Source organism: Lynx canadensis, chromosome A3 (genome assembly GCF_007474595.2).
Source record: "Lynx canadensis isolate LIC74 chromosome A3, mLynCan4.pri.v2, whole genome shotgun sequence".
In the NCBI taxonomy this organism is placed as follows: Eukaryota; Metazoa; Chordata; class Mammalia; order Carnivora; family Felidae; genus Lynx; species Lynx canadensis.
Genome location: NC_044305.1, coordinates 100647663 through 100936020, shown reverse-complemented (window position 1 = coordinate 100936020; position 288358 = coordinate 100647663). Strand labels below are relative to the sequence as shown.

General features: G+C 39.5%; 3 protein-coding genes and 1 long non-coding RNA gene across 15 annotated transcripts; 3 read left to right on the top strand and 1 right to left on the bottom strand.

Moving 5' to 3' along the window:
• The first annotated feature begins 14930 nt into the window (after positions 1 to 14930).
• Positions 14931 to 20067, top strand: CD8A (CD8a molecule). The gene is made up of 6 exons (XM_030311061.2): positions 14931 to 15072; positions 15161 to 15526; positions 16139 to 16249; positions 16470 to 16580; positions 17219 to 17249; positions 19949 to 20067. The coding sequence occupies exons 1-6, from the start codon at positions 15024 to 15026 to the stop codon at positions 19998 to 20000; spliced, it is 720 nt and encodes a 239-aa protein (XP_030166921.1). The 5' UTR covers positions 14931 to 15023; the 3' UTR covers positions 20001 to 20067.
• A 1964-nt stretch (positions 20068 to 22031) lies between these two features.
• RMND5A (required for meiotic nuclear division 5 homolog A) lies at positions 22032 to 92017 on the bottom strand. 5 transcript variants are annotated; one of them, XM_030311056.1, is made up of 11 exons: positions 91706 to 92001; positions 71136 to 71278; positions 62837 to 62941; positions 55019 to 55153; positions 53135 to 53235; positions 40934 to 41100; positions 40110 to 40275; positions 36942 to 37044; positions 34851 to 35005; positions 33572 to 33659; positions 29167 to 33092 (listed from the first exon to the last, which is right to left on the bottom strand). In XM_030311056.1, the coding sequence occupies exons 1-10, from the start codon at positions 91845 to 91847 to the stop codon at positions 33596 to 33598; spliced, it is 1281 nt and encodes a 426-aa protein (XP_030166916.1). In that variant the 5' UTR covers positions 91848 to 92001; the 3' UTR covers positions 29167 to 33092; positions 33572 to 33595. The 5 variants fall into 5 exon arrangements, with proteins under 5 accessions (XP_030166919.1, XP_030166916.1, XP_030166917.1 ...); XM_030311057.1 differs by having other exon boundaries at positions 29167 to 33088; XM_030311058.1 differs by lacking the exon at positions 62837 to 62941 and having other exon boundaries at positions 29167 to 33659; positions 91706 to 91986.
• A 970-nt stretch (positions 92018 to 92987) lies between these two features.
• On the top strand, positions 92988 to 95294 carry LOC115509751. The gene is made up of 2 exons (XR_003967479.1): positions 92988 to 93329; positions 94034 to 95294. It is a non-coding gene; the product is annotated as an uncharacterized LOC115509751 (long non-coding RNA).
• An 80034-nt stretch (positions 95295 to 175328) lies between these two features.
• Positions 175329 to 285666, top strand: LOC115510806 (E3 ubiquitin-protein ligase RNF103). 8 transcript variants are annotated; one of them, XM_030311055.1, is made up of 7 exons: positions 175354 to 176069; positions 178511 to 178650; positions 251380 to 251440; positions 268615 to 268794; positions 278661 to 278782; positions 281916 to 282030; positions 283400 to 283997. In XM_030311055.1, the coding sequence occupies exons 1-7, from the start codon at positions 175844 to 175846 to the stop codon at positions 283540 to 283542; spliced, it is 987 nt and encodes a 328-aa protein (XP_030166915.1). In that variant the 5' UTR covers positions 175354 to 175843; the 3' UTR covers positions 283543 to 283997. The 8 variants fall into 8 exon arrangements, with proteins under 8 accessions (XP_030166914.1, XP_030166907.1, XP_030166915.1 ...); XM_030311051.2 differs by lacking the exons at positions 175354 to 176069; positions 178511 to 178650 and adding an exon at positions 227682 to 227856 and having other exon boundaries at positions 283400 to 285666; XM_030311050.1 differs by lacking the exons at positions 175354 to 176069; positions 178511 to 178650 and adding an exon at positions 227893 to 227915.
• The last annotated feature ends 2692 nt before the right edge of the window (positions 285667 to 288358 follow it).

Sequence of the window (288358 nt, the reverse complement as noted above, 5' to 3'; positions counted from 1 at the left end):
GGTCTAAATACACCAACCAAAAGACAGATTTTCAGAGTATAAAAAGCAAGTCCCAACCATACGTTGTCTACAAGCAGCCTACTTCTTTTTTTAAAAAATGTTCATTTATTTCTTTTGAGAGAAAGAGAAAGAGAGAGAGAGAGAGAAAGAGAGAATCCCAAGCAGGCTCTACACTCAGCACGGAGCCCAGTGCAGAACTCAGTCCCACAAACTGTGAGATCATTCATTACCTGAGCTGAAATCAAAAGTCAGACACTTAATGGACTGAGTCACCCCCGTGCCCCATACACGGAGCCTACTTTAAAGGAAAGACTCATATGGGCTGCAAAAGGATGGGGAAAGCTGCATCATGTTAATACTTATCAAAAGAAAGCACTTTATTTTGTAGTCATTTTAATTTCAGATGGGGCAGACTTCAGAACAAGGAAAATTATCAGGATTAAAAAGAGGCATTACATCATGTTAAAGAGATCAGTTCTCCAAGAGGACTTAACAATTCCACGTGTACGCACCTAACAACAGAGCGTCAAAATATGTGAGATAAAAAATGGCCTGACTGCAAAGAGAAAGAGACAAATCCACTATAATTGTTGGATATTTCAACACCCTTCTCTAAGCAGCAGGCAGAAAATCAGTAATGAGTTAATTGACTTGAATAGCATTTTTAACCAACTTGATTTAGTTGACATTTATAGAACACTCCATCAAACAAGAGCAGAAGATACATTCTTCCCAAGCTCACACGGAATATTTACCAAAACTGACCACATTCTGGCCCGTAACACGTACCTTAACAAATTTACAAGAATAGAAACCGTACAAAGTATGGTCTCAGATTACAATGAAATTAAACTAGAAATCAATAACAGAAAGATATCTGGGTAATCCCCAGATATTTGGAGATTAAACAACATACTTCTTTTTCTAGTTTTTTAAGTTTATTTATTTAGAGAGAGAGAGTGTGTGTGTGCACATGTGTGCTAGCAGGGTAGCAGCAGAAAGAGAGAGAGAAAGAGAATCCCAAGCAGGCTCTTGGGCTGACAGGGCTCGAACCCATGAACCGTGGGATGATGACCTGAGCCGAAACGAAGAATCGGACGCTTAACCAACTGAGCTACCCAGGAGTCCCTAAACAACATACTTCTTAATAACACATGTGTCAAAGAAGAAGTCTCAAGAGAAATTTAAAAATATTTTGAACTAGGCAAAAACGAAAATACAACTTATCAAAATGGGTGGGATACAGCCAAAGCAGTGCCTCTAAGGAAATTTACAGCACTAAATGCCTATATTAAAAAGAAAGGAAGATCTAAAATCAATAATCTAAGCTTCCACCTTGAGAAATGAAAGAAAGAAAAGCAATTTAAGCCTAAAGCAAAGCAGAAGGAAAGAAATAAAAATGAGAGCAGAAGTCAATGGTATGGAAAACAAGGAAACAATAGAGAAAATCAATAAAGCTAAAAGCTGGTTCTTAGGAAAGATCAATTAAATTAATAAATTGCTAGCCAGGCTAACCAAGAAAGAAAGGGAGAAGACACTAATTACTAATATCAGAAATGAAAGAAGGGTCATCTCTACTGATCACTTGGACAGGATAAATGGATGGGGCCACTTGCGTATGACAGGCTGGGCTATTCCTCATCTTCTTAGTCCTGGAAAAAAAGCATGAGACTCAGCTTCCCACACCTTTTTTTTTTTTTTTTTTAATTTTTGTTCTTAATGTTTATTTTGTTTTTGAAAGAGAGAGCGTGAGCAGGGGAGGGGCAGAGAGAGAGAAGGAGACACAGAATCTGAAGCAGGCTCCAGGCTCCAAGCTGTCAGCAAGCACAGAATACGACACGACACGGGGCTCAAACTCACACACCATGAGATCATGACCTGAGCTGAAGCTGACGCTTCAACTGACTGAGCCACCCAGGTGGCTTCCCACATCTTACTTTCTCCTCCCTCTCCACCAAACTCCCTTTACCTTAGGGACAATGAAACAGGAATGTATCAATACCAGGAAAATCATGTAATCTCAGTGGGCATCACTTTCCTCCATATTTCAAGCCCAGTTACCCTAAAATCTCACCACTCTAAAAAAAAAAATCTTAAAAAGCACCCTCCCCCTTAATTGTATAAACTTTAGGCTCCACAGTACCCCTACCTGCTTCGTGTGCTACACTGAAAGGTCTGCTCAGGTCCAGGGGTAGCAGGGTGGGAGGCAGTCAGGGAGAATTTGTGGTATCTGACTTGATCACTGGATTTTTTTCTTTTTCAATAAGGTGTTTGGCAGTCAAATAAATATAAACATAATTCTTAGAATGTACGACTTGAAAGAGATTAACCTCCTCAAGTTACAAGTTAGAAAACAGAAACACAAAAGGACACGAACAAACAATCCACACACAGCAAAGAAAATTCAACTGATTATCAGACTTGCAGGGGGAAAACAGTCAACTTCAATAAATATCAAAGCAAATCTTTTAAAATATCCCATATCCTACCTCAAAAATAATAATGTCCTGCTTTTGTTTTTGTTCTTTGTTCTTTTTTTCTTTTGTTTTTGTTGTTCTTTTTGTTTTCTGGGTTTTTGTTTTTTTTTTTACCTGCTGCCGACCGGAGTTAGTAAAGCAAGCCAACTGTGGCAGCCTACAGTGTGCATTTGTCAAATCCTCAGGATTTGTCAAATCCCAGTTCGGCTTTCAACACCCTTTCCTTCCAAAAATCCAGACTGAGAAAATAATTCAAAATCCATAAAAAGATATATAAGCCAATTTGTTTATTTGTTCTTTTTTTAAGTTTACTTATTCTGAGAGGGAGGAGGGGCAGCGGGGGGCGGGGGGGGGGGGGAAGAGAGCATTCCAAGTGTCCCTGAAGTAATTCATGAACCAGTAAGATAACGACCCCAACCAAAACCCACTAAGGCACTCAGATGGTCCCAATTTGTTTATCATTGTAACATGGAAATAAAATGGCCAAAGGGTACAAAGTCCAGTTATAAGATGAATACATTTTCGGGATGTAATGTACAGCATGATGACTACAATTAACAATACTGTATCGTATCTTTGAAAGTTGCTAAGAGTAAATCTTAAATGTTCTCAACTCACACACACATGGGAAAAAATGTAATTATGTGAGGTGATGGATGTGTTAACTGACCTTATTGTGATAATCATTTTCACAATATATACATATATTAAATCATTATATTGTACAACTTGAACTTACACAATGTTACATGTCAACTGCACCTCAATGAAGCTGGAAAACATCTTAATAAATAAAATATGTAAGGCACAAACTGTTAGAAAGAACTATAAAAAGGAAATGGTAAATGCACAAACATAGTTTGAAAACTTACAGTTCTTTCAGAAATTAGCAGATCAAGTAGATAAAAATAAAGGACAGAGTAGGAATGGATAATGTATTTTACTAAGCTTGATCTAATATACAGAATTTCGTGCTCAATCATTCATTCAACAGTATGCCTAAAGTTATTGACAAAATCAACCATCAATCAAAAGCTGAAAAAATTTCAGAAAGCTTCAACATGGACCACATTCTCAGACTAGAGGGCAATAAAATGCAAAACAAATGGGGAAAATCTACCCACTTAGAAAATTGTTAACACCTTTTAAGAACTCTTGAGGTAATTAAGTAAAAATTGAAATTGTATACTATTTAGAAAAAAACAAAAAATATTAAAAATTACATACTATTTAGAAATACTGTGTCATAATGAAAAAGTAGGCACGACCTACATGTGCAGCTAACTGGGGACTGGCTGGGCAAAATATGAGCAGAATATTATGCTGATATCAGGTGAGATTCATGACGCACCTGTTATAAAAGAAATGTGTATGATATAGGAATTTTAAAAAGCAGGTTGGAAACCTGAAGAGGAAATATGATGACAATGATGGAAAAAAAATAAAAAATACATCAGTATAGGATCAGAACAAAAAAGGACAAAAAATGATACCAAAACAACTGTTGGCACCATGAGTGATTATGTTTCTCTTTCTTTCCATTTTATATTTTCCAAAATATTTTTAGTCTAAGAAAGAAGGCAAAACTTTTTTAGGGTAAATACCGATTGTGTACATCTGAGGCAGGGAGGGATTTAGAGGTCTGAGAGAAGCACTGTCCACCCCTTACCCCTGCTCCCCCCCCCCCCCTTGCTGGGTCTAATCAGCTCAGGATCCACGTGAATAACCAAAACCGAGGATTCACGCCAGCAGAAGAAACTGACGGGGCCTAAAGACTTGTCAGTGGCTGACAGCATGACGCATTTTGACCGAGGGGCCCTGGCTCCAAGCACCGCCAGGGCCAGCTCAGGGCCGGGCCCTCCAGTAAACTGAAACCAAACGCGGAATGAAATCGGTGAACAGGTCCCGGGAACCTCAGAGAGGCACGGCTCCTGTCACCACCCACCTTAGCGCTCCAATACTTCCCCCCTCTCGCAGACCCAACCCGAGCCCGGGGCGCGCGAGCCTGCACCCGCCGCCCGCGAGCCTGCATCCGCCGCCCGGACCCATCCCAGAACAGCAACCTCCAAGCCCCTAGTGGGTGGGAGGCCGGAGACCGGATGCTCCGCCTGCCCCAAGGACAACCCCGAGCCCCTTCCCCACCCCCACCCCCGCCCCCGACCGACCCCAACCGCTTCCTGCCCGACGCTCCCCTTCTCCTACGGCCCCGCCCCCGCCCCTGGCCTAGGGCCCCTTCTCGGGGCTCCCGGTCCGGAGGACCAAGCCTGGGGACCTGTGCCCGCGTTCCCTCCGTACCTCGGCCGAGCCGTCCCCACCTGGGGAGCCCCAGACAGCGACCAGGTCACGCCCCAGCCGGGCCTCCCGGCTCCCGGGATGGCGCGGGATCTCCGATCTCCAGTCTGTCCCTCTTCGGGATGTTGAATTGGGAGAAATCGCAGCCTGGCCCAAACAAGAGGGGTTCTCAAAGTGGGGATTCCTACCTACCATTAAAGCGTTGACATTCTAGCTATTTCTAGGGACAAGGCATTGCACAGATGGCTTAAGACTAATGGTAGCTATTCAGACATTGGGGGCAATTAAGAGTCTACCTGAAATCTCTCCCCCACCCCCACTACTGGGCCAGAAATTCCATCTTTAACTCGTCATTTGATCCCCTGTTAAAATGCAAACCCACCCTCCACCCACCCCACCCCCCTCCCAATACTAATCCCCGTTGCCAAAGAAAAATAGGGCTCTAAGGAGCCTGGAAAAGGACTAGGGAGTCAGAGTGGGGATCTTGAGAAAGGCAGTGGGGGGAGCTACAGCCGGGGAAGACTGGGGCAATGTGGGGAGGTTGAACGAAGCTGGGCACCCGGTGGGAACTCGCACCTGCTTCCGTTTTGCTTGTGGTCAAGCGCGGACTGAATCGGATTACCCACCCCCCCCACCCCCACCCCTCATCCCCACTCCCCACTAGAGGGGGGTAAAAACCAGAGCAACATCGCCCCCTGCTGGACGGAGCGGCGCGTTAGCTTTCATCCACGGTGGGCACAGGGCGGGCGTGGTGGGGAGCGTCCTGGGCTGCTAGACCCAGTTTAGGGAGGCCCTCCTGAGTTACTTGTAGTAAAATGCTCACCCTCCTGGGACTCCGTTTTTCTTCCTCTATAATGTAATGTTTGTAATGTAATGTAATGTTTTCTTCCTCTTTGGGGGGGGGGGGGGGCAGGGGCAGAAGGCCAAGCCCTGACTTTCTTTAGGGGCCACTGTCTCCTGGGGTAAGAGTGGGAAATGTGCTGGCTGCTTCTGTTCGGGAGCTTGCTACCCACAGAGAAATAAATTCTGTGCGAAATGGTGGGAGGGATCCCGGCCCTGGATCAAGTAGGGTGGATATCTTAGACATCTGCCCAGGCTGGCCCAGAGAATGGTGCAGAATGAGCAACTGAGAAGGGAAGGGGGTGCAAACCCCTTACAATGGCCCCACCTCCTGTCCATCAACTCTGCCTCAAGCGACCTGGCTGGTGCGGATTCCCCAAACCCTCGTTCGGCCTAGGCCGCTGTGCCTGTGCAGCTGCGTGTGCCTTCAGCCTGGCTCCCCAGCGCTGCACGTCGCCGCCTCCGTGAAGACTGGGTTCAGGTGCAGCTGCGCTGGTCACCCTGGTCGCCTTCCCCCAGCCTCCCTCCGCCCCCCTGCTAAGGGTGGCGACTTTGGCTGGGCTCCTGTCCTCGCTGCACCCACCACATCCTGGCACCCCCCATCTGGTATCACGTGTTTCCTTGCCTGTCCCCTTTGGCTTGGGGACCTGCAGCACTGGAAGCGGTGCGGTGAAGCAGGACACCAGCTGCAGGCCCCACCCGCACCCCGGCTCCACGTAGCTCCCCTCCACTGCACACCCGCCTGGGAGGGGGGGCATGGGAACATATTCTCCACAGTCCAAGTTAGAAGCTGACTGTGGGGCCTAGGGAGTCCTCATGCACCAATCTGCGCTAGGAATGTTCCTGATGGACAGTTCGCCTCAATGTCAGGTGCGGAGAGGAGGCTCATTTCTCCTATTCCTGCTAACCTGAGAAATTGCAAACCTTCCTGGGAAACCCTCTCACCCCTTTCACTCTGCTCCCAGAAAAAAGGAAAGAGGAGGGAGGAACTGGAGGACTACAGGAGGAGGGAGGGAGGATGGGGAGAGCCCTCGGGTTTCCAGGTCTTTTCCCTCCTTCTCAAGCTTCGCCTTCTACCTTCCTCTTCACTCTCCTGTCTTCCTGTTCGCAGAGGAGGAAACTGTAATTAATGGGTCAGTGGGCTGTAGGACGAGTTGGAACGTTTCCCGCCTGCCCCAGGCGAGGGTGGTTAGCTATGGAAACAATCGCCTCCCACCCCCGCCCTTGCAATTTTCCATTGCTGCGCCCTCCAGCTTCCACAGCTCACCCAGCAGGTATCTGAAGAGAACCGCGAAGATGCCCTCAGAAAGTAGCACGGGGGCTTCCCACGGGCAAGGTCACAGTTTATAAAACATGAGAGTGAAAGCTTCATGGTTGCGTTGAGCTTACTTCATGGATCCTCCACCAGCGCCCAAGTAAAGAAGTAACCATCTTGTGTACAAAGAAACGTTTCCACTGACTTTTCTTTTTTTTTTTTTTTTTTTAATTTTTTTTAATGTTTATTTATTTTTGGGACAGAGAGAGACAGAGCATGAACGGGGGAGGGGCAGAGAGAGAGGGAGACACAGAATCGGAAACAGGCTCCAGGCACTGAGCCATCAGCCCAGAGCCTGACGCGGGGCTTGAACTCACGGACCGCGAGATCGTGACCTGGCTGAAGTCGGACGCCCAACCGACTGCGCCACCCAGGCGCCCCTCCACTGACTTTTCAAGTTTCTATCTTGGATACACTGGGTCAAGACAACAAATTGTCTCAAGAAAGAGAAAGAGAAAGAGAAAGAGAAAGGAAAGGAAAGGAAAGGAAAGGAAAGGAAAGGAGAAAGAAAAAACAAAGGAAGAAAGGAAGAAAAAGGAAGGAAAGAAGGAGGAAAGGAAGGAGGGAAGAAAGGAAGAAAGTGAGCCTTTTTTGTAAGTTTATTTTGCACCTGGGTTGTTTGTTTGTTTGTTTGTTTTTGCCAGAGCCTTAACCATGAGTACAGCAGGACTCAGCACAGCCAGAAAGAAAAAGGAGAGCTGAAGCCTCATTTATTGTGGAATCGATACTGCACAACTGGTTAGAAAGAAATCAGGTTTTCTAAGCACCAACAAAATTTGTCTTTTAAATGTTCAACAGACCTGTAGGCAAAGAATGCAGACACATTTGGTGGAAGAGGTCAGCTGAATGGCCGCATGGGAAGGACACACTGTCTCTCAACTTTAGTCAGGGAGATGCAAGTTTAAACAACAAGATACCAACTCATCTATCAGAGTGACAGAATTGAAAAGACTGACCAAACTAAGAATTATAAAGCGCGTGGGTAAATGGAAACTCATCCACAGCTGGTGTGAGGATAAACTGGTATCATCACTTTGGAGAGAAACTTGCCAATAGCTAGGGAGGTTGAAGAGAAGCCCATGTTCCAGGTCAGTTGGCATCCTCTTGAAGCCCTTCCTCTCCCAAGCTGACACCCTAGAGAAAATCTTGTACATAGACTGTAGGAAATATTCACAACGATACTCACTGTAGCATTGTTTATAATGGCAAAAACTAGAAACAGCCTAAAGATCCATTAAGAAAGGAACAGAGAGGGGTGCCTGGGTGGCTCAGTTGGTTGAGCATCTGACTGTGGCTCAGGTCTTGATCTTGCGTTCATGAGTTCAAGCCCCGCGTTGGGCTCTGTGCTGACATCCTGGAGCCTGCTTTGGATTCTGTATCCCCCTCTCTCTCTGCCCCACCCCTGCTTTTGCTATGTTTCTCTCTGTTTTTCAAAAATGAATAAACATAAAATTTTTTTAAATAAAAAAACACAAAGGAATGGATAAATAAAGAGTGGCAGTTGTTATCAGATTTTACTGCTCTTGTATCCCACCCCAAAGACGAAACACTCTGTGCTCCTTTACTTGTTTTTTTTTTTTTTTTTGAAGTTTTTATTGTGGTAAAATACATATAATATTTACCATCTTAACCATTTCTCAGCGTCGAGTTCAGTGGTATTAAGTACATTCACATTATGGTACAGACATCACTACCATCCATCTCCATCCATCTCCAGAACTCCTATTTTGTACTCATCAAATAATAACTCCCCAACCTTCTGCCCCCCAGCTCATGGCAACTGCCAATCTACTTTCTGTCTCTATGGTTCTGAGCACAGTATTTGTCCCTTTGTGACTGGCTTATTTCACTCGTCATAAGGTTCTCAGAGTTTAGCCACGTTGTAGTATATGTCAAAATTTCCTTCCTTTTTAAAAGTTGAATAATATTCCATTGTGTGGACATCCCACATTTGCTTATCTTTCATCTATCGGGGGACACCTGGGTTGCCTCCACGTCATAGCTCTTGTGAATGATGCTGCTATGAATGTAGGTATATTCCTTCACTCCATTTTAACTTGACATCAAGCATTTTTCATCATAAATAGATGTAAAATATATAATTCCAATGTGTTGTAAATATTAATGTTTTAAGATAAAACCTTTACATCACTTTTTAACTTTTTCTGATAGGATATGAATAAATAATGTATCAATTTTATTTCCACCCTCACTGTTTTTTTTTTTTTTTAATGTTTATTTATTTTTGAGAGAGACACAGCATGAGCAGGGGAAGGAACAGAAAGAGAGGGAGACACAGAATCCGAAGCAGACTCCAGGCTCTGAGCTGTCAGCATAGAGCTCGATGCGGGGCTCGAACTCACTAACCGTGAGATCATGACCTGAGACGGAGGCTTAACCAACTGAGCCACCCAGGCGCCCCAACCCTCACCTGTTTTTAAAAGCAAGAACATGTTCTTTAACTTTTGAAAATTTTTCATCATTCCTTTTTTCCCTCTAATTTATGAATTCTACCCATCTTCCTGCATAGAAGTTTATCCTAATATAGTATGTTTTTATGCTTGAAGAGCTTTTATTGATCAGACTTCTCTGCCAGAAAAGCATATAAAATGAAATCTTAATTTCCTATAACCATGAATTTCCAGGTATTAAAAATGTATTTAGATTATGCCATCATTACAGCTATTGGCAGTGCAGACTGCTCAAAAACAACAGAAGTTATATTGAAAATGAAATGTTAAACATAAAAAGTAGCCTTTGGTAATACTGTACTATAGTTACAAAATGTTACCATTGGGAGACACTGGGTCAAGAGTATATGAGAGCTCTGTATTGTTTCTTATAATGCAGTGTCAAAATAAGAATTTTTATAAAAAAATAACTTTTTGTGGAAATTCAGCTCTTAAAGAGATGGATAAGCCCAATTAGTTAATGAACCCATAAGAAATTATTACCTATTGCTAAAATGAGACAGGGTTCAACATCAATTATTTTCCTACCTTCTTTTCATCCAGTGTAAGCACTGAGAAATCTTGTTCTTATAAATGGTTTGGTTGTAGCAGAGACGCTAAATCTTTTAACTTTTTCAAAAAAAAAAAAGAACACCACAGGGCGCCTGGGAGGCTCAGTCAGTTAAGCATCCACCTTCAGCTCAGGTCATGATCTTGCAGTTCATGGGTAGGTTCGAGTTCCACATTGGGCTCCGTGCTGACAGTTCAGAGCCTGGAGCCTGCTTCGGATTCTGTGTCTCCCTCTCTCTCTCTCTCTGCCCCTCCCCTGTTCACACTCTGTCTCTCTCTCAAAAAATAAAGCATTAAAAAAAAAATTAAAAAAAAAAAAACCACAATAGTGAGCTACCAACAAAAAGCCATTTTAATGATCTAGTTTTTACTCTGTTACTTTGCAAGGGCTGCTGTAAACAAAGTACCACAAACCAGGCGGCTCCACAACAGCAATGTATAGTCTCACAGTTTCGGGAAGCTACAAGTCCAAGATCAGGGGTGAGTTTGTTCCCTTTCAGGGCTGTGAGAAAGATCTGCTTTCCCTCTCCCCTACTTTCTGGTGCGTTCCCCACCATCTTTGGGTTTCTTGGCTTGTAGAATCATCACCGTGATCTCTGCCTTTATTTTCACATGACATTCTCCCAGGGAATGTGTCTGTATCCAAATGTACCCTCTTTAGAAGGACACCAGTTATATTGGATTAGGACCCACCCTAATGACCTCATTTTAACTTGACTTTACCTTTAATAAAACCCTATCTCCAATAAGGTTATATTCTGAGGTACTGGGGGTTAGGATTTCAAAATAGGATTTTCAGGGGACATACACACTTCAGCCCCTAACAGTTGGCAAATCTAGTAGGTCTTCTGTCAATTGTGTTGAAAGCAAAGACTTGGGAACCACTGAACTGCAAGTGGCTTGATTACTATCTTTAGAGTTACTCACTTCTCAGTTTCTGGAAGCCGACTAAGACAGGCTTTACCAATACCTATTTACTCATACCTATGAACTGTACCATTCTTTTTTTTTTTTTTTTTTTTTTTTTTAACGTTTATTTATTTTTGGGACAGAGAGAGACAGAGCATGAACGGGGGAGGGGCAGAGAGAGAGGGAGACACAGAATCGGAAGCAGGCTCCAGGCTCTGAGCTATCAGCCCAGAGCCCGACGCGGGGCTCGAACTCACGGACTGCGAGATCGTGACCTGAGCCGAAGTCGGACGCCCAACCGACTGAGCTACCCAGGCGCCCCTGAACTGTACCATTCTTATCTCACCTAGAAGCATCGGCCCTCACTGATAGACTTAGAAGGGGTTGGAGAAATATAAATATTTTTAATTTCAATACAAATTTGACAAAACTATATTTTAATTAAATGTTTTTATCATAGACTTTAAACTTTGTTTTCATCAAAACTTTGGAGCTGAGGATTTTTACCTCATTTGATTCGTTGCAAATAAAAATGCTGCCAACTAATGTCATTGGCAAAGCCAGTCTTCAATGTCAAACCAAGTAGCAAATCAGACTGTGTGTTGAAAAGGAAGTCTGGGGGCACCTGGGTGGCTCTGTCGGTCAAGTATACAACTTTGGCTCAGGTCATGATCTCACGGTTTGGGAGTTCGAGCCCCACATTGGGTTTCGCGCTGACAGAGCGGGCCTGCTTGGGATTCTCTCTCTATCCATCTCTCTCTGCTCCTCCCCTGCTCTCTCTCTCTTTCAAAAGAAATAAACTTAGAAAGAAAGAAAGAAAGAAAGAAAGAAAGAAAGAAAGAAAGAAAGAAAGAAAGAAAGACAAGGAAGCCTGGTTCCCTTTGCAATGCAATGCTAATGAACATGTTAGGAATGAGCGCACCTCCCATAGTAACTGTGTGGCTTCTGCATTGTAGCTCTCCAAAAGAGAGGTGAGTAAAGTGATGAGGCCAAGGAGTTGGCCATAAAGTGCTCCGCTTCCAGCATTTCTCCCAGACACCCTCTTTGCCAGGATCTCAGGGACTCTCCTCAGGAGAAATGCTTATTCCTAAAGGAATGGGCATGGAATGAAAAATATCTGGGTGTTTCCCCTTGTTGCCCACAGAGGGTTTCGAACCTCCTGGGCATTGCCCCACAGTAATGTACGGGATGGTAGCAGGTCTGCCTTTTTGTTTTAAAGCAAGCAAACGGCAGTTATGAAAAAGAAGGCAGGGAAAGAGAATCAACACGAAGACAAGACACAGACATCTGCTCCTGGGCAGATCCGTCTTAGGAAAGAGAACCAATGGCAGTTGAGGATCTGGAAAATGAGCCCCTTCAAATATCGTGCATCCCCGCAGACAGCCTCCTTGTCCTCCAGGGGTATGAATACTCTGGTTTGAGGACCCCCGAACTGTCGTGTATTCACAAGATAATGTTACTATACACCATTTTAAATGAATGAACTAAATCTATATGTAACAACACAATGCAAACTCAAAGACATACAATATGACAGTGTGTCTGTAGATTGAAACATTCTCCAGAAAAAATGGGAGTGACGTTGACAGGTATTTGTCACTGAGATAAAGCAAAGCCCTGTCAACTCTAGAACCCAAAGGCCTTTCTAGGCCCAAACAAGCTAACTCCTTCCAAGGAGACAGTATTGTCCCCACAGAGCTGGATTGGCAAGAGGAGGCAGCAGGGCCACTGATTTCAAGTTGTCCGTGTAGTCAGTGTCTTAGGAGCTGTGGCACGGAGCCCTGATTAATTTCGTACCCTTGCCCTGCCCGTGTATGCCTTCTGAGTGTCTTCGTGTCATGTCAGTTAAGATGATTTTATTTCCATGTTTTAAGAACGAACACCTCCAGAAAAACAAAGACTTGCTTCAATTCAGCACAGAAACTGGTGACTCTCCTACCTTGTCTCTCTCTGGATGTTTTTAAAAAGAAGGGGCTCGCCTGGCGGAGTGTAGTTCTCGTTTCTTCACGCCACCCCGCTGGAGTGCCGTGGCTTGGGGTAGGGGATGCACCTGGCAGGGGAGGGCAGGCCCCACTCAGCCCTCTGCACACCTGGCCCTATTGCATGCAAGTATCCCCCGAATTTGCGCGCGGATTGCATCTGCTCTCCTGCTTGCTGCGGAGCGGATGTCCTCGTGGTTGCATCGAGAATCCGCCACATTCTGTAAAAAAAAATATCACAAAGCCTCCTTTGTTTCACACATTGCCTTGGCATCCCCCTCCCCTCAACCCTCTGTAGTGCTCTGTACAAAGGGGCTGCCACCCTCGTGGCTGACACTTTTCTTAGCTGCAAGGCTGGAAGGCCTCCAAGCCAGCTGCAGCTCTCTTTCAGGAGACAGACATGGCCTGTCTGGTCTTGGCTCTTTCTCCATCACCCTCATTCATGTGAGTTAAGGCACAGCACTGTGTATACACAGCCAGGGACACACGCACACATGTATACATCTATATGCCAGGGGATGATGCCCTACTGTGAGCCACAGTCATAACCATCATTACAAAAGGTTTTCCTTCCCCAGCCTCCCTCATCTTCCATTTGAAAATGTAACAGGTAAGGGGCACCTAGGTGGCTCAGTCAGTTGAGCATCTCGATTTTGGCTCAGATCATGATCTCATAGTCCATGAGTTCGAGCCCCACATCAGAGCCTGGAGCCTGCTTCAGATTCTGGGTCTCCCTCTCCCTCTGCCCCTTCCCTGCTCATGCTCTGTCTCTCTCTCTCTCTCTGAGATAAACATTAAAAAAAAAAATTTTTTTTATAGCCCATTCAACACTTAAAGATTTGCAAGCACAGCTCACCCCAAGCTATGATGTGACATGGTGGGGAGGGGTGTCTGAGACACAGTCTTCGCCAGGCAAAACTCACAGGTGGGGCAGACACATGGCACAGATAATGCCACGTGGCTCAACTCTAGAATGAAGTAGCAACAGCGTGAGGTATATTCATTATGGGATTCAAAGCAGAAAGGCTCAGGCAACCGTAAGAAAAGGGAGGAGGGGCATCCACTGGAGGTGGAGGAAGGTTTCAGGACCTCAATCTGCAAAAAGGAAGGGGACACGGTGTGCAGGAGCCTGGGAAGAAAACTGTCTCCCCCCAGGCATTCACCCAGGCTACACAGATGTCCCTGCCAAGCACCTAAAGTCAGGTACACAGAGGAATGAGGTCTAAATCCCACAGCACTGGAGCCGGCCCCAGGGCTTAAACAGAATGGTATTTCCCGCAAAGGGAACAACGAAGGCAAGAGGAGTTTCGACGACCTCAAGTCCCCGTGAGAATGCAGGGCCAGGGGACTGGGCAGAGGTTGGGAGGAGCCAACCTGTGTTTCAGTTTCCATTCAGTCCCGGATTTCGTAGGCGCCTCCAGGAGTGACACTCTCAGATCCCCTTTATGAGAATAATGATCATGGCAGGGTGACTGAAGGTCTAGCCAAGAGAGGCACTGGTGTAGAGGCCCCACTGTTTGCAGTGGCTACACCATACAAGAAAAAAAAAAAAAAAAAAAAAACCTGTGAGGTGAAGTTCAGCAGCAGGGAGAAATCCCCACGGGTGTGGTCAGCAGTTGACCTCAGTACCACGCAAGGCGTGAGTGGCCCCTGCCCCATGGTAGTCTCCTTCCGGCGGAACACCCAGAGTCCCCTGGCCAGAGAAGCTTGCAAATCATCAACGCCTCTCCGTCCTCAACCCTCAGTGCCCATCTTGCTAGAGACACTCTGAGTGACTACAGAGGAAGGGGTCGTGTGTGCTCTGCTTTCCTCCTCACCCTCACCCTCACCTCTTGTAAACCTCTGTCTCCGTCGCCCCCACAAGAGAGCCTTTCCCGAGGGTCATTTGCAAGCCTTTTTCTTCATCCACAAACCCGCAGTTCTCCACTGACCCCAGCTGTCCTGTAAAGCCTACTTCGACGGCCCATCTAGATCATGGACCACCACCCCCCTCCCAGCCCCCTCACCGGGCTGGAAGGTGGCAACCGCGGAAAAACAGGGCCACTCTCCTCGACGGGGCTTCGGGTGACATCACATCCTCCGAACGCGAAATCTGGCTCCTCGGCCGGCCGGCGAAGGGCGCAACTTCCCCCCTCGGGGTCCCACCAGCTCCTGAGCGCGTCCGCTCGTGTCGCTCAGCGCCGAGTGCACCATGGCCTCTCCGGTGACTGCCCAGCTCCTGCCGCTGGCCTTGCTGTTTCGTGAGTTGGCGACCCTCGGGGAGGGCGGGGGCGGTGCAGACGCGGGGCGCCGGGCTCCCGGCTCAGTCTGGACACCTGCCACCCGCAGATGCCGCCGCAGCCGCCGGGTCGAGCCAGTTCCGCTTATTGCCCGGGAAGGTGGAGGGCAGGCTCGGCCAGCGGGTGGAGCTGCAGTGCGAGGTGCTGCTGTCCATCGCGGCGCCGGGCTGCACCTGGCTCTTCCAGAAGAACGAACCTGCCGCTCGCCCCATCTTCCTGGTGTACCTCTCCAGAAGCCGGACCAAGTTGGCCGAGGAGCTGGACCCCAAACAGATCTCGGGCCAGAGGATTCACGACACCCTCTACAGTCTCACCCTGCACAGATTCCGCAAGGAGGAAGAAGGCTACTATTTCTGCTCGGTCGTGAGCAACTCCGTTCTGTACTTCAGCGCCTTCGTCCCGGTCTTCCTGCCAGGTCCGAGCGCCCAGGGCGCGGCACCTCTCAGTGTGCGGTTTAGGACTCCTCCCTGAACCCGTGTTCACACGAACCCCCCGCTTTCGAGCCTCTTAGAGACCTTGTGTGTGTGTGTGGGGGGGGGCTCCTTAATACTGCTCCCATTTCACAGACGAGGAAGCTGAGGCTAAGGTGCGGCTGGGTCGAGGCTGAAGATGGCTTCTTAGGTCCGGCCGATTTGGGCTCGAGTTCGGGTGCTCGTCTACTCCTGGGCAGTTACTTAAATTCTGTGAGCCAGGGTTTGCTCGTCAGTGACCGGCGGATATCAACCCAAGCCCGCAAGCTTGCGGGTTGAGCCATGGAGAGAGGCTGGGTGACCGGGTAGCGGGCTCCTGCGTTCCGGTCCGAGGCGCCGGGTGCGCTTGGCGGAGCCGGGGACTCGGCAGGGTACGGCGCGCGCCGCAAAGGGGTGAGCGCGAATCCTCCAAGTCCCTAATCCGTCTCCCCGCCTTGAGTGCAGAGATCCGCGAGCGCTGAGGAGGCGCCCCCTGGGGCAGAGGCGCGTGGGGCAGTGGGGAGGGTTAAGGTAGATGTCCCCGGTCCGACTCCAACTAGGCTGTGTTTTTCCCGCAGTCAAGCCCACCACTACGCCCGCGCCGCCACCGCCCACGCAGGCGCCCATCACCACGACGCAGCGGGTGTCTCTGCGCCCGGGGACCTGCCAGCCTTCAGCGGGCAGCACAGGTGAGACAGGCACAAGGTCTCGGGGCGGGAACCGGCCAGGGGCCGTGCGGACCGCAGGGAGAGCCCCTGCTAGGGCCAGCCCTGACCCTGGAGGTAGAGGCGAAAGCTGTCCACGTGGTGGGAAAACAGACCCGGACCCAAGAGACAAGCCCAAGCTGGTGGTATGGGGTGGGAGGATCGCCGGCCGGCTCCTAAATGTCGGCGTTTTCGGTGTCTTCAGTGGAAGCAAGTGGGCTGGACTTGTCCTGTGACATCTACATCTGGGCACCCCTGGCTGGGACCTGCGCATTCCTTCTCCTGTCGCTGGTCATCACCGTCATCTGCAACCACAGTAAGTCCTAGGGAAGCGCGGAGTTACGGGAAGCGGTCCGCTCCACTGGCTCCGATTGCGCGGCTTGCTCCAGGCAGCCCTTGCCCGCAGACAGGATGGAGATTTCTGGGACTCCGAGCTGCACCGTAGGGTAAGGCGGAGCCCATTTTTTTCCTGGAGACAGAACTCGAGAAAGTCCCTTGTCCCTTTGCTTTCCACTCTCCGGGACATTTTCCCGACGACAGAGCCCTTATCCCAGGGGCCGTAGCTGTGGTGAGTCCATTGGCTAAGGACAAGCGAGCGCAAAGATCCTGGCTTATCACAAACGCCCGCGGGGGAGGCTGCCGCTGTGGCCCTGGGACCAGTGCCCAGAAAGGCTGGTCAAAACCATGACGAGTTGAGACTGACCCTCAGCCGCCTCCTCCTGAATCCCCTACTACTTTGGGTCCCACCGTGGGTGACTGTACTAACCCATCTTAACCCACATCTGTATTTTCAATGCTTTTTAAAATTGATGAGAAGAGGGAAGGAAAATTCCCTTACCTGGCTCTCAAAAGTTATAATCCTAAAGAAATAGGAAAAGGGAGGGAGAAACTCTATCTGGGGACTATTGGTGGAGGGAGCGGTCAGTCACTTTACCCCTTCTTTTTCTTATCCAGGGAACCGAAGACGTGTTTGCAAATGTCCGAGGTGAGTGTTTTGTAATCCCTGGGCCTAACACTGGGCAGCCCTGGGCAGAGGCCGGGCTTCCCAAACAGCAGTCGGTGGGAACCCTTCCCAGAGAGAGGCCACAGCAGTGGAATTCTGGGAGCAGGGAATCAGCATAGTTCTTGAGCAGAGAGAGGCACAAGGCAGGCACTGTGGGGGAAATGGGGGCACAGGTTGGGCTAACGGGAAGAGCGGTGTGACTATAGTAAATCTCCCTCTTATTTGGCTTAGCACCAAAAATCCCATCTGAAGCATTCACCCAAAGAATCCTAGCTCCTCAAAGACCTGAGGTCTCTTGATCTGGATGATTCCAGCTGGCTTTTATTGTTTTCTTAAGAAAACTTTTCCTTCCCACTTGCTTGTTCTAGATTTTTGAGAGTCTAGTGTTTTGAGAGAGAGCCAATCTTCTATCAGGGAACCAAATAAACAATGGTCTAGGTTCCTAATTTCCCTGTGTGAGTGCAGGGCCTGGATTTATGACCAAGGACTGGACTGGAAGAAAAGGGAACCAGAGGCAGGGGCAGTTAACTATCTGGCAGCTCAAGTGACTCCCTGATCCAATTCCAGGCTGTGATCATTCTGAAATGATCAGGAAAAAAACAAAAACAAAAACCAGTGTCTGGAAGAGAGGTCTCCGTCTCCACAGTCCTTTGAACTTAGGCTGAGGCAGCCCTGCCCTAACATCTCACTGGCACCACTGGAGCCCTGCACTGTGGTGGGGCTACACTCAGGATCTCTCTTATCCACACAGCAACCCCATGTGAGAGATACCACAGTCCCATCTCACAGATTAGCAGCTCAGCTCAAGAAACCCACCAAAGACGGCAGAGACATGATGACACTCAGATTATTGATAATAATAAACCACTTGATAAAAGCCTGCAGAGTCCCAGCTACTAGCCATATATATACATATATATATATATTAATTTCAAGTTTCATAACAATTTTACAAGTAGTTACCATGACCACCATTTTTCAGATGAGGAAACTAATGGGTAGGACATTTAGTGACTTGTCCAAGGCCATACAATCAGCAGGTAGCAGAGCTGCGACTTCTATCCAAAACTCAGGCTGCTTCCTACGATTGGGGGGTTGGGGGATGGGGTTGTTTAAGGATAACATATAAGAATTATATTCACTGGTTTCTTTCAGTAGATAAAAATATTTCAAGGTTTGTTTTTTAAGTTTGAGAGAGAGATAGCATGGGCGTGCGCACACACACACACACATACACACAAGCAGGGGAGGGGCAGAGAGAAGGGAGAGACAGAATCCCAAGCAGGCTTTGCACCATCAGTGCAGAGCCCGATGTGGGGCTTGAACTCACCAACTGTGAGATTATGACCTAAGCTGAGATCAAGACTCTGACACTTAACTGAGTCATTAATTTTTGAGGCGCCCCCAAATTATTTCAAGTTTCATTCCTAGGGTTTGCATTTCCCACTCCTTGATATTTCCCTGCAGGAAGCCAACTTCACTATCTCATATATCTTTATATATATATATATATATATATATATATATATATATATATATATATATATATATATATATATATATAACAATGGAAATGTAATGAATTTCCAATGCCTGTTTTAAATGCTATAACGGGATAAAGACCCTTTCAAAACAGAGAAAGATTTTTAGCATTTTCAAGTACTTGGGGTGCAGTTGGGAGCTTTTGGAGGAGGATCATCCCTTATCTGTATCTTTTCTGAAAATTCTCATTTTGAAATGAACTGAGAGGGGCACCTGGATGGCTCAGTTGTTTCAATGTCTGACTCTTGATCTTGGCTCAGGTCATGATCTCACAGTTTGTGAGTCTGAGCCCCACATCAGGCTGTGCACTGACAGTGCAGACCCTACTTGGGATTCTCTCTCTCTCTCTCTCTCTCTCTCTCTCTCTGCCCCTCCCATGCACGCTTTCTCTCAAAATAAATAAACTTAAAAAAAAAAAAAAAGAACTGAGAACACAACTCTGCCCTAGAATGCAAAGCTATACTGAGTAAGCATATCTCAGGGATCCACATGCATGAGTTAACATATCTAGTGATGACTGAGGGCAGCTCAGCTTCCACAGAGACGTTTGGGAGGATGGTGTGCGTAGACATGACACTCATGATGCATTAGCCCATTTAGGAGGCACTAGCCCAGTACTGAATTAACACACGTTTTTAGTGTGACATCAAATGTGGGTTGTTTATGTGAGATAAAGTAGCTCTTCGTGGCTGATGGTGGTGGTTTGCTCACATCCTCCCCTATCCCTGTGATCGTCCCAGGGGCTGAGAATCAGGTCAACTGATGATGTTGGTTATCAGCCTCTTTTTGTCACCTCCATGGGTACCCTGACAAAGGCTCCAAGAAGCTAGACAAACTGGGTTCAGACCCTGGCTCCACCACCTCCTAGATATGTGACCTTGGGCAAGTTCTCCAGTCTCTCATTCCCAGTGCCCCTCACTCTTCAGGTAGCTGTGACCAGGTAGCGAGACGACAGACACGTGATGCTTGACAGGGTTGCTGACATCACTCACCCAGCCCCATGCTGGTGTTCCAGGGACAAGTCCTCAGGCCCTGAAGGGGCCGGCAGGCTGGAGAGGGTGGGGAGACATGCATGGATGTTGCATCACACCGTGGGGGCTCTTGCTGCAGTAACAGTTGGTCGCCTGTCTCTCTTTCAGGCCCGTGGTCAGAGCAGGAGGCAAGCCTAGCCCGTCAGAGAGATACGTCTAACATGGAGATGGGCCCCATGCACCAGCCACTACAAGACCAAATAAAACTCTCTTTATGAGGACAGTAACAGTCCTTCCCTTTCAGTTTTTCCAGCTTCCTTCTTAATGTATCTGTTCTCATTATTATTTTCATGGGGGTGGGGTGGGGAAGCGACTTTTTCTTTACGTGTTTTCCTCAGTTGACACAAAACAAGACTGTATGTCTACAGTACACCACAAGGGTTACGAGACCATTGTGTGCACGCACTGGGGTAAAGGGTGGGCAGGCCAGAGCTACTGTGAGCCATGTTCTCGGAATCTGGCGGTTAGAGCTGGTGGGGGAGGAGGGAGCCTTGACATAGCTTAGCCCAAACCTCTTCAGTGGACATCCAGGGATGGGGGGCAGCTTGATCAGAGTCACAGCAAGGTTCAGGGCTCTTCCTCCAGCCATTCAGATCTTTCTTCTGGAGACCTCTGTTTCAGCGTGGGGTGTTGTGTCTCAAACCTCAAGGGCACAAATTATTTCTTGAGCACCAGTGATAGAGCCATAGCCCCAAAGAGGTAATGGAATAAGAGGACTTCTGCCTTTCAGAGTTCGATAATGTAGTTGAATAGTATCAGACTTTGTAAATTATGAAGTGTGAAACTGTATGGAGTAGGAATGCCTCAAAATGGAAAGGGTTAACTGAATCCTGGCACATGAAGAAAATCTCTGTGAAATCTGCAGGGGAGGGGGACAAAACTGCTCGCCCAGCCCTTGCATTGCAGAGGGGCCCCTGAAGGAGGGGAGACCACTCCTTTCCGAGTGTGATTTGCGTGTCAGTCTGGTAAGGAAACTGAGAGCCGAGCGTGCTGCCTTACCTGCACATTTCCTCTCTTATGGACTTGTGGAAGCAGTGAGTGCTGCTTGGAAGAAAAAAACGTAGACAAGGAAATAAGAATCACCTGTAATTCTTTGTCTCGGGTATAGTCCATTGTTAATATTACGGTGTACATTCTCTATTTTCTATGCATGTATGTGAAGTACATACTTCCGTTTTTAAAAAGTGGGATTGCACTGTGTGTTTATAAATGGCTTTCAAAAACAAACATTTATGGCATGCTTTTTAAGGACAAGATAGCACTCCGTTTTTGATTGTGGCATCTTTTATCTATTTAACTATTACTCAGGATTGAAGTTTCCAGTTTTTCACTACTGTAATAACGCTGACAAAACTTTGCACACAGCTTTCTTTAGGGTAAAAACCTAAAAGTAAAATGACTGGGTCGGTCCCTACTTTCACCGTGCACTCCCCTATTTTCACATCAGTTAAAACTGGTTAGCCTTGGGGCCCCTGAGTGGCTCAGTCGGTTGAGCATCTGACTTTGGCTCCGGTCATAATCTCACGGTTTGTGGGTTTGGGCCCCGAATTGGGTTCTGTGCTGACAGCTCGGGCAGAGCCTGGATCCTGTTTTGGATTCTGTGTCTCTCTCTCTCTGCCCCTCCCCTGCTTGTGCTTTTTCTCTCAAAAATCGATAAATAAACTTTAAAAGAAAAACTGATTAGCGTCTTCTCAAAACATCTTGTCTTTTGTTCTTTCGTGGTAACAGATGAGCTGATACCTCTAATAAGGAAGCATAAAATCTTCAGGCTGTGGTTGAGGTCAAATATACATACTGAAAAGTGCCCAAATCCTAAGTATACGGCAGCTCCAAGACATCATTACGTGAAAACACTCAACATAGCCAGCACCAGGTCCACAGAGAACTTTCCCTGTCTTCCTAAAAACTGCCTTCTGCAACCTTAATTTTCAAAAACCAAAAGTTTTTTTTTTTTTTAATTTTTTTTTTCAACGTTTATTTATTTTTGGGACAGAGAGAGACAGAGCATGAACGGGGGAGGGGCAGAGAGAGAGGGAGACACAGAATCGGAAACAGGCTCCAGGCTCCGAGCCATCAGCCCAGAGCCCGACGCGGGGCTCGAACTCACGGACCGCGAGATCGTGACCTGGCTGAAGTCGGACGCTTAACCGACTGCGCCACCCAGGCGCCCCAAAAACCAAAAGTTTTAAGGAACAGAAATCAAGAGGAAAAAGTGTCGCAAATGTGAAAAGGCAGTTGTGAAAGCTAAGAAACTTCCCATAAGACAAAGTCTTGCCCCTGCCCCCCTCCTCCCCGAACATAATCAGCTGACCAGAACCAGACGCCAGTCCAGGGACTGAGACTCAGCTCAGAGCTGGCTCCAGGCTCAGAGCTGCCTGTGGAAGCTGTCCCTGGGTCCCTGAAAAGGGTGACAAGGAGCATCCGGCCTCCTCATGGCGCTGGCTGTGGAGGGCCAATGTCAAAGAACCAGGGCCAGGGTGAAGGCAGGAAAAGGGCCTTCCTTTCCTCCGCTTTCAGCTCAGGTGATGAGCAGCGGGGAAGCCGCACTGGGGAGGCTCTGGAGAGGGTTCAAGACTTACTGATTTTTTCATACTCCCTAACTTACCACACCATACTTACCACAACTAAGATGGTAAACACTACTTTGGGGATTCAAAGTATCAACATAGGAAAAGGTATGCGTTAGAGTTGGCCCTCAGGACCAGGGAGAAAATAGAAAAACAATGTGCAGGCTGAGGCCTAAAGCATGTTCAAGGTGGGCTGTGAATTTAGGCTCAGGGCTTGCTGGCGACCACAAGCACCTCGCCATTCATCCTGCACAGGCACAAGGAGCACCTCATGGTTCAAAGTCGGCAGCCTCAGGTCCAGGTCAGGGTTCACTTGCAAGTTCTAGCCTGAAGCATATTGGTTCTACAAACTCCCCCTGGGGGATGATGCCGACAACACATTCTTTGGACCCTGAAAAACAGGAAGTAGAGAAATGAGTTCTCCATTATGCAGTTAACTTGGTCACAGTTGGCTGGAAACAGCTCCAAGGCAGTTCACTTAACATTCATTCATTCAACAAAACATACCCCATTGGCGGAAGAAAAAAAGTCAGAGAACTTTGTCGTTTCTTTCTCCAGTTGTGACACTGCTCTTCAGAGATCCCCACCCTACACTTGAACATCCCGCATGACTCCACAACCACTGAGACGGGGATAAGTCTCTCTTTTTCACCAGCAAGAAGCCACCCCTTCCTCCAGCCCCGGGGGCAGATTCTTCCCCGCACACAGTTTTGTGACCACCAGGGTTAGGTACCACCTAACCTGCTCCTAAAAGCGGCTTGAGTTATGTTTCTCCACCAAAGGGAACTGAAGGAGGCCACGATTGCCTTAGATTAAGTTAAATGCAGAGGCTGTGAACGTAGCTTCCTGGCTCTGCTACTTTGTGTGTTCTCTAGCAAGCGCTTAAGGCCTCAAAACTTGTCTCCCCACTTGTAAAATGGGGGTAATGATAGTCCCTACCTCAAAGGTTGTTGGGAAGGATATGAGTTCAAATGTATTTTTAAGCTCCTGGAACAGCTCCTGGAACATAGTAACAAGATGTATACGAAAAAAGTACTGAATTTTTCAAAACTGGTGTAGTACCTATTACACTCTGAATGCAGTCACCTGATTCTCCCAATTCCTATTCTCAGAAATGGGCACACAGTAACCATTTCCAACAGATACACATTTATGTACGTACCCAGGGATCTCAGCATCCCAGTGCTAGGGAGGACAGCCCTTCCTGCGCAGCTCACCTCAGGAGAGCTCACTCCCAGATGCACACAGCCTTCACACTGTCATTGAAGCTCCCCTCAGCCTCACCTTCTGAGTGCCACCCCTTACGCCCCCCACCGCCCTGCTGCAAGAGAGCTCCACCATGCTTACAGCCGTCGAATAAAGTTGGCAGAGCAGAAAAAGCCTGTGTGTTCTACCATTTTGTCACCTCACCACCTACTGAAGCCCCCACCACTTTGGGAAACCTCACTTTTGCAGGCCAGTTACTAATTCCCCTTTTCTGCTCTCCTTTAGGTGGTTGTGATCTGCAGATGTCATTTGTTCTTATGTTTTAGCGACTGAAATAAAATAATAGCTACCAGTTATTTAGCACTCGGCATGGGCCCGCTCTCTCATTCGGGCCTCATCAGAACGATGAAGTAGGAACTAGCACCATTCTTCTTACAGATAAGAAAACTAAGGCATAGGAAGTTTTGGTCATTTGCCCAAGATCACACTAGAACCTGGTGGGATCAAGGTTTGAACTCAGGTCCAATCCTGTAGCCCAAACTCTCAGCTGCTACGCTATTACTGAGTATCTTATCTGCCTTTTTTTTTTTTTTTTTAATATTTATTTTTGAGAGACAGAGCAAGCGAGTACATGAGCTGGGGAGGGAGAGAGAGGGAGACACAGAATCCAAAGCAGGCTCCAGGCTCTGAGCAGTCTGCACAGAGTCCGACGCGGGGCTCGAACTCATGAGCTGTGAGATCACGACCTGAGCCGAAGTCAGATGCTTAACCGACTGAGCCACCCAGGCGCCCCGCCCCCCACCTTTTTTTAATTGAAGTATAGTTAAGACACGATGTTAGTTTCAGGTGTACAACATAGTGATTCAACAACTCTATACACTATGCTATGCCACCACAAGCGTAGCTACCATCTGTCACCATATAATGTTTTAATAATACCATTGACTATATTCCCTACATTGTTTTTAATTTTAAAATTTAGAAGTTCTCTAAACTCTCTGTAAGCACCTCAAACCAAAAGTATTTTTTTTTTTCACCTATGCTGCCCGAGGTAGAAAACGAAGGTTACCACCTGCTCTGAAATCAAACAAATGGGAAAGAGTATGTTCTAGAACAAGAGTAGAGTAGGGATCCTGTCTGAAGTTAGGGTGAGGGCTCTGCTTCTAAAACAAATACCAAGAGGGGCCAAGAAATGCAGCTCATGGAGATGGTTCAGGGATAGCTAACTCCTCATTTGTCTAATATCTCAGGGCAGGTGGAAGGCTGCACTGACCGCTGGTGCTGATGGTTTATTCCTTTATGTGAATGAAATGTCACCTGTTTCCTGGCTGAGATGCACAGTGCAGGGGGTAGGATTCGCAGGTTGCTTGCCTACCAACCATTCTCCCCTTTTCCCTTACCAGCAGAACCCTTGTTGTATTACAGGGGGTCACGTGCCCAGACGTTTCCCAGACTTGCCCCCAGCCAAGTGTGGCTAATAAGTCATTGGCTGGAGCTTCCAGGAGACTCTTCAAAGGAGCTAATTCAACTGCAAGCTCCTTTTCCCACCCCTTTCCTCCTCTTTTTGCCTAACACAGTTATATGTCTAACAAAGAGGTGAAACTGAAGCCACACCTTAAGGTTGTGGAGAACAGGAGCCTGGGCCCCTGACGGCAAAAACCCTAGACTGCCTACTCCTCACATGCCACTGGTACACACTAGTCAAGTCAAAGGCTATTTGCCCAAATTTCCTGTACTACTTCTCAAAGCTTTCATGACAATTTAATAATGTCCTGTACAATTCCTCTTTAGGACTAATTGATGAGCTCACTAATCTAAAATCACTAGAAGCAACAGGGTCTTAAGAATGAAAGGAAACCTAAAATGCATGTTCAGAAACTCCCAAAATGATTAGTCTTGAACACTGACAAATAACAGGTTTCCTTTTAAAGAACACTTTTCTTCTAGAGGGGAAACAACATCAAAGTCCTTTCCTTGAACGGTGGCCCTTGCACAGTGGCTGAATGCAGCCTTCAAACGGAGTTAAAAAGATCCCTCCTGACTAGAAATTGGCAGAAAATCATACAACCCATGTAGTGTAGAGACCAACATATAGAGTCTGAAGTGAGAAATTCACCCTTCTAGAAAATGTAGACGACAGAAAGAATGGAGAGTGTATTTTAGAACACCAGGGCAAGGAAGCCCATCATTTAAGAGACCTCACCATAAATTGGTTCTCTGAAATTATAAAAACGTTCAGAGCACTGACATTTTATGATAAAACATCTTGCTGGGTTTTCCTCATTGGATTTCTCACTCTCACAGTATCTGGGCACAGTATCTGGGTCTCCACTGAGTAGACACCAAGTTTGTCTTGTTCACCATTCTATTCTCAGGACATACAATGCTCAATACTCACTTTAACTGCTTACTGTACTGGCCTCCCATGCTCTAACCTCATCCCCTCCCCAACCATCTTTCATCCTACTGTAGCCAGAGTGGGCCTTAAAAATACACAACTAATGGGGTGCACGGATGGCTGTCGATTAAGCATCCAACTCTTGAATCCAGCTCAGGTCATGATCTCATGGTCTGAGATCGAGCCCCTCATAAGGCTCCATGCTGAACGCAGAGCCTGCTTGGCATTCTCTCCCTCTCTGCCCCTCCCCCACGTGTGCACACTCTTTCAAAATAAGTAAACATTAAAAAAATACACAACTTATTACATCTCTCCCTTCTCATCCCTCCCATTGTCCTCCAGTAGTTAGGTCACTGGTGGGAATTAACCTCACTAGAAGGGTCTTGGTGCTCTACTTTTCTCTACCTCCCAGCAGTCCTAAGCTGCAGGAGGCCCAGGGCCCTGTTCTCTCTCAATGCCTTAAAAAAAACCCACGTCGAATGACTGAAGGTGCCATATCATTGTATGTAAGATGTTTTCTGCATTTAACATACACACATCTGGGGCGCCTGGGTGGCTCAGTCATTTAAGCATCCGCCTTTGGCTCAGGTCATGATCTCATGGTTTGTGGGCTCAAGCCCTGCATTGGGCTCTGTGCTGACAGCTCGGAGCCTGGAGCCTGCTTCGGATTCTGTGTCTCCCTCACTCTCTGCCCCTCCCCCACTTGTGCTCTGTCTCTCAAAAATAAATAAAAATGTTAAAAAAATTTTTTTAAAGACTTTTAAAAAAAGCAAAAACACCATACACACATCTGTCTGTTATTAAACGAAAGGATTCTAATGCACAAGCCAGTATTTAGAATGAAACACTTGCTTTTCCAAGGAAACTCAAAATTCTCTGTCACATAGTGCTTTCCTAGGCACTACTTACAATGTTGAGGTATGTTACGTTAGCATAGAAGATTCATAGGAGTGTTAAGAACACCCCACTACAAGGAAAAGTTTTGGAAAAAAAAAATTTTTTTTAAAAAAATGAGTATAATACTTTCTGTCATACATATACTGACAGAGATTTCAAAGTAGCTTTGCGAATGGATCATTCTCTTGTCCTTTAATGCAAAGTTTTTAAAACTGGATCTCGACCCATTAGCAGGTCATAAAATCAACTTAGAGACTTGGTGAACATTAACAAATAAATCTAAAGTATCAGTGTTATCACACTTTAGAAGCATTCATTTTGTAAAACTTGTCTCAGAACTATAAACTTTATGTGTATACAGGGTTATGAGATTTTCTTACTGGCTGCCACAAAACAGTGTGTCCTCTGTGAGAGGGTGAGGGGCACCAAGCTACTGTTTAGTTTGGTCTAAGGGTGCGTTTCCAGGCTTTATCTTGCCATTACAAAAAAATCCAGTTTTCCATCTTTGGTGATCATCATTGCCCATTTTAGTGGGTAGGGGATGGGAAATGCATTTTGCCATGCTGCAAATACAACACTCCTTTCAACTGCCTGGGTGCTTAAAGAAATACACTCATTTTTAGGGGCGCCTGGGTGGCGCAGTCGGTTAAGCGTCCGACTTCAGCCAGGTCACGATCTCGCGGTCCGTGAGTTCGAGCCCCGCGTCGGGCTCTGGGCTGATGGCTCGGAGCCTGGAGCCTGTTTCCGATTCTGTGTCTCCCTCTCTCTCTGCCCCTCCCCCGTTCGTGCTCTGTCTCTCTCTGTCCCAAAAAAAATAAATAAACGTTGAAAAAAAAAATTAAAAAAAAAAGAAATACACTCATTTTTAAAGTAACTGTACTCAGGGGCGCCTGGGTGGCGCAGTCGGTTAAGCGTCCGACTTCAGCCAGGTCACGATCTCGCGGTCCTTGAGTTAGAGCCCCGCGTCAGGCTCTGGGCTGATGGCTCAGAGCCTGGAGCCTGTTTCCGATTCTGTGTCTCCCTCTCTCTCTGCCCCTCCCCCGTTCATGCTCTGTCTCTCTCTGTCCCAAAAATAAATAAACGTTGAAAAAAAAATTTTTTAAATAAAGTAACTGTACTCAAACTGAATTCAAAGCACACTAAATTTAATTTTTCTTGAGGATTCAAGTCTTAATCATCAAGAAAAGGGTAAATTTTGCCCAGTGGGCATGATCCTTACCTCAGAAAATAGGGAGCATCCTAGAGGCTCCTCGTAAGGGAAGCCAGTTCTCTCACAAGCGTGCAGATTCTGATTCAGATCTGGGTTGAGGCCTGAGATTCTGCCTTTCTCACAAGCTCTCGGGTGATGCCGACGCTGCTGGAAACTCCACTTTTGAGTCCTAGAGAGCACCCACACGTTGCAGGGATAGGTGGCGAGCTCTTTGGCCGGGCTGGCCAGACCTCACCTATCTACCACCTGAGCCACTAGCTCCAAATGCAACGGGGTGGGACCCAAGCGAGGACCCACTTGTTCCCAAGTAGGAAACATTCTGAAATCTCCCGTAAGAATGAGTCTTAAAAAATACACAAAAGCAGCACACAAGGATCCTTGGTCTCTACCACCTTAGCTCATCACTGAACAGGATAGACAACTGAGCCTGCTTCTTCTCCCTGGCAATGCCGACTGTGCGTGCCCCACTCTACCGACAGCCCAAGTACAGCTGTCTCAGGGCTCCTCTTCAGGTGACACGCAATCGATCACTCCCGTCAAAGGGTCCCGGCTATGCACAGGGTACAGGAGCCTGCAAACACTGATGTGAGCCTGCCCTAGGAATTGGGATGGTGACCGGCCACCTCCTCTTCTTACACTGCTATGGCACAGAACAGGATGGGATGGAGACAAAGAGATTCTCTTAAATTCTTTGCATGCAGGCCCTTCACAAACACAGGCAGCAGTGTCCTCTTCTTACAACTGACGCCTCCATGCTCCCCTGCCCTCGTACCTCTGTCAGCTGTCACATTTATACAGACGGGTTCCACAAAACACTTTTTAAATGTGCATTTCTTTAATTTTTAAAAATATACACAGGAGAAGCCATGTGTTTTACATAGGAATACACACATTAACAAAGCATTTGTTATAGTTTTCCAAAATTCTATTATATCAGTCTGAAATTTATAAATTAAGTATAGCAGAACTTTTAAAGTCAAAATGAAATCCCTGAAACTACTGGATGCAGTGGACTTTTTTCCAAAATCAAATGAACAGAGAATATGAATATGGTTTGTGTTAAATAAGGTTTATTGTTAGCTTTATTGCCTATAGTCTATAAGATGCAACTTTATTGTGCCTTTGCAAACAGGATACATTTCTTAAAAAACTGATCAAAATTTTCCATACATATAGCTCTATATGATAGATTACAGTGCAACACTATTTTTGTTACATAATTATAGAAATACTATAGAACCCAAGAGCACAGCGTAAGCAAAAGAAATACAATCCTGAGCCATCTGAACAAGATGATTTAATGAATCCTTTTAGTGTAAGTTTAGAAAACACGGAGGAGAAAAAAAAAGATACATGCACACTGCAGTCATGAGCAAAATACATTAAATACCTGTTCCTTGCTAGACACAGGTGGGGGATTATGGTGAATTTCAGACACATGCACACGCACTCACACTCCCATCTACTCCTGCTTCCCTCCCATCCCCAATACATTCACTCCCACCCCTTCCCCAAAGAAAAGATCAGGCACTAAATCCTAGTGAACCCCACATCTGCCTTGCTGGAGAACGTGAAGGGACTGCTAAAATAAGAGTAGAAATCCTCACCCACAACATGAAACAAAGCATGTGCCGTAAGCCAATTCCAGCTGCTTTTGCCTCTTTGGAAGTAAACGAAGCATATGCTCACTACAGTTTACAACTGTAGAGGGAAAGGTCTTGAAAACAAAACTGTTTTCCCTCCCTATCCCCTGAAGTAAAATCAACAGCGGAAAACTCACCCTAAAACTAATTGCCTCATCTGCTATTAAAATACATTTGTCATTCTATTTTTGGTATCTATTCAATCATAGTTCAGTAAGAACAGTTCATGAAGTTTGTACCTGCTTATAGTAAACACTACTGTACCACATAAAACCCACCACGGCTGGACAGGCTTATGAAGCACCAAACCTTCTACGTGTGTGTGTTCCTTGCTAACATTCGCTCAAGACCACAGCATCCTAGTGTTACCAAGGATAATGTACGTAGAGTTAAGTAACGAAAGGTATTTGGTTTGTGTCTTCACCTTACACATCCTGGTGATGAAATTAACCAAACCATGCCTTCCCTGAAAATAACCTGAGTCTGCTGACTACGCAAACTGACCAGCTCGACTGTCAGTCCACTAATCAGAGGTTGAGCTGGAAAACCAGAGGGCTAATGTCTACCAGCAGCTTGTCTTGTGCGGATAACCAAGAGTTCTTGGTTTTTGCAGTATCTATTGTCCCAAAGGCTGAACCACTGAGGTGGAAAGAACTCACAGCATCAAGAATACTGAACGAACTACACAGCCTGCGGGACTGCCTGGAGAGAAAAGAGGATCCTCATTCCCCACAGGATGTGCTGTGGGTTTTAGTGTCTCTGTGTACATCAGCTGCTACAGAAAGAAAAAAAAAAAAAGATTAACTCCATAACTTTCTTATTTTCAATTAAATGCTCATACACTCACAAAATAGTCACACACCCTATGAATATGAGGTGGCTCTTCTCTTCAACATTTTTAAAATCAAGAGGCACCAATACCCGTTCATTTATGTATTAGAAGTCTCACAGAATCACCACCAAAACGACAGAAATGGCATTTGTGATGATCACACAAAGGAGAAAAAGATCGAAAGACAAACTTAGCCGCTGTATTTCAGACTGTACTTGAAAGCACAGACGCTCTGGCTAAATTAGAATGTAAGGTTCTCATAAGGTTTTCTTGGTTTCACATAGTCCCATGGCCTTTGTCCGTGACTGATAAACGGAATGGTTCCTAAGGTAATTGAGGAAACCACTCTGCAATTCTGTTTTCGATGTATATTATTATAATTAGTCTGCCTAGAAAAAAAACCCTTGGCTCTGTCATGGCCTTCCGCAAACAGAGGAAGAGCATGGCGAAGAGCATCCTCCTGCACTGTTGACTACACGGCCTCGGCGATAAGGTCCTGACGCCACTGGTGAAGGGGGTTCCAGAGCAGAAAGGACCACATGTTGTATTTCAGCATCTTTGGTTAAGGTCTGGCCTTGTCAAATCCACCTCTCCTTCCCATTTAGTCACCAATGTTTTAAGCCCATGCCTTTAGTTAAAGGTCACAAGACATAATTTTCATGTCAAATCAAGAGTTTCAAATTTCTGGCCCTACCCTGCCCAGTAGGACTGTAAGGACCTTACACAGGAAACTGTAAAATCCAATGCTTCAGTGAAAAGCATGCTCTTTTTAAAGTTTCATGAGCTGCATAGAAAACTGTCAACAGGATTCCCAACACTGGGAGAGGGACAGAGCACTTTGTCCTTAAAAGTGGCCTGAGCCAACTATATGAAGTGTGTGGCCCCCCAAAATATTTACCACCAGCCTCTAGAGCAACATCTATATTGTACAAATCTTATGTGAAGCCTAAATGTTTTATACGTTTTTCAGGTGGAAAGGTGAGAATAAGAGTTGTGAGTAAAGCTAAATCTGGCCTAGTGAGAAAAAAGAAGTAAACAAACAAACAAACAACCTCTGGATTTTAATTCAAAGGAAAATATAGGTCATAAACCTGTTTTACATCCTCAGCCAGAGTTGCCTGGAATTCTCTACCTTCTGTTATGGAGTCCAATGAGCTTCTCTCTGCTCTCTTCCTTCACTGCTTAACCGGATAGAGGGGAAACTTTAGGGAGGGTTCCAACAGGAAAGCAGAAACATGGCTAAAGTCCCGGTGGGGCCAAGACTGAGGTCGGACAGAGCAAGCGTCGTGCCTGGATAGCCTAACGCTGCCCAAAGTGGTCACCCGGAAGCCTGACCACACACAGCAGTCAAGCAGCACTCTCCTGCAGGTACTCCTTTCCTTCAGACGTACCCCCGCTCTCCCAGACAAACATTTCAGGACAAACCACCTGGTCTGGTATGGGCTGGTACGCTACTGCAAATGCTGACACTTTCCAGTGAACTCAGCACCAAGCCTGTTTTCTCCCTCCCTGTGGAAGAAACCAATCTGCAGTTTAAAACACAAAGTGTCCCAGTCCTCTTTACTTCTGTGTTTTCTTCTTTCTCCATTTTCTCATCAAAGTTTTCCTATATCGACGTTCAGTTCCACATCAGATGAAATAAAGTTGCAAAATATTTGGTGATTTCCACAGAACATTCTTCTCGTAATGAACTGACTTAACGCGCTTAAGTCAAACTGACTTAACGCGCTTAAGTCAGAAGTATGTCCAAAGAAGTCCTTTCCATGTAGTTCGTTCATCATATAGAGAAAGACTCTTACACATGGCTATTTCTGGACAGTGCATTAAACGAAGATACCTCACAAGAGAAAAGATCATTATCTGTATCCATTAGAATAATATACAGATTCACAGTCAATGAGATGATACACTTTGCAGAAGAGAGGCATTGAACGGTATACTATTCAAATACAAAAACAGCAATAAACATATTCTGCACTACAGAAAATATGCTAACTTCTAACTTTAAGGATTTAAAGTAATGAGTCTGGTAACTGCATTTTAGGACTGGAACATGCTTCTTCCCTTCCAGGGACACAATGTTTGATGCCGGTGCACATATATATATACACACACACACACGACACTGTGTCTGCAATGATATACAAAGAGACAGACAGCCAAGTCCTGAAGGCAGATTTCAGAGAATAGGGCTACCAAGACCAAGAGAGCAAATATTAACTTAAGAACACCTCTAACTTCAGAATTTCATTTTATTGAACACACCTTTTAAAACAAGCACCTCTTGGCAATAAAAGCAAAGAAACACGAGTACTCCTTCCACTTTGTTCTAGTGGAAGACTTCTCACACCAACCTGCTAAATTCATGATGGAATCAGAAACAGGCAGCCCACTGGGGCTACAAGCAGAGCTCAAATGCAGGTCTGCTAACTTCTCGGGGAGAGCTGGAGCAGAGGAAAACACCAAAAAGCAAACTGGGCATCTATCACAGCTTTCTTCCTTAAGCAAAACAAATGCAAATTAGTTTTATAACCACAATTCAGTTTTTCAAACTTTTTCTGAAGAATTTTCATTTAATTTTGTATACATAACAGGAAGTAAAACTTTTTCACAAACATTCTCAAACCTTACAATTATCAAGAAATGACTAAAGTAAAAGCAGGAGAAATATTAAACACATGGCAGGGAGGTTGATTTCTGTTTCTGCTCTTAAAAAGTAAAAAAATCACCATATAATTAAGTACAAAAACCTGCATTGAATGACAACTGCTGGTGTATTTACTTGATCAAAAATGAAGACCAAGAATATAATAAAGCCCTATGATAATATTCGTCTGGAGCACTCCCCTCAGTGTGTGTACACTAAAATGTTGGCAAAGTTTCTGGAGCATTAGCTTATATAAACACGGGAGTCCTCAGTTAGCTGCATTAAATGGAACGTTCTCTTCTGAAATGCGCCACAATTCAGTTTCACTTACAAATTGCAAATTAAAGTTATCTCTTCAGAAAAATATCTGTTTGGCATCTCCTGGACTTTGTTCCATTGGACAATATGGACATTTTAATCTAAAGACAAGAAAGAAAACATTGAATCAAGGAACAGGATCAGTACTGAGCATTCAATTTTCCTCTACGGAATGTCAATGTCTTTAACAGTCACACACTCTCCACACACTCACGTCTGTATTTTGTTTTGAGGGTTAACTGTGCTTTCCCTTATCATAGCAGCCAAGCTCTGAAGGGTCACAAATAAATACCAATCAAGCCAGATGCTAAACTGAAGGCTTTCCTTCAGTGGAAATGAGTGAAAACTGTTTTGTAAACAAAACAAAGACAACAGTTTTGAAAATTGCTCTTGCAGTTTCAAAAGTAAGCCCAATTTTCCTCCTCCAAAGTTTAGGCTGTGCCTGTCTTTGAACAAGCTTCAAATGGACTGGTCACACAATCCACTCAAGTGCAGCAAATCTGATGCCAGCGGCTGAGCCTAGAAGGCTTGCTGCCTACCAAGAACGACGCCCAGAACCAGCACCGTCTAGTCACCATCCACTGGCACCATCAGGGTTGCTGCATGGTCTGGGAAGGGCACAGATAGCTTCATTACAGGCGAAGACTTTCTTTTAAAAGAAAGACTTTACCATAACAGGTCTCAAGTGAACTCCAATGAAAAATGTTCTAACTGCCTAAGCTAGAAATAGGCTTTTGTGACTTTTTTCTTTTTATTATAAGTTGGGCCCAGTATGAGTATAAAAATTATAAATGTATATACCCTGCGAATTAGCAATTCCAAGTCTACAATTTATATATCACATGTAGATAAAGTAATTCTCTTTACAACAACAAAATGTTTAAATGTTCATTGATAGGGAATTGGTTAAATAAATTATCACATTTCCATATGGTAGAATACTCTGCAGCTCTAAAAAAAAGAATGAGGGCTCTTTCTGTAGCATATAAAAGACCTTCAAAATACATCATTAAGTAAAAAAAGCAAACTTGAGTACCATACAGGGTATGTTACCATTTGTGTAAAGGCAGGGGGGAAATGACAATGTACTGCCTACCCAAAAGTTAAGAGTTAAAGATCATGCTTATAAATCTAATCATCAAATTCATGAACAAATAAAAAGACTGACAAGAAAAGAAAAGAAAAGAAAAGAAAAGAAAAGAAAAGAAAAGAAAAAGAAAAAACATCAGATACCACCTTCCCACTAAGTTTCAAAAGAAAATTTTTTTACCAACATTTAAAAAATCACTTACTTGCTACCATTAAACATTTTATTCAGGGCATCTCTTGATATAATATGACCACAGACCAATTTCATGGGTGGATTATTATCTGTTGTTTGCTGACGAAGAATGGGACAGGCAAATATAGAGTGATACCAGCACTTTTTACCAAGGTCCACTTCAATCTTCAAAAAACAGTAAAAAGGCTCAAGTTACATCTCGGAAAACCATCTACATGTCAATATGCACTGGGAAGCAAAAACATTTATCAGTCTACTCATCCAAATGTATCTTTTTACAGCACTCTTACCTCAAAGACAGGCAGTCTTAGGGATTCAAGCCTTACTTCATAATTCTAATTAACCTTCAAGATTATTTATAACACTACTTTTCAAACCAAATTCTGATGTCTGAGGAGTCAAAGGAAGGCAATGCTCTAGATGTCGAACACTCCTGAAAATCTGTCAGAATAGATATACCCTAAGAGCAAAGCCCACCAGAAACCCTGTTTTGCAGCACACTCAGGTAGGTGGTAAAATTCAGTGTAATAATTCCTTTAAAGACAGAATAAACAAGGCTTACTTTTATGCAAGCTTCAGATCTGAGTTTCCCATGTTCTGTGTATAATGGTCCAGAGAAACTACCTGAAACAAGGACTTTAAGCTCAAGTTCAGCAAGACCTCTCACAATCTGTACATCAGAGCCATGGTAGGTGTACCAGTCATTTCTCTTCACAGGGAACAAAACAAACAAAAGCTATGAAATCACCCAGCACAATGGTTGGCACACGACAGCGGGCTCCACAAACGTCAGTTCTTTCTGTTTTCTTTCCTTGCAAAATGGTTATTAATATAAAGTCTATTACCCAGACTCTTTCAAGAATGTTGACCAAGTGTAACAGAACAATCGTGAGAAATAATGGCCCGATCATCACCTCCCATTGCTTTACTACCCCAACACACAGGTGTCAGGTGAATTCAGACTTCAGCGTGCTCTGTGCTCATGCACAAATGTCAGAGATGCACGTAGCACAGCTGGGAAGCTGCCAGATTCTTGCAGGCACCTTCCTCAGCAAAGCAAGTGAAGGCTCAAGTTCTTTTCACTTGTTCAAATAAGCAGCAGTCAAGGAGGGGTGCTGCCTGTGTCCTGACCACACTCAGACTGGGAATGCACCTGTGTCTTTAATCAAAACAGATCTCTGAGGAGGAGCTGGGGCAGCCAACCGACAGTTACCAGCTGGAAGGTGACTGTGGATAAACCTGTGCACAGGCGTGGCAGACAAAAAGCAAAAGCCAAATGCGTATTTAGCCTTTTAGGGTCCATGACACAACCGTGACAGGCATGATAACTGCAGTCCAAGTTTTAGTGCTTACTGTCAAAGGTCACATACAATGACCTTTGCCCCTCCATGTCATAACTCCTATGGCAGCAAAGCTGGAGTCCCTAATATGTGTCCCATGTTATTCTAAGCATACCAATGTTATCTCTAGTCTTTAACAGCCCCAGAAAGGGAAGGAAGGTACCACAAACTACTGCTTAGAGAAGTAATAGGGTTGGCAAGTGACTAGAGGTGATGTTTAAAATCATGGCCAGGAGAGCAGTGGACACGCAGCACTGGAGGGCCGCTGAGGACTGCATGTGTACCAGGGACAACCTTTATTTTAGCAGCTCTGTGCTTATTTTGATTAAGCACAAACCCATGATTTCATAAATATCGATGCTTAACACAAAACTAAATTCAACCAGTTGACTCACCGCTCTTCTATTTTAAAAAACCGTAGTCCGAGTGGTTTCTCCAGGGCCCTGCAGAACACACTGCGTGCCACAGTACAGACGCCATGCACACCTGTGATGTCTTCCTTCACTAGCTCTCTACGTCAAAATTGTATTCGTTTTTTTCTACGTCAAAATTAAAAACCAGAAACTCCAGCGCCTCCAAAATGTACTAGCTCCCCATTTCTATTGTTTTTAATCATGTCTACACATGACATACAAGAATCCTGGCTGAACGGCTACAACGGTGTTCTCTCGTTAAAAGGCAAAACAGGCATTTTAAACTCTTAGCATCCATGTTCTTCTCATGGCAGGAAAAAACAGAGAACGGTAGAAAGTGGAACTCACAGGTAATTCATCTTTCTGGTTCCAAACTCCTGTGCACTGCCTCTGTTCTATCACGGCTTTGATATTAATTAACGCTGGCAGTGCCACACAACCTGCTGAGAAACTGGGAGAGAAGAGGAAATGTCAGTGCCAGGCCAGGTGTCAGACAGCTTGGTCCCAGGAAACATCAATCCCTCCAGACTCCATGTGCACAGGGTCCTGGCCATTGGACAGGGCACAGTGCCCTCTGCTTTGTTAAATCAGTGCCAAGAAAAAAAAAAAAAAAAAAACCTTCACATTTTACAAAACCACCAGATTCAATGGGCTCTGCTAATCAGTCATTAACGATATGCTGAAACAGTTTCTTGCTCAGCCTCCTTCTAGACCCTAGACCAGGATGCCCCTGTCCAGGGCAGAAGTGCTCATTTCTCAGACCCAGAAATGCTCACAGTCGTCTCTCAGCCGAGTCCCTCTTCAGGACTGCCCTCAGTTGAAGCAAGTCACCTGACCAGGGTCACATCTGATGACTGCTCTGGGTGAGGATACAGAAGCCCAGCTTGTCGCCCTAATTTGGAACAGCTTCACAGGCCCACCATGGCGCCAGAGCTCCTCAGGGATGTGCTGAGGCCTCTGATTAAGACTACTCTGCAGTCCAACTTACCCTAATCCTGCTGCTTTCATTCTGCCACGGGGGCTCATCCTAACAAACCTCCCTCGTGTCATCTCCACCATTTCACACTCTGTTCCCCCAGAGAACCTGACCTGCAGCCTGCTCATGCATTATAACAAACTGCCTCAGTGTCTCCTATGCTCAGCTGGAACACCCCACGGAAGGCAGAAGGTACCTTGTTCACCTTTGTAGCTCATACAATGCCTGGCACATAGCAGGGATCTAAAACACTTGAGGCATTAAATAAATAGGAGAGCTAAAGAAGTTATTTTCTTAAACAGGTTCATCGACTTCTTGTTTTCAAGACCCACTTACATGCTTAGATATTAAGAATCTCAAAGGCATTTGTTTCTGTGGGTTATATTATTGTACTAGAAATTAAAACTGACACATTTAAAAAATATCAATTTGTTTAAAATAATAAATATATCACATTATAAATAACATTCTTACCAAAAAACAAAACAAAACAAAAACTCCGTATTTTCTAATCCAAAAATTGTGACAAGACTGGCACTGTTTTACATTTTTACAAATCTCTTTATGCCTAGCTTTATAGAAGACAGATTCTTATATCTTCTGCTGCATTCAATTTGTTGCAATGTGTTCTTTTGATTTAAATAAATGGGGAAAAAAATCTGGCTTTAAACAGATAGGCAGTAATTTAATTGCCTTTTCAGATAATTGTGATATTCCTTTAATGTCACACCAAAACTCAACAAGTAGTAGATTCTTAAAGGTTAGCTGCAGAGTGGAGTGAATCCTTGCCACTGAATTTTTTTGTTTCCTGCTACATTAAAATCCAATTGTCTGTCTCACACTGTGAATGAATCTTTTACTCATGCACGATTTTATAAGATCACAGTGAATTAAGATCTTCTAAGTGTTAACACATTTCATTACACAATCTCAAAAAAATCAAATTCATTAATATCACCAATCTCATCAGAAAAGTATTGGGAAGGGACCCCTGGGCAGTTCAGTCAGTTAAGCATCTGACTTTGGCTCAACTCAGGTCATGATCTCACGGTTCATGAGTTCCAAATCTACACTGGGTGAGCTCAAGCCCCACTGCAGGAGCACTGTCAGCACAAAGCCTGCATGGGATTCTCTCTCTCTGCCCCTCACTCACCTCACCTGTGCACTCGCTTGCATGCTCTCTCTCAGATAAATAAGGGAAGGAAGGAAAAGAAGGAGGCAAGGAGAAAGAACAGTATTGGGAAGCTGCATGCCCACAGTGGCAGATACAAGTTTTCCAAAATTGCTATCTTAGCTTAAACTCATGAATTTAAAAGATACAAAAAGATATATTCAGTTGCTTTCCTTGACATGACAGGCTCACTTCATACATGTGAAAAAACAGCTGCCAAAAACCTAAGTGTAATTAACTGTAGTGATTCTAATTTTTTTTTTTAACGTTTATTTATTTTTGAGAGTGAGAGAGACAGAGCACAAGCAGGGAAGGGGCAGAGAGAGAGGGAGACACAGAATCCTAAACAGGTTCCAGGCTCTGAACCATCAGCACAGAGCCCAATGCAGGGCTTGAATCCACGAGCTGTGAGATTAGGAACTGAGCCAAAGTCAGACACTTAACCAACTGAGCCACCCAGGAGCCGTAGTGATGTTTTTCAAGTAAGAACTATTTCGTGAAAAAAACAACTAGTGGGGGCACTTGGATGGCTCAGTTGGTTGAGCGTCCCGACTTTAGCTCAGCTCATGATCTCATGGTCCCGTGAGTTCAAGCCCCGCATCAGGCTCTGTGCTGACAGCTCAGAGCCTGGAGCCTGCTTCAGATTCTGTGTCTCCCTCTCTCTGACCCTCCCCCACTTGCACGCGCGCGCGCACACACACACACACACACACACACACACACTCTCTCTCTCTCTCTCAAAAATAAACAGTTAAAAAAATTAAAAAACAACAACAACTAGTGTATTGGCTCATAAAAATCAAGCAACATACACAGGTGTTTTCTGAGACAAGAGGATACTTTGGCTTGAAGTTGAAGTGCTTTATGAGAACTTCCCACTTGGTCACACAGAATATTAAAAAGGTGTGTACTCAAAAGTGAAGATGTAATAAAACTAATAATTTTAAATGTTTTGTCAAGAGCAATCTTTTTTTTTTTTTTTTTTTTTTAAGAACAGTCTTAAGTAAAACTAGTATGTCTTAAACTGCAAGTGTGTGGTGAAATATGATGTGTGGGGAATATGCCAAGTCCTTTAGGAGTCTGGGACCGCTCTGCTGATCTGCGAGCTAAGACTCAAGCAGTTTAATACACCACTGTTGCTGCACCATCTGTGGAAATATCGGCACAGTGAAAAAGGCTCTGGGGGACCCCCAGAGGTTCACAGATGACACTGCTCTAAGACTGTTTCATCACCAATTGTGATGATCTCCTGAAATACCAACCGTACTCTTCTTCAGAAAGACAAACGTTCTCTTCAAAAGCGAGACAGGAAATTAAGAAAAACTAAAGCAAGCAGTGCATATTTCAATAGCAGGACCCATTTCCATACCTGACGCTGAGAGGGGACTCCACCGAGAGCCCCAGGAGGGCACAGGCGTCCCGAGTAAAGATGTCACAGATGTCAGCCCACTGGTTTGCATCAAGTAGGTGAACGTATGGTGAGTTCTCAATCCCTTGTCTCAGGTACACAAGGCTTCCCATCAAAACCTGAATGTCTAAACAAAACCAGTGACAATTTGGAGGTATGAATGAGCACTCCTGAAACAGGGGCTGACGTGGGGGTGGGACGCTGAGAAAGGCAAAAATTTCCCCAACTGACATAGCCTAAGTTATTAACAATGTCTTTTAAAATTCTGATCCTTAAGCTTGGTTTATCCCTTCACTGTAAATCAAAGAAACAGCATTGAGAGAAAGGGGAAGAAAAGGAAAACACTGAATACGAACTTCAAGTTACTTTACTCTTATACACAGCATAGTGTAACTACCATTATCTAGATGAGTAATGATAACGTCGTAAAAGGGGCCACCAAACATTTCTGGCTGTAGAACTGGCCAGGACTCCCACACTGACATTAGGTGTCACTGCTGCCACCTTGGACACTTTGTGGTGGCATGCCTGCCTGCTCTTTCTCCTATCTCTTACATACAGAATCCCCAAAATGCAATGTCTCTTTCTGACTTTGAATCCAAGAGGCTTCAATGTTTTACTTTTGTTCTGGGTCCACTCAGCGATCTAATAATAATCTAAGCGATTAGCATCTACAATTATTTTAGTTCCTTAGCAAATTGGTATTAGATCTCCTTAAGATAAACCTAAATCCCAGTGGTGGCTATAGGTCTGTTCCAATTAAAAACATTTGACTCTAGACTCACCTTTTTGATGATTTAGGGCAAATGGCTGAAAATTTTTAGCATATTGTAATGCTTCTCGCTGATTCGTAGTTCCGCCCATTAACAAGCTAATAAAATACAGTCTGTGTAGTTTAAATTCCAAGGAACTGTTTTGGGCTATGAGCATTTCTCGGTTTGATACTGCCCATCTAAAGGAAAAGCAGAAAAGATTTTAACAGTAATTAAGAGCCGGCAAAGAGTGTCAAAAATTCTTTGAAACCTAACAACACACAAAAAAAAGGTCTGGTCTGCCATCTTGTGGAAATCAGTGGTAACATCAATCCCTTGGCCCAGAGACTTTTGTAAAGAAAATAAACATAACTACACCCAAAGAGACACTTCAGCTAGTGAAAGTAAGATAAAAATAGTAAGTCAGATGACAATTAAATATTTAGTAAGGTTTTATACCAAGACAAGATGGACTCTGATGAGTCACAGGATATATTTGGAACTTGTACAAGGCCCACTTTGAAGCAGGTGTCAGCCATGAGATTCACTACTCAATTGCCCGTATCTACTACTCTTTTCCTGTTAAACTGGCATGGCATATTTATAAATGAATCATAAGATTCTGAATGGGAACCATCTATTTTTAGACTTTTTGGGGGCACAAGATTTTGTGCTGCACACTTTGAGATTAAAAACAGCAAACAAGGTTATTTGTGCCTCAAGGTGTTTTCAGTCTAATCCGGCAGATAAAACTACATACATATCACATTTATATCACACTGTGCCATAATGATTTGTACAAACATACTGCTAATGAAGGAAAGAATATCCAATTCTGAAAGATCCAAAGTACAGGGACTCAGGACTCTCCAGTACACACAGTTGGGATAACCAATGTTGAGCTGGGTCTACCACTCCAGGTGGGCACTAGGCAGAAAAGTGTACCAACCAGCTGTTAAAATCAATTTTGCAATCAAATGGTAAGGAATCATTACTTTATCTCTTTAAACAGATTAAGATGTAGGAGCCATATCATATTTTTCATCTGACTTTCAGTTGGACAAATATTCTAACCCATTTCACCAAGGACCAATGGAACGTGAACTGGGTATGATTATAAACCCGGAGCAGCTCTGCAAACTACAAAAGTAAAATGTTTCAGGTTCCTCATAATGATCAGTTGAATGGGATTAGACTTCACAGAACTCTACTGTTACAGGATCCTACCCTAAGGGTTCCACATGCACATGGGTATTCTAATCAACCTGTTGATGCATCCACATCTTAGAGTCCAAACATGAAGCTTCTGTGACTTCAAAATCAAGGTTATTGCTAAAAATATTTTAAAACTATATTCATCACTTAGACTTTGGCAATATTTACTTAAATTTAAGTAAGCTTTGAAACCTTGCCTGGTCGCAACACCAAGTCTGAGATAAATCCTGCTGACACCAGCAACGTACTTTTGGCAGCGATCTTTCATGAATGCCCAACGCCAACCGCCAGTACCAAAAGTATTGAGTGTCTGGCAATATCTAGCTTGTCAGGGACCTTCATGATTTCCAGTTCCAAGGAGTACATTTATTTTTATTTTTATTCCAGTATAGTTAATATACAGTGTTGTATCAGTTTCAGGTATACAATCTAATGATTCCACACTTCCATACATGACCCAGTGATCAACATAACAACTACCCTCCTTAACCCCCTCATCTATTTCACATATCCCCCTACCCACCTCCCCTCTGGAAACCATCAGTTTGTCCTCTACAGTTGAAAGTCTGTTTCTGGGTTTGCTTCTCTCTTTTTTCCTTTGCTTGTCTGTTTTCTTAAATTCCATATGAGTGAAATCGCATGGTATTTGTCTATTTGGCTTTGCAGCTCCATCCACATGGTTGCTAATGGCAAGATTTCATTCTTTTTTATGGCTGAGTAATATCTCATTATGTGTATACACCACATCTTCTTTATCCATCTATCTATAGACACTTGGCCAAGCAGTACATTTAAATCATGTTGCTTACCAAAAGTTTATCCTACACCCCTCACTCATAAAATCATGAGTGTGTTTTCCTACTAACAAGGAAGGAAAGGCAGCAAGCTACTTGTTTTCTGTTTCTGATATGAGGTACATGTGTAAGAGTCTACAGAGTCCAAGAAGGGAACTAATAGAGAGTAACTACAAATTTTAATAAACAATGAAAGTCAACAGAGAGGGCAAAGTCCTTACGTAGGCAATTCACAAAGGAAAAAATCTATTTCATTTTCACAGGCAGATTTTCAGGATATAATATTAAAGGTGGGGAAAATTGTCCTGTCTAGGAAAAAATAACTCCCAGTTACAAGAATCTTTAATGGTAATGATTCCAGGGAAGCTGGACTGCATGCATTGTTCACCAACTGTTATGGTGCATGGGCTACAACAACCCAGACCAGGGCATCAACTCTCAGAGCAGCACCAGGAGGCCAGAAATAATGGGAGGACATAACGGTGGTCCAGAGGACAGTGACTAACACAGTCTATGCTGTCCTACGTTTTACAAAATTACTTTCAGTTAAGAAGGCAGTAACTTTTTAAGCAAATGCAAAAGTAAACGAAATTCTTAACTTCTTTTTTAATCAAAAAAGCTAACAGTAATTGCAAATTACATTTCCTAAAAGTAATCCAAGCCATGAATTATGATTTTAAGCTCTGCAAACGATATATATATATATATATACACACACACACACACACACACACACACACACACACACACATACACACACCCATTTAACTTGGAGAGGTATTTAAATACTGGACAATGTAGTTCCTAATTTATCACTTATTTTTACTCACTTTCAAATTTAGCTATAAACAGGCTACAAAATAATCAGAAAAAAGCTAACATTGCTAGTTCCTAACCCCCAGGCCCACCAAGAAATTTTCAGGAAAAGTAAAAAGTAAATAGCTATTTCATTACAAAAAGGAGCTGGAGAAATGGGGGGAAAATGCAAACTCCAAATTCACAGAATACAAGTTGTCATGTATTTCTTAAATTACATTTCTTGACCTTCTGTCTTGAAACAATGTATTATCTTCACTTAACTTTTGAATATTATATTAAGCCTAAATCTCACAAAGCAAAGCATTAGATTAACCATTTCTAAGCTTCTCCCTTCCTGGCAAAATGTCATTTTCTACACTAAGGATCTCTGCTCTCAAACATGTAAACATATGTAAGTAAGCATTAAGGTGAAAACCTTGCCTTATAGCACCTCTCCCTCATACCTCCAGGCACCCACATTTGTATTGTCCTGACCCCAATTCCTTGGCCACAGTTGACTGGCCAGGTAAACATGGGTTTTAAAGTCACACTCTTGTGGTGTCTCATATAAATGAATTCATCTATCCCTTATCTCCTTCATGATCACTTCATGATCCTGTATCTTTTGTACTTGAAGTTCTTAATGACTGCCTTCCTTGACAATCAGAACATCTGCCTTAACTAATCTCTGGAATCTGGGTACAAATTTCACAGCAGCATTTTTATCTACACTAGCAGCCTCCCCAGAGAGCTAAACGTTAGCCAGTTCATGATGACTTCTGAATTGATGAAACCTTCTTTGGCAGTAAAGTTCTTCTTCAATCTCCTTATAATTACTGTTTTCTTTCAATACGGCCAACTGCCACATGGCCAAACTAACCTTTTTAAAAAAAAAAAAAAATTGCAATCCAAAGTAGAAGTAAACATTCCTTTTAAACCATAAGCAGCCTTCCGTTCCTAGTGCAATTTAAATTAAAAGAATGTCAAAGTGGCTCTACCTTGATTTTTCACATTCATAGTGCTTTTTTCAGTACGGCTTCTATCATGACTTTGTTCAGGCCTGCATCTCATCCTGGCTCCGCTCTGTCGATGGCATTTTCAACTTTTTTTTTTGTTTTTTAATGTTTATTTATTTTTGAGAGAGAGAGTGTGTGTGAGTGGGGGGCAGGGGGCCGTGGGGAGAGAGAGAGGGAGACACAGAATCCAAAGCAGGCTCCAGGCTCTGAACCATCAGCACAGAGCCTGATGTGGGGCTCAAACTCACGAACTGTGAGATCATGACTTGAACCGAAGTTGAACTCTTAACCGACTGAGACACCCAGGCGCCCCTCAACTCTTTCTAATCACGTGCAATTTCACTTCTAGCAATTCACCTTTGTTGACCAAGCTCCTCTTTCAAAAATCCATTTCTGTAATATGTTGCACGTGTTTATCTCTGGGGGATGAGGAGGCAAGACAACTACACACTTGCTGAGGGGTAACGAATGTGCGGTGACCAATCACTGACAGACTTGGAAGAAGTGATGTGGTTGGCTGTGATCAAGATGCACATCTGTTATTTATGTGGTGATTTGTTATTTATGTGGTGATTTGGGAGTAAGGTTTGTAGCTTATGCAATTACTTACAGTTTACACAGAACTCGAAGCAGGATCCAGGCTCTGAGCAGTCAGCACAGAGCCTGATGCAGGGCTCGAACTCACAACAGCAAGTCATGACCTGAGCTGCAGTCAGAAGGTTAACCAACTGAGCCACCGAGGCACCCCAACTTTATAAAAGCCAAGAAGGCCCAGAGTGGCACAAAGGAGAAAGATGCAATGTTTGAAGAACTAATAAGCAAGTCCACGTGTCTATGGCACAACTCTTTTTAAAGTAGGCTTCATGCCCAATGTGGGGCTTGAACTCACGACCCTGAGATCAAGAGCCGCATGCTCCACCAACTGAGCCAGCCAGGCGCCCTCACTATGGCACAACTCTTAAAGAAAGAAAATTAGGTTAGTTTTCCTTTTCTCACCAAGATCCCTGCCCCTCCACTTTTCTTAAGCAGCACAGGGGTGGGTGTCGGCAGGAGCAAGAAGTGGTTGGCCAATAGGAGAAATTAGAGGTGTTTGTCATGTGGTGTGACGAATTAAAGGAGGAAAATAATGAGACTAGAATGGAGACAGAGGTTCAGGCCAAGAACCTGACATCTGAACCTAACACATTCAGATAACCTGATCTAGCAAACTTCATTACCATCAAGAGTGATGTGTCCAAGTGAATGAAAGCTGGTCTAGATGGAAGACCTGTTTGCTTTGTGCAGTGAGAAGCCATGATCCTACCTCCCAGTGGAGGTGCTGGTTAATTTTTTGCAAACGAACAATCAAACACAAAGTGAGTAGCTGAGAATAGAGCAGAAAAACTCAAGGGCCAGGCTCAATTGCCACATTTTCTACAACTTTCCTAAATAATCTCTGCAGCCACAGAACTCTTGATGTCCCTTGTATCTGAACCTGTCACATGGCTCATCTCACATTTGTAGGATAGTTTCTGGTCTTTTATAAGGCAGGGACTCTGTCTTGCTCATCTTGGCATACCCTGCCTACTCTGAACGGGGTATACTGATAAAGAATACAGGTTTGGGGCGCCTGGGTGGCGCAGTCGGTTAAGCGTCCGACTTCAGCCAGGTCACGATCTCGCGGTCCGGGAGTTCGAGCCCCGCGTCAGGCTCTGGGCTGATGGCTCAGAGCCTGGAGCCTGTTTCTGATTCTGTGTCTCCCTCTCTCTCTGCCCCTCCCCCGTTCATGCTCTGTCTCTCTCTGTCCCCAAAAAAATAAATAAACGTTGGGGAAAAAAAAAAAAATTAAAAAAAAAAAAAAAAAAGAATACAGGTTAGTAGAGTCAACTATGCGTGGACTTTAATCTTGGCTCTGCAGTGTGAATTTGCGCAACTGTTACTCAATTCTCTAAAATCTGTTTCCTTACTGTAAAATGGGGGTACCTCAAAGGGTTGTGGGCATTGAACAAGGGGGCTAGTTAAAGCGCTGAGCACAGAGATGGGCACAAATAGATACTCAATAATAAGCAACTTAATTTGTATTTACTGAATGAGTGAACTCTAATGGTTCTTCAAAGTCATTATTTTTAATAAGAAAATTATACTTAAAAGCCAAGAATTATTTGGGCGCTTCCATGTAATACTCAGTGCTGCTTTGGTTTTTATAGTCTCAACTGTGTGGGAATATGATGATATCCATGTATCAGTTAATCCTCTTCAAAACATTCAAGTTTTTGTAGCTAGAAGTTCACATTGAATATTCACTTGGGTATTTGCTTCTCTGAGCAGGAATAAGAGGTAGAAGACCGTCAGAGCCTTAATTAACCTGGTAATAACCAAATCCAAAGCACAGGAAACTACAAAAGCACAAAATATAATTGGCCCCCAAAACTTAACCCACTGCCTATAAAGCAATACAAGACACATACAAAAAAAATAGTTGAGATGTTAAGAAACAGAATGCTATTTTCTAGATAATGGCATTTCCAGCAGAAAACTTTTGATTTTTAATTTTTAAAAGAAAACAACTAGTACGATACACAACCAAAAAGCCAACTAAACATTCAACTGTAACTTCACTGTGATTTGTTAAAAAAAAATTCTGATCCCAAATCTCCTATGTGGATTATTGAGAGCACCATGAGCTTTAGAACTATTCCTAATTTAAACAGACACTGTAGGGGCACCTGGGTGGCTCAGTCGGTTAAGTGTCTAACTTTGGCTCAGGTCATGATCTCACGGCTTGTGGGTCCGACCCCCACGTCAGGCTCTGTGCTGACAGCTCAGAGCCTGGAGCCTACTTTGGATTCTGTGTCTCCTGTTCTGTCCTCCCCCGCCCCCCCAAAATAAACATTTTAAAAAATTTAAAAAAAAGACACTGTAGACAACCCCCCCAAAAGGGCTAAAAGGCACCCAGTAAGGTCACTGATATCACAATTATCTCTGTTCACTGCCACTCCATTCCCTAATAAAGAGACCTTTTGTGCCTCTTCCATAAAAAGACCCCAAAACAATACTACTGACTTAGGTGACTAAGTTAGAAGCAACCCACTCCACACAATTATCCCACAAAGCATTAAGCATTAATTATCCTAACTGTCAGGCCTCTGAAAAGACTTGGCACATTGTTAGCTCCATATTTAGAATTTCCATGTTATTCCAAAAATAATTAAAACAATATCCCACCTTCACAGTTAGCTGCTGTCCCCCAGGAACCTAACTGACAGCCTCATCTATTTACCTCACTCCTCTTATAATTTTGCCAATCTGGGTTGGTGTCTATTTCTGGTAATAATGAAAAATATCTCTTGCCAATTCCCACAGACACTCCACTACAACCTTTCAGAACATTTTTAAAAGGCTTACAAATATATTCTTTTTCTGTTCTCCTCTAGGGCTATATTCTTGGGCAGGAGGGGGGGGATGGTGTACAAGCTTAAGTTCAGTGAAATGAATGACGTTTATTTACTCCACAGACGTGGACTTGGCTCAATGTTATTGGTGACCAAATCAAGTGCTTAAAAAATTCAGAGAATGGCAAAAATGACAAAAATCAAAGTTCAGCCAAAAAAAGGTTAAGAATCCTATAACTTTGCTTTAGAGACCAAAAAGAATAGCTTAACATTTCTTTTCTGAAGTATTTGCAAATGGCAGTTTCTCAGATATGGACTGAGTTCATCACTGGAACTACTAACATTTTACTCATCTCAGACTGGTGTGAATCTTTGTCCTTCTTACATGCTACTTTAAAAAATAATACAGGGGCGCCTGGGTGGCTCGGTTAAGCATCCAACTTCAGCTCAGGTCATTATCTCCTGGTTTGTGAGTTCGAGCCCTGGGTCGGGTTCTGTGCTGGCAGCTCAGAGCCTGGACCCTGCTTTGGATTCTGTGTCTCCCCCTTCTCTGCTCTTCCCATGCTCATGTTCTGTCTCTGTCTCGCAATAATAAATAAACGTTAAAAACAAAATTTGTTTTTAAATACAAACTATAGTGTTACGCATTTAATTTACTTCAAACAAAACAAAACAAACAACACGCACACTTTTAATTTGAGCCTCTCCATAATGCAGTGCCTGGTAAGAGTCCCAAAAGCAATGTGAGGCAAGTGACCACCATGCTGGACGACACAGTTCTACCAATTAGCGATTTTTTAAAAATAAAGTTCTTAAATATGACATGCTTTTTATTTACTGCTAATAAATAAACCCACAAACCATGAAATCATGACCTGAGCCGAAGCCAGACACTCAGCCCACTGAGCCACCCAGGCGCACCTCAATTGGTTTCTTTTTAATAGAATAGCTCCGTCTCCACCAGACTTAGCGCATGGGCACAGTGAGTTAAAAATGTATCCCTTAACTCACCTTTTCTGCCTTTTCAGAATTAAGAACCATCCTGAACAACAACAACAACAACAACAAAAAACCAAAAAAGAACAAAAATAAAAACAAAAAACTCAAGCTCTGGAAAAAAAAAAATCCAACTTGAATTCCTTTTCTCCAATGGTATATCTATCAGAGCCTTCTTTCTTCTGTGGTTCTATGTGGCTATTAAAAAATGTCTGAGTCAGCAAGACTGCCCACCTACAGGAAGTCAAAACTAAAAACAAGAAAACAAATACCAGAAACTGCCTAATCGTTGTCACCCTCATTGCCAGTGGTAGTCAAGGCTCTGTGATCAGGTACTTCAGCTTGCTGCCTTCATTTTCATTTTCTAAAAACTTTCTCCGCTTATAACTGGTGTTTTATTCACAGATACTACAATTTCTCTAAGTCTGGCAAACACTTCCTTCTCCTTAGATCCACTATTCACACCACAAAGAAACTACAATGGTTAAGCTCATCATAATCCCTCTGTGGTTTTTATTTCTAGCCCCACCTAATCACTAGGCTTAGAGATGGAGTCCTTTCATTTTTCAACAGGCTGCCTCATACTGTTCATGGCCTGTCCAATCTAAAATTCTTCTGTGGTCTAAACTAACAGAATATTTTTCTCTCTTCTGTGAAAAAATCTTTTAACTTCTCTCTCTCTGTCTCCTTCTCATAACCATTCAGTTATTGTCTGTTCCCTCACAGTGTTCTACTGAGGCTTTGCAAACTCTTTTAAACTGCAAATTCTTCTAAACAAGTGCTGGGGGCCCCTGGGCCTACTCCTCGGTGTTGAAAAACCAGGTTTCCAAGTCTGCAAGGTTGTAAGCCAGACCACAGACTGTGGCAAATCCAAGAAGGTGGTATTACTCTTTGAAACACCTTTAAGGAAGGCAACCTGAAGACAGGCTTCCCCTGAAGACAGCACTTAAAATGTCAGTAACTGGCTCACACCTATAACAACAGTTTCTGTTTCTCTAATATTTCTCCATCCCCTTGTGTTAAGTTGCTATTACTCTCTTGTTGACACGAGTTACTTTTGGCTTGACCTCTATCTCCCCCATGAAGGAAGAGGTCTCACGTTTGCTCAAAGTTCTCCTTCTAACTATTCCATCATTTACTGAAGTATGCCATACGCTTATGAAGTAAAGCACCATGCCAGGTGCCAAGAAGAACTTAAAAAATAGATAAGGCAATCTGGAGAAGAAGAAAAATCCATATACAAAGTCAGAAATATAAGGGGGCAGGAACAAAAGAGTAGGCAGTGTCCTAACCAGCTCTGTGTGTATAATTAGCTGTTGTTCTGCCACTTCTGCCATATCAACATTCTTTTCTTCCTTCTTTCCATTGTCTCTTATCATTTGCAACTGGTAGCTAATGCTCTCCAAAGTTCCTTTCATGGCCTCTATCCATACTAATCTGTTTGGTTGGCTTCTGCCTCCTCAAATGTCTAGACTGCCTGGAGGAAGTGCTGCAGCCCCTCGTGGATGGTTCCATGCTGCTGCCTCTCCCAGCGTGGACAAATAGTAAGTGCCACAATGACTGAAAGATACTCTGTCTTATACCTGAACCAGAATTCTTCAAACTGATGTCCCATATTCGTCAACTTTTGCTATGAGCTGAATAAAGTGAATTCTCTGTACCTTGGACATTAAAGATGCTGAGGAAATAACGGCTTCGTAGCCACCAGTAACAGGCAAGAATTGGAAAAGTCGGAGTTGTTGTAACAGACATTTCTATTAAACTATCATTTTCAAAGCTTCTGTTCTGTAGGTCTCCAATTTTGTGGGTTTTAGCGTTTTGGGGGGGGGTTGGGGACAAGAACAAGGATTCTGTGGTCAGATATGCATGGGGAACATGGAATTTGGGAACGTTAAATGTTTCTTTAGGACTGGTGATGGCCCCTGTAATGTGCTAAAGTAATAAGTCTCTTAGAGAAGAGTATTCACAGGACATCATGTGAAGTGCTTCTCATGTGACCTTTTGATTCCATATCCTTTTCTTCCACAAAGCACCTGCCAGGCCTCAATTCGTCCTCTATAAAATGAGTATTTATTTCATAGGGTTATGATGAGAATTTAATAAGTTAATACATGTAAAATGCTTAGAACAATGCTCGGTATATAAGCACTCAAGAAAAGTTAACTATAATTGCCGCCACATCCCCCTATACTGATAATATTTAATATGGCAACCTTCCCAGAAAAGTGAAGTAACAAAATTTTTACTGTGTAGTAATTTCCACTATTACAACCAAGGGGATAGAATGAACCCTGCCTTTGCCTGAGAGGCACTGCTTGAGGCTACCAGTTAACAGAAAACATTGATAGAAATAATTGATACATATGATATAGTTATCAGTAAGAATCTTAGATCTTATAGAAAAAGCACAAAGTTAAAAGGGTGTTATCAATTTTCTTCACTCCAAAAGGGAAATGCCTTGAGTACTTTGAGAGCTGAGGTGGTCTAAATACTCAGCACAGTCTGTGGCACATGGTAAGCACTCAACAAAAATTTGATGAAAACAATCCTGAGAAATTAACGGATAAATGACTATCAGTTGAATAACCCAAATATTATTTCCAAATCGTTATGAAACAACTGGAAAACCCATACATTTCTATATTTAGGCTCCCTCACTCTTCTCTATAGATGTTTAATCATATGGGTAAAACATGAAAGTAGATGGGAGAGTGGCTATTTAAGAGTTATGACTGGTACTTGACAGAATTTAATCTCCCAGGTGTGTCAAAATCTAATATCTGCTAAAAAACAAAACCCAAAAAAACTGTAAAGGTAATGTATGCCATACACAGTGGTACAATTTGATGTCTATCTTTAAAGATACAGGACCTACCTGCCTCGTATTTATAATGTATACAGGAATTTATCATTTATAAATGTACACAGGAATCTATCTCTACATGTTCCATCTGAGCTGGTTTCAAAACTTTGCAAATCTTTTAAGAACTGATAAATGATCAGAAACAGAAAACTAAATATGCAGAATTAAATAGGTTAGTGGAATTTTACAAAAAAAAAAAAAAAAAAATCAAGAATCTACCCACCTACTTTTTTTTCTGAAAACAATAATCTCAAATACTTCCAATTTTAAAATACCAGAATTCTATGCCTAGAACTCCATAACAGTATCACTGTTTCTATCATCCAGTTTCTTCCTTTTATTTTATGAGTTTTTGTTTTTTTTTTTAAACCACCTGGTAATCCTCACATTAAAAAATTCTAGGACAGCGGTCAGCAAATTATGGCTAAGGTTCAATACGGCTTGCTGCCCATTTTATATACCAGATGGCCAAGATGGTTTTGTGGGTTTTTTTGTTTTGTTTTTTTACATTTTTAAAGGGTTGTAAAATAAAGCAAAGAAGAATATGTGACAGAGACCTTATGTGGCTTGCAAAACTTAAAATATTTACTGTCTTGCCTTTGACAAAAAACCTTTCTTGATCCTGTTCTAGGGTATTACTTATCATAGCTTACTCAGTAATTTAAGATAATTCATATCAATGACAAGTTCACAGTGAATCATTACATTTTATAATGTAGTAATGAGCACAGAACTCCTTCATAACAATATCTGCAGTCTTCCTGCATACCACTTAGTTCCAATAGCCAATTAAGTTGTTTTTTTTAGAATGCTAGCACAGAACCCTGCACATTATGGAGGTTCAAATATCAAACTGAGACCACTTGAACAATAGTACTTCAGTTATAATGCTAGTCTAAAGCAGTAGAATAGCCTGGATATAGGAAACCCTTTTTCTCTTCTGGGAATTCAGATCAACTGATAAGAAGGCTCTAACCATTTTCTCATATTTGTCCATCCCCCATTCTCACTTTGCTAAAAGAAAGAAAATAATTCTTCCTCACTTTCTCTGAAGTCTACCCCAGGTGAGATATATAGAGGGGTACAGATATATGTCAAAATCTCTAATGTGTTTTCTAATTAAGTTTCCTTACAGAGAGTTCTCCCCAAGTATTCAAAAGAAAACAAACATAGGAACTCACTCCAGAGCAGGTCTCAGAACTCTGACTTTTAATGCTTCTAAAATTCTATTTAACTCCACAAACGGTTCTTTCTGACTTGGGTCTACAGAAAGACCAGATTCCTGAAAAAACAGAAAGAACTTTTGTTAGCAGTAATCAGACAAAGAAATATATTAAAAGCATATTCTAACTTATAAAATATGAGGCAAGCCATTAAAAAATAATTTTTAACATGTGTTTCTATGGTACAGACCGATGACTGAGTCCTACTAACATTCCTTCTTCTTTCCCAAAGTAGCAGAGCCCCCAGATTTTAGCTGAGTACATAACTGTATGGAATAAAGCTGTACTCCATAACTGTATGGAGTATGACTTTGCGAGATGGAAGTTCTGGCCGGTGAAATACAAACATGTACTCTTTTCCCTTTCTTGGAATACCAAAAGGTGTACCTAGAGTTCTGGTTGCTATCCTGGACCATAAGGACAGGGGACACCTTAGTAACAGCAGAGCTACACGGAGGCTAGGTCCCCAAAAGCCTCATGGAGCATAGCTACTATAGATGCTGTGGATGGCTTACTACTTCCTATTTCTGTGCAAGAGAAATATAATCCATTATTTTTAAGCCAGTGGTATTTTGGGTCTTTGTTACTTATAAATAAGCTTAACGCTAAAAGACACAATTCACTTTAGGAAATTTACATGGACACACACAAAATTCCCATAAAGGTACAGAGAAAGACTTGAATTATTGGCTTTCCGAATTATTTAAAATAGAAGGGGTGCCTGGCTGGCTAAGTCAGTAGAGCATGCAACTCTTGATCCTGGCGTAAGTTCAAGCCCCATGCTGGGTGTAGAGATTACTTAACAATAAAATCTTAAAAAAAAAAAAAAAGAAAAAAGAAAAGGCTTAGATTAGAGGTCTAGCTTACACACTGACATTAAACTATTTAATTTTTATAGTCCTTCACTTTTCTAAACAGAAAATACAGTAACATATGGTGGACTAAAAGGGAGTTTGAAGACACATGAATTTGGGACTGAATCCTAGTTTCTTCACGAAGAACCCATATGGCCTTGGGCAAGCTACTTCTCCAGACCTCGGGTTCCTTATCTGTAGAATGGAAGCAATTTCTACCTCACAGGATTGCAGTAAGGAATAAAGGCAGGGCTTGGCCTGTGGCTCTAAATACATGGCAGCTGCCATTATTACAACTAGGTAGAATGGATGAACTATTCTGAGATCCTTAAGCTCATATCTACTAGCAATAAAAGGCAAAGCTGCTCACTGAAGTAAATTTTAGCTTGAAACTTATTTGATAAACAAAATGCTGCAAGTTGGGCCAGATCAGCAGAACATACGTAAACTTCTTTATCCTCTTCTTCTCTGCTATACTACCTTCCTTAACAAAAGAGGAAATGGAGAAAGTAGTATCACTTTTGACCCCTTGGTTGATTACCTGGGACTGCTGTGATGAGGCAGGAATAAGGAAAAAAAACAACTCAAGTAAGAAGTTCTAGAACTGTGGGGCATGTGGGTGGCTCAGTCAGTTAAGCATCTGCCTTCAGCTCAGGTCATGATCTCACAGTTCATGAGTTCCAGTGCCACACTGAACTCTACACTGACAGTGCAGAGCCTGCTTCGGATCCTCTGTATCCCTCTCTTTCAGCCCCTCCCCCTGCTCGCGCTCTCACGCGCTCTCTCTCAAAAATAAACACAAAAAAATTCTTCAAAAAAAAAAAAAAAGGAAAGAAAAAAGGACTTTCTAGTAAAATGAGGTCAGCCCTGGTACTTAAAATATTAAAAATCTGTCTGTGGCCAAAAGAAAACTCAAAACTCCCCTGAGTTCCCTCATTTTGTATCATGTTCTCACCCACCGGCACACTGTTAGCAGGCACACCGTTACCTGGCAGAGCTCCTCAGCTACATCCAGCATCCCTTGTCGAAAGAAGTGCTCCACCATCACCTCATTGAGAAGCCTCTGACTGTCTGCCTGCCAGCAGCCATCTATTCCCACACTGCTAATGTCAGAATCAAAATTCTGAAAAAAAGAAAACAAATCATGAGTTGACTAGGATATACCATTTTATATGATCTTCACCCTACCTAACAGAAAGAGTACCCTTCATTTCACTCAGATATCCACAGTAAGTACCCTATTCAAATTATCTGCAGCCTACCACAAGAAGTAGTTTTTCCACTGCTTTCCAAAACTTGTCACCCTCACTGATTATTGCTGGAAGAGTAAATGGGTACATTTTCAGAGGGGATTTGGGAAAATACATACATTTAGTCATTTCTGTGGATAAACTGATTTCTAATGAATACAGCAATATTTTCAGGTATACAGTGCTAACTATACAAACATGTTCAATACAGCACTGTCTAACTGGAAAAGAGAGAAAACCCATATGTCCAACACAGGATTAAATAATCATGGCAAGGCCCAACAACTGCTGTGCCAAGGTAGGGGTTGGGGGGAGGGAAAATGGCCAAGTAATTAAGAGAGCAGACTCTGAGGCTAATCTACCTGGGTTTGAATCCTCATTCTCTCTCTTACTAGCTGTGTGATCTTCGCCAAATTAGTCAAAGTCTTTGAGCCTCAGCTTCCTTAAGTGGAGAAAATAAAAGTACCTTCCTATTATGGGCTGAACTTCATCTTCTCAAAATTCCCATGTTGAAGTCCTAATTCTCAGTACCTCACTAAATTAAAATGAGGTCATTACAGTGAGCCCTAATCCAACAAGACTGGTATCCTTATAAAAAGAGGGAATTAGGACACAGACAGGTACAGAGGAAAGGCCATGTGTTATTAACTGAATATCTAGATGTCCCCATCTCCACCCCTCCCGAATTCCTACATTGAAGCCCCAACCACCAACGTAACTGTATTTAGAGACGTCTGTGAGGAAGTGATAATAGTTAAATGATGCCACAAGGGTAGGGCCTTAATCTGATAGGGCTAGGGCTCTTATCAGACAACAGGAGAAACACCAGAGTGTTCTCTGTCTCTCTACCCTGTGAGGACAGTGTGAGAAGGCAATCATCTATAAGCCAGGAAGGAGGCTGCCTGCCCTCAATAGGAAATGAATTGGCCAGCACCTTGATCTTAGACTTCCCAGTCCTCAGAACTGTGAGAAAAATAAATTTCTGTTGTTTAAATAACCTAGTCTATGGTATTTTGTTTTGGCAGTTCAAATGGACTAAGACACCATGTGAAGACACCGGGAGAAGATGGCTATCTACCAGCCATGAAGACCGGTCTCAGAAGAAACCAACCCTGCCAGCATCTTGATCTTGAACTTCCAATCTCCAGAGCTGTGGAAAAATAGAGGTCTGTTTAAGCCACCCAGTCTGTGGCATTTTGTTACAGCAGCCCTGGCAAATTAATACATTCCCTTATTGGTTAAATGAAATGGTAGTTGCTATTATTCTAGTATTACCATCCACAATGAAAAAGTGAGGTTCATTACTCTACATCTACTAACACAGAAAAATGCCCAGGACACCTTAAGGGAAAAAAAAAAGCAAGTTTTACAAAATTATGACCCCATTTTTGTTTAAAAAAAAAAGAAAGAAAGAAATTCTTGTAAAAGCTTAGGAAAAAGCCTGAAAGAATATACATTAAAGTTTTAGCAGAGATTATCACTGGAGATTACCACTCTCCACACAAAGAACAAATGTTCCTTTTATAAGAAAATAAAGGATTTTTTCAAAACACATGTTAAGAGTTCCAGTTCTGGGTAAGATCATGTAAACATATTCCACTCTATCCCACTGAATACAGTTATAAAATCAGGACAGAATGAATGCAGCAGCCATTTAAGGACACTAAAAAGTAACTACAAGGGCACTTGGGTGGCTCAGTCAGTTAAGCTTCCGACTTCAGCTCAGGTCATGATCTCAGTTTGTGAGTTCAAGCCCCAGATCAGGCTCGCTGCTGTCAGCACAGAGCCTGCTTTGGATCATCTGTCCCCCACTCTCTCTGCCCCTCTCCTGCTTGTTCTCTCAATTAATTAATTTTTTAAAAAGTAATTACAGGGGCGCCTGGGTGGCGTAGTCGGTTAAGCGTCTGACTTCAGCCAGGTCACGATCTCGCGGTCCGTGGGTTCGAGCCCCGCGTCAGGCTCTGGGCTGATGGCTCAGAGCCTGGAGCCTGTTTCCGATTCTGTGTCTCCCTCTCTCCCTGCCCCTCCCCCGTTCATGCTCTGTCTCTCTCTGTCCCAAAAATAAATAAACGTTGAAAAAAAAAAATTAAAAAAAAAAAAAAAAGTAATTACATATGTTCCTCCACTTATGATTACATCCTGATAAACTCATAAGTTGAAAATAAGGTAAATTGAAAATGCATTTAATACACCTAAGTTACTAAACATCATAACTTGGCCTAGCCTATCTTAAACATGCTTAGAATGCTTACGTTAGCCTATAGTTGGGCAAAATCATGTAACACAAAGCCTATTTTATAATAAAGTATAGAATATCTCATGTAATTTATTGAATGCTGTAATGCAGATCATACTGCAAAGTATCACTAGCCCAGGAAAAGATCAAAATTCAAAATTCCAAGTACGGTTTCTACTGAATGCCTATCACTTTCACACCATCATAAAGTCAAAAAATTTTAAGTCAAATCATCGCAAGTCAGGGACCATAACAGTAGTAAGTGGATTGAGAAGAGGGTCACAGAACTAGTAGTGAGTTTACTATTTTTCTCCCACCACTACCTCTCAGCCTGGATGCAATACAGCCAAAACACAGAACGAGGCACCCAGAATATGGACACAGAACTCCAGGAGAAGCCCTCTAGTTCTGGCATGAGAAACAGGAATGGGTTTCTCCTACCGTTCAGAAAGACAGGAAGGGAAATCACATGTTTTTCCCCTCCATTTTCTTGCAACTCTAGCTCAAGGCAGTCTGTAGGTGCACTAGTTTTTGACTGTTAATTTAAATCAATTTTATTATCTCACAGCTTGATAGATCAGAAGTCCAACAGGCTCCAGCAGTTTCTCTGTTCCAGGCCCCACGAAGCTGAAATCAAGGTGTCGGTGACCTAGGCTCTTGTTTTGAGAATATGGGACGAATCTGCTTCCAGATTCATTCAGGTTCTTGCAGAATGCAGTTCCATGCAGTTTTAAGACCAGGGTCCTTGTTTCCTAACTGGCATAGGGAGTGTTTTCAGCTTATAGAAGCCACTCACATTCCCTAGCTCATGGCCCCCTCTATCTTCAAAGCCAACAACAGAGGTGACATCCCTCACACTTTGAATTTCTTTCTACCAACCTCTACTGCTTTTAAGAACTCATGTGAATTATACCAGGCTCACCTAGATAATCTCCCTATTTTAAGGTCGACTGCTTAGTAACCTTAATTATACCTGTAAAGTCCCTTCACAGCGGTAACTAGATTAATGTCTGAATAACCAGGGGACAAGAATCTTGGGAGGATATCTTTAGAAATCTACCTCTACAGCGAGAAACCTAAAACTCTGAGGGGGGGGGGGGGGCCTTTCTCTCTAATCAGAGGAGCTGTGGTCCCAAGAAGGAGGGGCAAAAACCTCTACTGCATCTGCTCTCTGTCCTTCTACCACCCACCCCCAGGTACAGGCATAATCTCGGTAAATGCACAGAGCAGGGTAAACAAAGCCCCAGCTTTCAGGCTGAATGACCAAAACAGCAGCCCCAGAGAACCATAAAGTCATAGGGAGATCCCAGAGAGGGAAGAATTAAACAACATGACCCTTTAAAGTTGTTTCTGAACCCTTAGGTTCACTCTCAAGTTTCACGTGCATGGGTCTGACCCTAAGGAATATGCCAGACTTTGAAAACTAAACTAGGGGACAGAACTAGATTCCAGGTCCCAGAATGGCTGTTGGTTGGCATACAAACAGGACACATTAAAATAGCTCAGACACTGAAATTACAACTCAGAGAAGACTGATCAGAACTTACAGCCTGAACCCAACCAGGTTGACTGTCTGCTAAAACAAAAACATTAACATTCTCCATAGAATTTACACAAGACCCAGAATCTCGTAACATAATATGGGTGACCCTTGAACAACATGGGTTTGAACTACAAAGATCCACTTATATGTGAATTCTTTTTCTGATAAATACAGTAAGATAAATGTATGTTCTCTTCCTTACGATTTTCTCAGTAACATTTTCTTTTCTCTAGCTTACTTTACTGTAAGAATATAGTATATAACACATGCAACATACAAAATATGTTAGGGCACCTGGGTGGCTCAGTCGGTTAAGCGTCCTACTTCGGCTCAGGACATGATCTCACAGTTTGTGGGTTCGAGCCCCGTGTCAGGCAGGCTCTGTGCTGACAGCTTGGAGCCTGGAGCCCACTTCAGATTCTGTGTCTCCCTCTCTCTCTCTGCCCCTCCCCTGCTTGCTCTCTCTCTCTCAAAAATAAAATAAAAACATTTTAAAAAATGTGTGTTAACTGTTTATGTTATCAGTATGGCTTCTGGTCACAGTAAGTTATCAGTTTCGGGGGAGTCAAAAGTTATATGCAGAATTTCAATTGTGCGGGATATTGTTCAAGGGTCAACTGTATTTAATTTTTTTTTTTAACGTTTATTTATTTTTGAGACAGAGAGAGACAAAGCATGAACGGGGGAGGGTCAGAGAGAGGGAGACACAGAATCTGAAACAGGCTCCAGGCTCTGAGCTGTCAGCACAGAGCCCGACGCGGGGCTCGAACTCACGGACCGCGAGATAATGACCTGGGCCGAAGTCGGCCGATTAACCGACTGAGCCACCCAGGCGCCCCTAGGGTCAACTGTATTTAAAAATGTCCAGGATACAATCCAAAATTACTTGGCATACAAAGAACTAAGAAAATCTAAACTCACATGGGAATAAATGTTCAGCAGACATCAATGCCAAGAGAACAAAGACACTGAAATCATCAAAGACTTTAGATATCAAGTTATAAAACTGCTCTAATAAGGAAGAACAAACACTTTCAAACAAAAGACAGAAGGTCTTAGCAAAGAAACAGAAGATACGGTAATCAAAATAAACTCATTGGATGGACTCAATAATAGAATGGAGGTGATAACACAAAAAGTCAGTGAAAATCAATAGAAACGATCTAAACAACAATAAAAAGGGGTGCCTGGGTGGTTTAGTCAGTTAGTGTTTGACTTTGGCTCAGGTCATGATCTTGCAGCCTGGAGCCTGCTTCAGACTCTGTGTCTCCCTCTCTCTTTGCTCCTCCTCTGCTCGTGCTCTCTCTCTCAAAAATAAATAAACATTAAGAAAATAATGAAAATAAACAAAAAAACCCTGGAAAACATGAAGACAGCGTCAGAGACCTGTGGGACAAAAAACACCTGACATGCACTTCATCAGAGTATCAGAAGGAGAGAAGAGTGTAATGTAGAAAAAAATATTCCCCAGTCTTAGCAAAAGACATAAACCTATAGACTCCAGAAGCTCAGCAAACTTGTAAAAGGATACACTCAAAGAAATTCAAACCCAGACACCTCACAATCAAACTGGTGAAAACTGAAGACAAAGAAAAAATCTTGAAAGTTGCTAGAGAAAAGTGATGCACTGCTTATAGAATTCTCTACAGAAACCATGGAGACTAGAAAGAAGTGGCATGTTTTTCAAGTACTGAAAGAAAAGAACAGTCATCCCAGAATTTTATGTCAAGTAAAAATATCCTCTACAAATGAAGATGAAATAAAAACATTCCCAGATAAAGGAAAGCTGAATTTGTTGCCAGAAGACCTGCTCTGAAACAACTGTTATAATAGGTTCTCTAGATAGAAAATGATACCGTAAGTAAACTCTGAACATCAAGAGTAAAGGAAGAAAAGTCTACTTTGTGGTCTAAAAGCTTTCCCTGACCAATTTTATTTCCATTCCCTAAATCTTTCACAGGCATTACCCCCTAATAATCTTCTTGCATTTTTTAAGTACATAAATTTAATTAGATAAGATCATTTAGATTTAACTGAAATTATAATCCTAGGAAATCACTGCTTAAATCAGACCAAGAAACACAGGATTATTTTATAGCACATACAACAACAGGCAGGAACTACTGATCACCTACCATTTACAATTACCACAATGAAGGAGTTGTCCTCTCCCAAACTGAGCATCTCTTTCTTTAAAGAGCTATCTACCCTATTTTTAGATGTCAACACATATATTAAGACTAAGACTTATTCAGACAAAAACCAAAATGAACAATCCAAAATTACTGTCAGAATCTAAATTTTTATTTACTTGTTTTTTATAAACATCTTTCTTGGTCTAGTACTTAACGTAAAGAATACTAATAATACAAAGCACCGAGATGCTAAAGCAATAGCTTCCACACGCGTACTAAATCTAGGTTGCCCCTAGCACTGAAGAAAAGGCCACAAATGCTTGGCTCTCTAATTTCAAATCAGCTTATGAGATTCTGCCTGTTGAGAGATGCCTTCGTAACAGTTTACCAATGCTTTTGAGTAGATTATTGTAGCTTTACGCCGTTTATGACCACTAGAATGCTAGAAGTAGAGATGGTGCTAATTCTGTTCCTAATACTGTCCAGTATCTGTGGGTACACAAAGCCCCAGGCAAATGGTCATTCAAATGAATAAAGGGATGGGTATCTGAAGATGATTTCATTTATATATTTGATTTATATATATTTACATATTCATTTATAGATATTTCATTTATTTATATATTTCATACATATTTATATATTCATTTATATTATATATTTATATATTTCATTTATAACAAACTCAGGAATCTGCCAGTATTTCTCTAAATGTCTAAGTGTAACCTATAAGCAAGAATTATTGAGACTACATAAGAAAGATTCCTCACTGATCTGTCGACCTCATTCAATCCAAACATAATCTTCAGACTTCCAAATATTCATTTAATAATTATTCTCCAATCCCATCAATCTCCAACAAATTTATAAGGTATCTGTTCTGTAGGAAAGAAATGAAACAACTTTGGAAGACATACTCATCAGCTCAAAGGACAGGACATGTTAAAAGAAACTATTTCATTTGGTAGTATATATTAAGTCCAAATTTTAATAGCTACCATCAGATAGTAACTGCTCAAGAATTCCTTTGTGGCACCTGGGTGGCTGAGTCAGGCCTCTAACTCTTGATTTCAGCTCAGGTCATGATCTCATAGTTCATGGTATCAAGACCCGAGTCGGGATCCACAATGAGTCTGGTGGGATTCTCTCCCTCCCTCCCCAACTCTCTCTCAAAATAAACATTAAAAAAAAAAAAAAATCCTTCAAATCTTCTCTTAATATACATAAAAAAGTAAAATTCGACCATTTTGAAATGTTAAAATTTAATATTTAAACAAATTTGAACAATTTTACTATGTCCCTCACATACCTTTATTTCCATAACGTATGCCATGGTCCCTGTTATACGGGTAAGAAAAAAATCAAATGCTCAGGATGTCTTTTTACTACATTCAAGTTCTATAACTTATTTGATAGGTTCGGAAAATATAACTAAGCATGAATAAGCAATGCACTAGATGAAATGTTCTGAGCTTCCTTCTGCCATTCTGACTTTCCAGTATAGACTACTAAGAAAATAAAATACTTTCATAGCTTATTTTCTGTTCACCTATAGTAAAAATTACAGCTAAAATTATAAAAAGAGGTTGAGGAAATGCAACACAGTGTTAGAACTCCTTTTGTTATAACTGCACGTTCTTACTGTTGCATCAGTGCTAGGATCAGTTCCAGCTTCTGTTGCTAGGTGACCAAATTCGTTTGCATGGCTGCAGGAAATCAGTAGCATTGCACAGAAGCCAAGAAGTGGCTAATAAAAAGAAATATCTATTATTAGTACTTCTGTTTTACTGTACTTTTCCCTCTCATATTTTTAAAGAAAAAAGGACGTGAGAAGAGGTTCTTAAAAGGTGAAAGCAGGATTCAAACATGAATCAAAAGCAAAAGAGCACACATTCAAGGGTGTGTCTGTCTGAAGAGGATGTTATAGCTTAGAAAGAAACTCAAGGATACACGAATTCATATACTACCTCATATATGTACTTCGTGTCATTCATATTTTTGATGAATTTAAGTTTTAAAATCTGGAAGCTGAGACAGAGAAGGAATAAATAGCTTTAATAAAACATTATGAAGGGTGCCTGGGTGGCTCAGTCGGTTAGGCAGCCGACTCTTGATTCCAGGTCAGGTCATGATCTCAGGTTCTTAAGTTTGAGCCCCTCATCGGGCTCTGAACTGACAGTGAGGAGCCTGCTTGGGATTCTCTCTTTTTCTCTCTCTGCTCTTCCCCAACTTGTGCTCCCTCTCTCTACTTCAAAATAGGTGAATAAACTTAAAAAAACAATTACAAAACTATGAAATCTAAACAGATCATCCTCTTTGGCCACATCACGAACATGCTTACACACTGGTTAAACTTTAAGGACTGTTTTTGACTGTTCACCATCCAAAACCAATACACTTCCGAAATACAGTTCATGAGATTATAATTATTGAGAAAGTGGTAACAATACATGATAAAACTCAGTATATGTTTCAATTCTTAAGTACAAATTCTTTAATACTATTAATAATATTTTAAAAAACGACCTACTTTTGAAGAAAAATTGGTGTTATAAACCTAACAATGTGCTATTGTTGCACATACCAGGAATCAATTTCCCTTCTAAGCATCCAGTCAATCTGGTTTAGCAGTGAGAGACAGAGATAAACTGCAAAAAATGCTTAATAGGGAATAAAAAGACCTGAATTCTGGTTACACACAGTCTAGAGAAAGAAATCTACTTAACATATGTACATATTTTACATACATCCAAAAGAGGTGTTTTTTTTAAATTCCTCCCAAAATGAGAACAATCAAAATCCCCCATCAATAATAAAGACAAACAACCTAACTGAAAAAAATGGACAAACAATGAATAAGAAATTCACAAAAGAGAGACATTCTGATAGTCAAACACACGAATTGATGTTCAACCCCGAAGATGGTGATGGAAATGCAAATTGATACAACTAGATAATATTTCACTCTGATTAATTTAAGAAATCTTAAATCTGATAATACCAAGTATAGGTGAGAAGTGAGAAAACAGGGCTGCTACCGTACATGTTTGGTAGGACTGGAATTTGGTATAAGCTTTTCAGGGAAAAATGCAGCAAACCTAGTAAAGCTGATGATGAGGCACAAGGCCTCAGATGAAAATAACCCATATTTGGGCATATACCAGCCAGCAGTGCCTTGCAAACCATGGCTGGAAAATAAACTCAGTAGTGTGTCATAATCAGCATTTGTAGATGAATTTTTAGATGTAGATACTACCTTCTTAGACATTCCATTCTGTCCTCTGTAGGATATTCATACCTCTATTTTTATTTTCAAAATAGAGAGGTAGGTTGTGCCAAATCAAGGAAGGAGGAGGGGAAAGTCACACTAGTAACTTCTTACCTTGTAAACGAAGGGGAGAGTAATGTGGTGTGGTCAGAGATATGCCAGACTTCTGCGCTGGGCTTTTTAAAATCCTTAAAATGCTCCACAATCTAACCATCTGTCACATTTGCATCCTTATCCCTCACAATTATTTTACATACCTTCCTGCTCTGGTCTGACTGCCTCCTTATCTGAACAGATTACAGAAATCTGAGGGACTATTTTACTAATTCTCCCAAAGATGTCACATACCTCTTTCCACTCTAGATGCACACGAGAGAAATTCATACATACAGTGGCTACCCAAGGACACCAGGAGTTAATTCTCTCAAGGAACTCCAACTGAGGAAGTTTCTTCAAAGTCATAAAATCTGAGTATTTACCCAGTTCCTCCATTTGTTTTCTAGTTCTTTGATCAAAGTTTTCCCATCTGTATCTGTGGACAATCATCCCTATCTTACAAAGTGTTGATAAAAACTTATCCTAAAATATCTATCGGGACCTATCCCACAATAAGCCTTCAATACACAGTAGCTGAATCAAAAACCAGGCCTTGCCACCAAATCCTGATTCTACATTTAAGAGAGTCTTCATTTTAGGAAACATAAATAAAAACAAAAAACACATTAACAGAAGCATTAATAACAAATTCATTAATTTAAAAATCACTTGAATACAATTACACACTGGATTAGTTGGCACAACTTACTGGGTGTAAGATCCCTTTTCCCTCTCAACCCAACCTGACCAGGACTCTAGAACAAGCTAGCTATTTCATCTTCTGGCCTCAGGCCAAAGTGGGTCTGTACCACCTCCAGGTTCAGTGGGATTATCTGATCCTGTATCCTAATAGGATTAGTGATTGCAAAGGTGTAGGCTTTCCTCTGTGGACTATACTTTAATGCAAATAATTATCATTACCAACTAAAGAATATAGTTTCATTCCGCTTGAAACAGGGTAAGAACAATACAGGCCCAGAGCTTACAGCTAATGACGTAATGTAACAGATGGCAAAGAAAACAGAACTTAACTCATCTTCGCTTTTGAGAATGATCTTCAGACTGAAAAAGGCAAAACCAGTATTGTTTCAGAGAAAATGGAGCCCAACACAAGTGAAGAGACCCAGAGAGCATCTAGCTGTTTATATGAGTCAGGACTCTTCGTTCTTATAAACAGAAGTCTCTTTTGCCCACACAAGTTGGATTTGAAGGACGCCCAGGTAACCAGGGGTAGGTAAGAGGGTAACTGAACCTCAAAAAATGTTCGTTCCCTCCCCACCTTTTGCCTCTATTTCTCTCTGCAAAAGCATTTTGTTTTCCACAACAGACCAGACTCTTTCAAGGACTACTAATCACTTCTAGGCTCACATATTCCCAGCCCTTCCTTCCATTAAGAGCTCTAATGAAAAAGGTCCTACAAGAGGACTTTGAGGTACTCACCCTGGAGCAAACAATTGTGGCCAAGCCTGGGGGGGTCAGATCCATCCTCAGACCATGCACTGTGGCCAAACCCAACGAGGTACTGAGAATGCAGCTGCTCCCAGTCAAATCACATAATTTAAAAACAAACATCTTCCATCTTGACCACAAAGGTATGAGATTTTTATTTAGACACATAGTCTACTCCATTTCCTTGCAGTACTAAGTAGTAATTTGGGGAGAGGAGTTAGTTTGACACGTTTTATTTTATTTCTAGGGGACTATATTCCTGGCTTTTTATTATTGTTGCCTTTTTCATAATTTTGTTAACCATTCCTTTTCAGTAATTCTAAAAATTCCACTCAAAATATATTATCAAATTATCTGTCTATATTTCAGAACTCAACTTAGGTCTTTTTCTTCTCAGAGTGAAATTTCCATTTCTAGTCATTTTCATTTCCTTTTTCCTTCATTACCAGTAACATCTCTCTACTACATAAGGATTTATCCATTACATAACAAAACTTTAGAGCTAGTACATATCTGACTTCACCCACTCTGTATCTATATGGCTAAATCCAACACCTTTTCTCCCATTGGTATCTTTTTCTCCTCTCATGCCACAGTCAAACCTACATAAAAGGCAGCTCCAGATGGTTCACACAGAACTATCTTAAATATTCTACATTTCACTTTTTATAGCTTTATGCCATTTTTTAACATAGTCAGCATTTTGCCTCACCCATGCAGATGCTCCATCTACTGGTAGAATATCAGCTTAGGCTTATGGTTTTTATTTTATCATTATTTTTTTAATGTTTATTCATTTTTGAGAGACAGAGAAAGAAAGAGCACGAGCAGGGGAGAGGCAGAAAGAGACGGAGATACAGAATCTGAACAGGTTCCAAGCTGTCAGTACAGAGCCCCTCAATGCAGGGCTTGAACCCACGGACCGTGAGATCATAAGCTGAGCTGAAGTTGGACAGTTAACTGAGCAAGCCAGCCAGGCGCACCTAGGCCAATAGCCCTTAAAACACTACTGCCCCTGCAAAGGCCTAACTGATTTCCTAGCACAGTGTTTAAGCATAGACTCATGAGTGAGATCTTTTTCCAAAACCTGATTCAGCACTTCCAAGCTGCACACCTGGGGTATGTTACTTAATATCTGAGTCTTAAAATGGGAAAAAAGTACCAGCATCATAGAATATAGATATATGTACAGCACTCAGCCCAGTAGCTGGAACACTGTCAAAATTCAGTAAGTGACAGCTATTATCTTCCTACTCCTGACTTCTCCTTAGTCTAATTTCACCCTATTTAATGAGGGCAAGCAAATCCTCAACTGCTTAAATCATTCACTCCCTTTTCCCCTAATCTCAAATCATTAGGCTTTCCATCAACCTGATCCTGCTTTTTCCTGATAAGGCAGCCACTCCAATTGAGTCAGTCCCTGAGAGTCTTTCACAGTCCAGCATTTATTTCACTGTTGTTCAGCCTCCTTCTCAGCCTTGCAGAAAACCACACCTCACTCTGCTGTTTTGAAATCTTACCTCTTCTTCCAAGTCAAATTTAAGATACCAACTCCACAAAACTTAAACAAGGGCACGATGATCTTCCATTTACAGTAAGCAAAGCCCATCCCATGCAAATTTATTTTACATTGCCTCAGAAGTTTTCCAGTTCTTTCACGTGTACAAGCAGCACTCTTACGTGACCAACTAGACCATAATCTTCTAAAGAACATGGACTATGTATTTTGCTTTCAATTATCCCACAGCAAATTTCAGACAATTTCAAATCTTAACACTATTTATTTTAATACAGACACACACACACACACAAACACACACACACCCCTAAAGCAGTAATCACATATCTAAAGCAGTAATGGTTTTATTGACTTTTCTTACTTAGGAAGTAAACTAAAAAAAAAAAAAAAAAAAAAAAAGCCAAAAGACTAAGTAAAACACTAAAGTAAATGCCCTAAGCAGGAGAGAACTCTAGATGTTCTTAAAATGGGAAAGGAAATAAGAAATAGCCCAACACATTGTTTTTACTAAAAATAATTTGCCACAGAACCCAATGGCTGATACTATTTATTTTAAATAGTGATCATACTGTGGGCATCTGAAAAGAGTCAACACATTAAGGCAGAAATCTTCAATAATTTTTTATGTTCACAATAATTAAAAGCCAGAAAGTGCCTTAGCTAATGCCACAAACTTCTTTTCTGCTTACTTTAAGTGATGACTACAGAACTTTAAAACAAGCTTTAAAACATTAAAGGAAAAAAAATCATCAAGCATGTCAAAAATTTACTCATGTTCCTCACTCAAAACCAGCCTGCTCATAAAGGAGTCACCAGCTTCTCTGTCCTCCTCTTGGCAGGGTGGAAAAATGTGTCCATAACATGGTGCTCACAGGCTGCTTCACAGCATTCCAGTTCATTACTCAAGTCTGTTTGTGGTACTTAAAGGCTTGTGCCACAATGGCTTCAGCTTCATCCTGTTTGCTCACCGCCAGCCCAAAGGAGTCCACCCTGCCCTGTTACAACAGGTGGCCCTGGAAGCTTGTACAGATTTATTTACCAGATCTAAGCTAAAAGAAAAGGAAGACTTTACAAGTCAGTGGAATCTTCTACAACAGCCTACACAGAATTCCTTATGTATGCGGGAAGCACAATGTCTGGTTCGTTCTAGTAGGGTAACAGCTTCCTACAGCTGAGGCCAAGCAGATACTCCCACCCCGAAAAAGGGGGAGGGAAGGAGAAAATGCAGTGAAACATGTTAGAGAAGTGGGCTAAAAGATCCAGGCTTTCTTCTGTGCCCCAGGACTATAATTCAACAAACAGTTATCAATATCAACCTAACAATGTAGTTTCATAGGACGGGTCAGAAGAATCTGGAATCCAGGTCACCTAGAACCTAAACTACTTTCACAGCAACATAAAGCTACAACAAAAAAAAAATTTTTTTTTACTTGAAAAAGCCCTTATAACTTCCACATACATGAAAAAAAATGTCCTCAAAAGAGAAATGAGTAAATTAAAATATATAACTAGGAATATTCACCTGAAACACATCCCCACCAAAAAAGCCAGAACGTAGATTACTCCTCATGCATTCCCTGGGTATCCATGTTTGTTTGTCCCAAACAAAAAGGGACACTTTTGTTTCTAGTACCAAATACACTTAAATGTTTTGTCTCAAAGATTAGCCAAAATATCTGACAAGCATTATGAATATTTGTAAAGACCTGGTGGATCAGAAGGAAGACACACTTCCCAATTCACTGATAGCTGAGGAACAAGAATTAAGAAGAGGATTCTGATAATCATGACAGGACAACAGGCACAATCTAGGAAATGAGGACAGGTGGTCACCCTGTCAGTGGTAGAATACAGAGCTAGTGAATTACGGGCCCAAATGCTCCAGATCCTAGGGGCCAGCAGTCCAAGTACTTGAGCTATGGCTGCTGAGGCCATCCTCACCTCTCCCGATTCTCAGATCTCTTCTCAGATTCTTTCTCTGATTGGCTGTGAAAACCTCAGCTGTTGTCACTGTCATGGCCATCTTCTGGTCTTACTCTCCCCCCACTCTGTCATAACTACAGGCAGCCTGATGGTCAAGCAGATGCCTCCTGGAACATCTAGGAACCTCCAACCTCTAGGTTTGAACCATCAGAACCATTAGATTGCCTTGACCACTGTCAGCCACCAAAACCTGAAGCTTCCTAAATACCACCAGTAGTTACTCTACCTAGAGAAACTGAAGGTTCCTCACCCACAGTGATTTAAGATTCTCTCTAAAGGCCCCATCACCATTCCAGTAAGTACTTAAGCCAGTACAGGCCAACTGAAGACTTCCAATCCCATAGCCCCCAAAAAGTCTAATGCCAAAGCCACTTCCAATGCTGTGTTCACTCACTTGGAGTCACCAAATAGGCATCACAACCTCAAAGCTATTTCAGAGAATACTCACTGCCTTCCCAGCCTTTGCTAGCAAATGCCATCACTAACCCAAAATGGGGCTGCTGCTGCCAACACTACTTCTCTGGCCTCGTTTGCTGAGTTGAAGCCCTCAGCACTACGATAGTGGCAAAAGCTCTCTGAAAGGGCGCTAACACTTCTGTAAACCACAGCTACCCAAACAATCCCGAGAGCCTCTGCCACACACAGTCCTGCCACACTGTACCTACCAGTTAAAGAGATCTATCTCCTTAGAAGCATATAGTTCTGCCTCAGGCTGCCTGGTCTAGCCCTTCAATACTACTGCTTTATAGGGTAATTTCTAACAGCTAGGTTTACCCATGAGTTAGACAAAGCCACTCTCCGGATTCCATGAGTTTCCATCTACATCATAGCTATTAGCTCTCTTATATACAAACTAAGCAACTCATAGGACTGCTTTTGCTACAAAAAGCTCTTCCCAAAAGTTCTTCCCACCTTCCCAGAAGTTTACAATGGGTCAACAAAAACGTCCATAACCAGTTACAAACTCCCCAATGGCTGATGTAGTCAGGGGTATCCCATAGTAACCTTATACCTCTTCTCTTAGGCCCCACTAGGACTATGAACTCCAAAGGCAAAAGTGGTCCAGTGCTAAAAATAACTGCTTATAAGGAAGATTCAAGAGATGTCACTGGAACAATCACCCAACAGAAATGACTGGCCCTGCCGGCTAGCAACGAACCCACTCACTCACACAGAACACAACACTGGAGAAAAGCAGCTAGCATGTCCACAGGAAGACAACAGTTAGGATGATGCAGGGGAGACGGATGCAAGGGTGTTATTCTAACTGCCCCATAAGAGAGACACAGCCAAGGAACTACTCAGGAAGTAGGAAAAGTTACCCCTGTAAACACACTCCCTCATAGTAGCTAAAATTTCTTTGTAAATTTACTCATCATGATACTAGGAACTGCAATCATACAAGCAAATGGATAAACAACAAGGCTGTAAGAAGGTTTGCTGTATTTTTCTTTTTCTTTTTTTAAATATCAACAGAAAACTTTAAGAATAACATAATAAAACCAGATCTGCAGAAGTTGTTAAAAGCAAGCATAAAATAATTGGAGAAAGCAAATGTTATCAAAGCAGTGACAGGAGATGAAGGATGCTTTTTAAAAATCTCAAACACTTCCTTCAACACCATACCTTATCAATGGCTTTTCCAACCCGAGAAACACTGCTGTGGATGTCTTTGTGGTCTGAGGCCAATTTTTGAACAGTATCCTTTATTCTTTTACAGCACTGTGTCAAAACAAGTGAAAGTGTCCCTGATAATTCAGCATCTTGGCCTATAAAAATGAAAGAAAGAAAGAAAAGAAAGAAGGAAGATTGGTTACTCATGAAAGCACACCCAAAAGACAGCAAATTTCAAATAGGCCCTTTAGAACATGAGAGTTGGAAGAAAAGTGAAGAAAAACAAATATCTGCTTTGAAGCAGATAGTCACACTCACAGATAACATTTTTCAAGTGAATGCTAAGAAAGCTATCTTAATTTATTTTTTGGAATAAATAAGAAAACTTTACTAGGAAATAAACCACTTTTGTAATTACCAAAATAGTACAGACTGTGAATAATACTGCCAAGGCATTTTTCAAAAAATATGTCTAAGTGAATAAACTCAGTTATTCAATCCACTTAAACTGTTCAAATTATTCTCAAAACAGTTTCATCGTTACTAAATTTCCTGAAGAGATTATTTAGTCCAAATGCTTTATATTCTATATGAAAGATAGAAAAAAACCCAACAAACTTCTTTGGATACCATGTTGAAAAGCATGAACATAGCAGAAAAAGTTATCATATCCCCATGTATAAGGCACAGTGAGCCATTCTTATAAGGGTTCCCACCACCCTACCTGATAACAGAGGCTTACTGTGCCCTAAAGTGTATACAATGTGGTTTATGATGAATTCCTGCTTTCCTTATGGGAGTCTAGAATTACGTTATACGCTAAGGCAGAGAGTGCCTATATGACCAGTCCCCAATAAACACCCTGAACACTACCTCTCTAGAGAGCTTCCCTGGTAGACAACACTTCAAACTTGCTACAATTTGATGTCAGAGGAATTAAATGTGCCCTGCCTGTGTGACACTACACTGAGAGAGGACTCTTGGAAATTTTCTCCTGGTTTCCTCTGGACTTTGCCCCATGAGCCTTTTCCCTTGGTTGATTTTGCTTTGTACCCTCTTGCTATATAATAAACCTTAGCCACGAGTGTGACTACATGCTGAGTCCTATGTGTCTTCCTAGTGATCACTGGAATCTAAAGGTGGTCTTGGGGACCTTGATACACATGACAAATCAACGGAAAGTTACTAGAATTTAAATCCTCTTTCCCAGTGCTACCTCCTCAGGAAAAAGGGAGGAAAAGAAGATGGGAGGAAGAGAGAGAACAAACTGAGTCATGTTGTCAATTACCTCATCTATCTACATATCCCCACCTGTGAGTAACAGGCCTGGCTTCTAAACCCCTACTCACTATAACAGTGATTCTTAAACTGTAATTTACATCAGAATCACCTGAAGGTCTAGTTAAAACAAAAGAGTTGACCCCCCCCCCCCCGTTTCTAATTCAAGAGCTCTGGGATGGGGCCCAAGAATCCGAACAAGAACAACCCCAAAACTACAGTAGTCCTAGGATGTTCATTTATTCAACAAATATTTATAGAGAACTCATTATGTGACAGGTATAGCAGTGACACAAAACCATCAAGTACCACCATCAAGTACCTAGGCTGCCTTAAAACGTACCTTCTGGTAAGCAAGATAAACAACACAAAGTATCAATTATATACAGTATGACAAAAGATGATATATGCTACTGGGGGAGAAAAAGTTGTGTAGAAGAGATGGGGAGTGCATTTGAGCTGAACAATCACAATCTTAAACAGAGTGGACATTATAGGCCTCACTGAGAAAGTGGTATCTGAGTAAATACTTGAAAGAAATGAGGGAACCAGCCTTGGGGCTACTGTGGGGGTTGAAGGGCAGCATATCTGCCACCCTAAAATTAGCTTCTTTGGCATAAGGATTATTTTGAGCATATTATTGTGAGAAACAGCAGATGCAGGAAAAACTCTGAAAACAGTAAAAGTTACCCTTTTGTAAGGGAAATTTACATTTAGAAATCTCCATCAGTAAGAATGTCTCCCTCTCTATACCTCGAAAAGAAGAAATGGCACTAAATCATAAGAAACCTATCAATGAAGAAGGCTCAGATTTATATCTGAGTAACAAACTTTACTCTTACTGTGCTTTTCCTGATAAACTGGTCTCCCCACACCTTTCCTGAACTCTAAGCCACCTTTTTGACTTGCTCATTTTTCTCCGGGAACCTCCCACGTATACATGAGGTATATATGTTAATAAACTGTTTTTCTCTTGCTAATCTGCCGTTTATTACAGGGGTCTCAGCCAAGAACTCACAAGGTTAGAGGAACAATTCTTTTTCCTCTCTTTCAGGGGAAAGCATTCCAGGCAGAGGGAGCAAAAGCCCTTACAGAAATATCCTAGATTATTCAAGGAACAGCAAAGAAGCCAGTGTGGCTAAAGTAGATGTCTGGCAAAGAAAAAGAGGAGAAAATGTTTAAAAGATTATGGGGTCCTGATCTTGCAGGGCCTTTTTGGCATTATAAAAGGCTTCTTAGACTTTATTTTGAGTGAAAGGGATATCCACTGCAAGGTTTTGAACAGAGCAGGTACAAAAACTGACACATTTTAGTATGGCCATTCTGGCTCAGGACAGGAGTAGAAGAACAGAAGCAGGAAGAGTAGTTAGGAGGCTGGGGCAGCATTCTAGATGAGAGGACAGTGGCTCAGCCCAGGGTGTTAGACGTGGAGGTGGTGAGAAGTGGCTGGATTCTGGATATATTTTGATGATAAAGCCAACAGGATTTCCTAAGTATGAGGAAAGAAAAGGACTTACAGATGACTTTAAACTTTTTAGCTTAAGTCAACTGGAAAGATGGAGTTGTCTTCAATTAGAATAATATAGATGAAAAGCTGAGCAGGTATGAGAGGAAGAAGAGATAGAGTTCAGTTTCAGCTTGTTAAATTTCATATGTGAGTAGTCACTTCAGTGCACATGAGGAGGAGTTAGACATACAAACTTGGAGTTCAAGAGCAAAAACAGGGCTGGATATATAAACTTGTGAGTCACTGGCATGTAGATGATACTTAAAGCCATGAGGCTAAATCAATGAAATCATCAAAAGAATTAGTACAGACACAAAGAAGTAGTAAAAGAAGAGAGTCCTGGAAACTCCAAGTTTATAAGACCACGATAAAGTCAAACTGGAAAAGGAGACTAACTGAAACACTGTGATGTAGGAGAAAAATCAAGTATGGTGCTGGGGAAGCCAAGTAAAGAAAATGTGTCAAGGAGGAAGAAGTAACCAAGTGTATTAAATGCTCTGCTATGTTAAGTAAGATGTGGACTAAGAGCTGACCACTGGATTTATAATGTGGAAGTTAAGAGTGACCATGACAAGAACAGTTTCTCTCAAGTTTCAAGAAAAGAAACCTAGAAGGGGCATCTGCATGGCTTAGTTGGTTGAGTGTCTGACTCTTGATTTTGGCTCAGATCATGATCCTATGCTGACGGTTCAGAGCCTGGTTGGGATTCTCTCTGTCCTTGTCTCTCTCAAAATTAAAGGAAAGGGATAAGAGGGAAGGGGGAAAGGATAAGGGGGAAGGGGGAAGAAGGAAGGGGGAGGGGAAAGGAAAGGAAAGGAAAGGAAAGGAAAGGAAAGGAAAGGAAAGGAAAGGAAAGGAAAGGGGAAAGAGGGAGGGAGGGGAAAAAACCAAACCTAGGGACTTCTAGGCACTATGAAGAAGGGAATATGTTTGGTTCAGTGACAACCACTGAGAGAAGTAAAAACGATAAGCAGACAGAAAATAGTGTCCATAAGGTAAGCAATCCAGTATGATGTGGCCAAAATAAATTGCCCTGATCTCTATTTACAATTATATGAAGTATGTATCAGGTGCTTCCAACATCTAATAACATAATTTAAGCTAAGAGAAGACCTGGAAATTCAGGAAAATTTCAAAATCTGTCTAAAAGGTATTCCATACATACCTTGAGCCAAAAGAATCTAACTGCTTCAGTAGCTCTACTGTGGCCATTTCTGTATCTAAACCTTACCTAACGTCAATAGCTTCATCTCCTCTATAAATCTCTCTGTTCACCGATTTCACTCGGTCTTCTCAATTCCTAATGAATTCTGTTCTCTCCACCATTCCTCTGGCACTGAATCATATCCCACTCAACAATTTTATGTATAATCCCATCATCCATCTCAATTAGATACAAGTCCTGAAGGAAAGACAGATTCTTATTGTTAACTGTGTATTCCAGTCTTATCCTATTGTCTTGCAGTTTCATGCACTATTAATGTAAGTATTTGGATTGATGGCAGAGAGAAAAAAACAGTTAAAAAGAATGCCATATTCAACAAATGGTGCTGGAATAACCAGACATGCAAAAGAATCATACCATATACAAAAATTAACTCAAAATGGAATGAAGATCTAAATATAAAAGCCAAAACGATCAAATACCTAGAAGAGAATAAGAGCATTCTCGACCTTGGATTGAGCAATGGCTTCCTAGACATTATACCAAAAGCACAAGCAACAACAACAACAAAAAAAACCAGACAGATAAATTAATTACTTAATTCCTTCATTTGTTCAGTTGGCCTTTACCAAAACTAAAAACTCTTGTGCTCCAAATACTACCAAGAAAGTGAAAAGATAATCCACAGAATGGGAAAAAACATTTACAAGTTATATGTCAGATACGGGCCTAGTATCCAGAATATATAAAGAACTGTTAGAACCTTACAAGACAACCCAATTTAAAAGTGGGCAAAGAATTTTAATAGACATTTTCTTCCCAGAGAGAATAAGACAAAACACCATAAAAACAGGAAAAGATGCTCAACATCATTAGTCAAAAGAAAAATGCAAATCAAAACTACAATGAGAAACTACTTCACTCCTACTGAGATAGCTATGATGAAAAAGATGGACAACAAGAAGCGTTGGGGAGGATGCGGAAAACTTAGAACCCTCATATATTGCTGGTGGCTGTAAAATGGTGTAGCACTGAAAAAAACAGTTTGACAGTTCCTCAGAAAGTTAAAGAGTTACTGCATGATCCAGGAATTCCACTCTGAGGTACATACCCAAGAGAAATGAACACAGAGGTCCACACATAAGTTTGTACATGAATGTTCACAGCAGCATTATTCATACTAACCAAGAAGTGGAATCAATCCAAATGTCCAAATGATGAATAGATAAGTGGGGCATATCCATAAAACGGAATATTATTTAGCCATAAGGAATGGAGCACTAATACATACAACACGGATGAACTTCAAAAACACTGTGTTAACTGAAATAAGCCAGACACAAAAGGCCATACATTGTGTGGTTCTATTTATATGAAATCTCCAAATCCATGGACAGAAGTAGATTCATGGGGGCCAGAGGCTGGGGAAGAGTAGAATGAGGAATGACTGTTAATAAGTATGAGGTTTCTTTTCGGAGTGATGAAAATATTCTGGGATTAGATAACGGTAATGGGTGCACATCTCTGAACATACTGAAAGGCAGTGAGTGAATCATACCCTTTAAAAGGGTGACTTTTATGGTATGTGAACTATTTTTCAATTTTAAAAATCTTAAAAATGCAAGCTGTAAGTCCTATCCATTCTATCATATTTTTTTTTTCCCTACACTCAGTAGACAGCAAAGTAAACAAAAGGTTAAAGAACAAAACGGCAAAGACCACAGCAGAGGATAGAGGTCATCTGGAATTTACTAATTGAACTTCCAAGCCCCAATCTTGAAATCCATCATTTTCCAATCTCAGCAACTTAAATGTCTGAAGTTTGGTGCCTTTGTCATCTTTTTTTTTTCCTTTACCATCTACAAGACCCTCCACTTTTTGTTTTTCAAGTTTATAAATGACAGACACTAGTAGCATAAGGTCAATTAATAAACACAGAGTTTTCAGTATGCCCCAAGGAAAAATAATTTCTACAATGTATTTGGAAGTGTAGGAAAAGTACAATGGAATAATCTGAAAGAGAACCCTGGGAAAGCCCTGTTCAAAGAGAAAGATTCCACTAATGCATTTTCAAATGGATTTAGTGGAAAGCAGCCAAAGGTAAAAACAGGTTTAGAAATCACTATAATAATCAAATTGACTGAGACCAAACCTCTAAGTCCTAAAGGGAGAGTTCTAATGTTCTTCTGATTTCTCTGTCTTAAAACGAAACCTGCTTCTAGGAGAACCTTTCTGTGAAAGAAATCTAATTGGATTTAGTTCCTAGAAATAAAGTGGGAGGATTACTGTGACAACCATCTTTACCATAACTAAACTGGATGTGAAAGTATATGTTAGAACCCCGACTGGCCACTGCAAGGGTCACTTTTTACCCAGAATGACGTCCTGTGCCAACTGTCTTTCCATGCAGTAAACCTCTTTGGACTCAAGCCCCATGCACAAGCATAAAAGAAATAGTTCTGAGGCAGTGCTCATTACTTACAGTGACCAAAAGTATTTTTTTAAGACTGTTTTTTTTAGAGCAGTTTTAGGTTTACAACAAAATTGAGGATACACAGAGATTCCCCATTTTCACCTTGCCCCTATGCATGCACAGCCTCTTCCATTATCAACATCCCCCACCTGAAATGTACTTTATTTTTATTTTTTTTTAAATTTTTTTTAACGTTTTATTTATTTTTGAGACAGAGAGAGACAGAGCATGAACAGGGGAGGGTCAGCAAGAGGGAGACACAGAATCTGAAACAGGCTCCAGGCTCTGAGCTGTCAGCACAGAGCCCGACGCGGGGCTCGAACTCATGGACCGCGAGATCATGACCTGAGCCGAAGTCGGCTGCTTAACCGACTGAGCCACCCAGGCGCCCGGAAACGTACTTTATTTTTAAACCAAGGATGAACCTATACCGACACATCATTATCACCCAAAGTCCACAGTTACTGTAGCGTTCACCCTTGGTGTTGCACCTATGGGTTTTGACAAATGTGTAAGAGCATATATCCCTCACTATGGTATCATGCAGAGTATTTTTACTGCCCTAAAAATCCTCTGTGCTCTGCCTCTTCATCTCTCTCCTCCACCCCACCCCTGGCAAGTGCTAATTCTTTTGTCTCCTTCCATAGGTTTCCCTTCCTCAGAAGGTTAGATAGTTGGAATCACATAGCATGTAGCATTTTCAGATTGGCTTTTCATCTGGTAATATGCATTTTTAAGATTCCTCCATCTCTTTTCATGGCTTGATCCTTTCTTTTCAGCAATGAATAATATTACATTATCTGCATGTACTGCACTTTAGCCATTCACCTAACTAAAGAACATCTTGGTTGCTTCCAAGTTTTGGCAGTTATGAATTAAAAGCTACTATAAACAGTCTGTGAAGGTTTTTGTATGGACATGTTTTCAACTCCTTTGGGTAAATACCAAGGTGCACGATTGCTGCATTTCATAGTAAGAGTAGTGTTTACTTTTGTAAGAAATTGCCAAGCTGTCTTCCAAAGTGGCTGTACCACAAAAGTACTTTTTACAATTTTTTTTTTTTTTTTTTTTTTTTTTTTTAATTTTAGAGCAAGAGAAAGCAGGGGAGAGAAAGAATCTTAAGCAGGTTCCATGCTCAGTGTGGAGTCCAACTCAGGGCTCAATACCACAATCCTAGAATCAGGACCTGAGCCAAAATCAAGAGTCAAATGCTCAACTGACTGAGCCACCAAAGCACTCCTAAAATTACTTTTATCATTATTTAATTCAACAGATAAAATAAGTGGTACATCCATAAGAGATTTTAAATCCAAGCAAAGAACCAACACACATGGTTGGTCTTTCAATACAATAGAATGATACTCTCAGAAACTAGAATAATCACAGTCTCTTCCAAAATCAGACAAACTAAATTAAACATATCTGAGTGAACTCCTAAATCATTTTTTTTTAATTTTTTTTCAACGTTTTTATTTATTTTGGGGACAGAGAGAGACAGAGCGTGAACGGGGGAGGGGCAGAGAGAGAGGGAGACACAGAATCGGAAACAGGCTCCAGGCTCCGAGCCATCAGCCCAGAGCCTGACGCGGGGCTCGAACTCACGGACCGCGAGATCGTGACCTGGCTGAAGTCGGACGCTTAACCGACTGCGCCACCCAGGCGCCCCCTAAATCATTTTTTTTTAATAGAGCACAGCTATGACTTCAAGCTCTGCCTTGGGCTTCATTTACTGCCTAGCGATTTCAAGATTTATGTCCATTAGTTTCACAGAAATAAACTAGAAAAATGTTTGTTTCCACAGCATCCTGTACTTCCCTATCAGAGTTTCAGACTTAATTGTAAATATTTGTCTATCACCCCCATGAAATTACTTGAAGACCGGAAACTCAATTGCTTAATCTCCAGTGTTTAGCATGGTAACTGACATATATTAGGCATCCAATAACTATTTACCAAAGGAATAGAAAAATAATAATTTTTTTTTTTTTTATTTAAGAAGGCTCCATGCCCAACGTGGGGCTCTATCTTACGACCCCAAGATCGAAAGTCACATGCTCTACTGACCGAGCCAGCCAAGGGCCCCTAAAAATTATGTATTACATATTCTAATTTTCAAGCCCAGCACTGGAGACTCCTGGCACTATGACATACTCTGAACTAACTCCCTCTGAAACTGCAGGCAGTGTCACACTCAGCAGCTCACTCACCTTCCACTTCCTTCCAGGATGTTTAGTGCATACTACACAATAGCATTATGGCTTAAATTTTCCAAATACCAAATAAATAAACAGACACACACACACACACACACACACACACACACACACACACACACACACACCACAAATTTCCAAACAAAACACATTCATAGAATAAAGTCCCCACAGTTGTAAGCACCTTCCCCTTTCCAGATAATTACCAATCCCTCCCCTCAAAAACCTTAAGTACGTAAAGACTTGGAAAAAAATTAACAGGCTTGTGTCTGAGCCAGTTTGTGTCTGTAAAACAAAATCATGCCACGGTGTGTCGAAAAAATGAAACACATTTCAACTTTAGTAGATACATGTTCCTATAAAAGTACACCCCAAGTCAAAATGTAGGAAGGCAGGACAAACTTACACAATTAAGAGTGCCCTGTTCCCACAAAGGGAAAAATTATAAATTCCTATTTATACCTTGGTTTTTATAAATAACTTTTCAATGCAGTCTATCATTTTTTACATTTATTTGTTCAATTATTTCCCTTCAGTACTAATCACATGGCTTAAGACAACCATAGGTCCAACTATGTGACAAGATTTACTCATCACTTTGGCTAATCTAATACAATCAAGACAAAGATGATTGAAAGCTATGTTCTCATCCCTACTCAGTGTTTACATTTTCAATTTGTTTGCCATTTATTTTTATGGTATCAGGAGGAAAAAAAAACCCTCAAATAATTGCACATACTGTTAAAGAAAGATAAACAGCTTGTTGGTAGGGAGCACTATAATGGTGTGGCTTGATATGTCTGCTCATGGACAGATAATTAAAAGTTCTAATTTGGTCTGTAAAAGGCAGCTTAAAGGTGTCAATTACACTATGCAGTGCATGCTGCCTAAGAGTCCAACACATGAGACTATAATTAAGAGCATTCTATAAAAAAGTGGTGAGGCACAACACAGGAAGGTGACTACTATGATGATTACTCAGATGTCCAAAACGGCTGAAAACCTTACCACCTAGGACTACAATATTTTGATAGAAGCAAATAGTAGCATTCCCCAGAAATCACGAAGACTTGACTTTACAATCTTATGAATATCATGGAGGCAGAAAAAAATTTAAATATCCAAGTTTATAAATATTATATATATTGCATTTGAGCTCCTTTGCATTATTAAAAGTTAATTGCACTTCATAAAATGGACAGAGATCTTAAATTTGGAATTAACTGGAAAGCAAAATGGCACACAAGTTTTTATATAAATACAAAGAAATCCACTTAGTAAACATAATTCATTTAGTCAACATAACTGTGTCTAAATGAAAACCCAGACCTCATAGAGCTATACCCCAGAATTCATTCTAGTTTAGTTCCTTAAAAAATATTAAAATAAAAAAAGTCAAAAGAAGGCTGTAAGGGGGCAAAAAATGCTACATTATCCCATTACATTATACCACTCTTATTTTTAAAAGTCTTAATACCTTAAAATAAACAAAATGAGACTAGACAAAGACAAAACAGAAAACAACAGCAACAACAACAACAAAACACTAAAGTCAAAAGGGAGAACCATGACATTCAGAGTCAATTTACTGAGTGCAGAATACCCATGTCAGTAGTGTTCAAGGTACAGATCAAGTATTTTAGACAGATTAAGAAATTTAGGATGGGAATAAAAAGAGAAAGAGTAAAATGGTCTAAGATTGATTCTAAAGAAGTCACTGAAAAGGGCCATCTGGGTGGCTCAGTTGGTTAAAGGCCTCTTTGATTTCAGCTCAAGTCATGATCTCACGGTTTGTGGGATGGAGCCCAGCGCCAGGCTCTGTGTTGACAGTACAGAGCCTGCTTGGGATTCTCTCTCTCCCTCTCTCCCTCTCTCAAAATAAGTAAATAAAGCATTTAAAACCAAACAAAAAAAAGTCACTGGCAAGGTGAACATGAATCTACTTGTAAAATATTAAAATAGAAAAACTGGAATCCTGAAAAGGTAAGGTTTGTATTTAAAAAACAACAAAAGGACTGTTTCATACTGTGAGTAGCAAACTTAATTGTGGCCTACTGGAGTTTGGGGCTTCTTAAGAGCTACCTCAGCACCTAAGGCCCAGCAGCTGCTCACAGAGATTCACTCAAAGGAGGAAGGGGAAGGCACAAATAGAACACACCCTTTTTTGTTTCTAGGGGCAGTATACACTGAAAACAATTTTCAGTATATTAATTGGTGGTAAATCTACAAAGTACAGTATTTTGGGGGTCAACCCTGACCTTTCAGAACAAAATAAAGGTTCAGACAGGTGTGTTTTGATCCAGTGCAGCAAATCGCGGCCTAGTGTGCTGCAAAACCAACCATGGGGGGAGGGGGGGATTTTATATTTAAAAATGAAATTACATGGTACAGACTAATAGTGCTCCTAGAGCAGAGAGCTAGATCAAAATGAGTGGCATAGGGAAGAAAGGGAAGACTTCAAAAATACACAATGAGGCAAGACTGAGAGAGATGACCAAAAAAAAAAGAGGACACAAAGCACCAGGTTTGAAATGTCTGTGAGACAGTCCCACTTTATGGAGCCTGTTCACTCCCTTCTAATTCAAAATAGAATTAATCTCTAACCATCTCCTTATTTATCTCTGAAATGAATGACTGAACCAGATCAAGTTTCTTTTAGTCTTTAAATGTGAAACTTCATACTTAAAAATCAAACTCAAATTTCCACCTTTCTCTCTCATAAACTTCCTATTTTCTTCTTAGTTCCATAACTGTCTACCTCTCACTCATGCTCAAACCTTAGATTAACCTTTGATTTTTCCAACCCTTCTCTCCCATTCTGCCAGACTGCATCCATGCACCGAGTCCTGGCAATTCTTTCCCTCAGGAGATCCCATGCATGGGTCCCTTTACAATCTCTACCACCACTACCCAAAGACAGGTCCCTCTTTCCTCAGATCTAAGTTGGCACTTAACTAGTCATCTTGCCTGTAGCCAAACTGCACTCCCAACTCCAGTCAACCTAAATGCTGCTAAGTCTCCGATCAAGTCCCTGCCCAGTCCCTGTTCAAAATGTACCACCCACCCAAGTCATTCAAGGTCTTCTCAGTCTACTACACTACTTTCCCTGGCATCTAAGAATCTGTAAACCCTGATTCCAATTTTAATTCTTTATTCTATTTCTCCCCACCCTGGTCCTTCCTTGTTCCCAGAATGCCTCTTGTATTCTCATTCTTCTGCATCTTTTTTCTTGCCAACCTCCACTCCTGGCACTTTGTCCTACCTTCCTACTATCCACATTCAATCTCTGTTACTGAAACTTGACAGGTTAGAAGACTTGGTTTCAAATCCCACCCCTTCTTGCCAGTACCACTCAATCAACATTGGCCAATATACATGGCCTTGCATTATAGGGCACTGTTTGTTAAAAACACACCAATGTCATCTCCCTAACTAGACAGAAAGTTCTTAGAGTACGAGAACGATTCCTTGTCCTTTGTTAACCCCCACAAGAGTTAGCCTAGTCCCACATATATATATAATTGGCCATTAGTAACTATTGACCAGGTGCTCTGAAACTCAAGTGAGATAACAACCCCCCACCCCCAGCCATTCTTTCTAAAGGTTTCTTCTCCTCCCATTTCTCTGAACTGCTAGTATTTATACCAACCAGAATCACTGTTATACTGTGCCAAGACCATGACTTTCTTTTCCCCTCTCAAATGTACATGTCTGGTCTCATTAGCCAACCAAAGTTCCTTGAAGATTGTTTCTTATACCTTTTGAATATTCCTTATGGTGTTACAGGCAGACCACTGGGCACAGAATGGTAGCTAACATACACCAGTTAAAAAAGATACCTAATAGTCAAAATGTCTTAATTAAGACAGTGCTTAACACTACTTAAAGGCACAGACCTAAAAAAAAAAAGGGGGGGGGGGCACTGATCTTAAAAATAATACACCCTGTTTCACAGATTTTAAAGCCAGTTTATACCTATTGACTATTTAATTCCCGTAACTCTTGCAATGTAACTTACCAGTTTACTGAAGAGGAAATAGGTTAAGTAAAATTATAAAACTACTCAGCAAAGTGGCAAACACTCAAACCCAGATCTCCCTAGCTCAAGGACAATATTTCATGGTCTACTCTCCAAGTGGCAGACTCATCTTCTCATCTTCTATCTCCCTAACTAGCCTCCAAGTTCCTAGAGGGCTAAAGCCATGTATAATCCTTCTTTTAAATCACTCCTTATCTCCTCTTGAATACCTTCACATAATCACTAATAAGTTCATTATTATACCATGTGTTAGCTAACCTGGATTTAAATGAAATTTAAAAGTTAAAAAAAAAACAATAAGATACTGAATCTATATAGATCCCACAGATAGAGCAAACTCTTCAAAGATAACACACAGCCAGACACTGTACCCCAAAATGAGAAGAAATTACCATTCAGGCTCAATGTTAGGTGTTAAAAGACTTTGCAATACAGTCTTATGGACTCCCAGGACAAGGCTACCTAAGAACCACTCTGAGCTCAGCCATACTATCACCAAACCCAAATAAGGCGAAACTATTATTTCTAAAAGCTTCAGGTCTTGCTGGAGATTCTAGTCTCTGTTCTTTGTGGCATTAGACAAGCATCTAATCCAAGAGAAAGGACAGATGTTTATGCCACTCTTCTACAAACTCTTGGAGCTTTCCAAAAAATGCCAGTCTAGAGAGCATCATGTCCCTGGTATCTATCAACTTCTGGGGGTTACACAGAGTACCATGGGGCTCCAATACACAGCGCAGGGCCGGGACCCTCTAGAATTCTCCCCTATACTGCATTTTAGGGTCATTTTCAAAGATTTTACAGATGAAGAAGCAGGGCCCCAAATAAAAACAAGTCAGTTTCAATCTCCTAAGTGAATAGTTTACTAAAACAGCATTTTCACTTTCCTAACAACTAAGAGACTAAGACATGGAAACAATGGAGATTTCTCTATATACTCTAGTATGATAGTATCACAGAAGTATTAGCAAGCTTCTCCTTCATAAATATTATTATCCAGGGTTGGAAACTACTTAAGATATAAAATAACCTTAGGAAAATGATTTTATTATGCCAAGCATACAAGCAATTTCATGTAAGTTCTCAAAGGTAACATGAACCAAATTATATTTTTTAATCTATAGATTAAGTTGTCCTAACAACTCAGTATTTGAACTGTTTGAACATTACAGTTAGGAGGCAAGACAAAAGCTGAGAAATAAAGGTTTGGCTAGTCAAGAAAACATTGCAAAGGACATTGCTATTAGTCTAACTTGCAGCTGCTCAACTATAATAGCCATCTATCACTTTTGTCTGGATACAAGTTTTCCTTCTTAGAACTCTATCCTCTGTATGATCACATGGCCGTACATCTCCGTACACAGGGTAAGCAAAGACAGCCCAAGGTGGCCAATGGACTCCATGCCCTGGCCCCTGTTACTGATTCAAGAAAAGGTTTATGACCCTTACCAAGGCAATACGGACACTCCCTGGTAATTTTGTTTTTGAAAATACAAGGGGAAAAAAGGCATGTTCCTGTCTTTAGGATCACTAGCAGGATAAGGATGACATGAACTCCATTGGCCACCTTTAACTTCCGTGTAGAGAAAGCTCCTCTGAGAATGAAGCCAACCATGGAAAGCACAGATGAGTGAGGAAGAGAAAAAGACCAGTCCTTATGGTACCTTCTCTAGTCCTGGAGCCAGCTGGCCTTACCTCAGCCTATTTAGTCATGAGTCAACAAAGCCCACTTTAATTAAAACTATTTGATTGCCACTTGCAATCAAAAGAATCCTGAGTAATATACTAGTCTCCTGGTGTATTGAATGAATGAATAATGAGCCAAATAACAAAGAATTATCTCCTAAAAGAGCCTGGAAAGGAATGGCTGACAAAGTTAAATCTGCTTCTAAACCTAACTGGAAATGCCCACACGAACCTATTCTTCTCACCATCTAAAACAGCCCAAGTAGTGCCTTAACTGCTCTATTCTTCTCTTAGAGTATTTGAACAATGACTACTGTTATCCACCCTAACTTTTCTGACCTACTTATCTGCTACTTTCCACACTAGATGTTAAATGTAGATATCAAATTTTATTCAATTCAAAATTTAAAGTCCTTATTCTCTCAATCTTGTTAATATTTAGCAAAAAGTTCAGCTGACAAATGAGAGACCAGATACCGTAGCTTATTCCAAGTACACCAAAGAGTGAGACTGAATAAGTAAACTATTCCTCTACCAAACTCTGATCCTTTAACAATTCATTCAACATAACACATTCGACCCTGGGAGGCTCTAAAAACCACCGAGAATTTACGTGCATAAATAAGCATACTTTTCAATATATACAACTCAAATTCTAGAATGAAAAGTTATACCTACCATGTGGCCCTGAATCTGTGTTCTGTCTACTGATACAAACCATACCATAGAAATTAGTGAAAAACATGACCACCATAATTTGCTTTTTCTTTCATGCTTAATTGCCTACTTACCTTCTCATTTATTACCTTCAAATTTTAAAAACTGGAAGCAGTTCTGCAACTAGTAACTAAATATTCTTTAAATCACCGAAGCGAGAAAGATGGACGATTATGGTTTAAATGAGTTTTACTACTAGGAGTCATACCTCTCTCCCTCCCTCCCTCTCCCTATTCCTCTCCCTCTCTCTCTCTCCCTCTCTCTCTCTCTCTCTCTCTCTCTCTGTCTCTCTCTGTCTCTCTCTGTCTCTCTCTGTCTCTCTCTCTCTCACACACACAAGGAGTTTTAGAAGCTAACAAATACATGTATTGATCACTCCTACAAATTAAGTTGTCTTTACCAGCTTGCAAACTGCAATAATACTAAGCTTAAATCACAGTAAGTAGAACTACATGTTCCGTACCTCAAAGTAAAAAGGAATAGTGACAAATTACCATTTCCCTGAATTTTCTTAAAAATTTTCCTGGAAGCAAGCTAGCATCTTTTTATGAGGTAGAAGACTAGGTGGTCCAGAAATAAGAAAGAGTAGGAAGGAGATTTCTTAGTGAGTATCCTTTTTTATTATTTGAATTTATACCATTTGAACGTACTACCTACTCAAATAAAATTAAAATTTAGAAAATTCACTGAGACTCATTTTCAGAAACTACATTATAGCTCTCTGTAATAGCCTAGAAATAATTTTTTAAAATACTACACACTTTTGACTCTTACAAAGATAGTAATTTTCCAAAATATACTTCAGACACATCATAAATGCTACCCTATTGTTTCAGTCCATTCTCTACTCACCAAATGTGAAATCAGAATACCAGCAAAACATGATATATAGTTCTTTTTTGCTCTCCCTTCCAGAACAGAAGTGCTAGCGGGAAACAAAATGTATTTGCCAAAAGAAAAAAACTGCTAAAAAGCATACAAATAATCACAAGTCAAATCACCAACATTTATCCATATTGTTAATTAAGGGTTGTCCAAAGTATGGTTTCCATACCATTGATGCAAATGGTGACTTTAACTGTATGTGAAACAATATTTTAATAGTTATGAATTTGCTTTTAATAGTTTATTATACCTAGTACACCAAATCAATGACTTCACAAATACTAGTGCCTACAATGAGACTAAATCTATTTAAGTGAAATCATGAATCTATCTGGGAAAAAAAAAGAGTGCGTATGTGTGAGTAAAGTTTGAGAACCACTTGTGCATTACCCAAAGATCAAGGGCTCACCAGGAATGATCACCAAACAGAATCAACCATACTGAATCCTAAACTAGCTCAAATTTCATGCATACGGGGGAACTCACTGAAAAGCTGGTACAACTAAATGACACCAGTGCTCTCCTCTTTCTTAAGAGTTACGGAAATTAAGCAAACCTGAAGTTTAAATAAAGTAAGTGTAAGACTCAGAGCTTGGTACAATCCTTGAACTTCTGGCTAATGACGCTAAAAAATGGTATTCCTTTCCACAGACCTTTCATGTGCTGTGAACAGTCATCTCTTTTACCTCAGATACCTCACTCTGCAGGCTCTGGCTCACTCTCCCATCCTGCAATCTACCACCCTAAGGTTTCCAAGGCAGTTCTAGGGCCTGAAGAAAGCCTTTACAGTCGATCAGTCTCCAGGAAGAGGAATGAATCAGGCTCCGGCAGAACTTCTGTTTAGTATTCTGTGATTCTTTACTGCCTCTTCGCACTTCTGTTACTGCTATGTTGCCCCTCAACCACCAAAACACTGGCCACGACCCAGTCGAAGCCTGCACTTATCTGTCAGAGCCTTATACTCTGAAATTACTCCTTGGTCTCAGGCCTCACATTCCCATTAAAAAATTAATTAAAGGGGCACCTGGGTGGCGCAGTCGGTTAAGCGTCCGACTTCAGCCAGGTCACGATCTCGCGGTCTGTGAGTTCGAGCCCCGCGTCAGGCTCTGGGCTGATGGCTCAGAGCCTGGAGCCTGTTTCCGATTCTGTGTCTCCCTCTCTCTCTGCCCCTCCCCCGTTCATGCTCTGTCTCTCTCTGTCCCAAAAAAAAAAAAAATAAACGTTGAAAAAAAAAATTAAAAAAAAAAAAATTAATTTAAAAAAATTTTTTTTTCCTTCTCCCAGGCCGGACTTGGTGAGGAGTGGATTAAATGGCAGAGCACAAACTAATCCTCCAGGTGTGAGTGACCATCCACCTCACCTTATTCTCCCAAAGGTATCTGAATTAAGAAAAGTGCATTTTAAGAGAAACAGTTAATTAAAGAAAGTTTATATGAAAGAATTCTAGGCTATATAGAGGCAATTTAGAGCAGATGAAAAGAGATTGTAGGGCTCACTGCAGGACTACTGCCAGGCCATCTGCCAGGCAAGCCCCCTCTGGGCAGTCTCACAATCTGGAATAAGAGTGATGAGGGTGGACAAGAGTTGTCAATGGGCTTCCTAACTAAACTTCATTTATGCATGATCAGTTCCCACCGCAAACTATCCTAACTGTCCTCATTTAGTATGGTTTGCTCACTTTAGAAAAAAGACATCTAAACACAAGAAAATGTAAATCACCCTCAAAAACTATACTGATCCCCTGACTGTAGCCAAAAAGATACTTCCAAATCAGACAGTTACTCTCCATCAGTATGATGCCATGTTGGGGAATCCATATGGTTCCCAAGATTCTACTTTATGCACATTACATTCTTACAAGAATATTATCACAATAACCCCAGAGAGTGAGATCCAAAGCCCTGACAGATGGTCCCAATTGGAGACCCTCTCTCATGTCACAGGAGCCCACAAGATCAATTGCCTAGACAAGCACATTCACTTGAAAATGCAGTTCTAAATTCAGATTTCAGTAGACCTAACTTTAGAAAGGGTATATTTAAGATACAAAGTAATACCCACATCCTGAGCAAAGAACATTAGAAATTATCTGCTTTGAAAATTACCATAACCCAGATACCAAAGCATGATGTTTGCCTTCACACCTAAGAACACCATAAGAAAAACCATTCTGTTTTGGAAACTAGACCTGGCACTTGCAGTATTTATTTTTTCTTTTATGTTTCATAACTGCCTTTAGTCACTTGTTCCTATTAATAAAGAATTCAAGAAAATTAAAGAATTGCAATATCAAACTGCAATTTGGTAGACAAGACAGTAAAAAATAGGTTGAAAGTGGAACACAGGCAATTCACCAAGTCAGACTGTTTGAACAGTATGGCACAATCTGTGGCTAATACCCTCAGACCACATATATTCCTTGCAAAGTTAGCTGATACCAAGCAAAAACAATTTGTCTAAAACAAACTCCTGCTCCAGCAATTTCTGGCAATTATCTTATCCGTCCAGGATGGGTCCCAAATTCCGTAAAATGAGGCTTGCGACCACATCCCCTTCAATTAATATCCCCCCCTCTCTTACAGGAAAGTATTTCACTTTTCATCTTCTCTCTCAAATTCTGCCTATCCATCCCCTCAATCCTGACCTGGTCCCTAAAAAGGAAATGCTCCTTCCACCTCTTCAAGTCTAGACCCTTGACTCATTCTCTTCCTTTCAGCCTTTAACAAAACATAGATTCCCTGGAATGGATGGACAAGCAGGTGGACACACAAGGGCACACACACACACACACACACACACACACACACACACACACACACACCTCCCACCGCTTTACTTAAACAGCTTTAGGCTTCCCTACACTTCAGTTTACACAGTTTTCTTAACTCCCACTAATCTAGTTTATTTGAACTCTATGAAGCTCCAAGCACAGAGGGTCCCTGACTCCCAACAGCCCAATACCAGCTGACCAACTTCTCTTTTTCTAAGCTCCTACCCTTTTCTGTTTCTGCTGGCTCCTCCATGGCCCTCCACTCTCCAAGAGTTCAAGGTGTGGTTAGACCCTGGAGTCTTTCCTCCCTCCAGTCTACATGACTTCCTTCACTCTCCTCTGTAGCAATGATACACCAGGGATCTATATTGGACCTCACTTTCCCCTCAGATTCTAACTATGCATCTTTAGCCACCAGTAAACATTAAGCCCTTGCCTCCATCCTCCTTAGCCCTTCCGCTTTGTCCCACAACCAAATTCACCAGAGCCTTCCCAGGATTCACACTCAACTCCCACCTCCACTTCCCTCTTTACAGGCAGCCATCTAGGTCTGCTTATGTTTCCGTATTAATATTTTAACTCCTATTCCCACTATGGTTGCAGGCTTGCTCCTTTCCCAGAGTTCCAAAGTGACTGCCATGTCCAGAATGGGATGTTATGGACTCCCTTACCATGGGCTAGCACTTGCTCTCAACTGAAAGGAGTCATGAAAGAAGAGCACAGAAGGAAGAAAAAGCTCAGGTGGTGCCCCTGCCTTCACGTCACCTGCCAAAGTCCTGCATTTCACCCCAAATACCAAACTTTCCTTTCCATAAATTTCTGTTCAACCTAGCTGAGAACACTGCCCCAGACTCTTGAATAAGTCCATTAAATAAAATCCTTTTTTGATCAGAAGAAATCACCTCTATGAATACTGCAATTAAAGGTACCAGACCTTCAATGTTATTAAAAAAAACAAAAACAAAACCCTTCCCAATCAGCTTCCAAAGCTAACTTCGGCCAAGTATCTGCCCCCAGGTCCTAGAGCAATAACAAAATAATCTAGGTAAAACACCTTCCATAGAAAATCTGTTTTCTAAAGGGAAAACAAGTAAAAATCTGACCAGGTAAGGCAAGTAACTAACAACGCGTGCCACAATTTTCTTCAGGAAAGTTGCCTGTTCTTCCTCATGCTACACTAGGAGAGCTGAACAGCTCGATTCAGCTAGCTTCCTAGGAATCAGGTCTGTGCTGCTGCGGAGTTGAAGAGCTGCTTCCTTCCACACAGCAGTCAAATCATGAAGTTGCAGCAGCGGCTGTTCTGTTAACCCGCAGCTAAGAATAACACTCGACTTTCTAATTTTAAAAGAAAGAAAGAAAAGAAAGACAAAAAAAAAAAAAAAAAGACTTGGAAAGTAAGTCCCTGGGTCAAGGATCTGGGGCACGGGAAGAGGAAGAAGGGGCTTCCTGCACTGACCCTCTTATCACCCAGACCATTGGGTCCAACGCAATTAGCGCACCTTCAGCCCGCGGGGACAACCCCGAGAGCGCCGGGCGGGGTGAGGGGCGCCCACCTCGGGAGGGCGGCAGTTTGCAGGTGCCACGGACTGGCCACCCACGCGTTTAACCCGGCTGGAACTCGCGGTTCGGGGATGGGTTTCCGGGTGGATCGCGCTCACTCTCAATTGACAACGAGGTCGGGGCAGGTTCGAGGGAAACAGGAGGAAAAGTCACAAGAGGGCTGGGGAGGAGGGGGGTCTCCGCGCTTCGGGGGGAGGCGGGGACCCGGCCCTCCAGAGGGCACCCCTGCTGGCCCGCCGGGGCCCGAGGGGCCGGGCCCTGCCCCGCGCGCCCACCCGGGCCGCCCTACCGTGGCTCTGCAGGATCTCGTGCTTGAGGCCGCCGGTGTAGTCGATGAGCTCCTCCAGGCCGCGCTCGCACAGCTGCCCATAGCCCGAGAACTTGTGCAGCACCTTCTCCAGCTCGCGCTCCACCGTCACGCACTGATCCATCCCGGAGGCGGCGGCGGCGCCAGGCTCCCCGGCGCCCGGGTATCCGCAGCCGTTCGGCCCGGGCCCGGCCGAGGCCGCGTCCTGCTCCTCGTCCCCCAGGCGGGCGGCGCGGGCGGCTGAAGCGGCCGAGGCAGCGGGCGCGCTAGCCGCGGCGCCGGGGGAGCCCCGCGCAGCCAGTGCCCGCCTGCCCCATGCTCCCCCCCCACGGCCCCCGGGAGCGTCGCCGCCGCTCCCGCTTGCTCTCCCCACCCGGCCCCGCGACCCTGGTCCTCACTCGCCGCGTTCGGCTGCCCGCAGCGGCGCCGCCGATTGTTTTTGTTTTCACGGAAACCGACCGATGACCTGGTTCTCCCGGGCGGCACCAAGCGCCGCCGACCCGAGGGGGGGGGGGCAGCCACCCCAGCAAGGGAGAGAGGCGGCGCGGGCCGTACCAAGCGCACACTAGAGGGGGGGCAGCCTGGAGAGCGCGGGCGGAGGAACGCGACGGGCGTCCGCTCGCGCCGCCGCTCTAAAGGTGTGGGCAGTACCACGCGGGTAAGCGTGCAAGGGAGAGGGCGAGGGTGGAGCAAGAACCCAATTGGTCCAAGGAGCTAAATAAGGAACTTTGGAGACAGCCCCCGAGCTTGCAGAGCGCTACAACTACGCTCTCCGTAAACAAGAGGGTGGAAACCGTCCCTAACCACTCCGCCCAGAAACGGGGAAAAAGAACCAATGGGCGCGGAGTATACCTAAGGAACAAACGTCCTCCAATCCCTGACCGAGGCGTAAACCTTCAGCCAATCCGGGTCTAGGGGCCAAACCAATAGTCTCGCTGTTGGAGGGGGTGACTTTGGAGTACATACTGGAACCAAGTTGTTTCTGGAAAGCCATGAGGGAAAATAAGACAGAGATGAAAAGGTCTGTTTCCTGTAGGAGTTCGCCCAGGTTATAATTTATGTCATCTCCCCATTACTCCTGGGAGCACTGTCATTCCGAAGTTTTGAAGGCTGGACTCGCCGCCCCGGACGAAAAACCGAGCCGGGCGGGGCGGGTGGTGCTGCGGGCGGGAGTCACTGACGACAATTCCAGGCGGAGGTGATGCTGGAGGGCGGGGGAGGAGAGCTGCTTGCTAGCCGCGCGGGCCGGCGCCGGGAAGGGCCCGGCGCGACCAACGGTGAAGCCCGGACGCTGGCGCCGCGGGGGGGGTCACACTCCCCACCCCCCGCGGGCCTCAACCCCATGGCCCCAAGGCCTGGGACCTCTCCGGACCGGTAACCTCCCCACCGCGCGGACAGGCAGCTTCCCGCGGTGGAAACTCTCGTGGGAGAGTGGCTCCGCAGCCTGGCTCCCGCTGTCGGGCGCCTTATTCCATCGATACAAATTGAGTTACCTCCTCTGCGTACATTCTTCCCCAGACTTGCCGTGGTGCCTCCAACCTTGGCCTGTATCCCCTTGTTCACTAAGCTTCAGTGGCGCAAACGTTACCTTTCCTCCAAAAGCCATGTTAGTAAATTGCTTCAGAGCCTCTGCATTTACCCTTTCCTTTGACTGTACACCTTTCTCATCCTGAAGTTCTCAGCTCACTTGTCCCCTGAGGAGGGCCCTCTCCCTGACCACTAATAAAGCCTCTACCTTCCCACACTCCTCCGTGGCTGTATCATCTTAATCATATTTATTATGCTATCAAGTGTATCCCCAGTGTTCGTATTTTCACCCCATTTATTAAAAGTTTAAATGATCTGGTTCATTTATCCGTTTACTTTTCTCCTGCACCTCTCCAGTAAATCTCTATAAAGGCAAGGCTTGCCTGTCTTTTTTCCTGGCCCAGGAGCAGTGCCTGGCAACGTAGTAGGGATTTTTTTTTTTTTTAAATTAAGGTGAAATATTTTTGTGTTTCAATTTCCTTTTTTTATAACTTGCAAATAATTGGAATTAATACTTAATTGGATTCTTAGGAAATTGAGATAATATATCAAAACACTTGTAGTAAGCACGCAATAGCCACATGATAAATGCTGGTGGTAGTTGTTACTATTGTCAGTTCCCAGATGTAAATCTGGGATGGCAACCTAAAATGCAATCAGGTTGGTGTAGTCCCCAATCCTTCCATTCATTTCTTGGTGATTCTCAAGGGCAGCCGCAGACTGTTACTACATATCTCCTTTCTCCTCCCCACCTAACCCATTTAACTTTCTCTTTCTTGACAGATGGCCCTGATAGCAGTATCACTGAGAAGATAAAAAAAAAACTCAGCTCCAGCATCCTCTGCCACTCTTCTCAAAGTATTTCTGTCTGCACCATCAATTTTGTGAACTGTTGTCAAGTACCTGGAGGAACAGGAGCCTCTTTTCCCTTCTAAGTTGCCAACCCTTGGCCTGCTGGCTTCATCTCACCTCCGTTCAGATATTCTTCCCCTGCTTTGCACTGGGTTCCTCCTTTCTGCTTTCAGACTGAATGGAACTCGCCTATCTGGGGAGTTGGGGTGGGGGGGGGCGGCGGTGAGGGTGGAGGTAATCTTTATTTATCCCTTTCCAAGCTGTTTCCCTTTTTCTCTCATTCCTTTCACAGCCAAAATGCCCAGACAAATCCTTCACACTTGTTCCTCCCTTTTCTCCAAGGATCTCCTTGATAAGCTCAGTCACCTTTTTCACAGTGTTTTTTTTTTCCCTTGACCTCACTGCAATGCAAGAAAATTATGACTCACTTCCACTTGTAAAATTCTCCCTTGACATTGCCCTAGTATGGTTCAGTCACCCTTTCTTCCTTGCTGGCTCTTCTTTCTCATTTAGCCCTTTGGGTGGGTGGGCATTTGCCCCAGGTTCTATTCTCAACCTTCTTGTTTCTCTTTACCTGCTGTCCTGGGACAACATATTACAATTGCCCATCTCCAGCCTTGATCTGCTTCATAAACTCTAACTTCACATTCCCTCCAACCAGTAAGACATCATCGTCCAGAGGACTCATTACCTCTAGTCAGCATGTCAAAAAATATTGATACTTCCCTTCAAAATCAATTTGTCTCCCTTTTACTCAGTTTTTGTCCGCATTACCTTGACTCCCAGGTACGACTGCCACTTTTCCATCCTCATCTTTAATTCACCTATAGGACTCTCAAAAATCTTTTCTTTATCAGATTCCTCAACTCCACTAATGTGTTTCCATTGCCACCTATCTTGCCAAGATCGCTTTGCTAAGTCAACTGCCATCATTCACCCCAGAATCCTTGGTGTTCCCCAGGATTTTGTCCTCATCAGTATCTCTAGGGATACAGATTGTCTCCTCCCTTTTTCAATTCACCCACTACATGTAGTCAGATGTCACGTTCTATTGAATCTAACTTCCTAATGTCCTAATGAGGCTTTTTAACTTCCACATTCTCATCATCAGTACCTCAGAGATATTTCCAAGATTATAATTGCTTCTTTTACCCCTACGGTGACATCAAATAAATCTTCATTCCCCTAAAAAGGTTGTTATAATAATTAAGTGAGATATAATCCATCTATCGCACTCAACATAATGCCTGACCCACAGTAAGAGCTATTATCATACACTGATCAGATATAATCATACAAATACCAAATCATGTTGTACACCTGAAACTAATATAATGTTACATATCAATTATACCTCAATTTAAAAAGAAATAACCAATTGCTCCCCATTTCCTGCAGCTCCAAGTCCTAACTCTAAGCTGCATCTACACTGGTCTGCCCGGTGTAGTAACCCATCACAATCCCCCCATCCAAACACTGGACGTTTTCACATTTTCAATGTGAAGTACGCACAGTTCATGTTTTTTTCTTCTCCCGGAATGCCTTTCTTTGTCCTCAGCCATTCAAATCTTCCCCCTTTCTTCAAGTAACAAGACAAGTCCTACTTTATTGGTACCTTCTAGATCTTGGCTTGCACTCTTCAATATGGTAAGTCACCAACTCTATGTAGCTTTTTAAATTAAATAAAATTAAAAATTCAGTTCCTCGGTTGTACAGGCAGCATTTCAAGTACTCAGTAACTACATGTGGCTAAGGGCTTCTGTTCTAATCAGTATAGAGTGAACACTATCATCATTGTAGAACGTTATATTGAACAGTGCTGATCTAGACCATGACCACAGTGGAGTTACCAGCCTGCTTCAGGACTGCTATAGGACTTCTCTGTGTTAAGTCATTTAATTCCTAAGTGCATAGTGCTCTTTTCTTGGTTAACTTTTCCAATATGTTCCTTGTTTACTCAATTAGATTGTTAGCTCCTAGGTCGGGGCTGATGTTTCTTTTTTATTTAATCAGAATAGAAAAGGTGTTTTAGGTGTTAAAGGAAAGAGCATAAATAAGAGAAGAGGCTTCAAATTTAACCAAGGAGAGAAAAATAGTACTTGTGAGGGCAGAGATCTTTATGTTCCCTCTTTAGTTTGTATTGGCCCTTCCTACCCAGTGCATAATTGCTTTAAGCCTATACCTTGATTTCTCAGAGTAGGATCTGTAGAAGCAAGAGGGGGAAAAAAATCAGTTTTCAGAACAACTGCAAATTATTTATCTATGGTTGCATTTTTACCACACAACAAAAAAGAATTCACACACAAGGCACCTGGGTGGCTTAGTCCATTGAGCATCCGACTTCAGCTCAGGTCATGATCTCACGGTTCGTGAGTTTGAGCCCCATGTCAGGCTTTGCACTGACAGCACAGAGCCTGCTTTGGATTCTCTGCCTCCCTCTCTTTCTGTCCCTCCCCCACTTGTGCACACTCTCTCTCAAAAATAAAGAAACATTAAAAAAAATTCACATACAAACACAAACAAAAACCCCACTCTAGTATCAAATGGACTCCTGCCCCACCTATTCTGTTCAATCTGGAGAACCTCTCATTTACAATCATTCTGGACTTTGGTCTTTCCCTTCACTTTAAATTGGATTCTCTGTAACATTTAAGTATACATGAATGAAAAGAAAGGGAAAATGTATACCCTTTGTCTTCTGACCAAAACACATATTCATTGTAAAGAAATAAGAAAAAAAATACATAAATATTTTGTGATCTCATGAAAACACAGAAGCCAGAAAAAAATGTTTTAACATTTGGGGTGAATTTCCAGAATTTTTCCTGTGTGTGTACATATACCCATATGTGCATTCTCATAAAAGATAACTCTTTTTATATATATATATTTTGTAAACTGCTTTTGTTGTACACTTAACATTTCTCTAAGAAAAAAAAAGTTCTTAGAACTGCTTTTGTTTTTTTGAGTAATCTCTACACCCCACATAGGGCTTGAACTCATGACCCCAAGATCAAGAGTCATACACTCTTCTGACTGACCCAGCCAGGTGCCCCAGAACTGCTTTTGACATCCTTTGAAATGTTTAATAGCTGTTGCACATAACTAGAGCTTAGCACTCACCCTTATTCAACATATCTCATATATATTTTTTTTCATTCTCATTTATACTTAAAAACCTGAAATTACACAAAGGCAAGATAGAGAAAGTCAAGGGGCACATGGGTGGCTCAGTTAGTTAAGCATCTGACTCTTGATTTTGGCTCAAGGCATGATCTCACAGTCATGGGATCAAGCCACACATTGGGCTCTGCGCTGACAGCGCGGAACCTGCTAGGGATTCTCTCTCTCCTCTCTCTGCCCCTCCCCTGCTCAGGCTCTGTCTCTCAAAATAAATAAATAAACTTAAAACAATATGAGAAAAAGTCAAGATTTCATCTTTCAGATTTGAGACTATTTTTAAAAACTGCTTTAAAAATGTACTTTCATGAAAAATACACTTAAGAAAGATTGTTTCTAATCATAATCATAAAAAAAGACCTTGTAGAAAAGATCTTGCTAATTTACTGACTGTTGTAGCTCATGGTTAATATAAAAGTAAGAGTAAACTGACAAAATGGATAATGAAATACTGAATTACAAAAAATATTCCTTCTCATCACTTAAAAAAAGTAAATGTTCATCATTTTCAAGCTAAAAAAATCTCCACACATTGCTGGAAATTGTTACTAAGACCACTTTAATAAGTAGGTAAAAGTACCACGACAAGCAAAAAATATCCTTGTGAATGTTTTCCACTTCTTTTACGTCTCCTGTGTGGTTTGGGGCACATTGCCACTTAAATGCCTGTCTGCTGGCTGGTTAGATGATACTCGCCTGCCATTATGACCTACTGTTAGGAATTGGATGGGCAGTGTTGACAATGACTTGTCTTCTGTATCCACCGCCCCCTTCTTTCAACCCCACTAATGTTTGTAACAGACTGCCTCTCTCACCAGCAAAACTTCTCCAGTGTAGCCTTCATTGCTTCCAGGAGCCAGGACACTTGTAATTTGTTGTCCACCAATTAAGCTATCCCCCTTATGGATCTCTGTGAGGATGGTGTGCAGGCATTGCCCTCATTCATGGGGACCAACCTTTAGGGAAGTACCTGTCCCCACCTCCCCAGATGTTATTGGCCCAAATCTTTTTCTTTCTGGAATCTGGGGTGTCTTTCTGTACTTTATTTCCTGCTCGCTCTTTTGTATGCTTTACCAGGTGTAGCAGGAAGGGTGCTAACACTGTAACTCTGAAGTAATTCATTCAACCCCTCCCAACCTAAGTTTCCTTATCTATAAAATGAGAAGCTTGAAATAGATGACCTTTTAGGTCCTTCCAGTTTTAAAATTACAGAGATGCCGATGTTTATCAAGCAACATGTGAGGTGTGTGACACAACCAAACAGGAATGAACAGATGCACCCTCTCTGCTTTTGAAAGCTTTGAGTCTGAATCATTATTTCCTCATTATGGAAATGCAGTGGGGTTTTTTATTTTTTGCTTTATTTAGCCCTAATTATAATAATAGCTACCATTTATTGAGTGCTTACCATATGCCAGGCACTTTGCTTTAAATATGTGATTATCCAAAGCAACCTTTTGAAGTAAATATTATTACAGTTATCCCCATTTTACAGATGAAGAAACTGAGGTATAGAGGGGTTAAGTAATTTCTCCGAGATTACACAAATAAGACATGGTGGAACTGGAATTTGAATTCGAATCTGTCTGACTCCATAGCCCACAAGCCACTATGTCCCCAAAAAGCAAAGTTATGCTTTGTGATTATTTGTTAAGCACAGGATTTCTACTACAACAAAGGGTCATTTACCCTAGGTAGTGTGGTTTGGTATCAGGAGCTCAGGACTAAGAGTCACAAAAATTGTAACACTTCTACTTACCAACCTTAGGCAAGAACCTTAACCAAACAGCCTTTATTTTTTTTAATACCAATATCTGCTCTACCTACCTTGTAATATTGTTGAGAGTAATATTTATATTTATGAAGTGATATGAATATATAGTAAATATACACTTAACCAGTAAATATGAGTGTGTGTATACATATATATGTATATATACGTATATACATATATATGTATACAAAGCATTCTATAAACTATTAAGCCCCATAAAAACTTAAGGTATTGTTATTTCTTCGTTTTATGTATGCATTTGATTCATCTATTTAGATATCTTCCTGTGCATCTGTTCAGTGCAGAGTCTAGGCTATAAATTGCTACAATACAAGATTCATGACTTTTGACAACCTGGGGAGATTCTAGGTAGTAAACTAAGCAAATATTTAAAAATGGCCTTTGCGGGGCGCCTGGGTGGCGCAGTCGGTTAAGCGTCCGACTTCAGCCAGGTCACGATCTCGCGGTCCGTGAGTTCGAGCCCCGCATCAGGCTCTGGGCTGATGGCTCAGAGCCTGGAGCCTGTTTCCGATTCTGTGTCTCCCTCTCTCTCTGCCCCTCCCCCGTTCATGCTCTGTCTCTCTCTGTCCCAAAAAAAAAAAAAAAAAAAAAAAAAAAAGTTGGAAAATAAAAATGGCCTTTGGGGCACCTGGGTGGCTCAGTTGGTTAAGCGTCCAACTTCGGCTCAGGTCATGATCTTGCAGTTCACAAGTTCAAGCCCCACGTCGGGCTCTGTGCTGACAGCTCGGAGCCTGGAGCCTGCTTTGGATTCTGTCTCTCTCTCTCTCTCTCTCTCTCTCCCCCCCCCCCCCCACTCATGCTCTGTCTCTCTCTCTCTCTCTCTCTCTCAGAAATAAAGAAATGTTAAAAAAAAATAAAAATAAAAATGTCCTTTTAAGGAGACTTCCAGTTCAACTGACATGAAGTAATCCCATTCCTCTGGGTTTCCCTAAAAAACCCTAGACATGGCACAAAAACTAAGCACAGTAATATTTAGGAAGGTAAGAAGGTAAGGAGAAGTTGGGCTGCATAGCAATCTGGAGACTTGAGGAATGACACAATGGTAAGTTTCCCGGTTTCCGTATTTCTTCTCATATCTCAGAGCACTATAAAATCCTCCAACCCAACACTATGAATGAGCACAGGCAATAAATGTCAGCCTGTTCTCCCTAGCCAAAGGATGGAAAAAAGAGTGGCCTAACAAAGGAAAGCCTTATTGGCAATTTTGTCCTACTTAAGCCAAAGACAGAAAAGCTACATGGTTTTCAGCAGAGCTGAGCAAATAAGGAGTTAATTTTCCATTCGACCTTTCATAATACATGGACATGAGAGGCAGCATTCCAGTTTCCCTGCAGGATGGTTTTGGCATAGCTGGAGTGGGAAGCTGACCTTCTACCTCCTGCCTGGCAAATGCAGGTGGTGCTCCATTTTCCCCAGCAGGTGGTATCAGCAGATTGATAGGGGAGCTGAGTTTATGCCCCCACTCAGATGCAACAAGACAGTGGGGGTTGGTGCCCCACTTTCACTGGGAAGTTGTCAATGGAGTAAGGGGAGAGCTGAACTCCTACCCCACCCGTTTGCAACAAGGCAGTGTGAGTCAGTGCTCCACTTTTGCCAAAGTGGTGTTGGCAGGGCTCAGAGAGAAGCTAAACATACACACCCAGCAGCCCATGTGCTAAATCTCAACAGGGGACTTCCTGCTTTAAAAATAAATTCATAAATAATTGATTAAAAAGGATCTAGAGCTTTATAATATAATACAGTAAAACCTTGGATTGAAAGTAACTTGTTCCGCAAGTGTTCCGCAAGATAAACAAATATTTCTAATAAATTTTAACTTGATAAGCGAGCAATGTCTTGCAATACGAGTAGTACGTGATGCCAAACATCACATGATCACAACTGAGCAGTTTTCCTCTCTCTCTCTCTCTCTCTCTCTCACTGCGGGATTGTGGGTGATTGCTAATGAAATGTCACATTTCTGCGAAATCCTCAAGAGGAGGCAAAAATCCTCATTGGATACATTCGTTGTTAAATTTACACAAAAAGAAAAAATTCTATTCAGCCAATAGCAGTAATTCCTTTAGTGATAGTGAAAGTTGTTCTACACAATAACCCTCCTCTCTCTTGTCTCCCTCACACCAGCCACAAAGGTTTTCAAAGGTAAGTGCAGATTAATTTGTTTATTTTTCTTTATATTTTATATTTTTGCTATTATTTTATATTAAATCATATAATTTTTATATGAATATTTTTGGATTATAGAATGAATCATCTGAGTTTCCATTTCTTATGGGGAAATTAGCTTTGATATACAAGTGCTTTGGATTACAAGCATGTTTCTAGAACGAATTATGCTTGCAAACCAAGGTTTTACTGTATCCAAAATGTCCAAGATTAAAAAAAAGAAAAAAAATCACTCATCCAAGAATGAAGAAAATCACAACATGAATGAATGAGAAAAGACAATCAATAGATGCTAATAATGAGATAAATCAAATGTTGGAATTGTCTGATAATTATGTTAAAGCAGCTATCATAAAAATGCTTCATCAATCATTTACAAATACTCTTGAAACAAATTGAAAATAAATATTACAGCAAAGAAATAGAAAGTATAAAAAAAACTAAATGAGGGACGCCTGGGTGGCTCAGTCAGTTGAGTATCTGATTCTTTTGTTTGTTTATTTATTTTTGAGAGAAATAGAGCACAAATGGGAGAGGAGCAGGGAGAGGGGGAGACACAGAATCCAAAGCAGGCTCCAGGCGCTGAGCTGTCAGCACTGAGCCAGACGCAGGTTCAAACTCACAAACTGTGAGATCATGACCTGAGCTGGAGTTGGACACTTAACTGACTGAGCCACCCAGGCATCCCTTGACTCTTGATCTCAGCTCAGGTCTTGATCTCAGGGTTGTGAATTCAAGGCCCACGTTGGGCTACACAGCATGAAGCCTACTTAAAAACAAAAAGCAAAATAAACCAGCAACAACTAATTAGAAATTATAGAACTGAAAGATACACGAGTAAAATTTAAAAAAAAAACCATAAGAGCTCAGTAATAAAGTGAGGATAAGAGAGTTTAGAATCAGTGAACTTGAGGAACAGACCAATGGAACTTACTCAAGCTGAACTATTGGAGAAAATAGTCTGGAATAAAATTAATGGAATCTTAGGGACTTTGAGATATATAATTTAAAAAAAAAAAGTAGCAATCATATCATTATCACCAGAGGAGAAAGAGAACTAAAAAACTATTCAAAGAAATAATAGTTGAAAACTTTCCTAACTTGGCAAAATACATAAACCTACAAATTTAAGAAGTTATTTCACAAAAAAAGACAAACCCAAAGAAATCCACTCCAAAACATACAATTAAACTTCTGAAAACTAAACACAGAGAAAATATTTTGAAAGCAGCCAGCAAGAAATAACTTTACTTATAGAGGAACACCAATATGAAACACAGCAGATTTCTTACCTGAGGTTCTGTGGAGGCCAGAAGGAAGTGGCACAATATTTTTCAAATATTAAAAGGACTGTCAACCCAGAATCCTATACCCAGTGAAATATTCTTCAATAATGAAAGGGAAATCAATTTTATTAATTTTTAGTTTATTTTTATTTTTAAAGTTTATTTATTTTGAGAGACAGCACAAGCTGGGGAGGGGCAGAGACAGAGAGGGACAGAGGATCCCAAGCAGGCTGTGCACTGACAGCAGTGAGCCCAATAACCATGAAATCATGACCTGAGCAGAAATGAGAGGCTTAACCAACTGAGCCACCCAGGCACCCCAAAAAGAATATTTTCTAAACAGAAAGACAATGATAAAAGAAAGAAACTTAGAACACCAGGAAGAAAGAACACAATAAGCAAAAATATTGCTGTATACAATAGACTCTGCTTGAGTTTTATAAATTTCTAAGTTGACAGTTGCAAAAATTATAACACTATTTTATGTGGTTCTAAATGTATGTAAAGTAGGGGCACTTGGGTGGCTCAGTCAGTTAAGTGTCCGACTTCACCTCAGGTCATGATCTCATGGTTGGTGGCTTCAAGCCCCACGTCAGGCTCTGTGCTGTTAGTTCAGAGCCTGGAGCTTGCTTCAGATTCTGTCTCTCTCTCTGTCCCTCCCCCACTCACTCTCTGTCTCTATCAAAAAATGAATAAACAGCAAACTATATATATATATATATATATATATATATATATATATACACACATATACATATATATATTTAAATGTATATAAAGTAAATGTTTAACACAATTATAAACAGGGAGGGTATTTTTTACCTGTTGTATAGTTTTTTTGGTGATTGCTCTAGGTATTACAGTATATATACATATCACAGTCTACTGGTGTCATCATTTTACCAGCTCAAGTATAGAAGCCTTAACTCCCTTTATGTCTCTGCCCTCCCTGTTTATAATTGTCTTAAGTATTTACTCTACATACATTTAGGGGCACTTGGGTGGCTCGGTTGATTAAACATTTGGTTCTTGGTTTCAGCTCAGGTCATGATCTCACAGTTTGTGATTTAGAGCCCTGCATCAGGATCTGCACTGACAGCATGGAGCCTGCTTGGAATTCTCTGTCTCCCTCTCTCTCTGGCCCTCCCCTGCTCTCTCTGTATCTCTGTCTCTCTAAATAAATAAATAAATAAATAAATAAATAAATAAATAAATATTTTTTTAAATACTAAAAGAAATAAAATAAAAAATACTATAGACAAAGGGGAAGTGGGGAGTTACTGTTTAAGTGGTACAGAGTTTCTGTATGAGATGAAAGATTCTATAAATGGATAGTGGTGATGGTTGCACAACATTGTGAATGTACTTAATGCTCCTGAATTACACACTTAGAAATGTTTAAAAATGGTAATTTTTATGTTATGCATATTTTACCAACAAGGAAAAAAATAGGTAAATTTAAAAAACACTATAGAAGTGCCAATCAATTTTGCAATATATCAGTGTATCAAATCAACACATTGTACACCTTAAACTCACACAATGTTGTATGTCAATTATATCTCAATAAAGTTGGGGAAAAACACTATAGATAAATTAGAATTTTCAAAAATGTTCAAGTAACTAACATGATGGCAGGAAAAAAGAAACTACAGAAATGGAAAACAGTACACACAGAAAACAAATAAAATGGCACAATTAAGTTGTATCATATCAATAATTACATTAAATATTAATAGTCTAGTATACCAATTAAAGGATAAAATTGGAAGAATGATTTAAGAACATGGCCTAACTGTATGATGTCTACAATAAGGTCATTTCAAGTACAATGATAGAGGCAAGTTAAATGAAAAGGATTTAAAAAGATACATCATACAAATGTTAAAGGAAAACATGAGTGACTATATTAATATCACATATAGAAGACTCAAGAACAAAGAAAATTATCAGAGATAGAAATGGCCATATTGTGATAAAAGGGTCAGTTCACCAAGAAGACATGGCAATTCAAAATATGCATGCACCAGACAACAGAGCCACAAATAAAATGTGAAACAAAAACTGATAGAACTAAAATAGGTAAATTCACAATAATAGTTGGAGACTTCAACACCCTTCTCTCAACAGCTGGTAGAACAACTAGACAAAATCAGCAGGGATATAACAGAACTCAACACCAACAACCAGTAGGATCTGGTCAACATTTATAGAATACTTCACCCGATAATAGCTACATACATATTCTTATCAAGTGCTCATGGAACACATACCATAATAGATCATTTCCTGGGCCATGAAACAATTCTCACTCAACTTAAAAGAAATGAAATTAAAAACAAAAAGATGAAATCATACCAACTATGTGTCCAACCACAATGGAATCAAACTAGAAATAAGTAACAGATAACAGGAAAATCTCCAAACACTTGGAACTAAGCACACTTCTAAATAATGCATGGGTCAAAGAAAAAGTCTCACCTCAAAGAACTAGGAAAAGAAGTGCAAAACAAACTCAAAGCAAGCAGAGGAAGGAAATAATAGATATAAAAGCCGGCAGCAATAAAAGTGAAAATAGGAAAACAATAGAGAAAATCTATAAAAGAAAATTAACCTCTAGCAAGATTGACAAAGAATAAAAGAGGCATGACACTAATTATAAATACCAGGAATGAAACAGGGAATATCACTACAGACCCTGTAGACATTAAAAAGATAACAAGGAAATACTACTACAACTGTATACATATAAACAGTTTCTCAAAAAAACAACTACTGCAACTCACTCTATATGAAATATATTATTTGAGTAGTCCTAAGGCTATTAAGGAAATTGAATTCATAATTTTGAAACTCTCAAAAAAGAAATCTCTAGACTCACATGGTTTCACGGAGAATTCTGCCAAATCTTTAAAGAGTAATTAATGCCAATTCTATACAATCCCTTCCAGTTTAAAATATGAGATGATGAATTCTTCACAATTCATTCTGTGAAGCTAGTATTACCCAGACACCAAAACCAGATAAAGATAGTAAGCCAAAAGAAAACTATAGATCAATATCTCTCATGAGCTTAGTTGCAAAAACGCTCACAGAATAGTAAATTGATTCCTGCAATACATAAAAAGATTTATATATTATAATGTAGAGGGGTTTATTTTAGGAATACAAGGTGGGTTGAATGTTCAAAAATCAACTAATGTAATCAACCATATCAACAGGTTAAAGAAGAAAAATCATATGATCATATCAATTGATGCAGAAAAGGCATTTGGTAACATCCAACATCCATTCATGATTAAAAGCCTTAGTAAGCTAAGCATAAGGGGGGAATTCCTCATCTTGTTAAAGAAAGACTATAAAAACCTACAGCTAATGTCATAACTACTGGTGAAAGGTTAAAAAGACTGAATACTTCTCCCTAAGATGTCCTAGAATGTCCACTCTCACCACCTAGTGAAGCGACAGGAAGTGCTAGCCAGTTCAGTAAAGCAAGAAAGAGAAATTGGAAAGGAGGAAATAATACTGTCCCTATTTGCCAATAACATTAGTGTCTATGTAGAAAATTCCAAGGAATCTACACACACACATACACAGTCCCAAAACTTAATAACTAAGTTCAGCAAGGTCACAAGATGCAAGATTAACACACAAAACCCAATTATATTTCAATATACTAACAACATTAGTTGAGGAAACAAATTAAAAACAATGACATTTGTAATTGCTTCCAAAGAAAAATGCTTAGGTGTAAATCTTATGAAACGTATACAGGGTCTATATTCTGAAAATTATAAAATACTGATGAAAGAAAAATACCTAAATAAATGGATAAATATACTGTATTCATAAATTGAAAGAGTAAAGATGTCAACTCCCAAATTGATTACTATAGATTTAATGCAATTCTGATTAAAATCTCAGCAAGGTATTTTGTAACATAGGCAATTTTGCTGTAAAATTTATATGTAAAGTTGTAGGAACTATAATAGCTAAAACAACTTTCAAAAAGAATAAAATGGGAGGAATCATTCTATGCAATGTTAAATCTCAGTGTACAGTGACAGCAATCAAGACTGTATGGTATTGGCACAGGGATAGACACAAAGATCAATGGAATAGAATAAAGAACCCAGAAATAGGCTGACACGAATATGCCCAAGTGATTTTTAACAAAGGTGCAAAAGAAATCAATACAGGAAAATAGCCTTTCAGCAAATAGAGTCGTAAAGTATTTCGAGCATTCATAGCCGCCCCTTCCCTCCCCCCCCCCAATAACCTTGATATAAGTCTCACAGTTTTTACAAAAATGTTATCAGGGCACCTGGGTGGTTCAGTCAGTTGAGCATCTGACTCCTGGTTTTGGCTCAGGTCATGATCTCATGATCCAACCCTGTGTTGGGTTCTGCGCTGACAGTGTAGACCCTACTTGGGATTCTCTCTCCCTTTCTCTTTGCCCCTCCTCCTCTCTCTCTCTCTCTCAAAATAAATAAACATTAAAAAAAATCCCAAAACAGATCACTGACTTAAATGTCAGACAATACAAAATTTAAAACTTAAAAAAAATAGGCAAAAATCATCGGGACTTAGGGCTAAGCAAAGAATTTTTAGATTTGACACCAAAAGCACAAAACATAAAATGAAAAATTGATTAAGTTGAATCTCATCAAAATTAATAACTTTTGCTCTGTGAAACATCCTGTAAAGAGAATGAAAAAGACAATTATAGACTGAGAGAATATATTTGCAGACCACTTATCTGCCAAAGAACTTGTATCTGAGTATATAAAGAACTCTCAAAACTCAACAGTAAAAACCAAACAATCTAATCAGAAAAAAGCAAAGGACATGAACAAAATTATCACTGAAGAGGGTATACAGACAACAAATAAGCACATAAAAAGCTGTCCAACAATCATTAACAATTAGCAAAATAAGAATTTAAACAATAATACCACTACACACCTGTTAGGATGGCTAAAATAAAGTATAGTGATATACCAAATGCAAGTAGAGATGCAGAGAAACTGGATCACTCATACATTGCTGATGGGAATGTAAAAAGATACAGCCATTCTTCTGAAGCAGAGTTTGGCAGTTTCATACAAAACTAAACCTGCACTTGCCATGTAACCCAGAAATTGCACTTTTGGGGCATTTATCCCAGAGAAATGAGAACTTATGTTCACACAAAAACCTGTACACAAATGCTCACAGAAGTTTTATTTGTGTTAGCCCCAAACAGGAAACAACACCAATGTCCTTCAACAGGTGGCTGGTTAAAAACAAAAACAAAAACAAAAAATGTGGTACAGTCATACCATAGCATACTACTCAGCAATAAAAAGGAATGAACTATTATACATGCAACATCCTGAATGAATCTCAAGGGAATTATGCTGGAGTGTGGGGAAGCCAGTCTCATAGTTTCCTTTTATATCACATTCTTGAATAATGAAATTCTAGAGATGGAGAACAGATTTTGAATGTTGCCAGGGATTAGGGATAGTAGGAGGGACAGGCTGGCTGTGGCTACAAAAGAGTAATATGAGGGATCTTTGCGATGGAACTCTTCTGTCTCTTGATTGTGGTATCCACACAATTCTATATATGTAATAAAATTGCATAGAAGCTTGCCTGTGCACACACACACAAGTGCATATAAAACTGGTGAAAACTAGAGGAGAAAGCAGGAAAAAACCTCTCTGGCCTTAGCCACAGCAATTTCTTACTTGACACATCTCCAAAGGCAAGGGAATTAAAAGCAAAAATGAACTATTGGGACCTCATCAAGATAAAAAGCTTCTGCACTGCAAAGGAAACAATCAACAAAACTAAAAGGCAACCAACGGAATGGGAAAAGATATTTGCAAATGACATATCAGACAAAGGGCTAGTATCAAAATCTATAAAGAACTCACCAAACTCCACACTCAAAAAACAAATAATCCAGTGAAGAAATGGGCAGGAGACATGAATAGACACTTTTCTAAAGAAGACATCCAGATGGCCAATAGGCACATGAAAAGATGCTCAACATCACTCCCCATCAGGGAAATACAAATCAAGACCACACTGAGATATCACCTTACCCCAGTCAGAGTGGCTAAAATGAACAAATCAGGAGACTATAGATGCTGGAGAGGATGTGGAGAAACAGGAACCCTCTTGTTCTGTTGGTGGGAATGCAAACTGGTGCGGCCACTCTGGAAAACAGTGTGGAGGTTCCTCAAAAAATTAAAAATAGATCTACCCTATGACCCAGCAATAGCACTGCTAGGAATTTACCCAAGGGATACAGGAGTGCTGATGCATAGGGGCACTTGTACCCCAATATTTATAGCAGCACTTTCAACAATAGCTAAATTATGGAAAGAGCCTAAATGTCCATCAACTGACAAATGGATAAAGAAGTTGTGGTTTATATATACAATGGAACGCTACTTAGCAATGAGAAAGAATGAAATATGGCCTTTTGTAGCAACGTGGATAGAACTGAAGAGTGTTATGCTAAGTGAAATAAGTCAGGCAGAGGAAGACAGATGCCATATATTTTCACTCTTATGTGGATCCTGAGAAACTTGACAGAAGACCATGGAGGAGGGGAAGGGGGAAAAAAAGTTACAGAGAGGGAAGGAGGCAAAACATAAGAGACTCTTAAATACTGAGAATAAACTGAGGGTTGATGGGGGGCGGCGGGGAGGGGAAAGTGGGTGATAGGCCTTGAGGAGGGCACCTGTTGGGATGAGCACTGGGTGTTGTATGGAAAGCAATTTGACAATAAATTTCATATTTTAAAAAAAAAACTGGTGAAAACTGAATAATTCTATGGATTGTACCAGTGTTAATTTTTGGTTGCGATATTGCACTATGCAGTATCTTTCTGCATTATTTCTTATAACTGCATGTGAATCTACAGTATCTCAAAAAAAATTTTAATTGGCCTTTTGAGGTAATTATGATGATGAAGGGGGAAAGGCACCACTCCTTTTATGTCCATAATTTTTTTATGTTTATTATTTATTTTTGACACAGAGAGAGACAGAGTGAACAAGGGAGGGTTAGAGAGAGAGAGAAAGACACAGATTCTGAAGTAGGCTCCAGGCTCTGAGCTGTCATCACAGAGCCCGAGTCGGGGCCCAAACCCAAGAACCACGAGATCATGACCTGAGCTGAAGTCAGACGCTCAACCGACTGAGCCACCCAGGCATCCCCTATGTCCATAATTATTATATCTACAGCCACTTCTCTTTGTTTTTACTTTTACTCTGGTTTACTTTTTCCAATGATTAATTCTGAGTTATGGTTTTTTTATTTTTTTAATTATTTTTTATTTTTTTAATGAGTTATGTTTAATCCCCCTTTTTCTCTCCTGTCCATTATCCTGTCAAATAATTAATACATCATTTGGATCTGATGCAAGATTATTTAGAGTTACATTTCAATATAAAGACTTGTGGTTCTCAAAGCTATGACTGATCTTCCTCATCATCCCAAAGGCAGGGAGAGTATTATGGTTGTTGGGTACTCTTCAATAGCACATGGGAGGTGTGTAAAAAGCGTGCTTTTGTTGCTACAAAAGACAAATGCCTCCATTACTAATTCTCTAAATCACTTTGAGTGTTGAAACCAATGGGGATATTTTTCTGCTCAACTCATTCTGAGCTCCTGCCTTTGCCCTTGGTTGAGAATCAGGCATTATTCTTTCTAAAAAGAGTAAAGGCTTACTAGAATTCAGAGTGTAGTGTTTACCAATAGAAATAAAGGTCAGAATATGAAGAAGACCACATAACTGATTACAAACATTTGAAAGGAATAGTAACATATATCCTTGGCAAGTACAGTGTTGTTTTTGCCCCCCTACCTTAGCCTATGCCATTCCAATATGTCTGGAATGCCTTCTTTCCAGAAGGCATTTTGCTTAAGTGTCTGTGAATCCTTCTGACCCCTTTATCCTATAGATACAATCATTCCTTATGCTGTACTTCTTCTATAAAGAGTACCTACTTCTATATAAGTATGTATATAAGATGGAAAGAGGTACAGTACAGTGATTAAGAACTTGAACTCTGAAGCAAAAACAAAACACTCAAACCAAACCAGGTTTGAATCCCAGCTCCACTAGCTGTGTGACAGTGAGCAAGGTATTTAACCTCTTGTTGCTTTAATTTCCTCATCTATAAAGCGGCATGGGAGTTTACCTCATAGAGTTATTGTAAGGATTAAATTAATGTATGTAAAATGTTTACTAAAGTACCTGGCATATAATAAGCACTACATAAATGTTAACTGTTATCTTCATTTTCATGTTTATTTTACTTAATTAGACCATAATCTACTTGAGGGCAGTGTAAGTTATCTATTGCTATATTCAAATTATTCCAAAACTTAATGGCTAAAACAACAAACATGATCTCATGGTTTTTGTGGGTCAGGAATTCAGCAGCAGCTAGTTGAGTCCTCTGGTTCAAGGTTTCTTATAAGGCTGTAATCAAGATGTTAGCTGTGCTGGTAGTCTAGTTATCTGAAGGCTCAGCTATGCTGGTGATGTAGTTATTGGAAGGCTCACATGGTTGCTAGCATGATTAAATTCCTCATAGATTGTTGGACTGAGGCCTCAGTTCCTCAGAGGCCACCCTTGGTTTCTTGCCACTGGGCCTCTCCATAGGGGCTGCTCACAACATGGCAGTGGCTTCCATCAAATGAACAAGTTGGAGAAGGTGAGCAAGACAGAAGTCACCCTATTTTTATAACCTGACCTCAGAAGTGACATCCTTCACCTTTCCTGCATTGTTTTTAGAAATGAGTCACTAGGTCTAGCCCACATTCAAGGTGAGGGGATTACACAAGAGCAAGGCTAAGAGGAGGCAGGAATCATTAGGATCCAACTTAGAGGCTGCCTCCCAATTATTCCCATTCCTCCCACGTGCAAAATATACTCATTGCCTCCCAATGTTCCCAAAAGTCTCATCCCAATATAGGCAGGGACTATATTTTATTCATATTTGTAACTACAGCCACCTTTTTTTACTGATTTGAGCAAAAGAAAAAGGGTATTCTTTTGGGGAATGAAAGAAAAGTGGAGAACCTCATGTCACTAAAACTTAAGCTATATGAATAAAATTCTATAAATAGGGGTGCATGGGTGGCTCAGTCAGTTAAGCGTTCAACTCTTGGTTTTGGCTTAGGTCACAGATCTCAAGAACTATGAGACTGAGCCCCACATCAGACTCTTTGCTTACAGTGCAGAGACTGCTTAGGATTGTCTCTCCCTCTTTCTGCCAAAATAAAATAAATAAATAAATAAATAAGCAAACATTTTTTAAAATAATAAATAAAATTCTATTAAAAATGTAATAAAGAACAAGATTTTTCTTAGCTGATATTTTGAATGCCCTGAAATTTTTGGAGAATTTAATAACTACAGATATTTTAAGGATTCATCATTTTATTTCATTTCCATGTTTGGTTTGAATGTGAAGACATTTCAAGAGATCAGAAGGTAAAACCTAATCTTGCATCTTAAATTTATGTAAGCTCATTCATATACTCCTTATCTTCTCTGTTTACAGTTGGATTCATGATAGCAAGGGATGTAGGTATTTTAAACTCTTTTTTCCAAACAAACTCCTGATCATTGATGTCCAATAAGGTACAACTAACTAAAACGCATCATTGCATTGAGATAGAACTTTTCTCATCCAGCCATATCTAGGGCATTCCTCCAATCTCTAACTATAGGTGCATTCATCTGTGAAGTGGAAGGAACATAGTAGGTATATGCCATACCAGGTGACTCTGTCTCTATCTCTCTTCTCATCATGCACATGTTTCTGAGGCATAAGCAAAACCACAAAACCAACTGCTTTGCCCTGGAGCCTCTCCTTAGCTCTTCAACAGCCTGTTGAAGCAGGACATTTGGAGAAGGGACAGGGGGAGGGTATTTTTCCTTTTAAAGAGCTGAGTTCAATGCCCGTGAGGAAAACCAGAGGAATTGAACCTGGTGGATGAGGTGTATATTTAAATGGCAAAATGATTAAAATCTATTTTTCTTGTTTTTTTTTTTTATTTTACCAGTCCAGTGGGTGAAAAAACATATTTTTCTCTTTAAAAACTCTGGGATTTTAAGGGTGCCTGGTTGGCTCAGTCAGTTAAGTGTCCAACATCAGCTCAAGTCGTGATCTCATGGTTCATGAGTTCGAGCCCTGCCTCGGGCTCTGTGTTGACAGCTCAGAGCCTAGAGCCTGCTTCAGATTCTGTGTCTCCCTCTCTCTCTGCCCCTCCCCTGCTCATACTCTGTCTCTCTCTCTCTCAAAAATAAATAAACATTAAAAAAAATGTTTTTAAACTACTTCCTAGCATGAACTTTCAGTTCTGGTCTAAATCAGTCTCATTTTCTCTTCTCACACCGTTCTTGCTCTTGTCCCCACCCGTCTGCCAATCTAATACAATTCTCCCAATCCCCTGAAGTCTGATCCTTTGCTTCAGACCCCAGCTGATTTTTCCTCAAAGCCTCCCTACATCACGAGAGCTGTCCTGGATCTCCCTTCTGTGGATTTCTCTTATAGATAGAATTTTCAGTGCTTATTTTTTTTTCCTAACCTAATACTCTCTTTTTAGTTATCATATAACATTTTCATGAGTGAGTTCTATCATAAAGTTATAGCCTCAGGATATTTGTTTTGTAATTTTAGAGATTAATGGATTATGAAGTGCCAGATATTCCTACAGATGCTGTACAATGCTACCAAGTGGTGGTAAATAGTGCTGCATATTCTTGAGATTGAAGGGTACAGGAGCAGAAGAATGTGTTTTTCATGAATTAAATGGTGGGTTTCTGCATGACTTTATATTAAACTTAGAATTTCAAATCATAGTACCTAAGTAAACTAAAACAACTTGCAATTACAGTAAAAGGTGTATATACCTTTAGCACATCCTACTAAAAAATATGTGTGTGTGCATTTGCCTGTACACCTGTGTGTTTGTATTCTATGATATATGTGGATTTCTTTCCTCATGGTTTTCTTTTTAACGTTTATTCATCTTTGAGAGAGAGAGACAGAAAGACAGAGTGCCAGCGGGGAAGGGGGCAGAGAGAGAAGGAGACACAGAATCTGAAGCAGGTCCAGGCTCTGAGCTGTCAGCACAGAGCCCAATGTGGGGCTCAAACTCACGAACTGCAAGATCATGACCTGAGTTGAAGTCAGAAACTTAACCAGCTGAGTCACCCAGGCTCCCCCCTCATGATTTCTTAATTATTTCTAAATCCCTTTAATTTTCAAATTTCCCTGAATATTTACTTAAACTAAGTCACTTTGCAGGCAGTTTGTCAAGTTTGCTACTTATTCTGGCAAGAGTTTTGTGCAGCTACTCTTGAGGCTCAGAAGTAAAACATCTATGTGCTTTTGAACTAAATTGCACTAAGAGTCACAGGTTTTTTCACCCCTCCCTGGGCAGCTACTCACATAATTTTCTATTCTCTCTCTTACTTTGCTCTCTGGCCATTTCTCCACACAAAATACACGAAACACTATTTTATAGTCAGCAGCCAAAACTGCTTGTATATTTTCCTCCAAACAGAAGATAATACTAAGCCACTTAAGAAAATCTATCTTGATTTTACCCACTCTCATGACCATCTCAGGGAGGGAGCCAGTTTGGCAATTTTTATTTGCTGACCTAAGTTACCAATTTAACAACTCTTACCAGTTTCCCCTGGCAAATTATAGTGTGTGTGTGTGTGTGTGTGTGTGTGTGTGTCTTGTTTCAGTACTTCACTTCTTATTAAATTTAAAGTGACAGTACTCGTTGGTGGGGGAAGGGAGGGGGGAGAGGAGAAAAATAGCTGGTTTCATCATACCCCATGTCTAAATTGTAGGTTTCTCTTTAATTTTGTCTTTCCTGCACCTCTCCCAACTTAGCATAAGTGTTTAAATAGTATAGTACTACTGAATTAAAATTCTGTTTATAATACAAAAATTATAATATTTAAGGTATTGACTATTACAAAAAGTTCTAGGAGTGCCTGACTACCTCAGTCAGTGGAGCATGTGACTCTCGATCTCAGGGTTGTAAGTTCGAGCCCCACATTGGGTGTAGAGATTACTTAAAGAATAAAATCTTTCCCAAAAAAGTTATAGGTGTTTCCTTTTATATTAATTACCATTAATATTAACCATAATCTTATAAATTTCATTTGTTGGAAATGAAATTTTTAATTTTGTGAATAATGCATAATCAGCAATTTGACAAATTACATTTTAAATATCTGATGAGAGTTTAAGACAGTGCAACTGCTTAATTTCTTAACACATTGCCCTTTACTCACACAAGAGAAAAGGGCTCTCTCTCAGACACCCCATGTTCTTACTGTGATCTGAGTCCTAGTTTTCCCTTTAGAATTAATGAAGTGCCTAAAAATAAAATAGTCATAATAATAAATTAAAAATAAAGAATTAATGGAGTGCCTAATCCATGACTCAACATACTATAGGAGAAGTGATAACGCATTGATTCAACAACTCCCAAGAATGAAAACTCTTCCTGGGCTGGTCTTCCTGTCTCAATATCCAGCTCTCTGGACCCAGAATGAGTTGAGAGGAAATGTCATGATAGCGTTGCTGTATTAGTTTTCTATCGCTACATAGCAAATTATCCCAAAATTTAGCAGCTTAAAACAGCAAACATTAATTATCTCACATAGTTTCTGAGGTTCAGAAATCCAAGAGTGGCTTACCTGGGTGGTTCCGGCTCAGCATCTGAAAAACAGAGGATTCTTTTAAATATATACATACAAATGTGCAAACAAGTGAGCACATTTTATTTTACATGAATGTTAATTATACTTAATCAGAATGTATCCTGTGTTTCATTATCATGTCAATTGATTTCTCATCTTTTTTTTAAATTGAGGTATAATTAGCATACAATGTTATATTAGTTTCAGGTATGTAACATTGATTCACCAATTCTATACATTACTCAGTGCTCACCATGACAAGTGTAGTTACCATCTGTCACTATACATTATTACAATATTATTAACTATACTCCCTATACAGTACTTTTCATCTCTGTGACTTATTTATTTTATAAATTATAAATTGTACCTCTTAATCCCCTTTATCTCTCACCCACCCCTCTGCCTACTTTCCTTCTGGCAACCATCAGTTTGTTCTCTGCATTTAAATGAGTGTTTCTGTTTGTTTGTTCATCTGTTTTGTTTTTTAGATCCACATATAAGTGAAATCATATGGAATTTGACTTTCTCTGACTTATTTCACTTAGTATAATACACTCTAGATCTATCCATGTTGTCACAAGTGGCAAAATCTCATTAATTTTTATGGCTGAGTAATATTCCATTGTATATATATTCCACATCTTCTTTATCTGTTCATCTCTCAATGGACACTTGGGCTGCTTCCATACCTTGGCTGTTGTAAATAATGCTGCAATAATCATATGGGTGCATACATTCTTTTGAATTAGTAGGTTTAAAAAAATTTTTTTAAGTTTTACTTATTTAAGTAATCTCTACACCCAATGTGGGGCTTGAACTCATTACCCTGAGATCAAGAGTTGTATGCTCTTCCAATTGAGTCAGTGGGCACCCCTTGAATTAGTGTTTTCATTTTAGGGGGTAGATACCCAAATGGTAGAATTACTGGATCATATAGTATTTGTATTTTTAATTTTTTGAGGATCCTTCCTACTGTTTTCCACAATGTCACACCAATTTACATTCCCACCAATGGTGCACAAGAGTTCCTTATTCTCCACATCCTCACCAACACTTGTTATTTCTTGTCTTTTTGATACTAGTCATTCTGACAGATGTGAAGTGATATCTCATTGTGGTTTTGATTTGCATTTCCATAATGATTAGTGATGTTGAGCATCTTTTATTGTGTCATGTGTATGTTGTTTTGTATATAATCATCTGTATGTCTTTTTTGAAGTAATGTCTATTCAGGTCCTTTGTCCATTTTTTAATCAGATTGTTTGGGGGGTTTTGGTGTTGGTGTTGAGTTATATAACTTCCTTTTTTTTAATGTTTATTTATTTTTGAGGCAGAGAGAGAGACAGGGCATGAATGGGGGAGGGTCAGAGAGAGAGACACACACATAATCTGAAACAGGCTCCAGGCTCTGAGCTGTCAGCACAGAACCCGACGCAGGGCTTGAACTCACAAACCGCAGGATCATGACCTGAGCCGAAGTTGGACGCTTAACCAACTGAGCCACCCAGGCACCCCTATAACTTCTTTATATATTTTTGATATTAACCCCTTGTTGGATATATCATTTACAAATATCTTAACTAGGTTAATCCATTAACTAGATTGTCTTTTTGTTTTGTGTAAGGAAACTTAATTTATAATGGAGTCAGGAAGCCCTGAAGGGGGAACTTTCACCCATGTATACCTAAATGAGGTTTCCTTAATTTTATACTGCAGAAACATAGCAAATAATAAAGGGAAAAAAATTAAAACATCAGTCACAAATCATGGAAAGATTAAGCAGAGAGCCATTAAAAAGAAATGGACAATCCATTGTAGAAAAATGAAGAAGATGATGATTTCAAAGGGCAAAGAACAGGGAATCAAAAGTTTGGGGTTCCAGCCCAGTTCTCTCAATTGTTTGGCTTTAGGTAAGACATTTACTTCTCTGTGACTTTGTTCCCTCATCTATAAATTAAGGAGGTTGGAAAATCATGGTATCTGAGATCTCTTTCTGATATGATGTGGTTCTGAATTAAAAAAAAATTTTTAATGATGTGGTTCTATGCATCTAAGCTCTAGTTGGCAAGACATAGTGGTATACAATAAAGTAATGGAAAGTCAGCAAAATTCACAATTTAAGGAAATTGAAGAAAATTTTCTGAAGCAAAAACAAAATTTAGAGGTAAAATTTAAGTTGTCTCCAAGAATAATCCTCAAAGAGAGATTCCCACCACTCTCCATCACTAGTCAAGCAAATATGAGAGAATAATCTATCATAAATGAAACAATAAACACAAACATAATTGTAATTAAATATATGAAATCTGCATTTTCAAAAGATTATGATAATGAAGTTAATAAAGATAGAGTAGATTTGAACAATATAATGAATTACATGTAACTGATATAAAATCTGTAAATTTTTTCAAATGAAAAGATGCAAATGAATCTTTTATAAAAACTACACATAAGCATAAAGAGCCTCAATGTATAAATGACTTCATATAATTTCAAATAAATTTTTTAAGTACCCAACCATAAAGAAACTGGTAAAACATTATTTTTAAAAAGATTCTCTTCAGAGAGGAAATACAGAATATAAAAATGAAATTTTTAATTAGCTTTGATGTATAGTTAAAACATAATAAACTACACATATGTGAAGTGTACACCTTGATAAGTTTTGACATAGGTATATACCCATGAAACCATTGCCACAATCCACAATGAGCACAGTCATCACCCCCAGGTTCCTTGTGCCCCTTGATAATCTCTTTCCTGTACTGCCCTGTCTTCTACCCATCTACATGATCTACTTTTTGTAATTCTAAATTTCTTTGCATATTCTAGAGTTTTATGTAGATAAGATTACATAGTATGTACTCTTTTGTGCCTGGCCTCTTACTCAGCATAATTATTTTAAGGTTCATCTATGTTATAGCATATATGAATAGTCATCCTTTTTTTTTTTTTTCTCAGTAGTATTGCATTACATGGATATACCACAATTTGTTTATTCACTCACCCACTGGTGCACATTTGGGTCATTTCTAGTTTGACACTTTTATGAATAAAGCCAATATGAATATTTGTGCACAAGTTACTGTATGGACATATACTTTAATTTCTCTTAGGTAAATATCTAGAAATAAAACGGATGGTAAGTTTATGGTGAATATAGTAAGGTTATGCTTAAATTTTAAGAAAGTGTCAAACTGTTTTTCAAAATGGTTATACCACTTTTTATTCCTATCTCCACATCCTTCTATTCATATCCTTGCCAATGCTTGATATGGACAGTCTTCTAAATTTAAGACATTCCAATTGGGGTATAGCAGTGTCTCACTTTGGTTTTTAATTTGCATTTCCCTAATAGCTAATGATTTTAAACATCTCTTCATATGCTTATTTGCCATCCGTGGATCTTTAGTGACGAACCATCTTGTTTTGCCCATTTCTATGACAGATTGTCAGATTTTTAAAATTTTTAATAGTTTTGAGAATATTTATGTATCCTAGATCCAAGTCAATAGCAATTATAGTGCCTATCTCATTTGTTTCTTACCTCCCAGGGATCACCTTCCTTCACTGCCCTAGGTGCAGTGTTGAAAACTATTGTTTCAAATATTTTGTCTGATTCTGTTGTTGTTTCAGGTGGGAGGATAAATCCACTTCGCATTGCTCCATGTTGGCCAAAAACTCAAGTCCATTAATCTTTTATAAAAACTACCCAGTTATCTTACAGAAGCTAAATTTTACCAAAAATTCTATGTAATTTTAAAATTACATTATTTTAGAGTACCAATTTACGTGAGGAAACAGTAAAAATAGGAAATAGTAAATAGTAAAAATTATCTTGAAAAGAATTCTCTTTAGGAGAAAGTCCAGAAATGATAATGGAATATATATTTTTAAAATTCATTTATCTAATTTCAAGTTAGTTAACATACAGTGCACTCCTTATTGCCCATCATCCATGTAGCCCATCCCCCTACCCATCTCCCCTTGAACAACCCTCAGTTTGTTCTCTGCCTTTAAGGATCTTTTATGGTTTGCCTCCCTCTCTCTGTTTTTATCTTATTTTTGCTTCCCTTCCCTTGTGTTCATCAGTTTTGTTTCTTAAATTCTACATATGAGTGAAATCATACGATATTTGTCTTTCTCTGACTGACTTATTTCACTTAGCAGAATACCTCTCGTTCCATACATGTTGCAAATGTCAAGATCTCATTCTTTTTGATCACCAAGTAGTACTCCATTGTGTGTATGTGTGTGGTGTGTGTGTATATGTGTGTTTGTGTGTGTGTGTATACCACATCTTCTTTATTTTTTTATATATTTTTAATCATTTATTTTTGAGACAGAGAGAGCAAGTGGGGGGCGGGGGAGGTGCGCAGAGAGATGGAGATAGAGGATCTGAAATAGATCATAGATCTCATAGATCTCATAGTCCTGAGTTGGCCTCTGTGCTGACAGCTCGGAGCCTGGAGCCTGCTTTGGATTCTGTGTGTCCCTCTCTCTCTGCCCCTCCCCTGCTCACACTGTGTCTCTCTCTCTCTCTCAAAAATAAATAAACATTCAAAAAAATTTTTGTTAATTATTTTACCTACAGGTCATAGTACATTAACGTGGCTAGTAAATTATAGATATAACAATAATAATATCCAATGTTCTGAGCAAATATATGTATTTTTGTGGATCTGTTTATTTTGGCTAACTAATTAGCCTTCCATTTTTGTGTGACTCTTCCTCCTGATAAAAGGTATTAACTCATAATACCTACTTGATTTCTTTTTTACCTTGTCTTTGTAGATCTGAAATTCTTAACACAAATTCTAACTAAATGAGATTCTAATGAGGTTGGAATGTGGTATATGATATATGTAAGAGTAGTTATTTTCTTTATTTAAAATTAACATATCTTTTTAATCATCTGTTCTTGAAAAAGAATCAGATAGTTAAGATTAGTTTATCTTTCTTGACATTTATCTTATTGCTGTGTCATAAGTATTTGAAACTCACAAAACAAATATAATACATTTTTGTTAAATAACTGGCTTAAGACAAAATGAAATTTAATTTTTTTAAAGGTAAGGGGAGTAGATTTAATTTACACAAAGGCTGTAAATTGATTTTTTTTTTAATTTTTTTTTTTCAACGTTTATTTATTTTTGGGACAGAGAGAGACAGAGCATGAACGGGGGAGGGGCAGAGAGAGAGGGAGACACAGAATCAGAAACAGGCTCCAGGCTCTGAGCCATCAGCCCAGAGCCCGACGCGGGGCTCGAACCCACAGACCGCGAGATCGTGACCTGGCTGAAGTCGGACGCTTAACCGACTGCGCCACCCAGGCGCCCCTGTAAATTGATTTTAATTAACGTTATTTACAATGTGAAATTTACTGACAAGGTTGAAAAGAAACACTACAGAAAAGTTATAGATAAAACTATAAACCAAGCAATATGAATAAAAGTATGGCCTAAGACAGTTTTATTCAAAACAGTATAAAAAAGCATTTCCTTACTCACTGATATGATCAGGCTCCCATTGCAAAATTGCAAAATTATAGACATGTATTACTTCTTTATCTCTTTTATCACACTACATAAACGCATTGAAAGTATTCTTTTTTTTTTTTTTATATATTTTTTTTTTTTCAACGTTTATTTATTTTTGGGACAGAGAGAGACAGAGCATGAACGGGGGAGGGGCAGAGAGAGAGGGAGACACAGAATCGGAAACAGGCTCCAGGCTCTGAGCCATCAGCCCAGAGCCTGACGCGGGGCTCGAACTCACGGACCGCGAGATCGTGACCTGGCTGAAGTCGGACGCTTAACCGACTGCGCCACCCAGGCGCCCCGAAAGTATTCTTTTTGAAACTAACACTGAAGAATGAAATTTACCTTTCTGTTGAAACCTGTGTTTGTTCTTTCGTTGGTTCAACACAAAGCTTTCATTTTTAACTGAAATAGGCAATTTCTGATGCTTGTTAAATAAGAAAAAAGCTTATTTACATATTTCAAAAAAAAATTTACATATTTCATACTTCAACAAAATGCCCGTTGTTTTCCCCTGAATAGCAGGATCCCACTTTTGCACAGAAATCCAGAACTTGTCTAGAGGTAGATCAGTAAATCTCATCTTGAGAATACTTATCAGCCTGCAGCTCACAAAGTCCTTTTCTCAAAGTCACATTTTCGGGCAGAAGATTCAGTGAGTGTAATTTAAGTCACTCCCTTGTGTTGACAAGGGAGGGAACATACCCAGGCTGTGGTTCTGTGGTTCTCCCAGGTGGTGTTCAAGAAGATGTGAAAGATGCAGAGGCCCTTCTCACTTCCAAATCCAATCAATAGGGGAAACATGTCAAGATTTCCTTTTGCGGCATAATTTGACGAAAGATTCCATTTCTTTTAAATCCAAGAATCTGGTCAGTTGTAGTCAAAATATTTCCTCTGAGCCTTTGTGATTCATTTTTTTCGCCCAAAACTCCTGTTGAGAATTCTTCCTCCACTAAGCCAGCAGATTTCTGCCTGTAGCAGATTTATGTGCCCTTTATCTAGGTGTTCACACAGTATAAAAAATTTTTCTCAGGTGAATTGTTCTTTCTTTAATAAAGTTGACCATTTTTTGTCACATCATGCAGACTTTCAAAATTTATTCATTAACAGGCTTCAATACCAGCACCTCTCCGTGAAGAAAACTGTGTGTTTTGTGATCAAAATCAGATTTTCGCCTCTCCTGGAACCAACCACTGGTGAGCCCTGTCAGTCCAGATGCCTACACAGCTCCTTCAGGTCAGATCTTTTGATTCCAAATATGAAGACTAAGCACTAAATGTTATCTTGGTCTTAACTTGTTTGGACTGCTCTTTCTGCAGCAGAAAAGAAAAAAGTTGTCAGTATTCACTATTTTTACAAATCTTAACAAATGTTGTGATAAGACGTCTAATGGTAAAATCTGCTGACTCATTAACCTCGATACAAAAGCAGTATTTGTTCAACTTATTGCACAAAACTTCTTTGACATAATGTTACATGTCATGTATATATATATGTATGTATGTATGTAATCAGTATGTTGACTCACTAGGCTGCTGAAGAGGAACCAGCAGCTTATCCTAATATTTTACTCACTCTACTTTTTCACACTGATGTTATTAGGTTCTCACCAACTGGGTGCCTTTTCCTTTCTGGACACTAAATAAATGCTACTAAATAATTTGCTTCCTGAACCTTTTCACTGATTATGACTGTTTGTTTTTGTTTTTGTTTTTAAACAAGAGCTTTACTCTGTTTTGAGATTTCAGTACCATTTAAAACACTTGTCAAATGACTGTAATTTGGAGTTAAGTGTCTTTGCAGTTTGGGGGGAGACATTGCTTAATGTGTAAGTTGTTTAGCACGGACAATGCACAAAAGAATAGAGCAGCTTGGAAGACCAGACCCCCTTGTCTCTGAGTGCAATGAGGTGTCTCAAAAGATTGAAACACTTCATCATTAACTTTATCAGAAGGGTCCACAGATCCAGGCGCAGAACTGTTCTCTTCTATCTCATCTCTTGTCTTTAAAAAAAAGTCACCATGTTGGACAAAACACATATGTTTAAAAACACAAACCCTAATAAAACATAAAATGATAGAATAATTAATATGTGAAAACAAGGGGCTCTGCATTTTCATTTTGCACTGGGTCTTGCAAATTATGTAACTGATCCTGTTCCAGGGAAGGAAGAAATAGCAAAATTCAAGTACAGGCTGACAGATTTCTCTTTAGGATATCCACAAGCTCCCAGAACTAACATGATGAGAGTTGGTGGGGAAGAGTTCTCCATCTCCAATGAAACTGGGTTTTTGCCAATTCTGGCAAATAGGGGATGAAGCAACTTTGATTTGATTTTGGAGCCCAACAACATTTCTTGCCCTTCAGGTGTTACAGAGCAAATTCTTACCCCTTTTGTGAAGATTTTATCTTATCAGTCTTATGTTTAAAATTCTGTAGCGGTTCTCCATTATCTGGAAGCTAAAATACAAATACAAACCCTGTCATAAAGAATTTAAGCTTTGTGTGATCTAACATTACCCTGGTCCTGCTGTCCACCAAATTCTCTCTCCAGTCCCCAGTACCAAGTCTTCCCCCCACTCCTGTTCCCCCTCCACTCAGATTCCATACCCGACTCCAAATGGTCAACCACTGATACTAGTTTCTTGTGAGTATGCAGAAACCTTAAATATATATACAAGTAAATAATATGTACTTTGTTTCCTTTCTTATACAAAAGTTGCAAACATGGTGGACTCAAAGTTCTATCCATTCTTTTACTTATGCTACTGTCTTTGGTCTGGGATATATTTCTATACCATCTCCATCACCAAGTCAGGCAGTCTTTGACACCCATTGTAAACACCTCTCCCCAAAGCTTTCTGAAATCTCACTAATTGCAATGAAAGATAATGTTCCTGGGAAATTAAACAGGCACTTTAAAATTAAACTGTAATTAGCTGTTTAACATGTCAGAAAGTACTTTGTTCTTATTTGACATAGCTAAAAGACAGAGTCTATATATTAGGGAAAAATCATTTGGAATGGCTGTTATGTGACATTTTTGACTTAAAAATGGCATTTCATATGGGTAATCTGATAGATTTGAATTTAAATAAAACTTTTCCCAGGAAACTCTCCAGTTTCCTATAGGATTCTTTCTTTTCCTACTGACAAACATAGCATTTAATGACCTATATTCTTTTATTCCAATACTTTCCATCAACAATATTAATTCTGTATGAATCTAAAGCTTTCTAGGTTTATAATTATCTTTTATTTCCATATTATACATGGCTCTTTTACTCAACAGAAGTGACCTTTATTTTATTTTACTACCTCCACCGTTGTTATCATTAGCACAATCTGTACACATTCTTATCAACTTTACATCCTACTGCTTTGATAAGCCAAATATGAAATCACTCAGACATTGCAGCTGGTATTGTTTCCAACAATGTTTTTCCTGCTCTGCTTGCTAGTTCTAAAAGAGGTTATAACAACAGTAGTCAAAGATCATGTTCTCTGATTAATCAATCACCTCATAACTAATTCATGTTAGAAAAGCTTGTGCTGAAGGTCTGTTCTTGCAGATAGACTCTCCATCCCCAGCAGGGAGTATGCCCTCAAACATCTCTGGGCCCACAGCCAAAGAATTCAGTGACCAAACGAGAAGAAAAGAAGACCAGTCCAGTTAGAATATGTTTGGACAAGGATTCTGATTGTTCTGGCTGGGGTCATATGCCTATCCCTGAACCAGTCATTGTGTCTACAGGGATGGAATAATATTATTGCCCACTGCTATAACCAAGCACCGGGTTATTAACAGAAGAAAGTGAGAAGGCAAAGACATCCTGAATAGATAAGAACACTAAATACTGCTCCATGTTGAATTAGAAGATTTCCCCACCTACCCTCTTGTGTTATATAAATACTTGTTACATAAAGTAAGTTTAAGCTCTTTTTCATAAAACTTTCAAATATGTTAACAGTACGTGTGTTCTCCTTGTTTCTTCCCTTCTCAGGCCAGTGACCCAACTGCTGGTTTCCCCCTGGGTATCTAGCCATTCCTTCCTTTTCTCCTCCTCTGGCCTTTCTTCCCTGCCCCTTACCCCCTTCAAGATGTTGGCCCTTTTCTTCACTATGCACGTTCTCCCTGGGTTAATTAGCATTGCCCATTGCTCTATCATTAGCACACCAAACCAGTATTTCCTGTGCTTTCGGATTCTTTCTGACTCTATCTAACAGGGTTTGCCTAAGTTTCGTTTAAAATCTTGCAACACCCACCCTTAGGAATTTTATATTTCATCATTTATATAAGTTAGGATTGTATTTGCCTCCATGTAAAAGATAGCTGGTGTCTTAGTCCATTCAGGCTGCTTAGTCCAGTCCAAAAATACCATAGACTGGGTATCTTAAATAACAAGCATTTATTTCTCACAGTTTTGGAAGCTGAGAAGTCCAAGATTAAGGTGGAGGCAGACCTCCCTGAAGCCCCTTTGTTCTTTTGTAAAAAATATATTGATAAAAGCAGTTTTCTTTTTAGTTTTATTTATTTTTTTTTTCAAAGTTTATTTATTTTTGGGACAGAGAGAGACAGAGCATGAACGAGGGAGGGGCAGAGAGAGAGGGAGACACAGAATCAGAAACAGGCTCCAGGCTCTGAGCCATCAGCCCAGAGCCCGACGCGGGGCTCAAACTCACGGACTGTGAGATCGTGACCTGGCTGAAGTCGGACGCTTAACCGACTGCGCCACCCAGGCGCCCCGATAAAAGCAGTTTTCTAAGCTCAACAGCAAAAATACATATTGATTGCTTTGCTTCTCCTTGAGTAGGATTTTCCTTTTTCCTATTTCTTCTATTTTTATCCATCGTTTAATGTTTCAAGATCCCCAACCCTGAAGAAATCCATCTGCCTGCCTGGCCCTGATTACTGTGAGCTGCCTACTCTAATCCCAATGAAAGCAACTCAGTTTGCATTGTATTTGGTTGTTCACAGATAAAAAAAAAAAAAAAAAAAAAAAGGACATACTAAAAATGAATATTTAAGACTTTTCTCAGCTTGAATTGTTTTCCTTTTCTACCCCAAAGAAAATACATGAGTTTATCACAATCTTCTCTTATGGAGCCTGTCTTAAAGTGATAGTATGTGCACTAAGAGTGAGATTTGTAAATTGGTACAATTTTGTTAAAAGGCAATTTAGAAAATATATCAAAGCATCTTTTAAATGTTCATGTCCTTTGCAAAGGCAATTCTTCTTTTAGGGAATTTCTGCTGATTTGTAGCATCATGTGTTAGAATCAAAGTCTTACTTGGAATCTCAAATAGTTAGAAATGTCTAAGAGTGCTTGGGTGGCTCAGTCAGTTAAGTGCCCAAGTCTTGATTTTGTCTCAGGTCATGGTCTTATGGTTCATGAGTTTGAGCCCTACATCCCACTCTGTGCTGACAGCACAGAGCCTGCTTGGAGTTCTCTGTCTCCCTCTCTCTCTGCCCCTCCCCTGCTCGCTCTCTCTCTCTCTCTCTCTCTCTCTCTCAAAAATAAATAAATAAAACATTAAAAAAATGTCTAAAATTAGGGGATTGATTATATAGGTAATTGTATATCCATACAAAGATGAACGATGTTGTAGAAATGCATGAAATGAAATGAAAAAAAATTCAGAATATATTGCTAAGGGAAGAAAACAACTTATAAAAAATTATGTATAGTTCTATTGTCCCTTTTTTGTTTTTTTTAAGAATGTATAGAAAAAGTTCTGGGAAGATTTCCATTAAGGTATTAATAAATAGGTGAAATTATGAGACTATGGTAATGATATTCACTGCTTACTTGCTCATGTTTTTCTATTTTTTCTCTGAAGATCAGGAATTACTTGTGTAATCAATGATAACAATAAATAATGTTTTGATTGCTAGAAAAGTTATGTGAAAAGTTAATGACCCTGCCTCTTCTAATAAGCTGTCACCTGTTCTGGAAGATGTCTTCAAAACAAAGTCATCTAATTTCACATCCTGATCATCTCTGTTCAAGCAATTGCAGAACTATCAGGAATTACAGGTTTCACATATCGAGGCTCTGACGCAGACAATTTGGCCCAAATTTCAACAGATTTGCCTACTTGCTAAATGAGTGAAGTCTTCAAACCTCACTCACTATGTCCAGAATTAAGTATTTTATCAAAATCTGATACTGTTTCCTTAAAAAAAGAGCTTTTTATATTTAACTTCTCTAAGATACATAGCAAAATATGGCAAATCATTCTATACATTCTAGATTCTCTCAATTATAGCCTCTGCTTACATGCCCTGCTATACATAACATTGCCCTGCTATACAATTATCATTGTCATCAATCACATTATTGAGTACATACAACATGCTAGGCACCACACTATGTACATTATATGTACTATTTAATTTGAACTTCCCAACTCACTTTAAAGCATATGCTTTTATTACCGTATATAATATATATAACAGTATATTTGTGTGTAATTTGAGTCAGGTTATTATTAGCCCTTGTGGTAGACAAGTATAAATGGACAACCAGGCATTTCTCTTCCCCATTTCCTAACAGTACCCTGGAAAATGGGGATGATAAGAGTATCTATTCATAGGATGGTTGTGAACTTTAGATAAGTTAATACACGACTATTACAAATAAAGCTGCTATACATGTTCATTTTCAAGGCTTTGTATGGATACAGGTTTTCTCTTGGGAAAATAAATGAGGACAATAGCTGGTTCATATAACATATGTTTAACTTAAAAAAAAAATCTGATCACTAAAAAAAGTGATTTTTCCAAAGTTGGCATACCATTTTACATTCTCATCAACAATGTGTGAGTTCTAGTTCCTTTATATCATTGTCAACACTTGGAATAGTGAGTTTTAAATTTTAGCCATTCTAGTAAGTGTGTAGTAATATCTCATTGTGGTTTTAATTTATATTTTCCTAGTAGCTAATGATGTTGTGCACCATTTTATGTTTTTTTTGCCAGGAATATATCTTTTTTAATTAAATGTGTATTCAAATCTTTTGCCAGCTTTTCATGAGTTATGAGCTTGCTTATAATTGAATTTTTAAAATTTTTGTATATTTTGGATCTAAGACTTCTATCAGATATATGATTTGAGAATATTTTCTCTGTCTGTGGGTTCTCCTTTTATTCTCTTAGCAATGTCTTTTGAAGAATCAAAATGCTTAATTTTGATTAAGAGAAATATATTAATTTTTAATGAATTTTTTAATCTGAGCATAAGAGGCCTTAATTTTTTTTTAAAGTAATTTTTTTTTAACATTTATTTATTTTTGAGACAGAGAGAGACAGAGCACGAACGGGGGAGGGTCAGAGAGAGAGGGAGACACAGAATCCGAAGCAGGCTCCAGACTCTGAGCTGTCAGCACAGAGCCTGATGCAGGGCTTGAACTCACAGACCGCGAGATCATGACCTGAGCTGAAGTCAGGCACTTAACCGACTGAGCCACCCAGGCGCCCCGAGGCCTTAATTTTTTTTAAGTTTATTTATTTTGAGAAAGAGAAAGTGCACACACACGCAGGGGAGGGGCAGAGAGAGGGACACAGAAATACCAAGCAGGCTCTGTGCTGTCAGTGTGAAACCCAATGCAGAGCTTGAACTCAGGAACTGTGAGATCATGACCTGAGCTGAAATCAAGACTCGGAGGCTTAATGGACTGAGCTACTCAGGCACCCCAAATCTATTCATTTCTTTTAATGAATTGTACTTTTGGTAGCATATCTAAGAAATCTTTATCTAACCCAAGGACACAAAGATTATATCATATTTTCTCTTAAAAATTTTATAATTTTAGATCTAAGATCTATTTTGAGTAAATTTTTGTATATGGCACAGGAATGGATGGAGGTATAGTTTATTTGGTTTTTTTGCAGATGGATATCCAATTTTTCCAGCACCACTTAATGACAAACCTATCCTTTCTCCACTAAATTGTTTTGCACCTTTGTGAAAAATCAGTTGTCTATATATGTATAGGTTTTATTGCTAAACTTTTTTGTTTCATGGATATATTTCTAATTTTGTACCAATACTGCATTGTCTTGATTACTGTAGTTTTATAATAATTTATTTTATTTTATTTTTTTACTTATTTGAGAGAGAGAGAGAGAGAGAGAGAACATGAGGGGAGAAGGGGGCAGAGGGAGAGAATCCCAAGCAGACTCCACACTCAGTGCAGAGCCTAATGCAGGTCTCAATCCCATGACTCTAGGATCGTGACCTGAGCTGAAATCAGATTGGACCCTCAACCAACTGAGCTACTCAGGCACCCCTTATAATTTTTGAAATTGGATAGTGTTAGTTTTGAATCTTCTACTTTTTCAATGATGTTTTCACTTTTTTCAGGTCCTTTGCATTTTCATATGAATTTTAGAATCAGTTTGTCAATTTCTACCATAAAAAAGTCTGATAAGATTTTGATTAACATTTCATTAAATCCATAGACCAATTTGGGAAGAAATGACATCATAATATTAAGTCTTCTGACCTATGAACACAGTATATCTATTTTATTGATTTCTTTAGTTTTTCTCTGCAGTATACTGTCATTTTCAGTGTACAAGTCTTTCATATCATTGTCAGAGCTATCTCTATTCAATATTTTTTATGTTATTATAAATGGTAATTTTTATTTCATTTTTATTTGTTTATTGCTAGTATACAGAAAACAATTGATTTTGTCTATTGATCTTGTGTTCTACAACCTTGAAAAACTCATTTATTCTAAACCCACAATGGAATTGGGAGATTCTATTGAATTTCCTACATAGACTCTCATGCTATTTCAAATAAAAACAATTTTACTTCTTCCTATCCAATCTGAATGCCTTTTTCTTTTTCTTGCCTTATTGCACTGGCTAGAATCTCCAGCATGATGTTAAATAGAGTGGAAAAGCATTTGTCTTTTACCATTAAGTGTGATGCTATTATAGGGTTTTTTTGTAGATGCTCTTCATCATGGTGAGGAAGCTCACTTCTACTTCTCATTTTCTGAGAGTTTTTATCAGGAATTAACGTTAGATTTTGTCAAATGCTTCTCCTGCATCTATTTAGGTAATTATATGACTTTCTTTTTTAGTTTATTAAGGAAAATTATATTGACTGATTTTCAAATATTAAGCAACCTGGCATTCCTGGGGTAAACCACACTTGCTCATGATGTATTATCTTTTTTATTCTTTGTTGGTTTGAATCACTAAGATTTTGTTTAGAATTTTGCATGCATGTTTATAAGGGCTATTATTATATAGTTTTCTGCTGTAAAGATTTTGCTTGGTTTTGATATTAGAGAAGAGTTTATATAATACAATTTCTTTCTTAAGTATTTGGTAGAATTCACCAGTGAAGTAATTTGGACCTAGAATTTTCTTTGTGGGAAAGTATTTAACTATAGATTCAATTTCTTTGACAGATACGGGGCTACTCAGGCCATCTATTTCTTCCTGAATAAATTTTAACAGTTTGTATCATTCAAGGAATTTGGCCATTTCCTCTAAGTTGTTGAATTTACACGCATAAAGATGTTTATAATAATCCCTTCTTATCCTTTTATTATCTGCAAAATATGTTGTGATGTCACCTTCTCCTCTTTATGCTATTATTATCTCTATTTTAGTTTATTTATTTCTGAGAGAGAGAAAGTGCATATGCATGATCAGAGTGGGAGCAGAGAGAGAATGAGATGGAGGATCCAAAGCTGGCTCTGCACTGACAGCAGAGAACCTGACGCAGGGCCCAAACTCATGAACTGTGAGATCACAACCTGAGCTGAGGCCAGCCACCCAACCAACTGAGCCACCCAGGCACCCCTATGCAATTGTTGTTTTACATTTACTAATACATGTAGTATAAACCTTATAATGCATCTTTATTATTTCATCATTATTTGCATTTAAAAAGTAAGTTCTTTTTTAAAGAGATCTAAGTTTTAAAAAAGTCATATATTTACCATATAGTTGACATTTCCAGTGCTTTTCATTCCTTTGTGTAGATCTGTATTTCCATCTGGTATCATTTTCCTTCTGCTTTTAGGATTTTCTTTAACTTTATTTCTTTTTTTTTTTTTTTTCAGTTTATCCACAATGTACTTTATTTTTTCTTGTTTTTCTTTTTTTTTTTTTTTTGAAGTTTTTCTTTAAATTCCAGTTAGTTAACATATAGTGTAATAAAATTGGTTTTAGGAGTAGAATTTAGTGACTCAACACTCACATAGAACACCCAGTGCTCATCACAACAAGTGTGTTCCTTAATACCCATCATCCATTTAACCCATCCCCCTGCCCACCTCCCTTCCAGCAACCCTCAATTTGTTCTCTCTTGTTAAAAGTCTGTTTTATGGTTTACCTCTCCTTTTTTCCCCTATGTTCATCGGATTAACTTCTTAAGTTCTACATATGAATGAAATCATATGGTATTTGTCTTTCTCTGACTGACTTTTTTCACTTAGCATAATACACTCTTGCTCCACCCACTGCATTGCAAATGGCAAGATTTCATTCTTTTTGATGGCTGAGTAATATGCCATTATATATATGCACTTCTTTATCCATTCATCAGTCAGTGAACATTTAGGCTTTTTCCATAGTTTGACTATTGTTGATTAGGCTGCTATAAACATTGGGCTACATATATCCCTTTGGATCAATATTTTTGTATCCTTTGGGTAAATACCTAGTGGTGCTATTGCTGGATTGTAGGGCAGTTCTATTTTTAACTTTTTGAGGAACCTCCATACTGTTTGCCAGGGTTCCTGCTCCAGTTTGCTTTCCAACCAATAGTGCAGGAGTGTTCCCCTTTCTCTGCATCCTCGCCAAAATCTGTTGTTTCCTGTGTTGTTAATTTTAGCCAATCTGACAGGTATGAAGTGATATCTCATTGTAGTTTTTATTTGTGTTTCCCCAATGAGTGGTGTTGAGCATCTTTTCATGTGTTTGATAGCTATCTGAATGTCTTCTTGGGGAAAATGTCTATTCATGTGTTTGGCCTATTTTTTAACTAAACTCGTTGTTTTTTTGGGGGGTGCTGAGTTTAATAAGTTCTTTTTACATTTTGGGTACTAACCCTTTATCAGATATGTCATTTGCAAATATCTTCTCCCATTCTGAAGGTTGACTTCTAGTTTTGTTGATTGATTCCTTTGCTGTGCAGAAGACTTATCTTGGTGAAATCCCAATAGTTCATGTTTGCTTTTGTTTCCCTTGCCTCAGGAGACATGTCTAATAAGAAGGTGGTATGGTCAATGTCAAAGAAGTTACTGCCTGTGTTCTCCTCCAGGATTTTAATGGTATCCTGTCTCACATTCAGGTCTTTCATTCAGTTTGAATTTATTTTTGTGTACACTATAAGAATGTGGTCCAGTTTCATTCTTTTGCATGTTGCTTTCCAGTTTTCCCAGCCCCATTTGTTGAAGACACTGTCTTTTTTCCATTGGATATTCTTTCCTGCTTTGTTGAAGATGAGTTGTTGGTCCATTGCTGAGTTTTATATTCTGTTCCATTTATCTATATGTCTGTTTTTGTGCCAGTACCACACTGTCTTGATCACTACAGCTTTGCAATAGAACTTGTAGTCTGGAATTGTGATGCCTCCAGCTTTGCTTTTCTTCTTCCAGATTGCTTTGGCTATTTGGGATCTTTTGTGGTTCCATACAAATTTTAGGATTATTTGTTCTAGCTTGGTGAAAAGTGCTGGATTGCATTAACTCTGTAGATTGCTTTTGGTAGTATAGTTATTTTAACAATATTTTTTCTTCCAATCCATGGGCATGGAATGTTTTTCTATCTCTTTGTGTCTTCTTCAACTTCTTTCCTAAGTGTTCTAAAGTTTTCAGAGTATAGATCTATTACATCTTTGGTTAGGTTTATTCCTAGGTATCTATGGGTTTTGGTGCAATTATAAATCAGATCAATTCCTTGATTTCTTTCTGCTGCTTCATTATTGATGTATAGAAATGCCACAAATTTCTCTGTACATTGATTTTGTATCCTGCCACTTTACTGAAATTGTGCATCAATTCTAGCAATTTTTTAAATATTTATTTTTGAGAGAGAGAGAGCAAGTGGGGAGGGGCAGAGAGAGGGGGCAGAGGATCCAAAGCAGGCTCTGCACTGAAAGCAGAGAGCCTGATGCAGGGCTCGAATTCACAAATTGTGAGATCATGACCTGAGCCAAAGTTGGACACTCAACTGACTGAGCCACCCAGCTGCCCCTGGCAATGTTTTAATTTGGGTCTTTTCTCTTTCTGATGTCTGGCTAAGGGTTTATCAATTTTTTAAGTTTTTCAAAGAACTAGCTCCTGGTTTCATTGATCAGTTCTACTGGTTTTTTGTTGTTATTGCTGTTTTTTGTTTGTTTGTTTGTTTGTTTTAGTTTCTGTATCATATATTTCTGCCCTAATCTTTATTATTTCCCTTCTTCTGCTGGCTTACATTTCATTTGTTGTTCTTTTTCTAGCTCCTTTAGGTGTAAGGTTAGCTTGCATATTTGAGATTTTTCTTACTTTTTGAGGTAGGCCTGTATTACTATATACTTCCCTCTTGTGACTGCTTTTGCTACATCGCAAAAGTTTTGGATGGTAGTGTGTCATTTTCTTTTGTTTCCATGTGTTTTTTTAATTTCTTCTTTAATATCCTGGTTGACCCATTCTTTAGTAGGATGTTCTTTAACCTCCATGTATTTGTGGTCTTTCCAAATATTTTCATGTGGTTGACTCCAAGTTTCATAGTGTTATGGTTGGAAAATATACATGGTATGATCTCAGTCTTTTTGTACTTGCTGAGGCCTGATTTGTGACCTAGTATATAATCTATTCTGGAGAATGTCCTACATGCATTCAAAAAGAATGTATATTCTCCTGCTTAGGACGAATGTTCTGAATATATCTGTTAAATTCATCTGGTCCAGTTTGTCATTCAAAGCCATTGGTTTCTTATTGATTTTCTGCTTAGATGACCTGTCCATTCATGTAAGTGGGATGTTAAAGTCCCCTAATTTTACTGTATTATTATCAGTGGGTTCTTTTTTTTAATTTCTTCTTAATGTTTATTTATTTTTTACAGAGAGGGAGACAGACAGAGCTAGAGCAGGGGAGGGGCAGAGAAAGAGGGAGACACAGAATCTGAAGTAGGCTCCAGGCTCTGAGCTGTCAGCACAGAGCCCGATGTGGGGCTCGAACTCATGAGCCATGAGATCATGACCTGAGCTGAAGTCGGATGCTTAACCAACTGAGCCACCCAGGCACCCCTCAATGGGTTTCTTTGTTGGTTATTGTTTTATATATTTGGGTTCTTTCAAGTTGGGGACATAAATATTTACAATTGTTAGATCTTCTTGTCAGATAGACCCCTTTATTATGATATAGTGCCCTTCTTCATCTCTTGTTACAGTCTTTGATTTAAAACCTAGTTTGTCTGATCTAAGTATTGGTAGTCTGTCTTTATTTTGACATCAATTTGTATGATAAGTGGTTCTCCATCCCATCACTTGCAATCTGCCGGTGCCTTTAGATCTAAAATGAATCTCTTATAGCATATAGATGGGTATTGTTTTTTTATCCATTGACACCCTATGTCTTTTGATTGGAGCATTTAGTCCATTTACATTCAGAATAATTATTGATAGATATGAATTTAGTGCCATTTAATCACTATTAATCATTATTTCTGAGAAATTTCTCTGTTTCTTTCTAGTCTTTGTTGCTTTTGGTTTTTCTTTCTCCCTCAAACAGCCCCCATTAATAATTCTTGCAGGACTGGTTTAGTAGTCATGAACTCCTTTAGTTTTTGTTTGTTCAGGAAAATCTATTTCTCCTTCTATTCTGAACTATAGCCTTGCTGAATAGAGTATTCTTGGCTGCATATTTTCCCATTCAGCACATTGAATATATCATGCTGCTCCCTTCATGCCTGCCAAGTTTCTGTGGAGAAATCTGTGGTTAATTTTATTTGTCTTCCCTTATAAGTTAGGGACTATTTTTGTCTTGGTGCTTTTAGGATTTTTTTCTTTATCTCTACAGTTTGCTAATTTAACTACTGTATATCTTGGTGTTGGCTTTGTTGATTTGATGGGAGTTCTTTGTGCCTCCTGGATGTGGATGTCTGTTTCTTTCCCCAGATTAGAGATGTTTTCAGCTATAATTTCCTCAAAAAACCTTCTGCTCCCTTTTCCCACTCTCCTTCTGGGACTCCTATGATGTGAATGGTATTATGCTTTATGGAATCACTAAGTTCCTATGTCTACATTCATGATCTAATGTCTTTCTTTCCCTCTTCTTTTCAGCTTCATTATTTTCCCTAATTTTATCTTCTATATCACTTATTCATTATTCTGCTTCTTCCATCCTTGTGGTCATTTCATACAGTCAGTTTCAAGTCTCAGTTATATTTTCATTTCAGCCCAACTGGTTTTTAGGTCTTTTATCTCTGTAGTCCCTAACTTCAGAGATAAAAGACCTAAAAACTAGTGTCTTCTATGCTATTCTCCAACCCAGCTAGTATTCTTATTATTGTTGCTTTAAATTTTGGATCAGGCATATTGCTAATATCTTTTTTGATTAGGTTACTGGCTATGACATTTTCTTATTTTTTCCTTTGGGATGAATTCCTCCATCTTGGCATTTTGTCTAGGTCTCTATCTTCTCCGTGTTAGGAAAGCCTGTTATCTTTCCTGCTCCTGGGAGTAATGGCTTTATGAAGAAGGGGTCACATACTGTCCAGGGCCTAGCACTTCAGAATTATTTGATATTTATTTAGCTGTGTTTGAGGAAGGAAGCAAGCCTAGGGTCCTCCTTCTACTCCTCCATCTTAGCTCCTCCCCCTCTTTAATATTTCTTAAAATTCATGTTGGCTTATGATAAATTCTTTCATCTCTTCTATATCAGTGGCTTTTAGTATATTCACAAAGTTATATATTAACAAAGTTCACAAAATTATTACCACTTTTTAAAAATTATTACCTCTATCTAACTCCAGAACATTTAATCACTAACATCCCTGCCCCCAACCATACCCATACCCATTAGTAGTCACTCTTCATTCTTCCTTCCTCCCAGACCCCGGTAAACACAAACCTACTAATCTACTTTCTGTCTCCATGTCCTTCATTTTTGAAAGATATTTTTTACTACATAAACTATTCTAAGTTGAGAGTTGTGTGTGTGTGTGTGTGTGTGTGTGTGTGTGTTTATAGTTCGTTAAAGATATTTTCTGTTGTTGTCTCATATTACTTTTGACAAGAAAACTATTATTTTCCTCTTATGTTTTCCTCTGAGATGTAGCTTTCCACTCTGGCTGCTTTTCAGATTTCCTCTTTATCACTGTTTGTTGTTGTTGTTGTTGTTGTTGTTTATCAATTTGATTATGTCTCCTGGTATCATTTTCTTCATATTTCTTGTTTTTGAGGTCCATTGAGTACCTTGGATCTGTGGGCTTATGGTTTTCACCAAGTTTGAAAAAAAATTTGGTCATTATTTCTTCAGATGTTTTTCAGTTCACCTAGTTCCCCTTCCACCTTGCCTGAGGACTCCAATGATATATGTATTGAAGTTCAGATATATATATCTGAAGTTGTCCCACAGCTTACTGATGCTCTTTACTTTTTCTTTCTTTTTAAATTTAATTCTAGTATAGTTAACTTACAGTGTTATATTAGTTTCAGGTGTACAATATAGTGATTCAGCAATTCTATATGTTACTCAGTGCTTATCATGATAAGTGTACTCTTAATACCCTTTACCTATTTCCCCAATTCCCCCCCCCCCATCCTCCCCTTTGGTAACCATAAGTTTGTTCTCTATAATTAAGAGTCTGTTTTTTGGTTTGTCTTCTTTTGTCTTTGTTTTGTTTCTGAAATTCCACATATGAATGAAATCACAGGGTATTTGTCTTCTTCTCCCTTATTTCACTTAGCATTATACCCTCTAGATCCATTCATGCTGTTGCAAATGGCAAAATTTCATTCTTTTTTTATGACTGATTAATATTCCACTACATATATATAATCCATTCATCTATTGATGGATACTTGGGCTGCTTCCGTATCTTGACTATTGTAAATAATGCTGCAATATATATAAGGCTGCATATGTCTTTTTGAATTAGTGTTTTCATTTTCTTTGGGTAAATACCCAGTAGTGGAATTACTGGATTATGTAGTATCTCTATTTTTAATTTTTTGAGAAACCTCCATACCATTTTCCATGCTGGCCGCACCAGTTTGCATTCTCACTAACATTTCATGAGGGTTCCTTTTTCTCCTCATCCTTGCCAACATTTGTTTCTTGTGTTTTTTATTTTAGCCATTCTGACAGGTATGAGGTACTATCTCATTGTGCTTTTGATCAACATTTCTATGACATATTAGTGATATTGAGCATCTTTTCATGTGTCTGTTGGCCATCTGTATGTCTTATTTGAAAATTTCTGTTCATTTCTTCTGCCCATTTTTAATTTTGGCTTATTTGGGGGGTTTTTTTGGTATTGAGTGTTAGAAGTTCTTTATGTATTTGGATACTAACCCTTTATCAGATACATCATTTGCAAATACCATCTCCCACTCAGTACATCATCTTTCCGTTTTGTTGATGTTTCCTTTGCTGTGCAGAAGTTTTTATTTGGATGTAATCCCAGCAGTGTATTTTGGTTTTGTTTCCCTTGCCTCAAAACATATCTAGAAAAAGTTACTATGGTCAATGTCAAAGAAAGAGCACTGCCTGTGCTCTCTTCTAGAATTTTTATAGTTCCAGACCTCACATTTAGGTCTTTAATCCATTTTGAGTTATTTTTGTGTATACTGTAAGAAAGTTGTCCCATTTCATTCTCTTGCATATAGCTGTCCTGTTTTCCCAACACCATTTGTTGAACAGACTGACTTTTCCCTATTGCTTTTCTTGCTTACTTTGTTGAAGATTAATTGACCATATTATCATGGGTTTATTTTGGCTTTCTATTCTGTTCTGTTGACGTATGTGTCTATTTTTGTGCCAGTACCAAACTGTTATGATTACTATAGCTCTGTAGTATATCTTGAAATTTGGGATTGTAACACCTCCAGTTGGTTTTTTGTTTGTTTTTTGTTTTTTTCAGTACTGCTTTGGCTATTCGGGGTCTTTTGTAATTCCCTACAAATTTTAGTAGTATTTGGTCTAGATCTGTGAAAAATGCTATGTATGTATTTTGATAGGGTTGCATTAAATTTGTAAGTTGTTTTGGGTAGTATTGACATTTTAACAATATTTTTTCTTCCAATCCATGAGCATGGAATGTCTTTCCATTTGTTTTCATCGTCTTCAATTTCTTTCATCAGTGTTTTATAGCCCTCAGAGTACAGGCCTTTCATCTCCTTGGTTAAGTTTGTCTTCTAGGTATTTTATTATTTTTGGTACCAGTTGGAAATGGGATAGTTCTCTCTCTCTTTCTAAATGTTTATTCATTTATTTTGAGAAGGAGAGAGAGACTATAATTGGGGCAGGGACAGAGAGGAGAGGGAGAGAGAAAATCCCAAGCAGGCTCCACACTGTCAGCACAGAGCCCAATGTGGGGCTCAATCCCATGAACCATGAGATCATGCATGACCTGAGTAGAAATCAGTAGTCAGACACTTAACCAATTGAGCCACCCAGGCACCCCTGGAAATGGGATAATTTTCTTAATTTCTCTTTATGCTACTTTATTATTTGTGTATAGAAATGCAACAGATTCTGTATTTTGATTTTGTACCCTGGGACCTTACTGAATTCATTTATCAGTTCTAGCATTTTTTAGTGGAGTCTTTAGAATTTCCTGAATATAGTATCATGTCATCTGCAAATAGTGAAAGTTTGACTTCTTCCTTACCGATTTGGATGCCGTCTATTTCTTTTTGTTGTCTCGTTGTGGCTAGGACCTCCATTACTATGTTGAATAAAAGTTGTGGGAGTGAACATCTTTGTCTTGTTCCTGATCTTAGTGGGAAAACTCTCAGTTTTTCCCCAATGAGTGTGAGGTTACCTGTAGGTTTTTCAATCTTTTGAATTTGTTGAGACGTGTTTTGTGGCCTAATATGTGATGTGTTCTGGAGAAAGTTCCATGTGCACTTGAAAAGAACGTGTATTCTGTTGTTTTAGGATGGAATTTTCAGAATATATGTTAGATCCATCTGATCCAATGTGTCATTCAAAGCCACGTTTTTCTTGTTTATTTTCTGTTTGGATGATCTATCCATTGATGTAAGTGGACTGGTAAAGTCCCCTACTATTATTGTATACTATCAATTTGTTCTTTTATGTTTGTTATTAGCTGTTTATGTATTTGGGTGCTCCAATGTTGGATGCATATATACTTTCAATTGTTATATCTGTTTGTTAGATTGTTCTCTTATAATTATATGGAGTTCTTCGCTGTCTCTTGTTACAGTCTTTGGGGTTTTTTTTTGTTTTATTTTATTTATTTTTTAATATGAAATTTATTGTCAATTGGTTTCCATACAACACCCAGTGCTCATCCCAACACATGCCCTCCTCAATACCCATCACTCACCCACCCCTCCCTCCCACCCCCCATAAACCCTCAGTTTGTTCTCAGTTTTTAGGAGTCTCTTCTGTTTGTTTCCCTCCCTCTCTAACCATTTTTTTCCTTCCCCTCCCCTGGTCTTCTGTTAAGTTTCTCAGGATCCACATAGGAGTGAAAACACATGGAATCTGTCCTTCTCTGTATGACTTATTTCATTTAGCATAACACTCTCCAGTTCCATCCACATTGCTACAAAGGGCCATATTTCTTTCTTTGTCATTACCACGTAGTATTCCATTGTGTATATAAACCACAATTTCTTATCCATTCATCAGTTGATGGACATTTAGGCTCTTTCCATAATTTAGCTATTGTTGAGACTGCTGTATAAACATTGGGGTACAAGTGCCCCTATGCATCAGTACTCCTGTATCCTTTGGGTAAATTCCTGGCATTGCTACTGCTGGGTCATAGGGTAGGTCTATTATTGATTTTTGAGGAACCTCCACACTGTTTTCCAGAGCAGCTGCACCCAGTTTGCATTCCCACCAACAGTGCAAGAGGGTTGTCATTTCTCCACATCCTCTCCAGCATCTATAGTCTCCTGTTTTGTTCATTTTAGCCACTCTGACTGGTGTGAGGTGATATCTGAGTGTAGTTTCATTTGTATTTCCCTGATGAGGAGCGACGTTGAGCATCTTTTCATGTGACTGCTGGCCATCTGGATGTCTTCTTTAGAGAAGTGTCTATTCATGTTTCTGCCCATTCTTCACTGGATTGTTTGTTTTTTGGGTGTGGAGTTTGGTGAGCTCTTTATAGATTTTGGATACTAGCCCTTTGTCTGATATGTCATTTGCAAATATCTTTTCCCATTCTGTCGGTTGCCTTTTAGTTTTGTTGATTGTTTCCTTTGCAGTGCAGAAGCTTTTTATCTTCATGAGGTCCCAATAGTTCATTTTTGCTTTTATTTCCCTTGCCTTTCAGGATGTGTCACATAAGAAATTGCTGCGGCTGAGGTCAGGGAGGTTTTTCCCTGCTTTCTCCTCTAGAGTTTTGAGGTTTCCTGTCTCACATTCAGGTCCTTTATCCATTTTGAGTTTGTTTCGTGAATGGTGTAAGAAAGTGGTCCAGTTTCATCCTTCTGCATGTTGCTGTCCAGTTGTCCCAGCACCATTTGTTAAAGAGACTGTCTTTTTTCCATTGGATATTCTTTCCTGCTTTGCTCAAAGATGAGTTGGCCATACGTTTGTGGGTCTAGTTCTGGGGTTTCTATTCTATTCCATAGGTCTATGTGTCTGTTTTTGTGCCAATACCATGCTGTCTTGATGATTACAGCTTTGTAGTAGAGGCTAAAGTCTGGGATCGTGATGCCTCATGCTTTGGTCTTCTTCAAAACTACTTTGGCTATTCAGGCTTTTTGTGGTTCCATACACATTTTAGGATTGCTTGTTCTAGCTTCGAGAAGAATACTGGTGCAATTTTGATTGGGATTGCATTGAATGTGTAGATAGCTTTGGGCAGTATTGACATTTTAACAATATTTATTCTTCCAATCCATGAGCACGGAATGTTTTTCCATTTCTTTATATCTTCTTCAATTTCCTTCATAAGCTTTCTATAGTTTTCAGCATACAGATCTTTTACATCTTTGGTTAGGTTTATTCCTAGGTATTTTATGCTTCTTGGTGCAATTGTGAATGAGATCACTTTCTTTAATTTGTCTTTTCTGTTGCTTCATTATTAGTGTATAAGAATGCAACTGATTTCTGTACATTGATTTTGTATCCTGCGACTTTGCTGAATTCATGTATCAATTCTAGCAGACGTTGGTGGAGTCTATTGGGTTTTCCATGTATAATATCATGTCATCTGCAGAAGTGAAAGCTTGACTTCATCTTTGCCAATTTCGATGCCTTTGATTTCCTTTGTTGTCTGATTGCCGATGCTAGAACTTCCAACACTATGTTAAACAACAGTGGTGAGAGTGGACATCCCTGTCGTGTTCCTGATCTCAGAGGGAAAGCTCTCAGTTTTTCCCCATTGAAGATGATATTAGCTGTGGGCTTTTCATAAATGGCTTTTATGATGTTTAAGTATGTTCCTTCTATCCCGACATTCTCGAGGGTTTTTATTAAGAAGGATGCTGAATTTTGTCAAATGCTTTTTTCTACATCGATTGACAGGATCATATGGTTCTTATCTTTTCTTTTATTAATGTGATGTATCACATTGATTGCTTTGTGAATATGAACCAGCCCTGCAGCCCAGGAGTGAATCCCACTTGATCATGGTGAATAATTATTTTTATATGCTGTTGAATTCGATTTGCTAGTATCTTTTTGAGAATTTTTGCATCCATATTCATCAGGGATATTGGCCTGTAGTTCTCTTTATTTACTGGGTCTCTGTCTGGTTTAGGAATCAAAGTAATGCTGGCTTCATAGAATGAGTCTGGAAGTTTTCCTTCCCTTTCTATTTTTGGAATAGCTTGAGAAGGATAGGTATTATCTCTGCTTTAAATGTCTGGTAGAATTCCCGTGGGAAGCCATCTTGTCCTGGACTCTTATTTGTTGGAGGTTTTTGATAACTGCTTCAATTTCTTTGCTGGTTATGGGTGTGTTCAAGCTTTCTATTTCTTCCTGTTTGAGTTTTGGAAGTGTGTGGGTGTTAGGAATTTGTCAATTTCTTCCAGGTTTTCCAGTTTGTTGGTATATAATTTTTCATAGTATTCCCTGATAATTGTTTGTATTTCTGAGGATTGGTTGTAATAATCCATTTTCATTCATGATTTTATCTATTTGGGTCATCTCCCTTTTTTTTGAGACGCCTGGCTAGAGGTTTATCAATTTTGTTTTATTTTTTCAAAAAACCAACTCTTGGTTTCGTTGATCTGCTCTACAGTTTTTTAGATTCTATATTGTTTATTTCTGCTCTGATCTTTGTTATTTCTCTTCTTCTGCTGGGTTGGGGGTTCTTTGCTGTTCTGCTTCTATTTACTTTAGGTGTGCTGTTAGATTTTGTATTTGGAAATTTTTTCTTGTTTTCCTGAGATAGGCCTGGATTGCGATGTATTTTCCTCTCAGGACTGCCTTTGCTGCAGCCCAAAGTATTTGGATTGGTTGTATTTTCATTTTCATTGTTTCCATATATTTTTTTAATTTCTCTCTCTAATTGCCTGGTTGACCCATTCCTTCTTTAGTAGGGTGTTCTTTAGTAGTAGTGTTCTTTAACGTCCATGCTTTTGGAGGTTTTCCAGACCTTTTCTTGTGGTTGATTTCAAGCTTCATAGCATTGTGGTCTGAAAGTATGCATGGTATGATCTCAATTCTTGTATACTTATGAAAGGCTGTTTGTGACCCAGTATGTGATCTATCTTGGAGAAGGTTTCCATGTGCACTCGAAGAAGAAGTATATTCTGTTGTTTGGGATGCAGAATTCTAAATATATCTGTCAAGTCCATCTGATCCAGGTATCATTCAGGGCCTTTGTTTCTTTATTGATCCTGTGTCTAGATGATTTATCCAATGTTGTAAGTGAGTATTAAAGTCCCCTGCAATTACCACATTCTTATCAATAAGGTTGCTTATGTTTGTGATTGTTTTATATATTTGGGGGCTTCCATATTTGGCGCATAGACATTTATAATTGTTAGCTCTTCCTGATGGATAGACCCTGTAATTATTGTATAATGCCCTTCTTCATCTCTGTTACCGGCTTTAATTTAAAGTTTAGTTTGTCTGATATAAGTATGGCTACTCCAGCTTTCTTTTGAGTTCCAGTAGCATGATAGATAATTCTCCATCCCCTCACTTTCAATCTGAAGGTATCCTCAGGTCTAAGATGAGTCTCTTGTAGACAGCAATAGATGGGTCTTGTTTTTTTTATCCATTCTGATACCCTATGTCTTTTGGTTGGAGCATTTAGTCCATTTACGTTCAGTGTTATTATAGAAAGATATGGGTTTAGAGTCATTGTGATGTCTGTAGGTTTCATGCTTGCAGTGATGTCTCTGGTACTTTGTCTCGCAGGACCCCCCTTAGGATCTCTTGTAGGGCTGGTTGAGTGGTGATGAATTCCTTCAGTTTTTGTTTGTTTGGAAGACCTTTATCTCTTCTTCTATTCTAAATGACAGACTTGCTGGATAAAGGATTCTCGGCTGCATATTTTTCTGTTCATCACATTGAAGATTTCCTGCATTCCTTTCTGGCCTGCCAAGTTTCAGTAGACAGATCCATCACGAGTCTTATCAGTCTCCCTTTATATGTTAGAGCATGTTTATCCCTAGCTGCTTTCAGAATTCTCTCTTATCCTTGTATTTTTCCAGTTTCACTATGATATGTCATGAAGAAGATCGATTCAAGTTACATCTGAAAGGAGTTCTCTGTGCCTCTTGGATTTCAATACCTTTTTCCTTCCCCCAGTTCAGGGAAGTCTCAGCTATGATTTCTTCAAGTACACCTTCAGCACCTTTCCCTCTCTCTTCCTCCTCTGGAATCCCAATTATGCGTATATTATTTCATTTAATTATGTCACTTAGTTCTCTAAGTCTCCCCTCATACTCCTGGATTTTTTTATCTCTCTTTTTCTCAGCTTCTTCTTTTTCCATAATTTTATCTTCTAATTCACCTATTCTCTCCTCTGTCTCTTCAATCCGAGCTGTGGTCGCCTCCATTTTACTTTGCAGCTCATTTTATAGCATTTTTTAGCTCCTCTGACTGGTTCTTAGCCCCTTGATCTCTGTAGTAATAGATTCTCTGCTGTCCTCTATACTTTTTTCAAGCCCAGCGATTAATTTTATGACTATTATTTTAAATTCATTTTCTGCTATATTGTTTAAATTGTTTTTGATCAGTTCACTAGCTGTCGCTACTTCCTGGAGTTTCTTTTGAGGAGAATTCTTCCGTTTTGTCATTTTGGATAGTCCCTGGAGTGGCTCAGAACTGCAGGGCTCTTCCTCTGTGCTGTCTGGAGTAACTTGCGTTGGTGGGTGGGGCTGCAGTCAGACCTGATGTCTGCCCCCAGCCCACTGCTGGGGCCACAGTCAGACTGGTGTGTACCTTATCTTCCCCTCTCCCAGGGGCGGGACTCACTGTGGAGTGGTGTGGCCTCTGTCTGGGCTACTTGCACACTGCCAGGCTTGTGGTGTTGCTTTGATAGGATCTGGTGTATTAGCCGGGGTGGATCCACAAGGTGCACAGGGGCTGTAGGGGCAGGCTCAGCTCACTTTGCCTCCGGTGGGCCGCTTCGGGATGGGGCCCTATGGCACCAGGAGGGAGGCAGACTTGTCGGAGGGATGGATCCGCAGACGCACCGCATTGGGTGTTTGTGTGGTGCAAGCAAGTTCATGATGGGAACTGGTTCCTTTGGGATTTTGGCTGGGGGATGGGTGAGGGAGATGGCTCTTCCCAGCGCCTTTGTTCCCTGCCAAGCTGAGCTCTGTCCTCCAGGGCTCAACAACTCTCCCTCCCATTGTCCTCTAGCCCTCCCGCTCTTCGAGCAGAGCTGTTGACTTATAATATCCAGGTGTTAAGTCCCGCTAGCTGTCAGAACAAACTCCATCATACCCCTCCCTTTTGCAAGCCAGACTTGGGGGCTCTGCCTTGCTGGGTGGGCCAGCTGCCCCTCCACCGCCCTGGGTCCCTCCTGCCAGTCCATGTAGCGCGTTACCGCCTCTCCACCCTTCCTACCCTCTTCTGTGGGCCTCTCATCTATGCTTGGCTCTGGAGAGTCCGTTCTGCTAGTCTTTCTGGCAGTTTTATGGGTAAATTCACAGTCTTTGTTTTAAAGTCTGTTTTGTCCAATATAAGTATTGCTACCCTGGTTTACTTTTCACTTCCATTTGTATGATAAATTCTCTTCCATCCATTCACTTTCAGTCTGCATATGTCTTTAAGCCTGAAATGAGTCTCTTATAGGCAGCATATAGATGGGTCTTAGTTTTCTTTTCTTTTCTTTCTTTTTATCCATTCTGCCTCTTCATGTCTTTTGATTGTAGCATTTAATCCGTTTACATTTAAAGTAATTGTTGATAAGTATGTACTTACTGCCATTTTTTTGCTTGTTTTGTGGGTGTTTCTCTAGTCTTTCTCTGTTCTTGTCCTTTTGTTTGCTTGCTTCTTTCTTCTTTTCTTTCTTTCTTTTCTTTCTTTTCTTGCTGTCCTTTCTCACAGTTTTTATGGGCTTACTTTAGTGACATACTTGGATTCCTTTCTCTTCATTTTTTGCATATCTATTGCTGGTTTTGATTTGTGGTTACCATTAAGTTTGTATATAACATCTTCTGTATATAGCAGTCTATATTGAGTTGATGGTTGCTTAAGTTTGAACCCATTCCTTACTTCTGCTCCCTCTCCACCACCACATTTTATGTATATGGTGTCACACTTTACATCCTTTTATTTTGTGAATCCTTTGACCAATTTTATAGATATACTTGTTTTTACTGCTTTTGTGCTTTCTATTTTTCTTACTCCTACTTATGGTCTTTCCTGTTCCACCCTTTCCTTATGGGGTTTCCCTTGTATGTAACTGTTTTCTTTTCTCTGCTCTTAAAATTTTTTTCAATGTTTATTTATTTTTGAAAGACAGAGCATAAGCGGGGGAGGGGCAGAGAGAGAGGGAGACACAGAATCCGAAGCAGGCTCCCAAGCTGTCGGCACAGTGCCTGATGTGGAGCTCGAACCCATGAAACCGTGAGATCATGACCTGAGCCGAAAGTCAGATGCCCCTCTCTTGCTCTTTTAAATTCTCTCCTTATCACTGTTTTTTGCCATTTTAATTACTATGTTTCTTGGCATGGATCTCCTTGGGTTGATTTTGTTGGGGGGTCTCTGTGCCTCTGGGATCTGCATTTCTGTTTTCTTTCCTATACTCAGGAAGTTTTCAGCTGTTATTCCCTTCAAATAAGCTTCTGCCCCCCTTTCTCTCTCTGGGGTCCCTATAATGCAAATGTTGTTATGTATGCTTAATGGTGTCATTGAATTCCCTAAGTCTATTTCATTTTTATTATTATTTTTCTCTCTCCTGTTCAGCTTGATTGCTTTCTGTTACTCACTCCTCCAGGTCACTGATCCATTCTTCTACTTCCTCTAGTCTACTGTTTATTCCATCTAGGTGTGTTTTAATTTCAGTTATTAAGTTCTCCATCTCTGGTTCTTTCTTACATGTTCTATCTCTTTGTTAAGGGTCTCACTGAAAACCTCCACTCTCTTCTCAAGTCCATTTAGTATCTTTATAATCATTACTTTAAGTTCTCTATCAAGCATATACATATATCCATTTAATTTAGGTTTCTTGCTGTGATTTTGTCCTGTGCTTAATCTGGGACATATTCCTGTCTCCTCATTTTGTCTAACTCCCTGTGTCTGTTTCTTTGTGTTGGGAAAGTCAGCTAGTCTCCTACTCTTCAAAGTAGTGGCTTTATGAAGAAGAGGTCCTGTAGTGCCCTGCAGTGGCCCCTATTCATCAGAATCTAGTGCTTCAGGGATGTCTCCTATGTGTGTTGTGTGCACTCTACTATGTGGCTGAGCTGCTTTTGCCTTCAGTCTTGTCATTTACAATGATTCTCTTGCCTCTTGTGGGCAGGGTTTAGTCCCTTTGTTGTTAGTGGGCTAGTTTGGACAGCCTTGGGTTTTGAGTTGAGTCAGATCAAATGTTTGCCAAAGATAACAGTAGCATCAAACTGCAGGGCATTTCCCTTGATAAGCTTTCATTGATAGGTGGGTCCTGCATTCAGACAAGATGTCTGCCCAAGCCCACTGCTGGAGCCTCATTCCTGTGGTTATCTTTCCTTCTTCCCAGGATAGAGTCACTTTGGAGTGGTGCTAGCTGCAGTTGGGGCAGCTTGCACAGAGCCAGGCTTGTGGCACCTCTTTGGGATGGTCTCAGTCCATATAGGAGGGTGCAGGTCTACAGGAGATGTGGGGGGCATGGAAGGCAGTGCCAGCAGGTCCTCCATTGGCCTGGTCAAAACTCCTGTCAGGCCACCGTGTTGGTAGGGGCAGGTTGGCAGAAGCGCATGGGCCGAGCAAGTGGTGTTAGCAAGTTAGGTGGAGAGTGTTGTCCCTGGGCTGGTTCCTGTAAGTGTCCACTTGTCTAGATTGGCGGGGGGGGGGGGGGGAGAGGAGGAGGACAGGGGGAGGGGAAATGGTGCCTTAAGTTTCTTTGTTCCTGGAGAAGTCTCCCAATGATCCCTGACCCTCTAGCACACCTCTGAGATTAGTAAATAAATCTCCTGGAGTTTTTTTTAAACTGCTGCTTCTATGCTGTATCTCCCCAGGGCTGTTTGTTGTGCTATCTCTTTAAGGGTGGGGACTCAGTTTCCTGTCACCCTCTAGCTCTTCCAGAGCCCAATTGTGTTGATTTTTAAAGTTCTAGGTGTTAAGCCCTGCTGATTGTAAGAACTTGCCAAATTTGGCCCCTCTGGGTTTCAAAGCCAAATGTTATGGGGGTTCATCTTCCCCATGCCTAGGGTGCCTGGGGTGTCTGTTTCTTCTCCCTCATCTTCCCAACTGTGTCTTCATCCTTTCTACACGCTTCAATATGGACTTTTCTCTACATTTTCTCTATGTATGTCTGTTCTTCCAGTATTCAGGTCAGTTTTGGGGTTATTTAGACTGATGTAGGTATTATCTAGTTACATTCAATGGACAAGGTGAGCTTCGGGTCCTCCTATCCTGCCATCTTCCCCAGAACCCTCATTTTTCTTTTTAAACTCAACCTCTCTCCTCTCTCTCTCTCTATCTATCTTTCTCTCTCTGTCCTCTTTGTATTTCATTTGAATAGTTTCTAGTGCTAGACCTTCACATTTACTAATCCTTTTTCAGTCATGTATAATCTGCCATTAATCACATCCAATGTATTTTTCATCCTAGGCATTGTAGTTTTCATCTCTACAATTTCAGTTTGGATAGTTTTCTATCTTCATGTTTCTACTTAACTTTTGAACATCTAGAATACAGTTATAATAACTTCTAATTAGTTGATTTCTTATTCTAACAGCTATGTCAGTTCAAGTTCATTTTTGATTGATTGATTGATTTTCTCATTATGGGACATATTTTTGTGCTTCCTCAAATGTCTGGCAATCTTTGAATTGGATTATGGACATTGCAAATTTCACCTTGTTGGGAGATAGATTTTTTTTTTTAAGGATTTACCTTTTAGGGGCACCTGGGTAGCTCATAGCAGTTAAGCGTCCAACTCTGGATTTTGGCTCAGGTCATGATCTCACAGTCATGAGTTTCAAGCCCCACATCAGACTCTGTGCTGAAAGCATGGAGCCTGCTTGGGATTCTCTCTCTTCCTCTATCTCTCCCTCCCTTACTCACGTTCTCACTCTCTCTCTCAAAATAAACAAATAAACTAAAAAAAAAAAAAAGACTTTATCTTTTTAGAACAGTTTTCAATTTACAACAAAAATGGAAGCTACAAAGAACTCATATATTCCCTGTTCCCACACAGCATAGATTCCCTCATTTTCAACATCACTTACCAAAATGGCACATTTAACAAGGATGAATCTACACTGACATGTCATAATTACCCAAAGTCCATAGTTTACTTTAAGATTCATTCTTGATGTACATTTTAGGGGTTTGGATAAAAGTATAATGACACATATCCATCATCATAATTCATACAGAATATTTTCACTGCCCTAAAAATCTTCGTGCTCTGCTCAATCATTTGCCTTCCTCAATCCCTTTCCCAGGTGAATCTTTTTGATCCCTACAAATATTCTTTTTTATTAATTTATTATTTTGAGAGATATAAAAAGCATCAGTGGGGAGAGGGGCAGAGAGAGAGAGAGAGGGAGAATCTCCAAGAAGGCTCTGCCGTAATCAATGGAAACTGGGAAATCATGATCTGAACTAAAATCAAGAGTTGGATGCTTAACTGACTGAGCCACCCAGGGTGCCCCAATCCCTACAAATATTCTTAAGCTTTGTTGTGGAATTGCAGTTACATGAAAACAGTTCAATACTTTTGGGTCTTGCTTTATGATTGTCAGGTGGACCAGACCAATCTTTGGTTTGAAGATAAGTATTCTTCTTGGAAAGTAACATCCATTGTAGCTACCCAATGCCATGTAAATCATGAAGCTGTTTCAGTGTTGCTGTGGAAAGAGGGTAGAATTCCCAGCCTATGTGAATGCCAGTCACAGTTGCCAGTAATCTTTATGGGGCAGTTCTTCACCTAGCTTTGGCTAGTTCCCACACACACATGTGCTGATCAATAATCAAGGGGCATATTTAAAAAATCTTCAGAGTAGTCTCTCTGTGAAACTTTTTCCTCTCTGATACTCTGTCCTGCAAACTCTAGCCCCTTTGGTCTTCATGAACTCTGATTTCATCTCCTTAATTCATGCAGAGCCTCTACCTGGGCTCCTCCTCCCTGTCATCGCCTTAAAACTCTTCCCACACAGAAACTTGAAACAAAGAGCATCTCATATATACACAATTGTATAACTAACTGTTTAATGATATATTAGTAGTTTAGGCATATAGACTTAGCCTAGGATGGGTGTTGAGAAAAGAGTTGTCAGCATAGGCTGAAGCAGCTGCTTGTGGCTTAATGGATGACACTGGGCTTCAGCTAGTCTCAGTAGAGGAAAAAGAGTATATTCCAGGACTGGGAGCAGCTTCAGGGAGAGGTTATCTCCTAGTGGGTATAACCATTAGCTGAGATTCTAGAGGGAGAAGAAGCACAAGATAGGGGACCTGAGGTTGCTTCATGGAGAAGAAAAGAGCTGAAAATTTAAGAATGATTCTAAACTGGACAGACGGAGAACAGAGAAAGATATTCCAAGGAAATGGTTTGAAGAAATGCTAAGATGTGGGAAAGTAAAGTTGAGTGTAAAGAGGAGCTCAGGTATGGGAGACATTTCCAAAGAAGACTCTGTGGAACTGGGTGTTGCATTTGACATGGTCTATGAAGGAGAATTAAAAGCCAATGCTGATTCAGATATTCAGAATTCTGACCACACCTGGGAAGTCTTTGGGGGTAGACTTTGGCTATTTAGTTCAAGACACTGCTAGGGGGCGCCTGGGTGGCTCAGTCAGTTAAGCATCCGACTTGGGCTCAGGTCATGATCTCGCAGTTTGTGGGTTTGAGCCCCGCCATAGGGCCCGTGCAGACAGTTCAGAACGTGGAGCCTGCTTCAGATTCTGTGTCTCCCTCTCCCTCTGCCCCTCCCCTGCTCACGTTCTGACTCTCTCTGTCTTTCAATAATAAATAAACGTTAAAAATTAAAAAGGAAAAAAAGACACTGCCGACCACCTGTGACAGCTAAGCAAAGACTAGACATATTATGGAGGTGACACACTCAACTCACACAGGGCTGATCTGCAAACCTTTATCTTAAGATAACTGTAAACATTAGTCATGCACCCCCATTTGAGAATTTCCCCCACAGAAGACACGTGAGCGTAGCATGTATTGCAACCTTCAAATAAATTCTGTTTTCTGTTGGTAATCCCCAGGTTATTAAATTTGGGGAGAAATTTTTCTAACATTTTTGTCTTTGACTTCATGTGTGCCAACTTCCTATGTGGAGCACCTCTATATTCTTCTCTCTTTTGTTTGCTCCCAGCAGAGTAGTTGATAACTTATAAGCCTCCAAGCAGAAAAATTGAGGAAGAAAATAAGAAATGAGAAAGAAGGATGTTTATATTGTGGTTAAATTCTTCTCAGACCTAGGGACAAATTGGGTTCTCCATATACATTGAGGGTTCGCTTTTATTCAATAACAACAATAGCTGGAGTTCATAGAATGATTGCTGTGTACCAGTTTCTTACATGCTTTTCATGCATTATTACTTTGGACTCATACAAACCTTGTGAAATAGACACACATATTCCTTATTTTATAGATGAGTTGAGACACAGAGATTAAATAATCTACGTTTCACATAAAGCAAAGCCCAAGACAAATGATTCTGGGTGAGTAGCTTAAATGGGGAAATGGGATTCTAGGGACAGGAGTGAGGGAGAAAGGGAGTGAAATGAGAAGGGAAGGAAACCAACACAATATTGCATACTGAGTTGACAAGCATGGTGGAAAACTGGTTGCCTCATCTCATGGGATTTTCTGAGAATTTTCCATCCAAGGAAGACAGAAGACAAACTATCCATTAGCTAACCCAGCCCACACTCCATTGGTTAAAGTTTGCCCTATAGTACATCAAGTGCCATACTTCTAAGCTGCTATGAGTGAGAGCCTGAGAGGAGTATTGTAGAATCACCACAAGGCATGTCAGAAAAGCCCTGGGACTAAAATCAAGAGTCATGTGGCTTAGACACTATCAGATTACACCATCTAGGCTTGCATAGTACTGGTCACCTCATCAATGGCAAAATTAAGAAGTGAGGCCAAGGGCTTTTGAAGTGCACAATAGGTATTCTGCTCAAGGCCCAAACACTAGTATGTGTTGGAACATGACAGAGCTGGGATGTGAACACAAAGCCTTATGAGAGCCCTTGCCAGCAAGATGGCATTCTTGTTTCATTCTTACTATTGCTGGGGAGACTGAGGGAAGGTGAGGGGAGGTAAATGAGGCATGGGCAATGGTTTTGTGGCTCTATTCATTTTATAATGTACTACAAGTGACTACATCTTGTAGTCCCTGCTAGGCATTGCATCTTGAGTTGTCAGAGTGGTAAGATCTGCAAGGCTCACACAAATCTACTGCAGGACCAAAGTCCTCTGGAAGAGGGTCAGATACCTACCTGTACCCACAAAGCCACCTGAGGTGGGAGGGTGGACAGCAAGCAGTATGGTAGTGTGGGTACTTTTATCCTGACAAATGATTTTTGCCCATACATTCCTCATGGTTAGTCCTGTTTCCCTATTTGATCTTTCAATACACAGGAGGTTTCTAAGTAAGCCCAGGTTCCTATGATGTCTTTCGCTTTAACTGTTCATGGACTAATACATGGTTTCCAATAAAGTATTCCACTTCCTCTCCTACCCCCTTCATTATTGCCTCTTGTCTTCTATTTTGTATTAAATAATTTTAATTTTTTGCAGCAGCATTGGCTTTGAACTTAGATAGATCATTATTGAATCCCAGGTCTACGTCTTACTACCTCTGTGACTCTGGCAAGTTTCTTTCCTGATCTGTGAAATAAAAGCAGATCTTGTTCTAAAAACTGAAAACAGGGGCGCCTGGGTGGCTCAGTCGGTTAAGCGACCGACTTTGGCTCAGGTCATGATCTCACGGTCCATGAGTTCAAGCCCCGCGTCGGGCTCTGTGCTGACAGCTCAGAGCCTGGAGCCTGTTTCAGATTCTGTGTCTCCCTCTCTCTGACCCTCCCCTGTTCATGCTCTGTCTCTCCCTGTCCCAAAAATAAATAAAATGAAAAAATAAATAAATAAAAATAAAAACTGAAAACAGCCCCAGCCCTTATTGGCTATCAAAGTTCTTATCAAAGCACAGATTATGCTCAGTTCATAGTATTTGGCTCTGTTAAGCACCAGGAAATTTCTGGAGCAAATAATAGAGAGCTATTAACCCCTTACATTTATTCAAAAAGTATTTGAACCAGGTATCATTCCAGCTGTTGGAGATAGAGAAGTGAACAGATTAGGCAATAACTCTACCCTTTAAGAGTTTACATTCTAGTTGTGCGATGTCAGGTAATACATTAGTAAATTAATAAATTAAAGATGATAGTAAGTGCTGTGGTAGAAAGAAAATAGGGCACTATATTAAAAAGTGACTTGGGGAAGAAGCAGAGCAGGAAATTACTTTAGCCAGGCTGGTTAGGAAAGGCCTCTCTGAGGAGGTAACACTTGAACTGAGCCATGAAGGATGAGACTGAGCCAACTATATGTATTAGTTACCTATTGCTGCATAACAAACTACCTCATAGGTTAGCAACTTAAAACAACAAATGTTTATTATCTCATTATTTCTTTGGGTTGATGATTGAGGTGTGGCTCGGCTAGGTGTCTCTGGCTTGACCTCTCACAAGACTAAAATCCAGAAAATAGCTGGGCAGTGTAGTCAATTTAAGGCTCCAATGGGGGAAGATCAGCTTACAATCTCACCCACACAGCTGTTGGCAGGCCTTAGGTCTTTGCTGGCTATTGGCCTGAAACATCAGTGCCTTGCCACACATGGGCCTGTCAGTAGAGTAGCTCACAGTAGTCATCTGGCTTCCCTCAGAGCAAGCCAATGACAGAATAAGAAAGAAAGAGGGCACCCCAATGGGAACCACCTTCTTTTTGTAACTCATCGCTTCTACTGCATTCTACTTGCCAAAAGCAAGTCACTAAATCCAACCTATATTCTAGAGGAGGGACTTACACAAAGGTATGAATACTAGGAGGCAGGAATGGTCAGTACCATCTTAGAGGCTGCCTACCGCACCATGCAAAGAGCTGGGAAAAGAGTGTTCAGGCAGAAAAAAGAGAAAATGCAAAGGTCCTGACTGGGGAGAATCCTAGTTGTGTTTGAGGAAGCTGATGGAGATAGAATGTACTAAATCAAGCTAAAAAAAAAAAAAAAAAAAAAAACAACCAACAAAACTAAAAGGCAACCAACGGAATGGGAAAAGATATTTGCAAATGACATATCGGACAAAGGGCTAGTATCCAAAATCTATAAAGAGCTCACCAAACTCCACACCCGAAAAACAAATAACCCAGTGAAGAAATGGGCAAAAAACATGAATAGACACTTCTCTAAAGAAGACATCCAGATGGCCAACAGGCACATGAAAAGATGTTCAGCGTCGCTCGTTATCAGGGAAATACAAACCAAAACCACACTCAGGTATCACCTCACGCCAGTCAGAGTGGCCAAAATGAACAAATCAGGAGACTATAGATGCTGGAGAGGATGTGGAGAAACGGGAACCCTCTTGCACTGTTGGTGGGAATGCAAATTGGTGCAGCCGCTCTGGAAAGCAGTGTGGAGGTTCCTCAGAAAATTAAAAATAGACCTACCCTATGACCCAGAAATAGCACTGCTAGGAATTTATCCAAGGGATACAGGAGTACTGATGCATAGGGGCACTTGTACCCCAATGTTCATAGCAGCACTCTCAACAATAGCCAAATTATGGAAAGAGCCTAAATGTCCATCAACTGATGAATGGATAAAGAAATTGTGGTATATATACACAATGGAATACTACGTGGCAATGAGAAAAAATGAAATATGGCCTTTTGTAGCAACGTGGATGGAACTGGAGAGTGTAATGCTAAGTGAAATAAGCCATACAGAGAAAGACAGATACCATATGGTTTCACTCTTATGTGGATCCTGAGAAACTTAACAGGAACCCATGGGGGAGGGGAAGGGAAAAAAAAAAGAGGTTAGAGTGGGAGAGAGCCAAAGCATAAGAGACTGTTAAAACTGAGAACAAACTGAGGGTTCATGGGGGGTGGGAGGGAGGGGAGGGTGGGTGATGGGTATTGAGGAGGGCACCTTTTGGGATGAGCACTGGGTGTTGTATGGAAACCAATTTGTCAATAAATTTCATATATATAAAAAAAAAAAAAAAAAGTAGTGGTAGATTAGGTAGTCAAAAGCAGACCATGCAGGGCTGAAAAGAAATTTTGGGATTTTATCTAACTGCTGTGGGGAGCAAGGGAGTCAGTGATGTATTCCAACCACTCAACATTTTCTAGAGCTCTATGGTGGATGTAGCCCCAACCAGATTTGATGGAGAAAATGTGGTGGGTGAAGGAAGGGTCTCTTCTGCAAAAAAAAAAAAAAAAATCTCAGTGCCACCTAAATGCCTATTCAGCTAAGTATAAAGGTCCCAATAAAATATTCTCAAGCTACCCTTCCAGCCTTATCTCCCACCACTCCCCAAACCCCCAGTCCAAGTGAAGTTTCCTGAGCAGGCACTATGTTTTCCTGTCTTGAGCTTATTCTGTTTCCTCTTCCTGGAGGGCTGTCTCTACCATCTCTACCTGTCAAACTGAAGCCCTCTTTGTCAAGACCCTTCTTAAGGGCCACCTCCTTTGTGAAACCTTTCCTGATTCTTTTTTTTTTTTTTGACCCCCCTCTGTTCTTTGTTTAATCTGTTTTGGGATTTTACCATGGCTTTCCTAGTATCAGTAGTTAATGTCTAAATTGTAAGTTCCTTGAGATGAAGCACTCTGCTTTCTTTATTTCTGTAACCTGTGCACTACCCAGAGTTTTAGCATATATAATCTGTGTTCAACAAATATTTGTCAACTTGAATTAAACTGGTACCTAGATGGTTATAGCACCTTTAGTTGGTTGGGAGGGCTTCCTGAGAAATAAGAATTCCTCTTTGGTTGATATTAAGTTATAATTTTCCTACTACAACTCACAAGTCCTACATGATATGTTCTTTGACCATAATGAAATTAGATACTAATAACAGAAATTTGTCTTAGAGTTAAGATGGCAGAGCAGTATGGGGACCCAGAGCTTGTCTCATCCCTGAAATGCAGCTAAATCAACATCAAGCCATTTTGAACACCTAGGAAATTGATCTAAGGATTAACACAACAATCTGCATAATTTGAGCCACAGAACTTTGCAGGTACATGGTGTGGACAGGTGAAATGGGGGAGAGAAAAGCCACGGAGCTGCAGAAAGTAGAGAGCCATTTTCGTGGAGAGAGGACAGAGGGAGAAAGAAAAAGGGGGAGAGTGCGGCCCATTGGGATCACACAAGAAAAGCACTCCCCTCAAAAGTAGCTGGAGAGAAAGAGAGAGAGAGAAGGTGAAAACGTTCACAGGGGACTGGACAAGAAATCTGTTGCCCAAAACCATGGACAGGGAGAAAAGAGAAGGTTTCAATACCACCAGTATATAAATTAGTATATAAATAATACTAATATATAAACAACAGAGTACAGAGTCTGAAGGTCTGGAGCTCAGTGCCTGGCGATGCTCTGTAAGCTTCATCTGGCGATGAAGAAGTAAGGTGAATCCCCAGAAGGCAGGCCATGTGGTTTAAGGGGTCCATGTGGCACATGGTGTAGAAGCAGTTTCCCTGCTTGGAGTGCATTTGGTAAAGGACATACATAGAGTTTCCCTGTGGGCAAAGGTCCTGGAGGACCTTAAAAAGCATCCACGTTTGCTGGTATTAGGACAAAGACCAGAGTATGGTGAAACCTAGCATGTACTCTGTGTTGTGATTTACCATAAACTCTGAACCTCTACCACTGCAAACATTTTCTGGGACAAGCCAGCACCTGGCCATTGCTTGATGAAACCCTTCTCCAGGGAATCAGTGTGGGTCCAAGCTGTGGGGGTCTTTGAAGCGTGGGGTTTTGAAACACAGTCCCATCTGAGCTAAAACTCTGGAGGGAGGTGTCACCTGGCAGGCAGACAGCTTGCACATGGACAGGGTAGAGGTGGGGAGTAGACGGAGGCTTGAGACAAAGGAGGGATGCTTGATAGCCAGTCCATGAGAGCAGGCAGTTCCTCTACTAAAGACTAGGGAGCTGGGTGAAGCCATTTTCACCCCTACTGTGCACGTACTCTGCATAGGCACATGCATGCATATGCACACGCCCACAGATCCACCCCAGTAAGCTAAGCAGCACCACCAAGTGGAGAACGGAGCCATTACACAAAGCCCCACCCAACTGTACCATCCAGGCACATCCCCCAGAAGATGAGCACAAATCCCTCCACCTGTTTAGTCTACAGACTATAGTGTGCCTCAAAGTTTCACTTCTAGGCGATGGATGTAACTTCATTTGGGTTTCATTGTGTTTGCTGGTTTGTTTATTTGTTCATTTCCTTTGCTTCTGTATCGCTTAAATCGTTTTCTTTTCTCTCTCTCTTTCTTTTCTTTTTTTTTTTCCCTCTTTCTTGGATACAGAAAGACCAAATTATTCTTTATTTTCTTATTTAAAATTTTTTTATTCTATTTTATTTTCTTTATTTTATTCTATTTTACTATTTTATTTTTTAAGTTTTAAATTGTTTTAATTTGTTTTCTTTCTTTTCTCTCTTTTCTCTATTCTATCAAGCTTTTTTTAACAATCAGACTAAAACACACCTAGGATATAGCTTCCTTTGTTTGATTTTTTTGTTTGATTTTTAATTTTAATTTTTAATTTCATTGTTTTTTCTTCCTCCAAAATGACAAGACAGAAGAATTCACCCAAGAGAAAGAACAAGAAGAAATGATGTTCAGGGACTCAATCATCACAGATTTTATTAAGATGTCTGTACCAGAATTTAAAACCACTATTAAAAGAATACTAGCTGGGGTTTTCTAGAAAACATCAGAAACATCAGAGAATCCTTTTATGTGGAGATAAAAGAGCTAAAATCTAGTCAGGCCAAAATTAAAAATGCTATAACCAAGATGCAATCTCAAATAGATGCCATAATGGTAAGGATGGGCGAAGCAGAGCAGCGTATCAATGAGATAAAGATAAAATTATGGAAAATAATGAAGCAGAAAAAAGGGGAAAACAAAGGCAAAAATCATGATACAAGACATAGAGAACTAAGTGACTTATGAAAAAGGAGTTAGGGTTAGGGTTCATATCATTCAAATCATAGGAGTCACAGAAGATGAAGAGAGAGAAAAGGGGGCAGAAGTTTTATATGAGCAAATTATAGCTCAAAACCTTCCTAATCTGGGGAAGGACACAGACATCAAAATCCAAGAAGCACAGAGAACTCCCATTAGATTCAACAAAAACTAACACCAAGACATATCATAGTCAAATTCACAAAATACACAGACAAGGAAAGAATCCTGAAAGCAGCAAGGAAAAAAAGTCCTTAACCTACAAAGGAAAACAGATCAGGTTCACAGCAGATATGTCCACAGAAACATGGCAGCCCAGAAGGGAGTGGCAGAATATATTCAATGTGCTGAATCATAAAATATGCAGCCAAGAATTTTTTTTAATATTTATGTATTTTTGAAAGGGAGGAGGGGCAAGGAGAGAGGGGACAGAGGATCTGAAGTAGGCTCCACACTGTTGACAACAGAGTTGAATGCGGGGCTCAAACTCACAAACTGTGGGATCATGACCTGAGCCAAATTCAGATGCTTAACTGACTGAGCCACCCAGGTGCCCCACAGGCATGAATTCTTTATCTAGCAACACTGTCTGTCCTTCAAAATAGAATGAAAGATAAAGTTTTCCAGACAAACAAAAACTAAAGGAGTTCATGACCACTAAACCAGCCCTGCAAGAAATTTTAAGGGGGACTCTTTGCATGGAGAAGAAAACAAAACAAAAGTAACAAAGACTAGAAAGGACCGGAGAACATCACCAGAAATACCAATGCTACACATGGCACAAAAGCACTAAATCCATATCTTTCAATAATCACTCTAAATTTAAATGGACTAAATGCTCCAAACAAAAGACATAGGATATCAGGATGGATAAAAAACAATATCCATCTATATGCTGCCTACAAGAGACTCATTTTAGACCCAAAGATACCTGCAGATTGAAAGTAAGGGGATGGAGAACCATCTATCATGCTAGCAGACAACAAAAGAAAGAGTGGCCATACTTATATCAGATAAACTAGATTTTAAACCACACTGTAACAAGAGATGAAGAAGGGCATTATATAATAATTAAGGGGTCTATCCAACAAGATCTAACAACAGTAAATATTTATGCCCCCAACTTGAAAGTTCCCAAATATATAAATCAATTAATCACAAACATAAAGAAACTCATTGATAATAGTACCATAATAGTAGGGGACTTCAACAGCCCAATAATGGGCAGATCATCAAGCATAAAATCAACATGGAAACAATGGCTTTGAATGACACACTGGACCAGATGGACTTAACAGATATATTCAGAACATTTCATCCTAAAGCAGCAGAATACACCTTCTTCTCGAGTGCACATGGAACATTCTCCAGAATAGATCACATACTGGGTCATAAATCAGCCCTCAACAAGTACAAAAAGATTGAGATCATACCATGCATATTTCCAGAGCACAACACTGTGAAACTTGAAATCAACCATAAGAAAAAATTGGAAAGACCATGAATACTTGGAGATTAAAGAACATCCTCCTAAAGAATGAATGGGTTAACCAAGAAATTAAAGAAGAAATTAAAAAGTACATGGAAGCCAATATAAATGAAAACACAACAGTCCAAAACCTCTGGGATGCAGCAAAGGCAGTCATAAGAGGGAAGTATATAACAATCCAGGCCTTCTTAAAGAAGGAAGAAATGTCTCAAATACACCACCTAACTTTACACCTCAAGGAGCTGGAAAAAGAACAGCAAATAAAGCCCAAAACCAGCAAAAGGGAAATAATGCAGATTAGAACAGAAATCAATGATATCAAAATCAGAAAAACAGTAGAACAGATCAACAAAACCAGGAACTGGTTCTTTGAAAGAATTAACAAAATTGATAAACCCTTAGCCAGATTTACCAAAAAGTAAAAGGAAAGGACCCAAATAATTAAAAGAACAAATGAGAGAGGAGATAATACAACCAACACCACAGAAATACAAAAAATAATAAGAGAATATTATGAGCAATTATACACCAACAAATTGGGCAATCTGGAAGAAATGGACAAATTCCTAGAAACATATAAACTACCAAAACCAAAACAGGAAAAAATAGAAAATTTGAACAGTCCCGTAACCATTAAAGAAATTGAATCAGTAATCAAAAATCTCCCAACAACTTAGAGTCCAGGGCTGGATGGCTTTCCGGGGGAATTCTACCAAACATTTAAAGAAGAGTTAACACCTACTCTTTTGAACCTGTTCCGAAAAATAGAAATGGAAGGAAAATTTCCAAACTCATTCTCCAAGGCCAGCATTACCTTGATTCCAAAACCAGACAAAGACCCCACTAAAAAGGTGAACTACAGACCAATTTCCCTAATGAACATGGATGCAAAAGTTCTTAACAAGATACTAGCTAACCAAATACAACAATACATTAAAAGAATTATTCACCACAATCAGGCAGGATTTATTCCTGGGCTGCAGGACCGGTTCAATATCCAAAAAGCCCGGATCAATATCCACAAATCAATCAACATGATACATCACATTAATAAAAGAAAGGATGAGAACCACATGATCCTCTCAATAGATGCAGGAAAAGCATTTGACAAAATACAGCATCCTTTCATGATAAAAACCCTCAAGAAAGTCGGGATTGAAGGAACATACCTTGACGTCATGAAAGTCATATATGAAAAGCCCACAGCTAACATCACCCTCAATGGGGAAAAACTGAGAGCTTTCCCCTCAGATCAGGAACACAACAGGAATGTACACTCTCACCACTGTTATTTAACATAGTGTTGGAAGTCCTAGCCTCAGCAATCAGACAACAAAAAGAAATAAAAGGCATTCAAACTGGCCAGGTAGAAGCCAAACTTTCACTCACCACAGATGACATGATACTCTATATGGAAAACCCAGAAGACTCCACCAAAAAACCTGCTAGAACTGATACATGAATTCAGGAAATTTGTAGGATATAAAATCAACATTCAGAAATCTGTGGCATTTCCATACACCAATAATGAAGCAGCAGAAAGAGAAATCAAAGAATTGATCCCATTTACAACTGCACTGAAAACCATAAAATACCTAGGAATAAACCAAAGAGGTAAAAGATCTATATGCTGAAAACTATAGAAAGCTTCTGAAAGAAATTGAAGAAGACACAAAGACATGGAAAAACATTTCATGATCATGAATCGGAAGAACAAATATTGTTAAAATGTTGATACCACCCAAAGCAGTCTACATATCCACTGCAATCCCTATCAAAATAACACCAACATTCTTCACAGAGCTAGAACAAACAATTCTAAAATTTGTATGGAACCACAAAAGATCCTGAATAGCCAAAGTAATGTTGAAAAACCAAAACCAAAACCAAAACGAAACAAAGCTAGAGGCATCACAATTCCAGATTTCAAGGTGTATTACAAAGTTGTAATCATCAAGACAGTGTGGTACTGGCACAAAAACAGACAGATCAGTGGAACAGAATAGAGAACCCCAAAATGGACGCATGAATGTATGGCCAACTAATCTTTGACAAAGCAGGAAAGAATATGCAATGGAAAAAAGACAGTCTCTTCAGCAAATGGTCTTGGGAAAACTGGACAGCAACATGCAGAAGAATGAAAATGGACCACTTTCTTACACCATACATGAAAATAAACTCAAATGGGTGAAAGACCTAAACGTAAGACAGGAAATGGTCAAAACCCCAGAGGAGAAAACTGGCAACCACCACTTTGACCTTGGCAGCCACTTCTTACTAGACATATCTCCAAAGGCAAGGGGAAAAAAACAAACATGAACTATTGGGACTTCATCAAGATAACTGAGTCATATGGTAGTTGTAGATTTAGTTTATTGAAAGAAATTGCCAAACTGTTTTCCAGAGTGGCTGAGCCATCTTACATTGCCACCAGCAGTGAATGAGTAATCCAGTTTGCTTTGCATCTTCATTAGCATTTGGCATTGCCACCATTTTTATGTTAGCCCTTCTTATAGGTGTCTAGTGATACCTCATTGTAGATTTAATTTGTATTTCCCTGATGGCTAATGTTGAACATTGTTTCATGTGCTTATTGGCCATCTGTATGTCTTTTTTGGTGAAACATCTCTTCATGTCTTTTGCCTGTTTCCCAATTGGATTGTTTATTATTTTACTGGTAAGTTCTGAGAGGTTTTTTGGTTTGTTTTTTTTTTTTTTTGTTTTGTTTTTTGGTTAGATTTACCAAGGTAAAATTTACATATAATAAAAGTTCTCTTTTTAGGTGTACAGTTTTATGAATTTTGACAAATGCATACAATCATGTGACCACCACTACCAGGGACTTCATCAAGATAAAAAGCTTTAGCACAACAAAGGAAACAATCAATAAAACTAAAAGGCCACCTTCAGAATGGGAGAAGATATTTGCAAATGACATGTCAGATAAAGGGTTAGTATACAAAGTCTATAAAGAACTTACCAAACTCAACACCCAAAAAAATAAATAATCCAGTGAAGAAATGGGCAAAAGACATGAACAGACACTTTTCCAAGGAAGACATTCAGATGGCCAACAGACACATGAAAAGATGTTCAATATCAGGAAAATACAAATCAAAACCACAATGAGATACCACCTCACAAGTGTCAGAATGGCTAAAATTAACAACTCAGGAAACAACAGATGTTGTTGAGGATGCAGAGAAAGGGGAACACTTTTGCACTGCTGGTGGGAATGTAAATTGAAGTAGCCATTCTGGAAAACAATATGGAAGTTTCTCAAAAAATTAAAAATAGAACTACCCTATGACCCAGCAGTTGCACTACTAGGTGTTTATCCAAAGGATACAAAAATGCTGATTCGAAGGGGCACATGCACCCCAATGTTTATAGCAGCACTATCAACAATGTGGAAAGAGCCCAAATGTCCATTGACTGATGAATGGATTAAGAAGATGTATATACACACAGTGGAAGATTACTCAGCGATCAAAAAGAATGAAATCTTTCCATTTGCAACAATGTGGATGGAACTAGAATGTATTATGCTAAGCGAAATAAGTCAGCTGGAGAAAGATAAATATATGATCTCACTCACATGTGGAATTTAAGAAAGAAAAAAAAACATAAGGTAAGGGAAGGAAAATTAAGATAAAAACAGATGGGGAGACAAACCATAAAAGACTCTTAAATACAGAGAACAAACTGAGGGCTGCTGGAGGGGTGTTGGGTGGGGAGATGGGCTAAAGGGGTGATGGGCATTAAAAGGGCACTTATTGGGATGAGCACTGAGTGTTATATGTAAGTGATGAATCACTAAATTCTACTCCTGAAATCATTATTACACTATATGTTAACTAACTTGTATTTAAACAAAATTTTTAAAAAAGAGCATGAAGAAACGGACTACTTGCATAAGCAGCTGGTGAGAATGCAAAGTGATCCATCATTTAAATTTAGATATAAAGACATAGATATAGATGATACAGCTCAACCACTTACCAGTAGGTAAACAAGTAATCCAACTGTGACATACCATGAAATGGAATACTATTCAGCAATAAAAAGGAATGAACTACTGCTACATATTACACCAAGGATGATTCTTAAAATTATCATGCAAAGTGAAAGAAGCCAGACCAAAAAAAATGTACTTATTATATGGATTAAACTATAGAAAATTTAAAATTAATCAGAAAAAGAGATTGCTGGCTGCTTAGAGATAGGGGACAAAGTGGTATGGGAGGGAGGAATTACAAAAGTACAAGCAAAAACTTTTGGAGCTGATAGATATCTTCACTGTATTTTTTTTTGAGAGAGAGAGTGTGTAGGGGAAGGGCAGAGGAGAGAGAAAGAGACAGAGAGAGAGAGAGAATCCTATGCAGGATCCTCGCTGAGCATGGAGCCGCACATGGGACTCGATCCCATGACCCTGGGATCGTGACCTGAGCTGAACTGACTGAGCTATCCAGGCGCCTCAATATCTTCACTATCTTGGTTGTAGTAATGATTTTATAGGTTTACATACATATAAAAATTATATACTTTAAACATGTAGTTTATTATAAACTTTATATATAAACTTTAGTAAAAAAATACATATGTATAAACTTTGTGCATAAAATTATACCTCTTTATTGAGTATACCTGACATAAATTATATATCAAACCTTTTTCAAACTTAGGCCCCAAAATGAAAATGTCACTGGCATGAAGTGTTTCACTGGCCAGTGAAAGACATACATCCCCTCCCAACTCCAAGGGACCGGGAAAGTGCATCTTACCACGTGCCTAGGAGAGAGTTGACTATTTGTGTATAGTCCTAATGACTACCATACTCAGTAGTAAGCATGCTGTGTTTTTTTATAAATAGTATATGTGCTGCCTAAGCAAGCAGTGTTTTGTTTTTGTTTTTTTTTATAAATAGAACACTTGTCCCAGTTGTTACATAATAGAATTCACATTCATTTGCAGAACCACCAAACAATAGTAGACTTAGAGGCCTTACTCAAAAGTCCTGCAGAGATTCAGCTGGTTTGTTTATAATGGTGAGGAACACAACTTGAATCAAATAACTCAGAACTTTCACTACTAGTTCTGAAATTAGTTCTTCTTATAATCTAAGAAAATAAATAGAAGTAGGAGAAAACATGAAAAACCATTTAGTCTACCTTCTGTTGCCTAGCCAATTAAGTGTAATATAAAACCTAGAAGAGAGGTGAAGGGTCGGAGAGCCCATAATGACAAATTCCTTTTCTTGAATTTATTCTCTTCATAGTTAAGAAATTGTTTCTTATGTCCACCTAAAAAGTTTTTTTTAATTTAAACTAATTTCCTTTTGTTCTGCTCTTATCAGTCACTTTCGTGTATTAGTCAGACATATTAAAGTAAAAGTTTTATGGCATAGAAAAAGGTTAACATCCTTAATGTACTAAAAACTCTTGTAAATCAGCATGCAAAAAAGACAAACATTTTTCTTATTTTTCTAGCAACATGGCAGATTGTGTTAATATAGCCCCTACCTTACCCCAGTACACCTTCTTTCTGAAAAACACACTGAAATGCTGTGTCTGCTCTAATATCTTCTGTACTTTTTATGTGTACTTTTAAATATTTCTAATTTTTTTAAATGAAAAACAAACGTCCTGATTAAAAACAAACAGCCTAATTAAAAATGGCCTAAGGATACAAGGTAATTCACAAAATAAAAAAAATGTATACAGACAATAATCATAAGAAGAAAAGTAATTTATTATTCAAAAGAAGTAATTAAGTCAAAATAGAAATTAGACGCTGCTTCAGATGTAAAACTGGCAAAATGTTTTTTAAAATGAAAACATCCAGTTTCATGGAGGGTATCCAACCTATTTTCATAGTAGGAAAATCAATCAGCACACACTTGTTCTTTGTGTGAGAGCGGTGGGATTGGGCCTATTTTCAATTTTCTTCTTTTTGCTAATATGCATCTTGTAGGTTTTCTATAAAGCTGCATACCACTTTAGTAACAAAATAAACACTTTTAATTGAAAGCAAGATTGCAATTTCAAAGTTCTTTCTTATCCTTCACCATGCTAACCAATTCCATTTCTATCATCTTTTTGTACAAGCTCTATTTTCCTTCTGAAATTGTATTTCTCAAGATTTTCACAACTTTCTTCATTTTTTCTGTCTTTAATTCAGTTGAGCTTACTCTCTAAATTATTCTACTACAATTGGTTTGAATTTTTGAAAATGCTTTCTGGTTTCTCATTTTTTTATTTACTTAATGTTTATTTATTTATTTTGAGAGAGAGAGGAAAGGGCAGAGAGAGAGGGAGAGAGAGAATCCCAAGCAGACCCTGTGCTGTCAGTGTAGGACCCAATGTAGGGCAGGATCTCAGGAACTATGAAATCATGATCTGAGCTGAAATAAAAAGTTGTAATGCTTAGTAGACTGAGCCACCCATGCACCCTGGCTTCTCTTTTAAATAATAGAGTTATATTTGCATTGCATTTCACATAAAGCATCCGTTAGCCAGATTGACATTTGAAAAAGTGTTATAACGTGTTCTTTTATCCAAAAAATAGACTTACTGTGTACCTTTTAGGTACTCTGTTACTGTTATAGCAGATGTACAGGTATCATCGTATGTAGGTAAATACATGTATATGTGTATGTCCGTTTGTATAAAACATGCGCCAGTCACTGGACTTAGTGCTTTATAAGCTTTGCTTCACTAAGTACTCATAATAATCTTATGAGATTACTGTTATTTCTATTTAACAGATAAGGCTTAGAGAGGGGCTATAATATGTTAGAGAATAGCTGGTAAGCTAAGCCTTGAAGACGACATCCAGGAAGGGAAGCAGTTTATGTACAGAAATAAAACTATGTACAAGCAGCCTATGAGAAATGCCACAAATGTGATAAAAAAATATAGAATTTTCTGGACCTTCATTGAGTTCAATAAGTCTGTCCCACACAATTGGCTTCATGGGTGTGTGAACAGAGCAGTTGCATAGGACCCCAAGTTCAGAAGGACTCTGAACACTTGGAGTTCAATGCTCCTTAGTTGCCCTCTTGAAGTTCTAAGTAAATTTTTCTTTGAATTTGTGTTTTGTAAGTGAAATCTGATGAACATTGGAGCATGTGCCATGACCTTGGAGACTTCAGCTCACATTCGGTCTGCCTGCTGTCAGCTCCCCATCTCCTTGGCAGCCTGCTTTCTATCACCTGGTACCTGGGGCCCTGCCCACTCTTACCCTCCCCACGTTGGCCCTTCGCGGCAAGGCTGGGCAGCAGCTGTCCTCACCCAGGGCTGGTAGCACCACAAATGTTTGGAGGGTGAACCTCTGGGGACAGGCCTCTTGCCTACCTCTAGCCCAGGTACTGAGCATGTCTTGGCACAGATGTTGCAATCCTTTCCGGGCCCACCGCTGCCTGAGTGGGGTGGGGTGGGAGGAGATGGAGGACCTGCGGCTGGAGGGAGAGTTTCGGGGCGTGTGTGAGGACCTGCACTTACCCTGGGAGTATCCCCTGACCGAGGGAGAGTTATATTAAATGGCAAATTACAAACACCATGACGGCTCAAGAAAGCCACTGGAAAAGAAAGGAAAAACTTTAGATAGTGCCTTTTAACGGCACCTTTTCCTGCATTTTGAACAAGGGGCATGCATTTTCATTTTGTCTGGGGCACAGAAAATTATGTAGACAGCCCTGCTGTCCTAGGGTCAGACCATGTGTCATGTAGCTTCAGGTGATCAGAGGAGGGAACAGTTTACTCCAGGAGGAAAGGTGACTTTTTATTTGCTTACTCCACCCTTGTTTAACTTGGTCTTCAGAGTGTTTATACACAGAGTCCCTAGGTTTGCTCTTCCTGGGCTGGAAGAGGAGAGCACTGGTGAGACTTGCTGGCCGGCTTGCTGGCTGGCCGTGGGAGAAGGGCTGTTTATCAAATGGATGGCAGTGTACAGAGCAGAGCTTCTCCAGGGTGCTTTCATTTCAGCTTTATTGAAAGCCACTTTCTGCAGGTATCTGTCTGGTGAAAAGAGGTTCCTCTTTTTGAAGATTCCAGCTTGAATGCCAAATAGGTCTCCGAATATTGCTTTGGGACACCTTTTACTCCAGCAAATAATGGCCTTAATGCACTGGAAAAAGCAACTTGGTACCAATGCTGTGGTGGTAGTCAATAGGGTCATCTCCACACAGAAAGGGTAGGATGCACAGTTCTCACAATCACAGCAGGGGATGTTCCTGGAGAAGACACTTGGGCACTCTGCTTTTCCCATGGAAACACTGTACTAGCTGCATGCCTAAGGCCTTCTTACTCTCAACTCTTCTCTTTTAATGAACATAAATGTCGTATTCAAGTCAGCTATAAAGTATGTAATTGTATGCTGTCCGTTAGTAAGCTTTCAGAATGTGAATCAATTAGTCTGGTAATAAAGAAATCGATCATTTCAGTTATCTTTGTTTAGTTGTTTAACAGTTGTTTGCTATGGTCAGAGAGGGGGAAAGCCCGGGGATGGTAGCTTCAGGAGGTGGTACGTACACACTGCCTGGCATCACCTCATAACAGTGTGTCTGTAGCAAAGAGCTCCCTTTTTGGGTACGTGGGTGGCTCAGTCAGTGAAACGTTCAACTCTTGGTTTCAGCTCAGGTCATGATCTCACAGTTCGTGGGTTCGAGCCACACATTGGGTTCCATACTGAGAGTGCAGAGCCTGCTTAGGATTCTCTATCTCCCTCTCTCTCTGCCCCTCTCCCACTCGCTCTCTCTCTCTCTCTCAAAAATAAATAAAACGAAAATAAAATTAAAAAAAAAAAAAGAGCTCCCAGAAGACATAGCTGAAGGGTGAGCTGCCCTAAGTCAAGGGCTACCCATATCATCAATTTATTACCAGTTATGAATAAAATTACCATTTATGTGCCAAAATTGGAAATATCAGATATGTTTATATGCTGGAGACAGACTTAAAATGGTTCCCTTACCTGTCTCAAATCTGTGCTCAGTGGGATATATCAATTAGATATAATGCTAAACACCTAACCTACCTACAAAGAACTTAGATTTCTAGACTTTTTCTTTAAACCATTGCTAGCCATTTTTACCCCCCCCCCCTTTTTTTAAACCAAAATGTGTTCTTCATAATGGGGTTAAAAATCAAAGTGAAGAAAAATAGGGTTATTTCCTTTTCATCAGCCACACTTCCTGTCCTCACTAGAAAGGCAAGGCAGTAAATGCTGACATCCCTTTTCCTATGCTCCCTGTCTACCATTCTGAGATTTCTGCAAGCCCCACTCTTGCTGCTCTGGCTCAGTGGAACTGATCGCATCGTGGACTTAGAGATGTATTGACAAAAAAAAAAAAAAAAAAGAGAGAGAGAGATAGAGAGACAAAAAATACAGACAAGAACAAATCTGAGGGTGCCCAGGGCCTGCTATGGTGCAAAGGTGTCCGGGCTGTTCTCTGGGTCCACCTTTCTCCCTAACTACCTAATCTGGAGCGGGCTGGAAGCTGTTTATGAGGGCCAGGCTTGAAAGGGGTGCACATCACTACTTGCCTCCCACTGGTCACAAGTCCGTCATTTACCCAACCTAATTTCAAGAAAGGCCAAAAGCTGTACTCTGTCTAGACTGCTGGTCAGAGCGGGGGACCTGTGGCACTATTTCTACTACGTGAAACAACTGGTGCCACAGAATCCAGGAAAGGTTCAGAAATTGGAAGCCTGACACTTTGGAAGCCCAAGGTGGGGGGTGGGACTAAAAACTGGAGGATTTGCTAAAAGTTTCATGAGGTACAGTTTGACCCTGTGCGGCCAGGCACTTGCCCCTTTCTGATCCCAGAGGAAGATGGGGGGTTTGTCCTCTGAAATTAAGAGATTGGTTCTGGACTTAGAAATTCCTGGCATGGTTATGTAAGGCAGATGAGGAACTCTAATGATTGAGACTTGATATTCCCAGCCTCCTTCTCCCACTCAGTCTCAGGATGCTGATAACTGTACTTGAACTTTCCAGGCAGGATTCCTTTCTGAAGAAAGCAAACAGCCGAGGAGAAAAACTTCTAGATCTTCCTAGTAAAATGTCTGGGTCCTGACCATTTATCCTGCAGTGAGCCCCACTAACTCTCAGAGAACTTTTCAGTACCTCACATTTATGAAACTATGAACAAGGAGAGAGCCAGGAATCATCAAGTAATTAAAGACAGCCTCTAACATGAAAGACCAAGTCCAAAATAAACAAATTGAAAGTGAACTCAGGTCTAAGGCCTCTTAGAGCAAAAGAAAACTTAGGGGGAAAACTACTATTAAATAATATTTTCAGAGAGCTATGTGAATGTATTGCATGCATAAAACAAAAAGAACAGAGTGTTACAGAAAAGGCATATCCCTGTGACAATAAAGAGCTTTTGAAAATTAAAAATAAGATAGACAAAATTAAGAATTCAGCAGAAGGGATGACAAACAAAATTGAAAAAAAAAGTAGAACAAAAGGCAAAAAGACGAAAACTAGAGAAAGAAGAGAATAAATTACAGGATCAATTTAGGAGATTCAACATCTCATTAACAGGAGTTCCAGAAAAGTGAGAAATGGACTGGGAAATTATCAAAGAATCTTCTAGAACCAAAGGTCATAAGCTGCCATATTAAAAAGGCCCACTGGGCACTCAACACAATGAAGGAAAGGAATCTTGCACTCAGGCACATCATCATAAAAGTTCAGAATACCAAGGAGGAAAAGAATTGAGAGCTTACAGAGAGAACAAATAAGTCACAACAGAAGCCAGAAGGTAATGGATCAATGCCTTCAAAATTCTGAGGGGAAGGGATTTCCAATTTAGAATTCTGTATTTGACCAAACTATCATTTAAACAGGGTAACTACAACTAATTCTTAAATGGTTCAAGAAAAAAAAGTGCATTACAGTATAGAGAAAAGACATGTAAAGCAAATATGGTAAAAACATGAATCAGTGAATTGGTGAAGGGTACAAAGGGGGTTTTGGTAATGTTCTTGCAAGTCTTCTTTAAGTTTGAAAAAAAGAAAAGAATGAGGAGAGAGTAAAGGAATTTTAGATGTGTAAGGTCTCCAAAGTTTACCTCGGTGTCCGCTTTTTTAATCCTGTCACTGCAGGATGAGATGTGTTCCATGCAAACAAGGAAGTGAAAGAACAAACATGCACCATGGGATCAAGAAAATAGAATCCAACATAGGAGCAAAGGGTAGCCCTGGGATGACAGCTGCATAGCGATCTGGAGAAGAGCCAGTCGAGCCTGGCGCAGGAGAGCCAGGATAGATTTCCAACAAAATACAGAACTGATACATTAACCATTTGAGTAGTTTTACAGTTCAGACAGAGAATTTGGAGATGAATAAGTGGACAGGGCTATAGAAGACAGAACAACCCCAAATCTGAGTTAATTATTAACTCCAGGGAAAATGAACAATTGCACAAGGAAATATAAATGATGTGGTTCAGCCATCAACAAGATTTATACGGTCACATTAATATAGAAATGAATATATAATATAATCACTTTGGGAATGAGGGAGGGAAATGGTGAGTGAGTAGAGGGTATAAAAGAGATCATTCTTCATTTTCTGTGGCAAGAAATCAATAGATAATGTATAAAATGAAAAGATCAAGAAAAGCAGTAGAAAACTCTAATTTGGAAATACAAAGACAAACATGAGAAAGATGCTTCAAAGAATTTGAAGATAGTTTTTCTCTGAGAAATGATGGTTTTCTTGGAGTGGGTAGGGATGGGCAGAGGATCTGTTTTTCATAGTTTGTCTGGCATAGTCCCAGTTTATCCTTGTTAGTCAGGCATAATTTTATTAGCTTTTCCCCTTTCACTCTCAAAATTGTTCCAATTTGGATGAAACCTTAAAGTGTTATTTGACTTTTTGTTGTTGGTACTTGACTTTTTAAACTATATTTAGGTAATGCTTTGATAAAAAATAAAATAAAATAAAAAGAGAACTCTTTGGATCCTAAATAAAATAACCATAGTTCATCCAGCTGAGCCAAAGACTTTCATTTTCTTTTCTCTAAAATTAATTATTCATTTTAAATTAAATACAAGCAGGCTTTCAGTTATCAAATGAAGTCACAAGAATAAAAGGCACAGTATGGGGAATATAGTCAGTGATATTATAATAGTGTTGTATGGTGACCGATGATAGCTACACTTGTGGTGAGCATAACATAACATATAGAGACGTTGAATTACTATGTTGACTACCGCAAACTAATGTAACATTGTGTGTCACTTATGCTCAGATAAAATTTTTTTAAAAAATAAATGAAAGTTATAAAAGAAAAAATGATTAAATATAACGAATTGAAACCCTTAAAGGCAGGAACTAGCTTCTATTTCTTTCGTATCTTTTCGTTTGTACTTCTGAATAGTCTGTACTTTATATTGCTTTAGAGAACTCCTATCTCTATTTTTCTTGTATTTGTACTATTAAGTCTACAAGAGGCCTACATTTTTTTTTTAACTTCTAAAAAATATTCAATTTTGGAAAGTATCCCTACTAGATTTCAAATAACCTGACAGCAAGGTCTTGTTTGACTTCATCCATGTACATTTCTCAGTAGTAAACTCAGTGACTTGCTCATAAATATTGCTTAAATAAAGGAATGAATACAAAATACATGCATACAAAATACATGCATGCATACATACATACAAGCAATATGTCTCTTTCAAAGCACTTTTTACATTCACTGCCTCATTTAATCCTTACAACTGCTTCATGGGGTAAACATACTCTCCCATTTTATAGATGACAAAAATGAGATTTAGACAGATCGTGTGACTTTCTAACAAGGTGATACGACCAGAGAATACGAGGCCACACTGGACCAGGCCCACGAATGATGGTTCCTACGCTCTTGCCACAATATCAAGTAATAAGGATTTAAGTCATCCCACCAATAAACAGAATCTGATATGTAAAATCAAGAACTCAGGTTAACAGCCTGGCTGCTAGAGAAACAGATGATGAAAACCAATGAATAATTCAAACATCCTTTTGTCAGACTGGTCTCTGAACAGAAATTGTAATTAGTCCACCCAGTTAGGCATAGTGGAAGCTGAAATCACCCTCAGGGAAGGACCTCCCACACCTCCCTTGGAGTGGATAAATCCCTGCTGCAAACCTTCAGACCAAGGAAGCAGTCCTGACGGTTAAGTTTTTAGAACATATCTTAAAATGACAAAAACAGTGCATGATTATTTCAGAAAAATAATCAAATAGAGATAAAACACAAAAGAAAAACATTTCAATTATCTAAATCCCATTTCCTAAAAATGAACATGGTTTACATTTTAGTTTATATATCTCTGCCTTTTTCTAACACTAATACAAAAAATAGGATCATATGATGCAAACTTCTCAGTAACCTGCTTTTCTCCCCCAAACGCTCTCTTTCAGACACAGTTTCATGTCTGTAACCAGTTGTCTAATATGGTTTTTAGTAGCTACCTCCTAGTTCACCACTTAGATTACTATATGCTCATTCTTTCTCTTTTTTCTATTATTAATGATTAATAATAATTGTTTTTTCTATTATTTCTATTTTTTATTCTATTATTTTTCTACAGCAACAACAAAACTCTGCACACACATCTCTGTGCACATGTCCAATTGTTTCCTCAGGATAACTTCCCTGAAGTGAGATTACTAGGTAAGAGAGCATGTATTTCAGGGAGCCTTCTAACTCATATTGTAAATGCCCTCCTGAAAGGTTGTACCTCCTATCAGTAACAGATGCAAATGCCTGTACCACTGTATCCCAACTCTGTGTGTTCTTTGATCAGTGCTGTCATCTTTTCTAAGAGTTTAACCAGGAGGGAACAGGCAAGGGAGTTGAGATGAGAAGCAGTTGAAACAAACAAGAAATGCCAAAAGAGGTCTTTAGTTCCTTCTTTGGAGTCCCTCCCACACACTAGTATTTTTCCAGTTTGAAACTCTGGCCTGGCTGGTTTCATCCTCAGTTAACAGCCCAACTTTCCCCACTTGTCCCTCTTTTATCTTATTTGATTTGGAGTCTCTCTTTACTAGCAAGTACAGTCCTTTGAGATGAAGGTTCACCTTATATGTCAAGTTTTGGACAGCATTATCACCCCGTAAAAGGTCACCTTGACATGCCTAAGGATCCCCAAATTCCCAAAACAAGCTTGTTAGAATGAACTGTTTAATACAGTCTCCCACATTGATCTGCCAGCCATGGAAACAAAGCCACATTGAAGCTCGCTAAGACAAGGAGCAGAAGCCAAGAGCTGGTTGTACATTCCTACACCTCCTCCTCTGATTCTTTCTCCCTACTCCCTGGGCCCACTCCCTCATAAGTCCTCCTCCACTAGTTGGCCACTGAAATTCATTTGTGTGCTTTATTTTATTTCATTTTATTTTATTTTCCTTTTGTATTTTTAAAATTTAAATCCAAGTTAGTTAACATACAGTGTAATAATAATTTCAGGAATAGAATTTAGTGTGTGTGCTTTATTCTAAAGGGGTGCCATTCTGGCTATATTCTCACCATCCATTCTTTGCTTTCCATTCCTCCTTTGCTTCATGATTGAGGATCACACCTCTATTCTTTCTAAAACATACCCTCCCATCCCCCCCCGTTTCAGGACATTTGACAGCTTTGCACAATGGCTAAGGGTTCTCTTGTAATTCCTAATTAAGGGAGTTGGTCTTGCCCTTCCTAATCAAGGGAGTTGGTAGAAGCCAGCCTTGTTGGTTTAAGCATGCAACCCTTTTCTCCCTCCAGACTGGCACAGAGTTTGACATAAAGAGTATGCTCCACGGAGGTTAAATACAGAAACTGATAATGCATAGTCACCCACATTACTCACCTTATATACATTCATCTTGCTAGCAGTGGCCACACTCAGGGAGGGTAACAAAAGAAAAGACATGTAAACTTTGCACAGGGACATATTAACACTCAGCAACCTTTGTCCTGGGAACCCAATACCCGCCTCAATACCTGGCTTTTAACACCCCTAACATTGAAGAGGGAGAGGGAAAATTGCAACAGGCGGGACAAGTGGGCCTCGTTCTAACTCCCTGTTTCTGCCAAACCTCCTCTAATACACGTGGTGCGCAAACTACATTCTCTCCTTAGAAACGGAAAATCATTGTTTTCTGGGTTTCACCTTCTACCACCTCAAATCAACAGTGCCCAAAGTTTCCCAATTCACCAGGACCTTGCATAAACGTAGTCATCTGGTTTTACTGATTTTAAGAGGATCATTAACTGTCCTATTTGTACAAAAAATACACAAAGTGACAGTCCAAAGTCCAACCCTTAGCCAAAATCATTTACTAAACATCTGCAGGGCAAAATGAAAGAGAGCGGAGAAGACACCAGAGAGGTAAGTTATGGGGGCTAAAGCTGCGGCCCCGAAATGCTTTCCAGCCCCCGGGTGTGACCGCCCCCTCCCCCCCCCACACCCACTTTGCCCCAACGTTGGCCTGGCCAGCGCTTCATCGTGGCCCCGCCCGAGGCCCCGCCCCGCCGCCCGAGGCCCCGCCCCGCCGCCGACGTCAGTTGTTATGTCTCGGCTCGGGCCGCGGCCCCAGCTGATCCTCTGCTCCCGAGACGAGTGCCGCGGCCTCGCGAGGTGGCGGGGGCGTCAGGGACGGCGGCCGAGACCCGCGCCGCCCATCTGAGCGGGGCGGGCGCTGCGTGGCCAGGAAGCCGCCCCAGAGCTGCTCAGGGAGCCGTCGGGGCCTATTTTTGCCTTTCTCCTCCAGGACCGTCGGCCCGCGCGCCCCATTTATCTCTGCAGAGACCGCGACGCCCCCTCCCGGGCCGGGCCGCGGTGCCCGCCCGCCTGAAAGGCGCCGCCCGCCGGCCCGAGCGAATCTGGAGCCGCCGCCGCCGTGCCCGCCGCGCCTCTCGCGGAGCCTGGGCGGCCGGCGGGGCCTGGGGCCTGGCGGCGGGCCGCTCCTCCCCGAGCTGGGCCCGGGGCCTGGCGGAGCCGAGCGCCGCGCCCTCCTGACCAGCCGCCGCGGGAGCCCGGCCGCCGCCCGCCGGCCCCAACCGCCTCCCCGGCCCGCCGCCCCTCCGGCCCCGGCCTCCCGCCCAGCCTTCCTTTGTGGATCTGAATGATTTGGGGGGCCTCCTCCTTCCCCCTTGAGATTACGGTGCTGGAAGACCCACCCCGCCACCTGGGTCAGAGCCCCCCGCCGGGGGAGTCGTCCCTCGTTTTGTTCCCCGAGGGCCCACCCGCGCCCCGCTCCTTTCGGTGTTTGACTGATGGGGTTTTTTTAGTGTTTTTTCCCCCCCTTTATGTCTCTCGCCTCTCGACGGGAAGGCCCCGCGCGAGGCTCTGCGCCTCTGCCCCTCCCCGTCTCTTCCTCAACCCCGCACAAATAGCCGAACCCCCTGCCCCCGGGCCGGCAATGGCGCGACAGTGAGGGCGGCGAGGCCGGACCACGCTGGGATAGTGCCCGCGCCCCGGCGGGCGTGAGCACACACTCCCCCGCTCCGCGCCCCTCTTTTTCGTCTCCTGAGCTCTCTGAGAAGAGAGAAGACGCAGGGGAAGATGTGGCTGAAGCTGTTTTTCCTACTCCTCTATTTTCTGGTCCTGTTCGTCCTGGCCAGGTTTTTTGAGGCCATTGTGTGGTATGAAACTGGCATCTTTGCCACCCAGCTGGTGGATCCGGTGGCGCTGAGCTTCAAGAAGCTGAAGACCATTCTGGAGTGCCGGGGGCTGGGGTACTCGGGGCTGCCCGAGAAGAAGGATGTCCGGGAGCTGGTGGAAAAGTCAGGCGAGTATCGGGCTCCCGTGGGGTCCCCCTCCACCCGGTGGGGGGGCGACTTGTACTTCCTCGTGCCTAGTGGTTCCCTCAGAATGGGGCATTACCTGGGTGGGTTACGCAGACAACTTCGAGAGCTGTCCAAGCTTTCTGCGGGGAAAAAAAAAAAAGTAAATCCCAGTTTTGAGAAGGGGGCTGGAATTATTTGTGGGGGTGTTGCTGTGTCTTTTTAAGCTGTTTTTTTTTTTTTTAATAACAGATTTAAGTGCAGCTTCTTAGCAATGTTTAGTAAGAAACCATTTTCTTAAAATTAGGGAATGTCAGCCGGTTGCAGACAAACTGGAAAGCATTATTTGTCAGTCGAAATTCCTAAGGATATAAGAGAAGGAAAACCCCAAAACGTTGTCTGTAGATAGCAGTGTTTGTCACGATAATAATAAATAACAATAATAGCATAATAACAGGAGGGAAAAATATCATTGGAATACTTACTATCAAAGAGGCATTTAGGGCTAAGATTTAATTTTTAAATCATGAGGATAAATATCGAGAAAGGGTGAACTGTACAGTATTGGCTTTTCATACTTTAAGTTTGGTGAAAATGAAGTGAGTTTATTTTTTGTGAATTCCTACCTTGTTTATATTACTGTCAGGGTTTTTTAAAAAAAAATCCTTATGTCTTGGATGTAAACTTTTCTCTTGTAGAAGTCACAGACGCTGCTGCATCACTGTAAATGCTCTGAGACATAGAATTGAAGTAGTACTAAGTGAACATTTGTTTAACATTTTAAAGAAAAATGCGTTGGCTGTAACTGTTGGTTTGGGGAAGGATTAAGTAAGATATATAGTTAATTTTTTTTTCACCCCTGAAGAAAATATATCTTTGTTTAGGTAAACGTCCTGGAAGGGGAATGTACTGTAACTAGAGAAAGGCATTCTGGGTTGCTGTAGGAAGCAGTTGAAACTGATGGTTATCTTTTTTGTTGTTTCAAGTAGATCTGCTGTGTCTTTAACAAGGCATTTTGTCCCCTTATTTAGTACTGTATAGCCGTGTAGTGTGATAGACAAGAATACTAACTCCAGAGGAGTTGAGCACTCACATATTTCCAGGTTAAGGGTTATCAAATTTGTATTTCAGTACTGGGGTAGTGATATAAATGTGTAATATTTGCATGTAAACGTGATACTTTTTTATAGAGAAAACATAAAATCGGGTTTTTTTTTCTTGCCTCTCGTTTACTGACTGGTTTATGGTAACTTACTTCTACCGTGGGGGCGGGGAATGGGAAATGGAGTAAAGTAGATCCCTAATAAATGAATTTTCTAGGTTCAGAAATGAGAAGTATCTTCACTGCCACAGCCAAATCACTTCTTATGCTAAAAAATTTAATAACACGTTTTTCTTTTGACTTTTATTTGTGTTGCTTCCTTTGGGCCTAAAAATACTTGTCACTTTGAGTGTACAAAGAATGCACATATCATTTAAAGAATGCACACAGCCTACAAAAATATGACTCAGATCACACCTTTTATAGCAGAGAAGTCTTGGTATAGCAGTTTAACTTTATAATTTAAGTATTCGTTGTAAATGATTTTGCTGCTATCATGATACAGTGCTTGTTTTCGCATTTAAGACAAAATTAGAATAATTTGACATTAGTGTTTTCCTTTTTACTTGATCATATAAGCTCTCAACTTACACTGAAAGTTTGAGTATGGAGTTTTTTCTTACAGGTAATCTTTTGTATCTAACCTTCAAGTCTTACAGGCCCTATTGCTATTTTAAGCAGGTGGTGATGGCAAATTCTGTAAACCCATTTCTAAATCTTACAAGTCTGAAGTATGTAAATCATACTGTTTAAAAATTATTTGAGGGGCGCCTGGGTGGCGCAGTCGGTTAAGCGTCCGACTTCAGCCAGGTCACGATCTCGCGGTCCGTGAGTTCGAGCCCCGCGTCGGGCTCTGGGCTGATGGCTCAGAGCCTGGAGCCTGTTTCCGATTCTGTGTCTCCCTCTCTCTCTGCCCCTCCCCCGTTCATGCTCTGTCTCTCTCTGTCCCAAAAATAAATAAACGTTGAAAAAAAAATTAAAAAAAAAAAAAAATTATTTGAAGCCTGGGCATGTCACACACAAAACTAAATAATACTGTGATGGCTTTTTGGGCTTACCAGGAAATTAAGTAATTTCCTAATAAATTATGTGATGACCTCACTAGCATGTAAGTTCCATCAGAAGATGAATTTTTGTCTGTTCACTTTTGTCTGACACGTACTAGGTTCTTATGACATACTGGCTGACTGAATTTTAAATGGGTGTATTCAGGTTCTCCTCTTCTATAGAGGGAAATGGAAGCCCTATGACATGATTTTTAACAGTGTGTAATGGAATTAATCATTGAAGTTGGGAAGGTAGGATTTTTGAAATCTTACTGCTGTTACTTTTTTCTTTCTTCAGGTGACTTGATGGAAGGTGAGCTCTATTCTGCACTCAAGGAAGAAGAAGCATCTGAATCTGTTTCTAGTACCAATTTCAGTGGTGAAATGCACTTCTATGAGCTTGTAGAAGACACAAAAGATGGCATCTGGCTGGTTCAGGTATCAGAAGTAAAGTGATAGAAGTAAAATTATTTTTACCAAAATAGTATTCACCAGCTGGGGACACTTCTATATATTTGTGTCGTGTTTCTTCAACATAACTCAATTCTCATAGGTAGTCTCCAGTATCCTCTTAAAGAGGTCTGCAGACCATGGAAAATGAAGATTGAAGAGTGGGGAGGGGAAGTGTTGGGGAAAGAGGGTTGACTGGTTAGAATCAGCAGAAACAAATCCATTTTGGTCGTTGGATCCTCATGAAAGTAAGAAACACACATCTATTCCTTTTGTTGAGTGATTTGCGCTGTTACAGTTTTGATTAACTCCAGTTTGTAATGCAGTAATCCAAAGGATTTTTGTATCTAGAGGAAAAACCCTGAAGTAAAAGTAAGAAAATCCTGCTATTAGGGAAATAGCCAACTTTGTGACAATAGAGGAAAAGATTGTGGGGACTGGTGGGGAGTGCTCATTACTTTGCTTATGAAATTGATGAGATGATAATTTTAAACCCTAGCTCTTGTGATATCAAAACTGTGAAATTGAGTTAGCATGTTAGAGTTGTAGAGCTAGGAAGGGTCTAAAAATTCATCTTTTATGCTTCGCAAAGTGCGGTTTATGTATCACTTGATGGTAAGTGAATGGGCACACATCATCATTTATGGATTTTTATACAAATTAGAAAAATCAATATTGCATTGAACATCTAATTTCACAGATATTTAGGGCAAGGATAAAGTTATTTAATTTTTTTAAAAATGTAAGTTCATTTAAAATAAAATATCAACCAAATTAACAGCATGATTTTGGCTAAAATTATGATTATTGAATCAGGATCAAATCTCAGGACTCCTGATTTTTTGTCAACTACTTTTGTCATTTCACACTGGGGTTGGCCAAGTTTGATTCAGGGTATAAAAATCAAAATTGCTTCTTCACATTTCTGAGAACAATGACGTCAAAATATGGTAGAAAAAGCTATGAGCTCAGATGCAGTTAGATGCAGATCTGGTCTTGTCATAGATTTGCAATATGATTATAGATAGATTTTCTGTTGTACCTGACCTCAAATAAAACATATACACCTAAGGAAGATGTAACAGTACTGTGGTCCATGGGGCTAAAGAGTTGAGGTTTGGGAATTCTTCAGGTGATTACGTTGACTATTCATGACTTTCCTTTACATGCAGTCTTCCTGTTGTGTCTGACCTTTTACCTGCCAGATTATCTAATTCAGTAATTTTTAAATTTAGCAAAGGGAGACCCTGGGAGATTATGGATATAGTCTATACGTTATCCATCAAATTCTAGTTTATTTCTCTGAATTAATTGGTATTGAAAAATATACTAGCATCATTAAAGCTTTAATTTATAAGTGAATAGTTAATTCCATTTCCTTTCCTAGATATTCATATCTGATAGTCTGATCAAGAAAGGCTTGTTGGGGGGTACCTGGGTGGTTCAGTCGGTTGAGTATCCAACTTTGGCTCAGGTCATGATCTCACGGTTTGAGGGTTCGAGCCTCACGTCAGGCTCTGTGCTGACAGATCAGAGCCTGGAGCCTTCTTCATATTCTGTGTCTCCCTCTCTCTCTGCCCCTCCCCTTCTCACGCTCTGTCTCTCTCTCTCTCTCAAATATGAATAAACATTTAAAAAATTAAAAAAAAAAAGACTTATTGGTTTTGATAATTTTAGTTTTATTACTGAGATTGAGTTAAGTAGCCTGTCCCATTTCCCTATGTTCTCTAAGTGTCCATACACTGAATGATCCCATAGAGATGAATAATAAAGATGCAGAACACTTTCCAAACTTGGAAAAGCCATGTCAAAAGTCTAGAAATTCTTTTGGTATATAGGATTCTGCCTATAAAAAATGAACACATTCTGGTTCACTAACGTGTATTCCTGGCTTACAAACGATCTGCTATTTTCTTTTTTAAGTTTGTTTATTTTTGAGAGAGAAAGAGAGAGAGAATCCCAAGCAGGTTCTGCACTGTCAGTGTGAAGCACGGTGTGGAGCCCCATCTCATGACCCTGAGATCATACCTGAGTCAGAAGCTTAACCGACTGAGCCACCCAGTGCCCTATTTTTTAATGTTCCATTAAATATAACCATGGATTGGGGCGCCTAGGTGGCTCAGTCAGTTAAGTGTCCACCTCTTGATTTTGGCTCAGGTCATGATTTCATGGTGTTTGAGTTCGAGCCCCACATTGGGCTTTATGCCTCAGGTTCTTAGCTGAGTGTGGAGCCTGCTTAAGATTTTCACTCTCCTTCTGTCTCTGCCCTTCCCCCACCTCAAAAAAACCCCCACAAATATAAAAAAGAAAAAAAGATATAAACTCCCTTAAAATATGAAATAGTTTATTTAGCAGTTAGTTGTATGCCAGGCCCTGGAGATATACCAGGAACATACAGCAGGCTAAGTCTTTGCTCTCTCAGGCAGTTCACATTCCAGTTGGGAGAGGTAGGCAATAAGTGAGTAAATATTTAATACAACATCAAGTTAGTGGAAAATGCTAAGGAGAAAAATAAACAAGGCAAGGAGTCAGAGAATGGCAAAGAATTCTCTGATAAAGTGACACTTGAATGAAATGAAGAACAAATAATGAATGATAGTGAATGTTAGCATTTAAATTGTAATCACTAAATTCTTTTCCTCTGAAAATATTTTTTAAGCCTCACAGGTATTAGTGATTGAAAAATGGCTTCTAAGAAAAGTGGAATGTGTTTATATGGTTTTCTGTGTGTTAATGGTAGTAGGACACACATTTAATTTTTCCAGTGACCTTCAGGATTTGCACTGATCACCAATGTCTGGCTTATATCCCTTGGAGCCAGTGGCTTACATCTGTCAAACTGGCTGGGCTTAGAAGAACAATCTCTGGCAGGACAACTGAGAAGATTGAGATTGAAACCCTGTCCTCATTCTCAAGTCACCAAGCTAAGCTCATCAGCACAGACATTGGTTTAAACTCTTAAAAGAGGGCTTTTAGTTTTGTTGTTGTTGTTTTGTTTTGTTTTTTAAATTGAAAATGTCTGTTAGAAACAAGTATTCTCTTGGTTGCTTGTCATTCTTTCAGCTCAAATCATATTTATCTAATCTCTTGTGAAGGATAACTTAAAGATTCTGGGTTTTTTTTGTTGTTTTTTTTTTTTAATTTTTTTTTTTCAACGTTTATTTATTTTTGGGACAGAGAGAGACAGAGCATGAACGGGGGAGGAGCAGAGAGAGAGGGAGACACAGAATCGGAAACAGGCTTCAGGCTCTGAGCCATCAGCCCAGAGCCCGATGCGGGGCTCGAACTCAAGGACCGCGAGATCGTGACCTGGCTGAAGTCGGACACTTAACTGACTGCGGCACCCAGGCGCCCCAAAGATTCTGTTTTTAATAATTTGAATTATTCTTTCCTATTTATTTTCAAAGAAGCTGACCAATTTTAGTTGGCTCTTTCTTTTTTTTTTTTTTTAATTTGTGAGAGTGCATAGATCCCAGCCAGTTCAGTCCTCTTCAGATTGCCTTTATTGTAGGTATCCTGTATAAGAAATACTTAAACACATCAGAGTTCTTTCTTTTCCTCCCATTTTTCTAATATCCTTCCTTACTGCCATGAATTATGGTTTCCTTTTGTATTTATTGAGAAAAAAATGTAGTTAGGCATCATAAAACTGATAATTAGGACATTAGGCTTCGTATGTCATTGAAAGGATGTCTGGATTTATTTAGGGAAAGTATGACTTTTTAAAGTTTATTTTGAGAGAGAGAGTGCACACGAGTGGGGGAGGGGCAGAGAGAGAGGGAGAGTCCTAAGTGGACTGCACGCTCTCAGTGCAGAGCCTAACATAGGGTTTGATCTCACAGATTGTGAGATCATGACCTGAGCTGAAATCAAGAGTTGGTTGCTTAACCAACTAAGCTACCCAGGCACCCCGAAAATGTGACTTTAATAAATGGGTATATTACTTACCTGTTTCATCACTTGGTCAGTTCATTATTTTTCTGTAGTGGATTGGTAATCTAGGTTGGTTATCTTTTTTGGTGACACGACACGTGGAATGACACTACACGAGAAGAATAAATTTCTATAAATTACTTAATTTGTATTCCTTTTGAATCTGTCTTCTGTGCAGCTCATGCTTTTATTTGCTGCATGATACATGTTAGTGGTCTTTATGTCTTTCTCTTCTTAATTGTTCTAAAATGTGTTAGTGCTCGTGAATTATCCTAACATTAAACCAGAATAGTAGGATGCTCCTTTTCATGTGAAGCTTTTCCACATCTATCCTGTAGTCTCTGTAATATGAACTGAACAGAACTAATTTCAGTTTTCCAGGCAGCAACACATATGGGACATGTAAGACACTATATAACCCACGGAACAACTAAGTCTTCTTTTTTCTAGCAGTTCTAACAATCTAAGTTTCCCTGCTTTGTTCCTAACCTCTGCTCATATCTTTCATTAGTTATTTATCTTCTAGTATTGTGATTCTTTGATTTTACCACCACCCAGTCATCTGAGTATCACAAATTGAAGACAGTTACTTCCCTGGCTCCCACCCCAGAAAACTCTTAGGCAGATGGGACAGTGGCTAGCCTGAAATGGAAAAGTTAGCGTGCGTTGTGGGGTTTATGGGTTTATCCTTATCTTAACGTTTCTATTTCTCTTTTTGACCTTTGTTCAAGGAAGGACTGTGTTATTTGTTCCCTACTGGCTTTATCCCCATCATAAGGAATTTAACGTCACTAGAATTGAGGTAGCAGTGAAAAGCATCACCTGATTTAAAGTAAAACTTTGGGTCAATATTTACCAGAGTATCACGTTACTCTATTTCCTGTTTGGCTAAAAAGAGTTAATAGCTGTTACAAAACTTGTTTATCTTTGTTTCTAGGCAAAGCTTTGTTCAGGGAGATTCTAACCCCTTTATTCCTTTCTTTACTCTAAAGGTAAAATACATGGCAAACCACTGTGCCATTTATTTTGTTCTGGTGAAAAACTTTTATTTCTGTTTAGTAAAAAACTTTTATTTCTGTTTACTCATAAAGAAAGCTAGTGAAGATACCAAAGAAATAATTAAATGCTATTGAGTTTTGTTTTTGTCAATCACTTGTCCCCATTTTTTTTATGCTTTTGAATTCATCCATTATTTCTTTTTTTTAAATTTCTTTTTAAATTTACATCCAAATTAGTTAGCATATAGTGCAACAATGATTTCAGGAGTAGATTCCTTAGTGCCCCTTACCCATTTAGCCCATCCCCCCTCCCACAACCCTCCAGTAACTCTGTTTGTTCTCCATATTTAAGAGTCTCTTATGTTTTGTCCCCCTCCCTGTTTTTATATTATTTTTGTTTCCCTTCCCTTATGTTCATCTGTTTTGTCTCTTAAAGTCCTCATATGAGTGAAGTCATATGATATTTGTCTTTCTCTGACTAATTACGCTTAGCAGAACACCCTCCAGTTCCATCCCTCCCTCCAGTAGTTGCAAATGGCAAGATTTCATTCTTTTTGATTGCCGAGTGATACTCCATTGTATATTTACACCACATCTTCTTTATCCATTCATCCATCGATGGACATTTGGGCTCTTTCCATACTTTGGCTGTTGTTGATAGTGCTGCTATAAACAGTGGGGTGCATGTGTCCCTTCAAAACAGCACACCTGTATCCCTTGAATAAATACCTAGTAGTGTAATTGCTGGGTCGTAGGGTAGTTCTATTTTTAGTTTTTTGAGGAACCTCCATACTGTTTTCCAGAGTGGTTGCACCAGCTTGCATTCCCAACTTGTCTCCATTTTTAATGGTTTTATACAAGTTGCATGTATTTACTTAAGTTGGTCCGTGATTGAGGCGCCTGGGTGGCTTGGTCAATTTAGTGGCTGACTTTGTCTCAGGTCATGATCTCACAGTTTGTGGGTTCAAGCCCTGTGTCAGGATCTGTGCTGACAGCTTAGAGCCTGGACCCTGCTTTAGATTCTGTGTCTCCCTCTCTCTGACCCTCCCCAGCTCATGCTCTGTCTTTCTGTCTCTCAAAAATAAATAAACATTAAAAAAAAAAAAGTTGGTCTATGATTTTGAAAGTAGAAACTCCTTATTAAAATGAAATATTGAGGGGCGCCTGGGTGGCTCAGTCGGTTAGGCATCCGACTTCGGCTCAGGTCATGATCTCGCGGTCCGTGAGTTCGAGTCCCGCGTCGGGCTCTGTGCTGACAGCTCAGAGCCTGGAGCCTGTTTCAGATTCTGTGTCTCCCTCTCTCTCTGACCTTCCCCCATTCATGCTCTGTCTCTCTCTGTCTCAAAAATGAATAAACGTTAAAAAAAATAAATAAATGAAATATTGAGAGATGCAGAAAATATCACAGCACAGCTCTCCTGTTCTGGGGAGTTGTGTTACTTAATTTAGTCTAGATGCTGTATGGCATCTATGGCAGGTACTCTGATTACTAATAAAACCCACCTGTAAACATTAGGCAAAAATATATGGCTTTTTTTTTTCCTTATACCAGTGTAATACCTATAATACATGTGGAAGGAAATAGACAGTAAACTGAGCCCCAGGTGGGGTTTTTTTTTTGTAATTTTAAACTGGACTACACAAGGTGGACATCAGAAAATATGTGCACTTAGCATCACACACTGTCCAACGTAGTTTCATGCATGGTATGCTGGAGCCAGCTCATAGTGCTTCATGAAGAGTGACTGTTACGATCTCTTCCCAATTCCATGTTTAGAGATAGCACATTGGTAACTTGAAATTGGCCATATGGGAGTATTTATACCAAGGAAATCAGCAAGTAATAGAAATCAGAGCTTCCTTTTTCTTCTGGAGGGCTGGTTGTTAAACATGTACCAGCAAACCCACTGGTTTCATCCATTCATCCAACCGTCTAACAAATATTTATTGAAATCTAATGTGTGCCAGCTGAACCTTGTGATTAGCACTGAGGGCACAAAGATGAATAACCTATAGCCTGTGTCATAAAACAGCTTACAGTTTGGTTTACTAAAATGTGTAGATCAGTAAAAATCTCAGTATATGATTAACTTTCCCAGCTGAGTTAGATCATCTATATTGGTGCTAGCATCTTGAGAGATAAAGAACTCTTTAGACAGTGAAGTGGAACCTGGGAAAATTACGGTAGTTTTTTTCTGGAAAAAGTATATTTCTAAATTCATTGAATTAGAAGTCCTTATGTCTCACTGGGGTCAAGAACATTGGTATGTAATTGGTTAGCAAAGTACTATTTATGCTAGCATTTGTCCAGAAAATATTCCAAATGACAGGTTGCTGGGGAAGGGACTTACAGTATATGTCAAAAACTTGGTGGTTTTAGAGAATCTGTATAGGCAAAAGTTGAAGAATGAAGTTACCAAGCTGTAAAAAGCGGAAACAGTTTAGTTCAGCATGAATATTTAATGAGTACCCAAATGAGTTAGGCACTATACTAGCTGCAGGAGATACAATGGTGAGCCAGTGTGGGGATGCCAGTTAGGCAGATACCCTGGGAAGGGGGAGGGAAAGATTCTTTCACTTCCAGCCTATCCTGCCAAGTCTGTCCCAGACTTGGAACTCAGGCTGTACTTTCATCTAGTTTTTTTCTAGTCTCTGAAAATATTCCCCACAGAGAACACAACATCCTTCCTGAACTGCCAAGGAGTATGTCTCTGCTTTTAATAAGACCAGCAGTGTGAGTGCCACTCAGAATCATCGTGCATACTTTTGGATATGAGCTGTAAGTTGGGAACTCCTACTGGTGTGACCCAGTAGTAATAGGCTTAGAATGTTTGATTGTGCCATGTGACTCAGCCAGATGAGTTATTGTGTGAAGATATTAAAATGTTTAGTGGTGGTTTCATTCAGCCTCTACAAAGTTTAATTTATGCTAGACCTTTAGTTGAGTAATATAACTATATAGAGCATTGGACAGAGCAGTTTCTAACTACATAAATATAACTGCAGAGTCAAACAAAATGCTTTCATGCAATGAATGCCTGGGGGAGTTTTCATTTTTGTGTGGCTTTCTCTGTTAGGGATCATTAAACTCTTCAAAAGCAGGTATTAGAACAGCTTGCTGAATAAATAAGGCCCTGGGGGTAAACATTGTCACATACCTGCTTAGATGTTCCCACCTCTGATCACAGACTTGTGTTGTCTGTGCTATAACCAGGAGTGCCTGCCAACAACTGCCTCTCATTCTTACTTCCTCTTCTAGAATTGGAGCTCTTGTAAATCTAAAAGATATGTGTGTGGTGGATAAGATCTTCACTGAAGGATGCCCCCAGACTCAGGGCCATACCTTACATTGACTAAAGCAACCTCTTAACCCCTTGATGCAATGTCATTATAAACACAGACCTGAAATTTTTGGGTTATTTACAGCCTTGATTGGGAAATGGGAATGAAAAGGAAGCTCTTTAGGAAAGAGTTCTTTTAAAAAGTAGGGAGTATGGTGATATGATTGCACAGAGACTTCTCAATCCTTCTCAGTAATCTGGAAAATAAGTTCAAGATTTCTTTGATTACTTGATGAAAAGATGAACTACCATTATTGACCCCTTTTTTTTTTTAATGCTTATTTATTTATTTTGAAAGAGGGCGTGCATGCACAAGCGTGGGAGGGGGCAGAAAGGGTGAGAGAGAGAATCCCAAGCAGTTTCTGCGCTGTCAGTACAGAGCCCAATGTGGGGCTTGAACTCACGAATCTGTGAGATCATGACCTGAGCTGAGATCAAGAGTTGGATGCCCAACCGACTGAGCCACCCACACGCACCTACCATATTGACTCTTGAGTAGTAGGGAAAAAAAAGAAAAGAAATATCTGCCTTGCTTTATCTTCCTCGTTATTCATGTAAAATATATCCAGCCATTTTGGACCATGAAAAAAACGTGAAAGTAGAGACTTAGTGGGTAACATATAAACCTCAGAAAAAGCTTTCATGTCCTCAGATTGCCCTTTCCCTGGTTACCTCCACCATCTAAACATTTAAATAATAACTGGTGTCTCTCTCCCTCAATAAGACCACCTATTTTCACTGAAAAGCACTATCAAAACCATTTGTTTAGTGCCCTAAATTGTGTATGTGTTTGTGTATTTATTAAGCATCAGAGTTGTTACAAAATGTTAGGTGTGTATGTACGTCTCTGTAGATGTGGGGATGATAGTAGCAATGGTATATGGCAGGGGTTAGTGGACAGTGTTCTGTCTGCACATAAAGTGAATTTCAAGTCACTTGTCACCACCATGTACTCTCTTTCTGCTGCCCTTGAAATTTGTTAGGCTTCCCAGCAGAAAGGCTATCATGAGGTAGCTGGACCGCTCTTGCATCTCCTAGGGAGTAGACTATTGGCACTTATTTCACACACATAACCTGGGATTTCACTTCCTGAAGGCTTTGTGACCATGAAACTGGCCCTTCCTCCCAGGAAGGACCCCAGAGTATTGTGTTGTAATTTTCAATTAGATAACATCAGCTGCATAGCATTTGTGAAAATAAACTTGGCCTATATACCCTGGGCTTAAAATAAATCAAACAGATGGTTCATGAAGACTTTAGACATTTTTGGCTTTCCTTTAAGTTCCCGTTTAGTTGTTTTTGTGGTTTTGTTTTTAATAGATAATTCGTTTTTTATTGGTATCTGTGTTGAAGTCCTGCCTTCATTCAAAGCAGGAAGATTAGGGAATAAAAGGAAAAGGTGTTAACGATTAGAAAAGCCAAGAAAGATGTCATTACACATTTTGAAGGTTAATTTACAGTTTTTTCCTTTTTCTTTCTTTTTTTTTTTTTTTAAATCTTGTACTTCTCCCAATCTTAATTGTGTTTGAAAGCTATATGCAGATTTGAAGTAGACGTTCAAGAGTGTAGAATTCATTGTGGTAATTCTTTTTATATATTAGAACATTTTCGTGATTGTTAAGAAAAAGCTGTAGAAGTAGTAGTATTGATTTAGTCAAAGCATAGTTTAATAGAAAACAAATGTTTGACTCTTGGCTCCATAATTATACTTTTAAAAAGTGAAATTTGAACTCCTTGAACTCACATGTGATCATTTCTAGTAAGCTTTATTTGTATTGTTTAAAATTTTCATAGTGGAGAAATGACTCCAAAGGCCATTTTCTTCCTCTGTAACTTATTTCTAAAGAATCAGGGTGGAGGATGTGGCTAGCTTTTTAATATGATTTTGATTCCCCTCAATGTAACTGCCATAAAGTGTGGAAGTTTAATGCACTGTATTCAATGTTTTAAGCCTTTTCAGTCGGACAGTTATTCCTTCTGCAAGAATTGCAATGATGATAGAACAGAACAGAATCTTTTTGCAAAAGGTGAAGATACATTATAGATAGAAGTGGTTGGTTTGACTTCATTTTAGGTAATTAAAGTTTCTGTTTTTGTTTCTGGGAGAATAGGTCATAGCAAATGACAGAAGTCCCTTGGTCGGTAAAATCCACTGGGAGAAAATGGTGAAAAAGGTGTCAAGATTTGGAATACGTACAGGCACTTTTAATTGTTCCAGTGACCCCAGGTGAGTTGGTTAGGCAATTCTTAGAATTTGAGTTCTGACCAGAATTGTCTCACTCAATGAAGACCATGATATTAGAAGCCTATTTGAACTGAAAGCTAATCATAATGTTTAGCATGCTTGGGTTACACAGGCACTTGATAAATAGTTTTTGATAAACTGGCAGTTACTTACTTCCTTTCTGAGATGTCTTTCTCTCTCTATCCCATTCTTCCATATTCTTCCTAGTGGGGGTGACTCTTTTTTTTTTTTTTTAATTTTTTTTTTTTCCAACGTTTATTTATTTTTGGGACAGAGAGACAGAGCATGAACGGGGGAGGGGCAGAGAGAGAGGGAGACACAGAATCGGAAACAGGCTCCAGGCTCTGAGCCATCAGCCCAGAGCCTGACGCGGGGCTCGAACTCACGGACCGCGAGATCGTGACCTGGCTGAAGTCGGACGCTTAACCGACTGCGCCACCCAGGCGCCCCGGGGGTGACTCTTAAGAGTATGTCTTCAGTCCTTTTGTTTCAGTTTTCTTCCCAAAGAGACTTCAGCACATTTATAGCTTTGTGCTGATCAAAATCTTTTGTCATAATTCTGACTTCTGGTTTACATGTGGACACTCATTTCCATCTGCTGTACAGCTGCCCCTAGATGTGCCCTTTTCCCTAATCCCAGTGTCCAAATTCAGATTCAGTTTCATTTTTGTATTTATTTATTTATTTATTTTAATATATGAAATTTATTGTCAAATTGGTTTCCACAGAACACCCAGTGCTCATCCCAAAAGATGCCCTCTTCAATACCCATTACCTACCCTTCCCTCCCCCCCACCCCGCATCAACCCTCAGTTTGTTCTCAGTTTCAATTTCATTTTTTTAAATCAGGCATGTACCCTTTCTACCTGTCCTTTTTCTGTTCTTTACTGTTTTGTCTTTTGTTTTTCCCATTTTCTCAGATAAGAATCCTTGCAGGCATTTTTGTGTTCTTTTGTCATCATCTCCACTATTTCATCTGTCATGTTATTTCTTGTTTCATTATTACATTATTTCTTGGAAATGCTTTTTTAATTTTTATTTCTATTTATTTTTATTTTTGAGAGCGGGAGAGGGATGGGGGGGGGCAGACAGAGGATCTGAAGGGGGCTCTGCACTGACAGCAGCAAGCCCGATGCAGAGCTTGAACTCACGAACCATGAGACCGTGACCTGAGCCCATGTTGGATGCTCAACCGACTGAGCCACCCAGGCGCCCCTCAAGTGCTTTTTATTTCAACTTCTAGTGCCATCAAATTTTCACTTACAAGTATTCATTATTTAATTATCCATTCAGTAAATATTTAATAAAAGATTAGCATATATAGCATGTTGTGTTTAGTGCTGAGGAGGGGGTGTATGATGTATATGTAGAAAACCCCACAACATTAGGTAGTTTCTAATGTAAGTAATATAACTGTCTGTATTACTTACTTACATGTGGCCCCAGTGGGAAGCCCATTAATTGTATGTAGAAAACCCTCCTGTGCTACTGTTGTACCGCATATTTTCCTGCCTTTTCTCCTTTAGGCTCATGTTTGCTTCATTTTGCCTCAAGATTGTTTTGCTTACTGGTATTATAGGATGTGATCCACACCGTAGGGTGTAGGATCCCCTAGGAGTTGGAGATAAGAAGGAAAGTTCTTGTATCTTCTAACTCACAGTCTCCCCGTCTTCCCACAAAGCTTGCATTCTCATCTTTGCCACAGAGTCTTTTTTAAATTTTTTTTTTTTTTTTTTTTTTTTTTTACGTTTATTTACTTTTGAGACAGAGAGAGACAGAGCACGAACGGGGGAGGGTCAGAGAGAGGGAGACACAGAATCCGAAACAGGCTCCAGGCTCTGAGCTGTCAGCACAGAGCCCGATGCGGGGCTCGAACCCACGGACCGTGAGATCATGACCTGAGCTGAAGTTGGCTGCTCAACCGACTGAGCCACCCAGGCGCCCCGCCACAGAGTCTTGATCATATTCTAACAATGCCTTTTGTTGAAATGTCCAAAACAGCCTTAGTGTTAATGTTTTAATGAAAAGCAGATCGTTATTTTTGTCCTTCGTTTATCAAAGACAGTTGCATTTGGTCTGATTCCATCATTCCCAAATAGAGTCTGAGTGAGAGATCTTTCTTACCCTCACTAGTGATTGTAATACCAGAACAAATGATAGTGCCAATATTTTCATTTTTTTTTTTTCAGATAATGCCAGAAGTCAGTATTAACATCACTATTTTATTGAAAAATATTCGGAATTGATTTTTTAAAAAATCAATGAACTAATTAATGTATTTTGACACTGTAACTTACAAATATACTAAAAAATATCAAGTGAAAATAAATTTACAAAAATATAAAGGTTAAACACATGCTATATATAAATTGTTACATAACAATAAAGAATTCAAAAGTAAGCTAAGCACAACAGAAAACGTAATCTATTAATATGAAAAACTGAAGGAAATAGCAGTGTTTGACTTCTTTTGGTGTAATCTTATGAAACAAAATGCATCAAAAGTACATTTTATCATTTCAAATGATAATTGAGTCTAGCGGATTTTAATACAAATTTTTCTAGCTTTTCTTTTGAAAAACTTTGATTCTATACTAGGTGAGGAATGGTGAAGAGATACATATAAACTACCTTTGTATATTTTCCTCTAAATTTTTCATCTTTAAATAATCTCACCTCTTTGGGCCCCTGGTTGGCTCAGTCAGTTGAGTGTCTGACTCTTGATTTCAGCTCAGGTCATGGTCTCATAGTTTGTGGGTTTGAGCCCTGCATCAGACTCTGCACTGAAAGCACAGAGCCTGCTTGGGATTCTCTTTGTCCTTCTCTCTTTGCCCCTGCCCCACTCCTTTTCTCTTTCTCTCTCAAAATAAGTAAACTTTAAAAGAATTTAAAAAAAAAAAAAATCTCACCTCTTATTTATGGTGGAACAGATCATTTTTGAGCAAATTTTGCTTTCTTTGTTGGTTGCAGCTATTATTTTTTGTTATTAAAAAAGCACTTTTACTTCATCTTCAGTTTCATCACAAAATGAAGGTCTTGATGCATAGTTACTTACATTAGTTTTGGTATTATCATATTCATGTTAACTTTTATTGGGAAAATCTTACAACTGGAGTAAGAACTATTGACATAAAAGCTGTGCTTAGGGTTGTTTTTTTCTTTTTTTTGAGGATTTTGGAGATCTAGAAAAACAAAATGGGGAAATACAGAAATGTGTGTTCAGAGTGTCAATGTCGGGTGGGGCACTGGGGTGGCTCAGTCGGTTAAGCGTCCAGCTCTTGGTTTTGGCTCAGCTCATGATCTCACGGTTTGTGAATTCGAGCCCTGCATTGGGCTCTCTGCTGTCAGTGCAGAGCCCACTTCAGATCCTCTGTCCCCCTCTCTCTTGGCCCCTCCCCTGCTCATTCTGTCTCTCTCTCTTTCAAAATAAATAAATAACCAACAACAACATAAAGAATGTCAATGCAGGGTATAACTGGTCAGGAAATAGTGTTATTTAGCAAGTGTTTTAATCATATGTTGGATAATTGAGTCATCTTAATTTCAGATTTTTATAAACACTAAACTCTCCATGTTTATTTTGCTTTGTTTACCTGAGTTTTTTCTCCGGTGTGGCTTCTAGGGCAGCCTCCGATGTGCTGGTCCCATTGCACAGCAGTACTTTCCTGACCTGGTTAGCTCCTCTTAAGAACGTTCAGGACCACCACCTCTGGGAAGCACCTGACTCTGCCCGTGGCAGCAATTTTAATTTCTTGCCCTGCTTGCCTGGCCCTAATACCTCTCATTCCTCAATCAAGCAATATAGGATAGAGGGCTAAAAAGCCTTCTGTTAGGTCTGTTCTCTTTTCCGTTTTTTTTAAAAACGTTTAAATGGGTTTATAATGTTTAATATTTTAGATGTTTTTTAAATGTTTATTTACTTATTTTGAGAGAGAGACAGAGAGGGAGGGGCACTGTTAGTGCAGAGCCCAGCGCAGGGCTGGATCTCACAAACTGAGATCATGACCTGAGCCAAAATCAGGAGTCCGATGCTCAACCCACTGAGCCACCCAGGTGCCCCTTTTCTTTTCCTTTCTTTTCCTTTTCTTTCCTTTCCCTTTTCCTTCTAAAGTAGAAAACAAGGTGGGGTGTGTCTTTGGGCGGCTGGAAAGATGGGGGATAGTAAAGAGCAGATGGAGAACATTGGAATTGCAAGAGCTGAGTGGCAAACAGGGATCAGGAGGACCTATGGTGAAAGTAGAAGGGCAGGGGGCCTGTGGAATAAGCAGAGAAGGGAAAATAAAGGGGAGATTGGACAGTGAACCTGGAAGGCCAGGGAGGGCAATGACTTTGTCTGAAGAAACCACATTATGTAAACAAATAACAATGTTCCTTTAAAAAAAATATTTTTTTAATGTTTGAGACAGAGACAGAGCGCGAGTGGGAGAGGGGCAGAAAGAGAAGGAGACACAGAATCTGAAATAGGCTCCAGGCTCTGAGCTCTTAGCACAGAACCTGATGCGGGGTTTGAACCCACGAACCGCGAGATCATGACCTGAGCTGGAGTTGAACACTTAACTGACTGAGCTACCCAGGCACCCCACTAACGTTTCTTTTTAAGTACACATCCCACGCAAGAAACTGGAGTAGCAAACTCACTGTTTTCTATCATTTTTAATCTTCAGATTCTCTAAGAGATCTCAAAAGGTTTACTTTAAGAACTAGAAGTTATTTTCATGGTATTGTCATTGAATTTATTTGAATTTTTAAAAAAGTGTTTTTTTGAATTGGCAGTAAAAGTTTTTATATCAGTATAAGGTAATGTAAAATTATTTTTAAAAATATGTACATTAGTCTTTATTTCTGTTTAGCAGTAGAATTTTAAAATTGATATGATATACTTTTGTTTATTAGACTTCTTCAGACCAGTGTTTAGGTAAACATAAGTAGCCTGGTGTTTATAAGTATTAGAGTTTTAGGGCACCTAGGTGGCTCAGTCAGTTAAGCCACCGACTTCAGTTCAGGTCATAATCTCACGGTTTGTGGGTTTGAGTCCCGCATCAGGCTCTGTACTGACAGCTCAGAGACTGGAGCCTGCTTCAGATTCTGTGTCTCACTTCTCTGCCCCTTTCCCATTCATGCTCTCCCTTCTCTGCCCCTTCCCCACTCATGCTCTGTCTCTCTGTCTCTCAGAAATGAATAAGCATTTAAAAAATTAAAAAAAATAAGTATTAGAGGTTTTTTTTTTAAAGTCAGGAAAACCTGATTGAATTCAAAAGATATATGATGACCATATGACATTTTCTTTTCCTTGGTACTCTTAGATTCTATCTGGAAAGATAAACCTTAAAGCTGTCACTTAATTCTGAACTGAAAGCGCAGAATACATTTGTTTTCTTACATGAAGAAATGTGTACACTAAGACTTTCTTTGACTGTTTTGCACAATAAGGTTTTCTGTCACAAAAATTGTCATTTAATTTATGGCACTAAGAAGCCAATATTCCCTGAGGTAGTTATAGAAAGATAGAAAGGATGACCAAGAGCAGAAATGTGTCATCACAAGTATCATATGAAATTTAAGAATTAAAGCTACTTAAAGCTTTTTAAGATGTAAATAAGGCAATTACCTATTTGACTTGTTGCTTTTGGGAGTAGAGGGAAAAAATAGAATTCATGTCAATGAATTACTTGCATTATACAAATACAGTGTTAAGGGATAGAAGATATTTTCTTTGTAGGAATTCATAATTCTCAATCCATTTCACTGAAAGCAATGTTGATATTGGGGCACCTGGGTAGCTCAGTTGGTTAATCGGCTGACGTGAGTTTGAGCCCTGCATCGGACTCTGCGTTGACAGTGCAGAGGCTGCTTGGGATTCTCTCTCTCTTCCTCTCTCTCTGCCCTCCTCTCTTTTCTCTCAAAATAAACTTTAAAAAAAAAAAAAAAAAAAGAAAAAACCAATATTGACATTAATGGAATCTATTTGTTAAGGAAGTATATCAACCCAACAAGAAGCTGAATTGGGGTCTGTGATTCTGAGTCACCCAGATAGTTTCTCAGAGTCATTACTTAACCTTGTCTTTATGACATAACATGCTGTCTTCACTTACCTTAGGTTATATCACAAAATTCCTGAGATACAATTAATTGTATTGTCATCATGAAACTTTATGACATGTCGAGACTTCCAGTCTGATCATGTAAATGTGTAGTGTGCTTGTTTAAATAAAATGTAATCCATGCTTACTAAGTAAAGCATAACACTTATGATTTTTATATCAGTATTTAGAATAGCAAAATAAGAAATTGAGTATTTATAACCATCCAATTACAAATCTAAAATGAACAAATTATCTGCATGGTAGATTTTTCTTTTTTCCAACCTTATTGAGGTAAATTTACATATCATAAAATTCCACATGGTAGGTTTTTAGAAAATACTATTTTTAAAAAAGGAAAATGTTTCACTTATAATCTCTACACTGTCCTACAACAGCTGTTTTTATTTTCCAGCATTTCCTTTCATTCCTCATCTAGTTTTTTAGGGAGAGAGTGATGTCACAAATAGTATAGCAAGAACTTGTCCATTTCCAAAGGATTGGAGTCATGACCACACTGGATAAATCTAAACAAGTGATTTAATTTTAGTTAAATTCTTCTGTGTGTACTCATCCTTGGACCGAATCTCTTCTTAATCTGAAAACATAACTTTGTTTCATCTGTATTAAATGCTCATCCTCATGATTTTCATTAAAGAGATGAGAGAATACAAAAAAGTATGGGACTTGGTCTTTCCTAGGTGAGTTTTCGTATGGATTACTTTGTAGCAGTGCCTGTGTGGGGCAGGTATTGGTGAGGGCTTGGGTTAATACATGGGCACAGCATGGCTCCTCCCCTCAAGCATCTTGCATTCGAGTCAGGGACTTGGCATGTAGGGTAACCTAGTCTTTCTCTGCCCATGTGAATCTAACCACCTTCAAGACCTCGTTCAATTCCCAAACCTTTCATGAAATCTTCACCAACTCAAACTCTCCTTATTCCTTTTTTTTGAACTTTTACATTATTTAGTAATTGAATATATATAGCTTTATACTTCTATTTTGTTTCCTTACTAGTATTTTCAATTTTCTGTGAGCAGGAATTATTTTCCTATTATCTTTAGATCCTATAAGCACATGATACAGCAGTAGGTACATAATAGATGCTGAAGTATTTTCTGATTTCCCTGACTAAAGGCTATTCTTCAAAAGACTAGAAATACAGAGATATGAAGCAAAAACAAACAAGCACAATAACAACAAAAAGAGAGCTTACTTTTGTTCTTGTACAACTGCCAGGTATTGGCACTACTTTGATTATTTGGAGGTTATTTGGTTTGGGGGAAAGAGTATCTTTCAGGTGCTAAAGAAATTTGTTAGGGGGAAACAAGGTGCACAACAGTGAAGATGAGCAAGCTAGCTGATCTACCAGCCTAGTTGTTACTTCTGGTTTGCTCTCTTACAGATACTGCAGGAGAAGAGGCTGGTTGCGATCTACACTCATTATGTCTGTCCCACAAACGAGCACTTCTAAAGGGAAAGTCATGCTTAAAGAATATAGCGGACGCAAGATTGAAGTGGAGCACATTTTTAAGTGGATAACTGCTCATGCAGCTTCTCGGATCAAAACCATTTATAATGCTGAACATTTGAAAGAAGAATGGAATAAAAGCGATCAATATTGGGTAAAAATATACCTATTTGCAAACCTTGACCAACCCCCAGCTTTCTTCTCTGCACTAAGTATAAAGTTTACCGGAAGAGTGGAGTTTATTTTTGTTAATGTGGAAAATTGGGACAACAAGAGTTTTATGACAGATATTGGTGTATATAACATGCCATCATACATTCTTAGAACTCCTGAAGGAATTTACAGATATGGAAATCACACAGGTGAATTTATATCCCTTCAGGCCATGGATTCATTTTTGCGCTCATTACAACCTGAAGTAAATGATCTGTTTGTTTTGAGCTTGGTTCTAGTTAATCTTATGGCTTGGATGGACTTATTTATCACACAAGGAGCAACCATAAAGCGATTTGTGGTTCTCATAAGCACTTTAGGGACATACAACTCTCTGTTAATTATTTCCTGGCTACCTGTGTTGGGCTTTTTACAGCTCCCTTACTTAGATAGCTTTTATGAATATAGCTTAAAATTGTTGCGATATTCTAATACAACCACACTGGCTTCATGGGTAAGGGCAGACTGGATGTTCTATTCTTCCCACCCGGCCCTATTTCTCAGTACGTACCTTGGACATGGTTTACTAATTGATTACTTTGAGAAGAAGAGACGGCGCAACAGCAACAATGATGAAGTCAATGCCAATAACTTAGAATGGTTATCAAGTCTGTGGGACTGGTACACCAGCTACCTCTTCCACCCGATTGCTTCTTTTCAGAACTTTCCTATAGAATCTGATTGGGACGAAGACCCTGACTTATTCTTGGAGCGGTTAGCTTTCCCTGACCTTTGGCTTCACCCTCTGATACCAACTGATTACATTAAAAATTTGCCAATGTGGCGATTTAAATGTCTTGGAGTCCAGTCTGAAGAGGAAATGTCGGAGGGTTCTCAAGATATTGAAAATGACTCAGACAGCGAAAGCACAGACACTTTTAGCAGTGAAAAGGAAGTATTTGAAGATAAACAAAGCATAGTTCACAATTCTCCAGGAAGAGCAAGTCACTGTGATGCTGAGGCTTGTTCATGTGCCAATAAATATTGTCAGACCAGCCCATACGAAAAGAAGGGGAGGTCATATGGATTATATAATGCTAATGAAGATATGGAACCTGATTGGTTAACTTGGCCTGCTGATATGCTGCACTGTACTGAATGTGTTGTTTGCCTAGAGAATTTTGAAAACGGATGTTTGCTAATGGGGTTGCCTTGTGGTCATGTGTTCCATCAAAATTGCATTGTGATGTGGTTGGCTGGGGGCCGACACTGTTGCCCTGTTTGCCGGTGGCCTTCTTATAAAAAAAAGCAGCCGTATGCACAACACCAGCCCTTGTCAAATGATGTCCCATCTTAACCATGTGCAATTTGTCCTTTATAAGCTTTGAGTATCTTACAGCTTGCCTTTTTAATGTTAGTCACAATGTTTTTGTGGTTTGAAGTTTAGTTTAATGTTAGTGCAGTGACAGGAAATACACATTATGCTAATGTTGATGACAATTATTTGGTTGCCTTGTGTGTCAATTGAATGCATACTTAATTGTAAAAATTTTTATTTACAACATTGGAAATTCAGAAGTTAATGTTTTTTGTAAGCACAAAAGAAGTATGATAGAAATTTATCCTAGCAAGACTTTACAAGGTAGGATCAAATCCTAATGGAATTGAGGCAGTTTCTTATCCTAAATGTTTCCTCCCTTTTTACAATCTCTGTCCAGCACCTCTTGATTAAATAATGTATGCTCTGAGACATGAAATTAAAACGGACCTATGAAATAAATTATTTTAAAACCAGAAGATTACAGCTTTTCCAATGTTAAATTGTTTTTAGTGAGGTGGTTGAATGTTATAGGTGTTTTGCTGGTTTGTTCATTTCACAGGTAAGTGATCCTAGATTCATGAGGAAAAACAAAAATAAATTATGTTGCTGACGCTAGCCAGAGGTCATGTTAGTCAGCCTCTTAGCTTGGTTAGCTTTGATGGGAAGGGATTTCATGGTGGGCTTTTTTTTAAGTATTAAGTCATTTAAGAGAAGTATATTCGTCTAAGTAAAATCAACTATAACATATTAGTCACACATTGATTACTTTGTTTTTCCTGACTTTTATTTTGAAAAATGTCAAAACTGCAGAAAAACTGGTAGCAGTACAATGAACATCTGTTTCTCTAATTCACCAACTGTATGTATTTTGTTACCTTTGCTTTATCTTCTCTATATGTATTTATCTTTTTTTCTTTCTTCTTTTCTGGTTTGTTTTTGTTTTTTACTGATCCCTTTGGAAATAAATTTTAGTCATCCTGATGCCTCTTTACCACTGGATGTATCACCATGTATCTTCTAAGAACAAGGACTTTTTTTTTTTTTTTTTGCATAACCACAATACTATGATTACACCGAATAGATTTATTCACGTTGATTCAGTAATATTTAACATACAATCCCTACTTCCCACTTGCTCCCCAAATATCCTTTATATCTTTAGATGTTTTTGTTTTGTTTTTATTGTGAACTTAGCCACAGTTCATGTGCTGGGTTTGGAGTCCTTCCTTTCATTCTTTTCTAGCAGTTCCCTGCCCCCTTTTTTTTTTTTTCCCCTTGTAAATCTTTTCTGATACATTTTGGAAGAGAACAGGCTAGTTAACGTATAGAATGTCCTACATTCTGAAATTCTCTGAGTGTTTCCTCACGATAAGATTTAAATTAAACAATATTGCCTGGATGATATGTACCTCCCATTTGTATAACATTGGGAGTCACATGATACCAGTTTGTCCCATCATTGGTGAAGCTAAATTTGGTTAAAGTCATAGCTGTCTTCTGTTTCCATCATAAAATACTTTTTCATTTAAGATGGAACCTGTGAGGCTATGTGAATATCCCAAGGGTTTGGTGTCTTTTTTGTTTGTAATTTTAATTCCAGTATAGTTAGCATACAGCGTTATATTAGTAAGCCAACAGTTTTAACATTCACTGATGGTTATTAATCTGAGTCAGTTATTGAATAGGAGTTGTAACATGGGGATTTTCTAATTGCACCCTTCATTCTACATTTTTTAGCTCACATTTTTTGTGAAGAACAGCTTTCCGTTTTTCTTTCTGTCATACTTTGAATATTACTGGACTCACAGTTTCTTTTTATATTCGGTGTGTTAAAGTTCATTATTCTTTGTGGCGTCCAAATCATCCCAAATTTGATAAGGGAGAGCCCCCTTCTAGGCTAATTCCATTCTGTGCTATTGATATGTCCCTTTCAATCTTGAAACGGTTGCTTTTTGACACAAGGCATTCCAGGCTCACTTTGTATTTTTTCTGGCCCAGCACTGTGATCATGTCTGAGTTTCATAGTGCACTTTTAAAATCTTTCTTGACTGTCCCACCCCACATGGTAACAAAATGCAATTTTTTCATTCTGAATTATTGCTTGGTTACTAGCAGAAGCCTTCTTCCCCCCCCCCCCCCACCTTCCCCCACTGCCTTCATGGTAGACTTGAGCCTTATTTTCATACATCAATGAAAATAGTAAGGACTGGCTATTACTGGGGTGCCTGGGTGGCTCAGTTGGCTGAGCATCTGGTTCTTGGTTTCAGCTCAGGTCATGATCTCATGGTTCATGAGTTTGAGCCCCACTCAGACTCTGTGCTGACAGTGCAGAGCTTGCTTGGAATTCTCTCTCTTCTCTTTCCCCCCACCCCCACCTTCTCTCTCTCTCAAATAAAAATTGTAAGGATCAGCTGTTAGTATTTGAGAGCTCTTTTAAGTTTTTAAATAAAAAATGCAAAAACTGCTCCTTGTGTTATTTTCCTTTTGAAAAAAAGTAATCACATTGTTGTAAATGTTAGTGTTTCCCAGAGTTCTGCGACTGGTCCACTGCTCTTTTCTTTCATGTTTTCAGTGGTTGTCCCCAGTCTACGTGTCCAGGCAAAGTCCCCTCCCCAGATCTGCAGTTTTTTGTACAGCCATCTGCTGAACAGGTTCTCCTGGGTGCTTCTCAGTGCTTAGTAAGTAAAACAGCTTTTCATTCTGTCCCCTACCCCCCACACCCCAGTCATTCTCTTAGGGTCCTGATTTCAGTTAATGGGTCATAGACATATAATATTGTCACCTTATGAAATGTACACAAAAGTGTAGACATTTTAAAAGACAATTAAAATTTCTCCAGCATCCCAGGGCACACCATACTTTGGAGAATACTACCCTAGATGATAAAATAATCTCCTTAAAACCAGTTTTCAAGGCCCTTCATAATCTTTCTGGCTGACTTCTTGGACACATCAGACTCTGGCCTGCTTGTCTCTCCAGGCCCATGCTCTAGTTTTTCTCAGCTTGGTGCTTTGCTCTCCCTTCTGCCTAGTGTTCTCACCCCTTCTTCTCTGCTTTGTCTGGCTAGATCCCATTTTTTCCAGAAATTCTACACCCTCCTACCCATCTTTTCCTTCTCCACCAGGTTTATAAAGAGATAAAGATATCTTTACAGTGAAAACTCAGGCAGCTGTCCTCTTACTCAAATGATCAAACTTATCATCACCAACAATGGAGCAAACTGATATGTGCCCTTCTAATCTTAGTTATAGCTTGCCATTCCTGATACGTACATGTTCTTATATCCTACTGATACCTCACACATTTCTGTCGTATTTAGCTGTATTATATTAAAACTATGCATGTTTTTTTTTGTGAATTTGTAGTAGGAATTGTGCATTATTCACCTAAATATCCACAGTGCAGGGCATAATATAGACATTTTGCGTATTAGACATGCCATAAAAATAATACAATAAAGTTGGGGAGGAAATCATTGCCAGAGGTTCAGATCTCCAGGGAAAGCTTGACTCATCCCTTAAATGTTAAGCACAGCAAATAATGTTTTTGTCAGTTTCCTGGAGGTGGAGAATTGAAAGACATATTCAAGGTTGACAGACTCTAGACTTGAACTGTGTTTAAAAAGAAAGTATGGATTCACAGAACAACCTATTGAATTTAATGAACTAAAGATTCCAAGTATGTGGGCTTTGTAGTTACTGAACTCTGGAGTTAACTGCAATAGTAGGACACATGATTGTGTTCTGCTCAAATGTTTTTCTACTGTCTCTCATTTTTTTGTGTCTTTCTTTAAGGATAATATCCCTGAGGACAGGTGTAATGCTATAATCTACTGTTATATCCTTACAGTATTAGACCCAGAGTTGATATACAGTAAGTAATTATTGGCTTGAATTTTAAAAATCTATGTTAATTTTATCCTTTACCAAACTTTTTACCACCCATCTAGTATTGGTAGAAAAGATAAAAGAAATTATATTTTTAGTACCCATTAGTAGGGACAAAGATAATCGATACTTATGGTCTGCTCCAAGAAAAAGATCTTAATTTTTTTTTTTTTTTTTTTTTTTTTTTTTTTTTTTTTTTTTTTTTTTTTTTTTTTTGTAGTCACAACCTCTTTTCAGCTCTTCTTTAGATTATTTGGGAATCTTTCTCCTTGCTCCCGTGTTTTCCCCCTGGGCCATTTTATTGTTACTTAAAACTCTACCCAAGGGATAAAAGATGGCAGAAGTAAATAAGTGTTGGGTCCTTTTTGCTATTGGATTTGATTAAAATTTAGAGAAGAAAAAACAAATTCAATTGTGAAAATGACATTTTGAATCATCTGTGTTTTAATCATTCTATTCTTGTTCTCATTGCTTCTCTGCCTTTTGGCTAAGATCAAGTGTATTCTTGTTCTTGGTGCCAAATTTTAAGTATACTGATTAATGATTAATTTAGGCAATCTCTTTACTTGATCTTTTGTACCATCTTCTCACCCAAAGTTTTTATTGTTTCATATGTAATAGATCATTTTACTGCCTAATATCCCTGTGCAATAGGTAGAACAGAAGGAATCCCCACTTAATAGTCAATCGAGTTAAAGATGTGACTCAGCAAAGGACACAGCTTTCAAATTTGAATTGTCTTTAGGGCCCAGTGAAACAGTTTGAGTGGGAGTGGTGAGGGCAACAGTGTGCTTGCTCCAACTAAAGGTATTTAAATATTGTTTTTAAAGATTGCATCAGCCAGTCGAAGCTGGTGGTGGCTTCTTTATAACCTCTGGATGAGATTCTATCTTGTTCAGGGCTCTTTCTACCACATTTTTACTTAGAAATAAGTGCATTTGTGGAAAAGACAATAGGAAACTGTCTTTTGTCAAAATTATATTCTCCTTCATGCCGATGCTAAATTGCATACTTGTTACTGTCAAATTCACTTAGTTTATGGGCATGATGGGATAATAAGCTCTTTATGTTCTATGTTAAATGGTGCTTGAATATTCTTATTTACAGTCTGTTTTAAAATTCACTCTTAGTATTGACACTGCCTAACTGACTTGATAACATATTTATCAAATAAGAACAAATATAAGCTTAAAAGTAGACCGGTACCTGGGGTACCTGGGTGGCTCAGACGGTTATGCGTCCAACTTTGGCTCAGGTCATGATCTCACAGTTCCATAAATTCAAGCCCTGCCTCGGGCTCTCTGCTGTCAGTGCAGAGCCCACTTAGGATCCTCTGTCTCCCTCCTTCCCTGCCACTCCCCTGCTTGCACGCATGTGTATGCTCCCTATCAAAAATAAATAAACATTTAAAAAAAAGAGGGGTGCCTGGGTGGCTCAGTCGGTTAAGCGTCTGACTTCGGCTCAGGTCATGATCTCGTGGTTCCTGGGTTCGCGCCCCATAATGGGCCCTGTGCTGACAGCTCAGAGCCTGGACCCTGCTTCCATTTCTGCGTCTCCCTGTCTCTCTGCCCTCCCCTCGCTCTCTCTCTCTCTCTCTCTCTCTCAAAAATAAACCTTAAAAAAAAAAAAAAGTAGCCACCCAAACATGTCAAAGTTCAGGTACTACCTGTTTTCTTTTTTGTTTGTTTGTTCATTTTAAAATTTATATTTCCCAACTTTATTGAGATAAAATTGACATATATCATGGTGTAAGTTTAAAGTGTATGATGTACACTTGACTTGATAAATTTATACGTTGCAGTATGATTACCAGGGTAGCATTAGCTAACACCTCCAACACATCCCATAATTACTTATTTGTAATAAGAACATTTAAGATCTACTCTCTTCGCAACTTTCAAGTATATAAATACAATATTTTAAACTATAATCACAATGCTATGCATTAGATCCCAAAAACTTACTCATCTTCTAACTGGAAGTTTTCTGTTTCTATGAGTTTGGCTTTTTGCTGTTGAGTTTGTTGTAGATTCCACATGTAAGTGATATCATATAGTTTTTGTCTTTGACTTATTTCACTTAGCATAATACCCTTAAGACGCATCCATGTTGTCACTAATGTCAAGATTTCCTCGTTTGTCATGACTGAATAATATTCCGTTGTATAGATGTGGTATGTACATATGGTAGTATATATACCACATCTTTATCCATATATCTGTCGATGGACAGTGTTCTCTTAGAAGCATCTACTGAATGAATGAGGAGTCATACACAGATTCTTACTCAGAATTTATTCTTGCTTCACATAGAACTCAAATGAGCTTAGTAATTTAGCCTCCCAGTCTATAGGGTAGAAGCTATGCATATACAGACTTTGAAGTAGGGAGTGGAATCTGATATAGGCAGGGCAGGCAAGGAAGTCATAGTTACAGTAGTTTTGATAGTAAGAGTTAAATGTAAAAGACCCAAACAAAAAACCGTAGTTTGTGCCAGAAGTATAGTGTCAAATAATTTCCCAAGAGAATATCAGTATCTTGCCAAGAATGATTCTGTGTTATCCAAAAAAACGTTTTATCAGTACCATTTGCACAAGAAGTCAGGAAAATTCATTTTATTATATTCAAAATCATTTTAAAACTATTAAACTTTAAAATATTTTGAAACTTTAAAACGTTTCAATAAAGTGAAAGTTTCTGTTTCCTGGAAAACCCATTCAGTGGGCTAGGGTGGGAAAACAGAAATCTTGTTCCTTGCATCCCTATAAAAGGTTAACTCCTCACACCCTCACCAGTTATCCATAGCACGCTGCCAGTTGTATACTAGAAAAAGGATGTTCATATACAATGTATATTTAGTCACCGTCACTACTGTTGGTGAAATTCTGTGAGCTCTTTTCATTTGGGAATGTACTTTGAGATCTTCATCTGTTGATAAAGCAGGGTCTGGTGACATATTTCCACATGGAAACTTATTTGGGGCTTTATGAAGGAAGTCCTTTTACAAAAACAAAGTAGTAGGGTTTCAGACCAGCAAAAGAGAAGTTAGAAGAATTCTGGTATTTTCAGGGCTGCTTTTGTTGTTATTGTTTAAATGCTTCCCATTTAGCTTTACTCGATTCCTGAGTTAAGTGGCTAAAACAGTAGGTTTCTGGAACCAAATGCCTCAAGCTGACTCTGAGTTGCAGGAGGCTTGGGTAAGAGACTCCTCTTGCCAAACACAGCAAATTTTGGGCCTTTAAAACAATATTGTTCAAAGTGTTTGTTAGTATTGAGCATGGCGGACTGTGACAAATCTTGATGTATATTGCTTTACTTTAAAAACACTTGTCTGATGAGAAGGAAAAAAGAAAAGGGACGTGATTCTTACAGTTTTCCTGTTTCAAATAATAGAATCTGAGTGTCAGAAGCAAATAAAAAGGCCATTTTGTCCAGTCTTCTGCCTTAATTTAGGTTGTTGATATCCCAGTCATAAATAAACTGGCACACTCATCATTTGCATGCTACATTTGCAAAAATCTATAAACAACCCACCTGCCAGGATCCACAGAAAAGCATGCCATTAACTGGCAATATAGCAATAGCAGGTGATGAATGCCCAGATTTGGATACTTCCCATGTCGCCATGGGAAGAAGAATGAAATCAGGAGTTCATCTGTTAGAAAAGCCAGTCCTAGGAAAACCTCCTTGCTCTGAAACATATTCTGCTATCTACATTTATTCATCAAAATGGCACGCATTTAACCAGGATCTTTATTTAGAGGAAAACCTGTGAACTGTAAATTCTTAAACCCCAACCTCATGAGTTCAGTGACCAGCTCATCCTGTTACCCTGAATTATCTCTGAGACAGGGAACAGGAGATACGAGATCAGCTTTCTTCTGCTTCCGCTGAGCATATTCTCCACTCTCTGCTGTTACTGAATCAAGGCATATCTACACAGACTCTGCTGTATTTTCATGGCTGTGGAAAGGTTGAGAGGTAAAAGATGGTTTATGGCATGATACGCACGAGACTGGGTTATATAGAAACTGGAGAAAGGACTTTTTATTTGGAAGTTTTCTGAGAGCTGGGATGCCTGGGTGGCTCAGTAGGTTAAGCTTCTGACTCTTGATTTCAGCTCAGTCATGATTTTAGGGTCGTGAGAGCAACCCTGCCTCAGGCTCCGTGCTAAATGTGGAGGCTACTTGGGATTCTGTCTCCCTCTCTCTCTCTCTCTCTCTGCCCCTACCCTGAATGTGCGCGCACTCTCTCTCTCTCAAATAAACTTCAAAGTTTTCTGAGAGCTAAAAAAAGACTATAATAATTCATTCACTTACATTCCTTTAAGGAGGAATATATCTAATTAACCCATTCTGGGCAAATATATGCATTTTATTTAGAATCTGGTAATCAGAGACCTAACGTTTGTTGAAACAGCTTGGAGTTCTTAGTCCAGGCGAATGTGTTTTTTTTTTCTATAAGATGCTTGTTTATCTGAGAATTAGTACATAGTCTGAGTGCAGGACTAATGTTTTCCTATAGGGTAAACCGTAGGTAGGAATCAGAAAAGGCTTTTGATGCTTCATAATAACATTATTGATCAGCTAAAAGGGAGGGGAGTAGGACAAGAGAAGGATGGAACAAAATGAAGATAACTTCACCATCTATTTCTTCTTTAATCACTTCCAGTTATCCAAGGAAAATACATTCTTTTTTCCATTTGAAGTTTTTACTGAAAGGCAATACATCCCCATAAAAGTATATAAATATTAAATGTGCAGGTTATCAGTTTCTCACAAACTCAACACCCATCACCCAGATCAAGAAACAGAACAATTGTCACATCCCTGAAACCTCCCCTGGTTACCTCCTGGTCACTACTTCCACCATTCTGCCCAAATTTTATCTCTATTGATAACTTCTAAAATCCTAGGGTAGTTTTGCCTCTCTTTGAATGCTATATAAATAGAATCGTATAGTGTGTTGTATTTTGTGTATAGTTCCTTTCATTTAAATTACATATGAGGTTCATCTCTATTATGTGTAGCAGTACTTTGTTCATTTTCATTACTGCATAGTGTTATATCGTCTGAACATACCACAATTTATCCATTCTACCATAATAGGCTTCTTATTTCCAGTTTCTGACAATTGTAAATTATAATATCAAATTTTAGCAAGAATGTAGAACAACTGGGACTCGTATACTGCTGGGGAGGATATAAATTGATATAACTACTTTAGAAAAATGTGTCTACCAAAACTAAACATAGGCAACTGTCCTGTGATGTCAGTGCGTGTTGTGTTTGCCACTTTATTACACAGCTGAGCAGAACACGTGCTTCATCTTTGGGATGCTGAAGGAGATAAATGGGCTTTGGAGTGAATGTGGCAGCTTAAAAAATACCTTCATTTTTTGGACCACTAACTCTCTCCCTCTCTCTCTGCCCCTCCCCACTCACACTGTCTCTGTCTCTCTCAAAATAAGTAAATAAACTTTAAAAATAAAAGTAATTTCCTTTCTGGGATCTTCCTCCCTTGCTCCTTCAGAGTTATTGTTCCTCTACAGTTTTGTTCCAGTTCTCAATTCATTTGGGGGATTTCATCAATACTCATGTTCGGGACGTCCGGGTGACTCAGTCAATTAAGCGTCTGACTCTTGATTTCAGCTCAGGTCATGATCTCACCATTCCGGGTTGGGCTGACCGTGCGCAGTCTGCTTGAGCTGACAGTGCGCAGTCTGCCTGAGATTCTCTCCTCCCTCTCTCTCTCTGCCCCTCCCGCTTGCATGCACACACGCTCGCTCTCTCTCAAAATAAAAAACTTAAAAAAAATACTCATGTTCTAGACTCCAACTAAATATGCTGATTGCTTCTGAATCTGCATCTCCAGAACACTGTATTTGATACTAGATCTCTGTATGGAGCTATCTGCTGGGCATTTTGCTTGGATGACTCACAAGCATCCGTGGTGGTCAAGCTGATCGTTCTCCCCCAACCCTGCCACTAATCTATTCTCCCATTCTTCCATTTTACTAGAATTTTAGCTGAACTGTCTTAGACTGCAGCCCACGTTGTAGTTACGTGTGACCAATGTGACTAATTCTTGACAAGTACAAGGTAAACAAAAATGATGCATCCCACTTCTGGATCTTGACTTAAAACATTAGGTATATATATGTATGAACACTTTCTCTTCTCTACTTTTACCCTGCAAGATATGGTGATAATCGATGCAGTCTTGAAAGTCAGGTAAAACCAGTGCACAGAGCTGCTTCACCAGCCTTGGTCCCTGAATGACCTCAAACAGAGCTACCTGACCATGGAGATCACTAGACTCTCCCACGAAACAAACTTCTATTTAATTTAAAGTCATTGCATTTTGAGGTCTCTCTGTTATACCAGATTAACCTTTAACTATGACCACATCTCAGTCCCATCATATCCAAAATTTACCAATCATCCTTTCATCTAAATATCCTACGTCTATAGTTCCAGTATGAGTAAAGGCTCCTGTAGTTACCTAGTCAGTGTTTCTCTCTCAACCAATTTTCCTAAGTGCGGTTCATACCACTTCTTTAAAATAACTCTGGATTTCTATCGGGCACCTGGGTGGCTCAGTTGGTTAAGCATCTTGACTCTTGGTTTCTGCTCAGGTCATGATCTCACAGTTTGTGGGTTCGAGCCCCATGTCGGGATCTGTGCTAACAGGCGAAGCCTGCTTGGGATTCTCTCTCTCCTTCTCTGCCCCTCCCCTGCTCTCTCTCTCTCTCTCTCTCTCTCTCTCTCTCTCAAAATAAATAAATAAACATTAAAAAAATAAAACATAACAAAAATAATAAAATAACTCTGGTTTTCTACCTCTGATCATGATGGAGTAACTGGTACTGGACTAGTCTTCTTGCCATAACTATAAACCCAGACAAAAATATACAAGCGGTTGTTTTCAGAAAGTGGACAATAGGTAATATAGACTGAGATTGCTGGGGCACCTTGGTGGCTCAGCCAGTTAATGTGTCTGACTTCGGCTCAGGTCATGGTTTCACAGTTTGTGAGTTCAAGCCCCACATCGGGCTCTCTGCTATCATGTCAACAGCACAGAGCCCACTTTGGATCCTCTGACCCCCTCTCTCTCTGCCCCTTCCCCACTCACACTTGTGTGTGCTCTCTCTCGCTTTCTCTCAAAAATAAATAAATATTAAAAAAAAACCAGAGATTGCTGAGAAGCAGGAAACTAACAGGATAAACCCCATGATTACTCAGGTCTCTGCAAAGGGCAATTTCTTGACTGCGATGAAGAGAGCTCAAGTCCAAGGAAAGCACAGTGAGAAGTTCCACTGAAATTCCATTGATATTGTATGTATCTATAGTTCATTTTTTGTATTGCTGTATTGATTAGTATATTATTATATGAATATATAAATTGTGATATATATATGTTAATTGTGATAAATATATAACAATTTATATATTAATTTGTTGATGGTTCATTTATTTCCAGATTTTGCCATTATCAATACAGCTGCCTTGAATATTATTATACATGTCTTTCAATGGACAGTAACATTTATGTTGAGTATATAACAAGGGATGGAATTGCTATATCATAAAGTTTATATATATGTTTAGCTTTAGTATACACTGCTAAAGTTTCCAAACTAGTTGTACCAATGTATACTCTAACCGGCAGTATATATGGGTTCCCATATTTTTTCCAACACTTGATATTGTCGATGATTTTAATATTAACCATTCTTGTGGGGATATAGTAGAATTTAATTATGTTTTTAATTTTTATGTCTCTGAATGATGATATGGATCATCTTTTCATACTCTCAATAGCAAATTAAATAATACTTCACATTGCTAATTTAAAAATTGGGGTGAATCTACTGTTATTAATATGTAAGAGTCCTTTATATATGCTGGATATGAGTTTTTATTTTGGAAATATGGAGCAGTTTTGGGCCTCCCTTTTCACCCTCATCTTTTGATGAATATGAGTTCTTAATGTTAAAGAAGTCCAATTTAATGATTTTGTATAGCTCTTAATTTGTGTTCTGTTTCATTTTTGCCTACCCTAAGTGTTGAAACTATTTTCCTATGTTTTGTTCTAGAAGCTTTGCTTTTTTACCTTTCATATTTCAGTCTGTGCTCCATCTCAAATGAAGTTTTGTGTGTGGTGTGAGGTAGGGATCAAAGTTCTTTTTTTTTTTTTCTTTTTTTATGGATATCTAAATTGTCCTTGTGGAATTTAATGGAAAGAATATCATTTTCCCCCACTGAATTGTGGTGGTATTTGTTATAAACCAGGTGACAGTGTTTATATATGGTTCTACTACTGGGTTCTCTATTCTTTTCCATTAGTCTGTGTAATAATTTCATACCAACACCACACCATTTTAGTTATTAGAATTTTATAATACTGTTGATATCAGGTAGCATAAATCCACCAACTTTAGTATTTTGCATTTCCATAGAAAATTTTCAAATTAGCTTATCAAATTCACCACACACACACAAAAAAAACCCTTCTAGGTTTTAATTGGGATTTTTGAGTGATTGTAAATGGAATTGCATTAAATCTATAGATAACTTTGGGGGTGAACTGATGTCTTTACAATATTGAGTTCCATTTCATGAATATATCTCTCCATTTATTTAGATATTCTTTAATTTCTATCAGCAGTGTTTTGTAGTTGTCTGCAAAAGGGCCTTGTATTCAATTTATTCAATTCAGTTTATTCTTAATTGGTTGATTTTTTTATGATTTTATGATTTTTTTATGGCATAAAAAATAGTGTTTTACAAATTTTACTTTTTTGAGGTTTTTATTTAAATTCCAGTTAACATACAGTGTAATATTAGTTTCAGGTGTACAATTTAGTGATTCAACACTTACATACAACACTCAATGCTAATCACAACAAGTGCACTCTTTAATCCCCATCGCCTCTTTAACCTATCCCCCCACTAACATCCCTCAGGTAACCATCAGTATGCTCTCTATTATTAAGAGTCTATTTCTTGGTTTGCCTGTCTCTCTCTTTTTTCCCTATGCTCATTTGTTTTTCTTAAATTCTACATATGAGTGAAATTACATGGTATTTGTCTTTCTCTGACTTATTTTGCTTAGCATAATACTCTCTAGCTCCATCCACAGCATTGCAAATGCCATGAAAATGTATCACAAATGGCAAGATTTCATTCTTTTTGATGGTTGAGTAATATTCCATTCTTCTTCATCCATCCATCAGTTGATGGACATTTGGGCTCTTTCCATAATTTGGCTATTGTTGATAATGCTGCTATAAACATTGGGTTGCATGTATCCCTTTAAATTAGTATTTTTGTATTTTGGGGGGTAAATACCTAGTAGTGTAATTGCTGGATCATAGGGTAGTTCCATTCTTAACTTTTGGGGGAAACTCCACACTGTTTTCCAGAGTGACTGCATGAGTTTGCATTCCCACCAACAGTACAGGGAATGCACTACATCCTCACTAACATCTGTTGTTTCTTGTGTTGTTGATTTTAGCCATTTTAATAGGTATGAGGTAATCTCTCATTGTAGTTTTGATTTGCATGTCTCTGATGATGAGTGATGTTGAACATCTTTTTATGTGTTTGTTAGCCATCTGGATGTCTTCTTTGGAAAAAATGTCTATTCATGTTTTCTTCCCAGTTTAATTGGATTATTCATATTTTAGGTGTTGAGTATTATAACTTTATATATTTTAAGTACTAACCCTTTATTAGATCTTCTCCTATTCTGTAGGTTGCCTTTTAGTTTTGTTGATTGTTTCCTTTGCTATGCAGAAGCTTTTTATCTTGATGTAATCCCAATAGTTTATTTTTGCTTTTGTTTCCCTTGCTTCAGGAGACCTATATAATATAAAGTTGCTACAGGCAACAGATTTTCTTTTTTAATTGTTTATTATATATAGAAAGAATGTGTTTTTGTATTTAGCCTTTTTTAAAAGCAAGAATTGTACCAAACTTGTATATTTTTTGTGGAGAGCACTGATATCTTTACTCTGTTGTGCTTTCAATCCATGAACATTGTATATGTCTCCATTTTATTTGGATCTTTGATCTTTCATGATTCTGTCAGTGTTGTGTAATTTTCAGCATGCAAGTACTATACATGTCTTGTCAGATTTATAGCTAAGTATTTAATTTTTTGAGTGATTGTAAGTGGCACTGTATTTTTAATTTTGGTGTCAACATGTTAATTGCTAGAAATAGTAGATTTCTACCATTGTTGGTAGGTTTCTTGAAATTTCTACATAGACAATCATGTCATCTGTAAATAACAGTTAATTTTTTTCCTTTCTGGTTTGTATGTCTCTTATTTCCTTTTCTTGTTGCAGTGGCTAAAACTTTCTGCACTAAATTGAATTAAGAGTGGTGAAAGTGGATATCACCATCTTAGGGGAAAGTATTCAGTTTTTCACCTTTAAATTCAATGTTAGCTGCAGGGTTTTTGTTGATGACTTTTAGCAAGTTGAGGAACTTTCCCTGTTACTATTTTTTGAGTTACTTATTTAGTCACAAATGGTATTGAATTTTGTCAAAATTTTTTTCTGTGTTGTGTAATGTGGTCTGTGATTTTCTTCTCTAGCCTGTTATGGTGGATTACACTGACTAATTTTCATATATTGAACAGCCCTAAATCCTTGTAATAAACCCCACTTTGTCATGGTGTTTAATTCTTTTTACATATTACTGAATTCTCTTTGCTTTATTTTGTTAAGAATTTTTGTGTTTATATTCATGAGGGATATTGGTCTGGAGTTTTCTTATTTTATACTGTTTGGGGGGTCTGGTTTTGGTATTAGGGTAATACTACCTGCATAAAATGAATTGGGACATATTTGCTCCTCTTCTATTTTCTGGGAGAGATTTATTTATTATTTTTTAGATATGTTTGTATTTATTTGTTATTGTTTTTAAATTATGACTCAAGGGGCACCCGGGTGACATAGTCAGTTAAATATCCAACTCTTGATCTCGGCTCAGGTCACAATCTTGCAGTTTGTGATTTTGAGCCCCACATCCGACTGTGTGCAGATGGCACAGAGCTTTCTCGGGATTCTGCCTCTCCTTTTCTCTGCCCTTCCTATGCTTGTGCATGTGTTCTCTCTTTCTCTCTCTTTCTCAAAGTAAATGAATAAACTTTTAAAAATTAAAAAAATAAATTATGACTCAATATCCTTAATTGAATATTGTCTATCATACTATATAAATATATATATAGTATATGTATATATAGTATATATATAGTATATAGTATAGTATATAGTATATATATAGTATATATATGATATATAATAATATCATAATATTATTATCAATAATATCTATCTTATTATCCATTTCATATCGGGTAAGTTGTGGTAGTTTTTGTTTTTCAGGAAATTGGTCCATTTTATCCCTTATTATCTCTTTGGTGTCTGCAAAGTCTATAGTGATACTCTGCTTCATTCCTGATATTGGTCATTTGTGTTCTCTCAATTTTTTCTTCTTATGTCTGTTTTTCTAGGGCTCTGTCAATTTTATTTGAATTTCTGGAAACTGGCTCTTTGTTTCATTAATTTTCTCAACTGCTTTTATGTTTTCAATTTCATTGATTTGTCTTCTCTCTCCTGCTTTAGGTTTATTTCGTTCTCTTTTTTACGTTCTCAAGGTGGAAACTTAGATTACTGACCTAAAACTTTTCTTCTTTTTCTTTTTTTTTTTTTAATTTTTTAACGTTTATTCACTTTTGAGAGACAGAGAGAGACAGAGCATGATCGGGGAGGGGCAGAAAGAGAGTAAGACAGCATCTGAAGCGGTTCCAGGATCCGAGCTGTCAGCACAGAGCCCTACATGGGGCTTGAACCCACAGACCACGATGAGGTTGGGCGCTCAACCCACTGAGCCACCCAGGCGCCCCTAAAACTTTTCTTCTTTTTCTAATGGTACATTTAGTTCAATAAATTTTCCTTTCCATATTGATTTAGCTGTGTTCCACAAACATCGATATGTTATAACAATTTTCATTTTTGCTTAGTTCAGTGTATTTTTTAAATTTCTCTTGAAACTTTCTCTTTGATCCATTAATTATTTACAAGTGTGTTTTTTAGTTTCAGAGTGTTTGGAGGATTTTTCTGTCATTGATTTCTAGTTTGATTCCGCTGTGGCTAGAGAACATACTTGGTATGATTTAACTTATTTTAAATTTCTTGAGGTTTATTTTATGCCCCATGATACGGTTTTTCTTGATGTGTGTTCTGTAGGCACTTGAAAAGAATGTGTATTCTGTTGTGAGTAGAGTGTTCTATAAATGTCTTTTAGATCCTGATGGTTGATGATGTTCTTCTATATCCTTGCTGATTTTTAGTTGTTCTATCAGATGTTGAGAGAGTGGTGTTGAAATCTCAAATTGTAACTATGTATTTGTCTATTTTTTAAATTTCAGTTCTATCAATTTTTATTTCCCATTATTTTCAGTTCTGTTGTTGATGTATGTATACACATTTGGACTGCTATGTCTTCTTGGTGGATTGATATTTTTATCATCATATAGTGTACATCTTTTTCCTGGTGAATTTCTTTGCTCTTAAGTGTAAATTATCTGATAATATAACCACTTCTGCTTGCCTTTGATTTTTTGCATGATGTAACTTTTCCCATCCTTTTACTTTCATCCTGCCTATATCATTATATTTGAAGTGAGTTTATTGCACATGACATATAGTGGTGTTATATTTTTAACCCTTTCTATCAATCTCTTTAAATTGTATTTAGACCATTTACATTTTTTTAAATGTTTGTTTATTTTTGAGAGAGAGAATGTGAGTGAGGGAGAGGCAGAGAGAGAGGGGACAAAGAATCCAAAGTGGGCTTGGTGCTGACAGCAGAGAGACCAATGTGGGGCTCAAACCCATGAACTGTGAGATCATGACTTGAGCTGAAATCAGGTACTTAACCCACTGAACTACCCAAGCGCCCCTAGACCATTTACATTAAATATAATTATTGATGTGTTCAAATTAAGTCTGACTGTATGTTTTATTTTCTGTTTCCCTTCTCTGTCTTCTTTTCCTCTGTTCTTGTGAATTACTCGAACATTTTTTGGAATTCCATTTTGATTTATCTGTAGTGTTTTTAAAACTGCTTTATTGAAATATAATTCATATACTATAGGATTCATTCATTTAAAAATATTTTATAATTGAAGTATAGTTTAAATTTATTATATTAGTTCCAGGGGTACTACACAGTGATTTAACAATTCTATACATTACTTAATGCTCACCACAATAACTGTAGTTACCGTTTGTCACCATACATTATTACAATATTATTGACTATATTTTCATCTCCATATGTACAATTCAATGAATTTCAGTATATTCACAAAGTTGTGCAACCATCACCACTATTTAATTCCAGAACATTTTCATCACCCCAAAAAGAAAGCCCATACCTATTAGCAATCACATTCCATTCTGCATTTTTCCCATCTCCTGGAAACCACTAGTTTATGTTCTCACCATGGATTTGCTTATTCTATACAAAATCATGTGTCCTTTGAATTTGGCTTCTTTTACTTGACATTGTGTTTTCAATTTTTCATCCACATTGTAGCATGAATCAATATTTTATTCATTTTTTAATTTTTTATTTTAGAGAAAGAGAAAAAGCATGCATGAGTGGTCGAGACAGGCAGAGGGAGAGGGAGAGGGAGAGAGACTCTTAAGCAGGCTCCACACTCAGCATGGAGCCTGACACAGGGCTTGATCCTACAACCCTGGGATCATGACCTTAGCTGAAACCAAGTGTCGGATGCTCAACTGACTGAGCCACTCAGGCTCCCCTCATTCCTTTTAATGACCAAATACTATTCGATTACATGGATAATACATTTTATGTATCCATTCATCAGTTGATGGACATTTGGGTTAATTCTACTTTTTGACTATTATGAACAGTGTTGCTATGAATATCTGTGTACAAGTTCCTATGTGGACATATATTTTCATTTTGGTTTGTATATATCTAGAGTGGAATTGCTGGATCATATGGTATTGTATTTAACTTCTTTAGGAACTGCCAAACTGCTCTCCAAAGGTACTGCATTATTTTACATTCCCACTGTCAGTGTGTGAGAGTTCCAATTTCTTTGTATTCTCAGTAACACTTATTACCTGTCTCTTTTATTATTGCCATCCTAGCGTGTGTGAAGTGGTATCTCGTGGTTTTGATTTTCATTTCCCTGATGGTTAATATCTATGCCATTTTTTATTATACTTCTTTGTAAATTTTTAGTGGTTGCTCTAGGTATTATATTATATATACATAACTTATCACAGTCTACTGGTTCAAGTGAAGTATAGAAACCCTACCTCTCTTTAGATCTCATTTTCTTCCTGCATTTATAATATAATTATCTTAAGTATTTCCTCTTCGTACATTTAGAACCACATTAGCTAGTGTTATAATTTTTGTTTCATCCATTGAACACAGTTTAGGAAACTCCAAAGGAGAGCAAAAGCCCATTATATTTAATCCATACTTTTGCCTCGTCTGTTATTTTTTTGCTTCCTGGTGGTCCTAGATTCCTTCTTTTTGTGGTTTCCTTTCTGTTTAGAGAAATTTCTATTTAGAAACTATCTTTTCATTTAAGGTAGTATTCTGGGGACACATTCCTTCAGTTTTCCTTCAACTGAAAATGTCTTTGTTTCCCTTTCATTCCTGAAGAACATTATCTTGGGATATAAGATTCTGGGTTGACAGTTCTTTTCTTCTAGCACTAAAAATATTGTGCTACTTCCTTCTATGTCCCATGGTTTTGATAAGAGATCTACTGCTGTTTGAATTGTTTTCCCCATATAGATGTCATTTTTCTCTGGCTGCTTTCAAGATTTTTTTGTATTTCTTTGGCTATTTCTTCTTTGGGTTTTCTCAGTCTGTTGAATCTGCAGGTTTATGTCTCTTGCCAATTTGGAGAAGTTTTCAGTCAGTATTTCTTTTCTTTGGCTGTTATTTATTTTTTTTTAACATTTATTTTTTGAGACAGAGAGAGACAGGGCATGAGCTGGGGAGGGGCAGAAAGAAGAGACACAATTCAAAGCAGGCTCCAGGCTCTGAGCTGTCAGCACAGAGTCCAATGCGGGGCTCCAACTCACACACTGTGAGATCATGACCTGAGCCAAAGTCAGAGGCTTAACCAACTGAGCCACCCAGGTGCCCCTGGCCATTATTTAAATAGTTTTTCAGTCCTGCCCTATTTTTCTTCTCCTTCCATGACTCTGATGACACAAATGCTACATCTTTTGTTATAGTCCCACAGGTCTCTGAGATTCTGTTCATTCTTTTTCAGTCTATTCTCTGTCATTCAGGTTGGGTACTGTCTTATTATTCTATTTTCCATTTCACTGATTCTTTCTTCTGTCTTCTCCATTGTACTGTTGAGCCTATCCAATGAGCTCTTTATTTTGGTTGTTGTGTTTTTTAACTCTAAAATTTCCCTTTTGTTCTTCTTTGTATGTTCCTTTTTTTATTTTTTTATTTTTTTATTTAATTTTTTTTTTAACGTTTATTTATTTTTTTGGGGGACAGAGAGAGACAGAGCATGAACGGGGGAGGGGCAGAGAGAGAGGGAGACACAGAATCGGAAACAGGCTCCAGGCTCTGAGCCATCAGCCCAGAGCCTGACGCAGGGCTCGAACTCACAGACCGCGAGATCGTGACCTGGCTGAAGTCGGACGCTTAACCGACTGCGCCACCCAGGCGCCCCAGTATGTTCCTTTTTTTAATGAGTTTTTTTTCATTTGTTTCAATCATGTTTTAAATTCCTTATTGAATTTTAAAAATCATGGAATTAAAAAATCTTTATTAGATGATTTTAATATTTGTCATCTCATTCTTGGCATCTATATTAAGTTTAGTGGAACTGCCACAACAAATGACCACAAACTAGGTGGCTTAAACTAACAGACATTTATTCTCTCACAGTTCTTGAGGCTAGAAACTAAGCTGAAATCAAGGTTTTGGCAGAGCCATACTTTCTCTGAAGGCTCTAGGGAATAATCCTTCCTTGCTCTTTTATCTTTTGATAGGTTAATATTTGGTGTTTCTTGGCTTTTAGATACCCACTCCAATCTCTGCCTCTGTCTCTACATGGTTCTCTCTACTATGTTTCTTTCAAATTTCCCTCTTCTTACATGGACAACAATTTTATTGGATTTAGGGCCCACCTTAATCCTGTATGATCTCACCTTAATTTATGTGCAATGACTCTATTTTCAAATAAGGTAACATTCACAGGTTCCAGTGGACATGAATTTTTGGGAGACACTGTTTACCCTAGTAAGACATATAATGGTTATATTTTTTCATTCAGTTTGAGATCTTCCTGGTTCTTGGTATGATGAGTGATTTTCATTTATTTGAAATCTGGACATTTCAGTTTATGTTCTGAGATTATGCATCTTATTTAAACCTGTTTCTGCTGTTTTTTTCCTGACACTGCTTTGGTAGAAAAGTGGAGGTGCCCCCTAATTACTTACAGGTGAAGGTAGAAGTCCAAGTTCCCTACTTGGCCTTCAGTGAGATATGACAGGAGACCACCCCCCAACTTTTTTGATTTTTTTTTTTTAGTTTTTATTTATTTAGGTAATTTCTTTTTTTTTTTTTTTAATTTTTTTTTTTCAACGTTTATTTATTTTTTGGGACAGAGAGAGACAGAGCATGAACGGGGGAGGGGCAGAGAGAGAGAGGGAGACACAGAATCGGAAGCAGGCTCCAGGCTCTGAGCCATCAGCCCAGAGCCTGACGCGGGGCTCAAACTCACGGAGCGTGAGATCGTGACCTGGCTGAAGTCGGACGCTTAACCGACTGCGCCACCCAGGCGCCCCTATTTAGGTAATTTCTACACCGCAGGTGGACTCAAACTCATGACCGCCAAGATCAAAAGTTGCATGCTTTTCCATCTGAGCCTTGCAGGCACCCCGAGAGGAGTTCCCCTTTAATGCTAGGTAGAGGTGAGAGATCCAGTTCTCCATTGACCTTATGTTGGGCATAGTCACAGTATCACTGGGTGATGTTGAAAGTCCTAAGTCTCTACTAGGTCTCCTCTGATACCACCCCAGTTGGGTGGGGGAGGATTGCCTTGTGACTCCCCTGTTCCCATTAAGATTTATTCTTTGACTTATGAGTTATTTGGAAATGTGTTTTTATATTTCAAAAAATTTTTTAATTTTAATTTTTTTGTCATTGCTTTTTAACTCAATTGATATGTGGTCATATAATGGGATGTAAATCAAAATGATTTCTTCACTTGTTTTATATTCCAGTACATAGTCAATTTTGGTAAACATTTGATATGTGATAACTTATTCTGTTTATTGTGACAATTAGATTAAATGAGTCTTATTTTTGTGTCTTCTTTGTCTTTGCCAAATGTTTGTCTTCTTGATCTACCAATTACTAAAAGAAAAGTTAAAATTTCCCTCTATGATGGTGGGTTTATGGATTTCTCCTTGAAATTCTGTCAGTTTTTCCTTCTTTTTTTTTTTTTTGAGACTATATGATTAGCCTCCTGATAGATTGAAATTTGTACATTATAAACTTCATTATTCATAAAAAGTTATTTTGCTGTAAAATCTATTTTGTCTGATAATAATATAGCTGTAACAGCTTTGTATTGGCTGGTAAATATGTTTGTCCAGGTCTTTATTCCAATTTTTTGGTACCCTATGTTGTAGTGTGTTCCTTTTAAATGGCCTCAAACTAAATGTTTAAAAACCTAGTTGGGAATCTCTTTTCACTGGTGAGTTTAGTCCATTTCATTATTAATACTGATATATCTTTATTTCTATCATTGTCTTTTGTGCCTTCTACTTTTCCCGACTTTTCTGTCTCCTTTTCTACCTTATTTAGATTAATATTCTTAATTCCATTTTCCCTCTAATATTTTGGAAGTATCTCTTTTATTTTAGTGATTATCCTTAAAATTCTAACAAGCATGGGGCGCCTGGGTGGCGCAGTCGGTTAAGCGTCCGACTTCAGCCAGGTCACGATCTCGCGGTCCGTGAGTTCGAGCCCCGCATCAGGCTCTGGGCTGATGGCTCAGAGCCTGGAGCCTGTTTCCGATTCTGTGTCTCCCACTCTCTCTGCCCCTCCCCCGTTCATGCTCTGTCTCTCTGTGTCCCAAAAAAATAAATAAACGTTGAAAAAAAAATTAAAAAAAAAAATTCTAACAAGCTTATTTAATATCTAAAATTATTCAATATCTTTACTCCTTCCCAAAGAATATTAGATAAAGTATATCTTGTTTTCAGTACCTCACTGCTGTGGGGAAATAAGGGAAGATGTTTGAATCCTCTGAGATCATTTCAAATCCAATGACTTAACCACCCCACCCATTTTATCTCTCTTTTTTTTTTAAGTTTATTTATTTATTTTGAGAGAGAGAGAAAGAGAGTGCAAGCAGGGGAGGGGCAGAGAGAGAGAGAGAGAGAGAGAGAGAGAATCCCAAGCAGGTTCCACACTGTCAGCGCAGAGCCCAATGAGGGACTCATTCTCATGAACCTCCAAGATCTTAACCTGAGCCAAAATCAAGAGTCAGATGCTTAACACATCTGAGCCACCTACATGCCCCACTACCCAGTTTTTCATATTACAATTATGGGATGTTTTAGTTTTACTCTTTTAATTTCCCCAAAATCAATATTATTATTGTTTATTGAGTCAACTCTTTTCAGATTAACACATGTTCACTAAATTATTTGTGATCATTTCTTCTTGTATCTAAGGCCTTCTTTTTGAGATCATTGTTATTTGTAAAGCACATTCTTTAGAATTTTGTTTAGTGTTGATCTATTGGTTGGTGGATTTTTTTGATCTGTTGTTATTTTTCCTCCTGAAGATGTCTTTATTTTGCCCTAATTTTGGAAGGATAATTTAACAGGGTATATAATTACAAGTTCACAGTTTGTTTTTTTCTCCCTTCAGGTCACCATGAAGTTATCAACAGTTTAAATTAGGAACTGTTTAGATTAATATCTAGGCTTGGGATTTGCAACACTATGGAAGTAGTATAAATTTAAACCCACAGGAAGGCAGCCTTACAATTACAGCTCCTTAAGGAAGCCTTCTACTTTTATTTTTTCACCAGGCATTCGGCCTGAAACAAACATTTCTTCTTAGCCCCCTTCACTAGCAGATAGATTTTTTCCCCCACTATCCTGTAATTTCATTGAGGGTGAAGTCTTCAAGGCTCTCATCTTCAGGAGGTCTTAATTTTGCTTCCGCATTTTCCCCAGCCTTTAAAAGCCTTGCCTCCTGGTCCTCTGCTCAATTATTAAAACCGAGCCTACAATTTGATTTCATTTATGTGATGTTCAAGAAGAGATAAAACTAATCTATGGAGATACAAGTCAGAATAATGATTCTCTTTGGTGGGTATTGACTGGAAACAGGCATGAGAGAGCCTTCTAAGATATTGGAAATGTTTTAAATATTGATATACATAGTAGTTTCATATATATACATATGTAAAAATTCATCAGATCATACACTTAAGACCTATGCACTTTGCCATCTATAAGCTATATTGTTTTTCATTTTTAAATTTTTATTTATTTTTTTGAGAGAGAGGGCGCAAGTGAGTGAGGGGCAGAGATAGGGAGAGAGAGAGAATCCCAGGAGGGCAGAGAAGGAGAGAGAGAGAAGCAGCGTTCACCTGAAGCAGGGCTCGTGCTCACTCGATGTGGGGCTCGAACTCACCTATTTTGGGGCTGGAACTCACAAACTGTGAGATCATGAGCTGAGCTGAAGTTGGATGCTTAGCCGACTGAGCCACCCAGGCACTCCTGGTTTTTTCTTTTTTTTAATGTTTGTTTATTTTTAAAAGAGAGAGAGCGAGAGAAAGAACAAATGGGGGAGGGGCAGGGAGAGAGAGGGAGACACAGAATCTGAAGCAGGCTCCAGGCTCTGAGCAGTCAGCACAGAACCCAATGTGGGGTTCAAACCATGAACCATGAGGTCATAACCTAAGCTGAAGTCAGACACTTAACCGACTGAGCCACCAGGCACCCCTGTTTGTTTTTTTTTTTTAACACACAAACAGGGTCCTAAGTTTCTGTTATTGGAGGAAATTACTAATTTCTCTTTTTTTGAGATCAACCATGCACATAAAATAATTCTGGTTATATTTTATCAAGACTTTCTATGTGTTTGTAGTGAGTTTTTCCAGAATATCCAGTCTAACATCATGTTGAATGTGTGAGTCACATGCTATTTTCTAATTCTGATATTCTGATACAATTTTTGGCAATTTTAGTAAAGTATTGCTTAAATATTCCAGCTGGATTTTTCTTTAAGTTCAGGCTTTGTCTCTGCTGTGCTGTGAGGAAATAAGAAAAGGCATGTGAATCTCCCATGACAGGAGTTTTAATGGCGGAAATGGTGCTTTAGATGGCAATATGCAGTGGCTGCAGTGGTTACTGTGATTCCGCAGGGAGAGTACATCCTCCAAGTTCGAGTCAGGCCTCAGATGTTTACTTACCTTTCCCAAGTGGAAACTGTCCCTACTTTGGGGCCACTCATAGAAGACAGAAGTTTGTTTATTTTGAAAGGATTCACCTAACCAGTCTCCTTCCACCCTCTATCACCTTCTTTCTTCTCAAAAGTGGGGGTGGGGGCTTGTGTATAAATGAGGATTGTTGTAGGTTAAATTGTACCCTTTCAAAAGATATATTGAAGTCCTAACCCCTAGTACCTCAGAATGTGATCTTATTTGGAAATAGGATCATTATAGATATAATTAGTTAGGACAGTGTGGTGGTAGATTAGGGTGGGCCCTTAATGTGACTGGTGTACTTACAAGAAAAGGAAGAGTGATGCAGAGGGAACACTGCTATTGACTTAAGTGTGTCACCCCCAAAATGCATATGTTGAAGCCCTGCCCCCAATGTGTTGGTATTTGGAGAGGGAGCCTTTGGGAGATCATTAGGTTTAGATGAGATTATGAGGGTGGGGACCTCATGATGGGATTAGTGCCCTAATAAAAGAAGAGATGCTAGAGCTTGCTCTGCCTACCATGTGAGGACACAGCAAGAAGTCCAAACCAGGGAGAGGGCTCTCTCTAGCACCTGACCATGCTGTCACTTATCTAAGACTTCCAGCCTCCAGAACTGTGAGAAAATAAATTTCTGTTGTTTAAGCCACCCAATTTATGGCATTTTGTTATAGCAGCATAAGCTGACTAATAAACGCCACTTAATGATGAGGCAGAGATTGGAGTAATGCAGTTGCAAGCCTAGGAATGCCCATGATCAACAGCTCTCAGTAGAACCTAGGAAAAGGAAAGGAAGGATTCTACCCAGAGTCTCAGAGGAAGCATAGTCCTGCTGACACTTTGATTTTGGATTTCGAAACACCAGAACAGTGGGAGAATACATTTCTGTTGTTTTAAACCACCTGGTTTGTTGTACTTTATTATAGCAGCCCTAGGGAACTGGTACAGGGTTTTCGTAAGGTTGGCGGAGGAATGCTGGAAATGGAAAGATGACTCAAGGTTTTCCTTTACCTTCTTTCAACTCATAGGCTGTGGCTAGGAGCCCCTGAGATGAAGATTCATCAGAAATTCAGATAAATCCATCCCAAAATTATTATATAAGTCATGGGAGGGAATTCAGTTTTCCAGAAGCCAGTTTATATCTAATATTTTCAGAATCCATCTGCTGTATAAAACAAGGTGTATCTTGGTTTTATTAGGCCAAAATTCCTGCTAGGAATTGGGTTGTGATTTTCTTGCCCAGGGCATTTCATTTAACAATCTACCCGGTGAATGGGGAACAGTTCTGAGCCACAATGCTCCCTAAGATGGGAAACATTACAGAAATGAGCAAGGACAAACTGGAGAATGAAGGAAAAACAGTCCTTTCTATTTTTCATTTCAAATTCAAGGGAAATATTTAAAGCATCAGGCATTGCAGTATCTTTCAAGTCAAGGATATGCATCTATTTATAATATTTTTCAGGGATCAGGAGAATTCACACAAAACCTTTGAAGTTGTGTGTGAATAAACGTCTTTGTGAACATATGGCAAGGGAGTGTGATCCTGTTAAACACTTGCTGTGTTTGGCAGGAGTGAAGAGCTAGAATGCCTGCTCACTTAGTTCTTCCCACCCCCTCAGATGTGATTCTTAGCAGGTGGGAGGATCTGGTGCGTAATTCCTGAGGTCCATGTATGAAGGACAACCTACAGCCACAGTTTTGTCCAGTGCCACGGCAATATCAGGACATAAATAGAGTATATGTTGCTCTGACGTTGGAGCCTGGAACATGCGTGGAAGATGCACAGTGCCCTTTTAGTCACTGAGGAACAACTGCATCAACGTGTTTATAGGGCTCTGTCTGTAGCTATGGGCTCTTTTAGTTGGATGCCACATGCCCAATCGAACCTTTCTCCATGCTCCCTTTGGCCTCTCTGCCCTTGATAACCAATTTTCAGGTAAGTGCAGCTTTAGGAACTGAAGTGTCTGTGGTCCCAAGCCTACACCCAGAAACTGGGAAGGCTCTTAGGTACATGCTGTTTCTTTTGTACTGGGTTCTCCTCATATTTCTGCTGGTTCACCCTGCAAGGCTCACTTATGTATAACCTGTTCAGGGAAGATTCACTGATCACCATATTCTTCTTATGGCCAGAATTTTGCACATTTGTAGTAATTCACTTAATTTTATGGATCACCATTGTTTAATACCTGTCCTTCTCACCAGATTGTATGAAGTTCTTTTTTGTTCACTATAGTTTCCCTAGAGCCTACAGAATCCCTGACCCATAGTAGGTATTTGATAAATATTGTTGACTAATTGGAAGTTCAGTGTCCTCTTATGTGAAAAATTTCTGCCTTATGGTTCATTCAAAAAGAAAAAAAAATGAAAAAAAGAGGAGGAGGGATATGGTGAAGGAAACTTTAAAAACATTTCCATAGATTTCTCATTTTCAAAGGTTTCCCTCACATTGAAACAAGGAGGGAAGGAAAAGAGGAAAACAATTCAACGGAAAATGGGCAAAGGATACAAGAAGTAATTTACAGAAGAAATTCAAATATCCAATAAAAAACCAAAAAGATGATCATCTAGACTAGTAATCATACAAATGAAAATTAGGAACAATATTTTATACCATGAGATTGGCAAAATTGCAAAATATTGATAATACTCATTGTTAGCAAGGATTTAGGGAATAGGATGCTCTCATACACTGTTGGTAGTTGAAAACCGTGCAACCTGTGTAGACAGCAATGGTAGTATTTTTACAATTTAAGCTGTATCTATGTTTATTACTTAATAAGGAAAAATTAGAAACCACTTAATCTCATACAATAGGAAAATGGTTAAATAAATTTTAGTCCATTCCCACCAAATTATCCTTCAACTATAATTTTTTTTTATCAACACAGATGAATTTTTAATAAGATTACTTTAGGGCTTAGAAATCAATTTTTCCACACTTTCAATTAACAATGTTCATTCATCAAACTATTGTGTTTGGTATTGAAGAGACAGAGATGAGTAAGAGGTATTTTCTGCCTTCGGTTTTATGAGTCTGGTGGAATGGTTTTAAAACTTCCCTGTGCTTCAGGGGTGGAATAAAATGTTTGATCTGAATTTCATTTTCAAAATATATTTTAACTATTAAGACATCTGTAACTTAAAATAAAATTATTTTAATATTTATTTATTATGAATTTATTATTATTAATTTAGTTACTTATTATGAAAATCAACCAATTTAATATAATACATTTTAATACATTGGGACCACCACTTGCTAATGTCTACCATCAGGTAAACCATTCTTTTTTTTTTTAATGATTTAAAATTTTTTCTTTTTTTAAAATTAATTAATTATTTACCTCTAAGTTAGTTAGCATATAATGCAATAGTGAATTAGGAGTACATACCAGTGATTCATCTCTTATGTATAACACCCAGTCCTCAGCTATAAATATTAACATCAATGACAATTTATATAAAAAATTTTTTAAAGGAGATCGGAAAAGAATATGTATAATATGATCTGAACTAAGTAAAAATATGTGAAAGCATATTCTCCAAAGGAGAAGATCTCAAAGAATTCATACTATCTATAATTATAGTAATTTAATTATAAGGTTCTTTGAGACCTTTTCCCCTGAGGAAGTAAGAGTGGGATTTTAGTTTTTACACTGAATTTGTACTGCTATTTTAAAAGAACTTTATTTAAGTATGATTGACATAAACTGCACATATTTAAAGTACCCATTTGTTTTGACATTATATATATCTGTGAAACCATCCCCACAATCAAGAGAATATCCATCACCTCCAAGAGCTTCCTTATGTGTCTCTAATCCCTCCTTCCTGCCTCTTTCCTAACAACCCGTCCCCTAGCAACCGCTGAGCCACTTTCTGTCACTACAGATTAGTTCACCTTTTTTGGAATGCTATATAAATGTAATCATGTAGTATTTACTTTTTTTTACTGTCTTTCAGCATAATTATTTTGAGATTCATATTGTTGCATGTATCAATAGTTTGTTCATTTTTATTGCTGAGCAGCATTCCATTATATGGATCTATCGCAACTGATTTATCCATTCATCTTTTGATGGACATTTGGATTATTTCCAGTTCTTGGCTATTACAAATAAAGGTGCTATGAACACCCATTTACAAGTCTTTGTAAAGACATTTGCTTTTTCTACTCTTGGGTAACCCGTTAGCAGTGGAATTGCGTAAGATAGGTGTATGTTTAGCATTTTAAGAAATTATCAAAACGTTTTCAAAGTGGTTGTACCATTTACCACCAGAGATGGGAATATGAGGTTGTGGCACTAAATGAATGGCTCTCCACGATGACGTGAGGTAATGACAACAACCATCAGCTCACTGTGTAGGTTCAATCAGATTGCTGGGCTAAAATGCCTCTATTTTAGTCACAGCTACCTTTGGGAATCTGATTAAGGTCATGGTCCATGTGGAGTATAAGACGACGGACACACAAGTGCCAGGTAGAAATCATCCACGTTGGAAATAACAATGGCCCGAACAAACGCTGTGACACTTTGGGCGGAAAGGAGAGTGCTGGAGTTCAAAAACATGGAAAGGTTACCATTACTGGTACTTGGTAAAGGGGGTAGAGAAGGTGATGCCCAGGTTAGAGTGACTAGGTGATGGTGGCGACAACAGACGGGAGGGAGGAACAAGTCTAGCGGGAGAAAGAAGGGGTCGTTTCTGGCTTGCCGCAAGTTACGTGCTTAGGGGACTCAAGAGTGATGCCGTGGGAAAAGTGGTTGTAAATGTACCTCGTCTAGGTGGAGATAGACTTCCGGTGCCACAACATACAGGTTTAAGAGAAGTATCAGAAGCAGCTGTAATCACCACATGTAGTTAGTAAGTTCGTATCTCCCAAAGGAATCACTTCCACACCCCACAAAAACACGCCTAACTCGTCACTACCATCTACAAATCCCCTCCCAGAAGGGGCGCAATTGCAACAACCTCTCTGACGAAACTGCGCCTGGCCCAATTCTGCGCATGAGCCGGACGCATGCGCATCACCTTTCTCGCGGCCGCTGCCTTCTCTGGGAGTCTGGGCTCCTTTCCTCACGCCCGCCCCGCCCAGGCGGCTATCCGTGACCTGCCTGGGCGCGGGGAACGGAAAGCCAGAAGGGGCAAGACGAGTTCAATTCGCCATGGGGCTGTTTGGGAAAACCCAGGAGAAGCCGCCCAAAGAGCTGGTAAGGGCTACGGCGGCGGCAGAAGAGTCGGGGGACTTGCGTGGGGCGTAGTGGAGTTGGTAAGCGACTGGCCCCTCTCCCTCGCAGCACTGGCCAGGTGCCACTCGGCCCCCATTTCCGGGGCCTTCCACTCGACCGAGGTGCCAGAGGAAGAGTCTCTAAGGAGGCGGCCGTGGCTAAAAAGAGCCCTGCTACCTCAACACTCCACAAGGCAGCCTGGGACTAGATAAAGAATTTCTCAGCCTCGGTACAGGGCTCGGAGGTAGCAAGGCGGTCCTGGCCCCTGGAAACCCCTTCCCCTGCCCGCGTTGGTACATCCAGCCCGGAACCTTTCCCTGCCGACGCCCCGCCTCTAATGCCCGCCTCCGGCCATCGGCCGCCCTGCCGTTACCCGCAGAGTGGTCCTCCGGGAGCCCAGCCACAGCTGCGCGAAGAGGAGGGACCTGCCGCCCCTTCCACCTGTCCCGCTGCGTTGAGTGGGAGGCTCTGTTTCCTCCTTCCCTGCCCTACAGCGTTATGTTGACTGCAGACATATGAATTGTAGTAGGCACCCGACTCGTGCGAATGGTACCGAGGAGAACTCTGGACCTGGCTTAGAATTCTGGGTCTACCTGTTAACGGAGATAATGTCGGGATAGTGTGTAGCGGTTAAGAGGGTCCTGCAGAGTCCGTCTTCCTAAATTTGAACCCTGGTTTTCCACAGACCAAGCATTGTGATCTAGGGAAAGTTCATTTCTCCGTGCCTTAGTCTTGTCTATTAACTGGGAATGATAATAGTTTCACTTCAGAGTCATGGAAGATGAAAGGCTGTAAAGTTTTGGCTAGTAGTGCTAGTTAGGGTTAATTCTTTTTTTTTTTTTTTAAATATATGGGTTTTTTTTTTTTTTAAGTTTATTTATTTTGAGAGAGAGAGAGAGAGTAAGCTCAAGTAGGGAAGAGGCAGAGAAAAAGGGAGAGAGAGAATCCCAAGCAGGCTCAGTGCTTTCAGCACAGAGCTGGACTTGGGCTCCATCCCATGAACCATGAGATCATGACCTGAACCGACATCGAGAGTTGGTCACTTACCCGACTAAGCCACCCAGACACCCCTGGGTTAATTCCTTATATATTCTACAACCTTGACACTTAAGTGCAGACCAGTGTCAGCATCACTTGGGAGGTTTTTAGAAATCGGGAGCCCTACCCAAGACCTATTTAATCCTAATTTGAATTCTAACAGGTTAATCAGGGATTTGTGTGAATATTAAGGTTTGAGAAGCATTGCTTTACAGTATCCAGTACAGATTTATCCATAATGGAAACAAACAAACCCTGAAATCCTTTAATAAATGATCTCACCTGTTCAGCTTTTGTGGGCAAGTTTTAAAAAAAATTTTTTTAAGTTTATTTTTGAGAGAGAGAGGGACAAAGTGTGAGTGGGGGAGAGGCAGAGAGAGAGGGAGACACAGAATCTGAAGCAGACTCCAGGTTCTGAACTGTCAGCAGAGAACTCGTCTCGGAGCTTGAACTCACGAACCGTAAGTTCATGACCTGAGCCGAAACCAAGAGCCGCTCAATGACTGAGCCACCCAGGGGCCCCTACAGGCATGTTTTTAGAACCAGTGTCCTACAACATGAAGTTGCTGGGACATAATGTCTGTGTTTATGTTGGTTGTATTTGTTAATCATACATCCTAGAACAATACTTTATAAATCTTAGTTTCTTTAGGCAACTTACTCAACTCAACTCTGTAAAATAAAAATTGTGGTGCTTAAATGAGGTAAGAGTGTGTGACATTACACACTTTTGTATGTGTAAGCTGTAGAGCATTGTAAACATGCATGTTTGGTGGCATGTATGTATTCAAAGATGCTTGTCATTGTAGAAGTACATTTTTGTTGTTAGAGAAAGATTATTTCTTTCAGTGTTTGACCTCAGCTTTGCCATTCATAAGATAAGATTCTGGGAAAATAGTTTCATACTATTTAAACTGATCTCTTGTATATGTGTTACTTGTTTAACACAGTATTTTTAAGTGATAAATATAATTGCTGAGAACATGATGTCAATGTACTCTTTCGAGTAGGGTAACCTACCTAGGAAAGTAAATTCACGCCAGAAAATTTTAGAGCTAATGCGTGAGATTGGTTTTTAAACCAGTGGAGTATCATAAAGATGAACTAAAGAGGGGTGCCTGGGTGGCTCAGTCAGTTAAGCGTCTGACTTTGGCTCAGGTCATGGTCTCACAGTTCATGAGTTTGAGCTCCACGTCGGGCTCTGTGCTGACAGCTCCGAGCCTGGAGCCTGCTTCGGGTTCTGTATCTCTCCCCTGCTCATGCTCTGTCTCTGTCTCTCTCAGAAATAAACTTAAGACAAAAATTTTTTTAATTAAAAAGAAAGATGAAATAAACAGCCAAGGAATGTATCATCTAGCAAGTAAGATAAGCATTTCAAAAACAAGTCTGGGGGGTGCCTGGGTGGCTCGGTTGGTTGAGCGACCGACATCAGCTCAGGTCGTGATCTCGCAGTTTGTGAGTTCAGGCCCCACGTTGGGCTCTGTGCTGACAGCTCAGAGCCTGGAGCCTGCTTCAGATTCTCTCTCCCTCTCTGTCTGCCCCTCCCCCACTCTTGCTCTGTCTCTCTCTGTCTCAGAAATAAACATTAAAAAAAATTTTTTTTGTTTTAAAAAACAAAAACAAGTCTGGATTGGGTACTATATACACAATATAGGAAGTAAGACGTTGGAGTCATCACTCTTAGGCTGGGGTGATCAGAAGTGGTTTGGCCCTTTACTATCATGTTTTCAACACATCTCCTGGTATATTGGCTAATATTGTGAATTGGTTCTTGACTAGTTGGTAGGATTTTTAGTATTAGATTATTTACTTTAACTGGTGCAAGAGACACCCTGCTCAAGATTTTCTTCAAGTTTTTCTTCAAAGTACTTCAAGCTAGCATTTGAGTTCTGATTGTATCTTCTAATTTGTCAGACAATGTTTCTGTTTGCTTTAGGTTCAGCTTCTACCAAGTTCTCTGTATAACTTGTGATTTATGACCAAGGAAAGTGTTTTGTCACCTGCCACAGTTCTTTAGCATTGAGTTTGTAATTCCAGAAAGTGCCAATGAAGCAGGAATGAGAACTCCTTTTTTTTTCCGCTGTGGAGCTACTGACACACAGATAAAGTATTGGGAGTTATATATGATTACGAAAACATTTAATATCAGGCATTTTAGTTTTAGTTTGGCATTTTTTAAGAGGGAGAAAGAGAAAAATGGTCAGCTTTATAAAAGAACTAAAGGTAATTAAAGCTAAAGATGATGTTGGCAGAGAGAGAAGAAGAAAGAAGGAGAGAATTGACAAATGCCATAGTCTCAGCTGGGCAACTCTTGAGTTAGGATAGATTTATAGTATATCTTCCACTGGGGGCTGGAAGATGAGGGCATGTGGGTCCTGGTCCCAGCACAGGATAAGCAGGGGCCAGGTGCAGCTGTGTCACACCATCATGATTGTCATTTAGGCCATGGTCACAAGTCAGGCAAGTAAGATATGGGTGGTGTTCACACAACTCTGGTATAGTATGAAGCACAGAGTGTGTGCTAAATATGTGTTGAGTACAAATGAATAATGATAAATAAATAATGGTTGGAATAAGATCAAGGTTTAAAGTCAAATAGTCCTAAGATGAACAGTGTTTCGGGGGTTACTCCCGGGAAACATTTTAGCTATTTAAGGAACCTTACAGACTAAAGTCGTCACTCTTAGGCATCTCAGAGGCTTTTATGGAGACGTTTTAGTGGTGAAACTTGTTCTATCTTAAAAGTGGCCAAGTGGAGAGCAGATTGGGCCTGCTAAGGATGAAGGAGGCTTATAATTTATTTAGAAACTTGTGATTGCATTGTGATGGGAATCAAGAGGTCATGTAATTGTGCTGGAAGGAGATTCTTCTCTTGGACTTGAGGTTCTGCTGGAAAATTATGCTGCCCTTGTTAGGGATTTTGCCGATTTAGCCTCTGGGTAGAGTAGTTATAATCATGGCAGCAGAATTCCTAAATCATATGACTAACTTACATCCTAACTTAGTCTACTGAGTCATGTCTCATGGTTGTGGGTTGCTATCAGAAAAGAGAAAAAAATGAGATGGGGAGATGGAGGAAAAGAGAAAGCTTCATTTACTTTTAGTTCATACAATAAACATTTATTGAGATATTTTAGTGTTCATTGGGTTGGATATGTGGTTTTTCAAAAATAAGACACTGGATGACAACATCAAAGAATACCAATGTTCCTAGGGCAGACTGGCATGTGAACAAATACTTATATTTTAGTGTAAATAAGGGCAGTGAAATAAGTATATGCAAGATTTGTGATGTCACAGTGGAGGAAGTGATTAACAGTTCAAGTGAGGAAGAAGACCCAGTCAAGGAGGATATCTGGGTCTTGTCACAAGATACAGTCATGTGGATGATTTGGTATAGAATTACGAAAAGGGGAATCCCAAGCAAAGTAAACTGCATATATAAGGTGTGGAAGTGTGGAACATAGGTTGGAGGAACCAGAAAAAACTCAGAGTTGTTAGAGGATGAAATACTGTGAAATCTGAGTGGGATTCAGGGGGAGTGATGGCAGTGTCAGATATAAAATTGGAGGGGTAGATAGAGGGCAGATTAGCAAAGGCTTGTGTGTCATGCCTACTAAGGATGGGAGCTTTTAGAATAGTGGTTTGGAGCAAGAATTGAAGGGAAGGGACGTGGGTTTGGAGGCCAGTTAGTGGTCCAGGTGAGAGATGATGCTAGTCTTAACTAAGCTTGGAAGTACGGAGATAGGATAAGGTGAATTTTAGAAATATTTAGGATATGTGTTCAGAATTTGCTAATCTAGTGGATGTGGAATAAGAGTGCAGAACTGATTCTTAGGTTTCTGTTTAACCTCACCTCCAGTCAAACCCATCATTCCCCTCAGTGTGGTACCATGAACTGAAATTGAGAGAATTAAGGAAAAGAACAAGTTTGATGAAGTAGTAATAGTGGAGGAGAAGGAACTACAGAGTTCAGTTTTGGACAGAAGTCCGTAAATCAGGGAAGACAGTAGAGAAAAGGTTATCCCAGGAGAATATTTTTCTACCTTGTCCCCTCAACAAAAATGTAAGCTTCTTGAGAGCAAGGATCATGTTTTTCTTTATCATTCACTGGATCAGCATAGTGTTGAACTCCCTTAGCAAGAGTAAGGTGCTTATCAAATATTTGCTTGATGAACAAAAGTAGAGATCGTGAGAGAACAGCTCCAAATATTTGCTTGATGAACAAAAGTAGAGATGGTGAGAGAACAGCTCCACATTTGAGAGAACAGCCTGCTTGTCTCTTGTATATCCATCTGACAGTGATCACAGTATGCGAAATTTGACCTAAGTTAAGTTATGTTTGTTCCTTTTGGTAAATTTCTACTTATATGTATGTTTTAAATCTTGAAGGATACACAAAACCCCAGTTTACAGAGATATAACTTCTTTAGGGAATAAATAATTTTATAATTAGGGAAAGGTGCTAAGTAGCTGAGGGTCAAAAGTGGGAAGGGAGCTTAGTTTTCACTATATCCCTGTTTTAGTCTGCTCAGGCTGCTGTAACAAAATACTGTAGACTAGGTATCTTATACATAACAGAAATTTATTTCTCACAGTTTTGGAGGCTGGGAAGTCTAAGATCAGCGCACCCACAGATTCAGTGTCCTCAGTGGTGAGGACCTTATTCCTAGGTATAGATGGCTATCTTTTCACTGTGTCCTCACATGGCAGAAGGGGGAATCAAGCTTTCTGGGTCTCTTTTGTAAGGTCACTAAACTCATTCATGAGGGCTCTGCACTCATGACCAAGGCACCACATCCAAATACTGTCCCATTGGGGATTATGTTTAAAATATAAATTTGGTGGGGTGGCACAAACATTTAGACATACAAACTGTCTATAGCAGTGTGATTAGTGTATCCCAACCTGAGTCCTGGAATCAGCCATTTCTCCAAGGAGCACATATTCTGTGCAGTTGAATTCAACATAAGTTATTGAGCATCTGTTTCGTGCCAGATGTTGTATATGGGCTAAGTGAATAAATAAAAGATCTTTAACCTTCTGGAGTGGACAGTCTATAAGTAATTATAAGTACAATGTGGTTTACAAAAGGAAGGAGGTATAGCATTGTGTGTAATTATGCTGCAAGGGGTTTAACCTGTCCTTGGGGTCAAGCAAGACCTCCTCAAAGTAACCTTAAAGCTGAGACTTGAAGAACAAGTTCAGAAAACATGTTCTTTAACTATTTTCTTGACTATTGCTAACATTTGGGGGAAAGAAATACTTTCTGGTAGTCATGAGAAGGTGTTCTATCAATTCTATCAGTTGCCACCTTCTACATAGTTATTAAATTGCTCCAATTCATGTCTCAGTGCTTCTAATTATAGAAATACTTTAACAAGTATAAACATAAGGTATAATTTGTCATTTTAAGATGTTAATAAATGGATATTGAGCTTAGTCAGAATTATCCTGAAGATTTGAAGTGAGGCCTTTTGAAAACTAGTTTGCTTCAATTAATTATAGGAAAAATATCTATTTTCATATATAAAGTTGAGTATACTTGTGTGGGCCAAATGCTAGGTTCTGTTTTCGGTTCCATTGATTTATGTGTCTATTCTTTGGTTGATACTACTCTGTCTTGAGTACTGTAGCTTTATATTGTCTTGAAATTGGATAGTGGGGAATTTCCCAGCCCTGTTTTTCTTCACTGTTATGTTGGCTATTCTGGGGCATTTGCCTTCACATATACATATTTATTTATTTATTTATTTACTTATTTATATTTTTAAGCTTATTTATTTTGAGAGAGAGAGAGAAAGAGCAGTCACAGGAGAGGTAGAGAGAGAGAGAGAGAGAGAGAGAGAGAGAGAGAGAGGGAGAAAGAATCCCAAGCAAGCTCTGTACTGTCAGATGTGGGGCTTGAATTCATGAACTGTGAGATCATGAGCCGAGCCAAAATCAAGAGTCGGACGCTCAGCTGACTGAGCCACCCAGGTGCTCCTACATACACATTTTAGATTCAGGTTGTTGATATCTACAATTATAAATTTTGGTGATTTTGATTGGGTTGCATTGAATCTACAGAAGAAGTTAAGAAGAATAGATGTCTTTTTTTGTTGTTGTTTTTGTTTTGTTTTGTTTTTTCAGTTTTAAACTATATTTTATTTTATTTTATTTTTTAACTTTTTTTTTAATATATGAAATTTATTGTTAAATTGGTTTCCATACAACACCCAGTGCTCATCCCAAAAGATGCCCTCTTCAATGCCCATCACCTACCCTCCCCTCCCTCCCACCCCCCATCAACCCTCAGTTTGTTCTCAGTTTTTAAGAGTCTCTTATGCTTTGCTTATGCTTATGCTCTTATGCTTTGGCTCTCTCCCACTCTAACCTCTTTTTTTTTTTTTTCCTTCCCCTCCCCCATGGGTTTCTGTTAAGTTTCTCAGGATCCACGTAAGAGTGAACACATATGGTATCTGTCTTTCTCTGTATGGCTTATTTCACTTAGCATCACACTCCCCAGTTCCATCCACGTTGCTACAAACGGCCATATTTCATTCTTTCTCATTGCCACGTAGTACTCCATTGTGTATATAAACCACAATTTCTTTATCCATTCATCAGTTGATGGACATTTAGGCTCTTTCCACAATTTGGCTATTGTTGAGAGTGCTGCTATAAACATTGGGGTACAAGTGCCCCTATGCATCAGTACTGCTATATCCCTTGGGTAAAGAATTGATGTCTTTTAATGTTATCTTCCAATCCATGAACTTGGACTATCTCTCCATTTATTTATATCTTCTTTTATTTCTTTCATCAGTGGTTTGTAGTTTTCCAGTAGATCTAATACATATTATTTGATTTATACTTGAGTGGTTTTTTTTTTTTTTTTTTTTTTTGGTGCTACTGTAAAAGTTTTTTTTTTCAAATTTCAGATTCCAGTTATTACTGGTATATGAGAAAGCAGTTAACTTTTGTATGTTAACATTCTGTCTTACAACTTTGCTATACTTGCTTGTTAGTACCAGGAGATTTTTTTAATTGATTCTTTGGGATTTTTTTGTTTTTAACATAGAAAAAAATCATGTCTTCTGTGCGCGTGTGCGTGCACACACACACAGTTTAATTGCTTTCTTCCCATTCTGTATACCTTTTTTCATGTCGTATTAGCTAGGACTTCATTACAGTATTGAGTAGGAGTAGAGAGAAATATCCTTGCTGTGTTCCCAATCTTCACATGAAAGCTTCTAAATTCTTACCATTAATTATGATTTTAGGTATAGTGGGGGGGGGAGGTTGCAGATTTTTAAAAAAATGTTAAGAGTTTCCCTTTCTTTATTCAGGTTTGCTGAGAGTTTTTATGGTGAGTAGGTGTTGGATCTTGTCAAATGTGTTTTCTGTGTCGATTCACATGATTTTTCTTATTTAGCTTACTGATGTGGGTTACAGTAATCGATTGTTGAATCTTGAACCAGCCTTCCATATCTGGAATAAATTCCAGTTGGTCATGGTTTATAATTCTTTTCATATATTTTTGCATTCAATTTGCTAACATTTTACACAGGGCTTTTGCATCTGTGTTCATGACAGCTACTGCTCTGTAGTTTTCCTTCCTAGTAATGTCTTTATCTGGGTTTGGTATTAGATTAATGCTGTCATAGAATGAGTTAAGAAGTGTTCCCTCATATGTTTTCTTGAAGATTTTATTCTTGAAAATTGTTTTCATTTCTTCCTTAAATGTTTGAGTACCTATTTTCAGGGGTTTGTTTTGGGAGGGGGCTATATACCTAGGAGTAGAATTGTTGGGTCATATGGTAATTCTTTATTTACCTTTTTGAGAAACTCCAAAACTGTTTTTTTTGTTTTTGTTTTTACGGTGGCTTCACCATTTTACATTCCCATCAGCAATGTACAAGTGTACTGTTTCTCTGCATCCTTCCCAACAATTAAAAAAATTTTTTTGATAGCCAATCTGCTGGGTGCAAAGTGGTACCTCATTGTTTTGATTTGCATTGCCTTAATGACGCATGAAGTTGAATATCTTTTCATGTGCTTGTTGGCCATTTGTATATCTCCTTTGGAGAAATGCCTGTTTATGTCCTTTGCACATTTTTAATTGGGCTGACTTTTTGTTGTTGAGTTGTATGAGTTCATTATATACTTATAGTAAGCTCTTATCAGGTACAGGATTTGCAAATATTTTTTCTCATTTTATAGGTTATTTTTTTTTTACTTTCTTGATAATATCCTTTGATGCACAGTTGTTTTTAATTTTGATGAGGTTCAGTTTATGTATTTTTCTCTATTCATTCTTTTAGGACATTTCTAATTATCCATTGCCAAATCTGATACTTTCAAGAGTTTTAACAGATTTATAACCTATAGCTAAGTCTTTGATTTGTGTTATATGCTGGAGGTAGGAGCAGAGCTTGCTTTTGAAAGAAGAAATCATGTTTGCATGATATATCTCTGTATGCCTTTACCTTTACTCTTAGTCTTTATATTTAAGTGGGTTTTTGGTAGGCAACATATAGTTGATTCTTCCTTTTTTTTTTTTTAATATTTATTTATTTTAGAGAAAGAGACAGAGTGTGAGAAGGAGAGAGGCAGGGAGAGAGGGAGATACATAATCCAAAGCAGGCTCCAGGCTCTGAGCTGTCAGCACAGAGCCTGATGTGAGGCTTGAACTCAGGAACTGTGAGACCATGACCTGAGCCAAAGTCGGCTGCTTAACCAATTGAGCCACCCAGGTGCCCCAGTTGAGTCTTGCTTTTTATCTCCCCCCACCCCACCACCACATGCTGTCTTTTAGTTGTTTTTTTAGACCATTCACATTTTTTTTTTTTTAAATGAAGCCCATTGCAGGGCTTGAACTCACAACCCTGAGATCAAGACTTAAGCTGAGATCAAGAGTCAGGTGTTTTTAACTGACTGAGCCACCTAGACCATTGGTGCCCCTTGACCATTCACATTTAAAATAATGATTGATATAGCTGCATTAATGTCTACAGTGTTGTAACTGGTGTCTGTCATACTTCTTTGTTATTTTTTTCCCATCTTAAAAAAATTTTTTTTTGTCTTGTGTGATTTTAATTGGGGATTTTATATGATTCATTTTATCTCATATTTTTGCATATCAATTACAAATTTTTAAAAACATTTTAGTGGTTATCCCAGATTTGAAATATACATTTGTAATTAACTAGCTTAACTTTTTTTTTTTTTAATGTTTGTTTATTTTTGAGAGAGAGATATACAGAGTGTGAACAGGGCACAGGGCACAGGGCACAGGGCACAGGCACAGGGCAGAGAGAGAGAGGGAAACACAGAATCTGAAGCAGGCTCCAGGCTCTGAGCTGTCAGCACAGAGCCTGATGTGGGTCTTGAACTCACAAACTGTGAGATCATGACCTGAGCTGAAGTGGGATGCTTAACTCACTGAGCCACCCAGACGCCCCAAACTAACTTAACTTCTAATAACATACTGTTTCACATGTAATGCAGGTAACTTTCTAGCAGTGTATTCCCAGTTCCTCTCTCCTGTCCAATATGACGTTGTTCTCACTCATTTCACTTATCCATATGCTATCTTCATCCAATACACATTTGCTATTATTGTTTTTAATTTTTAAATGTTTACTTATTTTTGACAGAGAAACAGAGCATGAGCAGAGGAGGGGCAGAGAGAGAGGGAGACACAGAATCAGAAGCAGGCTCCAGGCTCTGAGCTGTCAGCACAGAGCCTGATGTGGGGCCTGAACTCACAAACCGCGAGATCATGACCTGGAGTTGGACACTTAACCAACTGAGCCACCCAGGTGCCCCCACATTTGCTGTTATTGAACAGTTATCTTTTAAATCATTTAAGAATAAGAAAAGTAAAAATTTTGGCTTCACTTATTTTTTTCTCTGATACTCTTTATATAGATGCAAGTTTCTAACTATATAATTTTTATTCTCCCTGAGGAACGTTGTTTAAACATTTCTGGTAGGCCAGATCTGCTGTGATGAATTCCCTCAATTTTGTTTGAGAGTCTTTATTTCTCCTCTTTTGATAGATAATTTTGTTGGACATAGAATTCTAGGTTGGTGATTTTTTTCCCCAACACCTTAAATATGTCCACTCTCTTAGTGCTTGCATAGTTTCTAACAAGAAGTCATTTGTAATTCATACCCTTGTTCCCCTGTAGGTAAAGTGCTTTTTTGCTCTGTCTTCTTCCAAGATTTTCTCTTTGTTTTGGTGTCTCAGTTTGAATATGATATCACTAGTTGTCATTTTTTGGATTGTTATTCTACTTTTTGTTCCCTTTACTTCCTGGATCTTTGGTTTGGTGTCTGTCATTAATTTTGGAAAGTTCTCAATAATAATTATTTCCAGTATTTTTTCTGTTCGGTTTCCTCTTTTATCTCTTTCAGGTATTCCAGTTATGTGTATGTTAACATCTTTTGAAACCATCCCATAGTTCTTAGTCATTTTTTTTCTTTTTGTTTTCGTCTTTTTCTTTTTAAATTTCAATTTGGGAAGTTTCTATTCAGTGGCTCAAATTCATTCATTCATTCCTTGGCTGTGTCCTGTCTACTGATAGACCTATCAAAGGTATTTTTCATTCTGTTAGAATATTATGTTTTATATTTCTAGCATTTCCTTTTGATTCTTAGTGTTTCCATTCCCTGTACTTGCTTACATTATTCATCTCTTCTTGGATAATGTCTACTTTTTTTCTTTTTTTTTTTACAAGAGCCAAAACATGTCAATCTTTTTTTTTTTAATTTTTTTAAAAATGTTTATTTATTTTTAAGACAGAGAGAGACAGAGCATGAGCAGGGAAGGGGCAGAGAGAGAGGGAGACACAGAATGTGAAGCAGGCTCCAGGCTCTGAGCTGTCAGCACAAAGCCCGACGCGGGGCTCGAACTCACGAACTGTGAGATCATGACCTGAGCCGAAGTCGGACGCTTAACTGACTGAGCCACCCAGGAGCCCCAACAAACATGTCAATCTTTATGTCATATCTAGTCCTGGTTCTGATTCTTGCTTGGTCTCTTCAGACTGCTTTTTCTTGCCGTTTAGAATGCCTTGTAATTTTATGTTGAAAACTGGACATGATACATGAAGCATTAAGAACTAGGGTGAATTGGTCTTCAGTATGAGGTTTTATGCTAATTAGGCTAGGAGTTTGGCTTTGTTAATATTTTTCTGGAGCTATAGGTGCCATAGGCTTAAAGTTATTCTAGTGTGCCTGTTTTTATCTCCTTGTTATATTGGACATCCAAAAAAACTCCTCCTTAGATAGACGGATAAAACTTACCTTGCATCTCTTTTAGCTCTAGTTTATTGTTCTACTATTGGTGTGATGGTAAGATGTGGGGGACTGGAGCATTCTATAATCGTATTAAGTGTTTTTGTGGCCTGTGTCCCTGGACTATGACATTTGCAAGTATTTCTTAATTTTTTGCCCACTTCTGGTGACAAAAGAAGATTTAAAAAAGAGCAGTCTGGTACATGCCCTTTTCCAAAGTGGAACAAGGCTCTAGTAAGGTTTATTTTATCGAAGAATAGGCCTTTGTTATGGAAGACAGTCTGTGCATATTTCAGAGTGGTTACTTTCCTCCTCCCTCTGTCAGAAACACAAGGGGGATCTTTCTTGCCTTTTCAAAATGAAAAGCTTCTGGAGGTAAAACCCATGCAATAGTGGTGTCCCCTAGGAGTTTCATTCTCATGATACTTTATACCCATCCTGCAGCAACTAGTCAAAATTACCATTTAAATGTTCCTTCCAGTGTTCCAGGTAAGCGTGTCTCAACTGTGATTTTCTGTATTCACCTCTCTCTTTCCACATTTGCCCTGTAGTTTGGTTAATAGTTTGCCCTGTAAATTTTTTTTTCTTCTCTTTTCTTTTCTTTAATTTTCTTTTCTTCTCACTCTTTTTTTTTTTTTTTTTTTTTTTTAGGACAAGATGACTTCTGAGCTCTTTATATATTCAGTCAGAGCTGAATCTGAAATTTTTCTCCACTTTTAAGTGCTACTTTTCACTCATAGAATTTGGGATTGAGATAATTTTTTCTTTCAGCATTTTAAAGACGCTCCATTGTCTTCTGATTTGCATAGTTTCTTTTGAGAAGTCTGATGTAATTGTTATTTTTGGTCCTTTGTGATTATGATTAATGTGTATTTTTTCTCCATAGCTGGTTTTAAGATATTTATCTCTGATTTTCAGCATTTTAAATATAATGTGTGTAGGGGCACCTGGGTGGCTCAATCGGTCACGTGTCCAGCTTCGGCTCAGGTCATGATCCCGTGGTTCATGGGTTTGAGCCCTGCGTCAGGCTCTGTGCTGACAGCTTAGAGCCTGGAGCCTGCTTCGAATTCTGTGTCTCCCCCTCCCTCTCCCTCTCCCCTGCTCATGCTGTGTCTCTCTCTATCTCTCAAGAATAAATAAACAAAAATTTTAAATATAACGTGTTTAGGTGTGTGGTGTAGTGTTACATTCTGTTATTTTGTTTATTTTTGGTGTCTCCATGGCTTTGGATTCTCCAAGCTTCTTAGATCTGTGGTTTGATACTTTTCATTATTTTTGGAAAAATTTCAGCCATTCTGTCCTTAAATACTTTGTTTTCCTTCTCACTTCCTGCTGGAATACCAATTATACATCTGTTGGACCATTTGTTATGTCTCGTAGTTCCTGAATACTTTGTCTTATTTTATTCTGTTTTTTAGTTTGGGTAACTTTTATTGACTTTAGGTTTGTTGATTCTTTCCTCAGCTGTGTTTGATGAGCCAGTTAAGACATTCTTTGTATATGTTTCAACATTTTTCTACCATATTTAATTGAGACTGAAAGTGGATGTGAGTGCCCATTGTGCCTGTGGTTCCTGAGGTTCTGTGCTCTCCACTAACCCATTCTTGGACTTCATCAATTTATTAAAAACTTTAACCAGGTTTTCCTTAATTGCTCGTAAAGTACCTGCCATCCCATGCTGTGTCACAGCTGGTTTAGTGTTCAGTGTTCCCTCTCTTCTTGGAAGTGAGTTTGTTTATATTTCATATTACTTCGTTACCTTGTAACCTATTTTTTGGCAAGTTCAGGAAAAGTTATTTTGTAGTTCATCCAGCTTTGTCTTACTGTCTTATTGAGAGTCTTCCCAGCTTTCAGTATCTCAGCAGAGATAGAAGTCTCAAATTCTTTTTGGAAAGTGCCCCCATTAAATTAGACCCATTTCTTAAGTGCCTTTGTTTACATTTTTTTCAACCAGTGTGTATTATATCCTTCTCTATTTTGCATCCATTTGCACATTTTTCTTTTGTGATATTGTTTTCCTGTTACTACCCTAAATATGCCATATATTGGTCCTTACAGTGGAATGTATGACTTATTGAAGCCTTTTTGAGAGATGAATATGTATTTTTGCTGTTAGAAAACTTGTGACTTTAATTTACTCTGGTTTGGAAATAAGTATAGGTAATTCATTAGTTACTATTTTTCCTGTAATGAAGACAGATTGACTTTAGTTTTCAGTAATCATTTGCCATACATTTTTCATTTATTTTAGAAGATGCTGATTAAATGTCAGTTATGAAACTGAAACAAAATCTGGGTTTTTGTAACTATTTTGAAGTTTCGGGTGATTGTATAACAGAGAAGGGAGTGTGGCATCTAAAACAATTAAAAAGGGGTGCCGACTGGCTCAGTCAATGGAGCATGAGACTCTTGATCTTGGGGTTGTAAGTTTGAGTCCCACGTTGGGTGTAGAGATTACTTAAAAATAAAATCTTTAAAAAAATAAAATAAAGCAATTTAAAAAAATACTCATTAAGTGTTCCTAATATTATGGGATAGAATTTAAAAGTATTTCTGGGGTGCCTGTGTGGCTCAGTTACTTGAGCATCCAACTCTAGATTTCAGGTCATGATCCCAGGGTTGTGGGATTGGAGCCCCGTGTTGGGCTCTGCACTGAGTGTGGAGCCTGCTTAAAGACTCTCTCTCTCTCCCTCTGTCCCCCTCTCCCACTTGTGTGCTCTGTCTCTAAAATTAAAAAATAAAAAGGATTTAAAAATACTTCTTCCAAAGATGATTTAAAGCACTTATAAACTGGGTTTTTAAAAAAATTCATAAAATAGTCTTACATTTTAAAATTGTAATTGAAATAAAGTTGACATAGAATATTAAATTAATTTCAGGTATACAAGATAAAGATTCAGTGATCATATACATTATGAATATCCATGATAAATGTATTACAGTATTATTGACTAAATGTCAAACTTTTCATCTCCATGATTTATTTTATAACCAGAAGTACGTACCTCTTAATCCCCTTCACCTAATTTGCCCATCCTTCTTCCATTCCTCTCCTGTTTGGCAACCACCAGTACTCTATGAGTCTGTTTCTGTCTTTTTTTGTTTGTTTCAGTTTTTAGATTCTGCATAGAAATGAAATCTTGTGATGTTTGCTTTTCTTTGGCTTATTTTATTTAGCAGAATACGCTCTAGGTCCATCCATGTGGCCACAAATGGCAAGATTTCGTTCCTCTTTACAGCTGAGTAACAGTCCATTTGTGTATATGTGCCCCACCTTTATCCGTTTATCTATAGATGGACACTTAGGTTGCTTCCATGTTTTCACTGTTGTAAAGAGAGCTGCAATAAACATGGGGTGTATATATCTTTCTGAATTAGGGTTTTTGTTTTCTTTGTGTAAATATCCGGAAGTAGAATTACTGGATCGTATGGTAGCTTAATTTTTAATTTTTTGAGGAACCTCCATACTGTTTTCCCTAGGGGTTGCACCAATTTACATTCCCACCAGAATGCATGAGGACTTCCTTTTCTCCACATCCTCACCAACACTTATTTCTTGTCTTTTTGATGTTAGCCAGTCTGACTAGTGTGAGGTGATAGCTTACTGTGGTTTTTGATTTGCATTTCCCTAATGATTAGTCATGTTGAGCATCTTTTCATGTGTCTGTTGGATGTCTGTGTATCTTCTTTGGAAGATATTTAGGTCATCTGCCCATCTGTTAATCAGATTGATTTTCTGGTGTTGAGTTATGGGAGTTCCTTATATATTTTGAATACTAACCCCTTATTGGATACATCTTTTGCAAATATTTTCTCCCTCTGTTTGTTGCCTTTCTGTTTTATTGATGGTTTCCTTCATCGTGCAAAAGCTTTTTAGTTCCATATAGTCCTAATTGTTTATTTTTGCTTCTGTTTCACTTGCCTGAGAAAAATATTGTGATATTTGATGTTCAACAGATTACTGCCTAAATTTTTCTTTTAGGAGTTTTATGGCTTTAGGTCTCACATTTAGGTCTTGAATCCATTTTGGGTTTATTTTTGTGTAAGGTGTAAAGAAGTGGTCTGGCTTCATTCTTTGGCGTGTAGCTGTCTGTTTTCCCCAACACCATTTATTGAAGAGACTGTCTTTTCTCCATTGTCTATTCTTGTCTCCTTTGTCATAGATTAACTAATGATACATGTATGGGTTTGTTTTTGGTCTCTCACTTTTGTTCTCCTGATCTATGTGTCTGTTTTTCTACCAGTTCCCAAACTGTTTTGTTACTATAGCTTTGTGGTATGTCTTGAAATCTGGGATCATGATACCTCCAGCTTTCTTCTGTCTCAAGTTTGCTTTGGCTGTTCAGGGTCTTTTGTGGTTGCATACAAATTTTAGTATTAGTTGTTCTAGTTCTGTGAAAAATGCTGTTGGTATTTCTATAGGGATTGCACTGAATGTGCAGATTGCTTTGGGTAGTATGGACATTTTAACAGTATTCTTCCCATTCAGAACTCGATGTTTTTCACAATTCTTTTTTTACCTTTTGTTTTTAAAAAATATTTCTTGAAATAGGTTATATTTGTACATAATAAAAAATTCAAAAGGCAGCAAATTGTTCGGTTTCCATCTTTGAAACAGCAGTTTAATTTCTTATGGATTCTCCCATTGCTATTCTGTAATGTATGGACATATAAATATTTCTATCCTCTCCTTTTCTCTCTCTCTTTTCTCCCCTTTCTCTGTTCCTTCATTCTCTCCTTTCTCCTCTCCCTCTCTTTACCCTTATTTCTCTCTCTAACGTATATAATGTCATACTATAAATGTCCTTTACTTTGCCGTTTTCATTTATATTTTGAGAATTAATTGCATGGGTAGTCCTCATTGCATTGCCTTTTTCTGTTTAGTTAGAACATAATATCCATTCGTGGAAATTCTTTAACTAATAGAACTAACTAGTGTTCTTTTGATATACATTTAGTTATTTCTAGTCTTTTGCTACTATAAACAATGTAACAATGGATTTTTACAAAAGATATTTCACCATTGCCATGTATTGTATTAGATTTGAGAACTCACCCCTTAAGGAATATGAGCAGTTAAACATTTATATAATGAGAAAGTTTGAAACAACCAGTTTTTAATGACTTTTATTTTAAGCTTCTGGATTTATTTAAGCATTGGATGAGCTTCAGTTGAAAGATAAACTGTAAATAGCTGTAGTAATAAGTTGATAGCTTCTTATCTTTTTGAATTAGAATTTTCTCTGGGACACCTGGGTGGCTCAGTGGTTTAAGTGCCCAAGTTTGGCTCAGGTCACGATCTCCTGGTTGGTGGGTTCAAGTCCCATGTTGGGCTCTGTGCTGACAGCTCAAAGCCTGGAGCCTGCGTCGGATTTTGTCTTCCTCTCTCTCTCTGCCCCTCCCCCACTCACACTCTGTGTGTGTGTGTGTGTGTGTGTGTGTGTGTGTGTGTGTGTGTGTCTCAAAAATAAGTAAACATTAAAAAATTTTTTTTCTCGATACTGGACATGTAAGCAAAATCTGGAAATAAATTGGATGCTAAGGTTGTTATAACACTGTAACAACTAATTTAAAGTTTTGTCTTTCATCAATACAGATAAGCTGTTCTCATTTACTTACTTCATAGTAGTACAAATTTTGAATGTGATCCTATATGATAAGTGTGTGTTGGCATACTTCTTGTATTTGTGAAGTTATATGTTAGATTTATTTGAAAGATTTTGCTCTAAAAATAAGTTTAAAAATCACAGCACTGGTTCATTCTGCCTCATTTTTTTTTTTTCAACGTTTATTTATTTTTGGGACACAGAGAGACAGAGCATGAACGGGGGAGGGGCAGAGAGAGAGGGAGACACAGAATCGGAAACAGGCTCCAGGCTCTGAGCCATCAGCCCAGAGCCTAACGCGGGGCTCGAACTCCCGGACCGCGAGATCGTGACCTGGCTGAAGTCGGACGCCCAACCGACTGCGCCACCCAGGCGCCCCCATTCTGCCTCATTTTAAGGCTTAAATTTGAATTGTGAAACCTATCGTAGCTGTGGTTCCTGGAATTTTAGTAACTGCTACAAGTTGGTACTCTTCATGGGTGCATTGCTTCCACTTGATTGGCTATCCTCAGGGATTAGCAGTTGAAAGCAGAAATAATAGGAACTAATCAATATTTGACCCATGAAAATAAAAATCTAAAATTTATGTTTAGCACCAGATTAGGAATAACTTGCTGCCTTACAAAACTCATTGCTATAATATATTAGACGTAAATGTTTTTTTCTCGCAACTTGAATCAAATAGCTTTACCCATCAATGTTGCCAGTTCAGACAAACATTATTTAACCACATTTATTTTTGTACTCCGTCCCCTTAGTCTATAGAAAAGGACACTGTTTTGCCTAGGTCCTTTAGTGGTTTTTGTTTTTGCTGAGTAAAATGTTACAGCCCCTTTCTCCTCCCCTCCTCCCCAGTCCACCATAGTGGATACTCACATGGTTCCCTTACAAACTTTTTGAGGTCTCTGCACAAAAGTCACCTTAGTAGTTGAGCTTTCTTCCATCACCCTATAAAAAATAGCAAACCTCCCCCGCCACTGCTCTCATCCTATTTTCCTTGCTTCATTTTCTCTGTAGCACTCGTTTTGTGACAGAGTATTTACTTGTTTATTTGCTTACTGTCTTTTTCTTTATTAGAATGTAAGTTCATAAGGTGGAGTCGTTGTCTCCTGCTATATCGCTAGCACATTGAGCAGGTACTCAGTAAACGTTTGAATGAATGTATGAGTCTTGGGTTTCCTTTCCTGCTGGTTCTGAAGTTCTGGTTAGATTATAAGAGTGTCTTCAAATTTCTTCCTATATCTCTTAAAATAATTTTGACAACTTGTGTACCCTTTTGGACAGTTATAAATCAATATTTAATATTTGTTACAATTTTAAGTAAAGTTGCACAGGATGTAATTTCTGGCATATTGTAAATACCGTAAAATTGTTACATCACTCTTTTAAAAGCATCACGGCAATTTGATCCCCATCAGTATTCATTTGAAACATACATGCACACATTCTTATTTATAGTCAGGCATTTTTTCATTATTCTCTTTCTTCTTCAAAAGAGAATTGCCATTTGTTTCCATTCTACTTTCACCACATGAATTTCTCCTAATGTGATACTTCTATGCTTGAAATAATTTAACAGTCATCCTATTATACTTGTAACAAAATACATACATACCTCTTATGAGAAAAATTCTCAGCAAACTAGGAATAGAAGAGAGCTCTCAACATGATAAATGAAGGGCATTTATGGAAAACTACAGCTAACTATGTAGTAATGTGAAAGACTGAAAGCTTTTTTTCTAAGATTAGGAGCAAGATAAAGATACCTGCTTTTGCCACTACTGTTCAATATTGTACTAGAAGTTTTAGCTAGAGTGCTTAGGCAAGAAAAATAAATAAAAGATATCCACATTGAAAAGGAAGAAGTAAAACTATATTTGCAGATGGCATGGTTCCATACATAGAAAACTCCCAAAGAATCCTCATGTACAAGATACTTATTAAGTGAATTCAGCAAATTTTCAGGTTTCAAGACAATTATAAAATAATTAGTTGTAGTTTTTACACCTGCAATGAAAACTCTTAAAAGGAAATACAGAAAAACATTTGTTTACAAAGGTATCTAAAAGAACAAAATATTGAGGAATAAGTTTAACCAACGAAGCAAAGTATTTATACACTGAAAACTACAAAATATTGCTGGAAGAAATTTCAGAATCATGGATTGCAAGACTTAATGCTGTTAAAATGGCGGTACCACCCAAAGCAATCTGCAGATTCAATACAATGCCTATCAAAATTTCAAAAGGAAAAGTTGATTCTCAAATTTCATATGTAATATAACAGGCCCTGAATAGCCAAAACAATACTGAAAAAGAAAAACAAATTTGGAGAATTCACAGTTTCTGATTTCAGAAGTTACTATGAAGCTATAGTAATGTAAACAGGGTGGTATTGGTATAAGGATAGACACATAGGCCCATACATGTATGACCAGTTGATTTTCTGCAAGGGTGCTAAGACCATTTAATAGTGGGTAGTCTTTTCAACAAATGGTGCTGGGACAAATGGATATTCACAAGTAGAGAAATGAAGCTGGACTCATACATCATTCCATATACAGAAATTAAGTTAAAGCTCTTAGAAAACCATAAAATTCTTAGATAAAAACATAGGGATAAATCTTCATGACCTTATATCTGGCAATGGATTTTCAGCTATGACACCAGAAGCACAAGCACCAAAAGCAAAAATAGACGAATTGAAATTCATCAAAATTAAAAGCTTTCATGCATCAAAGGACATTATCAAGAAAGTGAAAAGGTAAGCTATAGGATGGGAGAATATATTTGTAAATGACATATCTGATAAGGTTCTACTGTCAGAATGTAAAAGAACTCATACAACCAGCAACAACAAGACAGCTAAACTTAAAAAAATGGAAAGAAGACATGAATAGGTATTTCTCCAAAGAAGATATGCCAATGGCCAACAAGCACATGAAAAGATATTTAACTTCACTGGTCATTAAAGAAATGCAAATCAAAACCACAATGAGATACTGTTTCTGCAGGTCCAACAGATTGGCGGTAATAAAAAAAAAAAAATGGAGGGTAACAAGTGTTGGTAAGGACGTGGAGAAATAACCCTTGAACATTGCTGGAGTGAATGTAAAATGGTGAAGCTTCTTTCTAAAATAGTTGGGGAGTTTCTAAAAACGATAAACATAGAATCACCATATGATGCAGCAATTCTACTCCTAGATCTATATTCCAAAGAACTGAAAATAGGAATTCTAATAAATACTTGTATACGAATGTTCATGGCAGCACAGTAACTAAAAGACAGAAACAACCCAGATATCCATCAAAGGATGTATGAGTGAACAAGTTGTGGTGTATACATACGATGAATATTACTCAGCCATGAAAAGTACTGAAGTATTGATACTTCAAACCCCCAAACACTGTACTAAATGAAAGAAGCCAGGCACAAAGGACTACATATTGTGTGATCCCTTTTATATGAAATAGTAAAAATAAGCAGATCAAAAGAGAGCAAATTAGTGGTTGCCAGGGAATGGGGAAGGAGGACATAGGGAGAGATCATTTAAAGGGTATGGTGTATTCTTCTGACATGTTAAAAAAGTTTTGAAACTGGAGAGAGTTGATTGCAAAACATTGTGAAGGCACTAAGTGTCCCTGAATTGTGTATTTTGAAATGACTAATTGTAATGTGAATTTTACCTAAAAAATGCCTATAAACCTGTTAAAATTTTAAAAAGTTTATGTCCATATGGTTTTTTTTTTGTTTTGTTTTTGTTTTTTTTTTTTTAAAGTAGGCATTTTTTTTTTTCAACGTTTTTTTTATTTATTTTTTTGGGACAGAGAGAGACAGAGCATGAACGGGGGAGGGGCAGAGAGAGAGAGACACACAGAATCGGAAACAGGCTCCAGGCTCTGAGCCATCAGCCCGGAGCCTGACGTGGGGCTCGAACTCACGGACCGTGAGATCGTGACCTGGCTGAAGTCGGACGCTTAACCGACTGCGCCACCCAGGCGCCCCTATGTCCATATGGTTTTAAGTCCTTTACTGTTTACTTTCTTCTTCTTGGTTGGAGTTATTATAGTTGTTGCAAAATAAATTTTGTACAGATTTTGTTAAATAATGATTTTAATGAAATCATTAAAAAGTGAAATTTATTGGAACTACATCTTCTTTTAATTGTATAGATTTTTTTAATGCCATTTAGTTCATGTGCCCATGGTTGAATACTGCATGGTTCAGCATCATTTCTATTCCCATTTTATTTATTATTTTTAATTTAAAATCCCACAGCCATTGTTTATTATAAAGGTGAACCCTGATGCTTATCATGGGCTTATTGGTTGGATTTCTGGTAGTGATCACAGGTAAACGTTTTGGATTGGCAGAGATGGAGGTCAGCTACTAGTAGGGGCCAGTCACACCAGATGAGGATGTCTTTCCTTAGGCCACCATGGCTTGGAGGTGGACCGAATGTGTGAATCTGTGCCATGTGACCACCACCCTCTGTACAGACACAGAGGTGCATGCCAGCGAGTTGCTCCTTGCCCAGAAGCAGGGCAGGTTTCAGTAGCTTGTGTTGCAGCATGCCTAGTTGGACCATCTCCAGGGATCGCCCATTCACCTAATGAGGCTGGTGCCCCAATTGCAGTGTGCCACACCTGTGACCATCCTCCTGCCTCCAAAGACCTGTGCCAACTGCAGAGAGCCTTTGGACGGCACTGGCTAGGGGTATGGAAAAGAGAGCCTCATCACAAGGTGCCACAACCGGAAGAAAGCCCTCTTTTATGTTTCATTAGACTCTAATGTTGAGAAACATTGTTAATATAAATAGATGGTAATGGAAGTTTTATTATTTCATTGTTCCCGAGTTCTTTGAAATTATCGAATGCCAAAGAGCGTAAAGTGATGTAATGTAAATTTAGTTTTAATGGTTCATCAGCTGACAACTCAGATTTTCCTTCGTATTTTTTTTGCAACTGAAGAATTAGAAAACACTTCAGTTGCTTAAGAATTTGATAGTCATTAGAGTAGTTAGTGTTTCCTCAATACCTACACTAGTATTTCCAGCTGGCCCTATGTTTAGTGCTTTAGAGGTTTTTGCCTCTGAGGGAAATATATCATGGTAATAAGAGACATAGGTCAGAGGAATTTCTGTTGTTTGTAAAATGAAAAAAAAACATTGTTAAAAAGGGGAAGGAAAAGGTGACACAGGCAGAGCAAGTTTTGAAATAGTTACGTTTAGATGTTGAAAATCTTCTGATGCCCTTAAAACCTATCTATTTATGCCTGTGCACCTCTTGAAAAATGTTGATGTACCTGCAGGGTGTTGAACTCTCTCTGAGGTCTTCTGTAAAGTGCTTCTTACTGCCTGCATTCAGATAAGAATCTTTAAATAGCTTGTGACTTCTATGTACTGTGAATAAAAACATGGAAGAGAAATAGAATTTGGCCCTAAAGCTTTTGTTTGAAAACGGATTTACTGATTTTGTGTCTGGAATAAATGTAGAGTTAACACAAAATTCTTTAAAATTTGGTGAATTAGGAGTTTTGGCTTTTGTTTTAATTCCTTTTCTAAAATTTTTCCCAGGTCAATGAATGGTCATTGAAGATAAGAAAGGAAATGAGAGTTGTTGACAGGCAGATACGAGGTAAATTATAATTTTATGTCTCCTATTCCTTACCCTTTTGGTGTATTTTGTATTAGTTCATAAAAATAAACTGCATCTACCTATTGTAAGACATAGTTTATTCTTATATGAATTGTTTATAGCTGTCCTAATCATTTTGCTTTCTAATCATTGTAAGAAAAGCATATACATTTTATAAGAGCTAAGTCTTTCCTCTGGCCTTCAATTCAGCTATTCAAGGGGCTATGTTCATTATCTCTGACTTCCTAGAGATTAGGTTAGTGTTGGAAATAAAGCTGGTGCTCACATACTGTGATGGATAGAATAATGACCTTCCAAAGATGTCCACTTTCGAATCTCAAGAATCTGTAAATATGTCACTTATGTGACAAAAGGGACTTTGCAGATGTGATCAAATTAGGGATCATCAGGTGGAGAGATTATCCTGGGTGTCTGGGTGGGTCCAGTGTAATGACAAGGAGCCTTACAAGAAGGAAATATGATGTTGAGAAAAAGTGAGAAAAAAGGAGATGTGGCCATGGAACCAGATGTTAGGGTAATGTCCTTTGAAGATGGAGAAGGAGGTCATGAGCCATGCAGTTGTCCTCTAGAAGCTAGAGAAGGCAAGGAAATTGATTATTCCTTGAAGCTTCCAGAAGAACACAGTCCTTCCAACACTTTAATTTTAGAATTTTGGCCACTAGAATTGTAAAAGAAACAGTTGTGTTTTAAGCCATTGTAAAAAGGAAGTAAAGAAACCTCATCTTACCTATGAAGAAATAATCTTATGAAATTCATGTTAAATTTTGGTTAAGGAATGCAGTGCAATTCCATTTTCATCACTCTTTTGTTTATCTTAGCATAGCTATAAATTGAGGAAAATACATTAAAAAAAGTTTTTTTAATGTTTATTTTTGAGGGGGCGGGGTGGGAGTGGAGGGGCAGAGAGAGCAGGAGACAGTATCTGAAGCAGGCTCTGTGCTGACAGCAGAGAGCCAGATGTGGGGCTCGAACTCACAAACTGTGAGTTTGACCTGAGCCAAAATCAAGAGTCGGATGCTCAACTGACCGAACAACCCAGGCTTGGGCACCCCGAGGAAAATATATTTCTTTCTTTTTTTAAATATATTTTTTAAGTGTACTTATTTATTTTGAAAGAGAGAGAGAACCAGTAGGGGAGAATTAGAGGGGGACAGAGGATCTGAAGCAGGCTCTGTGCTGACAGCAGAGAGCCTGATGTGGGGCTTGAATTCCTGAACCACAAGATCGTGACCTGAGCCCAAGTTAGACACTTAACCTACTAAGCCACCCAGGTGCCCCGCAAGGAAAATATATTTCTAAATGTTGTTGTAAAGTACAGCTTAAAATTAAAGTGACTTGCAAAGAGATAGTAATGTTTAAAACTTTTATGATTTTTAACACTTTCATAATTAGAGAAAATACCAGCAGTGTATTCCAGTATCACTCCCTCAAGAAAGGAATTGGAACAGGAAATTCTATTCCCAGGCATGATGGAGTAATGATTTTAGATTTGCACTTCCATCGTAAATAAAGAAAAAAACTGGACAAATTCTGTGAAACTTCGGTTTTCAAACCTTGGACAACTGACAGCAAAGGATTTTTTTTTTTTTTTTTCCCCAGGAAGAGGGAAACAGAGTCTTTTTTTTTTTTTTTTTTTTTTTTTTTTTTACGTTTGTTTATTTATTTTGAGAGAGAGTTGGGTCGGGGGGGAGAGGCAGAGGGAGAGAGAAAATCCTAAGTAGGCTCCATGCTGTCACCATAGAGTCCAACATGGGGCTCAATCGCACGAACCATGAGATCATAACTTGAGTTGAAATCAAGAGTCAGATGCTCAACCGACTGAGCCACCCAGGTGCCCCACAAAGAGAGTCTTAATATGGTCCTGATTTTCAGCCTGGAGAAACTTTCTGATTGTAGCATATGGGAGGAAATTCTAAGCAGAGCATGGTGGTCTTGGGGTTGAGGAGGCAGAGGTCAGGGTTCAGGGAGGCTGTAGTGACTAGAATTTGTGGGGCAAAATATCAGAGAGAGGGGCAGTACCCAGAGAAAGCTCTAAATGCCTACACAGTGTACCATGGAGTCTTTGGCTGAATTCTAAGCTCTGCATACTTAGAATGAGATTTCAAGAGGCTAGGCAAAGAACAATTACTGGGGACAAAACAAATACACTATAAGCTAAACAATTGTTAGAGCTAACAAAATTGAGAGATGGTAGAGTTCTGATAAGACACAGGAAAGAGACTTTGTTGAACATCTTGGACATTCAGTAGAGAACCTAGAAAGATCACGTCTTAATATTAAGGCTAAGGCAGGCCTAGATTAAAGGCAACCATAAGCCCTCACCAGCAAAGCTTAAAAACAGCTCTTGGGGCCTAAACCTGAGTGGTTCAGTTGGTTGAGCATCCGACTTTGGCTCAGGGCATGATCTCATGAACTCTTGGTTCATGGGTTCATCCCCTATGTCAGGTTTTGCACTGATGGCACAGTGCCTGTTTTGGATTCTCTGTCTCCCTCTCTCTGGGGCCCTACCCCGCTCATGTGTGCGCTTGCTTTCTCTCTCGCTCTCTCTTTCTCTCAAAAGTAAACCAGAAAAAAGTTCTTGAAAGCTGATCTGCAGACAGCTTAAATGCCAATAAAGGTGAATGCTCTTTAAAGAAAGACCAAAAAATTCAGACACTTAAAATGAAACATTTAGAGTGCCCAACATCCCATGAAAAATGACTAGAAAGAAGCAGTAAAGTGTGATTCAGAATCAGGAAAAAAAATCAGGTGATACAAATAGACCCAGAAAAAAAGGGGTGGTTGAAAAAGCAGACAAGCATTTAAACAGCTATTATAAATATGTTAAGGAATTTAAAGGAAAACATGGATATAATGGGATAAATAGAAGATACAGAAAAGAATAAAATGGAACTTCTAGGATTTACAAATAAATTGAAATAAAATGAAAACTTCACTGCATGAGTTAAAGAAGCACATAAGACAGTATAAAAAATAAGATCAGTGAAAGTAGTACAAACTATCTAAACTATAATACAGAGGGGAAAAAAAGTAAAGGAAAATATGTATGAACACAGCATCAGTGACCTGTGGAACAATATCAAGTGGTGTCATGTGTCAAGGATAATACAAACAAAAACATACCACAGCATGTCATATTCAAATTACTGAAAGTTAACAATCAAGAGAGAAGACAGTCCGAGAAAAAAATCACATTAAAAAACAAAATGATAAGAATGATTAAAATTTTCTTTCAGAAGCAATGCAAACCAAAACATCTTTTTTTCCTGTTTCTTAAATTATTTTAATTATTTTTAGAGACAGAGAACGAGCAGGGGAGAGGGGCAGAGAGAGGGAGAGATTCTTAAGCAGGCCCCACACTGAGTTTGGAGCCCAACTCAGGGCTCAATCCCAGGCTCTGGGATCGTGACCTGAACTGAAATGAAGTCAGGAGTCAGATGCTCAACCAACTGAGGTACCCAGGCACCTCAAACCAAAACATCTTTAATGTGCTGAAAGAAAGAAAAGAACTCAACATTATCCTAGAATTCTATATCCAGTGAAAAGAGCATTCTGAAGTGGAGGTGAAACAAAGCTATTTTTATACAAAAGCCAAGAGAATTTGCTGCCAGGAAATCTACAGTACAAGCAATGTTAAAGGAAGTTGTGAGCTGAAGGAAAATTATACCAGATACAAACTGGGATCTACCCAGAGGCATGAAGCATGCTGGAAATATTAAATATGTAAGTAAATATAAGTTTTTTCTTTTTAAAATTTCTTTTAAAAATTACTGAATTTTCGTGCCTGAATGGCTCAGTCTGTTATGCTTAACTCTTGATTTTGGCTCAGGTCATGATCTCAGAGTTCATGGGATGGAGATCAAGCCCCAAGTCAGGCTCTGCACTGAGCCAGGAGCCTGCTTGGGATTCTCTCCACCCGCACCCCTCAAAATAAACATTAATAAAATAAATGTTACTTGCTTATAAAAATTTATCATAGACTTGTCTTTCATTTGGTTTTATATTAGCAGTCAAGGTGAATAGATTTTGTAAAAAATACCAGTGCAAAACCTAGAATCTGCACAATTAATCTATGATCTTGAATTCAGAGTACTGGTTACCCTTGGGGGGCATGGTGCATTAAGGCAGACATAGAGAGACTTTTGTAATACTTTGTTTCTTGATACGGTGGTTACATGGGTGTGTTTAGTTTGTGAAAATTTGTATATCTCTACAGTAATGTATGCTTTTCTGTGTGTATGATCTACTTGAAAAAAAAGTTTAAAGAGAAAAACAATAGTAACCTCAATAAAGCAAAGTATAAGTACAAGTAATTCTCATCTTCTTATGGAGAACTCATGTAGTCCAGAGTTTTAGCTTTCAGTTAGATGTGTAATACACTTAGAGTACTCATCATAGACAATACTAGAATGAATTTAGACCATATACATTGCCCCCTTCTCAAATGAAAATAGTTTGGTTTCTATATCTCTCCCCATGAGTATAAAAGTAATAATATACATATCGATGCAGAAAAGTATAAATAGGAAAGTTAAAACCACCCTGAAATTCTACCACCCACACATAATACCACAAATATTTTGGTGATCATCCTTTCAGATATATCTGAAACTTATATCTGTACTTGTATTTGTACAAAAATACTTACTTATGAATGGATCATACTTTTCCTGTTGATGTTTTTTTGATTTATTTCTTATAAAGTCAAGTATACCTAATACAAAACTAGTTTTAAGTATACCGTTCAGTGACATTAAGTACTTTCACACTGCTGTGTAACCATTACCACTATCCATTTTCAAAACGTTTCCTTTATCCCATACTGAAACTCTGTACACATTAAACAATAACTTTCTTTCCCCCCACAATGGATACCAAATTCCCTAGTAACCATTGTTCTACTTTCTGTTTCTATGTATAATTTGACTATTCTAGGTACCTCATATAAGTGGAATCAAACAATATCTGTCCCTTTGTGCCTGACTTATTTTACTTATCATAATAATGTTTTCAACATTCATCCATGTTATATAGCATGAATCAGAATTAGCTTCCTTTTTTTTTTTTTTTCTTTTCCTAACCCTACCGATTTAACTTCCTTTTTAAGACTAAGTAGTACTTCATTATATTCATCTTGTGATAGACATTTGGGTTGTTTCCACCTTTGGGCTATTGTGAATCATGTTGTTATGAACATGAGTGTACAAATATCTCATCAAAGCCCTGATGTCATTTTTTTTTTTTTTTGGTATGTATATACCCTATAGTGGAATTGCTGGATCAAATGGTAATTCTATATTTAATTTTTGAGGAAACACCATAGTGCTTTCCAGAGCACTCCACTATTTTATATTCCTAATATCAACAGCTAAGACATCCAAAAACAACCATATATATGAGGGAATATAAAAGGTCATCATGCACACTGAGGGGAAAATGCAGCTCTGAAAAGATCTGAGAAGACTTTAACTTTACAGTGCAGCAGGTTGGTGCCCAGCACAGAAATACCCTACATCAATAAAAAACAGCAAACCCTGGGGAAGTGGGAGAGTCTGAATACCAGAGTTATAAGATTCAAAGATTCATTTTCAACAATAACAAAAAAATCACAAGATGTACAAACAGGAAAATATGGTCCATCCAAAAGAAAAGAAATGAACAAAAAATGTCCCTGAGAAAGACCAGATGACTGATTTACTCAACAGATATTTTCAAACAGTTGTTTTAAAGGTGTGCAGAGAGCTAAGGTAAGATGTGGACAAGGTCAAGAAAATGACAGAAACATGAACAAATGTTCATGAACAAAATGGAAACATCAGTAAAGAGAAAGCATGAAAACAAGAAATTCTGCTGAAAAGTACAATAACTGAAATGAAAAATTTGCCAGCGTTATTTGAAAGCAGATATGAGCAGGCAGAAGAATCAGTGAACTTGAAAATAGTATAGTTGGAATTATCAAGTCTGAGAAGAAGGGAAAAAAATTGAAGTAAACTGAGCCCAAGGGATCTGTAGGACACCATGAAGTAGGCCAGCATACACCCTGTGGGAGTCCCAGAAGCAAAGTAGAGAAAAGGGGCAGGGAGATGATTTAAAGAAATATTGACAAAAACTTCCCCAACTTTATGAAAGACATGAATATAATCCAATAAGTGCCACATACCCCAAATGATGTATATTCAAACAGACTCATGCCAAAGCACATTATAATCAAATTTTAGAAAGATAGTGTTTAAAGTAGGGAGAAATGACTCACCATATAGAAGGGATCCTCAGTGAGATTTTCAGCAGATTTCTCACCAGAAGTGTTGAGGCCCAGAAGGCAGTGGGTCGATATATTCAAATGCTGAAAGAACTATCAGCCAAGAATCCTATATCCAGCAAAATGAGGGAGAAATCAAGATATTCGTAAATAAACAAAAACTGAGGGAATTTGTTAACCACTAGACCAGCCTAGTGTTAGTTACTGCCTAGCAGTAAGTGCTATAGGGTGTCCTTTCGGTTGAAATTAAAATAGGACAGTAACTTGAAGCCATGTGAAAAAATAGATACTTCTTTTTTTTTTTTAATTTTTTTTTTTTAACTTTTATTTATTTTTGAGACAGAGAGAGACAGAGCATGAACGGGGGAGGGTCAGAGAGAGGGAGACACAGAATCCGAAACAGGCTCCAGGCTCCGAGCTGTCAGCACAGAGCCCGACGCGGGGCTCGAACTCACGGACCGCGAGATTGTGACCTGAGCCGAAGTCGGCCACTCAACCGACTGAGCCACCCAGGTGCCCCAAAAAATAGATATTTCTGTTAAAGGTAAATACATGGACAATTATAAAAGCTAGCATTTTTGTAACTTTGGTTGTATATCCGTTTTTGTTTTCTACATGATTTAGGAGACTTGAGCATTAAAAAAAAATATGTGTTTGAACTCACAGTACAGAAAAAGTACTTCAGTGACATCAGTAACTGAATGGGCGTAGGGACAGAGCTGTATACAAGTAATGTTTTTGTGTACTATTGAAGTTAAGCTCATATGAATTCAAGTTAGTGTTATAACTTTAGGATATTAAGTGTAATATCCATGGTAATCACAAAGAAAATAGCTATACATTATACCAAAAAGCCAATGAAAAGGGATTTGAAAAGTTCCATTATGAAAAAAGAAATGAGTAAACACAAAAGAAGACATTAATGCAGGAAATGAAAGAAAAAGCTGTAAGGCCTACAGAAAAATACAACAAATGGCAAAAGTAGGCCCCTTCATATCAGTAATTAAATGTAAATGGATTAAATTCTTTAGTTGAAAGAGCTTGGCAGAATGTATTTTTTTTTAATGTTTATTTATTTTTGTTTTTGAGAGAGAGAGCAAGAGGAGGGAAGGGACAGAAAGAGAGGGAGACTCAGAATCCAAATCAGGCTCCAGGTTCTGAGCTGTCAGCACAGAGCCAGACGCGGGGCTTGAACTCATGGGCTGCGAGATCATGACCTGAGCTGATGTCGGACACTTAACTGACTGAGCCACCCAGGCACCCTGGCAGAATGGATTTTTAAAAAAATGATTCTACTCTATGCTGTCTGCAAAAGACTTATTTTATTTTCTTTTACTTTAGAGAGAGAGTGCGAATAGGGGAGAGGGGCAGAGGGAGAGACAGAATTTTAAGCAGGTTCCACACTCAATATGGAGCCCAACAGGGGACTGGAGCCCATGAACCTGGAATCATGACCTGAGCCAAAATCAAGAGATGCTCAACTGAGTGAGCCACTTAGGTGACCCTGAGACTTAATCACTTTAGATCCAAAAGTACGAATAGGTTGAAAGTGAAAGGACAAAAAAAGATAATCCATGGAAATGGTAACCAAAAGAGAGTGGAGGTTGCTATATTTACACAAAACAAACTTTAAATCAAAAAGATTAGAAGAGTCAAAGAAGGACATTATATGTTATTAACAGTTTCAGTAGAATAAGAGGATATAACAATTAATTATACACATCTATGCCCCTGAAAAGATTGTCAAAATATATGAAGCAAAAATTGACAAAACTAAAAGGGGAAGTAATTCTACAATAATAGTTGGAGACTTTAATAACCTACTCTCAAAAGTGAATAGAACGACCAGATAAGGTAAATAAGGGGGGTGCCTGGGTGGCTAAGTCAGTTGAGCATCTTACTCTTGGTTTCTGCTCAGGTCATGATCTTGTAGTTTCGTGAGTTTGAGCCCCATGTTGGGCTCTATGCTGGCAGTGTGGAGTCTGCTTGGGATTCTCTGTCTCCCCCTCTCTCTGCTCCTCCCCTGCTTGTGCTGTCTCTGTGTCTCTCAAAATAAATAAATAAACTTAAAAAAATAATAAGGAAATAAGAATACTTGAATAACATAATAAATCAACTAGATCTAATAGACCTATATAGAATACCCAACAACAGAATACATATTTTTCTCAAGTGCTCATGGGACATTCAGAATAGACTATATGTTAGTTCAAAAATCAAGTCTCAATCAATTTAAAATATAGTTACATAATGTGTCTTCTCTGATCACAAGGTTGATTAGAAGTCAGAAGATGGAACACTGGAAAATTCACAAATATTGGGAAATTAACACACTCTTTTTTTAATGTTTATTTTTGAGAGAGAGAGAGAGAGAGTGTGAGCGAGGGAGGGGCAGAGAGAGAGGGAGACACACAATCTGAAGCTGGCTCCAGGCTCTGAGCTGTCAGCACAGAGCCTGATGTGGGGCTTGAACTCACAAACAGTGAGATCATGACTTGAGCCGAAGTCAGATGCTTAACTGACCGAGTCACCCAGGTACCCCAACACACTCAAAACAGTATATGGGCCTATATGTATATATACGATATGTACATCTATATCTGTATCATAGGTAGATAGATAGATAGATAGATAGATAGATAGATAGATAGATATCATAGATAGATAGATAGATAGATAGATAGATAGATAGATAGATACACACACACCATAAGGGAAACTAGAAAGTATTTATAGATCAGTGAAAATCACAATACAGTATATCAAAACTTATGGTATGTAGCAAAAGCAGTACTCAGAGGGAAATTATAGCTGTAAAAATGCTTACATTAAAAAAGGAGAACTCAAATCAGCAACCTAACTTTACATCTTATAGAATTAGAAAAAGAAGAAACTTAACCTAAAACTAGCAGAATGAAAGAAGTAATAGGATTAGAGCAGAGATAAATAAAATGGAGAATAGAAAAACAATAGAGAATAAGAAATCAAAAGTGAGTTCTTCGAAAACACCAATAAAATTGACAAATCTTTGGCTACACTGACTAAAAGGACAAAAGAGAAAGAAAGAAGACTCAAATGCCTAAAATTGGAAATGAAAGTGGGAGTGCTACTACGATTCTAAAAAAAATTGACAATATATATTATAGGGGTACTATGAACAGTTGTATACCAATGAATTGGATAATATAGATGAAATGGACAAATTCCTAGAATCACAAAACCTACCAAGACTGAAACATGAAGAGAAAATCTGAGCAGGTGTAACTAGTAAGGAGATTGAATCTGTAAGCAAAAATCTCCTGAGAAGGAAAAGTCCTAGATCTGATATATTCCCTGGTGATTTCTACCAAACATTGTAAGAACTAACCCCAGCTCTTATCAAACTTTTCCAAAACATTGAGAAGAAAACACTTAAGTTCTTTTATAAGGCCATCATTTCCCTGATACCAAAGCCAGATGACACTACAGGAAAAGAAAACTACAGACCAATATCTCTTATGGACACTGATGCAGAAATAACCAAAAAAGAAAAGAAAAAAAAAAAAAACTAGCAGACAAAATTCAAGAGGATTATTCACCATGGCAAAATTGGATTCCTGGAATGCAAGGATAGTTTAATATATGTAAATCAACCAATGTAATATAGCACATCAATAAAATAAAGGAAAAAATACATGATCATCTCAGTTGATGGAAAAAACATTTGACAGAATTTGACACCCTTTTATGGTAACATTGATAGGAATAGAAGGAAATTACCTCAACATAATAAAAGCCATATGTGAAAAATCCACGGCAAACATTACACTCAGTGGTGAAAGAAAGCTTTTTCTGTACTATTAGAAACACCGCAACAATTGCCTGACTTTGCTACCTCTCCTCAACAGAGTACTGGAATCTCTAAACAGAGCAATTAAGTAAAAGAAAGAAAAGGCATCCAAATTGAAAAGGAAGAAGTAAAATTATCTCTTTTCAGATAATACGATCTTAATGTGTTTAAAACATCTTAATGTGTATAAAGATTCTACAACAAAACTGTTAGAACTAATAAGTCAATTCAGCAAATTAGGATATAAAACATACAAAAATTAACTGCATTTCTATACACTAACAGTGAATAGTCTGAAAAATAAATTAAGAAAACAGTCCTATTGGGGCGCCTGGGTGGCTCAGTCGGTTAAGCGTCCGACTTCGTCTCAGGTCATGATCTCACGGTCCGTGAGTTCAAGCCCTGTGTCGGGCTCTGTGCTGACAGCTCAGAGCCTGGAGCCTGCTTCAGATTCTGTGTCTCCCTCTCTCTCTGACCTTCCCCCGTTCATGCTCTGTCTCTCTCTGTCTCAAAAATAAATAAACATTAAAAAAATTTTTTTTTAACCAGTCCTGTTTACAGTAGCAACAAAAAGAGTGAAATACTTAGGAATTAGCCAAGGAGGTGGAAAACTTGTACAAAGAAAACTATACAAACATTACTGAAAGAAATTAAATATCTAAGTAAATGGAAAGACATTCTGTGTCCATGGACTGGAATACTTAGCATTGTTAAGATATCAATAGCACCCAATGTGATCTACAGATTCAATGTAAACCCTTTCAAAATCCCAAAGACTTTTTTTCGGAAATAGAAAAATCCACTTTAAAATTCATATAGAATCCCAGGGAAGAGCTAAAACAGTCTTGAAAAAGAACAAATTTGGAGGATTCACACTCTCTCATTTCAAAACTTACTACAAAACTATAAATAAACAGTGTAGTACCTGCATGAAGACAGTCATAAAGACCAATGAAATAGAATTGAGACCCCAGAAATAAATCCTTCCATATATGGCCAAATGATTTTTGACAAGGGTGCCAAGACCATTCACTGGGGAAAAGAGTCTTTTCAGCAGATGGGGCTGGGAGAACTAGACATCCACATGCAAAATAATGAAGTTGGACCCCTACTTAATACCATATGCAAAAATTAACTCAAAATTAAGATCTAAATGTAAAAGCTAAGACTGAAATCCTTAGAAGAAAACATAGGGCAAAAGCATCATGATACTGGATTTGGCAGTGATTTTTTGGATTTGACCCCAAAACTACAGGCAACAAAAAATATATAACAAACTGGACTTTATGGAGATCAAAGATTTTTGTGACTCAAAATACATGGTAGAAACAGTAACAGTAAAAAGGTAACCCACCAAATGGTAGAAAATATTTATAAATCATATATCTGATAAAGGATTAATATCCAGAATATATATATAAAGCCCTTAAAACTCAACAACTAAAAAATAGCCCTATCCAAAAATTTGTAAAGGTTTTGAATAGACTTTCAGGCTTTTAGAATATTTCTCCAAAGAAAATGTACAAGTGGTCAATAAGCACATGAAAAAATGTTCAAAATCACAGATCATTAGGGAAATGCACATCAAAACCGCAAAGAGATAACACCTCACACCCATTAGGATGGCTGCTATCAATTAAAACAAAATGGAAAACAAGTGTTGGCAACGATGTAGAGAAATTTAAGCCAGTGGTCACTCTTGGTGGGAATGTAAAATGGCACAACAGCTGTGGAAAACAGTATGACTGTTCCTAAAAAAGTTAAAAATAGAATTACCATGTGATTCCACAATTCTGCTTTTGAGTATTACTATGGACTCAATGTTTGTTTTGCTCCCAAAATTCATATGTTCAAGCCCTCATCCCCAGTGTGATAGTATTTGGAGGAAGTGGGGCTTTGGGAAGTAATTAGGCCATGAAGGTGGATCCTTTATGAATGGGATTTAGTGCCTTTATCAGAAGAGATATCTTTCTATTATCTTTATCTTTCTATTATCTACATCTTTCTATTCTGTCTTTATCTTGTGGCTAGTGTAAATGCTGCAATAAACAGAGGGGTGCATATGTCTTTTCACATTAGTATTTTTGTTGTTTTTGGGTAAATACCCAGTAGTGGAATTACTGGATCAAATAGTATTTCTGTTTTTAATTTTTTGAGGAACCACCATACTCTTTTCCACAGTGGCTGCACCAATTTACATTCCCACCAACAGTGCATGAAGGTTCTCTTTTCTCCACATCCTCTTCAACACTTGTTATTTCTTGTTGTTTTGATTCTAGCCATTCTGACAGGTGTAAGGTGATATCTCATTGTGGTTTTGGTTGGCATTTCCCTGATGATTAGTAATGGTGAGCATCTTTTTGTGTGTTTGTTGGTGATCTTCAGAGAAATGTCTATTCAGGTCTACTGCCCATTTTTTAATTGGGTTGTTTGGGGTGGGGTTTTTGTTTTTTGGGGTGTTTTTAGTGTTGATATGTTGTTTAAGTTCTTTATATACTTTGGATATTCACCCCTATCAGATATATTATTTGCAAAGATCTTCTCCCATTTAGCAGGTTGCCTTTTTGTTGACAATTTCCTTCCTTTGCAAAAGCTCTCATTTTGATGTAGCCTTAATAATTTATTTTTGCTTTTGTTTCCCTTGCCTGAGTAGTCTTATCTAGAAAAATGTTGCTAAGGCCATGGTAAAAATTACTATCTATGTTTTCTTCTAGGAATTTTATGGTTTCAGGTCTCATGTTTAGTTCTTTAGTCCACTTTATTTTTGTGTATGATGTTAGAAAGTGGTATTGTCTCATTTTTTTGCAAGTAGCTGTCCAATTTTCCCAGCACCATTTACTAAAAACAGTGTCTTTTCCCCATTGTATATTCTTGCCTCCTTTGTCATATATTGACCATATAAGTTTAGGTTTATTTCTCGGCTCTGTATTCTGTTCCATTTGTTTATATGTCGTGTGTGTGTTTGTGCACGTGCGCACGTGCCAGTAGCATAGGGTTTTGATTACTATAGCTTTATAATATATCTTGAAACCTGGGATTATGATACTTCCAGCTTTATTCTTTTTTCTCAGGGTTGCTTTGGCTTTTTAGGGTCTTATGTGGTTGCATACAAATTTTAGTATTATTTGTTCTAGTTCTGTGAAAAATGCTGTTGGTACTTTAATAAGGATTGCATTGAATCTGCAGATTACTTTGTATAGTATAGACATTTTAATATTCTTCCAGTCCACAAGCATGGAATGAATATATTTTCATTTGTTTGTATCATCTTCATTGTTTTTATCATTGTTTTAATAGTTTTCAGAGTACAGGTCTTTCACTTCCTGGGTTAAGTTCATTCCTAGGAGTTTTATTCTTTTTGGTGCAGTTGTAAATGGAATTGTTTCCCTAATTCATCTTTCTGCCACTTCGTTATGAATGTATATAAATGTAGCTGATTTCTGTGTATTTTATCAGGCAACCTTGCTGACTTCACTTATTATTTCAAAGAAGGAATCGTTAAACAAAAAGGAAACAGAACTTAAAGATTTAGAGTAGTCTCAATCTGTACATATTGCAAAAAAATGAGAAAGCATGTTTAGAAGAAGACACAAGGGTATGACTGACCAACCATTTGATAAAGAGATTAGAATGTGTGTTAACCATGGACTTCTTCAGTGACCCCAGCAAGATTACTGCCAATTTGGACTGAAGGAGATGGATACAGGTCAGAATGAACGAAGGCTGTCAGACTTAGATTCTGCAGGACAGGACAATAAAACAGACCATTAGGCTTCAAACTTGCACTGTTCTTCAAGGAAAGAATGTCTCAAAAGCTGATTCAGAGATCATCAGAGCTACCATCTTGGTTCTAGTAACCCACACTGCTTTTAATCAAAGCTGTAGGGAAGGACTTCTAGTAGACCCCTGGTGGTATGCCCCCCCCCCCCCCCCCCCCCCCCCCCCCCCCGCCCAGCAGAGCCTTAGGTTGGATGGGGCCTTTACAGAAAGTCACAGCATGGTGGTACTCCACTAAAATATGAGGGTGATATTGCCACCTCAGTGGGTCTGGAAGTCAGAGCACTCAGTCAGAGAAGATTATTCTTGGCTTTTAAGGTCTTCTAGAGTTTGCCTTGCTAGGTTTTGGAATTGCTTGGGACTGTCACCCCTTCCTTCCCTATTTCTCCCTTTTGGAATGCCTGTTGCATGTTCATAACTGGAGAATAATTTTGCCTCAGGATCAATCATACCTTGAGTCTCACCCATATCTGATTTAGATTACGTGTATATATATATGGCACTTGGGTGACATCTGGCTTTGGCTTAGGTCATGCGATCTCATGGTTCATGAATTCGAGCCCCACATCAGGCTCTGTGCTGACAGCTCAGAGTCTGGAGCCTGCTTTGAATTTTGTGTCTCCCTCGCTGTCTGCCCCTCCCTGCTCATGCTCTGTTTCTCTCTCTCTCAAAGATGAATAAATGTTAAAAAAAAATTTAGATTGTATATTTTATATATAATTTATTTTTTAATATAGTTGGCTCACATGTTACATTAGTTTCAGGCATTAGATGAGACTTTGGACTTGAGAAGTTAAAGTTGATGCTGGAACGAGTTAAGACACTCGAGGTGGTTGGGATGGAATGAGTGCATTTTGCATGTGAGAAGGACATAAATTTGGAGCAGGGGGAGGGGGCAGAGCAGAATGCTGTGGACTGAATTTTTGTGTCTCTTGGCCATGTCAGGATACAGCAAAAAGCTAACTGTCTGCAAACCAGGAAGTAGGCTCTCAGCAGGAACCAAATTGGTTGTTGGCACCTTGATCTTTGACTTTCCAGCCTCCAGAATTGTGAGAAATAAATCTATGATTTTTAAGCCACCCAGTCTATGGTAATATAGGTATATACACAAAAAATTTGAAAAGGGTCTTGTAGAGATATTTGCATGCTATGTTCATAGTGTCATTATTCACAATAGCTAAGAGTTAAAAGCAACCCAGATGCCTGTTGATACATGAATGAGCAAAATTGGCATGTACATGCAGTGGAAAGCCTTAAAAAGAAATTCTGATACATGCTACAACACAGATGAACTTTAAGGATGTTATGCTAAGTGAAATAAGCTAGTCCACGAAAAGACAAATACTCTATGATTCCATTTATATAAGGTGCTTAGAGTAGTCAAATTCGTAAAGGCAGAAAGTTGAATGATGGTTACTGGGGGGGTGATGGGAGGAGGGAATGGGATGTCATTGTTTAATGGGTTTGAGTTTGAGGTTTTTTGTTGTTTTTGCTGCAAAAAACATTATTGTTTCCATTTGGTACATGGTCAGGGTGGGGCTCTTGGGTGGTTGAAAGCTGCCTCGTGGCTGCACGGGGAGGCTCAGGCAGAAGCCCAGACACCAAGGGGGTGCCAGAGGGATCCCTTCAGAGGCTGCCGGGCTATGCAGACTCAGTCTTGCTTGAGGAGTGAGCCTTTCGAAGAGATCTTTGCCCAGCCTAGTGGCTGGCCAGCCTGCGCAGGCAAGCCAGGTGGTCACCATCCTCCTGAGTTTCCCCTCCTCATCCAGGAAATGGTTCTCCAAAAAGTCTCAGACATGGGGGGTCTGCGTGGGCAGAACCCCTGGCTTTCAGATCCCAAGGGGCCTGCTTCAGGTTCTTGTCTAGAACCCTGGAGTTTTTGCCCCACTGATCTTGAGGCGGCTTCTGCACCTCCTGGAAGAGGGAGCTGATTTTTCATCTTCAAGAGATGCGAGGTGCCCACTTATGAAGGAAGTGGCCCAGGCCCTGCTGAGTCACATTCTAACAGTTGAAATAGAAGCCCAGGAGAGGCAGGTATAGGAGGTACACAGGTAAATGTTGACCAGGAAGTTGAAGGTGGAATAATTCTTAGGAATCTCAGAACCTCAGTGAAATACTGCAGATGAATCTGGGCACTTGTGTTTAATAGCAGTAAGGAGTTAAGCTGGAAATGTGGTGTTGGCTGATCCCATAGGTGGAGGATGGCAGAGAAGATGATTCCAACAATTGCAACTAGAAAAATGGTATGGGGCCTTTCTGTCTACATACATTGTTAAAGCAAGAGACAGATCCCCATGACCCTGGGCACACAGCCTGAGTTTCAGTTTTGAAAGTTATAAAGAATTTTGGAGATGGATGGTGGTGATGGTTCACAACAAAATGAATGTGCTTAATACCACTTAGCTGTACACTTAAAATAATGGTTAAGATGGCAAATTTATGTTATGTGTGTTTTACTACAATAAAAGTATCTCTGCTGTTCATAAAGCATATAATACAGACGTATCATACCTCTGGTTGATGATGTTTTGATACTTTAATATGTTTGGGTTTTCCTCAAGTTGCAGGTTTTTATAAATCATTAATAAATGTACAGAGATTATACTCCCATAATTGCAGAAACATTGGTTATTAGAGAAAGCTCATTTATAGTATGTTTAAAGTTCCTTAGTACAGTACCAATGAATGTTAGAACGGCCTTGGAAAGGCAGTTTTGAAATTTTGCCTAATGTAATAGGATTTACTTACCTGTTTACTCCTAAGTTACTTTAATGTTGTTTCTGGAAATAATGAAAACCTATCACATTAATTATTTTAATTTTGTTTAAATCATCCTCTCTGTTTTTCTTTTTAGTTTTTTTTTAAGATTTTATTTTTAAGGGGCACCTGGTTGACTCAGTTAAGTGTCTGACTTTGGCTTAGGTCATGATCTCATAGTAAATGTATTCAAGCCCATGCTGGGCTCTGTGCTGACAGCTCAGAGCCTGGAGCCTGCTTCGGATTCTGTGTCTCCCTCTCTGTCTACTCCTCCCCCACTCAGGCTCTGTCTCTCTCTCTCAAAAAAAAAATTTTTTTAATGTTTATTTTTAAGTAATTTCTACACCCAACATGGGGCTTGAACTCAAAACCTCAAAATTGAGAGTTGTACCCTCCACTGACTGAGCTACCCAGGCGCCTCTGTTTTCCTTTTAATAGACCCATTTAGATCACCATAAGAATGGATTTGAATGCCAATAAATCTGGTTTACCCTTAATTTTTTGGTGTTTTGTCTTATGTTCTAAATTTAGATATCCAAAGAGAAGAAGAAAAAGTAAAACGGTCAGTGAAAGATGCTGCCAAGAAGGGCCAGAAAGACGTCTGTGTAGTTTTGGCCAAGGAGATGATCAGGTCAAGGAAGGCTGTGAGCAAGCTCTATGCTTCCAAAGCTCACATGAACTCTGTGCTCATGGGGATGAAGAACCAGCTGGGTAAGATGGCCATTATCTGCAGCCTCCTCATTAATGCTGATGGCTCTTGCTACTTTTATTAGTCCTGGCTGGATTTCTTGAATGGGAAGAACAGACTCCACTCTGGTTTTTATTCTTTATATTGTCTTGGTTGGAGTGTTACACAAATGCAAAATATAATTATTACTATCATTATTTTATGATTCATTTTCTTTCGCAGTGTTGTTGCAATAATGGCAAAATAAGCATATAAATCTGCTTTGCTTAGAATATTCTGCCTCATGTGAACAGTGTTATAAAGTGACCTGAGAGTTGAGTCAGAGGAGTAAGAAGTGAGCCTGTGTATTGGAGGAATAAGAAGAGAATTTCCTCTGTTCCAAGAGAGAGTCATCCAAGGCAGAATGTTAAAATAGTCCAGGTCTGGGGCTCCTGAGTGGCTCAGTTAGTTAAGCATTCAATTCTGTTTTTTCAAGTTTATTTGTTTATTTTGAGACAGAGAGAGGGAAAGCATGAGTAGGGGAGGATCAGAGAGAGGGAGAAACAGAATTCCAGGGCTCGAACTCATAAACCATGAGATCATGACCTGAGCCGAGATCAAGAGTCAGATGCTTAATAACTGACTAAGCCACCCAGGCACCCCTAAGCATCTAATTCTTGATCCCAGCTCAGTTCTTGATCTCAGGGTCGTGAGTTCAAGCCCTACACTGGGTATGAAGCCTACTTTAGATAGATAGATAGATAGATAGATAGATAGATAGATAGATAGATAGATAGATAATCACTCAATCCAAGTTTATTTTTGGCTTTAACCCCACCTCCTTTTCTGTCTTATCTCTGGCTCTCTACCTAATGCTTCCTTACGTCTTAGGAATCTGCAAACTTGTAATGGGTATTCACACATGTGAGCTATCAGTTTAATTTCTAAAAATGTATTATAATATTTAAAATAAGAATAAACATAATTTAGTTTTCTTTTATTGTCCAGTGTAATACTGTTGTGATCTTTCACATGCATCTGTCTCTAGGCCAGTGACAGCTTGAGTCATAGGTTAAATTTACATCCAGTTGTTTTCTGTTTGTTTTTTAAATTTTTTTTATGTTTATTCATTTTTGAGGGAGACAGAGTCAGTGTGAGTGAGAGAGGGGGAGAGAGAGAGGGAGACACAGAATCTGAAGCAGGCTCCAGGCTCCAAACTGTCAAGCACAGAGCTCTATTCTGGGCTCAAACTCATGGACCACAAGATCATGACTTGGGCCAAAGTTAGATGCTTAACCATCTGAGCCACTTAAGCACCCCTAGTTTCTGTTTTTTAACTTAATTTCTGTTAAATTAAGAAGTCCTAACTCAGAATTATAGTTCCTTGAGAATGGCACCAAATGACTGTTAGATATTTAGACTTGAGTGTGGACTCAGAAATTACAGAGAAATTTTACACTAACGAACATTTTCAGGGGCGCCTGGGTGGCTCAGTCAGTTAAGTGATCGACTTCGGCTCAGGTCATGATCTCACAGTTTGTGGGTTCGAGGCCCACATCGGGCTCTGTGCTGTGACCCTGATGAGTTTATTTAAAATTTTTTCGGTATTTCCTTTTCTGAGTGAACATTAGAAAACATCTGGCTTATTCTCCCCACACCCCCCATAAAGCTCTGTATGCACAGCCGTTTTTGTTTCCCCAGTTGCAAAGATGAAAGTACACAGGATAATAATAGTAGATGTTTAAGTACCTGTCACCCGGAATGAATACAATTTGACATTTTGTTGTATTTGCTTCAGTTTTATATGCTAGAAGAAACAGTATTACTAAAGTTGAAGCTCCTTTAATATGTCTTCCCAGTTCCCTTCTCTCTCAACCACCCCATAAGTAATCACTGTTAATGAATCTTGATGTTGGTAGAAATGGTATTCTGTATATACCATTCTGCCTTGTTGTTTTTCATTTATCATTGTGTTTTTGAAGCATACCCATAACGACATATTTTTTTTAACTAGTGGATGTTGTTTCATCAGATGGATGTATCACATTTTACTTTTCCTCCACTGATGGACATTTAGGCTCTTTTCAATATTTTGCTATTACAGTGCTGCTGCGAATGTCTTTTCTCTTTTGCCCACGTGTAAAGGTTTCTCTAGAACAATTTTATACTCAGAAGTAGAATTGCTGGGTTAAAAATAAGTGGGCTGAAATTTGCTACAATTGCAAAATTGTTCTCCAAAGAGGCTTTACTAATTTACATTCCCACAAGCAGTGGATGAGAGTTCCTTTTTCCATACCTTTTCACCAACCCTTGTCAGACTTTGTAATTTTTGAGAAATGTTACCTTATTACAGCAGATAACATTTCTCTGGGAACTAGTGTACTTGATCACTGTCTTCTGTTTAGCTTTTCTTTCTGGTGTACTGATTCCTAAAGACCTTTTCAAGCAGGTAGAGCTCATAGGTAATCATCCGCATGAAAAATCTCTTCTCCTGTAGCATGTACTTTCAGTAGTAAACAGAAGCTCTTGAATGTACTGCACAGAAGTCAGAGCTTGTTATCCTTTAAATATATACCCATAACAATATATTTTATTGTTTGTTTCAGATACATATTATTTGTGGTTTTCTCACAACTGGAAAGTAAAATATTTGCTGTTTTTTTTTTTTTTAAATTAGAGCACACGTGCACAAGTGGGGAGAGGGGCAGAGGTAGAGAGAATCCTAGCAGGCTCTGCATTCCATGCACAGCCCAACTTGGAGCTCTGTCCCACGACCCCAGGATCATGATCTGAGCTGAAATCAAGAGTTGGATGCTCAACCAACCACGCTAGCCAGGCGCCCCGTTTGGTCTTTAAATGAGTCAGAGTGCCCCAAGACTCCGTTCTAGATCCTCCGCTGTTTTCCATATTCACTCTCTTCCCCCAGGTGGCCTTATCTAATGTCGTGCCTGAAAATACTGCTTTCCACATTTTTATCTTCACGCCTGACTTTGTCACCTAGGGTGTGGTGACTCCACTTATATCTTAATGGTTATGTTAAGTGGTTATCTCCACTTATGTCTTAATGGTTATGTCAGAATTACTACACCTGCACAGAAATCTTGTCTGGTCCTACTTCATCTGTATCTGCATCTACTCCCTTGTATTTCCCCCTGGGGAACCTAAGACCCCACACAGTTTCATCTGTAAATATTTCCACATGGATTCCTAAAAGACAAGGGTGCTGTCCCTTCAGTTCCCTGGTCTTTTAGTTCTTGGATGTGTTCATGAGATCATTTCCTTTCCACTGTATTTTCTCTTTCTTTCTGGAAGCAGAAGATTTTGTTAGACTTCCCAGACTGATCCTTTAATTTTCTTACCTTTCCTGTTTTCCATTTTGAAAATAATAATAGCACCTTCCTCATAGAGTAGTTGTGAGGGTTATCAACCAACGCCTGGTGTGTGGTGATTGCTCTATATATAGCTCAAAATATGATCACTGTCACCAATTTTGTTGTTGTGTTTCACTTTCTGAGAAATTTCCTTGACTTTATTTCCCATTTCTTCTCTCAAATTCTTCATTTTGGCTATCTGAATTTTAATTTACAGAAGAGTTCTCTGATTTTTTTTGAAATCATCCTGTTCTTATTTCATGAACACTTCTTTCTGAAATGTTCTAGTGTTCCTTGAACTGTTTGTCAGGGCTCCTTCTCACCACCCTCTTCTTCTCTATCTCTCTTCTTTTTTAAGAAAGAAAAGGAGAGGGTGGGGATGGTGGGGAGGCTGGATTAAGTGTAGGCAGCATGAGAAACTTCCCCAGTCTTCTCAGGCAGACAAAGCTACCAAGAGTGAAATGATAATTCTTTAATAAATCCATTTTTTAGCCCCTATTATGTGGCAGATGTATTGCTGGGCACCAGGGATAGTCAACATTATAGGCACAGTCATTGCCCTCTAGGTATGGGATGAAAGCAGCTAATCTGTAAATTTAATAAAAATACCTAAAAAATAATAAATTTAATAGTCAAGTAAGTGGTACTTCTCTTGCAAACTGTGATAAGCACCAGGAGACTGGAAAAGGGAACCGGAGTGGAGAATGGCTCCTTTCAGGGACCAACAATACTGAAGGACGACATGGGTGCTCCAACCTGAGTGCCAGGCAGCTCGTAGGAGAGCCCTGGGGCCAAGAAGAACTGCACATTTAGGAAGTTCCGGGAGGTTGGGGTACAGGAGAACATGGAGGAGGGATGGCCGGAGAGGCTGAGCAGAGAGGTGAGGAAGACAGTTTTTACAGCCGTCAGGAGAGCAAGGGTTTTCAGAGACAAGCTCAGATTGAGATCGCTGTAGGGGTGGCACAGATAAACTGCAGGACGAGTTCAGAGGAAAAGTATTCTGAGGCGAATCAGAGGCATCTCAGTTCATGGATTAGGGTGCACAAAGGCACAGATGAAATACTTCAGGCTGTGTTCAGCAAACAGTACGTGTTTCAGTTTGACAAGAGCACATTAAGTGGGGCAGTGGGAGGTAGAGCTCCAAAGGTAATTTGGAGTCAGTTTTGTAAGTTAAGCAAGGACTTATCATTCCATTTTGTAGGCAGTAGAGTGCCATGCACATTGTGAGCACAAACTGTAGGTGCAGCAAGGGACTGGCACAGCAGGATGGCAGGCGGGGGACCTGAGTGGCCATGGGCAGGACCTGAGTAGCTTAGTCAAATGAGATGCACGGAAGAGAGGACACTGGGAAGTTTTAGTCTGGATGCAGAGTAAATGGATGTAGTCAGGGTACAAATAAGCTGGAAATGCTTTAAGACCTTGAACCTGAAAAGAATGCAGGGCCATTAAAAGACACTGGAAACTGAGAGAAGGGAAGCGGCCCTAAAGAGAGAACAGAGCTTCTATTTGGGGCTGTCCAGACTGACTCCAGGAGGATCATCACCCTGCTTCTAAGTACTTAGGCACCAGGCTGGTGGGAGGAAGCCCTGGGGAGGTTGTTGAGAGGCCTTATAGTAGGATGTTCCTGATGGCAAATACAGCAGAGAAGGGTGGCACCGAGGACAGAGCAGGAGGGAGGAGTCTATATTTTGGAACGAGAGAAGAGAAAACTAGAAATACTATAATGAGAGTTCCTAAGATTAGGGTCTTGCCCTCAATGTCTGCCCCCCTTCTATCCTAGCCTGTTGTTGCTTTGAAAAGCCACCATTTGATGAAGTCACTTTCCTCAAGATCTTCAGCTAAAATGCAGATATCCCTGGGAAGGGTAACATGTTAAGCCTTGTCAGCTATTAATACGTTATGATTAGATGCTTTCCAAGTGATAGCTTTCTGACAGCAGCTTCTTGCAGAATAAGACAGATGATGAGTATGCTTTAAAAGGGGGAGTAAGTTAAGAGAAAGTTTCAAAGGTGAGACAGGAAATAGAATTACCATATGATTCAGAAATAATGTCTCTGGGTATATACCCAAAATAATTGAAAATAGGGACTCAAACAGATATTTGTACATCCATGTTCATAGTCACATTATTGACAATAGGCAAAAGGTAAAGGTAACCCAAGTATCCATTGAAGGATGAATAGATAAACAAAATGTGGTTTATATACACAAAATATTATTCAGCCTTAAAAGGAAAAAAATGATGGGGCGCCTGGGTGGCTGAGTTGGTTGAGTGTGCAACTCTTGATTTTTGATCAGGTCATGAACTCATGGTTCGTGGGATCGAGCCCTAAGTCAGGCTCTGTGCTGTTAATGCAGAGCCAGCTTGGGATTCTCTCTCCCCCTCTCTTTGCTCCTCCCCTGCTCGCACTCTCTCTCACTCTCAAACTTTAAAAAAAAAAAAAAAAAAAAGAAGGAAGGAAGGAAATGCTGACACTTTGTTACAATGTGGATAAACCTTGAAGGCCTTATGCTAAGTGAAACAGGCCTGTCCCAGAAGGACAGATAACTATGATTCCACTTACATGAGGTGCCTAGAATAGTCAGATCCACGGACACAGAAAGTACATTGGTGGTTGCTAGGAGTTGGAAGGAGGGGAAGTGAGAAGTTGAGAGTTTCAACAAGTTGTTCCCCAGGTGCCATCATTCTATGTAATTGAAAATTTGGGGAGAACTAGTTTCTATTTGTTAAAGTCCCTCCCCTTCTTTTTGCCATATGAAATTGGTTGATTTTATTTATTCCCATAAAGAAACGCTCTGGAATTTTTATGGTCAGTACAAGAAAGGAATAACACATTTCTGATCTAAATATGTCATTATATGTAGAGGCATTTGAGTCTTTATTAACCACCTCAGTGTTGCTTGCTGTTAAGACGTGAATATGTTTAACATTTTTTAAAATCCAGTTTGAATATTATAGTTTTGCTTGTTGTCTTCTAAATGCATTCATTGGTTTATTCAACATTTGAGAGTCAGCTGTGTCAGGCACAGTGGAAGGCACTGGGAATAAAATCATGAGTCCACCTCCAAATAAAAAAGATATCTTGTCCTCTCTTGGGCAGCACATATTACCAGAATGGTGACTTTAATGAGAAGATTCAATGGTCTGTGCAGAAGGATGGTATGCAAATTCATGAAGCATACTGTTAAAAAAAGAAATCCATCCATTAGGTCTCCACTCTGTAGAGCTGTTAGTGGGGCCCTGCCCTGCATATTGAGGGAGGAGCATACAGAGACCTTGCAGCTGGAGGAGCCTGGAATGCTGGAAAAACAGCGGGAAGATCTGGCGGTGGGCTGGGGAGGGACTAGCAGAAAGAGCTATAACCAGGCAATGAGGCTCATGTCATGATCCCTTTCCGTGTGACTTTGCTCTTTCTAATTTTAAATGTCAGGTAGTTTTTATAATGCTAACCTCTTGTTTTCTGTATCATTCTAACCTTTTTGGAGATTCTTTTTTTATTGTGAAATATGTATGGCTAAAAAATCTTCTGTGCTCTGCCTGTTCGCTCCTCCCTCCCACCCCAAGCAACCATTGATCTTTTTACTGTCTCCATAGTGTTTGCCTTTTCCAGAATGTCATATAGTTGGACTGATACAATGTGTTAAGTAAGCCTTTTAGATTTGTTTCTTTCATTTAGTAATATGCATGTAAGTAAATTTCCTTCATTTTTTTTTTAAGGTTTACTTATTTGAGAGAGAGAGAGAGAGAGAGAGCACGAGAGAGCACGGTGGGGGAGAGGCAGAGAAAGAGGGAGACGCAGAATCCAAAGCAGGCTCTAGGCTTCGAGCTGTCAGCACAGAGCCCCATGCAGGGCTCAAACTCAAAAACTGTGAGATCATGACCTGAGCCAAAGTCGGATGCCCAACTGACTGAAGCACGCAGGTGCCCCAGTTACCTTCATTTTTTTAATGGCTTGAGAGCTTTTTTTAACATTGAATATTCCCTTGTATATACCACGCTTTATCTGCTCCATTATTGTTGTTCTTTTGCAAGCAACATCTTGGTTGCTTCTAAGTTTGGGCAATAATGAAGAAAGCTGTCAATCTGCAGGTTTTTGTGTAGACATACGTTTCAGCTCATTTGGGTAAATACCAAGGAGCTCATATATAAGAGTAGGTTTAATTTTGTAAGAAACTGCCAAATTGTCTTCCAAAGTGGCTGTACCATTTTGCATTCCCACCAGCAGTTGCTGTTGCTCCACATCCTCACCAGCATTGAGTGTTGTCAGTGTTTTGGATTTTGACATTTTAATAGATGTGTAGTGGTATCTCCTTGTTTTAGTTTGCAATTCCCTAATGATATGTTGATCATCTTTTCGTGTGGGGTTTGCGGGGTTTTTGCCATCTTTTTTGGTGAGGTATCTGTTTAGGTCTTTGCCCATTTTTAATTGGATTGTTCATTTTCTTACTGAGTTTTAAGAGTTCTTTGCATACGTTGGATAAACATTCCTTTCTCATTTGTTTTTTGCAAATATTTTCTTCCAGCTTATGGCCTACTTCTCATTCTGCTGTAGGGGTGACTTATTATTATAAAACGGTTTTTATCTTCCTCACATGCTTCTTTCCTTGTGGAACATAGAAAGTACATTTTAGTTTTTAGTCTTTTATTTTTCTTTGTATATTCATCTTTCTTTGTTTTGAGTTTCCATTGTAGCATTGGCCTTTTAAAAATCTACTTCCCCCAATCCTGATTGGCAATCAAATTAAAGTCTTTTGGGATTAGTTTTATTTCTAAGTTTATTTTTGCTTCTTCTTTTCCCACTATACTCTTCCTTTTCTTCTTCTTCTTTTTTTTTTTTTTTGTTTGTTTATTTTGAGAGAGAGAGAGAGAGCAGGAGAGGGGTAGAGAGAGAGGGAGACGCAGGGCTCGAACTCCCAAACCATTAGATAATGACCTAAGCCAAAATCAAGAGTCAAGATGCCCAACCAACTGAGCCACCCAGGCACCTCTCTTGTTTCTTTTAACAATCAGAAACTCATACCCTTTTCAAAGTACAAATGTTTTAGTATTTAATACTTATCACACCAGTTTTTTTCTTTAGCTCCCATCTTTTTATTTTTATTTTTTTACTAATTCAACTCAAAAAAGTTTATTGAACACATGTCATGTTCAAGCACTCTCTGTGGGAAACTCAGCATGTAAATTAGGATAAAACATGGGCCTGCGTAGACATCAAACTTTATAGTTCAAAAAGAACTATATGGAATAAGCTTTATTTTTGCCCTTCTTTCCCTCACTTACCTTTTTACAATAACCAATAGTAACTTTAATATTTTAAAACTTTTTTGTATCATTATAATGGCATATATAATTTGTTATTTCAGCCATATAGATTCTTGATATTTCTGCTGTAATATATACTAATCTTAATCTTAATAGATCAGTATTTCACTTCACCATTCCAATATTAAGGAGAAATGAAGAATTCTCTGCAACTAACAAACTTCCTTACTGCTTTAGAAAAATCGCAAAATGGTGTGTATGTCACCCAGATATTTCCCTGGTCACTCTTGTTTCCTTGCCTCTTGTTTTCCCTTACATGTGAGAGCTGCCTAGAGTCTGGATTCAGATGGGTAAATTTTTAGTAACTCGTAGCTTAGCCAGGCACTGCAGTGCTCAGGCGGTCTCTGTGCCAGTTTTGTTGGACAGCTCAGAACTTTAAGTCTCATGATATTGCAAAACAGATTTGGAAGGCTGCCATATCTTTGACATGTTAAAGATGTGTGTATGGTGGTGGGTAGGGTGCAGGGCAGAGGGATGATCATATGCTATTACCATGATTTCTTATATAGAAGTGTGTATATGATCAAACGACAGAAAATATTTCCGTAGCAAGGAACTGTAACCGCCATACAGCAACACGTAGACTCGCTATGTATCTCATCCTGATTTCTCTCATTTTCCTGAGGACTAGTGACAGGGCCCTCAGAGAGCAGCAGCCATCCATAGGCTGGTGTATGGGGAACACTAGTTGTGTATAGCCTAAAGTGTTGTATTTTCCAGTGTGGCCCTGGCAAGATCTAGAGCTGTTCCTCCCGTGTGACTTGTCCTGGGATCACAGTCATTCCTAGTGGGCTTCCTTCCCTAAAGCTCAGATGCACGCCTTCAGGCTGCTTTCCACATCAGCCGGATGGTGTGCATGCTCAGAGTGTGTACCTGTTGTAGCTAAAGTGTACGGTTTAGAAAAGTCAGTCTCTTGGTCAACTAGCATAGTAATGTAGGTTCACAGATAGTTTTGGGAGTCTACCTACTACTGTTCTCTTTTATTAGAATAGCTTATAATTTGACTATCACTCTTTTTTTGTTGTTAATTAGGCTTCACACCTGCCACAGGGCGCAGGGCGAGGCTTGAACTCACAACCCTGAGATCAAGACCTGAGCTGAGATCAAGACTCAGATGTTTAACCACCTGAGCTACCTAGGCGCACCTGACTGTCATGCTTTATTCCCAATCCTGTGTCACATTCTGTTGAACGATCCTGTTCCTTTTCCTTTTCAGCGGTTTTGCGAGTGGCCGGTTCCCTACAGAAGAGCACAGAAGTGATGAAGGCCATGCAGAGCCTTGTGAAGATCCCAGAAATCCAGGCCACCATGAGGGAGCTATCCAAAGAGATGATGAAGGTGACCTGGGGCCAACTCTGCATCCTATTCCAAACAGTTAGCAGTCACTTCCAGCAGAGCAGGGTGCTGGGGCTGGGTGGGAATGGACGGACCACTGTTGCCGGACAGAAATGATTTTGAAGACCGAGGAGCAGCTGTTAGCACTGGTTGAAACTGTCTGAACTGAGCATGGCAGAGGATGGGTCAGATTGCCAGTGTTCCTTAGAAGAAGTGAAAGTATACCCAAGGCTCAAGGGGAGGTGGAAGATTCAGGGAGCTAGAGTTTCCAGGCTCCAACATGAGCAGGGAGACAGAAAGAAACCAGGGTCTTCCTCAGGGGAGTATTAGTGACGCTGGGGAGGGAAGTCGTTCCAGACCAGGAATTGGCAAACCTTTTCTGTAAAGGCTAGATAATAAAATGTATTTTATATTTTATGGGCCATACATTTCTGTTGTAACTACTCAACTCTGCTTTGTAGCACAAAAGCAGCCATAGATAATATAAACAAATGAGCATGACTGTGTCAAAGTGAAACTTTACAAAAACAGGCAGTGGACTGGATTTGGCCCACACTCTGTGGAGTTTAATGTCCCCTATTTTAGGCCAGAAGAGGAGAGACTGAGAACCGAAAGCAGTAAGTACCTGCCACCCCCAGGATCAGGGCCTGGAGAGGACCTATACCGGTGGCCTTCAGACAGGGAGGGACAAGGCTCAGAAGAGCACGGTTACTGAGTTCCCTGCCAGCCAGTGGTACGTCACACGTGCTGTCCTATAGAGTCCTCCCAGTGACCCTGTGGGGGAGATATTTTTTTTACCCCATTTTACACAGGAGGAAATTGAGTCTTCAAGTTGCCAGGTAATTTACCTAAGTGGCCTTGGTCGTGACAGATCTGGGCTTGGAGCACAGATGTCTGACCTTATTGCTTGAGCTGCCTCAGAAATGGTGGTAGGAAGTATCTCAGACAGGTGTGTTTCACACTTTTGACTTGTGACCTAAGAGCCAACACTGTATACTTCAGCTTGTGCATAGAAATTGCGTTTCTTCTTCCTAGGGAATTTCATTTATGAACTTGAATTATATGCGGGACTCTGAGGCATGGGGGAGAGGAACTGGAGAAAACCAATAGCAACATATAAAGCTCAGAACCTAGGTCTTTGGGATGAGAAATCCTTGGGCAGTAGTAGGAAGGAGGGACCAGGGTCAGGAGTGTGTGTCCTTTAAAAGTGGTACGTGGATCTTTTTTCCCAAGTTGTGATGACTGTCCATGTAGAACAGGATAACAGGGTAATTCTTGGAATGACTTTAGGCCCGCTAAATTCTAAATTTGTGACCACTAGGATCTGAGGGGAAGCCCCTTTAAGAACCTGGGGTCTTTTCCACAGTGGTTTCTGAATAGTGAAAGGAGTATAGATTTGGAGGAAGGCCTGCGTGTAGTAGATAATAGTTACTGAGGTCACTCCAGGATATACATCCCCAAGTACAAACTGAAGCCTGTGGTAGGGGCCCAGCTCCTCAAGGGCAGGGACATGATATTAGTCATTCCATTTGTCCCAGCCCCTGTCCTTTGTGTGGCACAGAGTAGGCATTTGATGAATGGTTGCTGATTGAATAGGTGGATAAATGAATGAATAACAGTTTCTGCCTCCAGGATATGGAAGGCTGTTACAGTCAGGATTCCAGGAGGCTCGTGTAACTAGTTAACCAGCATGTACTGCACCTCTTTTCAGTAGCCTCCAGCACTGAGATGACATCCATTCATTCAGGCCATTGAATTGAATCTGAATTGAATCTGTTTATTCATTTTGGTTGAGAGGAAAGGATCTGAGAATGGGTAGAATATGGTTATTCTGATTCATGTTATTAGGAGTCACTTGAGTGTTCTGGCAGCACAAAGGCAGGCAGGAGAGAGGGCTTGCTTTTACATCTGATAGCATCAGCGTAGGTAGTGAGAGTCATGCTCTGCCGAGTGCAGGGAACCAGGGCTGGAGCTGTCACAGGTGACCTTCTGCTCCTTGAATCACTGGATTAGGTACAAAGCAAGGGGCTCAGCTGTTGCAAGTGGCAAAGCAGTTAGGATTTTTCTCTATTGGCAGCTTCTCAGAAGCCCGAACCCTTGCTTTCTTTCTGCCTCTCCGTCCCTTCCCACCTCTTCTCCCCAGGGGGGCTCTTTCTGACTTTGGAGGATGCTGTTCTGACCTTTTACTTCAAAACCAAACAAAAAACAGTCAGTAGGGTCCTAGTTGGGAGCTGAGGACAGTGCTTGGCAAGGAAGACTGCGGGTCTGGCCTGTGTTGGCAAGTGTTCAAGAACAGTTTCCTTTTTTTTTTTTTTTTTTAATGTTTTATCTATTTAAGTGTGGGGCTCGAACTCACGACCCAGAGATCAAGGGTCGCACGCTCTTCCAACTAAGCCAGCCAGGCGCCCTGAGAACAGTTTTCTTGTGTGCCATACTGGAGCCCTGCTACCTCGAGGACAAAGGAGGCTGAGTGGCTGGCTTCAGGCTTCCAGGCACAAGGCTTCCAGTAGAGTCTGGGCATTACCTTGTTGGGTCCAGAAATGCTGTCTGATCAATTCTGTCAGGAATGGAGGATGAGGCTCTGGTGAATTGATTGATCCTTGCCAGACCCCCTGGACTGGCCCTACACCAGCAGCTGTGACCTGGACGTGCTGAAGTACTCTTCAGGCCTTTTTAGGGTTCCGTGGAGCCCCACTCTGCTCTTGGTTCTTGTTATCATAGTGCCCACTAAGCTCCACTCAGCTTTCACACTGTGTTTCAAGTCCGGTGCTCACGGACTCTGCTTGCAACGTTAGGGCTCATGCTTCCCAAGACAACTCAGGGCACACTCACTTTCAACAAGTTGTTCCCCAAGTGCCATCATTACTGTCTGGGTTACTGTGAGAGGCTCCATTGACAGAGGCCCCCGTCCAACCTTGGTGCTGAGTCTGGGAAGTTTCCCTATGGCCGTTGCCTTTCTTCAGAGAGGACAGACAGCATCCTCGTTTCTCATGACCGTCTGTCTTGAGTGTTCACCGTCAAAAGGGTGGTCTGGACTTACAGACACTAGAGCTCAGGTGGAACTGGACCCACAGATGTTTCTGTGAAGAACATTTTTACCAGTTGAGGGACGTGATGTGATTTTTTCTGTGTTTAGGCTGGCATCATAGAAGAAATGTTAGAGGATACTTTTGAAAGCATGGATGATCAGGAAGAAATGGAAGAAGCAGCAGAAATGGAAATTGACAAAATTCTGTTTGAAATCACAGCAGGTATGTCCTGAGACTCTTTGACTTTCTCTCCTCCGTTTATGGTCATTCTTCTTGCATTCACTAAATTACCTAGTACCTTTTTCTTTAAGACTGTAAATGCAACGCAGTGACTCTTTATGCAAGTTAGCTATATATTGTGCTTATTTTTCAAGATCTTTTAAAAATGCAAAGAGTTTTAAAAATTCCTAAAGTTTTCAGAATGGTGAGGAGAAACTGCTCTCACAACACTGCTGTTGGGAGCTTAAATTTCTTTTTTTTTTTTTTTTTTTTTTTTTTTTTTTAAATGTTTTATTTATTTTTGACAGAGAGAGAGACAGAGCATGAGCGGGGGAGGGTCAGAGAGAGAGGGAGACACAGAATCCGAAGCAGGCTCCAGGCTCTGAGCCATCAACACAGAGCCCGATGCGGGGCTCGAACTCACAGACCACGAGATCATGACCTGAGCCGAAGTCGGACGCTCGACCGACTGAGCCACCCAGGCGCCCCAGGGGAGCTTAAATTTCTATAGACTTTCTTGAAAGCAATTAGGCAGTAGCTGTCAAAAGCCATCAACCTGTCAGACTGATTTCTGGGAATTTATTTTAAACTAGTAATTAAGGATGTGCTGAAAGATTTAACTCAAGGAAGTCTGTTGTAGCATTATTTATCATATTGAAAAGTTTGAAATAACCTAAATGGATACTAATAGAATACTGGTTGAATTATATCTCTTTTAATGGAATACTTTATAGCTGTGATAGTGTGGAAATACGTTCATTGACATGGAAAGACATTCACAATATAATGTGTGAGAAGAGCCTTGTTATTGAAATACATGCTCGTGTGTAAAAAACATGTCTATAAGACAAGACTGGAAAGAGGATGAACAAAAACAGTCATCTCTGAAAAATGGTTAATGAAGTTTTAAGCTTTATTTTTACTTCTGGAGTTTGGGTTTTATGTTTAACAAAAAAATTCGTGAGATTTAATTTTTATCTGTTTTAAAATTATTTGTTTTTAAATTGTTGGGAAAGACTAGTTCCTCCAGGAAAACCTTTTGTGGAAGTTTAAAAACAGTTTAGTTTTACTGAGAGACATGTAACATCTTCATGAATCTTGAAACTTAAGTATTCAATAGTGTTTAGGAATTTAGAACAAGAGTGGCAGTACCAAATTTCTTAAAACCCGAATCCTCCGTTATTATGACCTTGGTATCATCACAAGTTGGCGTTTGCACTTTTGTCACAGTGAGCAAATGCACCCGCGAACAGCTTGTTTTATTGCCCCTTTTCTGTTTCTTGTTAGGCTCTTCAGGTACGAAAGGCAGAGAGGATAAGGGACCACTTCTTTAAAATGATAATTTGTTCATTTGTTTGCTGTTTCTTTTCAGGGGCCTTGGGCAAAGCACCTAGTAAAGTGACCGACGCCCTTCCGGAGCCTGAACCTTCAGGAGCCATGGCCGCATCAGAAGATGAGGAGGAAGAAGAGGCCCTGGAGGCCATGCAGTCCCGTCTGGCCACACTCCGCAGCTAGTGGCTGCCCAGCTGGGCCCTCAGGCTCTTTCACAGCCCACCTACCGGGAGTGGGCACACTCCTCTGAAGCAGTCACCATGTTATGTATCTCTTGCACTACGCCTCTGAGGCACTTTTATTCTGAGAAGGTTCTCTGCTCATATCTCTTCACTTTGCAGAGGTTTGGGGATCTCAATGGGATTGTCCTTGAGAGTTGGGGTTATAAATGCATCATTTTCAGGGGTATAAATAGAAGCATCCTTTGGGGGGGAGGGCAAAGGAATCTGACTTCATGCGATGCATCATTTTCAGGAGCATAAACAGAAGTATCTTTTGGAGGGAAGGGCAAAGGAATCTGTCTTCTCCCGAAGCACTTCTGAGGATAGAGTTGGCCTGAATGTTGAGGACTCTCCATTTTTTTGTCTCTAAAACACTATATAAAATGGATTTTAATAAATTTTTGCTTTAACAGTTGGTCTCATTGTAGATTGTCATGTGCAGTGAATTTTCAAGGTGTTTGCGGTCTCAGATTATATGTTGGCCTTGGAAAGAGAGAAGGTGCTATAGCCAGTCATATGGGACTTGGAAGCCCAGCAGAAGAGGCTTCTGCTCCGTGGATGCTGTTCCCCAGCTTTCACAGATGTGGTGTGGGAGCGACGCTTCTGCTTTGTCATCTGTTTAACCAAAAGGATCCTCAAGAATTGTGACTCCTTGTCCTGTTGGCCGGATGGCTGTATTATGTCCTGACAGGTGTGCATATGTAGTTTGCTTCCCTTCCTTCCCAATGCACGTTGGACCCAGAGCAGACAGCTGTGAGATTAGGACTTTCACCGTCCAGCTGCTTTTCTCTGCTGCTTTTCTCTGCTGCTGCTGCTGCTGCTGCTGCTGTTTGTTGTTCAACTCATTTGGGTAAATACCAAGGAACACAATTGCTGGATCACTGGTAAGACCATATCTGGTTTTGTAAGAAACTGCCAAACTGTCTTCCAAAGTTGGCTGTACCATTTTGCATTCCCACCAGCCATGACTGAGAGCTCCTAGTGCTCCACATCCTCATGAGTAGTTGATGTTGTCAGTGTTTTGGATTTTGACCATTCTATCAGGTATGTAGTATTATATCACTGTTGTTTTAATTTGCAATTCCCTAGTGATTTATGATGTTAAACATTTTTCCATGTGCTTTTCTGCCATTTGTATATCTTTTTGGGTGAGGTGTTTAGGTCTTTGCTCATTTTCAATTGGGTTGTCATTGTTGAGTTTGAAGAGTTCTTTGCATAACAGTCCTATCTCAGATATGTCTTTTATAGATATTTTCTCCCAGTCTAAGGCTGGTCTTCTCACTCCTTCACATTGTCTTTCACGGAGTGGTTTTCAGTCTTAAATCCAGCTTTCCAATGATTTCTTTCATGATCATGCCTTTGGTGTTAGATTTTAAGTCATGATCATACCCATGATCACCTAGATTTTCTCCAAAATTCTTCCAGGAATTTAATGTTTTACATTTAGGTTTTGATCCATTTTGATTTAATTTTTGCGACGTGTGTAAGGTTTGTGTCTAGATTTATTTTTTTGCATGTTGATGTCCAGTTTTGGCACGATTTGCTGAAAAGACAATTTCTGCTGCATTATATTGTCCTTACTCCATTTTCAAAGATCAGTTGGCCATTTTTGTGTGGGTCTGTTTCAGGCCCTCGGTTCTGTTTCACTGATGTTATATTGATGTATTTGCCCTTTCCTTCACTAATTACCACCCTGTCTTATTGCTGTACCTTTATAGTAAGTCTTGAAGTCAGATAATACCATCAAGCTTTGTTCTTCACTGTTGTGTTGGCTATTCTGGGCCTTTTGCCTCTCCACATAAACTTTAGAACTCATTTGTCAATATCTACAAACTAGCTGTGATTTTGATTGGGATTACTTTGAATCTATAAATTAACTTGAGAAGAACTGACATTAACAGGATATATTTTCATGATTGCATTTATCTGGCTAGTTTATTCACAGAATGATAATGGAATTAAGGGATGCTCAGAATCCCTGAGCATTTTTGTCTTATATGGATAATCAGAGTTTATCCAGGTGGATGGATGGACAGAATAATTACAACCACTCTTCCAGCCATTCAAATAAAATGATGTAAATGTAGGGTTGGTTTGTTTTCATTGTTTGAAGAGGTCCTCTTTTCTCCATTCCTGTTTTCAGGTTAAGGAAATATCATTGTTGTCTTATCATGTTATATAGTCCATTTTCCCTCAGTATTCTTCTGGGCATCATTGGAAATAAGGAGAGTCAGTTACTACACTGGCTCTGTAAGGGTCCACAATCTGGGAAGGGAAATGATGGTGTAAATACCTGCAATAAAAGTTTTCCTCTTTCCTCAGCTTGTCAGCTTAGGTCCAGCATTAGCAGCACCAGCTCCCATTCTCCACCCCAACCACAGACTGAATCTACTTGGTGCCCTAAACAAACAAACAAACAAACAAACAAACAATGTCAAGAGTAGCATCCCACAACACTGACCCATTTGTTTTGTTTGGAAATACAGCTCACACTAAAAACCACCATCCAGCTTGTGGTGATCACCCAGCATTTCACTCTAGACAGGTTGTAACCTCATTTACTCTGTCCCTCCCCACACTCCCCATGTTGCCTTTCATGTCTTCCTGAGCACTTACCACTCATACAGCTCACATCCCTTGGGGCCTCCTTGTCGTGTATTTCCTCATCTATCTCAGGACTCCTGGAGAGAAGGGGTTTTGACTCATATTTGTTCCCAAAGAGTACTAGTCATGCCTTTCTCTGCACCTCTTCCTGACACCCAACACCTAGTTGAAGAACTATGACCACTTTTCTTGTCCTACCATAGTGACACAGCTGCTCTTCAAATGCTAGTCTGTAGTATCAGTAAGAAAGGCTCTTAAGTAAAACTGGAAATATTTGGTTCAAATAAAAAGCAAGGTCTTTTCCAACTTTTCAGAGCTTTTCATATACTTTTCCCAAATTTATTTGACCAAGACAGTTTTCTTTTGAGATGCCAGAATTAACATTTCCTTATCACTGAAATCTTTTCAGAAATGCAGGTCTAAATCACAGCATGGAAATGCCTTTTTTTAAAGCTAAGGAATTCCTCTTCTACATATAATTAATGATAGTTTTAAAAAATGTAGAGTGACATCAGGAAAATGGTGGAGTAGACAGCTCCATACACTCACACCTCCAGATTTTCAGAAGTACCAGAAACTGTCAGAACTAACTTTGTCAGAACTGGGAAACGAGAGTTTACAGCAACCAAGTGAACACTGTATTAAGAAAAAAGAAATGTAAAAACAGTAAGAAAGCATTGTGGCATTTTACTTGCCCTTGCCAAATCCTTCTCCTAACTTGGCAGCAGTCTTAAAGACAGGAGCTCACATTCTGTGTGTGACCCTGGTCCCTAGTTCCAGGGGGAGAACAGAGTAGACTTAGTCACAAATTATCTGTTTGTCGGTCTGCCCTTACCTGTCTGTGGGCCATCCTGAAGGACTAATGTAAGGTGCTTGTCTCTGGTTTGCCTATTTTGTAACGTAGGGTGGAGAAGCAGCAGGCATTGCTTGAAAACATGTTAAGGAAATAATTTTTAAAAAGTGAGACCACCCGGGGCAACAGATTACACTTGAGACCTACAATAGATCGCTTAAAACCTGGGAAGAAAAGTGAGGGAGAGGGTTTCTTTGGGATATTAGGGCATTCAAAAGCACAGGAAATATCAGAAAAGATCTGAGAAGACCCCACACTTTAACCACTCGCTGATCTGTAGACTTGGGTGCAAGCAGGAAGTGAAGGCTGAGACAGAATTGTCAATAGTCTAAGTGTTAAGAGTGTCCCAGCACAGAGCCAGTCCGTAAAGACTGGGACAGGTGTTTTTTGTTTGTTTTTTAAAGATCCTGGCATTCAAAGAAATCTTTGTTAAAATACTGGCTGAAAACAGCAAAGTCTTCAATAATTAAGTACAAACCTTGGGGAAGAGGGAGATTCTGATTTCCAGATTTATGCTGGAATATTCAAATGTTTAGTTTTCAACAACAAAAATCACAAAGCATACAAAGAAAGTGCAAAGTATGGCCCATTCAAAAGAAAGTTAAATTTATAGAAACCATCCCAAGAAAGTCCAGACACTGCACTTCTTAGAGACTCTAAACCAGCTGCCTTAAATATACTCAAGGTAAAGCAAACCAGTAAGACAATGAATAAAACAAAAATATCAGAAGATATTATTAAAAAGGAACCACATAAAAATTCTGGAGCTGAAGATTATAGTAACTGAAATGCAAAAATACACCAGAGGGATTCAACAGATTTGAGTAGGCAGGGGGAAAAAAAGGTGAACTTGAAGATAGAATAGTTGAAATCTAGTTTGAAGAGCAGAAAGAAAAGTGAACAGCCTAAAGGACTTGTGAGACCATCAAGCTCACCAACATATGGATCATGGGAGTTCCAGAAGAGAAAAAGAAAGGAACAGAATTGATATTTAAGGAATAATGGCTAAACTCCTTCCATATCTGAAATATATGAATCTACACATCCAAGAAGCTCAACAAATTCCAAACACAATAAAGGGATTCACACTGAGACACATAGTCAAGTTGTTTAACAGTAGAGATAATAATGAAAGCAGAAGAGAAGCAACTCCTCATGTAAAAGGGGCGCTTCAATAAAATTAACAGCTAATTTCTCATCACAAACCATGGAAGTGAGAGGCAGTGGGATGACCTATTTAAGGTACTGAAAGAAAAAACTCAATGAAGAATTATATATCCAGCAAAACTATCCCTTGAGAATGAAAGAGAAAGTAAGGTAT

Excerpts from the sequence above, each read along its gene's own strand:
- CD8A (XM_030311061.2), top strand. The coding sequence starts at position 15,024 with ATGGCCTCTCCGGTGACTGCCCAGCTCCTGCCGCTGGCCTTGCTGTTT. Across the intron at positions 15,527-16,138 it reads CGTCCCGGTCTTCCTGCCAG|TCAAGCCCACCACTACGCCC; the intron begins GTCCGAGCGCCC and ends TTTTTCCCGCAG. Across the intron at positions 17,250-19,948 it reads CGTGTTTGCAAATGTCCGAG|GCCCGTGGTCAGAGCAGGAG; the intron begins GTGAGTGTTTTG and ends TCTCTCTTTCAG.
- RMND5A (XM_030311056.1), bottom strand. The coding sequence starts at position 91,847 with ATGGATCAGTGCGTGACGGTGGAGCGCGAGCTGGAGAAGGTGCTGCAC. Across the intron at positions 53,236-55,018 it reads TAGCTGAGGAGCTCTGCCAG|GAATCTGGTCTTTCTGTAGA; the intron begins GTAACGGTGTGC and ends CTGTTTTTTCAG. Across the intron at positions 37,045-40,109 it reads GAGTCCCCTCTCAGCGTCAG|TTTCTCAGCAGGTTGTGTGG; the intron begins GTATGGAAATGG and ends CTTCTCTCCCAG.
- LOC115510806 (XM_030311047.1), top strand. The coding sequence starts at position 175,844 with ATGTGGCTGAAGCTGTTTTTCCTACTCCTCTATTTTCTGGTCCTGTTC. Across the intron at positions 176,070-178,510 it reads GGAGCTGGTGGAAAAGTCAG|GTGACTTGATGGAAGGTGAG; the intron begins GCGAGTATCGGG and ends TTCTTTCTTCAG. Across the intron at positions 178,651-189,045 it reads ATGGCATCTGGCTGGTTCAG|GTCATAGCAAATGACAGAAG; the intron begins GTATCAGAAGTA and ends CTGGGAGAATAG.